The sequence below is a fragment of the Oryctolagus cuniculus genome, chromosome 6 (genome assembly GCF_964237555.1).
Source record: "Oryctolagus cuniculus chromosome 6, mOryCun1.1, whole genome shotgun sequence".
Classification (NCBI taxonomy): domain Eukaryota; kingdom Metazoa; phylum Chordata; class Mammalia; order Lagomorpha; family Leporidae; genus Oryctolagus; species Oryctolagus cuniculus.
In genome coordinates, this window is record NC_091437.1 from 61,398,883 (window position 1) to 61,687,240 (window position 288,358).

General features: G+C 46.0%; 2 long non-coding RNA genes across 3 annotated transcripts; one reads left to right on the top strand and one right to left on the bottom strand.

The window, feature by feature from the left end:
- Nucleotides 1–10,198: 10,198 nt before the first annotated feature.
- Nucleotides 10,199–232,626, bottom strand: LOC138850216 (uncharacterized). The gene is made up of 5 exons (XR_011389909.1): nt 232,439–232,626; nt 158,691–158,801; nt 33,823–33,929; nt 33,007–33,220; nt 10,199–19,123 (listed from the first exon to the last, which is right to left on the bottom strand). It is a non-coding gene; the product is annotated as an uncharacterized lncRNA (long non-coding RNA).
- A 39,990-nt stretch (nt 232,627–272,616) lies between these two features.
- LOC138850061 (uncharacterized) lies at nt 272,617–279,554 on the top strand. Of its 2 annotated transcripts, none has more exons than XR_011389439.1 (2): nt 272,617–273,385; nt 276,823–279,554. It is a non-coding gene; the product is annotated as an uncharacterized lncRNA (long non-coding RNA). The 2 variants fall into 2 exon arrangements; XR_011389440.1 differs by lacking the exon at nt 272,617–273,385 and adding an exon at nt 273,414–274,132.
- The last annotated feature ends 8,804 nt before the right edge of the window (nt 279,555–288,358 follow it).

The following is a 288,358-nucleotide window of genomic DNA, read 5'->3' on the forward strand; positions in this document are numbered from 1 at the left end:
GAGAGAGAGAGAGAGAGAGAGAAGTCTTCCATCCGCTGATTCACTCCCCAATCAGCCACATGGCCAGAGTTGCACCCTATCCGAAGCCAGGAGCCAAGAGCTTCTTCTGGGTCTCCCACAAGGATGCAAGGGCCCAAGAACTTGGGCCATCTTCTACTGTCTTCCCAGGCCATAGCAGAGAGCTGGATTGGAAGTGGAGAAGCCAGGACTCGAACCAGCGCCCATATGGGATGTCAGCACTGCAGGCAGCAGCTTTACCTGCTATGCCACAGCGCCAGCCCTGAGCTGAGGTTTCATAGTGGATGATCCCATGACTACCTAGGAATCAAAGGTGCCTCACCCACTGCCCTTGCTCATTCACAGAGTGGACAGGGAGAGAGAGAGACAGAGAGAAAGGTCTTCCTTTGCTGTTGGACGGTTCACCCTCCAATGGCCACCACGGCCGGCGTGCTGCGGCGGGCACACTGCGCCTATCCAAAGGCAGGAGTCAGGTGCTTCTCCTAGTCTCCCATGCGGGTGCAGGGCCCAAGCACTTGGGCCATCCTCCACTGCACTCCCAGGCCACAGCAGAGAGCTGGCCTGGAAGAGGAGCGACCGGGACAGAATCTGGCGCCCCGACCAGGACTAGAACCCGGTGTGCCGGCGCTGCAAGGAGGAGGATTAGCCTAGTGAGTCACGGCGCCGGCCGCTCATTCTCTTTCCAAACTGCATGCTTCAGTGGGTCAGGATTGAACCCCGTGTTTCCCGACACCAAGTACCCCCCAAACCCCAGCTGGTGCAATACGTGCTGGGCACAGTCCTGTACAACCCTGGCACTCAGTTTGCAGAGGAAGCACAAACCCACAGATCCAGGGCTCAGCCTCCCGGAAGACATCCCCTCTCAGACGCCAGCTTCCGGTAGAGACTCAGCCCACCCATCCATCTCACTGCTGCCTAGAAATGAGGAGGCTTCCACCCCGTCTCGTGTTCAGGGAGCACCAGAAGACCTCAGAGGCAAGCACCATCCTGATGGCTACAGCTCTGTTCTGAAGGAGACACACAGGGCCAGGTCTGGCAGGGAACCCAGACTATTTGTGGCCTCGCCTTTAAAGAGCCAGGGCCCATCACCTGCCAGGCGCCACTGAGCTTTGATTAAATCCCCACCATGTGATTGAACTCTAGCCCCCCTTCTCCTGAATGTCTCTTATTCTGTGCTCCCTCTTTTGGGCTGACCAGCCCCGCCCTGCCCCGCCCCCCCCCCCATCATGTTGCTAGGGAGGAACCCACCAGCAGTCACTTTATTAGCATAACAAAGACACTTCTACTGTTAAGAAATTGCAAAGGTGTTTGAATCCCTTTATTAGGAGCAGTGAACAAAGACCAGCTATTTTATTTATTATGCCACTCTGAAAGATAACATAAATGGTACAATTCCAGAAGATAACATATTTGCATTAATTAGCTACCTCTACAATCATTTTATTATTACCAATTTTATTAGAGCTGTTTGTAATATTTTCAGTAGAAAAAATGGAAGATAATTCAGTCTTCATGGCATCTGACAGTTTGATTTTTTATTATTGGAAATTTAGGAAAGTTTTTTTCAGCTTTCCAGCTCTTTGTTAGTAATTTGTATTTTTAAAGGGTGTTATCTAATTTAGGAAAGAACACTTTTAGTTGCTTTTTTATTTTTTAATGAGTGATTTAAAAACTTGAAAGACTTTTCCACAGACTAGCTTCTGAACGGGTGGATTTCAAACCATATGAGTCCGTGCTGGGTGCCATGGGACATTTATACGATCATAAAACCTTCCATAATATGGACAAGTTACATGAGAAAAGTCTGTATTCTGAAAAGCATTTTTATACCAAGGCAGCTGCTGGTAACCACACACAGAGGTGCTGAAGACAACTCAACGTAGCCCAAGGTTAAGTTCATCTCCTCTGGATCCAGACATGTCCTTGACTGCTCCCACTGCTCTGTGTGAGAGGAAGGGCAATGGGGGCAAAGCTGGAACAGAAATAGAGGGAGACCTTCACTGAGTGTGATGCAGACATACTGCTTTTCCAAGCTGCACACAAAAATCCCATCTTGTGAGCACATTGCCAGGGCCCTGTCCAGGCCTTAGATAGAACCTGTGCGACTGGGGGGCCTGGAGGTGGAACTCAGGGATCTACCAGGAGGGGAGGGGCCCGGAAGACACCTGTCCCAGCAGAGAAAAGAATGTTCTCACCCCCCTCTTTAAGGTTTCCCACAGCACGGCATTAAGAAAACGCAGACCAGACCTGGTTCGGTTTTCTAACTGTCTCTGCATTCTGAGCAGTCCAGGCACCCCTTTATTGCCTGGCCCTGAACGGGGTTCCTCCTGAGTCACTGCTTACGTTTTAGCCACTTCTGCCACCCGGCGTGTTCCCCCTCCAGCTCCAACTCCTACAGCAGCAGTTCAGAGTCCAGGAGACAGAGAGTGTGCAAAATAACCAATTATCCAAGGAGATGAGTGTTCACCCCGGGGACTCACAGGTTTGAGGCAGTGCAATAGTTAAGTGTGTTTGTTCTAGATCCAGAGTGCTAGAGTTTGAATTCCAGCGCATCCACTTATTTTTTTTAAGATTTTATTTTGGGGCCAGCGCCATGGCTCACTTGGTTAATCCTCCGCCTGTGGCACTGGCATCCCCCATGGGTGCCAGTTCTAGTCCCAACTGCAAGCACCTGGCTCCTCCTGGCTTTGGATCCGCGCAGTTCTGGCCATAGAGGTCATTTGGGGGGTGAACCAACGGAAGGAAGACCTTTCTCTCTGTCTCTCTCTCTCACTGTCAATAACTCTACCTGTCAAATAAATTAAAAAATTTTTTTAATATTTTATTTTATTCGAAAGGCAGAGCTACAGAGAAGCAGAAGCAGAGAGAGAGAGGTTCACTCCCCAGTTGGCCGAAACGGCCAGAGCGGCACCAATCTGAAGCCGGGAGCCAGGAGCTTCTTCTGGGTCTCCCACACGGGTGCAGGGGCCCAAGCACTTGGGCCACCTTCTACTGCTTTCCCCGGCCATAGCAGAGAGCTGGATTGGAAGTGGAGCAGCCAAACTGCCCATTTGGGGTGCCGACACTGCAGGTGACGGCTTTACCTGCTGTGCCACAGCACCGGCCCCCAGTGCATCCACTTATTAACGATGGTACCTGGGGCAGGTTGTTTGGCTTTCTGTCACTAAAGTGAGAACAACTGCAGTTTTCATTTCATAAACTATTGTCTGTGCATATGTAGGTAGGGGCCAAATGTAACATTGTTTATGCTCAGCCAGAGAGACCTGCAAACATTCTATCATGCAGGGGAATATAGCACATTCAGGGGACAGAAAGAGTTGATAGAGCAGAGGGAAGGAGTTTCTGGGGGCAGGGCGCAGCTTTGGGGTGCAGCAGGTTAGGCTGTTGCTTCTGATGCCAGCAGCAGCCCACATATCAGAGCACCAGCCCTGGCTCCTGGCTGCCAACCCAGCTTCCTGTTAACGTGCCTGGGAAGGCAGCAGAAGATGGCCTAGGTGCATGGTGGTCCCCTGCTACCCATGTGAGAGAGCCGGACGGCCTGAAGATCTCTCGCTCTCTCTCCCTCCCTCTCTCTCTGTCACTCTGCCTTTCAAATAAATGAAAAAAAAAAAAAAAGAGTTTTGGAAGCTGGTGTTGTGGCACAGCGGGTGAAGCCACCACCTGTGATCCTGACATCCCTCACAGATGCTGGTGTGTGTCCCACCTGGTCCACTGCCAGTCTAGCTCCCTGCTATTGCACCTTGGAAAGCAACAAAAGATGGCCAGGTACTATGCGGTGGAAAATGGCCTGGTGCTTGCTTGCTCCCACATGGGAGACCAGGTTGCAGCTCCTGGCTTTGGCCTGACCCAGCCCTGGCTCTTGCAGACATTTAAGGAATGTACCAGAAGATGGACGATCTCTCTCTCTCTCTCTCTCTCTCTCTCTCTCTCTCCTAACTCTGCTTTTCAAATAAATAATCTTCAAAAATAACAAAATTTTGGGAGGCAGGTCCTGTAGGGTATTCTAGGATGGTTATGATGTCAGTCTTGATTATAAAGGCAAGAGAAAGCTTCAGAAGCTCTGTTTTGTTCCTGGGCGCAGGGGTGGGGGGAATAGAGAATTGATGACATTGACAACTGTCATCTCTCGTATCAAACACGCCACAGCTACTAAGCATTGAGACCACCTGTGTCAACTGGACTTAGTTACTTATTTTAGGAAACCTTTGCTTTGGAAAGTTAAGACTATAAATCAATCAATAAATCCTCTGTCTGCTCATCAGATCCCTGCAGGTCAATTTATCTGATGGAACAGTCTGCTATCCTGATTGCTGATCCCAGAGCAAGTGACGTAAGACTGAATATCAAGTCCTAGCCTCACTGTATTCACCCATTCCCCCTGTCATGCCTCTCCAGTAAGTTCCCTACCTTGAAAAGCTTACCCTAGGGACTGGCACTGTGGCACAGTAACTTAAACCTCGGCCTACAGCACCAGCATCCCAAATGGGCACCGTTTCCAGTCCTGGCTGCTCCATTTCCCAACCAGCTCCCTACTCATGGCCTGGGAAAGCAGAAGATGGCCCTGCTCCCATATGGGAGACCCAGAAGAAGCTCCTGGCTCCTGGCTTCGGATTGGCACAGCTCCTGCCATTGTGGCCATTTGGGGAGTGCACCAGTGGATGGAAGTCTCTCTCTGTCTTTCTCTCCCTCTTTCTGTCTGTAACTCTGCCTCTCAAACAAATAAATAAACCTTAAAAAGAAAAGAAAAGTCTACCTTTAACCCTTGAAACCAGACCCCCAAATTGGCACCACTCTTCTAAGTCATCCAAGTCCTCACGGAAGCATTCTCTATTACCGCTGTAAGTTAACTCATTGTGCTGTGTTAACAGCTTGGCGATGTGTTGGGGAGTTAGCAACATGATTGCATTTTCAAAAATTCTTTTAGGCTGCAGTATGGAGAGTGGGCTCGGTGGTAGGAAAGGTGGATACAGGGGACTGATACAGAATATTTGCATCAGTGAGGACTGAACACAGCCAGCCACAGGCTTGGTCCCTGCTGCTACTCTACCTCCGCCTATCCAGCCTCACTATTTTGAGAACAGTTCCCCCCAGCAGCTTCTAACAGTGTGCCCAAAAATGCTTCCCGCAGCCAGTAACCACCACCTTCTCCAGACCCCCGTCTCCTTCCATTGCTGGAGCTCTGAGATCACTGCCGGTAATGGAACAGGGAGAGAGCGATGGGTAAGCAATGTGGGGGGTTCACCACGAAGGGAGAAGGGTTGGGAAGAGCCCTGTGGATCACTACGTGGAAGAGAAAAATAATGTATTCGTTCATCCACGCAGGCAGTCTAGAGACAAGACTTTTCTTAAGCAAGTTTACTGTGCTGGGTTGTGGTGCGTGGTAGAAAAACAGGGGTGTGTTAAGGAGGAGCTCCCTGGCCCCAGAGATCTTGCAGGCCTCCACGGGAGGTGGACCTCTAAAGACAACAGCCTGACATGGGGGCTGGAGGTAGGAGAGTGAGTGCCAGGCTGGAATGACTATGCACTAGGAGAGTGAGTGTCAGGCTGGGATGACTATGCACAGATGTGGAGGGGACAAGCCAGGAGGGCACCTGGTAGTGGCACTGGGGACAGTCCTGCAGGATGAAAAGGAGCTTTCTCGAGGGAATAAACAGCCAGAATCGAGGGCAGCACATCAGTGAAAAGGTTTATTTATTTATCTGAAAGGCAGAGTTACAGAGAGAGAGAGACAGACAGAGAGAGAGTGAGAGAGAGAGAGAGTTTGCATCCACTGGCTCACTCCCCCGATGGCAGCAATGGCTGGGGTTGCACCAGGTGAAAACCAGGAGCCTGGGTGCCCCCACATGGATGGCAGAACCCCCAGGCATCTGGGCCATCTTCTGCTGCTTTCACAGCCAGCCAGCCCTCAGCTGGGTTGGCAAGTAGTGGCTTAACTCAGTGGGCCACAACATCAGCCCCAGGAAACCATTTTCAAACAGAGCACAAGCCTCCTCTGTTTAGCTCTGCTGGGTTCCAGGGGCCAAAGATGAAGATGACACAATTTCTGTGCCCCAGGCACAGGGCGTAGTGAGAGACGGGTCTGAGAAGATTTGCAGGGCTCTGATCTCAGGAGGTCAGCGAGCCAAAGGCTGAGCAGAATCAAAGTCCTCTTCCATCAGAGGGCATGGGAGCACCCACAAGCCTAGCAGCAGATCGGTGGGTGCCTAGCAGAATGATGCATGTTAGAAAGGAAGCAATTGTCTTAAGTGTCTGCAGCCCCGATAGCCAGACCCCTAGTAGGGCCCTATGCACGCTTTGCCTTTCTGAACCCATCTATCAGGCTGAACCTGTTGTAGGGATACACAGGAATGACAGCACCTGTTTCTGAAAAGGCAATGGAGTCCCAAAGATGCAAAGTCACCCGCTCAGGATTCCAGAGCTTTGAAGACCGCTTTCCTGAGATCCAGCAAGGCTTGCCCGCTGCCTTCACGCTGCATGCTAGGCACCCATCAATCAGGTCTTTGTCCTTATTCTAGCATGAAGGACCTGTTGGCATATTGGTTCCAAAGCACACGTGCAAGCAGGCTTCAGCACAGCCAGAGGCCAGGGTGGACGAGAAAACCTGTGAGGTTTGGCCTGGACTTCACCTTTCAAGACCCCAGCCTGCCGCTTCCAGGAAGTGAGACCTTGGACAGGCCACTTCATCTCCCTAGGTGTCCACTAAGATTCCCCTGAGAATGCTAATTGGGAGAAAGTCACATTAACAACCTTATAAGTTTCTTGTAAGCGGATATGAGGCCGCTTGCCAATAATAGTTCTACCAGAGAACTTTTATTAAACACTTCACAAGATGTCAGTCATTGGTTAACTCCTTTGCATGTATCATAAGACAACTGAACAAGCCAGGTGCTGTTATTAACCTAATTTAGCAGATGAGTAAGTCAGCACCTGTGCAGGAACTTACCCAAAGTCACACAGACAGAAACAGACAGAGCCTGCATGAATTCCAAAGCCTTGCCAGCCTCAGCTGAGCTACAAAGTCCTGTTGAATGTGGAAATGGCGATTTTGGCTAGGGGGATGGATGCGGCTTTAGAATATCAGTCTCTAGCTCTTCTTTTTAAAAATGCTTTTGCTTTGTTGAAAGCCACATGGCAAAATCTATGCTTTTTCATTGAACACTTGTAGCGTCCTGATGACTGTATCCAGTCAGTGCACCATGACCACTGTCAGCACTATTGGTGTTGCTTCCAGAAACTTCCCTTGTGCCCCTTGGGTGTGTATCTCCTCCCCTCACGTGAATTCCCTTGCAGCCAGGGGTCTGGTTGCCTTCCCCTGGGAATGTCCATTTTTTCAGACTGTCAGGTCAGTGGGACCATTCAGCGTGGAGCCTTCCGAGTTCAGCTTTCTCACGCCACAGCAGTCACCCACATCACCCGGTTTCAACAGTTGGCTCCTGCATGCTAAGGATGAGCCTCTAGCTCTCTTAAAGAAGTCGCAGAGACTTCCATTCCCGGTAGCTGCAAGTGCCCTGGTTTCAGGGACGGGGTATCTGAGCGCTGAGCAAGAACCTGTAAAGAAGGCACCTTGCGTTAGGATCAGTTCCCCCTTCTGCCCAATCCTAGTCCCTTCTGAGAGCAGAGGGCACTGCCCCGCTGCTCAGAGGGAGAGCAGGGGATGGGGTCACTGGGCATGCTCAGAGGAGGGGGCAGCAGACGGATGGGCGCAGCAAGGCGTGTCTGTGGCGAGCCACATTTTATCTCCATTCCTGTGCCCGTATGCACTCCTTCCTCACCCAGGAGGGCTGGAGGACAGGCCTCCACCCTGCAACAGACCATGACTTTATCACTACGTTAACCCCTCTGTTAACTAACTCACTGCAGATTTTGCAAATCCTCTGGTCTCGCAGCTGTGGAATTCAGCTGTGCTCTCTGGGTGCCGTGGTGACAAGTGATGCTGCAGCCTACAAACTACAGCCCCTAAAAATAGGCCAAAGCCACCTGGTATAGCTCCTGTGCCTGATTTAAAAAAAAAAAAAAAAAAAAAAAACCCTAGGTAATTAGCTTTGAAAGCCTCATTTGCAGGAGGAGGACCGGTGGGTGGGTGGGCTGCCGTTAGAAGGGAAGGCATGCGGAGGAGAGCTTGTTGCAATGACAATTTGGGAAAAGAAGTGGAGCAGTGCAAAGAGGAGAGAGGGAGAGAAAAACAAAGGGACACACTTTGGGAGTGATGGGGAGGAGGCAGGCAGCCATTCACTGGGAGCGACATTTGGAACGTGTACGAGAAGGACGGTGGCACACTGGGGACATGGTGGCCACCACTCTCCTATCCCGCAGTTGTGAGGCCATCGCTCTGTTGCCCAGGTGACGAGACTGAAGTCGACCCTACTGTTCTTTTTTCTCCCTCTCCATTGCTTGCTGAGTCCTCGCCATTCTGCCTCCCCAATCTCTCTCCTATACACGTGGTCTGTCCCATCCTGGGCTCACTCTCCAGGAGCTACCCCTTGTCATCGATTACCTGAGTATTTCAACGACCTCCAGATCTTCCAGTATCCCGTCTCTTTCTTTCACAAGTTACTTCCCCTCCAGCCACAGATCTGCTCCTGCCCTTCGCCTGTTGAAAAACCACCCACACATCCAAAGCTCCGTAGGGAGACATTCCACGCCATTGCAGACGTGGCCCCAAGTTACCATTCCTGTCCTATCTCCCACTACGTCTGAGCAGATACATTCTGTCCTCGGGTGCAAACTGTTGAACAGTGAACTGAGCCCTTGGCATGTTCCATTTGTTCCTTAGACATTTCAAATACCTGAAACTCTTACACACAAATTAGGAGTTTTGTTTTGCTTTTGCTTTTCTTAAAAAAAAAAAATCAGTAAACCCAGCAACACTGAGGGCACATCCCAAAATGAGAGTTACATCTTGGTTGGCTGTAGTCCCCACCATTCTCTAATGCCTTACATTAGTTGAGACCCTCAATTCTGTACTAACTGTGGCAAAGCCCTGGGGAGTGGTGATCAGGCTCCAAGCTCTGACTGGACCTGGGACCTGTGTATAAACAAGGCATGCTCTCTGTCACCGTGAAGCCCTCTCTGGGCCAGCTGTGATGTGAGATGCTGGGCGTAGAGATGGGAAACATGGTGTCTGCACCTATAGGCTCCAAGCACACCTTGTGAGGCACTTATTCCTTTGCTCATGCTGTTGCTCTGCGTGGGATGCCTGCCTACACCTTTTCCATGAGGTCTAGTCTTCCTGGATGACGTTTCCTGACACCCCGAGTTAGGATTTGTCCCAGCAACCATGGCCTTCTCCATGGTCTTGTGGTATCTTCCTCAGTGCCACAGCTGTCTTGTATTTTATTCTGTTCCACGTTTTCCAGGATGAGGGTTTATATCAAACCCATTTGTGCTCTCCTATCAACTTCTACACATCACCAAGATTCATTCCTTGCACACAGTAAGTACTCAATAATGATTTAAATGGGATCTATTCAGAACCATCTGGAATCCTGAACTTAATTTTTTATAACCAGAGTCACTAAGAAAGAATGCAGATCCTCAATTTTTAGGTCCTTTCAGAGAGAACATGTATTAGAGAGCTGGACTCCCAAGAACACAAGTACAATAAGCCCTTTTCAATTTGAAATGGCTGAAGGGTGTGGCGAAGTGAGTCTAAATGAATGCAGAGACACAGCTGAGTTTGAGACTATTCTAAGAGAACAGAGGATCTCCCAGTTTTAGAGGTTAAAGTTCGTCTGTCTACGTGAGTTATCCTTGGGTGTCGGAGCTTTGGGGTGGAGCCATCAAGTGGGCTTTCTCCCCGAAGCTCCCCAACTTGTCCTCATGTGATCTGGGGCTGAGGGGTGGGTGCCACACGAGAGCTCCGGGTGGAGGGAGAAGTATGTCCCTTGTGTGTGTGAATTTTAAAGAGACCAGCCTGGGCATTTGTTCTTTGAGTAACGTTTTGCCTGACAAACCCGTTTGTTCCCAGTTAATTTTTGAGATTAATCACCTACAACTCTTGGCAAGTCTCTGGACATGTTTTGCTTCATTACACAATTGTTCTACAACTATTTTTTACTCCTAAGAAAAGAGTCACTGAATTTTAATTAAAATCATGATGAAAACGATTTTATAATAATCTCAGAAAAATTTTAAAATTAGAAGCAATCCCATTGTTCTATTATGAATCATTTCCATTTTTTTGTACAGTCTTGCAGCCTTTGTAAATATGCAGACATAATTATACATCTCCCAAATAGAAATTTGTATTGTTTGTTTGTCACTTAACATTCTAACATAAATATCTTCTTTTAGATGTTGTTGGTTTTAATAATTACCCTTTGTGACAGCTCTAGAATATATTTCAGGGATGATGTAATGAATTATTTAGCCAGTTCCATTTAGCCAGAAGTTTTAAATGGTTTCCAAAATTTCTCTATTATTAAATAGTCACGTAGTTTTGCATTTAATTTCTAAAATGTGGGTATTTATGTTATGGTAATGAGAAAGATTCTCCAAACGAAACTAGATCTGTTTAAACATTAAACCTAATACACCTGTCTTTAAAAAGTTTATAAATATCCTTTCATTGTATTTGAAAGAAAGAGAGACTATGTTCCAGCTCCCGTTTCACTCCCCAAATGCCTTCAACAGCCAGGGCTGGACCAGGCTAAACCCAGGAGCCAGCAGCTCCATACAGGTCCCCTCCATGAGACGCAGGGACCCAAGCACTTGAGCCACCATCTACGGCTTCCCAGGGTGCACATTAGCGGGAAGGCAGATTGAAGTGGAGGCCTGACTGGGTCCCAGGCGCTCCAATGTAGGATGTCAGGGTCCCAGACAGTGGTTTAACCCGCTGTGCTGCAAGCCCCACTGCCCTGATATGCCTGCATGCTTAACAAACTGCGTTAGCTCCCTAGGACTCCCCTGAACAAAGTACCACAAATGGATGATTCAAACAACAGCACTTCAGGGGTCGGCGCTGTGGCTCACTTGGTTAATCCTCTGCCTGCAGCACTGGCATCCCATATGGGCACAGGGTTCTAGTCCTGGTTGTTCCTCTTCCAGTCCAGCTCTCTGCTGTGGCCCAGGAAGGGTAGTGCAGGATGGCCCAAGTGCGTGGGACCCCTACACTCACATGGGAGATCGGGGGAGGCACCTGGCTCCTGGCTTCGGATTGGCACAGCACCAACTGTAACAGCCATTTGGGGGGTGAACCAACGGAAGGAAGACCTTTCTCTCTGTCTCTCTCACTGTCTGTAACTCTACCTGTCAAATAATAACAAAAAAAAACACAATAGTACTTTATTCTTTCACTAGTCTCGAATCTACTAATTGGAAATCAAGATGTTGGCTTGGCACATCTCTGAGAGTTCTGGGGGAAAATCCTTCCTTGGCTCCACCTGACTTCTCTGCCTTGGAGCTGCCTCCTCCTCCACACGGCTTCCCCTCTCGTCTGTTTGTGTCTTGTCATCTTCTTATAGTAACACCAGTTATTGAACTTAAGGTCCACTATCTAGGATGGCTTCCTCCCCGCATACTTAAACTAATTCCATCCACAAAAATCCCATTTCCAAATACAAATAAGGTCACATTCCCAGGCACCTGGTTTAGGACTTGAGAGCGCCTTTTTGTAGAATACTACTCAACTCACTATAACACCTGACTCCAGAATCTCTTAGACCCCCTGGTATTTGACAGGGGGAGACCCAGGAGCACCCATTCCCTGCCCTTCCAGCTTTTCCTAGCAGAAGTCCTAGAGGGACAGCCACAAGGACAGTGATCAAATGGATCCCAGCATGCAGGTTTTTGCTAGCTTCGAAGGGCCCTCTGAAAAGCCTGGGTTGAAGTGAGACACCCAGCTGAAGCCACCTAAAGGACGTCAATCAAAAAGAAGGCAGAAGATGACTGATCAGTCCCAAGGGGGCCATTGGAGCTGCGTCTTGTCCAGTTGTAGCCTCGCAGGACAGACAGTAGAAGAGGGAGACGGTAGGACCAACAGCTCTGCTCACTGCCTCTGCACACAGAACAATGGGTGACCGAGAAGGCACAGGGCTGGGACGACCTGCCATCCTTGGGGACTCTGCCCATTAGGAAATGCTACCCCATCGATGTCTTGAGTACAGTTAAGTGGGGCAGCCTAAGGTGAGGACAATGGCAAGGTGTGGCGGCAAAGCAGGTAGATGGGGAGACAGTTCCCTCCCTAATACCCACTTGGGAGCATGTTTATCTGGCTGCTACACTAACATGCACTTGTTAGAAATGTATTCCATAGACACAGTCCCACGAATGTTCAACTTCACTGCAAATGAAATGGCATCAGCTAATTGAAGGGGGAAAATTGTAACCATTTCAACAGGTACCAAGAAGGCAGAGAAAGAAACCCAACACCCATTCCTAATTAAAGGATGAGATAAAATAAAAAGCAAACCTCAGGGAAACTTGAAAGGAAATACCCACAGCCTGAGGAAAGGCAGCTCCCAGAGGGCCCTGGAGCCCCAGGGCACCACCCGTGGCGAGAAAGTATTGGAGCATTCCTTTCTTTTTTTTTTCTTTTTTTTTTTTTTGACAGGCAGAGTGGACAGTGAGAGAGAGAGAGACAGAGAGAAAGGTCTTCCTTTGCCGTTGGTTCACTCTCCAATGGCCGCCGCGTCCAGTGCGCTGCGCTGATCCGATGGCAGGAGCCAGGTGCTTATCCTGGTTTCCCATGGGGTGCAGGGCCATCCTCCATTGCACTCCCGGGCCATAGCAGAGAGCTGGCCTGAAGAGGGACAACCGGGACAGAATCCAGTGCCCCGATCGGGACTAGAACCCGGTGTGCTGGAGCCGCAAGGTGGAGGATTAGCCTAGTGAGCCGTGGCGCCGGCGGAGCATTCCTTTCTAACATAGGGAACGGGAGACTTGCAAAGAGACCAACCTCATGAAAAACTGGTTCACAACAGAAGTCTACATATTGGATAGGAAAAATAGAATCACATTGCAGACAATTTGCTATCTACTAAACACTCAAGAGAATCCACTGACAAATTTAAGCATCAATAAGAGAATTCTGTAAGTGCTATGGTCTGGATATCCGTTAACCCCCTAAATTCCTGTGTTAAAATCCTATTCCCCAAGCAATGGTGTTAGTGGGTGGGGCCATTAAGGATGATCAGACCAAGAGAGCAGGGCTCTCGGATAGGGATCGGTGCCCTTATAAATGGGACCCAGAGGACATCCCTGCCTTCCCCACCATGTGGGGTGCTGGGAGGAGCCCTCCATGAACCAGGAAACTGACCTTCACAAGACCCCAGATTTGCCCATGTCTTGATCTTGGACTTTCCAGTCTTGAGTGGAGCTTAACTGCAGTGCCAAATGCCTGCCCCAGAACATTTTAATATCACTGTCAAAAGTTCATGGAAAATGGAAGGTGGTTGACCCAACAGTAAAGACATTGCTTAGGACACCCACATCCCACACCAAAGTCCTTGAATTTGAAGCCCGGCTCCGCTCCCGATTTCAAATTCTTGCTTTTGTGCACCTTGGGGGGCAGCAGGTGATGGCTCGAGCAGTTGGGTCCCTGCCACCCACATGGGAGACCCTGATTGAGTTTGTAGCTCCTGACTTCTGTGTGGTGGAGCCCTAGTTCTTGGAGGCATTTGGTGAGCGAACTAGCAAAGGGAAGCACACACTCTCTGTCTCTCTCCCTCTCTTTCTGTCTCTACCTTTCAAATAGATACTAGTTTTAGGAAAAGATAAGTCAGGACTGGCATTGTGACCCAAGATTAAGCCACCTCCTGCAATGCCGGCATCCCTTATGGACGCCAGTTCGTGTCCTGACTGCTCCACTTCCAATTCAGCTCCCTGCTAATGCACCTGGGAAAGCAGCAGAAGATGGCCCAAATGCTTGGACCCCTGCTACCCACTCGGGTGGTGTTCCAAGTTCCTGACTTCAGGTTGGCCCAGCCTCGGCCACTGTGGTCATTTAGGGAGTGAACCAATGGATGAAAAATCTACCCCCACCCCATTTCTCTGTGTGCATGTGTGTGTGTGTGTGTGTGTGTGTGTGGCTGTCTCTCCCTCTCTCTGTAACTCTATCTTCCAAATAAAAAATAAATCTTTAAAATCTAAAGAGAAAAGCTCACTTTGAAATCCAGGCATAGTTTCTTCATAATACACGTTTTCATGGACTACCTAGAGACCACCTGTAAGCACAGATTTCAAAATTTGGGGCACCAAAATAAAGTTTCCCTGCAACTGCATTTTTCATGAACCTTCTGAAGCATCCTTGTACTCTATGCATCCATTTGTCATTACTATCGTAGAACACCAGGGGCTGGGTAACATTTAAAAAAAAGGTTTATTTAGCTCATGGTTCTAGAGGCTCAAGGTCAAGGGGCTGATGCTGGCATGGACTTCCTGCCAATGGTGTCCCATGGTGGTACAGGGCATCATATGGCAAGACAGGAAACTCATGTGTGTGTGTCCCTGGTCTTGCCCCCTCTCCTGTGCAGCCACCAGCCACGGAGACTCCGCCCTGGAGAACTTATGTAAGCACCATTGCTGGATGAAGTTTCCACCTTCCGTCGTTCACTATGAAGTGAGGTGTCAGCCCCCCGCCCCCGGGAGATGCATTCACACATATCCAGACCTCAGCAGATGCACGGACAGCACTGCCACAGTGGCCACCCCTGCTGCTGCTCTTCCCTGCACTAGACATGGAGGAGCTGAGGCTGTGGAAAGATGAGCCACCTGTCCAAGGTTACGGTCAGGGCCAGAGCAGGCTGGCAAGACCTTGTTCACCTGACGTCAGGGCTGAGAATGCAGCGGTGGTGTTAGGGTCACCCGCGGCACCCTGTTTATCCTCTCCCTCAGCCTCAGTCTTCCTGCCTGAGAAATGGCAGTGCAGGGCTCTGCCCTCCCTGTTATGAATGAGACGCTGTGTTCAGAGCCGCGAGCTCAAGGCCTAATGTAGATGCCGAATAAGCGGTAGCTCCTTCATTCTAAGCAGGAGAGGGACTGAGCTCCCTGAGTCTTCATCAACACTCTGCACAGCATAATGAGAGGTGAGAGCAGCATTTTCAGCACGATCAATCAACACAAGGGAAAATAACGAGAGGCACGTGGGAGAGAGGTGGGTTATTCGTGGTCGGATGTCTATTATCCTGACTTGCTTAACGACTCACTGAGCTGTTTGAGTTGAGAGACAGCAAATCCGAGGGATGGAAAATGCAGATCTCTGGGGGCAGCGATTAGTGGTGATTAAATCACAGCGCCTTTGAAGCAGAGAACCCGTCATTGTGCCTCCGGAGTGAGGTGACTTGTGCACGAGATCTTTCCCAGGGAGCAGGAAAAAGGTGCAAGCCGAGCCTCAGAGGCACAGCTAGGCATGGACACCAGTGAAGTCCCCGACTCCCGAAATGCTCTTGGGAGCTGTTCTGTGATCTCATTTTGCTATCAGCGTATATTAAATAAAATTATGAAAATGCAGAAAAGAAAGAAGAAATTCTAAGTCCCATCAGAGTAACAACTCCTACCATTTTCATACGTTTCCTTCCAGCTTCCCCTCTCTCTGAATGTGTTTCCTTCTCTGCATCCTTGTAACCCTCCAATTTTGTGTCTGATCTAAGGGTGATGATAAAAAGCCCAGGATTATGGGATTAAATGCCATCATTTGCCAGCAGGGGGCTCTGGAGTTCGCTCTGAACTTCAGTCATCTCATCTATAAAATGGGTTCGTCACTACCATGTCAGGATTGAAAGATAATGTAGATAAATTGCTGGAACCTAGTAGACACTAGCCTGTTCCATGCTCCTGGGACTCGTGAACTTCTCTTTGCTGCAAAGAGCGAGCTGCACTCCCAGGCTCCAGGAAGGGTCACACACAAGCCACTCCAAAGATTCCTGCAGCCCAACCTGACGCGAGCTAACTCAGAGTCAGGGCCTAAGCCACATTCAACCTCCCAAATCCTTCCATTTCCAAGCACTGCATCTCGCTGATCTTCAGATTGCAGCGTGAGAGAATCTGATTCAGCCCGCAATCTGGCTGTGGGGTCGCTCAGCCAGGGCCGGAGACCAAGCCTTCAGGATCACTGCCCAGCTTGTCACTGTGAATTGATGGCCTGTCACCTGGAATTTGCTATTCTAATTTTATGCTGTATCAAAAACATCTTTTCAAGTAACTGCTCTTCACTGTATTTTTAAGGCTCTAGAAAAATCAGTCAAGGCAAATGGATGGTTATTTAATGCAGATTTTTCTATGGCCAAAGAGCTAAGTTATTTCTTGAATGATACTCATTGCTGAAAAAGGTACTATTTATGTGTTTAATTCTTAGGGGGAATTTCTAGAAACTTGCAGCTGAGGCCCCAGACTCTGAATGCATTGTCTTACCTCTTAAGTGTTGAACTTCCAGTCCCCTAAATGGACTAGAACATTCCTAGTGTGTGAGCCCCCAGCCTCTGGATGGATTGACCCACCCGTCAGAGTGCTTGACCCTCCCCCATCTTCTCAGTGAACTTCTCAATGGACCACCCCTCCTCCCAACTCTGTGAATGGACCAGTGCTTTCACAATGTTGGCTTTGAAATTTTGTTGTCGTTGATCTATTTGTCAGGCAGAGATAGGACAAGAAAGAGAGAGAGAGCTCTCATCCATTGGTTTACTCCCCAATTGTCTGCCAGGGTCCTGGGCCCTGCCAGGCTGAGGACTTATAGCTGGGGGCTTCAAATGCAATCCAGGCTCCCCATGTGAGTGGTAGTAACCTGATTACCTGAGCCACCACTGCTGCCTCCCAGGGTCTGGAGGGTCTAGCATGAAGCTGGAGTCAGGAGCTAGCGCCAGGCACAGAACCAAGTCCTCTGAAACGGGTTGCAGCCATCTTAACCAGCATCTTGCCCAGCATCTAATTACTCCCCATACTGCTTCCTGCCAGCCAGTCTAAGGACTGGCACACAGCATGTGCGTCACAGATTAGAGAATGACCGAGGCCTTATCTTCAGGTGCCATGAAAGCATTTCCTCATCAGCCTTAAGCTGGGGAGTCAGATAACAGCAAAAATATTGGTGAGCAAAAGTTCGCAAGCTTCCATTATTTAAAGTACACTGCATTTTACGGATGTTGAAAGCATCCCTAGGCATTTTTGATTTTTACAAGAAATCACTCTTTCTGCCACCTTGGAGCCTGTGGAGGCTTGTGAGAGCAGGACTTCTAAAACACAAATACAGGGTTGGTGCTGTAGGCTAAGCCTCTGCCTGCAGCACCAGCATCCCATATGGGCACTGGTTCTAGTCCCGGCTGCTCCACTTCAGATCCAGCTCCCTCCTTATGGCCTAGGAAAGCAGTGGAAGACAGCCCAAATGCTTGGGCCCCTGCACCCATGTGGGAGACCTGGAAGAAGCTCCTGGCTCCTGGCTTCGGATCAGCTCAGCTCAGGCCATTGCAGCCATTTGGGGAGTGAACCAGTAAATGCAGGACCTTCTCTCTCTCTCTCTCTCTCTCTCTCTCTCTATAACTCTACCTGCCAAATAAATAAATTAATCTTAAAAAGAAAAATAAAAGGCAGATGTGTCTGGAAGGCTGTGGCGCATTATAAGCGAGGTATCTGGGACCAAAGAGAGCACAAAGCACTTCTTCTATTAGAAACTATTGATGCAGAAGATGGAACTGAACTCTGGGCTAGAGATGTTAGTAAAATGGTGCCGTCTTATCTGTGGCACCATCTATGCCCCGGACACCATCTTGGGCTCTGGCCCCCGTTGCCACCTTACACAGTCAGCTTGGGTCCAACCACAGGTGTCAGCCCCACCGCCACCCTATTGGGATTCGCTGCTCCTACGGCCCTGCCCCCCGGCAAAGGTGTAACAGGACCTGCTTCCAGCATGCTTGTCTCCCACCTGATCCGTCTCTCTCTCTTACTCTCTGGCCCTCTTCCCACCTGCTCACCGGGCTTCCCCCACCCAACAATAAACCTTTCCTCCTACTCTGGTGTTTGATGTGTTTTGTGGAGGCCTTACAAGAGATGTGCTTATGTGTGCAGAGCGAAGGACAGCATAGTGACTGGCGGCCATGAGCCCAACCAAACCAGGGCAATCCAGGGTAAGGTCACTGGTGCTCATGGGAACGCCGGCACAGTTCATGCCGATCCCAGAAGCAACTTCCTGAAAAGGCCATTGGACACAGAATGCGCCCAGCACTGTGGCCCCTCAAGGGTTCGAACTCCTGGAAAGTAAATAAATAAAGCAGATTTGTCCTCTGAAGGCCGTGCGGTCTCTGAATGCAGGCAGCAGGATTTTGCTGTGGGCTAAGATTTAGTCTGCAGCGGTTGCCTCCGCCTCCTCAGAATCGCCGATGGCAGAGTTCAATATTATTTTAGAACTGGGACTTCAGTTCTTTCCTTTCATTCCTTCTAACTTCCCAGACTCTCAGAGGCTGGACGGTGGTGATGTTGCTCCGAAGCCCAGGGCGCTCCTGGGAAGGAAGTTGTCCGTGGGGTTGATGGTAGTGGGGAGCTTGGCAACGGAGGGCTACATGGCTCACAGACACTGGCTGAGCCCTGCTACCAGCCCGGACATGTTGCAGCCACAGCCACGCCCCTCCCTCGCCCCACGTTAACTCCCAGCTGCCACTCATTTGTTCTCCGTCTTTTATCGTTTTGCGGTTTCTGGGATGTTACAGAAACAGAATCATGCAGTGTGATGCTTGGTTCTTTACACTCAGCATGATGCCTTTGAGAGCTCTCCAAGGTCCCAGTGTGTCAGTAACTTTCTCTGTTCTGTTGCAAAGTCCTATGCCGTGGCATGGAGATACCACTGTTTAACCACTGAGAGACATCTGGGTGATGTCCGTTTTTAGTTATTGTGAACAAAATTGCTAAGAACACTCACGTGCAGGATTTATGTGAACACGGTTTTCAGATCTTAGGGATAATTGCTCAGGAGTGCCAGGAGTCCTCAACCCCACACTTCCCACCTTTTTCCTCCTCCATCTTTCTCTTTCTCTTCCTCCCCCTTCACCTCCTCCTCCTTCACTTCCTCCTCCTCCACTTCCTCCTCCTCCTCTTCTTCCATTCTTTTTTCTTTTTCTTCCTCCTTCATCTTCTTCCTATTTTCTCATTCTCCTCCTCCTCCTCTTCTTCTTCTCTTTCCTTCATACTGTATCTCAAATAAAATGAAAATAAATTAATAAGTAAATTTCTATAAAATGAATGAAAAAGAATTACACATTTAACTACATTAAAACTAATAGTTACTGCTCATCAAGCTTCAATAAGGTAAAGCTACCAACTTGGAGAAGATAGTAGCAACACATACTGCTGACAAAGCACTTGGCAAAGTTGTTAATGAACCAGAAAGAAAATAAGAATGTTACAGAAAGGAATGGGGCAAGCTCTCTGCAGGGCATTTCCCAAGAGGGCCAGCACACGACCCACGAACGTGGGAACAGCCACTTCACACCCACAGAGGTAAAGGCGGCCTCAATGACAAATTTCCCTTCTATGTTGGAACAAAAGTTGGAAAGGAAAAAGTTTGGAGATATCAATGTAAACAAGCAGAACACAAAGACAAATATGAAGCATCCTAAGAGGTTATTGGGAGTATAAATTAATTTTGGGAAATGATTTAATGTATCCTAGTTATTTTGAAGGCTCAAATGCTTAAAAATCCCTCTTACTTTATTCCTAAGTCTATACTCACAATACATTTTTCTTTATGGGCTGATTCAAGATATCATTTCATATCATAGTAAAAAGCTGCAAAAAAATCCATAAAATAAAGTGTATACATGAATTAGAGTTGAGACTCACCAGAAGAGTACACAGCTGTGAAAATAAATGATTCATAGCTGTGTGCATCAAGATAAATTAGACACTAAGCAAGTCACAGAATCTGCCCACTACAATTGCATTCCCACATGATCTCTATGATATGATCTACATCGTAGTGGCATAATATAAAATACATGTTTTCATATAAAAGTTTTACTCGTATTTCCATGAAAAAAAAAATCTGCTCCTCTGTGACCAAGAGATTCAATTTCCTTGGAAAAGTTTTCTGGGAATCGGTACCTCCCTACCCTTCCCTCATTGCCACTGAGGCCCTGCCTGAGGTGGGACAAGTTTTCTGGTAGGTGGGAGGAAGGAAGGAGAGTCAGATAGAGACAAGGTCAGCTTGACATGTCAATTGCTTTCTTGGCAGTGGTGATGAGGTGGTGGTCAGGTCATGGGGGTACCATCCCCAGGGATGGATTAAGGTGCTCTGATAAGGGCTGCAGGCATCCTAGCTGCCAGCCTCAATTCCAGCCCCGTGTCTCATTGTCACACTCAAGACGGTCATTGTGAAGAAGCTAAAAGTTCAGATAGGTACAAAGATGAAGACAGAAATACCCAGTTTTATCAAATTCTGATCTAATCGCCACCACACTTGCCATCATTCCATTCATTTTCTACAGAAGTATCTTTATACACCTACGCCTTTAAACAAACAAACAAAAACATTCATTTTGCCCACAATTTTAAACTGTTTTTCAAAAATTATCATTACTGTGGATTTGTCTCTATGTCTTTAAATCTTATTTTCTGGAATTGGTTTAAAGGCTATGCAACAGTCTAGTTAATCATTCTCTTATTGCAGAATGTTGGATGTTTCTAATTTTTTTTTCACTCATATAAATAACATTGAAGTGATTTCTTTTTTTACTAAAGTCTTTGTGCTCACTCCATTATTTCTTAAAGTCATTTACATACGTGTCTATCCAACTAATCTCAGGCCGTTCCGATTCAAGTGACAATTCATGAAGAGCATGAACAGGAAGCTACAGAAAATATTCCAGCTCTGTGCTGGACATCGCATATGGCACTTTCTATACGTGATTTTTTTTTTTTTTTTTTTGGACAGGCAGAGTGGACAGTGAGAGAGAGAGACAGAGAGAAAGGTCTTCCTTTTTGCCGTTGGTTCACCCTCCAATGGCCACCGCGGTCGGCGCGCTGCGGCCTGCGCACTGCGCTGATCCGATGGCAGGAGCCAGGTACTTATCCTGTCTCCCATGGGGTGCAGGGCCCAAGCACTTGGGCCATCCTCCACTGCACTCCTGGGCCACAGCAGAGAGCTGGCCTGGAAGAGGGGCAACCGGGACAGAATCCGGAGCCCCGACCGGGACTAGAACCCGGTGTGCCGGCGCCGCAAGGCGTATACGCGATTTTTAATAACCGTGAGTGATTCTGCAGACAGGTGAGGAAATGGATTCAACAGAAGTTTAGTCACTCAGCTCACAATGCACACCCCAGAGGATCCGGATTCAGACCGAGGTCTCATTGATGTAGCGGGAAGGGAACTGTGCCCTGGGAACATTCCTCATGGGTCCCAGAAGCACCCCTAAACTCTTCATGGGCCTGGCACCCAGAGATATCTCTGCAGAGGCAGAGACAGACCTCTCATGCTGAATTTTCTCTGGGAGACGATTAATTGAAGGCAGCATCACATATTAACCTTAATCTTACTAGTTTCTAGATGCATGTATTATTTGTTGGAAAGACAAGAGTGGGCCAGTGGTCATAGCCTCTTTAGAGTTAGAGAAATGGAAGTGATCCACGCTGAAGAACAGAGACCTCAGGACCCAAGTCTTAGCTATTCCCATGCACTCATGCAAATGTGCCCACCGCAACTGAGATCTTTGATGTGACATTCGGTGGCGGCCTCTGCCCACAGGATGTGAGTGGCAGCTCCCCCTCTGCCCCTTGTCCTAGCTGTTGAAACAGAAGCCTGAGCTAATCTCATGATTCACCACCAGCCAGGGAACAAACAAACAAACAAACAAACAAAAAAAGCAAGAAAATCTCACCAAGCCCCCAAAGAAACGTGAAGACTTCAAACAGAGCAGGGGACTTAAATAGTGGGCACTGAAGCGTGACTAGGAGTTGGTCCTGAGGAAGGGAGTGGGACTGGCCTGCTAAGTAGAATCTGCAAAGGCACAGAAGTGTAGCTGGATAGGACTTGTGAGAGGGAGGGCCGGAAGGCGAGCAACAAGAATCCGGTTAGGAATAGAGCAGGCAGGGTTGAGTGACAGGCCAAGGACTTCAAGGAGTCCTCGCTTTCTCAGAAACTGGCTAGGGTCAAATGAGAGGATGAAGTGCAGCGGTGCCAGTGGAGACGGCAGGAAGTGGGGCTGCAGGAGGCGGTTGTCGTGTCTCACAGGCAGAGGGAGAGGGTGAAGAAGGGCTGGAGGGTGGCCGTGGGGATTCAGAGAGGCAGATGGCCCAGGAGCTCCTAGTTACCCCGAAAGAAGTCTGTGACCAGACTGGAGGCATAGGGTCGGTACACGGCAGAGGGAAGACGACTCTGCAGCTCCCGGTGGCCCCCGTGCCTCTGGGTCCCAGCCTCCGCTCCAGTCGTGACACCCCATAGGCAGAGTTCTGTCATCATTTCTCTAGTGATCCCCCTCCCAGGTAGTTCCCCGTTGTCCCCCGTACCTGGGTGACTACATAGGCTGACCTTGGTCAGGTGAAATGAGAGATAACCTTTTATTTTTTCTTACACTCAAACTTCAGGCAACCCTCTCGGCTCTCTTTTTTTTCTCAGTCATTTTGGGCATTTGCCCAACTTGTAAGTACTCTAGGCTTTCAACCCATCTAAAATTCAGCTTTAATCTCCTGTCCGGTTCACCTGCCTCTCTTTCTGCCTCTCAGGTCTAACCACTCCTCCAGGAGTGGTGTTTGGGGCATCCCAAGGGCCAGACGAGGAGAAAAGAGGCAAGGGAAGCTGTGTGAAGCGGCTTTATTTTGTGGCCTTTCCCAGTGGTCTCTTAGGGTGGCTCCGTGCCCTCTGCCATGGTTCCCTCTCTCTCTTCCTCTCTCTCTCTCTTGCCCAGGAATGGTAGCCTGGGCTGTTTGAAAACCTCCTGTAGGGAGACAGCCAGTTCTACTAGGGAGGGACTTTCTAAGCTGGCTGCACAGGCTTTCCATGTGGCCCCTGGGAACCCATGGCCCTTTGCTCCAACGGACACTAAGGTTGCTGCTTCCACCCAGTGCTGCCTTCCTCCCAGCTCCCGGGGAGAGGAAACCCATGGTCTCCTGCCTGGAGATGCATCCTGAGATTCCCTGTAACTGAGCAGGTGTTCAGCTAGAGATGAAGTGCCTGCTTCACCTTGGCAACTGTCTCCACCACCTCACCGCCTGATAAATTCAAAAACCCTCTCTCTTGAGATGCTGGTGTTTTTTTTTTTTTTTTTTTTTTTTTTTTTTTTTTTTGACAGGCAGAGTGGACAGTGAGAGAGAGAGACAGAGAGAAAGGTCTTCCTTTGCCGTTGGTTCACCCTCCGATGGCTGCCGCAGCCGGCGCACCATGCTGATCCGAAGCCAGGAGCCAGGTGCTTCTCCTGGTCTCCCATGGGGTGCAGGGCCCAAGCACTTGGGCCATCCTCCACTGCACTCCTGGGCCACAGCAGAGAGCTGGCCTGGAAGAGGAGCAACCAGGACAGAATCCAGCGCCCCGACCGGGACTAAAACCCAGGGTGCCAGCGCCGCAGGCGGAGGATTAGCCTAGTGAGCCGCGGCGCCGGCCTGAGATGCTGGCCTTCTTATATGTGGTTGTGGCAGCTGGAAAGATGAGCTGTGGTCACTGTGGGATGCTGGAAATCTCCTTAAGGGATGCGGTACTTTCCAGACCTCTTCAAAAGCTCCGAGGTTTTAGCTGAAATGCTGAAGCAAGATGAAAAATATCCTCTTAACCTCCTGTCACACTCCTCTAGCTCTCTCTCTTTGAAGCTAACAACTTTGCTTTACCACCCAGTGTTCCTGTTGTCCCCCAACTGGGAGCCAGCGGTGACGAGTCCTTTGCATTGATCCCACTGAGGTCCATCACGCATGCATGCAAGGCCCCTTGTTCAACAAGCCCGATTCTGGTGGGATAGTGTCATGCATGACCTCTGATGCACACCTGGTCAAAACAGCCCTTGGAGAGTGAGTGAACTGTTGGGATTATGATAACACAAACATCGGTCTGTCCCCATCCTGTCAGTATGGGATGGTCACTTTCTTGCCTAAATGACAGAAGTCCAACACAAGGAATTTGATGTCAGGGTAACTGGGCATTCATCACAATTAAGAGCCTCGGAGTTGAAGATGTAAACAGAACAGAAGCCATGTGTACTGGCAAGGGAGCTGTCGGCCTCCTCGAGATGCAGCAATGAATTCAATGAGAAATGAATTCAGATCCCTTAGCTCCCTGCATTTCCTCCTTCCCTTCTCCAGGCAAGCCAACCACTGTAGGCTGACTCATTGCCTTGGAGACTGCCTGTTTCTGGGCAGAAATTGGAACATGGTCTATAGGACTTCCTGGCTATTGTGTTCCCAAGACAGGGACTTGCTAGCTTACAGAGAGTTTTGTAGAAAACCTAAAAGAGAGAGTACTTGTGCCATCAACCGAGTCTTGACCACAGTGTTGGCATCAGGGCTCCCCTTCCTGAGAACAGAATGAAATGGGAGGGGAGGGAGGGAGGGAGGGAGGGAGGGAGAGAGAGAGAGAGAATGAATCTGTGGGCTGTGGCCAAGGGGCATGAACACCATTTCCCAGATGCAACAATACAGAGGTAGGGAGACTGGAGAAATGGCCAGAAGGGATATCAGAGAGGCTCATGAAGGAAACCCAGCACAAGTGTGAAATGTGAGTGTCAAGAAGCCACCAAGCACAAGGGAACCTGGTGACAGGACCTGGGGATGGCACCACAGTGACCTGTGCAGACCCCTGGGGGCAGGGACAAATGTGCTGTCTCCCACCCCTCATCCACTCCAACTTCCCCCGCCATCAGACTCTTCTCCCCTGTGCAAGTGTTTGGTATGTCTTAGCCTGTTTTCTCTTTCTATTGCAAAACACCTGAAGCTGGCTACTTATACAGAAAAGAGGTCTAGAGAACTCACAGTTTTGGAGGTGGGAAGTTCAAGGTCAGGTCATCTTGTCTTTGTGGGGTCTGGTGAGGGCTCCCTGGCTAGGTCACAAGATGAGGAAGCAGAAAAAGAAACAGGTACATGCAGAGGGGCTGGGTGCTCAAACCAGCGTCACATAGCAATGCACTCTCACAAGAGACAACTCATGCCACAGGGCCAACATTCATCCTTTCTGAGGGACCCACTGGGCCCCGCCTCTTAAAGGTCCCATCGTCTCTGAACACTGGCACACTGGGAACCATGCTTCCAGCACTAATGCTCAAACCATAGTGAGTGGGAACTACAAAAAAACAAAACAAAACAAAAAAGACAGACAAAGTAGTTAAGTTTTCTCCCAATCAATCAGCCAAATTTTAGACTTTGAGTCGGAAATACAATGAATGAAATGACATTATAGAAAAGAAAGTGCTATGTCTTATCAATCTGGCTTCTGGGACTGAGATGTCTACCTGCTGCTCGTTCTACTTTTGGGCATCAAAGCCCCAAAGGGAAGATGATGCAAGGTGCTTTGCAGAAGATCAAGGACCAGAGCAACTGGGCTGACCCCAGCCTGAGCAACGGTGAGGAAGAAATCGGCTGACACGGTCATCTTTCCCATTGCTGCGTTGGCACATTCTACGTGCGGCTGGAACTGCCACCTCGAATCAGTTGTGTAGTTGCTCGAAATGCCACTTCAACTTTAACAGAGGCAACTAAATTTAGTTCCTCCTCATAAACACCCTCGTCTGGTTGCCGGTTGCAGAGACAAGTGTGTTTTCAGAAATGCTTGAAGAATGGGTGTCTTGAAGTGCACAGCATGGTGGCAGACTGGCTCTGAGGAAGACTCCTGGGACAGCGTAAAGACCACAAGGAAGCATGTGGGGAGTCTGAAGCCTCTGGCACCTACAGTCCCACCACACATCCAACACGGAACAGTTTCTTACCTATGGACCCCAGGTCAATAGTACCCAATACAGCACGACTGGATTTCAACAACAAATTAGAAGACATTGCAAATGCTAAGACAAAAATTCAAATATAAACCAAGCCTTGGAACTAGACTCAGATGTGACGCAGATGTTGGAATTACCATATAGAGAATTTAAAATAAATATACTTAACATGTAAAAAGCTATAGTGGAGACAGTAGAGAATATGAAAAGTATAAGTGTGTTACATATGTCGAGAGATGGAAGCTCTAAGAATCAAAAATAAATGGTGGGGCTGGGAGGTGTTGTGGTATTCGGGACTCCTGCATACCCCATCACAGTGCCTAGGTTTGAGCCTCAGCTAGGCTTCTGATTCTAGCTTTCTGCTAATGTGCGCCCCAGGAGGCAGAAGGTGGTGACTCAAATAGTTGAGTTCCTGCCTTCGGTCCATCCCAGTCCAGCCCACCCTTTTGGGGGCATCTGGAGACTGAACTAGAGGATGGGAGCTCTACTGTTTTCTTTTTCTCTCTCCCCGCTTCTCAAATAAATAAAAATAAGTAAATAAAGAGAGAGAGAGGAGGAAGAAAGATAGGAGTATGGGAGGTAGGTGGCAAAAATCATCATGTTCCCAAATCTGTATACATTAAATGCATGAAGATGCACTCCTTAAACAAAATTTAAAAAATTAGCTAATAAGTCATGCAGAAACATGGAGGAACCATGAGAGTGCATTGATAAGTGAACAACGTCAGTTTCAGTAGTCACCCTTCATCCAAGGGTTTGCATTCTGGGTTTCAGTTGACCAATTCAATCACGTTCCAAAAATAGTAACTGGAAAATTCTAGAAATAAAAACAGCTCATAAGTAAAGCATATTGCACATGATTCTGAGTAGCATGATGAAGTCTGGTGTTGTCTGGCTCCATCCTTCCCGGAGTGTGTGGCACCCACATTGAACACGCTGCCTGCTTCTGACCACTCGGCGGCCATCTTGGTAACCAGGTTGACTGTGACAGTATTGCAGTAATGCAGCATTTGTATTCCAGTCACCTTATTTTACTTAATAATGGCCCCAAAACACAAGGGTAGTGAAGCTGGCAATTGAGATATACTCTTGAGAAGCCATAAAGTGTTTCCTTTCAGCGAGAAGGTGGAAGCTCTGATGTAAGGAATGAAAGCAATCGTATGCTGAAGTTGCTAAGATCAGCTATCCGTGACATTGTGGTGAAGGAACAAGAAGTTTGTGCTGGTTTTGCTGTTGAACCACAAACTGGAGCTATGGCCACAGTGTGTGCGAAGTGCCTGGCTAAGGAGGAAGAGACATCAACCTGGTTGGTGAGAAACATGAAAATGACTTCTGATTGACAGCCACATGGTGCTCCAGAGAGCGCTGAGCTTGTGTGGAGACTGCAGCCAGGGAAGCCCTGTAAGCAGCGACACTAAGCCTTTTATTGCAACAAAGCGATGGTCACACAGACCCAGGGACAAGTGTGGACTAGAAAACGTAAACCACCTGGACAGCTGTGTCTGCCAGAGAATAAGCAGCTGCCACACACCAGCACTGTTGCAGCTGGTTAGGGGGAAGGGTACCATCCAACCAGGCGTACAAAGACAGGTACTATCCATGGTCTTGGGCCTTCACTGCAGGGCTTAGAAAGTGTTCCCAGAAGAAAAGAGCACATTATTGGATTAATATTGAGTAAAAGGGGGCCAGTGCTGTGGTGCAGGGAGTAAAGCTGCTGCCTGCAACACCAGCATCCCATATGGGTGCTGGTTCTTGTCACAGATGCTCCTCTTTGAATCCAGCTCCCTGCTAATGGCCTGCAAAAGCAGTGGAAGATGGCCCCAGTTCTTGGGCCCCTGAACCCGCATGGGAGACCTGGAAGAAGTTTCTGGCTCTGGGCTTTCGCTTGGCTCATTCCCAGCCATTGCAGCCATCTGGGGAGTGAACCAGTGAATGTAAGATCTCTCTCTCTCTCTAACTCTTTCAAAATATATAAATAAATCTTCTAAAATTATATAAAAGGAAGAACTATAGAACATGTCTTTTTTAAAGATTTATTTATTTATTTGAAAGTCAAAGTTACACACAGAGAGATAGAGAGAGAGAGAGTGAGAGTGAGTGAGAAAGAGAGAGAGAACTTTCATCCACTAGTTCACTCCTTGATAGCCACAATGGGCCAGGGCTAAGCCAAGTTGAAGCCAGGAGCCAGGAGCTTCTTCCAGGTCTCCATGTGGGTGGCAAGGGCCCAAGCACTTGGGCCATTTTCTGCTGCTTTTCCCAGGCCATTTAGCAGGGAGCTGGATATAAAGTAGAGCGACCAAGACTCAGACCTGTGCCATATGAGATGCTGGCATCTCAGATGGCAATTTTACCAGCTCAGCCACAATGCCAGCCCACAGAGCAGGTTTTAACAACAGATCAGTGTTTGTCTCTGAGGGGTTGAATGGGTAAAACACAAGAGAATTTTTAAGGTGGTAAAACTATGCTAAAATTATATATGTATATATGAAAAAAAATGCTATATGACACTATAATGGTGATAGGGATATTTTGTTTTGTTTTGTTTTGTTTTCAAAACCTGAAGAACTTTAGATACAAAGAGTAACTCTTAAAGTATGCAAATTAAAAGAAAATCACTTAGGAGATCAGGGTATCCCAAGATGGAGTACATACGGTGACAGAGCAATCTAACTCTATAACATGTGGCTTTCATAACACTCCGAAGAAGGTGGAGGAAGAAGATTCTACTTGGGAACTCGGTGGTCTGTAAGAATAAAGGCTAAATAAATAATAAACAACTTAAGAATTGAGGAAGTCTGTAATAATAAAGCCTACACAAACTGTTTGGGAATGTTATTTCTCATAGGGCAGTAACAATCCTGATACGTCTGTACACGTCTATACTGGAACTAGACAGTTAAATGAATGGAAAGCAGATGGTGGGGGGCCAGATTCCTCACAGCTGAATGGGAAGTTACAGATAAGCAACGAATGAGGCTAGATGGTCCAGTTGGTGATGCACCAGAGCTGGAGACCTCAGTATGAACTTATGTTTAGTTTAAAATAGATCCAGATTCACAAAATGTCTACATATGGAGAGATAACGCATATTTGCTCCGATTAGGATACACGCATGTGATTTCCTGATTCTGTCAGCTGAGACACCGAAGCCAATGACATCCCAACAGCATCTGTCGAGAGCCCCACGCTTGATTTCCAACATCATTCTCCAGGGAAAGGAACCCAAGGGCCTTGGAGAAAATGCCTGGCTGTGGGACTGGATCAGGAAATATTCAGCTAAGCTTGGAGAATCTTGTAGTTTCCAACAGTAAGGAATTCTTTGACACACGCTCATACTCACACACACAAGCACACAAGCAACGCGGATGATGATGATGGGACCCGACAACGGACACAGGAGCCAACCGAGAGAACTCCCAGTGGACAAAGCTGGGCCAATTTGAGTACAAAATAAATAAAGTAGTATTGGATTGTATCCCAAAGTATTAAATAAACATCCACAAGTTGATATGGATAAAAATAATTGACTACATAAATAAAAGAGACTGAAATGCACAAATTTCCCAAGCAAAAGCTTCCAAATAATTGACATCAATATTCTGCTGTAGGGGAGGGGGAGCTCATGTCCCTCTCTCTAAACGTGAACTTTGTCCACTGGCGTATTTCAGGAAAGGGGAGGGGCTTCCAGGGGGAAGGGAATGTGCTCTCAGTGGGGATCAAGTCCACAGCCCTGGTGATCAGGTGAGGTGAGCATGCGTACCTTACCGCGGGTGTGATGTGATGACACTGCTGAGATCTATCTCCCTAAACCACACCCCTCCCCAGGCTCTTTCTGTGGAAGACAGCAGGCAAATCCTCGTGCTGGGACAGCCTTCCACACACCTGACAAGTACTCCTCAAAACTGCGCCAGGTGTCAGACAGAAAGCCTGAGAAACTGGCAGAGCCAAGAGGAGCCCAAGAACTCTGGACAAGTAAATGCCGTAGTGTGCCTTGCGTGGGATCAAGGAACAGACCAATGGGATCAAGGAACAGACCAAGGGCCTTCGGTTAAGGTGAATAACAAGGGAATAAAATGTGGACCTCAGTGAATAACAATGTGGCAACAATGATCCATTAATTTTAGCAAACTGAATAATGCCAGAGTGAGATGTTAATAAGAGGAGAAACAGGACATGGGTGTTGCAGGAATTCTCTGTATACCATCTTCATCACTACTTTTTGTAAACCTAAAACTTTTTTAGATAAAAAACTGTTTTTAAGAAGCAATAGAGGGGCCGGCGCCGCGGCTCACTAGGCTAATCCTCCGCCTAGCGGCGCCGGCACACCGGGTTCTAGTCCCGGTCGGGGCGCCGGATTCTGTCCCGGTTGCCCCTCTTCCAGGCCAGCTCTCTGCTGTGGCCAGGGAGTGCAGTGGAGGATGGCCCAGGTGCTTGGGCCCTGCACCCCATGGGAGACCAGGAAAAGCACCTGGCTCCTGGCTCCTGCCATCGGATCAGCGCGGTGCGCCGGCCGCAGCGCGCCGGCCGCGGCGGCCATTGGAGGGTGAACCAACAGCAAAGGAAGACCTTTCTCTCTGTCTCTCTCTCTCACTGTCCACTCTGCCTGTTAAAAAAATAAATAAATAAATAAAGAAGTGGCAATAGAGGTCTTGTATTTCAGGGTTGTTTTCATGTTGATTCCTACATAATACATCATTAAAAACTTAAACAATCTTCTTTTCTAAAAATATGATATCCCTTAAGAAACATTAATTTTCTGAAAAAGTCAAACAGAAATAGAGCCACAGAAACCTCCGCCAAAGGCAATTTTCCAGGCCCCTGTGTATTTTGCTACTAAGAGAGAGAACATATCAATCTTCGGGCAAGTTCCCCACCCACATGGGTTCTGCAGCCGGAGCTAAATAAAACGCAGGTCCTCCTGAAAGCAGTTCTAAGACCACAATGTACATGACCAGCCCCACCCATCTCCAACTTCTCCCCCCAAACTTCTGCTGTTGCCATCAAGTACACTGTTAAGTTCCTCTTTCCTCAGCTGCTCACCCTTGGTAGAGCCTTGGCCTAATCACCAATCCTTTTCCTGAATATTTAATTGAAGCTAACACAAAGGGAACTCAATACCACATTCACCGATAGTGATGTCAACTCGCAAGAGCAATTCACCAGGTCTTTTTATTTTTTCCCCAAAGAAACCTTTTATTTAAGGAATACAAACTTCATGCATTACATAGGTACAACTTTAGGAATATAATGATTGTGCCCACTGTATCCACCCTCCCACCCCTCCTCCTACCTCTTCCATTCCCAGTCCCATTCTCCAGTAGGATTCATTTTCGATTAACTTTATACACAGAAGACCAACTCTATACTAAGTAAAAAGTTCAACAATTTGCACAAATTAAAAAAAAATGTTTCTCAACAGTAGCGACAAGGGCTGTTCATATCTTCCACTTAATACACTAAAGTGGAATAAATCTTTGAGAATAAGTTTTGATATTAACTCTCATAATACAACTCATTGAGGACAAAAGTCCTGCAGGGGTAGTTAGTGCACAGTGACTCTATCTGTTAATTTAATAATGAACACTCTTATCTATGACGTCAGTGACCACCCGAGGCTCTTGACATGAGCTGCCTAGGCTACAGAAGACTTTTGAATCCACAAACTCCATTAGTATTTAGACAAGGCCACAAGCAAAGTGAAAGTTCTCTCCTCCCTTCAGAGAAAGGAACCTCCTTCTTTGATGACCACTTCTTTCCACTGGATTCTCACTCACAGAGATCCTTCATGTAGCACATTTCTTTGCCACAGTGTCTTGGCTTTCCATGCCTGAGAAACTCTCATGGGCTTTTTGGCCAGACCAGGAAGCCTTAAGGGCTGATTCTCACCAGGTCTTCTGACTACAGTTTTTTCCACTCTTGCTTCCCAGACACACTGAATGCCCTTCACTTCTTTAAGCATGCTTTTACAGATTGAATGGTGCCCACTCCCAAAAGACATGTTTTAGAGTTCTCACTCGCTGTATCTGAGACTGTGGTCTTATTTAGAGATGGGGTTTTGATGAAAGTAATCAGGTTAAAATGAGATGACTAGGCTGGGCCCTGATAGGAAAGAGGAAAATTGAAGAATGATTTTTGTTTTATGAGGATCTATTTTGTTTATTTGAAAGACAGGATAATAGAGAGAAAGAGAGAGAGAGGGGAGAGAGAGAGAGAGGAGAGAGAGAGAGAGAGAGAGAGAGAGAGAGAGAGGAGAGATAGAGATCTCCTTATTGTCCTTACGCCCTTTGGGAATGGGAATATCTAGCCTGCGTTTTGGAAGGAGATAATTTACTGTGTGTTCTCACATGTACAGAGAGCCAGAGGGATTTTGGTGCGGGACGAATCATATTGTGAGTCTCACTCATGCCTGATTTGGTGGATAATTGAGATGGTGCTATTTGGAATTTTGACTTGGTGCTTGGATGAGATTTTGCCCTTAGAGATGGTATTGGAGTGATAAGTCTTTGGGGGGAGATTGGGAAGGGTGGTTGCATTTTGCATGTGGGAAGGACATGGATTTGGGGGGGTCAAAAGGCAGACTGTTAAAGGTTGAATTGCATTCCTGTAAGAAAAATGCATTAGAGTCTTAACCCCCACTATCTCCCAACGTGACCTTATTTGGAGTTTTGGTCTTTACAGAGATCATCAAATTGAAATGAGGTTGGTGAAGTGTGGCCTAATCCAATATGACTGGTGTCCTTTTAAAACAAGGGAAATGCATATAAAGAAATAGATATGTACAGGGATCTCTCTCTCTCTCTCTCTCTCACACACACACACACACACACACACACCCCAGATGCCATCTGATCATGACAGCAGAGGTTGGAATGATATGTTCTGTAAGCTGAGAAATGCCAAAGGTTGTGGGAAAGCCACCAGGAGCTAAGGGAGCAGGGTGGAATTTCTCTCCCATTATGCTCAGAAGGAACCAACCTGTGCTACCTTGATTATGAACTTCTAGCCTCCAAAATGGCAAGACAGTGAATTTTGGGGTGCATTTTATTATGGAGCCTTAGGAAACTGATATCTGGCATGTTCCTTTTACTTCAGAGACCTTGAAAATATTTTTCTGTCTACCTGTGCCATTCTTACTCCAGCCCAGGCTTGCTTAGCTAACTCCTACCTTCTCTTCAGTTCAGTTGGAGCCAAATTTTCCAAGAAGATGTCCTCAGCTTCCTTGTGCTTGTGAGATGCCTCCTTTTCCATCCGTAAGCTTCTTGTGTTCCTGCAGGTGTAGCACTGAGCATACTGTGTGGACAGCCTGTTTGTTTGGTCTGTCTCCAGCACAGACCGTGAAATCCTTAAATATAGGGTTTTTTCCCATTCCTCATGGCTTTCTGGACACAAATGCAAACACATGGAGAGCAGCTCAAAACTATTATTTCAAATGAGTGAATAGAAAATTAAGTCTAAACCTTGTAGATAAATACTAGTACTGAGAATTAATCAGGCTGTTAAATGACCAGGCATTTCTGAAAGGGTTGGAGAATTAATGGCATTGTGAATTTTAAGATCCATCAGTGTGATAATGACTTTCTAAATTGCAAGCAATTATATTTTCGATTACTGAGCCTCCTTTGATTGAATCAGCTGCCCATGACTGCTTTCATGGCTCATACGTTGCCTGCTAAATGCTCATGGATCCAAGTCTCACAGAGGGCTTTTAATTTCCTGCATAAAGTCATATCAGAAGGGCTGGTTAACAAAGGAAACAAGTCCACGAATTGATGGCTTACTGGACAACTTTCTCACACAGAGGTTCATTCACAGGGAACCCTGGCGTAGCAGAGTGTGTGTGAGAGCTGGGTCTAAGAACCAGATTGGAGGGATGCTGGTCTTGTATCTTTCCAACCGTGAGGCTTTGCTACCATGACGATGCAATGGGACCATGGGAAGGATGCTAATTGTGAGTCAGCACCCTGAGTTACTTGTTGCTTACCATCCGAGTGACTGTAGGCAGGATTAACTCTTGGAGGATCTGTCTCTGAATCTCTAAAACAAGGACATGGAGCCCCAACCATCCCTCTTCTTCATTGATCTCGTGAGCTGCAAATGAGCACATGCATGGGGAAGGGCTTTGTAAATGCCAAGTGCTGTAACAAGTGGTGTTTCTTGAATGTTCTCCCAGGACGTGTTCCAGCAAGATGCACACCCAGCTCAAATAAACACATGAGATGCTGCCAAGGCTTTCCTCCTTGCATATGACAAAATGGCTTCTCAACGTTCAAGGCTCTGTGATACCTTTTAATTTAAAAATAGCTGTTTCGTCATAGTAGCTATAATACTTCCCAAACTTGCTTGTGCAGGAAAACACTTGTGAATTTTTACGTGCGTATATCGAAACACTTTTCTAGTATGAGTTCCAAATGACACACTCAGGAACCACTTCCATATGTAGCGGGAGTATCTGCTATTCCACACAGTACTTAATCAATGTATTTTCACAGGCTCTTCCTACACACTGTCAAAGGTTGTTTTCTTAAAATAAGACTCTCAGATGGCAAGGACAGAACACCCCTTAGACATTCAAGGGGTCTTCAGAAAATTAGTAAAAAAATTGATATTATTAAATAAACTATGCATGTATTTCAAAATCTTTGCACAAAAAATAAACATCTCTTTTTTTTTGACAGGCAGAGTTAGTGAGAGAGAGAGACAGAGAGAAAGGTCTTCCTTCCGTTGGTTCATCCCCCAAATGGCCGCTACAGCCAGCACGCTGCACTTATCCGAAGCCAGGAGCCAGGTGCTTCCTCCTGGTCTCCCATGCCAGTGTAGGACCCAAGGACTTGGGCCATCCTCCACTGCCTTCCCGGGCCACAGCAGAGAGCTGGACTGGAAGAGGAGCAACCAGGACAGAATCTGGCGCCCCAACCAGGACTAGAACCTGTTGTGCTGGTGCTGCAGGCGGAGGATTAGCCAAGTGAGCCACGGTGCCAGCCAAAAACTTATCTTTTAATTATACTTTTCCATGCACTTTTTTTTTTTTTTTTGACAGGCAGAGTGGACAGTGAGAGAGAGAGACAGAAAGGTCTTCCTTTTGCCGTTGGTTCACCCTCAATGGCCGCCGCGGCCGGCACATTGCGCTGATCCGAAGGCAGGAGCCAGGTGCTTCTCCTGGTCTCCCATGGGGTGCAGGGCCCAAGCACTTGGGCCATCCTCCACTGCACTCCCTGGCCACAGCAGAGAGCTGGCCTGGAAGAGGGGCAACCGGGACAGAATCCAGTGCCCCGACCGGGACTAGAACCCGGTGTGCTGGCGCCGCAAGGCGGAGGATTAGCCTATTCAGCCACGGCACTGGCCCTCCATGCACTTTTTAAAACACCTTCATACAGCTTGTAAAGGTAGAGATAGCACTGACTCCTAAACCAAAGGTATTCTTGCCTAATGTTTTTAATAACAACACAGTGTTCAGTAGGATTTTCCTGAGTGTGGTTATTCTTAATACCTCTTCGAATGTCCCACCCAGGGGGCTGGTGTGTGCACTAAGACGTGGGCCCCGGGCAGGCCAGAGCTCCTGGAGTTGCACAGATTCATATCTGCAAAAATGCCAGAAGCTCCACTCTGCTGCTTTCCATCTCAGCCTGCTGTCACTTGCACCTCAGCCAGGGCCCTGAGGCCACAGTAGGGAACCCTGAGGAGATGCGACATGGGACAGACGCTCCAGGATGGCCAACGATGGCTCTCCTAAGGACTGAAACCTGGCTTCCAATCAGCTCAGCACACGTTGGATGGGGGAGATCATCCCCAGAGGCACAAGTAAATCCTCTCTGGAGGGAGAGAATATTCACCAAAGCTTCAACTTACTTGGCACTTTTCGTATAAAATGTCTGACGTTTTATCAAAAGTTATGCATTCCAGAAGACAAAAGAAAGAGTGGCCTAAATGCAAAACAACAAAGAGCAGATATCAGAAAGAGACCTCCGAGGGTTGGCATTATGACATAGCAGGTTAACTTCCTGCCTAAGACACCCGCAGCCTGTGTCTGACTGCCTGGTTCACATCCCAGATGTTCCCCCTCCAAACCCAGCTTCCTACTAATGTGCACTCTGCAATGGCAGCAGATGATGGCTCAAGTATTTGGGTCCCTGCCAGTCTCATGAGGGACCTGGATGGAAATTCTGGCTCCTTGGCTTCAGCATGGCCCAGCCCTGGCTGCTGCAGCCCTTTGGGAAGTGAACTACTGGGTAGAAGATCTCTCTCTCTCTTCCTCTCTCTCTTTCTCTGTCACTCTGCCCTTGAACTAAATGAAGAAAAAAAAAAGAGACCTATAGGAGATCTATATATTGGGATGATCAGACATGAACATTAAAATTACTGGGATTAAAACTTTCTGTTTCTAGAAATTTTTATTTATATAAAAGGAACAAATTTCATATATACAGTTTTTATGCATATGTTTTCATATATACAGTTTTCAGAACATAATAATACTTCTTTCCCTCACTTAGTAGTAAGAATCCCCCTTCCTTCACTCCCTCACTCCCACCCTCCCTCCTCCTCTCTGTCTTATTTTTCTTTTGATTTTTACAATAACATCCTTTCAAGTTACTTTATAATCACAAGCTTAACCTTCTCCTAAATAAAGAATGCAACAAGTAGTAAGTAGAAAAAAATGCTGTCCCTCAGGATTATAGACAAAGGCTATAAACAATAACCAAATCTCAAAATGTCAATTCCACTCTAAACATTACATTTGTTCTGCACTCTGTACATTAGTTACCACAAATTGGGGAAAACATTATATTTGTCTTTTGGGGACTGGTATTTCACTAAGCATAATGGTCTCCAGTTGCATCCAGTTTGTTGTGAACGACAGGATTTCATTCTTGTTTTTGGCTGAGTAGTATTACATCATGTATATATGCCACAATTTCTTTATCCAGTCTTCACTTGATGGACATGTGGGTTGATTCCATAGATTAGCTATTGTGAATTGAGCTGCTATAAACACTGGGATACAGATGACTCTTTCAAGTGCTGAATTCACTTCCTTTGGGTAAATTCCCAGGAGTGCAATGGCTGGCTCCTATGGTAATTATTTTCAGATTTCTAAGAAATCTCTATCCTGTCTTCCATAATGGTTGTACTAGTTTACATTCCCACCAGCAGTGGATTAGGGTACCTTTCCTCACATCCTTGCCAGCATTTGTGTTTTTTTTTTTTTTTTTTTATTTTTGGATGATAGTCTTTCTTAAAAAAGATAGCTAGTGGCCGGTGCCGCGGCTCACTAGGCTAATCCTCTGCTTAGCGGCGCCGGCACACCGGGTTCTAGTCCCGGTCGGGGTGCCGGATTCTGTCCCGGTTGCCCCTCTTCCAGGCCAGCTCTCTGCTGTGGCCAGGGAGTGCAGTGGAGGATGGCCCAAGTGCTTGGGCCCTGCACCCCATGGGAGACCAGGAAAAGCACCTGGTTCCTGGCTCCTGCCATCGGATCAGCGCGGTGCGCCGGCCGCAGCGCGCTGGCTGCGGCGGCCATTGGAGGGTGAACCAACAGCAAAGGAAGACCTTTCTCTCTGTCTCTCTCTCTCACTGTCCACTCTGCCTGTCAAAAAAAAAAAAAAAAAAAAAAAAAAAAAGATAGCTAGTAGAAATCTAAACAGAATGCAAAGTCTATATGTGAAAAATACTATACTAAAATCAAAAACTCAGTGTTCTTGTTACCAGCAGATTAGGTCCTATTGAATAGAGGATTAGTGATCTAGAAGACAGGTCAATAAGAAATATCCAAGGTCTGGTGTCATGGCACCCAGGGTTAAGCTACCACCTGTGATGCCAGGATCCCCTAGTAGAGTGCTGGTTAGAATCCTGGCTGCTCTGCTTCTGATCCATCTACCAGCTAATGCATCTGGGAAAGGCAATGGAAGATGGCCCAAGTACTTGGACCCTTGCTACCCATGTGGGAGACCCAGTTCTGGCTATTGTGGCCACTGGGGAGTAAACCAGCAGTTGGATGATCTTTCTATTTCTATCATGTCTATCTCTCTATCTCTATCTCTATCTCTATCTCTATCTCTATTTCTATCTTATCTCTATCTCTTTCTATATCATCTCTATCTACCCATGTGGGAGAACCGGTTCTGGCTGTTGTGGCCACTGGGGAGTGAACCAGCAGTTGGATGATCTCTCTTTTTCTATCATCTCTATCTCTATCTATCTCTATCTCTATCTTATCTCTATCTCTTTCTATATCATCTCTATCTCTACACCATCTCTATCTCTACTCTGTCTCCTCTCCTTGCCACTGTGCGTGTCAAATAAATAAATGAATCTTAAGGATAATAAAAATGAAAATTGAGCAATTTCTAAAAATATTTTTAAAAAATCTATAGTTACACTAAGAGAGATTGTTAACAACTTTTAGCTGATGCAGTACACGATCAAAATGTGAACATTACTGCTCTGGAGATTATGGCTACAAGGGCCAACGGTGCAGCATGTGATGCTGGCATTCCACCTTAGAGCACCAGTTCGAGTCCCAGCTGCTCTTCCTCTAAGCTCCTAATAATGCACCTGGGAAAGCAGGAGGAGGGCCCAAGTCCTTGGGCCCCTTATTCCCCCCATGGGAAACCAGAATGGAATTCCTGGCTCCTGCATTTGGCCTGGTCCTGCCCTGCCCATTGCGAACATTTGGGGAATAAACCAGTAGAAGATTTCTCTCTATCTCTCTCTTCCTATCTCTCTGTCACTCTGCCTTTCAAATAAGCAAATCTTTTAAAAAAAGAATAAAAATATTGCCAGCAGTGGTGTTCCTGAGAATTTGTAGTTTCAGATTTACTGGATATTACCAGATCACTCTCCTGGGTAAATGTGCGAATGTGTCCCGTGACCAGCATTCGCATGTAATCACATGAGCTGCGAGACTTCTGTGTTGTCTGGGTTTGTAAGGACTTTCCAAGAATCACTGCTGCTCAGAGATGACACATCAAGAGCTTGGTCATCAACACACCACTAGCTTCAAGTTCCTCATACGGGCATTTTGCCAGTCCCAGAGGAGTGGTCAGATTTGGGGATGAATTAGCATTATTGTTATTTCTAAGAGCCCTCACTTTCTTGGAGATCCCCTCTGCATTCATGACCCCCAGCACCTCACTCACATCTCCAAGTGTGCTTATCACCTCTTTCTGAAAACTGAGATGCTGCTGCACAAAGCAGTAGCTGTCCTATCACGACTTTTCAGGGTCGTCATCATGTGAATGTAACATTCCCAGGGATCCAGTGAAAAAGGCACAAACATTGAAAGTCTGGGCAGAGAAAGCAAAGGATTTCAGGGCCCCGTGAGTTGCGATTGCCAGCGTACCTCCAGGACACCTGCAAAGGCTCAAGCAGGAGGGTGTGTGTGGTAGGCAAAGCCCCCAGCTTTTGACCGACAGAGAGAACTCAGTGCGTGAATGAGCATGGATTTGTTACCTGAGCATTTGGGCACTGTTGATAATACCTGAAACAATGGTATCCTTCAGGTACTCATCTGACTGCATCATACAACAAATGCTTGGACAAGTAAGGTTAATTAAGTACCTACTGTGTACCAGGTAACGTGCTAGAAGTTGTGAGTGGACGACAACCCTGACAATTAACACTGGAACTTATTATGCATTTGCTTATATGCCAGGGTCATTATTTGTGGCCTTTCTTCCTTCCTTCCTTCCTTCCTTCCTTCCTTCCTTCCTTCCTTCCTTCCTTCCTTCCTTTCGACAGGCAGAGTGGACAGTGAGAGAGAAAGACAGAGAGAAAGGTCTTCTTTTTGCCGTTGGTTCACCCTCCAATGGCCACTGCGGCCGGCGTGCTGTGGCTGGCCCATCGCGATGATCTGAAGGCAGGAGCCAGGTGCTTCTCCTGGTCTCCCATGGGGTACAGGACCCAAGGACTTGGGCCATCCTCCACTGCACTCCCAGGCCACAGCAGAGAGCTGGCCTGGAAGAGGAGCAACCGGGACAGAATCCGGCGCCCCAACCGGGCCTAGAACCTGGTGTGCTGGCGCCACAGGTGGAGAATTAGCCTAGTGAGCCGCAGCGCCGGCATGGGGCATTTCTTGCACCTCTAAGATCTCTTGATAAAGCTCCTAATGAAGTGATCCTGATTGAATAAATTGCAAAATCTGAAAATAAAGCCAGCTGAAGTAACAGTTCAGGCCCATACAGCTAATAGGTGCTGGAGCTAGGACTACAGACCAAACAGAACCACTTGGATTCCAGATTCACAAACCATAAGGCATTGTTCTAGGAAGGTGGACTCAGGTTAACTTCCCCTTGGCTGAATGCTTGACATCAAAACTGTTTCAAATTTTGGATTTATTTTTTTGGATTTCAGAATATTTGCATATACACAATGGGGTATCATGGCAATGGGACCCAAATCTAAACATGAAATTCACATTATGTTTCATGTACACCTTTACACACAGTACATCTATACACATATTCACCTATACACAATGTCACTTTATGCAATATTTTTAGTGCACCTGTGTTTTGACTGTGACTTGTCATGTGATGTCAGGTGCTACATTTTTTCCCACTTGTGGCCTCATATCAGTGCTCACAAGTTTTCAGACCCTAGAGCATTTCAGATTCCAAAATTTGGGATGAAGGATGTTCGATCTGTACAGCATGGTTTCTACCACCACAGAACTTGCAGCTTGGTGAGCAAGACAGACACACAAACACAAACTGATGATTATCAGGCATGCTTGTGCAGCTGGTGGGGGCAACAAAGAGATGGGGCATTTCTCCTGGGTCTTCAGACAAGTAGGATTTTGACAGATGGAAGAGATAAGAACATTCCTGACACAGACAACAGCCGTACAGAGGCACGAGATGTGAAGGAGTGCCTGCCACCCGCCATGAACAGGAAAAAGATTCTGTCCACAGAAATAAGCAAGAAAGGAGGGATTCTAAGGCCAGCTCTCGGAGAGCTTTGAATGCCAAGCTCAATGAGAGCCCCAACTTTTCAGTGTCTGCCACAGAGATCCAGGAATGGAGTTGAAAACAAGGTGCGACATGACTAGTTCCAGAATTTACAACTACAGACTTGTCAGAATTCCCACCCTGCTCCCTGGGGAAGCTTCAAAGACTGCCTTCCTCTTGCAGGAAGGGCTCAGCTTCAGGCTGGCATTAATATGTAAAGCCCCAGGGACCCAATAGAAACTTTTAAGCGTTAGAAGAATAACAGCAGGTCCCTGTGAAGTCTCCCTGAGCTTCCTAGCCTGCAAACCTGCAGCCCTTTTGTAGATGACTCCTCCCCTGGAAGACAGGGTCAGGAGAATGGGATCCAATCCTTCTGTCCCTGGGGCAGAGGCCAAGCCCAAGAGGTGCCGGCCCGATGCTCACGTTGAAGTTGCAGGCCTCATTTTAGGGACATCGAACTGGGGACAAGTCCTTTGATCCACCTCACGTGTAATACCCCACGAGCATGCCCCCACATGAGACTATTTCAAGTCAGAAAGAGAGTTCTATAGGGCAAAAGGAAATGTTTCGATTGCTCATCCACAGCTAACTTTTATAAAAAGATACGGAGAGCTAAAAATAAACCTCCTCAATTATTTGGTTTCTAGACTGACTTAGGAAACTCACAGAGGACTTTGTGCAAATAATCGGCAGCTGCGGGAAAAGAGTCTTAGCAAATCTCCGCAGCAGCCAATATCCCCGGCAGATCATACGGACCTCCAGCCCTGGACGGAGCCGCTGGACTCAGGGGCCGGATATGGGGTGAGGTGTCTAAAGGAAATAAATTAGAATCTGAATCCAGAAGAGGAGGCCATCTCCGTGCAATCCCAGCGAGCACTGCAATTTCCTCCTCCATCAAGACCCAGTCTTGCCTGTTTGCGGGCTGCTGGCCTCATGCTTCCTTCATTATTCTGCAGTTCCTGTCTGCTCAGGCCACATCAGAAACCATAAGCAAACTATTCAGTCTGCCTTGCACAGGGAGATCTATTTCAACCCATCCCTGGTCACAGTAGCCTCAAATTGGAACTAAATTAACTGTCCATCACCAGGAAAAAAAAAAAAAAAAGAATACATAGCACATAAAGGCAGCATTTGATTGTTGGGAGTTCCCAAGGTACCAACAATCTCTGGATACAGAAGTGTATTATAAAAAGTGGCCTAGAATTTGTATAGAATCTAGGCACTTCAGGGGCCGGGGCCGTGGCTCATTTGGTTAATCCACCGCCTGTGGCTCCGGCATCCCATATGGGCGCTGGATTCTAGTCCCGGTTGCTCCTCTTCCAGTCCAGCTTTCTGCTGTGGCATGGGAAGGCAGTGGAGGATGGCCCAGGCACCTGCATGGGAGACCAGGAGGAAGCACCTGGCTCCTGGCTTCGGATCGGTGCAGTGCGCCAACCGTAGCAGCCATTTGGGGGTGAACCAATGGAAGGAAGACCTTTCTCTCTGTCTCTCTCTCTCACTGTCTAACTCTGCCTGTCTAATAAAAAAATTTAAAAAAAAAGAATCTAGGTACTTCCTCTCATATACTCTGAATCATCTCTAGATTCCTCACAATACCAAATGAAATATGTGTTCTTTGTAAATGGCTATTATGCCATATTTTAAGGGAATAATGACAAAGAAAAAAAGCTCTGTACATGTCTGATACAGAAGCTATTTTTTCAGATATTTTTGCTACATGATTATGGAATCCTCAGGGAGGGCCAACTGTGTTAGAAAGAAGGGTGCAGGGCCTGGAGCTGTGGTGCAGCGGGTAAAGCCACCGTCTGCAGTGCTGACATCCCATATGGGCACGGGTTGAAATCCCATCCATTCCATTTCCTATCCAACTCCCTGCTAATGTACCTGGGAAAGCAGCAGAAGATGGCCCCAGTACTTGGACCTCTGCACCCAGTGGGAAACCCAGAAGAAGCTTCTGGCTCCTGACTTCGGCCTGACCCAGCCCTGGCCATCGCAACCATTTGGGGAGTGAACAAGCAGGTGGAAGATTTCTCTCCTCTCTCTCTCTGTCTGTAACTCTGACTTTCAAATAAATGAATTTTTAAAAAAGAGAAAGAAGTGTGGGGCTGTTCCTGTGGTGTATTAGGTTAAGCCTCTACCTGCAGTGCTGGCATTCCATATAGGCACAGGTTCAAGTCCTGGTTGCTCCACTTCCAATCCAGCTCTCTGCTATGGCCTGGGAAAGCAGTAGAAGATGGCCTAAGTCCTTGGGCCCCTGCACCCACATGGGAGACCTGGAAGAAGCTCCTGGCTTTGGATCAGACCTGCTCTGGCTGTTGCAGCCATTTGGAGATTGAACCAGAGGACGGAAGATCTGTCTCTCTCTGTCTCTCCCTGTCTGTCAATAATTTGCTTCTCAAATAAATAAATGAATATTAAAAAAGAAGGATGCAGAAGTACATGCATACATCTCAAAAACATTATTTTGAATTAGAGTAAATTGCAAAATGATTCTTAGAATTTGGTACTAGTTGTTTAATAAAAGGTATTAATTGTGGGTACCTACTATGGAGTGAAGCATACACTGGAAGGATATCAGGCAACAGCTTCCTGTGCTACGCCACAGCACTGGCCCAAGATCTGGTAATGTTGAGTGGTGAGTGCACAAATGTTCATTACACTGGTCTCCATTCTTCTTTTGCCATTAGAAGCAGGTCATTAAAAACTGTCTTAGGGGCAAGCCTTTGGCTTGTGGTTAAAACTTCCGTTGACACCTGTGTCCCACGTCAGCATGCCAGCTCCAACCCCTGGCCCTAGGTTCCTGCTAATGCAGACCCCAGAAGGTAGCAGCCATGACTCGAGTAACGGAATCTCTACCACCTATATGGGAGAACTGGATTGAATTTCTGACTCTCAGCTTCAGAATTCCTTCTATTTGCCTTTGTGGGTATTTGGGAAATGAGTCAGTTGATGGGAACACTCTCTTCCTGCCCCTTCTCTGGCTCTACCTTTTAAATCAATAGAATCATATCTGTATTTTTTGAAAGAATTTATTTAGTTTTATTTCTTTGAAATGCAAAGTTACAGAGAAAGAAGAGACAGACAGACACACACACACACACACACACAGAGAGAGAGAGAGAGAGAGAGAGAGAGAGAGAGAGAGAGAGATCCTCCATCCACTGGTCCACTCCCCAAATAGCCACAACAGCCAGGGCTGGGCCATGCTGAAGCCAGGAGCCTGGAGCGTCCTCCAGATCTCTCAAGTGGGCACAGGTGTCCAAGCACTTGGGCCACCCTCGCTGCTTTCCCAGAACCCTCTAGCAGACCTATCATTGGTTGGAACTGGATCACATGATCACCTCTCCTGGGGAATCAAGTATCTGACATTTGGAGCATAGAGTAGGCAATAGACTGTGCAAGAAAGTAGAATGGAGAAGCAATGGATTTGGGGTAGGCAACCAAGAGGGCATTGCCACATATGGGAGAGGGTAGGTGAGAGAACGACTAATATCCCAAAGGAGACGTTCTCCCTGGTTATACGTTGGAAGCATCACCCACAATGGAGCCTCGAGGGAAGACTGGGATAATGGTCCTGTGTGGTAGATCAAAAAATAAAACTGCTCATAGGCTCTAAGATTTCACAAATGCCTAAAACAATGGTGAGGGCGCTGGCATTATGTGTGTGTTATATCGACACTTGTAATACTGACATCCAAAAATGGAGAGTCAACTCAAATCCTGCGGTTCTACTCCTGATCCAGCTCCTTGCTCGTGTGCCTGGGAAAGCAGCAGAAGATGGTCTGAGTGCTCGGACACCTGCACTCGTGTAGGGGGCCCGGAAAAAGCTGCAGGCTGACAAGAGAGGTGGTGGAAGAGCACATGACCCAGCAACGCACGCTCCAGGTTCTTATTCTCCTCTTTAGGAACTAGGAGACTTCCTCAACTCAAAGAACTGCAAGTTTCAGTTTTCACATCTGTTCAGTGGGGATTCATTTAATGTTCAGCTGGCTGTTGTGAAGCCGCTGTGAAATAACATACGAGAAAGCAGCGGGTGATGGCTAGCACGGACTTTGCCATCAGACTGACATTGACATTGACATTGACATTGACATCCCTAAGCTTCCCCTCCCTCCTTTGGAAAATGTAAAGGATCCAGCAGGATGACATCAAATCCTGGGAGATGCTTAGAGCCATTTCTTTACGATGGATCACCATCACCTGTGTTGTTAGTCACAATAAGCTCTGCTCAAAACTATTTAGCTTGGAGCTGATGCTGTGGTGTAGTGGATGAAGCCACCTCCTGTGACACCAGTGTCCCGTAAGGGCACCAATTCAAGTTCTGGCTGCTCCACTTCTGACCAGTTCCCTGCTAATGTGCCTGGGAAAGCAGTGGAAGATGGTCCACGTGTTTGGGCTCCTGCACCCACGTGGGAGACCCAGGTGAAGTTTCTAGCTCCTGGCTTCAGACCAGCCCAGCTCTAGCCATTGTGACCATTTGCAGAGTGAACCAACAGATGTAAGATATCTTTCTCTCCTTCTCTTTCTCTACCTCTCTCTCTCTCTCTCTCTCTCTAAATCTGTCAAATAAATAAATAAAACTTAAAAGAAAACTATTTAGCTTGGACTGCTCAGTCCATTGCTAAGAGACAGCAGACAGAGCCTGTGGTCTGGGAACAGCCTTGGCAATCCTTTCTATGAGAGCAGTACTTTTGCCACAGCTGTCCTCATGTCTTGGGCATTTATGAAGGCTCTGACAGACAGCTGTCCTTCATGTCCCCAGGACTGCTCTGAGCCGGGCCTTGTCTCCTCTGTCTGCACTGAACCCACCTCCCTGTGCAAGGAGAAGAGAGGAAAGCCCTGGGCAGGCTATGGGGGCCCTCTGCAGCCGGCGACCCAGGCAGAGAAGCTCTTTGCTGATTTGGATGTGGTAATCTTAATCTCCCATAGGAAGATTCTCTCCTAATAGGGTTCTCAGGACTCTAACTTGAAGAAGCTTGCTTCCTTATTTCATGCCTTTTAGCTTCACACAGCAGTGAGCGCTGGAATACGTGTCTAGGGAGATGTCAGAACATCAGAAGAAGAGGATGCTCACGTGGAAGCCAGCATATTAAGTCCCACATCGTGCACTTATCCAAAATGCAGCAACAGCCCTTTATTATCTTAAATATTGCAGACCCAGACTCAACCTGGATGCACACTTACAATAGAATAAGCCCTTCTGTGCTCTGACTGGTGAGCCAGGTGAAATGGCTTTGGGGGTTTTAAAAGCCTTGGAGTTGTGTGGCTGTAGACCAGATACAGTGCACAGAAAGTATGCTTGTCCATGTGTGTCTGGATATTTTAATGATCAGGAAGAGAGAAAATACAGGGTCAGAGGACCTGCTCTGTGCCAGGAGTGCTACCGAGACTCCTATGTAATTCTCAGAGCCCTCTTGGAATGGTATTAGTAAGACTACTTTACAGTTAATAATCACAGCAATTGTCTAAATAATAGAGTTACAGTGATCATCATCCGCATTTATTAAGCCCTTGCTGTATGCTGGGCACACTGCCAGCTAAGAGCTTTCCATGCATAATCTAAGTTAGTCCTCACAAAACTCTGAAGCTTATGACCCTCCCCAAACCACAGAGTTGGGAACAAACGTGTCCTAAGTGGGAACGCTGGGATTCTCATGCACGCTCTTGGTCATTGCACAGTAGAGTTCAAGGCAACGAGGCCAAGGCAGTGGAAAATCTCGCCTGGGACGTGCAGGTCACAAGTACATCAGAGCCAGTATTATTTGCTCTTGAACCTCAAGATGGCCCCAGAAGTTCAACAAGCAAGAAAACCAAAGTTCCTAGTAAGTTGACTTGGGCCAACTTTCCTCTTTGCTTTAATAAGGGGCCCAGTTAATGAATTCAGGCTTCCCGGTAGGCAGCACAGGAAGCCACAGCGGGGAGCGTGAACCAGAGAGTGGTGGGTCCTTATGAAAGGATTTTAGGAATCACGGGGGACGCTCTGCAGAGAAGAGACTGAAAGAGCAGGAGCGGGGCTGTTGAGTCCATAACGTCTCATGGCTATTTGCACAGACCTGTTTACCCCGTGAGAAAATCACAACCTTCTCCATGCAGCCTGCACCTGAACCCGGGCCTGTGCAGTCCCGCAGGCAGCCCTCGAGTGGTGTCATGAGCACCAAAGAAAACAGAAGGGCATCTGGATCATTCGAGCAGGCCCCGGCAAGCCGACCGAGGGTCAGAACAGTGAGGCCACCGTGGCCCGCTCTAAGCCAAGGGAGAAACATTTCTGCAGTGCATTCTCAGGGAAGGCGGACAGGAGCCCAGAGCAGCAGGGGCCACACCTCCCAGGGCTTCAGAGACCCAGCGAGGGAGTGAAGAAGACCGAACCTAGGAAACCCATAAAGATGGGCTCTTTCAAGTGGAGTACTGGCTAATATTATTGGTTGATGCCTCCCCTGCCCCAGGTTCTAAGCACCTAGCCTACACTAACTTCTTTAACTCTCCCCATCCTGCAAGGCTTAGAACAGTTGTTTCCCGTTACTTGCGGTAGTTAGCGCTTTATAAGGTTCCATGAGCACTGACTTAGCAAACACGGAACCATCTTCTCTGGAAGAAATAGAGCCTCTGATCACATTTCTGTCAATCAGCACACGATCTTGCTACAGGTGTGCTTCTGTTTAAACACGCCCCATATAATATATGTCACGGATGCATTAGCATTGAACTTGCAGCACAGTGACTCGTGTCTGGATGCGGCATATCTAACACACCCATAGAAACTCATCTGAGTTGAAAATATTCTAAGTCAAAAAATGCATTGAGTGCCCCTTAACCTGTGACCACCACAGCTCAGCAGCTCCGTGCACTATACACCTATGGTCCTTCCCCTCTTGACCACGGGACAGACTGGGAGCCAGGCTCACTACCACTGCCCAGCACTGCCAGAGAGAATGGGACCACAGGAAGCCAACTAAGGAAAGACCCAAGAGACAGACAGAGGCCTGGAAAGCTGCAGTGCCCTGCCCCAGATTTCATACCAGTAAGCGTCAGATCCCCTTTGGTGAACTCAGGAATTCACTTCACCTTTACGTGGGTCAGCTCTCTTGCCTGCTAGTGTAGGATATGTGCAAAGTACAGCGAGTAGAAACCTGTGGCATCTTTTTGTGAGATAATGCACATTTGCTGTGGGCAGGGGTAGTACAAAGGGGAGAATTGGATCTCGCACCTCACAGGACTGGGTTTACTACAGGAAGGCATGAAATGTCCACAGCACACAAATGATGCTTGACAAATAGTAGCACCCACTCAACACCCACAGAGAGAAATAACACAGGGAAAACCCATGCAGAGCACACACATGGCATGTGACCAGAAGGGCAGGCTTTGGGATTCTTCTTTAACTACTTACCTTGGAGAAACCCACTGGAAACTCACCAGTCATGCAAGATTCGGTCATTGAAAGTATTCATGGAAACCTGGCTACCGCAGAGAGGACACCACAGGTTTCCGATGATTTGTTCCACATTTGAAAGCTCTGTAAAACCCATCTGTTCAAGCCACCACAAAGCAAAAGAGATGAGAAGGGTTTTGGGTTTTCGTTTGTAATGGATCCAAATGATCAGGGCAAATGTTTGGCAGTTTATTCATGTAGAAAACTATCAATGGGTGAGACACCAATTAATTGCTAAGATTCAGAATCCAAGAACATTCCGTGTTCAGTGAGATGTCATCAATTGAATATGGTGTTTTGCTAATTGAATACATAATTTGAACAAATTCAAAGAGTCTATGTGACACTTGAACAGATTAAGAAAAAGCATATTAATATATGGAATGAGTCAAGAAATCAAGATGATTTCTTAAAAGTGATTTAGAACAATAGACACATTAAGCTGCTAAGTACTAGGGGGAAATAAAAACCAGCTCTGGTAGATTTTAAAGATCAAAAAGAGCTGTTGGAGACCAGGTGAGAAGGACCTTCAAGGGATTGAGTCAGAGACAAAAGTCGGTCCACCACACGGAGTCAATGGGAAACCCTTTGCCACACTCCAGGGCTGGGTGTTGCGTGGATACTCCAGGCAGAAAATTCACAAAACCCAAGACAAACAAGCTAAAAAGATCCATTTATCTACTTTGATAGTTACTCAATTTTTAAAGAGGATTGATTTATTTATCTGACAGGCAGAGTTACAGAGAGAAAGGGAGAGGGAGAGCGAGAGAGTGAGAGCTTCCATCTGCTGGTTCACTTACCAAACTTCCCAAATGGCTGAAACGGCCAGGGCTGTGCCAGGCTAAAGCCAGGAGCCAGAAGCTTCTTCTGGGTCTCCCACATGCATGGCAAGGGCCCAAGCACCTGGGCCATCATCCATTGCGTTCCCAGGCACATTAGCAGGAAGCTAGATCAGAAGTGGAACAGCTGGGACTCGAACCAGTGCCCATATGAATTGCTGGCATCACAGCCTTAACCCTCTATGCCACAGCACCGGCCCCAATAGTTATTCAACTTTAAACTGAGCCAGAAGCCTTGGACTTCCTGATGTCTTGCAGATCATCCGTTTAACGTGGGGCTGAGTTTTACTGTTAGTGAATCCTGGGGAAAAACAGTTTCTGCTCTTAATATTTCTCCAGGTCTCCTTTGTGTTCAGAATATGGCTCTCACCGATCGAATTGCTTGTTGTGAGCTTTGTATCATGCCGACCATTGGCACGCCTAATCTTGCTTAGCCACAATGACCATCTCAATGTCCAGTTATTCCTGGTTTGCAGAGGGGGAAGCTGACACCCAGAGAGGTCAAGCATGCTTCTCCCCAATCCAGTCAATGAAGAGCAGAGTTTCAATTTGACCCCAAACCCATCTGCTCTAAATTCTGAGTTTTTGATCATTTTACTGAACGCTTTTTAAAGGATGACTGTGCTGTGAAGATATGAAAAGACAGGCTGAATATGAAAATACACCCACTGGGGCTGTAGGAACTGTGGTGTTTATTAATGATTGGCCCGTGTGCCAGCCTCAGGGCAGCAGTCCTATGTGCTGTGGTTCCAGTCCCACACCTGCACAGTGGTCCTTGGAGGAGTTGCAGAATAACAAGCCTGACTGGCGAATATCAGGAGAGTTTGTTGATGTCCTGAGGCCCAGGACAAGCCGTACTCGCCATTGCTTCCATGCATTAACTGAATAATGTTCTGTGTAAGACAATGTATAGAAGAGAAAAATGCTCTTTCCATCCCAATCTGTCACAGCCCATTTCAGTTTTTGCTGCCTCCCACTTTCCACATAGCTAGGAATATTAAAGAGCAGAGCTTCTGACAATATTCCCGCTTAGTTCCGGGATGTTTGTCCAGGGAAAACCTCACCAATCTTCTGATTCTGGTCCATCACTGGGCCAAGCCAGTCAAGTGCACATCCTGGCAGCCTGCGTCTACCCCTCCATATATGCACGTGACAATCAAACACTCCAAATTGCTGATGTGGGAGTATGAAAATGAAATGTACTGTCTTAACATCTAGCATCAGGAATTGCTTCTCCAAGGGAAGGAACTCTCATTGGGAAAACGCCTTATGGAGAAAATAAGATCTGGAAGACTTAGCAGTACCAAGGTCACAAAGCAGTGATTAGAGAAAGAAGTCTTTTATCACTTAGTAACGAGAACGTTCTCTGGGCAATATGTCTTTAGGCAGTTCTACATTTTGAGGACACCGTAGCATGTACAACAGGTCAACCATTTGATGTGGGCTTTCGGTGCAAGCAAGAGATGTGATCATCACAAGATTGGGTAAGGGAGACCCAGATGGGTCAAGTATGTTTTCCTTCTCCACGTGAGTCTGCTGCTGGTATATCCAGCCACAATGTTCGGCACCAAACATCCTTTTTGTAAGTAGAAGGACAATGAAACAATGAGAAAAAGCATACTGTAGGAAATACATAAGCCAGTACCATTCATTGATTACAATATCAATTGTCATGTACTATACAGGATTGTATAGGACTGGCAGTGCAAAGGTACGTTTCCGCCAACATCACTACACACATACACACACGACTGATGCTCCCCCTACAACATCACGATGGCTATGATGGTATCAGGCAAGAAACTTTCAGCTCCATTATGATCTTCTGGGACCACTATCATACAAGCCCATGCACTAGGTTGTTGACCAAAGTTTGGCTGTGAGGCACATGACCATCACAGCCTGGACTTGTATGAAGTGCATTTGGGTGTGTTCTTTGATCTCAATTACTTCTGCAAGGCATTAATTTGTTAAATGGAGACATGAATCACTTTTAAAAGACAAAGCTGGTTTGGAGGAGACAGTCTTCAAAACATGAGTCTGTGGGCAGAAAATAAGGCTGAAGCCTGGTAGGGAGAAGACATGAGAACATTGATCAAGTCTCTGCTGGTGTAATGTTCACACACCCATGTTCTTCCTTTTGGCCAAGGCAAGTCAGGTGTCCCAGCCCAGGGTTGATGTGGAGAGCACTACAAAAGGGCATGCATACAAAGGGGTGTGATTCATTGGCAGTAATCAGGCAACAACTCACCACGGTCTACCTGCTGGCCCTCCGGTCATGTTACTCTCACATGCAAGAGCCTTTGCTGTCTCTAAGACTCCCAAAGACTCATCCATTGTTGACCTCAGTTTGCCTCTCTCTCTCTCTATATATATATGTACATATATATAGAAATTATATATATAAATATATATAATTATATATATAATTATATAATTATATATATAATTACACACAAATTGCTGCTATTTCAATGTTGTATATACAAATTGCTAATATAATATATATACAAATTATTTTTGAAACAAATTTCTCTCCATTTTGGGAGGCATTGAGGGAAGCTCTCAAGATTCTTAGAAATCCTTTTGTCTTACTGAGAGAGTCAAGGAAACACTCTTAAATTTCTGAAGGTTTAACTGATTCCTGCAGATCTAGCCAATCTCAGCTTCGTAAAGGGTCTTTTGTTTTCAGCACACTTCCAGTTCTACACAATATTCTTCCCCTGCAATTGATTCTCGCCACAGCTCAGACAGGGATCTTTATTGTGCCGTATCTCAGAGGAGGCCAGCCTTCTGGAAGGAAAATTCACGTATCAGAGTTCATGGACTAGGATGCCTAAGCCACTGTCAGATCACTTGTCTCCTGAACCCACAGGACCAAGAGCATAGGATGGGTCGGAAGCCGACCAGAGTTGACCCTACCCCGTGCTAAGCTTGCTGCACCTGGGGAAATTACTGCTTCACATCACCTTCTCCTCAAAGGAAGACAGCACAGCAAGGGGGTTGCTGTGATGTTTGGAATGGAATAAAATGCTTCCCAAAGATATATTTTGCTCTCTCCTACATCCTCTCTGATCTCTCCACTTCAGGACTGCAGGGGCTGTCTTAGCGTTTTTATCTAACACTCACATTCTCAGCCTATTCTATGCCATTTTAAAGCACTTTCATATCCATTATCTCATTTGATCCTCACAGCAACCATGCAAAAAGGGCCTAATTATGATCAGCGTGAAGGCTGGAGAAACTCAGACACAAGGAACGGGTTCCAAAGCAAGTCAGCCTTTCACAGAACCCTCTCTGGGCTTGCGGTCCTGAAAGTCAGCTCGGCAGCCAGCACCCCTGATTTTCCAGATGTGGAAACAGAGGCCCCACCAAGGGCAGAGGGAAGCCAGAGTTTACTCAGCTACTAGCTTCTCGGTTAAGCTTTGAACTTAAGCCCGTTGCCCTAACTGAGTCAATGGGCACTGCCTGGGCTCTTCTTTGATCTGCAATTCTATTTCCCCAGCCTGCAAGGCAAGGCTGAGTCATGGTTTATAGGACTGGCCAAAGTCAGCTTTTCTTTTTGTTTAGTTTTCACAGGTGAGCATCCAAACCTAGCCTAAAACCATCTGCCATCTCACCCAGCATCACTGGGGAGAGAACTTCCAGCACCTTCCCCAACTTGGGAAAATGATGGCTGCCCCTCCACTCAAGAGGCTCAAAGACTGTCTTTTTAGAGTGAGTGCATGCTGGGGGAAGTGAGTCACTGCACGTGCAACCAGAATGAGATTCAGGTTTGGGAAGGAGTCGCATTCCTGGGGTCTGGTCTGGACATCTCAGCAAAGCTACTTCATTTGTTTGTTTAAAGGACATAAGAAAGAGGAGAAGGAACTCATGATCAAAATCGAGTATCACCGTTGCCCCAATCTGTGCTTTACCTAACCCTAACAATAAATCAGGTCCGACCTGGCTGGTCACTCGTCACCCAGTCACCCATCCAACCATCAGTTCATCTGTCCATGCATCTGACCATCCCTTCATGTATCCAATCCTCCAAGTATCATCCATCCACCCATCCACTTACCAATCCATCCATCCATCCATCCACCCACCCATCCACTCACCAATCCATCCATCCATCCATCCATGCACCCACCCACTCACCCATCCTCTCTTCCATCCATCAACACTTACCCCTTAGTCTTTTTCTCTCTTAGTCTTTTTCTCTGCCCTTCCTTCCATCTGTGCCCCTTCATTTACTTATTTATAAGTTCTGTGATTTATTTGCTCACTTATCAGGCACATTTTCTTCTCAATTACTCCGAACGACAGCCTGCATTCCTCTCTTTCACTCCACACACTCTTTTGATGTGAGAAAACTGAAGACCCAGAGACATGACACAATTTACTTAATAACTGTTGAATTATGGACACTTTCCTCGGAAGATTTTTATCCAGAGGAAGAAGGCAACAGGTGTGAGCTGTTTGATGATCCCCATTCCAAAACCCTTTTCTGAGCCCATTTCTTAAACACTCAACAAACATTTGTTGAACACCTGTTGTGCATTTATTAAGCTCTGGTATGTGCCAAATAGCTAACAGGAACCAAAGCCACAAATCATAATATAAACTCTTATAGTTTGGCTAAAGGTAAGTGCACCTGGTTGTGAACAGACAACCAATTATATCTTTCAAACATGGTAAGTGTAATAATAAAGATCAACAAAGAAATGACTGGTGGCCTGGAAAGTTTGCCTAAAGAAAGGAGTAATTAGGGACCTGTTCTTTGGCGCAACAGGTGAAGCCACCACCTGCAATGCAGGCGTTGCATATGGTTTGAGTCTCAGCTGCTCCAGTTCTGATCCAGCTCCCTGCTAATGTGCCTGGGAAAGTAGCAGAAGACGGCCCACATCCTGGACCCCTGGACCCAGATGGGAGACCCAGATGGAGTCCAGGCTCCTGACTTTGGCCTCTGTCTCATCCTCTCTCTGTAACTCTGCCTTTCAGATAATAATAATAATAATAATAATAAAACTTTTAGAAAGCTTTTAAAAATAAACTATACTTATTTCAGGACTGAGAAAAGTCCTGAAGAAAAAGTCAGAATGTGAAAAATGGGAGTTTCAGATAGAATTCAAAACTATTTTAATTGTAAAATCACTATATTTCAAAAGGTCCTTAAAAATGGAGTCAAAAGATAAATTTGCAAATTACAAATTTATTTTGGCGCAAATTTTTGGGCAATGCGTGCACATGAGAATTCTTCTCATTCCCTGATCCTTCCCCCCATATCCTTGAAATCCCCTCCCCAAAGAGCTACCCCTGTTAACCATATCTAGTGCATGGTTCCAGAATTCTCCAGCCATATGCAAGCAAATCATCTCCCAGGGCTGCACTGGCCTTTTCTGCCATTCATCCTACAGTTAGTAGCCGCTATCATTTGATAAAGAAAAGCTTTCCTTCATCAGAAAGCTGAATGGCAATTTATTCTAAATACATAAAGTGAATAATTATTTCCTCTAGTTACCAATTTTCAGGGAAGGGTTATCCATCTATCTATCCATCATCTCTCTGCTTATCTTTCATCTATGTGTCTATATCTATCTGTCTTGCTTTTTTGTTCTTTTTTTTGGGGGGGGAATCACAGTAGATTGGTAAAATTTTCTTCATCTTATGCTTCACAATAAGCCACAGTTACATTTCTGTTTAGCACTCAGAATATTCCAGACTTGAGCAATGTGGAGTCCGAAGCCTGACTTTCCGCTCTTTGCCCTGTCTTCTTGCTTTCGTGAATGACCCCGCTCATCCCTCAAGACCTGTGCCACCTTGGAATTATTCATTTCTTCTATTCTTTTTTCCTTTTGGGGGAAATTGTTCCCAGAAACCAGGATCTGAGTACTAGCTGTGCTCAAAAATATCAGTTTTTCATGGCCTTTCCAATAGACAGAACTAGGAATTATATTTGTTTTAAGGACTCACGAGTTTATGTTGATATTTGCAATTCAAATCTAGTTTTAGGAGATTTATTCTTTTTTTAAAGAATTATTTTATTGTTTTGAAAGACAGAGAGAGAGAGAGAGAGGTCTTCCATTCTGCTGGTTCACTCCTCAAATGACCCCAATGGCCAGAGCTGAACTGATCAAAGCCAGGAGCTTCTTCCAGGTCTCCCATGTGGGTGCAGGGACCCAAGCACTTGAGCCATCTTCCACTGCTTTCCCAGGCCACAGCAGAGAGCTGGACTGGAAGAGGAGCAGCCGGGACTCAAACAGGTGCTCATATGGGATGCCGGCACTGCAAGCTGGGGCTTTAAGCCACTGCGCCACAGTGCCAGCCCTGGGGATTTATTCTTAACACTTTAATTCATATTTTTATGTCCTGTTGTCTCAAACTAAACATCTGAGTTCCTGATAGCACAGTAGTGTAAGATCAGCTCTCTGTACCCATTGGTTCTGCATTCATGGACTCAGCAAACTCTAGACTGAAAATAACCAGAAAAAAACCTTTCATCTGTACTAAGCCTGTACAGACTATTTCTTTGTCATTATTCCCTAAGCAATATAGTATAACAACTATCGACAAAGCAGTCACAATTAGGTATTATATGTAATTATCTGGAGTTGTTTAAAACATTTGGGAGGACAATGCTTTCTGCAAATACTACGCCGTTTTATATAAGAGACTCGAACATCCACAGACTTTGGTATCCACAAGAGTCCTGAACCCAACGCCACACTGATAGCAAGGGAAGGCAGTGCTGATTCTACATTTGTTTTATCTTACAGTGGCCACTAAATAATGACAACATCACCACCACTATGTGAATACTAACAAAGAAATCACAGAAAGAAGTTGAAGATTTCTTTGCTGTTCTTTTTTTTTAATAAATAAATATCTTTTTTAAATTTATTTGACAGGTAGAGTTATAGACAGTGAGAAAGAGAGACAGAGAGAGGTCTTCCTTCCATTGGTTCACTCCCCAAATGGCCGCTACGGCCGGCGCGCTGTGCGGATCCAAAGCCAGGAGCCAGGTGCTTCTTCCTGGTCTCCCATGCGGGTGCAGGGCCCAAGGACCTGGGCCATCCTCCACTGCCTTCCAGGGTCACAGCAGAGAGCTGGACTGGAAGAGGAGCTACCGGGACTAGAATCCGGTGCCCATACGGGATGCTGGCGCCGCAGGCAGAGGATTAACCAAGTGAAGCACAGCACCAACCCCATGCTGTTCTTTTTTATCTTAAACGATGCCGAGTCTGGGAATCACATTCAAAAGCTACCTGAGGGGCAGGCATTGGCACCACTGTTAAAACACCACGCAGATGCCTGCCTCGCTTATCCGAGTGCTTCTGGCTTCTGGCTTCCTGTTAACACACATCCTGAGATGTAACTGGAGATGACTCAAGTGGCTGGTCCCTGTCATCCCCATGAAAGACCGCATTGGGTCCCTGGATCCCACCTTTGGCCTGGCTCAGCCCTGGCTATTGTTACTGAAAATCATTTCTGTCTGTGTTAATGTTATAAATTTAAATATAAATAAGGTTTTTGTTTCAGCTTATTCTCAATTTTTGAACTATGTGAAGCGTTTACATAGCTCACAAGCTAAAACCATATGAAAACATGCACTCCCAGGGGCTGGTGCTGTGGCATAGAAAGTAGAGCCGCTGCCTGCAGTGCTGGCATCCCATATGGGCATTGGTTCTAGTCCCAGCTGCTTCAATTCTGATCCAACTCTCTGCTATGGCCTGAGAAAGCAGTAGAAGATGGCCCAAGTCCTTAGGCCCTTGTACCTGCATGGGAGACCCAGAAGAAGCTTCTGGTTCCTGGCTCCAGATCGGCACGGGCCATTTGGGGAGTGACCCAGCAGATGGAAGACCCCCCCATTTCTGATCTTCCTCTAACTCTGCATTTCAAATAAATAATTAAGTTTTTTTTAAAAAAGATGCACCCCAGGAAGTCTTTGCCCCACCATCCTATTCCCTCAGCCACTGCACATCAATGCCATTTTAGTTTCCAATTTATTCTTCCATTATTTCTCTTTATAAAAATAGTGTATCCTAATGATTTTTTTTGACAGGCAGAGTGGATAGTGAGAGAGAGAGACAGAGAAAGGTCTTCATTTTTGATTGGTTCGCCCTCCAATGGCCGCTGCAGCCGGCACACTGCGCTGATCTGAAGCTAGGAACCAGGTGCTTCTCCTGGTCTCCCATGCAGGTGCAGGGCCCAAGTACTTGGGCCATCCTCCACTGCCCTCCTGGGCCACAGCAGAGAGCTGGCCTGGAAGAGGGGCAACCGGGACAGAATCTGGTGCCCTGACTGGGACTAGAACCCAGGGTGCCAGCGCCACAAGGCAGAGGATTAGCCTATTGAGTCACGACGCCGGCCTCCCAATGATTTTTGAATACTACTGTAAGTAATATTTTGAATACTACTTACAGTAGTAAGTATTACTTTTATTCTTTGAAATATGCAAAAAAAGCACTGCACATATGTTCAAAGAGAATTTGTTTTACATTTTTGAGGGCTGTGTAGTAGTCTATTGTGTTGAAGTACCGAGTTTATCCAATTACTCTCAGATGCACATGTGAGTTGTTTCCAGTCTTTTTACTCTCAGAAATAATGCCAGAGTGAATATATTTTCCTATGTACAAGGGTTTATCTTCAGGGGAGATTACTGAGAGTAGAATTTCTGGGTCTAAAGGTAAATATCTAAGTAATATAGTCAAATACAGTGAAATAGTCAAATACTAAATCATTACACTTCGTAGGAGTTGGATGTTTTGTATTTCGGCCAGCACCACATGAGAGTGATGGTTTCCTTGAAAATGTATTTCTAACTTGTGGCTTTCTGCCAACCTGAGAAATGAGAGATGACATTTCACAGCCGTTTAAACTTGCGTTCCCTCATTAAGAGCAAGGTTGAGAATATTTTCATGTTTTAAGGTCTTTGCCTTTCTTTTGCCATAAACCATCTATTTATGTCTGTTGCCCATTTTATCTCAATGTCAGAGTCTTTAACGTATTAACATAATTAGTGTTTTATGATGTAAGTTTCAAATAGTTCAGCTTTTCCTTTGACTTTTGACTGCTAATGGTATTTTAGTCATATAAAGTTTTAAAAATGCAAGTAGTTGAAGTTATCAATCTTTTCTTTTAATACTTGTGGCTTGTGAGTCATAGGAGAAAGGTTCTTGCCACTCCCAAGTTAAATGGAACTTGTCTATGTTGCTTTTTAATCTTTACCTTAATTTTCATATTTAAATTAATGATGCATTTGGAATATATTCTAGTGAATGCTGTCCATACAGTTTGATCATTTCCCAAACGTCTATCCATGTTGTCCTAATGCCATTGGAACAGAGACCAAATGTCTATGTTACAATACCACAGGACCTCCTTCACCTTCCAAGACATTCCCTTGCCTCCCCAAGCTGCCCCCTGTCTTCCCGTGCAACTCCTAAACCCTTCCTCATGCTCACCTCCCTCCCACTCAACAGCACTGTGTCCGGCAGTCCTCTACTTGTTCGCTGTGTCTTCACGTAGGACGGAACGTTCTCCTTCCAGATGAGTCATTCCTGAAGCTATCCATGGTCAGCCGCCACAAGGCCCCACCAGACTGCCCTGTTACCTGTTCATTCTGCACCAGACTTTGCACCTTGAGATGCCTCTGAAGTTGACGCAGCTGGAGGCAGACATTTAGTTTTCCATATTTACATAACTGAAGTAATCACTTTTTGCATTTTACTCATAAATGGGTACTAAAAGTAGATTTTGAATATAAATTTTATTTTGATATTTTTAAAATATTTATTTATTTATTTGAAGGGAAGAGTAATATAGACACAAAGAGAGGTAGACAGAGAGAGGGAGAGGATCATCTGATGGTTCACTCCCCAAATGGCTACTACAATCAGAGCTGAGTCAGACCAAAGCCAGGAGCCCAGAATTCCATCTGGATCTTCCACCTGAGGGGCCCAAGTACTTGGGCCATCTTCCATTGCTTTCCCAGGTGCATTAGCAGTGAGCTGGACTGGTAGAGGAACAGCTAGGACTTCAACCAAGCATGCCCATATTTGATGCTGGGACCACATGTGGCAACGTAACTCACTGTCCCTAAAGTTTTTGTTTTAAGATTGATTGATTTATTTGAAAGTCAAAGTTACACAGAGAGAGAAGGAGAGGCAGAGAGAGAGAGGTCTTCCATCCAATGGTTCACTCCCCAAATGGCTGCAACAATTGGAGCTGCGCCAATCTGAAGCCAGGAGCCAGGAGCTTCTTCCAGGTCTCCCATGTGGGTGCAGGGGCCCAAGGACTTGGACCATATTCTACTACCTTCTGAGGCTATAGCAGAGAGCTGGATCGGAAGTAGAGCAGCTGGGATTCGAACTGGTGCCCATATGGGATGCCAGCACTGCAGGTGGCAGCTTAACCTGCTATGCCACAGTGCAGGCCCCTAAACTTTTGTTTTTGATTGTCACATAATTGTATATATTTATGGGGTGCAGCGTTTCAAGCCTGTGTATAATTTGTAATGATCCAATCAAGGTAATTAATGGATGCATCATTTCAAACATTTATCATTTCTTTGTCCTGAGAATGTTCCAAGTCCTCTCTACAATCTATTTTGAGACATAAAATTGCTTTCAGTCGGTTTTCCTACTGCTTTGTAGGCATTAGAAGCCATTGCTCATATCCAACTGGACTCTTGTTCCCATTAATTCTCCCCTCTCCATCCTCTCCAACGCTCTCACCCTTCCCAGCCTTGATAACCACAGTTCTACTGTCTACTTCTATGAGATCAACTGATTAAACTTCCACATGTGAGTTATTTACTCTTAGGTTTAACGAGTTTTAGAAGATGCACAGAGAACTTGTAGTTTAGGCAGCCACCCTTACGCAACAGGACTCGAACTAATGTGGGCTTCTTAAACTTGGATATTTTGTAAGCAAGAAACACCTCTGCACGGATGTAGCATTTTTGCCCAATTTGTCCAATTCAATCAGTCATTCTGTCAAACAGGTACAGGTGGCAGCCATACATTTTTGGAAAGAAAGGACAACTCATAGATCCTGTTGGAAAACAGCCAACCTGCTTGGGGTACTCCTGGAAGAAGTAAATCCCTTCCTTTGGCCTTCAGACTCTTCTCAATTCCATATGAGTTTGAATCCTTCCCAGGAAAAGCAGGGTCTGCTTGCAGCCTGATAGTCACCCTCAGCATTGTCCTCAGCATTGCCTGTCCCTCGCAGAAATGCTAATGCCCTTGACCGCTGTGCTTACTGGAGGTAAGAGCTCACCAATCATCGCTTAGCAATTCTCTTTGGCTCCTGAGGTGAGCATTAAATCAACACTGTGAATTTGTACAAATGTAAGGAATTTGTTTCCTGACTAATCAGGGCCCCCACACTGTCTCCCCATGCCGCGGAAGCCCCTGTGTGGGTTTCTCACCTGGGATCACCCCTCCAGTCCCTTATTCCTATTATTTCCCATGTTATCCTCTCCAACTGGAGTGTATTGACTTTACCCCAGTCTAGGGGTAGGCTTTGAATGCCTATGCCAGTTAGGGTAACTCCTTCCCCCTGTCACAATGATTGGTTCAAGTTCTAGCACAAAACCTAGCCCTAAACCCATCAATGCGTGACATACCTCATGCATCCTGATGAGTTCAGAGGTGCTCACCAAGGTGAAGCTCATGACGTTGGCTTGATAGCTCAGAGAAACGACATACCTCTTTTTCCTATGGATGTGACTGAGGAGGCAGCGTACCCCGGAAATGGTAGTAAAATTTAAAAATGTGTAAGTAACTACCCTGAAGCCCTGAAGGAAGCTGTGATGGGGTTGAAGCAGCTCACAGAATGTTGAGAGAATCTCAAAGAAATCTCCCAGGCCCTCGCATGATTGCATCTGCACCAGCTCTACCAGAGGAACAAATGATGCAATCAGTCAAGGGAAGGCCCTGAAGCCAGAGTCAGGCAGGTCTGGGCACCAGTCCCAGGTCTACAGCTTAATACATGTGGGATCCTTGGCGGGTCAGTCCGTCTTTGGGGACCTCAGTCTTCTCACCTGCTAAATGGTGGCAACACTGACTATGTTCCCCACAACTATGTCCATCTCCAGCTCCTACACCAGCAGTGCTCCGGAAATGTTGAGTGGATGAACAGGGAGGAAAGAAAGGAGGAGGAATGGATGGATGGGTGGATGGATATGAGTCAGATCTGATCTAATTCATTTTTATCAGGGGTGTTGATCTTAAATGAACTAGAAATAGAGTCAACAGTCACACAACATTGTACATATCTTGGCCAAACTAGGATAATTGTGCGATCTAAATGGGAAATCCTAAATAAGTATATCAACTATTTGGCTTATAGAGGATGTTCAATTTTCATTTGCTGAATAAAAAATTTGTTTGGGGGAAAATACTCTCTAAGCACAGGACCTGCTATCTCCACAGGTGTTCTCTCAAGTAACATTCTAAGAGGACCTTTTGTATCTCAACTCAATGATACTCAAATAGGAAGCCCTGATTTCAGATGTTAGTGAGTAGATTTTCACTGGTTCTTAGTAAGAGATTTCTAGCTCTTAATTAAAATATAATTACAAAATATCAAATATAAATCAGTACTACAATGGGTGGGATAAGAAAATGGTTTGCCTCATTTAAAAATGCATTTTAATTCTCTTCAGAGGTAAAATTCATTGCTGCTGATCTTTGCAAATCCCAACATCTCTTCCTAAATTCCGGGAGAAGATTCATGAGTTAAGACAAACTACAGAGCCGGCGCCATGACTCACTAGGCTAATCTTCCACCTTGTGGCGCCGGCACACCGGGTTCTAGTCCCGATCGGGGCGCCAGATTCTGTCCCGGTTGCCCCTCTTCCAGGCCAGCTCTCTGCTGTGGCCAGGGAGTGCAGTGGAGGATGGCCAAAGTCCTTGGGCCCTGCACCCCATGGGAGACCAGGAGAAGTACCTGGCTCCTGCCTTCGGATCAGCGCGGTGCGCCGGCTGCAGCGTGCCAGCCGCGGCAGCCATTGGAGGGTGAACCAACGGCAAAGGAAGACCTTTCTCTCTGTCTCTCTCTCTCTCTCTCTCTCTCTCACTGTCCACTCTGCCTGTAAAAAAAAAAAAAAAAAAAAAAAAAAAAAAGACAAACTACAGGCTGGCGCCGTGGCTCACTAGGCTAATCCTCTGCCTGCAGCGCCGGCACCCCGGGTTCTAGTCCCGGTCAGGGCGCCGGATTCTGTCCCGGTTGCTCCTCTTCCAGTCCAGCTCTCTGCTGTGGCCCAGGAGGGCAGTGGAGGATGGCCCAAGTGCTTGGGCCCCGCACCCACATGGGAGACCAGGAGGAAGCACCTGGCTCCAGGCTTCGGATCGGGCAGCACGCCAGCCGTAGCGCCCATCTGGGGGATGAACCAATGAAAGGAAGACCTTTCTCTCTGTCTCTCTCTCTCTCACTAACTCTGCCTGTCAAAAAAAAAAAAAAAAACTACATTTTTTTTATCCATAGATTATCAGAGGCAAAAATTTTCCCTGAGTCAGACACATTCCTGAATTCTAACCCATTAGCATAGCCTGTACACATTTTTCTCTGTAAGATGATGCATCGTGCTATGCTCAAAGTAAGGATGCTAACACCACTTGTAGCACTGCTACTACCATTCATATTGATTATACTTTATTGAATATCTACTATATACAAGGGGTAGAGCGCAGGCTTTACGATAAGCCTGCAGGGGACATTGGATCACTGCTCCCATCTGACAGCTAAAAACATTGCTTCCAAGATCGCTTGAGGGAGGGCCTGAAACTCGAGAACTACGGGGATCATTTGATACCATTTGATTAAATGAACAAAAGTGGGGTCTAACACCCATCCCACTCTGAGAGATGAAGCAGCTGAAGCCAGAAAGGGAAGCAGCATCTCAGGCCCAGGGCCCAGCCTCTCTCTCCCTCCGCCTGTGATCTTGGCCTGTCTGAATATCTGTTCCCTGCACTCGCTGCTGAAGTTGCTCTTATTCAGTGGCTGCCTGGCCAGGCTCTTAGAGACCCCTTGGAGATGCCCACTCAGAGTTTATGTTTCCATGTGCAAAATCCAAGTCTGCAGGCACACACACCTCTCTTGGCAATCCTTAATTTGCTTCTTTGATATTTCTTATTATCCCAAAGAGCCAAGTACCCTTAGCAAGGGACTTACTCAGAAATAGGTAGCAATATAGAATACCCAACGATTGGAGGGAAGAAAGACCCAAGACCTATGTTACTACATCTTGAAAGCCGGTGAATGAATGTGGCTAACCCTTACTAGTGCCTTCCCTAAACCCAGATGCTACTTCATGGAAGCACTTTGTGTCGTGCCTCACTGAAGCCCAATCACAATCCCACAACACCAGCTTCATTTCACTGACACTGAAATGAGGCTGGAAGGGTTAAGAAACTTGTTCGTGGATGGCAAAGTCAGGGTCAAAACCTTGGTGCTTCCAAAACCTGCGTTTACCGCTGTCCAGGTGCCTCTCTGCGATCTCTCCCCCTCCTACCAACCAGCCTGGCAGGCTACCAGGGAGCAGATTAAATCAGGGCTGCTGATCTGCACTGGACGCTGCTGTGTAATGAGGCATTGGGGGAGTGCACTTGCTGTTCTACAAGCAGAGCGAAAACGTGGGATTTACAGCATTAGAGTGAGGCTTCCTCCTGAGATGGAGACCACGCCTTGAGGAGTTTGGGTTGCTCCACTGGAATTGTAGAGATGAAGCCCCGGGAAAGGACTTGAGCACAAGAAGTGAGCAAAGCCAGGAATAAGAGTTTCAAGGGCCCTGCATGCAAAAAGTCAGCCATGCAATCCTGAAGAGTGAGGACCACAAACAGAACAAGCACTCTGTGGCACATGGAGGGATGGTTCCCCCTCCTGCCAGTTCCCAGGATTAGGGACAGGTCGCTGAAACAGGCAGGGTCACTGAGTTCCTGGCATCCAAATGCCGCTCTGTGGACTTTTCCCAAAATTCACCCATCAAAATGATTACGGAAGCCTGGGCAGAACACAGTGTCCAAAGAAACAACAAAAAAGGAGTCCTAGAGGCCTGGGTCCTCTGGTCCTGCTGGACTCTTGCTAGATGGCTTCAGATACATCTTCGTTAAGCCTCATGGCCCAGCTAAAAATTCAGGGTGACTTCCTCCCCATGACAGTGGAATTCCCTGGCTCTCAGGGAGGAGAGCGCCTCCTGATTGCACTGCTGGAAAGAGGCTGAGCTGGACTTGAACTTGCATCTAGACTCTATCTGCTTTCTTCCCACAACTTTCTCTGACCTTATGGAGAGGCTCCAGTTAGAGGCGAAAGGCCCCCTGACACCCAAGCCTGGCCTTCCGGACCACCTTCAAGGTCCCAGAGGCATAGTTTATTGTGGATGCTTTCCCACTGTGCTTAAACCAGTCCCCTTAGTAGAAGCTGGTCTGGCCAAACAGGTTCTTCTGTGATCCACAACCCCTGAATCCTTAAGGAGCTCTACTTTCTTCAGTGTCAAGTTCATTGATCCAGACTCTGGTGAACTGTCTGCGTATCCTCAAGGCCATGACACTCAGCAGTGACCTTCACTTGAAGGTTTCCCTTCACTTCTCTCGGGCCTGACCAAGGATGCCCTTGTTTGTTAGTGCTTAACCCTACACAAGCCAGTACTGTGGGACTGCACTGTCACAGGAGAAACAGTCCCCAACCCCTGAGGTGATGAGCTTCCAAGACCCACATCTCATTGGTCCAAGATTAAATGAAGACATACTCTGAGCCAATCAGAATGTCTCCCCTATCAGTAGGTACATTTTTCCTCCAAGGTGGAGAGGGGAGCTGAGACTTCTGGGTAATGCAGTTGTGTTCATAGCCACACTCTAGACAAAATGTTCCTGAGCTAGCCTGGCCAAGGCCCCACATTGTCCTTCCCGTCCCAAAGCCTTGCTGTCCCCATGACACACTCAGCATGCACCCAGTGCTGGCGTGTCTCCCTCTCCCTTCTGTTCAGGATATCAGGAATCGACTCCTGTTGCCTGTAACCAAACAGAAGTGCTCTATTTTGCTTACCCATTCTCTTCTGTATCTTCTCACTCACTTGACCAAGCTCCTCAAACACTGTAACTTTATCCTAAATGCTTGGCCCACGAAAGTACACAATCAGGTGAGTGAAGAAATGGCTGATAACTTCATTTCTCCACTTTCTTTCTTTTTAGTCCTCTATGTACTTGTACAACCTTTTAAAAAAAATTCTCAAGGAAATGTTACTAAACAACAATCATGGGCTGAGAGCTTGATGGGACAATAAATAGCCAAAGGAAACATGGTACAGGGTCCTGCCCTTGTGAACTTGGAGTCTAGTTGAGTAGAGCAAATATAGCATTAAACACAATAAGTTACACAGAAATGCAGACATGGTAATAATAATATCTGCCATTTGTTGAGTGCCTACTGAATGCCGTGTAAAGAACTTTGAGAAATCATCCCCTTAAAATCTCACAGAAATCTTGGATAAACATATTATTACACTTGCTTCCTAGAAAGGAAACCTGAGACTCCAATGTTAAGTGACCTGCACAGTGTCACACAGGTAATAAACGATGGGCATGAGATTCAGCCCCAGCTCTGTCTGTTCCTAGAGCCCACTGTGTCTCTGGGCTGCCTCTTCCATTATAACACTAAATGGCTTAGGTAAGAGCAATAGCTGTGGGGCTCTAAAACCCAATTGTGGGTTTTAGAGAGAACTACAGCCTGAGCAGAAGCTTCTCTTGGTCAACTGGCAGGAGCAGGAGACAGAGTTGGAGGGAGGAAGGCAGCAGCCACCTGCTAAGCATATGGGCTCAGTAGATGGGGAGGGAGATGACCTCTTTGTCCCTGGGGGAGTCCCCTGGTGGGCCAGCTTTCTCAGAAGGAGCCAGGGTCTGGGCTCCGAACAACAGGCTTCCTTCCGTTTCGTGTCTTCTCTCTGGTGTTAGACAATGAGGCTAAGTGACAAAGAAAGGGAGCGAGCTCATTTCCAGGTGCCAGAAATGGGTCCAGGCATCCACATTTCTGGGCCAGGTCAAGGGTAAAGCAGCCTCAGGTTCTCTCAAGTCTGGTTGGGCCAACTCAAGGGACCAGCAAGAGGTCTTCAGAAAAATCTTGTATTTATTCTGGGGCTATTTCCGAATTACTAAGCTTTTTTTAAAAAATAGAATTCCAATTCAAAGTGGCTTAAATAAACAAACAAAAAAGGAAATGTATTGGCTCTTTAACAAGAAAGGTCAGAAGCAGGAGTGTTTAAGGACATTGCTGGAATCAGATACAAAGTTAGTATCCCCAGAGATCTGACTCTCTCCTCTACTTTGTTCTGAGTGCACCACTTCCTAGTAACTTCAAGTTTGTCTACTAGCTTGGAAATACCATTTTTTAAGAAAGTGTTTTTTCTAGGGGCTGGTGCAGTAGGTTAATCCTTGGGCCCCTGCACCCACATGGGAGATCTGGAAGAAGCTCCTGGCTCCTGGTTTCAGATCGGTGCAGCTCCGGCCGTTGGGGCCATTTGGGGAGTGAACCAACGGAAGGAAGACCTTTCTCTCTGTCTCTCCCTCTCACTGTCTATAACTCTACCTCTTAATAAATAAATAAGTAAATAAAATAAAATAAAATAAATAAATAAAAGAAAGTGTCTTTCTAAGTAGTTCTGGTAGTAGTCTTGGATTGATGCTGACTCCTCCACCTCTTCTAGTATCTCTAGCTCCTCTCAGATCCAGTCATCTTTAAAAGCATCCAGGATTGGCCGGCGCCGCGGCTCACTAAGCTAATCCTCCACCTTGTGGCGCCAGCACACCGGGTTGTAGTCCCGGTTGGGGCACCGGATTCTGTCCTGGTTGCCTCTCTTCCAGGCCAGCTCTCTGCTGTGGCCAGGGAGTGCAGTGGAGGATGGCCCAAGTGCTTGGGCCCTGCACCCCATGGGAGACCAGGAAAAGCACCTGGCTCCTGCCATCGGATCAGCACGGTGCACCGGCCGCAGCACACCAGCCATGGAGGCCATTGGAGGGTGAACCAACGGCGAAAGGAAGACCTTTCTCTCTGTCTTTCTCTCTCACTGTCCACTCTGCCTGTCAAAAAATAAAAATTAAAAAAAAGCATCCAGGATTCATACAGACTGGGGTAGCAGACCCATTCTTGGAGCTATCGTTGGGGTCCACACTCCACACTGACCACTTGAAGTGTAGTGAGGACGGAGTATTTTCTAGTTTCTCAAAGAGTTGTCATGGTGTTGTTACCAGGAGGAGGGATACATCACCGAAAGGCAAAAAACGATAGACAGCCACAGGAATGGGGCTGAAGCAGTAGGGGGAGTGTTCATTTACCTACTCCTTTAGGGTGTATGCACTACACAAATGAGATTGCACTGATCGCAAAGAAACACACCCGTGGTCTGCCATGGAGAACAGTAACAAATACTTCTCTAGTTTTTTTTTTTTTTTTTTTTTTTTTTTTTTAGCAAAAGTTTTCACCTTTATTACTGCATTTAATCTCTATACTTCAACTCTGTGCTGTGTTGACGGTGCCACTGGATAGTTCTGAAAGTAAAGTCGTTGACCTAAGTTTTATTAATGTGACAGACTGGATCATTCTGCCCTGTTCTGCCCCACGTGGCCTGCAACAGGGTTACGGGTCCAGGCCCTTGGCCATGTTCCTTTGCAGATCTCCTGCAGGCACAGTGACCCCGTGACTCTGAACTAATAAAGTGAGGATGGATGTGATGTGCACCACATCCCAAGAAAAATTCGCCTGTTGAGCTCCTGAGCTCATCCGTGAGAAGAGCATGCCCCAGGAAGTCACCACCTTCGGAAGGAGCGCAGTAAGGAATGATTCTTTCAGATGGAGACAGGCAGAAAAGACTTGAACCCGATCTATTCCTGGGAGCCAAGTCTGGTGGAACTCATCAGACCCACAGCCAGATCACAGAGCTGTGGGCAGTAAGATAACACCTGCTGTTGGGATCCGTGGATATTTCGGGGGTGTGTGTTATACAGCAAACACAGACTAACGGCTACAACTAACAAGTCATGAATCAGATAATTAGAGGCTGCCATAACACTGCCACACAGAGCATGGGGCATGGGCTCCAAATGCCAGCATGCACTTAAACTTCAGCCTGAGGACCACTGGAACTACTGAAGGGAAGCCGCTATTTAGATAGGTGCACTGACATGCCACGCCTAGTACTTCAGGGGGATCCGAGGGCCAGCCAGGAGATGAAGATGAGATGATGAGCCATGCAGCTGCGGCAGCCCGGATGTGAACGCAGCTTTCTGCCCAGCTGTTACAGCTCCGTAATGGCCCAATGCCGTTACCAGTCATTACATCCACAGGGCCAGGTAAATCCATTATGATATCAGCTAAAAACAATCTCTTGAGTAACCTCGACAATTGGTTCCATCCATGATCTCGTTTTTGATTAGAATTTGTCTGATTGTAATCACTGAACGTGATTCAGCGCTATGTTTTATGCATGTGGCAAACACCAGTCCCGGCTCCTGACAAGGGGGTCTTTCCTGGTGCTCCCTGTGGGCAACAAAACTGCCCTTCACGTTTAGACAATGTTGGCCTTGGGAAGGTTCGTGCGTTGGGGACTTCGGGCTTGGGAAAACTTAGCAGGTGGCATTGGGAAATATATTTTATTCACTTTAAATATAAACCTCATTTTTTTTACTTAATGATTTTTTAGAACCAATGTTAATTTACAGTAATAAGTATTCAGGAAGGATCTTTAAATAGGGGAGTCAGAGTCGGATTCCACATATTGTACAGCCCTTTCTCTCTGCCAGCTGTCCACATTGCTCTAGTTAGCCTTCCTTACCCTGTGGCAGCTGGTCCCATTTTACAGATGAGGTCATTGAGACCTAGGGAGGTAAAGGGAATGAGGATAAGGAAAGCGAAGCGTCGGCTGCCTCCGCGGCTCACTAGGCTAATTCTCCACCTGTGGCACTGGCACCCTGGGTTCTAGTCCCGGTCAGGGCGCTGGATTCTGTCCCAGTTGCTCCTCTTCCAGTCCAGCTCTCTGCTGTGGCACGGGAAGGCAGTGGAGGATGGCCCAAGTGCTTGGGCCCTGCACCCGCATGGGAGACCAGGAGAAGCACCTGGCTCCTGGCTTCGGATCAGCGCAGTGCGACAGCCATAGCGGCCATTTAGGGGGTGAACCAACTGCAAAAGGAAGACCTTTCTCTCTGTCTCTCACTGTCTAACTATGCCTGTCAAAAAATAAATAAAATTTTAAAAAAAGGGAAGCGTCAAGAAGAAATGTTAATGCAATGAGCTACTTGAACGGCTTCTTTCAAAGAATTATTTCTTAAAATACTCATACCTCTGAGCCCCATTTTCCTCATTTGCCAAGGTCACAGGGCTGCCATGAGGCTGAAATATGTATTGGGCACTTGCCATTCTTATTGGTCTTACAGCACCTTTGAAAGCTGTTTTAAATCAGGAAACTTCCTTGTTGTATGAATCTTGGAATCCCAACTCATTACTTTTTTGAAAAATACTTTTTGAGAGAGAGAGAATTCCTATTAACTGATCCACTCCCAAAATGCCCACAGTGGCTGCGGCTAAGCCTGGAGCTGGTAATTCAATCTAGACTCCCATGTGGGCAGCAAAAACTCAACCTCTTGCACCATCAATGTGACCTCCCAGGGTCTGCACTAGCAGGAAGTGGGAATCCGGAGCCAGAGCCACAACTGGAACCCAGCACTCTGACAAGGGATGGGGGTTGTTAACCAGGGTATGAATCAGTAGGCCAATCGTCCAATTCCTCATTCCACTTTTAAATAGCTTGAGATATAATTTACCTAACATAAAATCCACACATTTTAAAGACACTACTCAATGATTTTCAGAAAACATAGAAATCAGCAGCCATCACCACAGTTCTATTTTTGGAAACATTTTCATCGATCCAGAGACGTCTATCCTGTCCATTAGTGGTACAGACCCTCTCTTTGCCCAGCCCCAGGCAAACACGAATCTTTGCCTGTAGATTTCCTTTTCTGGACATTTCATATAAATAGATTCATGTGATTTGTGGGTTTTCTGTGTCTGGTTCCTTTGCTCAGCATGTGTTTTAGGTTCATTCATGTGCCTTGTTATTGCTGGATAGCATTGTACTGCATAGGTATGTCACAGAGTGCTTATCCACCGCCAGCTGAACACTGCCATTATTCCAAGTTGTTGGCTTGTCTCAGTCCGATTTGTGCTGCTATAACTGGACATCCCAGAGCCTGTAATTAATAAAAAGCAGAAATGTATTTCCTTACAACAATGCTTAAGGCTGGGGAGCCCAAGACGCCAGCATCTGATGAGGGCTTTATTGCTGTGTCCTTACGTGGCCGAGGGCAGAAGGAAAAAGTCAACGTCCTTCCATGGCAAGAAAATGGAAGAGAGAATGCACTCTCACAAGCCCTCTCTCTAGCAGTACTAACTCATGAGAGGAGAGCCCTCGAGACTCAAGCACCGCTCCAAAACCCCACCTCCAACAATGTTGCTTTATTCTTTTTTTTTTTTTTTTTTTTTTGACAGGCAGAGTGGACAGTGAGAGAGAAAGACAGAGAGAAAGGTCTTCCTTTTGCCGTTGGTTCACCCTCCAATGGCCGCCGCGGCTGGCGTGCTGCAGCCGGCGCACTGCGCTGATCTGAAGCCAGGAGCCAGGAGCCTCTCCTGGTCTCCCATGCGGGTGCAGGGCCCAAGCACTTGGGCCATCCTCCACTGCACTCCCAGGCCACAGCAGAGAGCTGGCCTGGAAGAGGGGCAACCGGGACAGAATCCGGCGCCCCGACCGGGACTAGAACCCAGGGTGCCAGTGCCGCAGGCGGAGGATTAGCCTATTGAACCATGGTGCCGGCCACAACGTTGCTTTAGAACAGCATGGAATTTTGAGGGGACCAAAACATTCGAACCATAGCAGCGCTATTATGAAAAATGCTGCTATGAATATTTGCATACTGGGGCTGGCATTGTGTACACTGGTTTAAGCTGCCACTAGAACACCACTATCACGTATCAGCTCTGGTCAAGTCTCAGCTGTCAAGTCCCAGCTCTTCTGCTTCTGATCCAGTTCCCTGCTAATGTGTCTGAGAAGGCAGCTTAAGATAGCTCAAGGACTTGGGCCCCTGCCAACTACTTGGGAGACCTTGATGGAGTTCAAGGTTCAGCCTGGCCTAGCTCTGGCCATTGTGGCCATTTGGGGAGTGAACCAGTAGACAGAAGATTCTTTCATATTTCTTTCTCTCTCTCTAGCTCGGCCTTCCAAATAAATAAGTAGACCTTTTAAAAAATTGCATCCTTTGTGTGGACACACACTTTTATTTCTTCAACTAGCTTTTTCAGACTTCCCTGCAGCCAGGGTGGGTGAAAACCAAAGCTGCATCCATCAGAACCCTTGTCATCATGCCCCACGGCAGCTTTCTCAGATTGATAACAGGCCTATAGGGACAAATGGCACTGTCTTCCAGCAGCCACGCTATCTTAATAGTTCACCTGTGTTATCTTAGTAGTTGACATTTGTTGAACCTTTTTCCACTTTACAGATAATGCAAACCGAGGCACCAAAATTGAAAGATTGGTTTATTTTGGTGCCAAAAATCCACGCATCTGGGAGGTCTTCAAAATCTTCAAGGAAATGCATTGTAAGGAAAAAAAATATGAATGGATTTCATTTCTTTACACATAAACATCTTCTAATTCCATTTTCCATGAACATTTTTAAGTACCCTCGTATATAAATAGCCACTTAGCTGCAAATGAGTCGGAGGCAAACTCTGCCTTAGAAATTTAGCCCAAGAATTTTATACTTTATTAGTATTTTGACAAGTGTATTTAAGAGAACTCTCGTAGCTTCAGACACTGAAGTTTGTTTGTTTTTTCTTCTCATCTTTTATAGGTACCCAATTTAGCTACATGCTACAGACAAAACTGCCAGAAAATTGTGATGACATGTGAGTGTACAAGTATCTCCCCACTCTGGTCCCCTCCCTCCCCAGCCACAGAGAAGAAGGGATGATGTGTGGGAAAGTAGGGCATTGGAAAGGGTGGGGATTGGGGCGAACATTTTGCAGCAAGATGGAGACGCTGGCTGGGACAACCACATCACATTTGGAGTGCCTGGGTTTGCGTCCCAGCTCTGCTCCCAATTCCAGCTCCTTGACAAAGTAGATGCCAAGAGGGAGCAGAACTCAGGTACTTTGGCCCATGTCACCTACATGGGAGACTTAGATTGGCTCCTAATTTTAGCCTCGCCAGCTCCAACCATTGCAGGTATTAGGGGAGTGAACCAAAGGATGAGAAATCTCTCCGTCTCTGTATATTTCTGTGTGTGTGTGTGTGTGTGCCTTTCAAACAAAATGAATAAATAATCTCGAACCTATTGACAAGACAGAAGAAGAAAGGGTTGGGGTCACGCGGGCTGTATTTCTGGGACTGGCTTGTTCACGAAGCCTCGACCCAAAGCCTCTCTGTGAAGGGCTCAGTACTGACTGAGGCTCTGGTTCTCCAGGTTAATAAGGCAGGGCCTCTGCCCTGAAGGAGCCACACCTAGTGCAGGCAGCAGGCCGTACGGAAAGGTTTCAGACTGAATGACAGGAAGACAGGAAGAGAGAGCACAGGAGACAGGGCCACTCATTTCAGTAGAAAAACAGCCAAAGGTGCTCTGAGTTGCTAGACCCCAGCAGCGAGAATTAAAAGCCCTGAAGGGGAGAGGTGATGGAGTCTGGGGCACCCAGGGCACTGCACGCGGCCATGCACGGGCCACAGAGGAGAGAGAGAGCTGGGTTGGAGGTAGTGACCAGAAGCCCAGCAGACAGATAGCGAGACAAGTGTTAAGAAGAGGCTATGGCCGGTGCCACAGCTCAATAGGCTAATCCTCCACCTGCGGCGCCGGCACACCAGGTTCTAGTCCCAGTTGAGGTGCCGGATTCTGTCCCGGTTGCCCCTCTTCCAGGCCAGCTCTTTGCTGTGGCTCGGGAGTGCAGTGGAGGATGGCCCAAGTGCTTGGGCCTTGCACCCGCATGGGAGACCAGGAAAAGCACCTGGCTCCTGGCTTCGTATCAGTGCGGTGTGCTGGCCACAGCAGGCCAGCCACAGCGGCCATTGGGGGGTGAACCAATGGAAAAGGAAGACCTTTCTCTCTGTCTTTCTCTCTCACTGTCCACTCTGCCTGTCAACAAAAAAAAAAAGAAGAGGCCATTAACCACTGCAGAAGAACCCCCAAACCTGCAGCTGCTTCCCTGACATGCAGAAAGCCAATCACTGACATCAGGGTGGTGGAAGGAGGGGTGTGTGTGTTACAAGGCGCAGAACAAGGAGCTGGCAACTGTCCTGTAATTCCCAGACTCCCCCAGGAGCCAGGCAGCTCTCACTTAATTCCTGGGCTCCCGGAGGAGTCCGGGGTGAAGGTTCCAGTAGATCGAAGCTGAGAGGTGCGTGATCAGCGTGTGTCCGAGTTCCTGGTTGGTCAGCGGTGCTCACGCCCTTCCGTTGATTGGTCGGTGAGGCTGTGTGCGTCAGGGAATTCAGGAGGAGCAGGTGTGCTAACTTTGTAAGTGGTGGTTCCCCTCTGCCCCAGACCTGGAATTCCCCTACACAAGCCCCTCTGGACAGCACTGGCCAGCAGGGTTCGATCTGTTGGAGAGGCAGAAGACTTCTTGGGTCTGGTGATTAGAACCTTTTAGGGCCAGCTGAGCCACTCTCTCAACTCAGGGATTCCCTTGGGTTAAGGGTGGGACGCTGGCTCTGATGATGCCTTGCCTATGCTTTTAGGGACATTTGAACAGCAGTTCGGTCTCACACCGAGTCAGAGAGCATCCCAGCAGAGACCCCAGGCAGTTGAAGGGGCTCTTTAAGGGAAACTCTTCTGTCTGGGAACAGCGTGTGGGAAGCATCAGGGAGGCGAGGGGTGGCGGAGTGGCCCCCACAGTATGCCGCTTTGTCGTCAGGGCTATGTTGAGCTAAAAGCACTTACAAAGCCCCAGGTACAAGAAGGAGGCTCTAAGGCCACCTTTTCTTGCTGAAAGCAAGAGACAAGCCCCATCCCCCTCCAAAGATGCTCTCTGGCAAGTGAAAGGGCAAAGGTCAAAAAACGTGTCTTTCTCTACAGGGGCAGCGGCAGTAACGCTGAACCCTGACAAACGTGAAACTTCTGTTTTTAAGGAAGGGCTGTAATGAGCCCAAACCGAGTGTGCCCCCACGACTCCTGCCCATGAGCCTCCTCTGCACTCTGCCAGCAAGCTCCAAGCTGTAGGGCAGAGAACAGAAATGCTAGTCTCGCTCCAATCGTGTTTGGATTTTGATCTGAAACAAAGTACTCAAACATAATTGGCTTATTCTAAGCATTGACCTTGTCCAAATACCTTAACTGACTTACCATCAGGTCTCTCTCTTCAATTGGTTATCTTAAAACTCTTAATATATTTTCATATTCCCAAAATAATTATACATTTTTTTTTTTTTTTTTTTTTTGACAGGCAGAGTGGACAGTGAGAGAGAGAGACAGAGAGAAAGGTCTTCCTTTGCCGTTGGTTCACCCTCCAATGGCCGCCGCTGCAGCCGGCGCACCGCGCTGATCCTGGCAGGAGCCAGGAGCCAGGTGCTTTTCCTGGTCTCCCATGGGGTGCAGGGCCCAAGCACCTGGGCCATCCTCCACTGCACTCCCTGGCCATAGCAGAGAGCTGGCCTGGAAGAGGGGCAACCGGGACAGAATCCGGCGCCCCAACCGGGACTAGAACCCGGTGTGCCGGCGCCGCAAGGTGGAGGATTAGCCTATTGAGCCACGGCGCCGGCAAATTATACATTTTTTAATTCTCCCAACAATGAACTATTATTTCCCATTTTACAGATAGGTAAACTGAGGTATGGACTTTCCCAGAGGCACATCACTAGTGACAGAGGAGGTCTTGAGTCCAACCGGTATCACTATTGACCTTGAGCCTTTGACTACACTCTGTTGACTATGAAGTCTTCTGGTTTCTCCCTGTTCTTCCTCCTGGAATCTGTGGGGATCTGAGACTTTTCTTGTTTAAATCATAGACTGTGTTTCACACTGATGTTTCCGAAATGCCCAGCATGCTCAGGGCTCCAGCAGTGCTAACAGGAAGGGGTTAACCATTCCCGTACCCGTGCCTGTGACCCCAGAATGAACACGGTGCAGTACTCAAAACTCCCATGTCTTTTTATACATAGAAGTTTCTGTCTTGCTGGCTTCAGTTGAATTATTTTCCTTAGATCCTTACATTCATTTTCCATTTCAAGTTCATAGACATAAAATTGGAAAGCACAATTGTGATTAAGTCTATGATTATAAAGTGGATTTAAATTATGTTTCTGCAAAAACTAAAGAAAAAAATAAAAGAAGGAAGAGAGGAAGGGGGGACTAACGGGGGACAGAGGGGAGGGCATTATGGCTATCTTCTTAGAACTGTATCTATAAAATATGTTCTCTTTATATTAATAAAAAAAAAACTTTTAAAAAGACCAAACATAAGCCATGCTGGCAAGGACATAGAGAAAATGGAGCCCTTGCACACTGTTGGCAGGAATGTAAACCAGTATCACCCCGGAAGACAGTATGGAGGTTCCTCAAAAATCCAAAAGCAAATGACCACATGATCCAGCAGTCTCACTACTGGGCATATATCCAAGAGAAATGAAATCTTGTGTTGGAGACACAGCTCCTGTCTCAAGTTTATTTCAGCACTATTCAAAATAACCCAGAAAGTCAAACAAAATGACTATCCGTCCATCGATGAATGAGTAACAAAAATGTGGTACATATAGACCACGGAATACTACTCAGGCATGAAAAATATTGTTTGCAACAACATGAGAGGAACAGGGGGTCATTATGTTAAGTACAATAAACCAATAACAGAAAGAGAAAAAGAAATAGAAAGAAATTGCCCACAGAGAATCGGGTTCCAGTGGGGAAAGGAGGAACAGGGTTCTTGGAACTGCGTGACAATAGACTCGGCTTCTAGGCCTATCCCTAACCCTGATTAGCCTCATGCTGCTAAACAAGGGCTCCAGTTCAGGAAAACTAATGCTGGAAGAGGCTTCAGAGACCAAGGATCTGGGAAAATTAAAGCTGGAAGCTTTCCTGCCTCCACGCTCTCCATCAAGTGCAGAAAGACAGCATGGGTTTCCCTCCATGGCCCAGTCAGCAAGTGGTTGGTTGAGCCGATACGCTCACCCTAAGCTGTGATACTTCTACCTCGGAATAGGGCTAGTGGTCTACAAGCGCACTTTTTTCTTTTTTGACAGGCAGAGTTAGACAGTGAGAGAGAGAGAGACAGACAGATAGAAAGGTCTTCCTTTTCCGTTGGTTCACCCCCAAATGGCCACTACGGCCGGCACACTGTGCGGATCTGAAGCCAGGAGCCAGGTGCTTCTCCTGGTCTCCCATGAGGGTGCAGGGCCCAAGCACTCGGGCCATCCTCCACTGCCTTTCCGTGCCACAGCAGAGAGCTGGACTGGACGAGGAGCAACCAGGAAAGAATCCGGCGCCCCAACTAGAACTAGAACCCGGGGTTCCGGCGCCGTAGACAGATGATTAGCCAAGTGAGCCGCGGCGCTGGCCTACAAGCACACTTTTAAAAGTTCATAGAAAATGTAATTTAAAGCAAAGTTTATTTTGCTGCAAAAACTTCTGAAATCCATGCAGGCGCTCAGCCCTCTGCCTCTGCTAAGTCGCCCGCCTGGTCTGGCCAGGTGTAATCTCTGCACTCAACCATGTAACCTCGCTCCTTCTACCCCCTACCCCCCAGTCTCTCAGGCTCTGTCTGGAGAGGTGCCCATCCATCCTTACGGATGTCCCTTCCCTAATAAACCTTGCTATTTTATCTCCCACAAAAAAAAAAAAAAAAAAAAAAAAAGGCCGGCGCCGTGGCTCAATAGGCTAATCCTCTCCGCCTTATGGCACCGGCACACTGGGTTCTAGTCCCTGTCCAGGCTCCGGATTCTGTCCCGGTTGCCCCTCTTAAGGCCAGCTCTCTGCTGTGGCCAGGGAGTGCAGTGGAGGATGGCCCAAGTGCTTGGGCCCTGCACCCCATGGGAGACCAGGAGAAGCACCTGGCTCTTGCCTTCGGATCAGTGCGGTGCGTCGGCCGCAGCGTGCCAGCTGCGGCGGCCATTGGAGTGTGAACCAATGGAAAAGGAAGACCTTTCTCTTTGTCTCTCTCTCTTACTGTCCACTCTGCCTGTCAAAAAAAATAAAAATAAAAAAAAAAAGAAATCCATGCATAGTTTGTCCTAATATGTGTTTTCATGAATGCTTTGCAGACCTATTACGCAGTCTGTCCTGGCCTCAGGGTTATCATGAATGTCAGATATTACAGTAAACATACAAGGTTCAAGGTCCCAAAGTGTGCTCTGAACACACACCCTCAGGTCTGCACTTTGGCTGTAGCAAATATCAGCGGGGTGACTTGGACCTTAATCGTTCTGAGCTTTTGTATAACCATCTCAGACAAATAGGGTGAGACAGATACAGGTGGAGTATCAATAGAGCCTACCACAAAGTACGGTCCAAACGACAAAGTCAGATTGTGCTTAGAGCGTATTTAGCACAGCGACTGATACACAGGACATGCTCAAGGAATAGCTGGTGTTTTTCGCTATTCTTTTTAAAAACCCAACATAATGAGTAATTGCTTAGTTCTGTCTTAGGCCCAAGTTGTGTTGAGAGTAGCTGGGGATTCAGAGAGGGGAAGGCGAACTTAGAAAGAGGGGGTGGTGAGAGAATAATACTTTGGTCATACGTGACAAAAATCTCAAGCACAGGGGGGCAAAATAATGTGAGAGAGTGCACTTCTAACCGGCAAAAGCAAGGACAGCTTTGGGGAGGGTGCTTGCCATGGCCCTTGAAGGAAGTGGGACTCTGGATTATGTCCATCTGTGGGAGGTGACTGACTACCTTTGACGTAATGGGGTGATTTTGGGTGGAAGAATTGCATGAGCAAAGGAGTGGAGGGTGGAATCGGCGGTGGTAATCACCAGCAGTTTGGGGCTGGGTTGGAGGATGTTTGTAGGAATCAGTGCTACCCTGGAGTCTGCAAGGGGACATGGGCTATTCCGTCTGCCCTGCACCCAGCCACCCATCTCTTCTAGTCACCGCATTCTGCCTTCTCTGTGAGAAGCCGCACCTCCCACTCCCAGTGCCTAAGGTTCAGGAGGAGCTGACTTCACACCCTAGGCATGCTGATTGATGCTCAGGGGTAGAAGCATGACCAGGCCTGGACCAATGAGGGCCTTCCCTGGGACTTTTGTTGGAATTCCTGGGAAATAGACTCTCTCTTTTCACTGGGGCTTATAAGATTGCAGGGTAGAAGCGTGCAGCATTGGCTTCCTTCTTTGCCACCCATGATACAATCTACATGGAAGTACTCCCTCCAAGAGGACAGCATGACTGAAAGATCAAGAAGAATTTGAGAGAAATTGGTCAGACATGATGTCAGCTGTACTCCTAGAGACTTAGGTATATGAGGCAGTAAATCCTTCTTCCTTCTTTTCCTTTTTTTAAATTAAGCTTATTTGTATTGGTTGTCACTAAAATAATTCTGATTAATTAATTAATTAATTAATTAAAGCAATTGGCTTTTGGCGAGAATTAATCACATGCCTGGGGCATTTTAAGAAATTTATGAGTAACAATTCATCCAAATTTCCTCACAACACAACAGTAGGTGTTAATTATCATCCTTCCTTTACAGGTAAGAGGAACTGAAGCCCAAAGTAAAATGCCCTATGTTTCACAGCTATAGCTAGTAAGTAATGGAGCTGAGAGCTGAGGTCAAGCAGTTTGTCTATAGAATTGATGTTCTCACCCACTATGCCATGCTCACTCCTGACATTGGCACAAAGATTTCCAGGTGGTTCATGGATTCTTTGTGCTCTGATTCTGCCTGCTTCATGATGGCTTGCATCCTATCTGTAGCTATTCTGAGGTTAACAGTATCCTTGGTTACCATTTCTTCTTTGAAAGTCTTGATTCTGATACAAAATCCAATAGACTGAAGCTCAGTTTCTGCAGTTCTTTCCACCTTTACGGACAAATGACTCCTAAGGACAATTCCAAATGCAACTCTTCAGATGTTGGTTTGCACAACATTGTCCCCACCTATTCACCCTTTTTGTACCCAAGAGTTCTCTTCTACAGATTACATACCCCCCTTGATATGATGAGAAAAATGTAGACAATGCAAATTATTTGGCTACAACACACTGGATTTCCTGTGTGCTACGTAGTACCCTACGCACTTACAAGGTATTGTCTCTGAATTTGAACCTGAACTCATCTGCCCTTCACCCAGTGATCCAACTTTATACCCCATTCCAGGCCACAAAAAATGGTGTGGAACAAGAAAGGAAAATGATTGAAACACAAGGCATGACTTCTTCTTTTAGAAGCTCAAGTGAATTTGAGTTTCAGATAAAGAAAAGGAACTTGATTACTTAAAATAAAATGATTTGTAAATAGTGTAGATACTGAGATACATACAATTTATTTCTTTGAATAATTTGAAGCTGACCCATAGTAGGAATTCAAGTTTTGCTAATCTAAGTAGAATGGAATCAAGGGTTTTTCATGTGAATGGAATGGAGCAGAATGAAAAGGGGGGAGCAGAATGGAATGGTGAGGAATTGAATGGTTGCAATAGGGCACAGTGGAATGGAGTGGCATGGAACTGGATGGAGTAGGATGGGGCAAAAATGGAATGGAAAGGAACAGAATGTGTTAGAGTGGAACAGAATGGAATGGGGTGGGCCAGAATGGAATGCAGTGTGAGGGAGAAGAATCAAATGGACTCAATGGAATGGAGTGAAGCAAAGTGGGACAGATGGTAATAGAATGGAGCAGAGTGAATGGAAAAGAATGGAATAGACAGAAGGGGAGAGAATGGAAGGGAACAGAGTGGAATAGAACGGAGTGGAGTGGAGCTGAATGGGATGGAATGGAGCAGCATGGGATCAAATGCAACAGAACAGAGCAGGATGGAATATGTGGATTTGAATGGGGAAAAATGTAATGGGTGGATCGGAATGGAATGAACTAATGAACTGGAATGGAGTAGGGTGGAATGGTGTGGAGATAAATGCAATGGAATAGAGGAGAACGGAGCAGAGTGCAATGGAGTGGAGCAGAGTGGAATGGAGCAGAATTGGGTAGAATCAAGGTAAATCAAGTCAAATAGAAAGTTATGAAGACAAACGACTATGTCAGTATTTGAACCAGGAGTAGTAACTGAGAGGAGAAAATATTTTCAGATTTATTTATTTATGTATAGGAGAGAGAGAAAGAGAGAGGGAGAGATATCTTCCATTCACTGGTTCACTCCTCAAATGGCCACAATGACTGGGGTCTGGGGCTGGTTTGGGCCAAAACCAGGAGCCTGGAGCTCCGTAGAGGTTTTCCACATGGGTGATAGGGACCCAAGTGCTTGGGTGTGGAAGCAGCCAAGTCCTAGCAGCCAGGACTTGAACCTGCACACTAATATGGGATACTGGCATTGCAGGCAGCAGCAACTTAGCTTGCTGCACCACACCAGCCCTAAGAGAGGAATATAATCTTTAAGAAAGAGGAAAGGTGTATTGCCTCCTGAGTGTGCCCTAACTGAAATCTAATATAATGTTTTACAGGAAACATTGACGACTTTCCAATTAATAAGTACCCTTTATATCACAATACCATACACATTGTCATATACATGTTTATAGATACTGATATAAATCAAAGGGCTTTTTCATCAAATAGTATTGATCCAGGCTACTCAGGATGCACGCTGTTTTCCATTCTACTTTATTCTATTCTCATCTAGTCTTCATTTTTTTTCTTTTAGTTACACTAATCCCAAACCCACAGGCTGATTTATGTCCCTCAAATGAATTGAATTTGCAGTATGGCAAGGCCGTTCTCCTAGAAAGGCTCTGAGTAGTAGACCTGGGGTTGAATCCAAGTTCTTCATGTACTCTCTGTGACTTCCTAATCATTTATAACTTCGATTACCTCGCCTGAAAGGAACTGCTAACTCCTTGGTGGGGATGGTTGGGAGAAACAGACAGCACTGCACGTGTAGTAAATAAAGATCCCAGAGTAGTGCTCAATACACGAAGCAAGTGGCCCATAATGTCACCAAGCCTCAGGGCTGTATCTGACCCGATGTCCCAATTTCTGATTCTCAATGCCAAGTGCAGGCAGTGGAGGGATTGCCATTTCTTATCCCTTTCTTCCCTCTACTCCTGGTCCATGGTGACTGGCTCAGCTGCAATGTACCCTTTCTAACACAGGAGCCATTCCTTATCCAGGTCATAGCTGGAGGTTCACGGTCCCAGGCATTTCTCAGGCTGTCATTCTGTGCTGAGATCATCTCAGAAGGAAGTAGTGACTCTGGTAATTAATCACCATGAACCAAGTCCTGTCTGATGGATGCCAAGGAGCAGGGAGCCCTCTGTGGAGGCTTGAGAGCGGCCCCCAAGACACTGCGCTGAATTATTCAGGGTGAAAAAGTTCTGACCTGCCAGGAAGCAGAAAGATAGAAACTGCACAAGCTAGAAAATGGTCTGATATAAATGGAGCATAAAAAAGGGACAGTGTGGATTTAAAGAGAGATGGAAAACTTAAGAGTGCAAAATAATCTTTCTATGTTTTCCCCTATTCCTCCTCCTGTCAACCCATTCATTCATTCATTCAAAACATGTGGACACCACCATATTTTTTCATCCCTGCTCAGGCTCGAATGAGATCGGTTAAAGATGATATGGTCCCAGGGCCGGTGCTGTGGCTTAGCAGGTAAAGCCCCTGCCTGCAGAGCCGACATCCCCTATGGGCACCAGTTCAAGTCCCGGCTGCTCCACTTCTGATCAGGCTCTCTGTTATGGCCTGGGAAAACAGTGGAAGATGGCCCAAGTCCTTGGGCCCCTGCACCCACATGGGAGACCTGGAGGAAGCTCCTGGCTCCTGGCTTCGGATCGGCATAGCTCCTGCCGTTGCGGCCAATTGGGGAGTGAACCAGTGGAAAGAAGACCTCTCTATCTCTGCCTCTCCTTCTCAAATAAATAAATAATTTGTTTTTTAAAAAAAGATGTTATGTCCCTTCCTTTGAGGACCTTACAGTATGTGGGACCACAGAGGGAATCTAATAGTTACGGTGCATCAAGATGAATGCCCCAGGTGTTGACTGAACAACACTGCAATGAACATGGCAGTGCAGATGTCACCTTGAGGTTCTGATTCCAATCCTTCGAGATATGTACCCAGCATTGGAATTTCTGGATTAAATAGATCTAGTTTAATGGTTTGATAAACCACCTTACTGATTTCCATAATGGCTGCACAAATCTGTATTCCTACCAACAGTGTACAACAGTTCCTATTTATTGATGACCTAAATGTCTATCAACAGAGGAATGGATAAAAGAAATAGAACATATATATGCAATGGAATGTTATTCCATCTTTAAAAAGAACAAAACATTGTCATCTGTGACAATAGGGATAGAGCCCGAAGACCTTATGCTAAGTGAGATGAGGCGGTCACAGGAGAACCAACATGGATCAAAAAATGAAAAATCAAGAATATCAAACTAGGGAAGGAAAAATTAGAATGTGGCTACCAGGGAGTGGAGAGTTGCTGCCTGGTGGGTATAAAGTCACTGTTACACAAGAGGGGAAAAATTCTAGAAGTGACAGAGTGCGTACGGTTAACAATATGGTATGCGCACCCAGACACTTGCTAAGAGGCTAGATCCCATGTGAAGTGTTCTTAGAGATAAATCAGTTGACTGACTAGTCAATTAAAAGAGGTACAGGTGAGAGGAAGATTTCTGACCTTGATTGTGGCAATGATGCCATGGTGTTTGCATATGTCTAAACGCAGTAAATAATATACATTGAATAAGCACAGTTTCTATATCATTTATAACTCAGTAAGACTAAAAGAAATTAGGAGGGGAGGCCTGTGTGTGGCACAATGGTAGAGTTGCCATCTGGGACATCTGCATCCCATATGGCAGTGCCTGATTTGAGTCCTGGCTCCTCTGCTTCCAATCCAGCTTCCTACAAACGGGCACCCTGGCAGGCAGCAGATGATGGGCCAAGTACTTTGGTCCCTTGCCACCCATTAGGAGAGCCAGATTGAGTTCTGGGCCCCTGGTTTCAGCTTAGTCCAGCCCTGATGGTTGTAGGCATTTGGGGAGTGAACCAACAGATGGAAGACATCTCTCTGTATCTGTCTATTTGCCTACCTGTATTTCATTTTAACTAAAATAAAAATAAATAAATAATATCTTTAAATTGATAGAGGAGGAGGAGATGAAATTGTTACACGCCTGTGTTTCTATCACCTTCAAGACAAACAATTAAGAATATTTCATTCTTGACACTCAAGTATAGAAAATACATACAGTTTTCTGTTCTGTAGTTTTCAAACTTTCTCACAATGAAAAAGTGCTGTTTGTAACCTTAGGAAAATTTTTAAATAACTTCAAAGGAATTGAAATAAAAACAAAACAGCAGATGTTTGCGCTGTGTTTGACGTTCTGTGTCGTTTATCCCGGAGATAACGACCTGCTAGAACCTTCGCAATGTCCTGAGGTTGCTCGTTTTGCTCCTGTTTAAGCAAAGGGACATGAATAAATGAAAGAGAATTTGCAAGTGAGGGGCGGTGAATGGCCTGGGAGAGGTTTCATGGGGCTAGGGGTCTCCGAGGGGGGCTGACTGACCTGGTCAGGAAGGACGGTACAAGGCAAGAGGACCAGGTGACAAGCGAGCAAAGGGCCTTCCAGGCGGAGGGAACGGCAGAAGCGAAGGCTCAGAGGAACGTCAGTGTCTTCTAGGCAGCTTAATGGAGAGGGAGGCAGAGGCAGAGGTGAGTAGGAAACAGTGATGGGGCCAGGTGACGAAGGAATCTTCAGGACAAACTAAAGGACATCGGACTGTCCTGCAGGCAGCGGGGAGCCATCGAAGGCTGTGGAGAGAGGGAGTGACCACCTCAGCTCTGTGATGGATACAGAGCTCCCGGAGCAGGGTTGGAGATGCACTGAATCATTCTGGATCCTGTCCAGGGAACAGATGACAAGAAACGGGGGGAATGCACACTAGATACTTGTCGTTAGTCAGTAATTAGTGTTGACTTTTTTAGATTTCATATTACAGTATCTGTGTTTTCAAGAAAGTGATTTCTTGTCTTTCAGAGACACACACTGTGAACTTTGTACATGTGCTGTCTCGGGTTTTCTTCACGTTAACCTGAGTCTGGGGTCGCAGGAACTGGAGGGGAGGCAATCAAAGAAACGCAGTGGCCTCTGCACGGCTGCTCACTGAAGCTGGCTGACAGCTGATTAAGGTTCATTTTGTTATCTCTACTTTTGTTTATGTTTGGAATCTTCTAGAAAGAAATGTTTTCAAGATAGTGAAGCCTGAATGAGGGGAAAGAAACAATAATCGTAGGAGCCAAGGCAGGTGTCTGGCCTGTAGCTAAGGCGCCGCTTGGGATGCCCACTTCCTGTATCGGAGTGCAGGTTCTGACCCATGCTCTGCTCTCGATTCTCGCTGCCTGCAAATGCGCACCTCGGGAAGCAGCAGGTGATGGCTCACATAGCTGAGTCCGTGCCACCCGTGTGGGAGATCTGAAGTGGGTTCCCAGCGCCCAGCCTCAGCCACAGAGGACATGTGAGGAGTGTACAACAAGATGGGAGATCCATGCATACAAAGAAGTCTTCAAAGAGGAATGGAGAGGGGCGGGGGCTGTGGCGTAGCTGGTAAAGCTGCCCCCTGAAGCGCCATAATCCCATACGGGCACCAGTTCGAGTTCCGGTTGCTCCACTTCTGATCCAGCTTTCTGCTGTGGCCTGGGAGAGCAGTAGAAGATGGCCCAAGTCCCCTGCCCCACTGTGGGAGACCTGGAAGAAGCTCTCGGCTCCTGGCTTCAGATCAGCACAGATCCAGCCATTGCTGGAGTGAATTGGGGAGTGAACATAAACTTTCTTTTAATTCCATTTTCCACGAACTTTTTTTTTAAATAAGAGATTTGTTTGTTTATTTGAAAGACAGATGAAGACGAAGACGAAGACGAAGACGAAGAAGAAAGGGAGAGAGAGAGAGAGAGGTAGAGAAAACAAGATCTTTTATCTGCTGGGTCACTTCCCAAATGGCTGCAATGGCAAGTGATGGGCCAGTCTTGTGCCAGGAGCCAGAAGCCAGGAGCTTCTTCCAAATTTCCCACAGGATACAAGGGCCCAAGTACTCAGATCATCATCTGCTGGTTTCCCAGGTACATTAGCAGGGAGATGGATCAGAAGTGGAGCAGGAGGGACTCAAACTGGCGCTGATATGGGATGCTGGCACTGCAGGCGGAAGCTTAGCCCACTACGCCACACCGCTTGCCTTTCCATGAACATTTTTGAAGCCCCCTCATACACTCAGTTTATGGGACTGGCATTGGGATTATCAACACTTCATTAAGTCTGGTTCAAGGAACAGAAGAAACCTCAAAGGACAAACAAAAGTATACGCACAATCATTGAGATCAATTACACAGCATGTTGGAAAAAGTTAGGGAGAGGAGGAAAGGTAGAAGGAGGCATAAAAAGTGAGGGGGTGGGAGACAGACTGAGTGCCATGGAGGGGGCTGATAACAGAGAGCTGGGGACAACCGTTCAGGGCAGGGCACTGCACAGCCTTCCCCAGGTGTGAGAATCCCCATGTTCTTGAGCAATAGGGAGCCAGCGTGGCCTGGGCAGAGTGAGGGATGGGTGGAGCAGCAGAAGAGGAGGTTAGAGAGGTCGCACGGTCTCCAGTTCCTCATGGGTGGTCCAGGCTGCAACCAAGCCCACCCATGTTGTAACTGGTAACCCACGATGCTGATGAACCTATGAATTCTGTAAGGAACCTAGAAGGGACGCCCAGTCTTGGGAAGAAATTCTGCTGCGCCTGTCAATGCGAGTCCACAGCTTCTGCTGATCCTCCTCCACTCAGCCCCTGGGGCCCATTTGAACTAAGGGAATTTCTCCAGTCCAGCTCTCTATAACATGAGCGCAACAGTGTCCCTGCTCCTGCAAGTCCTCCTGCAAGACCCTTCAGCCTTGAGAAGACAGACACACAGAGGGGGGTTGATGGCGCAGGCTTTGAAAGCACTGTGGGAGCTGCTTTACCGAAGGGGCCAGGGCAGAAGCAAGGAGGCCAGAATGCAGCCTGGTGCTGCAATCCCAGCAAAAGCTCGCCCGTGCCCTACGCCAGCAGGGCTCTGGTGGGCGTGCTAAGCATAGGATTCCAGAACTTTTAAGTGCTGGAACGCGGCGATAAGCGGAGGAAACCCCCAGTGCTGCCTATGCCAACACGGGCTGTTGAGCAAATGGCTGTCTTCACTCAGGAGCTTTGTCCTGTCCCCTGAGTATGCTAGAGCCGGATGGCAGATGCCTGTTCCTATTTCCAGTAGGATCGCCGGCCTGTTACGCAGAGGCAATTTGCAATGGTCTCGTCCTCTTTTTTCTAGCACCTATTTCCAGAGCTCAGCCTAGGGGAGGGTTCCCTTGCGTGAAACAGCAAGTGTAGCTTACAGTAAGACCGCCGTAGACCGACGACGTATTACTGAATCCAAGGCCATGGGGTCGATGCAAGAGAACCAAAGAGAAGACGCTGCACCCGCTCAGCCCTGCCTCCCCAACCCCGGCTCTTCCAGGAGGTAAAAGAGGGTACGACAGAACATTTTAAAAGAAAAGTTTCAAGGACAAATTGAAGCGGGGTCGAGAATCCAGGTACCGTGGGCTGTTCCTGCCATGGAAGAAAAAGACACCTCATTTTTTCTGACTTAGATTACACAAACTTTCTTGAACTCTAAATTTGAAACCCCATATTTCAAGGCAGGTGGGTGGATGGGTGTGGAGGAGGAAGAAGCAGAAAGACAAAAGGCAAGCGAGCTGAGCGAGCTCTTAGGCGCCTGTTCTCTGTGCGCTCTGAGATTTTCAAGTTGAGGAGTGATATTATGTTAATCCATGTTCTAATTGCTCAGCAATAAACATCACCCACTCGCTGCAGAAATGTCAGGACCAAGACTATTTCTAAATCCGCGTTGAAACCCTGTCAGTCACCAGCGAAGAGCACAAAGGGATGGAGCACTTTTGTTAGCGTAACAATTTCTTTTTAAATACCGCTGATTGCCAGATGGGATGGGTATTCCTTACTGAGAGCCACAGACTCTGGGTAGGGTGAGAAGTGGGAGGACTGGGCTGTGGGCCCCAGAGGCTGTTTGTCAGCTTAGAGGGAGGGGAGGCTGCCACTTGTCACCTTTGGTTGAAAGTGTCACAGGGTAGGTTGCTGCTAAGCTACAGGTGGTGCAGGAGGGGAGGGAGAAGAAGCTGCAAACAAGGTCAAGGCCGCAGAAGTAGGTGTTCTGCCTCACAGTTAAGACGCATGCATTGCACGTGGCAATGCCCCCCTCCCCCCATTTCATCCCCAGCTCCTGCTCTGGACTCCAGCTCTCTGCTGCTGTGGACTCTGGGAGGCAGCAGGGGTGGCTCAAGTAGTTGGGTTTCTGTCCATCGCTGTGGGAGACTTGGACTGAGTTTCCAGCTCCTGGCTTCAGCCCCGGCCCAGCGCCAACCATTGGCGGGTTGGGAGCTCTTTCTCTTTGTCCCTCTTCTGGTTTCTCTGTCTCATCGTCTTTCAAATAAATAAAATAAAATAAAATAAAATAACAGTGGGACAACTTTGAATGCTCCAGCCCACCAAATCTGAAAAGATGTGAAGAAATAAAGTTTTTAAAAACCAAATAAAATAACAGGAGATCTGTCTGCTCTAACCCCGGCCAACGCACGGGGAGTATGCAAAGAGTCTGGGTTTGGGAATGGAGCGGTCTGAAACCTCCCTGTATGTCATCAGGAAAAAAAAGCCCATCTCTCTGAGCCTTGATTTCCTTGTCTTGATTTCTTCCAACTTATTCATTTGAGAGACAGAGACAAAGGCAGAGTTCTCCATCTGCTGGTTCATTCTGCAGATGCTTGCCACAGCTGCAGTTACCCCAGGGCAGAAGCTGGGAGCCGGGGTCGTGTTTGGGTACTGGAGCCATCACCGCTGCCTCCCGGGGTCTGCATTAGCAGGAAACTGGAGTTAGGAATTGGAGGAGAGCGACACACTCAGGTGCTCTGCATTGGGTCGCAAACACCTTAACCCTCGTCTTAACAGTAGGTCGAATGCTTGCCCTCTCCCACCCGCCATCTTTAATAATGAAGCTATTTGTCTTTGCCTCTTGGAATGGACATGAGGAGCAATCAACTAAGATGTCTGGGTAGGCGTCTGAATGTCTCTTGTGTGTAGCGGTCACTTAATAGATGGTACCCTAAGCAACCTACAAGACATAAGACCAGAGATGCTACAAAAGTTCCCTTCATCGCCAGCAACACTGCATGGCCTGTCCTAGCTCACTGGACAGAGAGCTCAAAGGACAGACGAGAGCTGACCCATGTCTCAGATGCTGATCGGGAGCAAAGATTCTTCCACACAGTAGCTGCTTCGGCTGGCAATCCCTCCTCACCTCGAATGAGGGCCACAGCATAAGGGTTGAGAGCGTGAGCTTTGACATAAATAGGCCTGAATCTGTGAGGGTGTACGTGTGTGTGCGTGGGGGGTGGTGGTGTTATTTGTACGTGGTTGTTCACCTTAACGAACATCAGAATGAAAGTCTTTCCCCAGGAGGTGCAGTTTTGTGGGATTCAGGGTCGGTTGCAAGCGTCTGGGTTGCATTTGACTACGATCACCCAGACCTCACAGTGAGGATCTGAGGACACTTCTGTGTGGTTTGACCCTGCCTTGGAGAATTTTGTCTGGAAGTGCTGAGTCAGGATACCCTTACCTGCCCTAAGGATCATAGGTCAGCCCTCAAGTAAGACACAGACCACCTTCAAGATGATGGGATAAGGACAAGCCCCCCACCCCCCAACCCATCTCCACCCCCATGGATGGTGTGGGCACTTAGGGGGACAACATTATGAAGGAAACCCTAGGATGGACAAGGAAGGCTCTACCATTTCCCAAGGGGCTCAATATTGTGGCTTTGCTTGCTCTTTCTTTATGAGACATGTGGAGAGGCTGCCCAAGGTTAGCCATTAGCTTTGCCTCAGCTTTCTGAGGCTGCCTTTACAAAGTAGCCAGCAGCAGAAATGCACTGTTGCATAGCTCTGGGGGGCACCAGGTTGACTTGGTGTGGCAGCACTGATCTCCTCCAAGGTCGGCCTGCTTGGCTTGCTGGCTTCCCAATGGCCATCTTCCAGGCCTTTCACACCCTGGATGAGTCTGCGTCCCCTTCTTATATAGACACCAAGTGCACTAGATTAATGTCCACTCGAATGGCCTCATTTTTTACCTCCTTCAAAGACTCATTCTCCAAATACATTTTCACTCTAAGCAACAGGTAAAGGATCCCTCCTCCTAAATGCTTGGCACCAGGAGTGTTTCAGATTTGGGAGTATTTTTAAGATTTTAGGGCCTTTTGCATAGGTTTTATCTGTTCAGTACCCCTAATCTTTTTTATATATATATATTTGAGAGAGAGTTACAGAGAGAAGTAGAGACAGAGAGATAGGTTTTCCATCTACTGGTTCACTCCCCAGATGGCCGCAACGGCCGGAGCTGCACTGATCCAAAGCCAGGAGCCAGGAACTTCTTCCAGGTCTCCCACGTGGGTGCAGGGGCCCAAGCACTTGGGCCATCTTTTACTGCTTTCCCAGGCCATAGCAGAGAGCTGGATCGGAAGAGGAGCAGCCAGGACTAGAACTGGCGCCCATAAGGGCTGCCGGCACTTCAGGCCAGGGATTTAACCTACAACGATGGCCCCAAGTGCCCCTAATCTGAAAATCCAACATCTGGATTTCTCAAAAATCCTAAACTTTTTGAGTGTCATTGCTTGAAATATTTGGGGTTTTGGAACCTTTGGTTTTCATATTTTTGAATCAGGGGCACTCATCATGTACTATGTGTTAAGACTTTAACATATGAATAAGGGGTGGGGGAGGTGACAGTATCTACCCAAAATACTCTCAGGGAGAAATACCCTGGTTTGTTACTTTTGCAGGAAATAGCCATTGGATACATAGGAAAGCACACGTCTGCCACCTCTACAGTGGCCTGTGGGTTGGGGCCACCTGGGCCATAAGGAAAGATGCAGAGTCAGAGAGGGGACGGGGCACTGCAGCCTTTAGCACCGTGTTGTGCGGACTTGAAAGTGGGTGCTGAAGGTGAAGTTCCAGGGTCAGCCCTAAAAACCACAAGACCTGGGGCTGAGGGTGAGCCATACTTAAGGTAAGTAGGAGGACAATCAAGGTCAGGTTGAGAGGGAAAGTCAAGTCCAGAACTCAGCGGCAAGGCAACACCACCCACAGAAGAATCCATGTTCAAGGGCCCAGGAAGAGAAGGGAAAGAACATGGCAGAACCGGTGGAGGCTGAGGGATCCTGAGTGTAGCCAGGGAGAAGGAAGAGGATTTGGCTCAGCCGGGTTGGAGGTGTCTTAAGCAGAGTGAGGAGGACTCACAGCTCCCAGTAATCAGGAGAGGTGGAGCAGCACTGAAGGAGAGAAAGGGTCAGGTATGCATAGCTGCCCGAGGTTGGCACCGAATTCCACCCACCCACCACGGAAGTACTTGCCCTGCCCCGTGCCGGGTGAGCAACAGCTGAACAGAAGAGCTTTTGTACAGGAGGGAACAAAACAAAGGCTAAAAGAGCCAACACTGGGTTGACCCAACGAGGGAGCACAGTTAAAGTCAAGGGCAGGCACCCCCGAGCTCAACGCTTGCCAGCTGCGTGATGTGTAAACACGGTCCCCAACCGTGAGTCGCATTTCTTCATCCGCAAAAGTTAGACACAACGCTGAGTGCTCACTGTCAGGAGGTGGGGGAAGCTTTTATATCAAACAGGAATGCTCTTGGCCAATGGGGGTTTAAAAACAAACACAGCACTCAGTATACCAGCCAACAAAATGCCTGAAAATAGGTGGCTCCAGCTTTGGTAGAAACTCAGCTACTGAGATGCACTTTATTCTTTCTGTTCTGCTGTCCTGTGAGTGTTGACTTTGTGCCTTCCAGTCACAATACGGCTGCTGCTACTCCAGGCATCCTATCCTCATGCCAGCAACCAAAGTTGGAAGGGATGGGGCAACAGGGTTTCTCTTGAGAGACTTTCTCTTCTGTTTCTGCCTCATTTCAAGCCAAAGTAGTTTGACATCAGAGACAATTTTTAAATTCCTTGGGGCTGGTGCTGTAGTGCAGCAGGTAAAGCCACCATCTGCAGCACCGTTGTCCATATAGGCGCCAGTTCAAGTTCAGGCTGCTCCTCTTCTGATCCAGCTCCCTGTTAACGCACCTAGAAAAGCAGTGGAAGATGGTTCAAGTCCTTGGGCCACTGTACCCATGTGGGAGACCTGGAAGAAGCTCCTGCCTCCTGCCTGGCCCAGCCCCAATTGTTATGGCCATTTGGGGAGTGAACCAGTGGACGGCAGACCTCTCTCTTTCAGTCTCTCCTTCTCGCTCTGTAACTCTTTGAAATAAATACAATAAACTTTAAAAGAATTCAATTCCTCACTTTAGGATTATTATGAGACTTAACTGCATGACGCATAGGAAAGTAACTGGCACAGGGCTGGCATTCAGTAGATGTAGCTCCTTTTTGTTGGGAAGGAAGGAAGTGCAGCAGGAGTTCAGGCTGTAGAATCCCACGGTCTGGATCTGAGCGAGACCATGAGCGAGCCACTTCCCTTTCTGTGCCTCAGTTCCCCGCCCCACAGCGTGCAAAAAGGGCAATGAGAGTCAGGTGGTTCACACTCTGGAAACACCGTTCCCATTAGGATTGCACCCGAGCCTGAGAATTCACCCGGGAGCACCCCCCTCCCCGCCCCCACCTCCCCGCACCAGTCAATTAACACGCTCAGCCTGGTTGTCTGCATCGCCGCTTCTTAGCAATAGCTGTTTCAAAGGGTCTCTGCTGTGTGTCAGCAGTTCTTCATTCGCGGAGATGCTGGGGAACGCAGCGATAATTATCTCCTCCTAGGGCTCCTGTCAGAACTAAGGATATTTAATGAAGTAGATGAGGAATCTGATGCTGCCTTAGAAAATGGGCATTATAGCTGCTTATCATCCATCACCAGGAGCAATTGGCTTTATCTGCTTCTGCCTGATACGTTTGCCGCTTAAAAAAGGATTCCTGGGGCCAGCACTGTGGTATAGCGGGTAAATGCCTATAGTGCCGGCATCCCATATGGGCACTGGTTAGAGTCCCGGCTACTCCACTTCCGATCCAGCTCTCTGCTATGGCCTGGGAAAACAGTAGAAGACGACCCAGGTCCTTGGGCCCTTGTACCCACATGGGAAACCCAGAGGAGGCTCCTGGCTCCTGGCTTCAGATCAGCTCAGCTCCGGCTGTTGCGGCCATCTGGGGAGTGAATCAGCAAATGGAAGACTGTGTGTGTGTGTGTGTGTGCACGCGCGCGTGTAACTCTGACTTTCAAATAAATAAATAAATATTTTGAAAAAATAGGATTTCTTTACGCAGGGCTAGCACACATTTATTCTTTAAATTTAGCAAATGGATTTAGATGGCATTTAGACCTTTAGCTTTAATTACTCGTGCCACTAATTTCATCTCAGCATACAAAATCTGATTTTCAAACCGAGAGGCCATCGTGTGGACAACATTCGTTTTGTCCAATGACCATTCATACATCCAACCACCCTGCTTGCAACCCCTGTGTTGGAACAGATAGTGGAAGACCTGCTCCTCAACTTGCAGGAGCTTCCTGGCCAAGTGGGGGACAGAGATTGCTGCTACCAGCGCACCCCTAAGGTGCTCAGGTGGGTCCCAGCAGTGCGCACTCAGGAGAGAAGCTGCTCAGAATGGATGAGAGGGGTGGTCCTGGAAGTGGGGAGTGGGCTGGGATCAGACACCTCCAAGGAGCTGCAGATGTGTGAGCCAGCAAGGATTTCCTGGGAAAGGAGAGAGCACAGCCATAGAAGGTGGCAGCTGGAAACTGCACTGCGATTGAAGCTAAGGACATTCAGGTAGAGACAGAAAGTGGGAGAGGGAAGTAGCAAGACCACCAGCTAATGCAGCAGGGCCAGAGAGCAAGGAGGTTTGTTCTCTATGGGAAGAACCGGAGCCCTTGGCTGAGGCCTTGGTGCCCGCCTGCCTCCCTCCCTCTCTCTCGCCTTCCCCTCCTGCCCTCTCACCATCCTCTTGCTATCTTTATTTTATTTTTTTTTTCGATCTCAGAAAGCTGGCTTGCCTACACCATAGGGTTTTCATGGAATGGTTTCACTTCAAGCTTTTAAAAAGGCAGGCAGACATGAAAGATGTCTGTGAGTGAGACCCCAGTGGAAAGAAGGAGGTAGCTTTCCCTGAAGGGAGAAGAGAACTTCTACTTTGATTATAGCTCTGTCTAAATAAGGTCGGAGTTTGTGGACTCAAGAGGCTTCCATACCCTTGACAGCTCATGACAAGAACCTCCGGTGATTGCTGACGTCATAAATAAGAGTGTCAATTGTTAAATCAACAACAGGGGCCAGGGCCAGCACTGTGGCTCACTTGGTTAATCCTCCGCCTGTGGTGCCGGAATCCCATATGGGCGCCGGGTTCTAGTCCCGGTTGCTCCTCTTCCAGTCCAGCTCTCTGCTGTGGCCCAGGAAGGCAGTGGAGGATGGCCCAAGTGCTTGGGCCCATGCACCCGCAGGGGAGACCAGGAGGAAGCACCTGGCTCCTGGCTTTGGATCAGCGTAGCTCTGGCCGTAGCAGCCATCTAGGGGGTGAACCAACGGAAGGAAGACCTTTCTCTCTCTCTCACTGTCTAACTCTATCTGTCAAAAAAAAAAAAAAAAAAAAAAAACAGGGGCCACCGTGCACTTGCTCCCCATGTAGGACCTCTGTCTTTAATGAGTTGTACTATGAGAATTAACAATAAAACTTGTCTTCAAAGAGTACTTTATACTTTTGTGTCTGTGTGGGTGGAACTGTTGAAATCTTTACTTAGTATAGAGTTGATCTGTATATAAAGATAATTAAAAGTGAATCTTAATGAAGAATGGGATGGGAGAGGGAGTAGGAGGTGGGATGGGAGTGAGGGTGGGAGGGCTGGTATGGGGGAAGAACTGCTATATTCCTAAAGCTGTACCTATGAAATTTGTATTCATTAAATAAAAGCTTTCAAAAACAAAAACAATAACAAAAACAAAAAAGGCAGGCAGTCAGGTGGTCAGGCAAGGGTCAGAATTGGAGACCTGGCTCTGTTAACTCATTAGCGGACAGGAGGATACTGCTGCACCCTGTCAGCTTCAAGTTCCTCATCAGTGACATGCTACCTGTGGGCCAGATGCTCTCTACACTCCCTTTAAATGTGAAAATGCTGTCCTCCAGACCCTAGAACTCCAGCTTCTCTGACAGCGCTGGGAACAAATGCAGGAAACATTTCCATCAGAGCACACGGTGCTTCCATGTGGCCCCAACGTGACCAGGTCCCCAAGGGCCAGCACCTGCCTCACCAGGAACGACTCAAATCGGCCCCGTGGTGCTGCCCCAAATGCAGAGCCAAGTCCTCAACTCCCCAGCACACTGACGAGCTGGGCAGATTTCCCTGAAGGTTTTCCAGGGAGACAAGGAAGGGGTTTTGTACACACACTTGACACTGACACTGGAGAGGTAGAGGAAGGGCTTGGGAGAAGAGAGCTCGTTCCTCAACTTTAATCCAAAACAGTGCCTTTCGTTGGCTTTTTGGAAGGCAAAACATAGCCTTCAATAACTAAATAGAAAAAACAACCACAGAGAATTTCATGCAAGCTTTCCATGTGTCATTTAAAAGTAAAACCTGGAATGGGTTTTATGGTGTAGCGTGTTACTCTGCCACTTGGGACGCCTGGTATGAGTCCAGGCTACTCTGTGCTTCTGATCCAGCTTCCTGCTAATGCGCCTGGGAGGCAGCAGATGATGGCCCCTGCCTTCTGTGTGGGACACCTGGATGGAGTTCCTGGCTCCTGGCTTTAGCTTGCCTGTTGCAGGCATTTGGAGGAGGGAACCAGCAGATAGAAGAGCTGTGTGTGTGTGTATCCATCTCTCTCCATCACTCTTTCAAAAAAAAAAAAAAAAAAACTCTTTTGAGAAAAGCAAAAACCGTGAACTGTGCTCAGAAAAGCTGACAGCATCCAGTGAGGGTGATGAGGCTTTCATTCTTAAGGTGGCTGCCATGACACCCTTCCCTGTGTACTGACCAAAGTTGCGGGTTAATATCATACTCCTTTCCCCTACAGGTCTGGTGCGGAGATGGCTGCTTGTTTTTCTTTCTTTCTTTTTTTTTTTTTTTTATTTCCAAAGTTTTTGCAAAAGCTGCCTTCACTGTGCACACAGACGCAACACAGCCACAGCCAGAGACAGGGCAATGCAGCAGGCTCTCTTCTGTGTGCATCAAAGACTATCCAGCAGGGAGCAGGAGCACTGTCCACTCAGCACGGCACTCAGCTTCCCTTTTCTCTCTTCTCATCCCAGACCTGGGAGAAGTGATCCAGATAGAAAAATGAGAGTTCACAGGGATAGGAAAGAAAGCTCACTGGCGATTTAGCTTAGGAAATCGGACTGCAGAGGCAGGCACTGGGCTTAGCGGTGAGGACACTTGGTTAAGATGCCCACGCCCCGTGTTGAAGGGCCTGGGTTCACTGTAGGCACCAGTTTCTCACTCTAACTTCCTGGGAAGGCAGACCCTGGGAAGCAGTGGTGATGGTTCTAGTATTTGGTCTCTGCCATTGATGTGGGAGACCCTGGTTCAGTGCTTGAGCTCCAGCCAAACCCATGCTGTTTGGGGCAGGGGAATGAACTAGTGAATGTGAGCATTACCCCTCCCCTCCCCTCCCCTCCCATCCCCTCCCCTCCCCTCTCCTCTCCTCTCCTCCCCTCCCCTCCTCAAATGAATTATTTTTAATATTATTTTATAAAATAAGCTTTACAAAGAATTTCTCAAAATATTTAATATTTTAAAAAACAAGTGGGACTCCATTTTAGCACACAGACATTGATTCTTTTATTTTCTGGCTCACCAAGTTGGCCAGTGCAAGTAAAACCTTGGGGAGAAATGTCACCCACATCACAGGTGGCTGATTTGGTCAAGACAGAAGGCTTAGCTGGGCTTCCCCAGCCACAAGGGCCTTTGCAATGCTTCTCCACAGAGGGCAGAGGGAGACAGAAGGAAGCAAGCATGACTGATTTGCACCCACCTTTGATATCCACTAACCTGTGCTTCTGCTCAGATTCCTAGCTATTGCTCAGCCTTGGCTTCTCCCTTTGTAAAATCATTAATAAACTCATCCCTAAATGCTCCTCACTCTGTTTCTCAGAGGCAACCAGCAAGTTGCATGAAGAGAGATGAGGCGTTAACAGCAAGGCAGATTCTGTGCCCACTTTATAGGTAAAGAAAACAAGCTTAGCTCGTAATAGAGATTTCAGGGTGCAGCCACTGTGCTGGGGCTTGCACTGTCTTTGTCCTCACTCCCCTTTGCTTGTGTGGCCTCCTGGCCTCTCACCCTTCCTGCTTGCCTCCCCCTGTGGGGAGCAACTCGGACTAGACTAAGTTACTGGAATTAAGGCTTATTCTATGCATCTGCTCTCCCACAATATGGTGCTGGGAGAGGAGTAAACAACTTCTACACCGCTGCCTCTCGTCAATTTGACTGATGAGCTGCAGGAGCTGATCTTGCTCCTGATTGGAGGAGAGCAGCGTGCTCGGCGTGTGGGTAGCAGAGTTGGGATTGGTGGAAGAGGACTATAAAGGAGGAGAGAGACAACATGCACCAGGAACATCTGGATAACATCTGAGCAGCCCCCGAGAGAGCCGGCCGGCGGTGTGCCACTCCCCTGCGGAAGTGGGGAAAGTGGCAGGGGGAGCCGCCCCTCCACGGAGGTGGAGGGATCGGCAGCCAACCCGGGAAGAACCAGCAGCAAACCCGGGAAGGGCCGAGCAGACGAAAGAACAGCGCAGGGTCTTGTGTCATTCCTCCGCGAAGAGGGGGAGCGACACTTTCCTCCCTGCCTGTCTTCCTAATTTCCACAATCAGGACACCGCTTAATCTCCTTCTATGGCCTCAGACAAGCAGAGGCTGGGGGACTTTAACTCATCTGTGGGTCCCAGCTGCTTCGTTTTATTTTAGCTTTGCTTTTATAACTGTGCCATCTTTGTCTTTTCCTATTTCTGTGGTTTCTGTGAGCTTGATTGCTCCAAGACAAAAGCAGCTGCAGGTATCAGACCTAACGACATAGGACATATCCTGGGGTTTGAGGTCTCACTGTATGTGTGCACGCCTGTGCATGAACACGTGCTAAATACTGCATTGTGTTTTCAATGGTGCTGCATAAGGAGGGACTGTTTAAGGAGGTTCTACCTGCAGAACCACAGCTTCCTACTCAGCTTAGGGCCACAGGAGACAGGATAGAGTACTGGCCAAGATGGTGCATTTTTTCTGAAAGGCCCACAGGCCTGGGTTCAAACCCCCCATTTTACCATGGCGACATCTTTCTCGGATCCCTCACATAGGAACCAGGGATGATGCTATCGCCTGTGTCGCTGGCTAGCTATGAGGATTAACTGAGGATACGGGCATGCCATTCCTGGTGCCAGTACATGATACGAGTTTCTTCATCTGCTTCAGTCTCCGCCCTGCCCCCACCCCCAGCTCGCTGTTGAGGGCGGGTGGCTATGAATCATTGCAGAGAAGGTCCTGCGTGGATTGGGGTCTGCAACTGAGTGACTGTGCCCCAGGATCATGAGATGCTGAAATTAGAGCCAAAACAACCCCCACTCTCACCGGGAGTGAGAGAGCTGCAGAAGCTGCTGGTGAGTCAGAGCCCAGAAGGCAGCACAAGTTCAAGGACAGGGAAAGCTGGCGTTTCCCCAGCTGTGAGTCCGCAACAGCCCTTCCCAGCTTCCTCAAGGTGGCCAGCCCTCCTTCCCTGGACTGTGTTTTTGAACGATTTTTGAAAAGTCAAAGACTTCGTGTGCCTTGATGAACCACGCAAGAAAGATGCCAATGTTCACTGGGTCCATTCCGTAAAATTCTCAAAAGGAGCCCTGGGAGGCAGGTGTTTGCAACTCCATACTAGAGTTAGAAAAAAAAAAAAAAAAACAACAAGGCTCAGAGTGGCTAGGCCACTTGTCTGATGTCGCAGAGCTTAGAGTATGGATTTGGGACTATTTGCTCCCAAGCCCCTGCCCGATCAAACCACCACCCAGTAATGCTGAGCCAGCTCAGGAATTCGAGAATGCACTTGCGTTCCATGAGGGTGGGCTAGTGAGGGTCGCTGGAAGATAACCCTTTAAGACCATGCTATTTGGGGAACTTGTGTATTAGCGCACTCCATCATAACTATAGGATTCTTTACAATCCCCATAAGAGTACTCTTAAGAATTCACTAAACGTTGCTATGGTAAAGACTTAAAATACAGTCATAAGGACACCCTGTGGATAACAGAATTTGCAAATATTCAAGTCCTTTATAGTAAATGGCGCAGTACTTGCATAGAACCTGCACAATCCTCCCACATGCTTTAATTCAGATCTAGATTACTTATAACACTAATGCAATGTAAATACTATGAACATAGTTGTTATACTATATATTTTAGGAAATAATGGCAAGAAAAAGTCTACACATCTTCAGTACAGATGTAATTTATTTTTCCAAACATTTTTGTCCATGATGCAAAACCCACAGAGATGCAGAGCCAACTGTGTGGCAAAACCGAACTCCACAACATATTGAAGAGATCAACCACTCTGATCAAGGGGAACTCATCTCAAGGATGCAAAGATGGGGGCTGGCACTGTGGCGTAGCAGGTAACGCTTCCGCCTGCAGTACCAGCATCCCATAAGGGCCCCAGTTCGAGTCCCAGCTGCTCCACTTCCAATCCAGCTCTCTGCTATGGCCTGGGAAAGCAGTGGAAGATGACCCAAGTGCTTGAGTCCCTGCACCCGCATGGGAGACCTGGAAGAAGCTCCTGGCTCCTGGCTTTAGATCGGTGCAGCTCAGGCCGTTGGGGAGTAAACCAACAGATAGAAGACCTCTCTCTCTCTGTAACTCTGCCTTTCAAATAAATACATAAATCTTCAAAAAAAAAAAAAAAGGATGCAAAGACAATTCAGTACGCAAATCAGTAAATATGGCACAAGCAAGTTAACAGAGCAAATGACAAAAACCATTTGGTCATTGCAACAGATACAGAGAAAGCAAACAACCAAACTCAGCATCCCTTCATGGTAACAGCAAAAAAAATTAGTTACAGAAAGAAGAATATACCTCAACACAGAAGCTTTATATGACAAACTCACAGCTAATATACTGAACAGGGAAAAGATGAGACTATTTCTAAGATCTGGAGCAAGACAATAATATTCAGTTTCACCACTTCTATTCAACATGATACTGCAATTCCTAGCCATAGCAATTATACAGGAAAAAGAAATTGTAAAAATTGAGAAGGAAGAAATTCAATAGTCTCTGTTTGCAGATGACATGATCTTGTATATAGAAAACCCTGGGGACTCTGACAAAAACCTGGTAGAACTAATAAAATTATAGAATGCAAACTCAACATACAAAAATCAGGAGTGCTTCTATACACTAAAAGAGAACCATCTGAAAAAGAAAGCAAGAAAGAAATCCCATTTACAATAGCAACAGGGGCCACTGCTGTGGCATGGTAGGTTAAGCACTTGCTTGAAGGAGAACCACAAAAGCTCCCCAACAACCTAAGCAATTTACAGCAAAAAGAACAAAGCTGGAGGCACCACTGTACCCTGACTTCAAAATACTAACTAAAGCAGCATGTTGTTGGGACAGGAACAGATGCATAGACCAATGGGATAGAACAGAGAAGTTAGAAATAAATTTCCACATTTCCAGTCAACTGATTTTTGACCGACAAAGGTGCTAAGAACACACACTGGGAAAGGAGAGCCATTTCCACAAACGTTGGGAAAACTACGTTTGTACATTCGGAAGAATGAAAGTAGGTTATCTCTTGCCATATACAAATATCAACTCAAAATGAATTAAAGACTTAAGTGCAAGTATGAAGGTACTAGAAAAAGCATAGGAAAAAAGATCCATGATCGTTGATCTGAGCAATGAGGTTTTTTTTTGTTTTGGTTTGTTTGTTTGGTTTTTTTTTTTTTTTTTTTTTGCATATTAGCCCAAAAGCACAGGCAACAAAAGCAAAAATAGATGAATGGGATCTTATCAAACCAAGAATTTTCTGTTGCAGCAAAGAAAACAACCAACAGCATGAAAATATAACATTCAGAATGGGAGAAAATATTTACAAATTACACTTCTGATAAAGGGCTAATATTCAAAAGATATAAGGACTTCAAACAACTCCATAACAAGGAAACAACCCAACTCCATTTGAAAAATGGACAAAAGACCTGAATAAACATTTTTCAAAAGAAAACACACAAATGGCCGCCAGGTGTAAGAAAGAATGTCAGCAACACTAATCATCAGAGAAAGGAAGATCAAAGCCATCATGAGATACCACTGTGATCCTGCCAAAGCAGCTATGATCAAAAAGTCAGAAGGTAACAAGTACCGGAGAGGACATAGAGAAAAGGAAGCATTACACACTGTTGTTAGGGAGGAAAATTAGTGCAGCCACTATAGAAAACACTATGGAGGGCCCTCAAACAACTTAAAAATAGAGCAATCATATGATTTAACATTTCTCTTGCTGGGTACCTATCCAGAGTAAATGGAATCAGTAGGTTGAAGATGTATCTGCATGCCTACACTCACCATGGTGTTGTTCACAATAGCCAGGGTGTGGAACCAACTGAAGTTTTGACTGGATGAAATGACGCAATAGGCATACACGAAGCTATTCAGCCATAAAAAAGAAGGAAGTCCTGTCATTCATGACAATATGGATGAATCTGGAGAGCCTAATGTTAACTGAAATAAGCCAGGCAGAGAGAGAGAGAAATACCATATGGAGTCACCCAACATGTAGAATCTATAAAGTTGATCTCATAGAACTAGGGACAAGAATGGTGGTTACCAAAGACTACGGTGGCTATGAAGGAGGAGTGCTTCAGGAGATGTTGGTTGAAGGAGGCATAATTACAGTTAGATAGGAGGCCAAATCTCAGGGGCTCTATTGTACAAGAGCTCTTCAAAAAGTTCATAGAAATGTAATTGAAAGGTGACTTCATTTTGGTTCAAAAGAATTTTGAAATGCATGTATACTTTTTTCATGATATCTGTTCTCTCTCTCTCTCTCTTTTTTTTTTTTTTTTTTTTTGGACAGGCAGAGTGGACAGTGAGAGAGAGAGAAAGGTCTTCCTTTTCCGTTGGTTCACCCCCCAATGGCCACTGTGGCTGGCGCACCACACTGATCCGAAGGCAGGAGCCAGGTGCTTCTCCTGGTCTCCCATGCAGGTGCAGGGCCCAAGCACCTGGGCCATCCTCCACTGCACTCCCTGGCCACAGCAGAGAACTGGACTGGAAGAGGAGCAACCGGGACAGAATCCGACACCCCGACCGGGACTAGAACCCGGGGTGCCGGCGCCACAGGCGGAGGATTAGCCTATTGAGCCATGGCGCCAGCCAATATATCTGTTCTCAAGAACTCCTTTGAAGAATCTTTTTTTAAAGATTTATTTATTTATTTGAAAGTCAGAGTTACACAGAGAGAGAAGGAGAGATGGAGAGGCAGAGAGACAGAGAGGTCTTCAAGCCAATGGTTCACTCCCCAACTGGCTGCAATGGCTGGAGCTGGGCTGATCTGAAACCAGGAGGTTCTACTCTTCCAAGTCTCCTACACAGGTGCAGGGGCCCAAGGACCCGGGCCATCCTCTACTGCTTTCCCAGGCCACAGCAGAGAGCTGGATCAGAAGTGGAGCAGCCAGGACTCGAACTGGCGCCCATATGGGATGCCGGCACTGCAGGCTGTGGCTTTACCTGCCATGCCTCAGCACCTGCCACTCCACAAACTTCTTGAAGTACCTTCATACAGTGTGGTCATTACAGCTAATGATGGTAAACTGAATTCTTGAAAAATCCACAGAGTGGACAAGTGTTCCCACCACAAAAATAACTATGTGAGGCAATGCTTGGTTAATTAGATAGATTTAGTGATTCTCCAGTGTACTCATATGTATACTTCAAAACATCATACTGTGCCTGATAAATACATACAATTCTATCTGTTGATTTCAAAAAATGTATAACTATTGCTGACAATTATTGAGAGTTTGCTAAATACCACACTGTGTCCCAAGGAGTTTTTGTGTCATAGCCCATTGAGGCCTCATAGTAACCTTGTTATTGGTATCACTTCTGCAGCTGGAGGAACAGAGGCATAGCAAGGTGGAATAAGTTGCCCAAGACATCTCAGCTTAGCAGCAAAGCTAAGATTTGAACCCAGGTTGTTGGTCTGACTGCATCCCATTGCAATGGGAGCTTCCCCTGACTAAAGACATGCCAGACATACATATGGTGGTCAAAGAGGAGAAATCATTGTCTGCTGAGTGAATCCAACGCATCAGGCCCTAAACCCATTGTATACACAGATGACCCTCAAACAAGTCTACAGGCTGAGTGGCATGAAGACACCGAGACTCTGCAAGCTGGGTTGACTTGGGAGAACTATACAGCTGTGGTAATGAACTCTGAGCAAAACTGTCTCCCAGCAAAGCCTGGGGTCTTTCCAGCCCTTCAAGGATCCCACTGGTGGTGCACAGGGAGAAATACACACCCCACCCAGGATGAAAGGGCTGCGGCCCCGGCAGCTATAAAATCCTATGCCAGGAGTGCAGCTTCCCACCTCCACCACACGCCGACGACTGGCAGCCTTCTTTTGTGTGAACTTTGCTCACTGCAGGTTTTCATTTTCAGTGATGTTCCTGACAGCTTTTGTGGGATGATTGCAGGGTAGAAGACTGTAATCTTCAAAGGTTTGGTAAAAACTCTGCAAGTGGGCGGTCTGTCGTCTTCCCGGAGTGTGTTGGCAGCAGCTGCTTCTACATGTTGCCTTACAAATCCTGGTACTGAGCTCTCCAGGTGAGGAGCACCCAGCTAGACAGTGGCGAGGGTGCAGAGGCCGGAGGGGAGGGAACTGGGAGAGATCATGGAGTAGGATCGCAGGACTTGGGCTATGAGGGATGGCAGGGAGGAGGAGAGACAGGAGTGAAGGGTGCATCCCAGTTTGGAGACTGGAAATGCAGAATTGTCACTTAGCAGTGAAAGAACCAGACAATTCCCCATCTAGGCTGAGTGCCTCCCTGGGATCTCAATGTGAAACCTCTCCCCAGCCACCTCCTGACGCCTTGGAGGCCACTGCTGTGTTCACTTGGCAGTGCCCAGCACTCTGGCTTCTTTTGGCTTCTGTGGAAGTCTCATTTGGGGTCTTCCTTTGCCTGCCATCTTTCTTTGCCTCTGTTTCCTTTTTCTATACCCTCGGGACTACGGACATTTGGGCTGGTGCATGCCCATCCAATGCCTCCCTCCACCATTCCTCCTTTACTCTTACTTCTGAAACCAGCATGTGCCTCGAGTAGATGCCTTTGAGGAGCCACACCTGGCAGGTGCAAACGTCACTACATACAGTCCCTGCCTGACAGTGCTCACAGTCCAGGGGAAGCCTACAGATCTAGTGGCTCCAGGTGCAGGACAGGGCTCATGGGAGGGCAGCTGGGAGGTGAGCACCTGCCCTACCAGAGCGATGGGGAGGCACCCCAGAGGGGGATACTTAGCTGGGCCTTTGAAGGATTACAGGTTTCCAAAGCAGAGTGGAGAGCAAGGGTATTCTAGGCAGAGGGTCAATGTGTGCAGGGGCAGGGAGCTTGGGGAAGAGAGCAGTGTCTGAGGCCAGGCAAGGGAGTCCAGGTGCTATGACTCGAGAGGGTTTGTCCCCACAGGTGCTTGTGCTGGAAGCTTTGTCCCCAGTGCAATGGCACAGAGAAGTTGCAGGACTCTTAAGAGGTGGAGCCCAAGGGGAGGTGACCAGGTCATGCGGCACCGCCTTCATGAATGGACTCATGTCTTTGCTAAGAGACTATTTCTCTCAATACTCAATTAGGCTTCTTGGGAGTGAGATCAGTTTCATGCACTGGCTTAGTTAACTTGGGAGTGGATCGTTCTGGAGAGAGAGAGCCAGCCTTCTGTCTGTCTGTCTGTCTGTCTCTCTCTCTCTCTCTCCCCCCACCTCCCTTACTCTTTGTGGGCACTCACTTCCACTTCTCTACGAGGTGATAATGCCACGCGAGGCCCCCACCAGCAACCCAGCAGATGCTGGTGCCTTATTGTTAGGCATCTGCATCTCCAAAACCATGGGCCAAATCAAACTTCTTTTCTTTGTAAAGTGCTCAACTTCGAGTATTTTGTTAAAGCAACAAAAAATGTACTAAGACACCATGGGACTGGAGTTTAGGGTGGATGGGGTGGAAAGAAAGAAAAATGCCTTAAAAGTCATGCAGGGCCTTAAATGCCTTTGGGAAAAGTTTGGGCATTTTCCCTGGGTCAGTATTTCCTAAAGTGTGTGTGGTTTGGGGAGCAGGCATATCAGGACCAACTTGCAGCACTTGTTTAAAATGTAGATTCTGGTTCCTACTCCAAGATCCAAAGAATTAAAATCTCAGAATGGAGCCCAGGAATCAGCATTTTAAAGTGCCCAAATAAGCACTGTATTTCTATTGGCAATGGGGAGCCATGGAAGGTTTGCAAACAGTTGTTCTAGTTGTGTCTTACTGAGTATAAACTATCTTAAAACTTAAGGGTCTAAAACCAAATTGTATTATTCCCCCCTCATGGTTCTGTGGGCTGATTAGCACAGCTGGGTGGTCCTCACTTAGGGTCCTCCATGCAGTTGCAGCCAAACAGTGGCTGAGCCTGGAGTTGTCTGGAGGCTCAACTGGGCTTTGTGTCACAGCTTGCTTACATGGGGCCGGCGCTGCAGAGCAGCGGGTTAAAGGCCCAGCCTGGAGTATTGGTATCCCATATGGGCACTGGTTCAAGTCCAGGCTGCTCCACTTCTGATCCAGCTCCCTGCTAATGTACCTGGGAAAGCAATGGAAGATGGCCCAAGTGCTTGGGTCCCTGCACCCATGTGGGAGACCTAGAAGAAGCTCCTGACTCCTGGCTTTGGTATGACCTAGCCCTGGCTATTGCAACCATTTGGGTAGTGAGCCAGCAGATGGAAGATCTCTTTCCCTCTGTCTCTCCTTCTTTCTCTCTGTAACTCTGACTTTCAAATAAATAAAACAGATTTTTAAAAGGGGGCCAACGGTGCATATACAAATTTAAAAAAAGGAATTGCAGTTGGTTACTGCAGAGTTCATAGCTAACTGCAAACAGGTATCCCATTCTTCCCTCTGGATCTCAAGAGTCTTCATGTGTCAAATTCCCTGGCGCAACTCCTCACAGATGATGAAGCATTCATAAATGTACGTAGCCCTCATTCAGCATTTCCTACCAGACACCAAAATCTGCAGGTGCCCGAGTCCCTTCTATAGAAGGGCACGGTATTTTTCTAGAACCTATGCACATCCTCCCCAATACTTCAAGTCATCTCCAGATGACTTCCAATACCTAGGCAATGCAAATGTCACCTAAATGGTTGTTGTGCCACATTGCTTGGGGGAAATGGCAAGGAAAACATCTGTTCATGTTCAATACAGACAAAATTCATTTTTTCCCAAATATTTTCCACCTGCAGTTGTTGAATCTATGGATGAGGGCAGTGAGGGAGAGGTATCCTCACCTTAATCACTTGAGCCAACTGCTTTGTCGCTCCACTGAGGGATGTAGCCCTGCCAGGGATCTACATAGCCACGAGGCTGGAGTCAGCATAATTGATCCTGGAATAGCCATAGTAGCACTGTTGAGATCTATGTAGGATGAAAGTTATGGCGCATCCCTGTCCTGGAGACTGGCAGGCAGGCCTTTGTGCAAGGACACACCCTGGTAAACAAACAGACTAGAAAAGCCTGTTAAGTGTCAGCAACCAGCTGGCCAGCACACTTTCATTGTAAAACCAGCAGAGAAAGGGGCCAGCACTGTGGTGCAGCAGGTAATTATCCCATATGGGTGCTGGTTCAAGTCCTGCATGCTCTACTTCCAATCCAGCTTCTGCCATGGCCTGGGAAAGCAGTAGAAAATGGCCCAAGTCCTTGGGCCCCTGCACACACATGAGAGACCTGGAGGAAGCTCCTAGCTCCTGGCTTTGGATCCATACAGCTCCAGCCATTGTGGCCAACTGAGGAGTGAATCAGCAGATGGAAGACCTCGCTCTCTTTCTGCCTCTCCTTTTCTCCCTGTGTAACTCTGTCTTTCAAATAAATAAATAAATCTTTAAAAAAAAAAAAAAAACAGCAGAGGAAGTGAAGTTTGCCTGACAATCCTACAAACTGTCCTGGCACAACTCCAGAATCACCTACGAGAATTTCCTGAAAAAAATAAAAACAATCATTTAAGCATCCGATTTGTAGGGCTTTTCTACAACCCATCATTTTGCGGTTTCTGGGTGATTTCTAGACACTTCTCTGATGGGCAGTTTTGACTTGCCACAGCAGTAGCTTCAAAAACAAACAAAATCACCCCACGATCTGACTTCTCTGGCTCTTCAGGAAGCAATTTCTCAACCTCAATCTTAAGATCCATCTGGATTTCAAGAGGATTTTAGTTCACACGCTGCCTAGTCCAACAACAATGCTATTTTCCAAGAGAGATTGCTGACACCCCCCAGAGTCCCTTTAGAGATCTTTGTCGGGTGCTCTGACACCGGAGGAGCTGAAGGGCCACTCTGAGCACCGTGCTGGTGTTTTGTGCCTTCCTCTTGGCAACAAGTAAATAAAATTCAAATCCCAAATGTCTTGAGTTTTCCTCTGAGCTTGAACGAGTCACGGAGTGCTTCTCTATGTAAGCAAAACACACGCATGCCCCTCATTACGAAGAGAACGAATGGCAGGTGCGGCGGCAGCATGGGAATGAGCCGGGCCCTTTGCACACCTGCTTGGCACTGTTCCTGCAGCCCAGGTGGCTGCGCACCCCTTTACCGCCACAGGCTGGCTCATCCCCTCACTGATTCCTACAGAAACGTAGTACTAGGCTAGCTGCCCCCAAAACACTTCCACACCAAGCATATGGATTTATTTTCATTTTTCTAAATGGATACATAATTGTACATATTTATGGGATCACGTTTCATACATGTGTCACGACCAAATCAAGGTAATTGGAATATTCATCACTTTCTACATTTATCACAATGTAGAAACATTCAAATTCCTCTCTACTAGGTTTTTTGAAATAAACAATTAATTGATGTCACTTAAAGTAACTCCTTGGTGCTACAGAACATTAGAAGTCGGTCCTCCCGTCCAACTGCACCTCTACCTGCCCTCTCTCCAACTCCACCTCCTTTCTGCCTCTGGTCATGTCGGTATTTTTATTGTGGTGTTTAGGTCAAGATTTCTATTGTCCTGGGCAGGATCATGTAACACTTCGCACAACCTTTGCGAACATTTGTGCATCCCCACTGGACAGGATCCTCTCAAATCTCCCCTTGACTCACCAATGCTTGCCAAAATGCTCCCCCCACCCCCCCCATTGCCTCTCCCCACACCCTAGTGTCAAAGCAGTCATGCCAAGTGGCTGAACCTCAGATTGTAAAGTCAAGACTGCGGGTTTAAAATCCAGCTGCATGCTCTGGCGTCGTGGCGTAACAGATTAAGCCACCTCCTGTGACACTGGCATCCCATATGGGTGCCGGTTCTAGTCCTGGCTGCTCCACTTCCCATCAGCTCCATGCTAATGCACCTGGGAAAGCAGTGGAGGATGGCCCATATGTTTGGGCCATTGCACCCTTGTGGGAGACCCAGAAGCTGGCTGTCAGCTTCTGCCTGGTCCAGCCCTGGCTGTTGTAGTCATTTGGGGAGTGAATCAGCGGATGGAAGGCCTCTCAGTCTCTGTCTCCTTTTCTGTCTAACCTTTCAAATAAATAAGCTCTTTTTTAAAAATCCAGCTCCATCACTTTCTGAGTACATGGCCTTACACCTGTCACTTCAGCTTTCTGTGGCTATTTCCTGTTTACCATAGGGTTGTAAGGAAGACAAAATGAGACAGCTCATGTCAGACCCTTCCAACAGTGCTGTTTGTCAACATACAATGCAATTAGTATATGAATAAATTAATGGGCCCACCCACCTTCGAGAGAACTCAGGAGTGTAGCAAGGGGATGCTCTTCAAAGCATTTCTCCGGAAAATACAACTTTCTCCATCTCTTTTCGTACAAGAGACCCAAAGATGTGTGGAAACATGTAGGGATTACGTATCTTGGAAATGGAGCTAGTCTGGTTCATTTCTGAACTCCTCCCCTCACCCCATTGCAATATTGGGGTGTGGAAAGCAACATTGCCCATCTTGCCTTTCTCTGGGACCCCAAGCACAGGGTACTTAGCCAAGCTGCCAGACATGGAGGTGAACCTGATAAGTGGATTTGCGCTCCTGCGGGAGGCAAAGCGCTATTCAGATTCCATTTTGGATGTGAAGTCCGTCCTCCAGGGTCCATCCTCCAGGGCCAAAGCAAAGACTTGGAAAATTCAGCACTTAGCAATATCTGAACCTGATCAGAAAGGGACAAGAGACTGCTGCTGTGACCTTGAGGACACAGAGTTGGAAAACTACCAGCAGCTACTGATTGAAACGGACCCCAAAGGCAGAGCTGTCTGTATATAAAAATTGGCTCTCTGTGGTGCACAGTCACTGGGGGGAAGAAAGAGCCCAGACTCTGGAATTAAACTCAAGATAGGAATCCAAGTTGACCAGACAGAATGCGTGACCTGGAACATGGAACTCAACCTCTCTAAATGTCACTTTCCTCATCTGCAACACACAGGCTCTGAATCGTAGTCATCAATAATATTGCAACAAATAAACGATTAACACACATAGAACATTTAACACAGTGCCAACCCCAGCCAACACTGAATAGCCTATGGTTCATTTTAGTTAAGTACAGGACCCAAAAATTCATTCTGAAGACCTGGAACTATGTATTTAACAGCATTAAAATTATCTCATGCAAATGGAAACATTCAGAGACACTCCTCCCCAGGGAGAGAATGTCATGTTTCTTTACCAATTTCGTTTAGTTGATGTAACTAACCATATATCATACACGCATGCACATTTGCACTTGTGAGTTTGTGACTAGACAATGGGTGTATCTGAATGTAAACATCCATAATCAGCATACTTTGAGGTAATGTGTGTCCTTAATATTAACACAAATAGCAACAGTAACAGTAATTACTCATTACATGTTTAAAATCTAAACAATATCCCGTATAATATATGTATACTTTTTTCTATTCCATCAAGAATCTATTACGATGTAAATGCTACTATCCAATGCCAGATGTCTGACTCAGGACTATAATTTGCATTTTATAAATGAAGCAATTGAAACCAAAGTTGATACATGCAGAGGTTACACTAATGGCAGATCAATAAAAATGTCAGCCTAAATCTGTCACTAATACTCCTGCTATTCACTGAAATTTCTAATTTGAACTATCAAATGGATGGATGGACAGGCAGCCCATCAGTGGAGATAAGAAACATATTAGATGATAAAAATGATGAGTTTAGTTTTGAAAGTGTTGGTTTTGAGATGCTATTGGAGAGATGGATGGTGACCATGCCCAAGAGCCTGGAGAACATATGGGACTAGAAAGCCAAAAATATTTCTGGGCTCAGTGTAGAATTTTAACACTTTCTTCATCTCCCTAAGTCTTAGTTTTTCTTTCCACTAAAACAATGAGAATTGCAATAACTTCTCTGAAGGATTTTTGGGGACATTACATCCAATGTTATACTAGGATTTCTGGCTGTGTTCCAGTTGATAATGAGACAAACAAAAGTTACAAAAATAAGTATAGTGATGCTTGCTTTCTATTACATGCAAAGCCCTGTATTTAAGAATGATCAAAACCATGTCATATAGCAGATGACTATAGAAAACGGAGACTGAGCAGAGATGAGGAGGCACAGCAGTCAAGAGTTTAATTGGCCCATTTCATCATAGCAACTCCACATGGCAGATCCTCACTCCCTCTTGAAAACTGAGACAGCTGGGCTCATTATGGATCCAAAGAGTTGGTCTCTTTTGGCACAACTTAGCTTAGGATTGAGTCCAAATTTGATTTGGAATATGAGTTTTTTCCTGAAGTCTGAGGCCATCTCCAGACAAGAAACCATCTTGCTTTCATATTGCACTACAGTGGTTTTATTTTTTCATTTCAGAGGAAGAGAGAGTTAGTTCCCACCACTAGTTTGTTCTTCAAATGCCCACAACAGCTGGGTTGGACCAGGCCAAAGCCAGGAGCCAGGAGGAACTCAATCCAGGCCTCCTATGTGGGTGGCAGGAACCCAATTACTTGAGCCATCATTATTGCCCCCTCCCAGGGTATGTATTAACAGGAAGCTGGAACTCGGAGCTGGAGTCATGACCAGAACCAAGGCACTCCAGTGTGGGATGCAGGCAACTGAACAACCAGGACAAATGCCTGCCCCTGCATTACAACCTCTTGACTTTGCCCAAGTGACCAAAAATGACTGAGCTGGAGCTTAATTCAATGGAAGCAGTGGATGGGAAGCAGATGTCACCCGAGGATGACACAGGTCATCTGTCTCAGGAGGCAGAGTGCAGAGTCTGTCGTGAAGCTCCCTTGAGAAAGTCAACAAGAAGGGACACACACCCTTTTCTTGAGCAGAGAAAACCTCACAAATGGAGAAGACCCCTGGAGGAAGGGTGCAGCCCTGGATGAGGAAGAAATGCGGCCTGCCTCTGAGAACAGAGTGTTTCCAGTTCTTGGCACTTGCAGGCCTACATAACCTTCAGCAGGTAATGAAGACTCATTACCTTCAACTTCAGTTCTGTGGGGTGGAGATAATATCTCTGCGTTATTCAGGCCTTTTGAGGTCGCAAGAGACAGAAACCCAGCTCAACATGAATTTAGTGAAGGGGAAATTTCTTGGGTTTTTCAAACTATAAGCAGGACAGAGGTTACTAAATCCAGGACTCAAACATCAAACCCCTTTCTTCCTCTAATGTACACTCCTGCACGTCTTGGCTGTTTTGAACTGATGTTCTCTGAGAAGCTCAAACAGTGGCTAGGATAACGCTTAGGGTCACCTCTCCCCTCTTCCCTGAACAAGAGGAAGGTTTTCTAATTACTTCCCCTAATCAGCCTGGTCTAGATCACCTGCCTTTGGATATATCACTCCCAGTCACGTCCTGGTAAGGCAAGTTCCTACAGGAAGGTGAGAACTTGCCTTTGGGTCACCTGATAGAGGCTGGTACAAATGTATGGAACACAATTGCTTGAAGATGAGTGCATTGGTCTTAGAAGAAATAAAAATTTGGGGCAGAGAAAATGATGACTCCCATGCAGATCTTTCATCACAGTGATCTCATGAGCAGTAACCTGGATATTGGATATGAAAGTGCTAGACAAATGTTGTGTTTATCTCAATAGAAAATGTGTTATTAAAACCATTGATTATCTAAACTATTGATGAAATCATATAAAATTATCAAAATGAGAGGAAGATACATTTTGCACACAGGTAAAAGATTCTTGTCACCTAGCAAAGGGCTACAACCAACATCTGTTGATATTTTGAGAAGTCCCTGTCTCCCCCTGTGATGTTGTAATTAGCATTAAGAAGTTCTCACATAGGTATCTTGATCATTATGCCTCGTTATGTCTGACACACAGCTCAAAAGATCTTTGCAATTTCCTAAGCAATAGGAGCATTCATACAGAGCTCCCTAAACCCCTTGAAATTTTCTGGGTGATAGGACTATCTTTTGTTCTGATGGACACTGCCCACAAGAAACACCAAGGCATAATTATAAGTTTGAATGTTTCAGTCTCATCTCCCACCCTTCAGGAGTGGACAGGAGCTCAAGATAGAGTTACACTCAGCCACTAAACAGCAGGGTCCAGAGAGCTTCTGAGGAGGTGCTGTGAAAGTGTAGGACCCACCGAGGGCAAGAAAGCTCCTCACTCTTGCCCCCATCCCTTACTTGATGCACTTCTGCATCTGTTCACCCAGATGCTTTATTCAATAATAATTCAGTCATCCTAAATAGGTGTTTCTCTGAGTCCTGTGAGTCATCTTAGTCAACCATCAAACCCAAGGAAGAGACAATAAGAACCCAAGTTACAGCAGGTCCACCTGAAGTGTAGACAATGACTTGGAACTTGAGATTGGTGTCTAAGTTGGGGGAGGACTTTTGGTACTGAAACCTTGACCTGGGAGTCTTGTTGACTTGAGTTAGTGAAATAATTGAACTCATTGGTTGGATTCTCAATTGATGTCTTCTGGAGAACTGCTTGGTGTGGGGAAAACCCCACACACATTTTGGTAACCAGAAATGTTTTGTGTAAAAATACAAGAGGGGAAACTATTTGTTTTTTTATCCACCAGACACCATTATGAGAAATACCTAGTTCCATGTGGCCCAGAACACATAGAACTTAGGCCCACCTTTGGAAAGGAGAATCCAACCTGTGGCCCATGCATTCATCTAATACTGAGCACCAGGTCCATTCCAAGCTATTGCTACATTAAGAGGCAGAGATAAGCTAGGGATCACTCCTTCCCCAAGCAATCCATAGCCTTTATGGGAGAAAGCTATGGAAAAGTTTAGTCTAAGTCTGTGTGGTACAACCTTGGAAAGAAAATGCCCATGTCATTCATGGGACCAACACAGTGGTTCATCCAGGCTACTAGGATTTGGTGAGACCAGCACAGAAGGCCTGGGGTCACTGTGTGATTGAGCTTATGCAAGGTTATTATGCATTTCAGTTTTCTAAGACAGGCTCAGCTTTTACCTGTTGATCTGACATTGTGATTAATAATCCCTCCACCTTCCCTCTCAAAGAGAGATGCAGGCCATATGATTGTTCACCCCGTCTGGATGACTTCTGCCCTCTAATTTGGACAGGCGTGTTTCAGACATTCCAATTATGGTGGAGAGAGAGCAGGGTCAGGAGTCAGGAGGCTCTGGGCTCAAATCCCACTTCTTTCCTTTATATACACATATACGTGTGACCTTAGAAAAATTACTTCAATATCCCAAGTCTGTAACTCCTTGTCTGCAAAACAAGTAGCCTATTCTGCACTTGTACCCAAGTAATAGTCACACATCCTAGAAAAAAGTGCTGTCATTGACCCTATGGGTCACTCAAGTCAGAACCCCAAGAGATACCTTATATTTTTTCTTTTGCTTATACTTTGACACTGAAACCCCGTAAAAGTCACAGCAAACCTGTTTCCAATATTCACCCTGATGAGGGCAGTACTTTATACTCAAAGAAGAAAGGCTGCCCTAAAGTATTTTCTATCTTCCCCTGAAATCCACAAGTAGCCTTGGTCCTCACTATCTGAGCTACTTGGGCAAACAGTCTGGATCTTCTGACCTGCAATGTGATCATCTTTCCTTTTAGACTTGGAATTAACACATTAATTCCTAGGGAAGACAGTGTCCACCGTAGCGTGGCTGAGGTTGGCTATTACTGAGGATCCTAAAACACTGCAGGGGGAACTTGTTTTTCTAGGATAATCACAGATGAACATTTCAATGGGATTCTATGTTCTAAGCATCACTCGGGCCATTTTTACTTCTGTATCCATTTCTTCAATTCAAGAAAGATTTCACAACATCCTCTCACTCCCCAGGACCACCAAAGGACTAAGGGTAAGAAATCCAAATGTCATTTGCATGGCAAAGTTGCGTAGCCCCAAGTCAGGTACCAGGAATCCCAGGACCCAGATTTCTTCTACCCGGGACGCTTGTACGACCTTGGCCATGTTCTCTCCCACCTGACCTCGGGTTTCTCATCCGTAGAGGAAGCAGGATTACGTCATCTGCAGTCATTTTTTTGACTCTGCTGTTTTACAGTCAATGACTATGGTAAATTAGAGAATTCTAGAAGAGCTACTAATTTCCCCCTAGGAAGACGTGTCTGGACGCCACTTCCGCCTTCATCGAAACACTCTTGTTCATCACGCGGCATCAGTGGTGTCTTCCTATTTGTGTAACAGGCATGAACTTCAGCCTTAAACTCCAGCAGGCAAAAGAAGGATTTTATTTCTTCCTGATCAAACTTAATTTTTATTTTTGAGGCCCCGTATCCTCTGTTAGTGGACAATGTAATCTTGCCAAATCAAGGTACACTTACGAGTCTTCACTCTCTCATGTGTGTCTCCATTGATCTCTCACTCTCCCTTTTCCCTTCTCCCAGGGAACGTCTGCATTTGGGGGCCTTACACACTGCCTTGGCTCAGGAGAGAGACAGTGTTGTCCACTTGCCCCTTGAGGACTTGGATTGACAGGTGCTCGCCTCACTGGGTTTGTTGGCTTCATTTATTCTTGATGCACCTGCCCTGTAAGAGTCTCAGCTTTCCCAACGGCAGAGCTACATCGGCCCCCTCTGCACCGCCCTCACCCTGACCACAGGCTGCTCTGGGGCCCCTGGCTTTTCCAGAACTGCCTTGTCATCATCACTTTTCTTGAGCCCAGGCTAGTGCTCAGCCTTTGCAAAGCTGTCTCCTCCCGAAGCTGCAGATGGGGAGCGGGCTCCAGCCCCCTCTGATCCTGGTCCCTGTGGTGCATCTAAGACCTCCACGGTGCTCCTCCCGGGACTTATGCTTGGACACCTACGCAGAGGCCCTCCTTGAAACACTTCCTGTACCTCTCCCTGCTCCCCTCCTGCTCCTCCCCTCCTCTTACCTGTGGGATGTTTATCAAGTCTGGAACGGAAACTGAGTGCTCCCCACATAGCTTTATGAAATGAGCCCTTTACATTACTTTGTCCAGCCCATTGCATTTGATTTACAAAGCCAAATATTTAAACTGATAAAGAAGAACCGTTTTCTGCCTCAAAATTCCAGACTCACGCAATGCTAAGTGACATTGACTGTGGCGGGACTCTGGAGCCAGTTTCAGGACCTTCTGCCCTTAAGTTTCCTTGCCTATAGAGGGGCTCCTCCTGAGTGATGGGCCTGTGCTCGCTGGAGAGTGGGCTGGGTACAAGGCAGCATGGGAAGCAGCCTTGGTTCACATTTCAGAATGCTGTCCCATTGCAGCCGTCTGCCTCTCCCATGGTCCTTGAGCCCCTGGGTGACAACTGCACCCACTCTGAACCTCCAAACAAGGGTTGCTTCTGCCTTTATGCAGGAACAGGCTATTCTATGCATCTCCTGTACCTGCCCTCCTGTGGCTACCCTTCCCTGAGCCATCAGCCAAGATCACTTGTGAGGAACGCTCTGCCTCTGGAACCATGCACATTGAACCAGCCAGTGTAGAGGTTAATATTAAGGGAGATTCAGATTGCCGAGCATTACAAATAAAAAAGAATGCCATTAGTAGGGGAAAGTAATGTGGCACCCAGGGAGGGACAGCCAAGGGGACCTAGAGATAGGCAGGGGTCTAAGAAATGCAAAGGAGAGGGTTTAGTGGCCTTAAATTGGTCCCAACCTGCAAACAGTTGTGTCATCTTAGTTTAATGGATGAACAGAAATTCTGGTGCTAAAAGCAAAGGCCCTTCCCTGGAGGAACCAGCATCCAGGATGCCTAACATGGAAATCACTGCATTTCTGCCTTGAGTCAGTACATTTTTTTTTTTCCCATGGAGGCAAGAAGCCATAGCCCCCCTTCCCCAGCCAGGAACCCCAGTTCCTAGGCATTCTCCTCCTATGATGGCTGGGATGTGGTTTGAGTGTGGCTGGCAGGGTGTTAAGAGCTCAGTCTCCAGGGTGGTGACACAAAGAGATGACAGCCTTGAAGGGGTGTGGCCCAGTGGGAGTGGGGTGGGATCCAGGGGACACTGTCCCCAGAAGGGTCAGGGTAGTTCCTGTGGGACGGCTACTCTTCCCACAGGGCTGCTACAGCTAGAGGGAGCCTGGCCCCTCAGCTCCCTCTGGCTTCCTGTCACACCCTGTGGTCCCTTCTTCTCACGTGAGCTCCCTCCATTATGCCACCCTCCGTCATGTGACAGTCGGGAGCTCTTGCCAGGTCTGGCATCATCTGCTTGGACTTTCAGTTTCCAAAACTGTGAGCTAAGTAGACCCCTTCCCTCCCCTCCCCTCCCCTCCCCTCCCCTCCCCTCCCCTTCCCTTCCCTTCCCTTCTGCTGTAAGATTTCCCTTCCCTTCCCTTCCCTTCCCTCCCCTCCCCTCCCCTCCCCTCCCCTCCCCTCCCCTCCCTTCCCTTCCCTTCCCTTCCCTTCCCTTCCTTCCTTCCTTCCTGTTTCTTTCTTGCTTGCTTGCTTTCTTCTTCTCCTCCTTCTCTTCTTTAATTTTTTTAAATTTTCTTTTAATATAGAGAACAGATTTAACTTAGTTCATAGATCCAATTTGAAGACTATAATGATACTTCTCCCCCCTTCCCTCCCTCTCTCTTCCTTCCTTTCTTTTTTAGTTTTCCAATAGCATATGTTTAATTTATTGTATAATCACAGGTTGAATATGCCACCAAATAAAGAGTTCAGCAAATTGAACACTAGAAGGCTCACTGTTCAGCAAGAATGTAGACAAGAGCCATCACCGACAATCAAATCCCGAGCTGTCAATTTCACTCACGTACATTAAATGTTTTTTATTCTCTATATTAGCTACCACAAATCAGGGAAAACACGTGATGTTGATCTTTTTATGTCTGGTTGTTTTCTTTATAAGTTACCCAGCCTCAGATATTTTGTTATAGCAGCTGAACTCTGCCCCATGCCTTCTCGCCTCCACTTTGCAGCCCCCCTCTTGCCTTCCACCCCTTCCCTTCCAACCTCTGAAATGTGCTCACGTCTCTCTCAGCTGAAAGACACTCTCCACGATCTGTCCTGTGAACTCCTGACCTTCCATGCCCACCAGGGGGAGGGATCTATAATGGAACTCTTCCTTGTGTCACTCCCACCTCCCCCCTTCAGCCCACTCCAATCCTGGTTTCTAGATCCAGGGATGCAGAGCCACAGCGTCTGAGCCCCATAGGGTGGATTCCACATCTCTCTTGCCCCCTCTCTCTCTCTGACCTCCAGCACAGTGCCAGGCCCATAGCAAACATCTCACCGATGCACAAGTGCACGGGCAGGTGGATGGTGACTGATGCTGCCTGAGCTATCGAGAGGCTCAATCACGGTAAATCTCTCAGAAAGACTCACGGAGTGGGAGGCATTTGGTGCAGCGGTGAAGACCCCTGGGGACACCCACAGCCCTTGTTGGAGAGCCTGGGTTCCAGTCTCGATCCTGCACCCGATTCCAGCTTCCTGCTCATGTGCACTCTGGGAGGCAGCAAATGATGATTCAAGTACTTGAGTCTCTGCCACCCACACTGGAGACCGAGATGGAGTTCTGGGTTCATGCCTTAGGCCTGGACCAGTCCTGGCTGCTACAGGCATTTGGGGAGTGAACCTGAGGATGGAAAATTTATTTCTGTCTCTCTGTCTCCTCCCTCTCAACTTTTCAAATAAAATTAAATAAACAAATTTTTAAGACTTAAAAGAGAAGTCAAGTTGTCTCAAGTAGTCTTCTTTTTAAAAAGCTAAACAGCTAAGTGGCACCTCTCATGCAATATTATAAAGGCAGAGGTAATAAGACAAGAAGGGACTGCTCCTTTACCTCGAACAGGCATGTTGCTCTGAGCGATAAGCCAGGCTCTAGGTGAAGAGTTGGGATGAGGCAGCATCTCCAAGGCTCAGGGCATCCATGGCTGCCAGCAATAGGTGATGAGGAAGGAGGCTGCAAAATTTTTAATAGATTGTTTATTTATTTATTTATTTGAAAGCTGGAGTTACACACAGAGAGAAGGAGAGGCAGAGAGAGAGAGAGGTCTTCCATCTTACTGGTTCACTCCCCAATTGGCAGTGATGGCAGGAGCTGGGTTGATCCAAAGCCAGGAGCCAGAAGCTTCCTCTGGGTCTCCCATGTGGGTGCAGAGGCCCAAGGACTTGGGCCATCTTCTACTGCTTTCCCAGCCCACAGCAGAGAGCTGGATCTGAGGTGGAGCAGCTGGGACTTGAACTGGCGCCCATGTGGGATGCTGGCACTGCAGGTGCGGCTGTACCTATTAAGTCACAGCGCCAGTCCTGAGGCTGCAGATTTGAGGCAGCACATGTCTCCTTGGCTGCTGCCCCTTGCTTAACCTATCCAAGCAGACAGGGAGCTCCATGCCCCTCACTGATAAGATGCAGGACTAGGAAAAGCTGGAGAGAAGGGGGCCCCAGTTTCAGCCATTGCAGGCATTTGGTGGAGTAACCAGCAGGTGGGAGTTCTGCCTCTCTTCTCCTCAAATGAAGAATTTTTAAATTTTTTTTACTTTCTAAAGATTTATTTTCATTTTTTTGAAAGATAGAGTTACAGAGAGAGGAAGAGACAAAGAGAGAGAGAGAGGTCTTCCATCTGCTGGTTCACTCCCCAAATAGCTGCAATGGTCAGAGCTGAGCTGATCTGAAGTCAGGATCCGGGAGCTTCTTCCGGGTCTCCCAGGCGAGTAGAGGCCTAAGGACTTGGGTCATCTTCCACTGCTTTCCCAGGCCACAGCAGAGAGCTGGATCAGAGGAGGAACAGCTGGGGCTAGAACTTGCACCGGACGGGATGCAGGAACTTCAGGCCAGGGCTGCGCCACAGCGCCGGCTGCATAAATAATTTTTTTTAAAAAAAGATTGTGTCAGGGCCACCATGTGGGTGGCCAGCATTGCAAGAGGTGACTTTACCCACTATGCCACAATACCAGGCCCATCATGGAACTACTGAACGTTTGGAGACTTAACACAGTGCCAGGCAAGCGAAGAAACAAGTGTTACTATTATCAACACGGTGGAGGTCAGTGCCTCACATTATACAGTGAAGACTGAGTGTCCTAGACAAACGGTTCCTTGGGGCTAGAACGCTGGTGCTTCAGAAGAGCCGACATTCTCTCAACGTTGCTGTCTGTGGGGTGAATGTGACTCACGAGCTTGTCGGTCATCTTGAACGACTGGTGCAGCTGTGTTTGTTGGGGACTCAATCATGAACCCGAAAGCTAGAGTTTCTGTGCCCGAAGGAGGGTGCATTCCTACTGAGAAGATTTCACCCACGAGAGAGCCTAAGCAAGCTGCAGGGCTTACAGGAGGGGGCAAAACTCTTTCTGAAAGTCTTGATGAAACCATTGGAGACCAGAGGAGAATGGGAGCTCTCGATCCAGAGATGCCTCTCAGGAAGCTGGGTGCAGGGGCTCGGGACCCCTCCTCCTGGGGAAAGAGGCCAGAAGACCCAAGCCTTGTTTACACTTTGTCTTGCTCTTAGCCTCCCAAAGAGGATGCCGAGGCCACAGGTTCTCAGGCACAGTAACAAGGTTCGTGTGCCTTGGACGTGGGGCTTAGCTCCTGAAGGCTGATTTGGGGTAGCCCTCATCTAGCCTCTGATTCCTGACAGTGACACTTGCCAGCCACCCTCTGCAGGATCCCCTGCTTCCCTATGAGCCTTAATTGTTGATATTTGGAAATCTGTTAGGACTTGGGGAAAATCAATACGTCTTCTTCATGGCTTGTCCACTCACACTGGACTGTTAGTGGTGTTACAAGTGCTAGGCAGGTAGCAGATGATAAATGCATTTCTGTTAAATGGCCAGAGAAGAGTCGGGTCAGAGACTGCAAAGAATCCACAGGTCAGTAAGCACCATCACTACTCCCCTTCACTTTGCTCCACACGAACAAGAGCCTGAGAGGTGGCTTACGGGAGCAGCTTGCCTTGAGCAAGAGGAAGCCGGCCAAAGACAGCTGTGCAGGCAGAGTGACCAGCGTAGAAACGCGCCCTGCCCCTACGACCTGAATCTCTTGTTTATCCTGCTCCCTCCGTGAAGGTTTGGATAATTGCATGTGACAACTAAGAAAATAAATGACCCTGGTAATTCGTGCCTTCAGTTGCGAAGGATCGAGTCACATGTTTGAATCATCTTCTGGGTTTGTTGTTGTTGTTTTGTTATTAGAAAGGCAGAGATACACAGAGAAAGACGCAAAGATGAGAGAAAGAGAAAGCTCCTATCCAGTGGTTCACTTCCCAAATGTTGGCAATAGCTGGGCTGGGGGCCAAGCTGGGAGCTGGGATCTGAACCCAGGTTTCCCATGTGTGTGGCAGAAACCCAATTACTGAGTCATCACTGCTTTCTCCCAGGATCTGTGTTAGCGAGAAGCAGGAGTCAGGAGCCAGAGCTGAGGCTCAAACCCGGGCATTCTGACCCGGGACACGGGCGTCTCAAATGGCATCCTAACTGCTGGGCTCGACGCCCATGCCGAGTTATTATAAACACATGCGAAAGACCGTGCTTGAACATGGCTCATTTCCGATTGAGAGCGAGAATGTCTGAGAGCTGAGCACACACTAGAAGCACCAGGAGAGCTGGCAAAAACAGATCGCTGCTCCCTCCCGGGGTTTGTGATCCCGTGAGTCTGCACTGGGGTCCAATAATCCGCATTCTTAGTAAATTCCTAGGTGGTGCTGTGGATGCTGTTCTGGACAAATTAGAAAAATGTAGTTAGGCGAAAGACAGACTGAAGTTCAGGCTCGCATTACACCGCCAATGCACTTGACCTTGGACAAGTCCCTTGACTCTCTGAGCCCTGGTTTCATTCTTTTGAACAGAGGTAAAGCTATCAGGCATGGACCTGACATTTGACCTTGAAAGAGTCCTCTTTTCAGCTGTCTCTTGTGAACCACAATGCTTACAGACCTAATGAGTGGTCATTATAAGGAACAGTTATAGAGTCAAACATTTCTAGGAGTGAATCCCAGATCTGGGACTCAGAAGTTAATCAATCGCTTTTGAGCTCATCCTCTTACTTTAAAAAAAAAAAAAAAAGGACAAAATTAACACCAGAATGTGCCTTCTAGTGTGAGGGAATGGTATTATGGGCCTGGCACGCAGCAGGCACTGGATAAAGGTGGACACTGATTACTGGCAAATTCTTATGTTTGATAGAACCTCTGCTTGGCCATGAGGATATGCCCAAGGGACAGAAAGTATGCACAAAGAACCTGACCTTGAGTGAGATCAACGCATAGCCAAAAAGTTAAAATTTTGAATTTATAAACCAAACTTTAGGAGGAAAGCTGAAGTATGTGATGTATTTGTTTTGAAAATAATTAGTGCCCAAAGGAGGGAGAGGAAATAAAAAATTGTGCTGAGGACCCATATCTGTCAATTTCAGGAAAAACACAGACAAAATTGGCCAAGCAATTGGAGTCGATTTCTCCCTTTCCTGCAGTCCCTGGTAATGATGGACTACCTGTCAATCAGCCCAAGATTTCGCTCAGCAGAAGCAGGGTTGGCCTCACCTTTGAAGACAAGGGAATTGGTAGCAGGAAGGGTTCAATGAGCTGATATGGGAACTGGAAAAACCAATCTAATGGGTCAGATGTCTCTGAGCCCTTGGCCAGCCTGAGGCCAAAATGCATAGATTCACTTGCATGCTTTCTATTTTGCTCGATTCACTTAATCAGAACAGTAGTGATGGAAAATCAAAACATTTCATGTCATTTGCCTGCTACCTAGACAGGGAGGAGATGGAAAAGGACAGAGAGGAGGAGGTGGGTGACAGTGAGAGGAGGTGGGTGACAGTGAACCTGACCTACCCCAGTCCTATTTTTGAGCAGCATTCTCAGTGAACACCACAGAGGTCTTCAAAAATTCATGGAAATTGTATATTTTGGAAAAAAAAAAAAACTCTGCATGGATTTCAACATTTTTTGCAACAAGATAAAGTTATCTTTTCACTCTTTTTCCAAATACTTTTTGAAGAATCGATCTGTAGCACTTTCCACCTTCTTGCAGTTGAGTGGTATGAAAGGACTCATACCCAGAAATGGTTCTCTGAGCAGAGAAGATGCTCCAGGCCCAACCTCAGGACCCAAGAAGAGTGCTGGAAATAGCAGCCTCAGTCTCTAAGGACTAAATCAAGGTCTCACTGCCAAGGCAGATAGTATAAGGCTTTCTGAATATACCTTAAGAAAAATGTTTTTCTACTGCATTCGAATCACAACCCCAACTCTTAAGCATGGTCTAGGAGCAACCTCATGATCTCAGCTGTTAAACTAACACCAACTTCATCTCGCACCCCCAACCTCATGCTCACCTGCCTCCAATCACAGTGTGGACCCACACACAAGGCTCACCTGTTCCTCAGATGCTTTGCATCTGTTACTCCCTCTGCTGGGATTGTCTTCCAAATTGAATCTTAAAAGATAAAGCCTTTGCTGCCACTGGGCATGTACTAACTACTGGTCACTGCAATGGAATATCTGAGAAAACTATGTTTGTAAAGACAGAAGATTAATTGAGTTCACAGTCTTAGAGTTTCACATCCAAAATTTGATGGCTCTATATGGTTGGCTTCTGATGAAGACAGCAATAGTGAAGCTCAGAGCGTGTGTGTGGAAGATAGACCCATGACAAGCCAAGAAGCTGAGAGAGAGAGAGAGAGAGAGAGAGAGAGACTTGGTCCAATTTGGCTTTTATAACCAAGAGTTATCTTCCAAAGACACACTGCCTTTTATCACAGGGTCCCTCTCTGGGATCAAACCATAACTAGATAAAGTTTCCATGTTCTTTGTACCATTGACTTACAAGTCTGTGGCCTATAGTCCTACATGAGTGCAGGAGCCAAATTCTGTTCAAACCATAGAAGGATGTCAGCTCCAATGTCAAATTTCCAAGACCTTCCTGACCCACTACTCAAAGCTGCCCTCTCTCCCTTCATTTTTGGTCACATTCTTTGCTTTCTTTGTAAGGGTTCATTAAAGGTATAAATACTCTTTTTTTAAATGGATTGATTGTCTTGTTTTGTTCATGGCCTTCTCTTCAAGAATGCAATTCCACGAATATCGAGACCTTACCTATCTTTGTTCACTGCTGTCCCTGCATAGAATGGAGCTATGTGTTCTATAAATATTTCATTCACATTTGTGAACAAAATACATCCATACCTCTCCGTTTGGAATTAGAAATGGAGGAGGCATGAGAAGATCAGTTCGGTTCTACACATCTTTTTGATTCTCTCTGCCAGGAATGGTTCCCACTCACAAAACCTGGTGAATTCCTGGTCATCTTCAAAGTCCAATTCGGGAACTCAGCATCTTCCATGCCACGCCCCTTTAAGAGGCAACCACTGAGTTTCTGTGTAATCTGTCTCGCATCTACCTCTATTTTCACCCATGTCATCTCAAGTGTATTTATTTATTTATATGTCTATCTTCCTCACTTGCTTATACACCCCCAAGCATAGAGACACCATGGCATATCATCTATTTCACAACTGAGATTCAGTGTGGCCAAATGAATTGCTCAATGATTCTCTGGGAAATAGCTTGCATTGAAATGAATTAAATCCCATTTGTAAAAACAGTTTTTAAATGTCCACAAGCCATGAGGGAATGACCATCTAGTTTAATTCAATTAGCAGGCATTCATTCAGCATAATCTAGCAAATAATGACACTGCCCAGGAACTGTGGTCCATTCAGAAAAAAGAAAATGAAAAGCCTTGAATTATAGCAGTTCATAAATTGGGGTGTGGAGGTTGCTGACACACAGCTGCAAGACAGAATTAGAGATGAGCAAATGTCACCAAGTATATGTGACATCTCCTTTCCATTAAGTCTTATGCCCTATTCTAGGGATTCAGAATGCTGGGTGTTATCAGCATGGTACTCTTCAAACCTTGTGGGAGCGGAGGAGAGAGAAGGAAAATTACTGGGAGATCTGGAAGGGTTTCCGGAGAAGCAGAGGTTTAATCAGGCCTTTGGAGCACAAGCGAACTGCAACCAGAAGAGGGGAAGATGAACCCTGGGCGTTCCAGTTGGAGAGAGATGAGAGAGAGGGCACACAGGCAGGACCCCTGGAGTGGTCGTGGGACAGGAGAGAACTGGGAGAGCTCAACGGCTTGGAGTGCTTAGAGAACTGCCACTTATTGCCACATTGCCAGCTGGATGGGGGATGCCCGTGTCCTGATGTCACAGGCCTGCTGGGAGTTTCGAGGAACGGAGTTTTCTCATTGTTGGGAGGCGCTCAGGCAGGTCTCAATGTGTTAACCACGTGCCCAGAGGAGGGTTTTCCCAGTGGAGGGTCTGTCTGTGACTTCCACACTCCACCCTCTCATGCAAGCAGGCTCTGTCCAGCCCAAGAGCACCTTGGAACACCACAAGGCTTCCTTGGAGATGCAGAGGGAGCTCTACTGGGGAACCCTGGTCAACCATGGAAATCACAGCAGCTAAAATTCAAAGTCTGACCCTTCTTCAGTCTGCAGCTGCAAGCATATCACCATCCCCCATGTACCTCAATGCTATCCTGTATAAGGAGGGATAGTGGTGCCTGCCAGCCAGGATTGTCCTGGGGCTCACATGCACTATTTCCCATGTGCAGGGTGCAGGAATTCATGGAAGAGAGATGATTGTGGATCCAGACTTGGTAGTAAAAGACTGTGTCGTTGCTTAAGGAGCAAGTGTCTGTATGGTGCTAATACCTTTAGAATTCCTCTAACACTTGCTGGTCCCTCTTTTCACAAAATAAGAACAGAAAGCTTTAAGCTTAGAGCCATGACAGTCAACCAAATACAAAAAGTGACCACAGAGAGGCAGGTATTGTGACATAGTGGGTAAAGCCACCACCTATGATGCCAGAATCCTATATGGACGCTGATTCGTATCCCAGCTGCTCCACTTCTGACCCAGCTCCCTGCTAATGACCTGGGAAAAGTGGCAGAGATAGCTCAAGTGATGGGCCCCTGTCTCCCACATGGGAAACCTGGATGAAGCTCCTGGCTCCTGGCTTCCCTCTGGCACAGCCCTAGCCATTGCGGTCACTTAAGGAGTGAAGAAGCAGATGGAAGACCCCCCCCCCTCTCTGTGTGTGTGTGTGTGTCTCCCTCTCTATAACTCTTTTAAATAAATAAATAAATCTTTTTTTTTTTTTTTTTAAAGAGTGGCCACAGAGCCCCTGTGTGTGCCACAGGAACACGTGCGTGTTTCCCTCCACTCCTCACACACTTGTTTTTAACCTCTCTTTGACACTTTCTTCCTGCTCAGCCATTGGAAGTCATTCTGTAAAGATCCTGAGAGCTGCTCTGTAAATCCTAGCTGGAATGTCATGGTTAGACCTTGGTGGCTCCTGTCTGTCCAGACGCCACTGCATTTGAGTTTGTGGCTATCTTCTATTTACAGCCAGTGATGCTGTATTTTATTTCAGATGATGACATAAAGTTCCTGAAGTTAGATGAATACATTCTCTTTTCTTAATCCATAGAATCAACTCAATGCGTAAATAATCATGGTGGAGAAGAGCTATGCCTTAACGTCCACAGCTATGAGCAGGCGTGGTGAGGCAGGTGTGCAGGAGGTGGTCCACCAATCACTAGAGTTCAGCAACTGATGAATAAAGGGGTTGGCAGTGATTTGTGAATAGTGGACGGGACACATTCCCGTGGCAGGGCCATGAACGTTCTTTTGGGCAAGTCATTAACTGACCCCTAACGGGAATGTGCTCAACATCATAATCCAACCCACAGGGCGCAGCACAGTGTAGGGAAGCCCTTGGGTAACTGGAGTGGCCTGTTTTCTGCCCCTGTGTGTCACTGAGGGAGAGGATGCTCATGTCACAGAATCTCTGCTTAATGACTGATGTCTTACTTTCCTGAAATAATTGCAAATTATGTGGACTTTGCAGTGACTTCTTGTGTCTAATGAGAGGGCCACAGAGCAACTGTGGGACATTCAGTGGATAATGAGAGGCACGTGGTTCTGGAATCCTTGACTGGAAGGAGCCCTGGGTACTGCCTCAGTAGCCGGTCTCTAATCAGTCTTGGCTGGTCCTGGTGTGATATGAAAGCCCTGTGATGTCCCCTGAGGTGACTGGCTCAGAGGACTCAGGGGAGGAACAGACAGAGCCACAGTCTCTTTGATAAGTGACAATGAGGTTTTTTCTCCCAAGTCTGCCTGTATTTAACATGATGGGGCCAAGTCCTCCCTTGAGTGTGAGAGGGTCAGTCATGTGTGGTGAGATGGTGCAGCAAGCAGATGCTGTCGCCCTGGGATGGCAGCCTAAACGTGGGGGCAGGGTCTCCCGGAAAATGCACTACCTCTGTGAGCAGGACGGGCACACGCCAGGGGAGGGCTGGGCCCAGAATTTGCAGAAGAACCCAGAGGCCTCTGGAGAATGAATTCATCATGAGGGGACCTGCAGCAAAGCCTTCCTTGTCAGAGAAGTGTTCTCTGGGGCAGGGATGCGCCCACCACACACAGGGTGCTCCTTGCTTCTGTGTGGCACAAGCAGTGAGTGATAAAATTCATCCCCAGAGCTCCCAACAGCTCAGGGAATGGCTTATCAACATCTGAAGATTCTGGTTCTTGATAGCTTCTTAAGGAAGAGTGTCCTCCAAGTTTGAAGCTAGAAAATCCCAGGAATCACTTTAGAAGAGAATGACAATACATGGCTTTTAGATTTTTCAGTTCAGATGTTAACAATTGTGTACAAATTGAAATGTCTGTGTACTGATTATCCACACCAACAAAATCTCAATTATATGGGAAAAAAAAGAAAAAGAGAGAAAAGAAAGCCAGCTCTGATCCAGGCAACAGAGCCGCCAGGATTTGACCCTTTCCATTGAGCCCTCCTCCAAGGGTGGATCACTTACGGCTTTATTAATGGCTTTATTAATTTATCATCTATCATGAAAAATTACACTGAGAAGGAATGACAGCTGTCTGTTGTTCCTAAGTAAGTCACAATGCCATCTGTATTCTCTTCTCTTAGAAGATGAGCCGCACTAGGGGCCGGCGCTGCGGCACAGAGGGGAAAGCCGCCACCTGCAGTGCCAGTTCAAGACCTGGCTGCTCCACTTTCCATCCAGCTCTCTGCTGTGGCCTGGGAAAGCAGTGGAAGATGGCCCAAGTCCTTGGGCCCCTGAGACCTGGAAGAAGCTCCTGGCTCCTGGATTCGGATCAGTGCAGCTCCAGCCATTGCGGCCATCTGGGGAGTGAACCAGCAAATGAAGACCTCTCTCTCTCTCTCTCTCTCTCTCTCTCTCTCTTGTTCTGTAGCACTGCCTTTCAAATAGATAAATAAATCTTTTTAAAAAAAAAAAAAAAAAAAAGATGAGTCACACTGAGGGAAGACATAGTCTAACATTTGCAAATTCCTCTACAAAAAACTCCATGATTTCTCAAGCTAGGGAACTTGCTTTCTCCCACAAAAATGGAAAGTAATTGTCCCTCAGCCTCTTGAAAGAGGGAAGAGGGCCGGCATTGTGGCACAGCAGGTTAAACCCCTGCCTGTGACCCTGGCATCCCATGAGTACCGGTTTGAGTCCCAGTTACTCCAGTTCCCTGGCTGGCAGTGAGAAATGGCCCAAGTGCTTGGACCCCTGCCACCCACGTGGGAGACCCAGATGGAGTTCCAGGTTCCTAGCTTTGGCCAGGCCCAATCCTGGTCATTGTGGCCTTTGGCGGAGTGAAACAGTGGATGGAAATCCCATTTTCTCTGTCTCTCCCCTCTCTCTGTAATAATAAAAAATAAATAAATACATCTTTTAAAAAAAGAGTTAAGGAAGTCATCTTTGGAGGTCATCCTTGACCTGCATTTTTGCTCTAGGGAAGTTCATAAAAGGCGACAGAGACTTCCACTCTTCCCAAATGGCCATCTTGTCACATCCACCCGGGGTCAGCTCTGCATGGTGGGGCAAGCCTCTTACATCATCCATTGGTCAAAATGAGCTCTGCTATCTCAGGACTTTTGCTGTGAGTTGATTAGGAATGGTGCAGGTGGACATGTTATTTTTAATTGAATAAATCACCAGATGGGTTTGAGCCCAGAGAAGCGATTCCTTTTCAATCTGGCCAAAGCCCTAAAACACCTCTTGTGCCTCCTTGAAGCAATGGCAGCTGTGCCAGGGGCTGTGGTGTCCTGCAGCATGGAGCCCGACATGATGAACCGGTGTAGCATTAAGTGACCAAGCAGGTGTGGAGGGTCAACAGGGTGGGCTTGGGCGTCAGCCTCCGTGAGATACCTTGGAGACTTCAGGAAACCACTTGGGGTGGGGAATTGCTTCTCTACAGGAAATTGTCAGCAGATGGGGCCATCTTCCAGGGGGTGTCTAATCCTTACAAGATCAGACGAGATCAGGCATGTTCAGGGTGGTATGGCCATAGGAGGGGTACCTAATCCTAAAGATTTCTGCGGCTTCTCTTGTATCCACAGAGGAAAGGAACTGGCAAAACTCAGGCTCCGCTCATCTGGCAGTATGGAAACTGCAATGCCCCAGGATAGATGTCAGCTCTGGGAGAAGATTCCTGCAGCCCATGGCCAGCACATGCTCTCAGGCGCTCAGGCTCTACTCCCCTCCTCTCTGTCACTGTGTCATCGTCTCTCTCATGTAAGTGCATCAAGGATTAGCACTAAGCCTGTGCCAGTTCTTGCTCTGGAAGCCTCTCCATTCCTCCTAAGGCTAAGCCCTCCTCTGCATTTGTCCATTGCTCCCAAGCAGTACCTAGCAGTGAAGAACCTATAGAGGAAGACGCGTCACACACCACCTACTGGAAGACCTCAAACCACCCTGTTTCATATTTCTGATCCTTCTCATGCTGGCTGACCAGGCAAAGACTCCCCAGGCCCTCCACTCTGTGTCTTCTCCCCATTTCTCCTTCTTCCTTCCCTAATTTTCTAAATTTATTTCTACATGAATCTAGTCTAAGTTTGTTTCTACTCCACAGAGACTTCATGAAAAACACCTTTTGATAAAGCCAATCTGACATTCTTCTGATACGGGAATGCTCAAGCATGTTGCTAAACTGTCCCAAAATGCTACACAGAAGGAGAGCTCCAGCATGTGTAGGTCATCAATACCCGGGTCGTCTTCTCTCTTCTCTCCAGATCCCTGTCACGTTTGGAGTCAGGGAGGTCTCAGAATTGGGAGTGAGTTGGTCACAATTGCTGGGCTGGTCACCTCCCTACACAGAAGCTGGCTCCCCAAAGCTACACATGTGCTTCCACAGAGGCATCAAGAAAGCAGAGAAACCCCAAGACTGCCACCTGTTCTGGCTCTGCCACTCACCCACTTTATGACTGGGGGAAGTATGCTTTTCTAATCCAGGACGTGAGTTTTCTCATCTGAAACTGATCAAGATAAAAGGGTCACGGGATGATCTGAGGATGATCTGAGGCTTAAAAGCATTATACTCAGGCCAGGCATTTGGCCCATGGGTGTAGAAGTCAGGTGGAGTGCACCACCCACATTCCCTATCGGATGCCTAGGTTCAAGTCCCAGCTCCACTTCTAATTCTAGCTTCCTTCTAACACACATCTGGGAAGCAACAGATTATGTCCCAAGGGCTTGAGTTCTTGACATCCTCATGGGAGAGCTGGATTCAGTCTGATGGTTGTGGGCATTTGGGGAGTGAACCAATGGATATAAGATCTGTGTGTGTGTCTATCTCTCTCAGTGTGTGTCTCTCCCTCTCCCTCTGTCTCTGTCTCTCTGCCCTTAAAATAAAAAAAAGTAAATGAAAAAAAAAAAGTGTTAGTTCTCATAGATGGAAAAAGGATATAGATTGAGGTTGCCACAAATAGTTAACACTTCATTAAGAACTAGAACAGCAGATGCAGTAGCTAAGCCCTTCTGGGGACATCTAAGTCTAACACCTGGTTATGCTGCTTATGAACCACATGACTTTGGAAAAATAGCCTTGCCTCTGAGCCTGGGTCTCCTTATGGATTATGATGATGGGAAGAGTGGACAGGGTATGCACAATGGATGGTCAAAGTATAATGTTACTTTAAGAATATTGTAAGGATTGAAAGAAATAAGAAGGTGAAGACTAAGTATAGGGCTTCCTCTTTTTAGGCAGAATGATCTCAGTTTCACACACTTCTAAGGGGTTGCTATATTTCTAGTTTACCAGCCTAAAATGATATTTCACACTGTAAATTTATTCTGGGCTTCAAGAATTTGGTCAGTGAGTCTCTCTCTCTCTCTCTCAAGTTTGAAATTTATTGCATTGCCCTAAAATAATGAAAGCTCATTTCAGAAAATTTAAAAATGCAAATCATCCACTACTCCATAATTCAACAGTTTATTCAACCAAGTTTATCTGTTGTCTTCCAACAGTCCAGGTTTTTGAACCTTTGGACTTGTGGTACACAGACAGCCAGGGCCCTGCTCTCTGAAACTGACATTCAAACATGGAGAGATAACCAGTGGACAAATCATAAATAAACAAGAAAATGTGAGTATTAAGTAGTTGTAAGTGTACGATGAAAATAAAGCAGGGAGTATGCTTTTGGCCTAGTAGTTAAGACCCCCAGTTGGAACGTTCACATCCTGTATCATAGCCCTCGGGTTCAAGTCCCAGTTCCACTCTTGATCCCAGCTTCCTGGTAATGTGCACCCTCAGAGGCAAAAGACGATGGTTCAGGAAGTTGGATCCCTACCGCCCCTGCTGGAAATCTGGGTTGAGTTCCCAGCTCCCAGCTCCCAGCCTCAGCCTTGGCCTAGCTCAGTAACTGCAGGCCATTGGGGGATGAATGACTGGGAGAATTCTCTCTGTCTCTTTCTCTCATATAAATCAACAAATCAATTGTTTAAGTTAAGAAACAGAAGGCGGGGCATTCGTTGGAGATTCAGCTCCTGTTGATGAAATAGCTAGGAAAGACCACGTGAATCACTTCTCAGCCTTTTGGCTAAGATCAAGCGAAAGACCACGTGAAAGGGCTGACATTTGAGCTGAGACCTGAATAGAAGCAAACTGTACTGAGATCTTGGAGGGAAAAAAAGAGCCTGTAGCCAGGGCTCATGTCCTGAAAGGGAAGCAGAGAGAGATGCTGGAGAGACAAAGAGAAGGCTGCGTGTCTGGACTGTATGAGAGTGAGGGCAATGATGCAAGACCAGGCTGGAGACAGAGGTAGGGCTGGATCACAGCAGGTCTTGGAGGCTTTTGTTGGAGACTTGGGCTTTAGGCAGGTGTAAGTGATGGCCATCAGATGGGCTCAGGTTTTTCAGAGCCCATCGTAGAGAGAAAACTTTAAGGAAAAGGCAAGAGCCAAGAAGGGGAACCTGTTGGAATAGTACAAGCAAGAGATGGAGGTGGCCTGTCTGATGGTGGAACTGGAAGAGGAGAGAAGTGGGCAGGCTGGAAGAGTCACCAGGGCTTGTTGGTGGACTGGATGTGGGGTCCAGGGAGCATGCTGAATCTGACATAACTCCTGCTGTTGACTTAAGTGATTGATTGATGGGTAAAACAGGAAGAGGCATAGGTTTAGGAGACGGGTGGAATGAAGAGAGCTTGGAGAAGGAATCAGAGGTCTATTTTGGAAATGGTACCTTTGAGATGCCCATTCAAGCCTAAGTGGGATCAGAGCTGTGAGGTTGGCAGTCATTGCCCTGTGATTAAGATGGCCAAGGAAAAGAGGTTATATGATGAAAAGAGGACCCCAAATAGACACAGGCAGCCCCCTCCCACTTGAAGGGTTTGCGGAGAGAAAGAGGAACCGAAAAGAAAGAGCTACCTGTGACATAGGAGGGAGCCAGGAGCCTGGAGTCCAAGAAGCAGGAGGAGAACGCATTAGACAAGGACTGAGTCAGGTGTCCCTGGGAGGGTGTGAAGACAAGCACAGGGAGCTGACTGTTGTGTTCAGCAACATGGGGCTACTGGTGGCCTGGGCAACTGGACACTCCCGACCACATCACGTTGCCCCTCAGGATAAGCACCTGAGCACCCAGGACAGCCCGCAAACCCAGATGGAATGTGATCTGGCATCTGGCCTTTTCCCCACTGAACCGGTGGAGAGAGACGTGGCCTCCGGAGAACCCCATGTGCTCTTGTGGTCCTAGGGCCTTCCATCAGTCACGTGGTCCTTCCTCGGGCTTCCTCCACAGGGGCGGGGGGGGGGGGGGGCTATGGAATTTTCCCAGCTTGTAGAGCAGAGAAAGGCTGACTCAGACTAAAAGGAACACTTATTTTTGGCTGCAGTCGTACTTTATATGGAATTCTAAAAGGGTTTCTTAATTGTCGTACATTTATTTTAAAAAGCAAAGTACCCTGGGTATTTCCCTGTAAATAAATAACCCAGGCATCCTGTGTCTCTTGCTGTGATCTGCTGGCAACGTCAAACAATTTTTCAAAGCTATAAATACCGCTTGCAGGCGGATTCTAAGAAGTTATGCGCTTTGGGAAATGCTGGAGTTGAACTTCTCAGAAACATTGGAAATATAAATTTTCGTATCAGAGTTACATTTTTGTGGTTATGAAAAGTTTGTTACTTCTTTGTCATGTGGTTTGGGGAAACACAGAGCCCATGCAAACAACTCTCATTAACGCAGATGGCTGATATCATTCATTAGACCACAAATACTTTCTCCCTGATAGTAAAAAATGTTCCCACAAACTTGGGAAGAGAGAGGCTGTTCTGTCGCTGAGACATCAAGCAGCCTTGGGAGTAGATTTTAAACTTGTATGATCAGCGGCAACTCGCCTTGGCCAAGTCACTTTTGTCACCCCCTCACTTCTGAAAGTCAGACAAACAGGGATGAACTACCCACATGAAAGGATGCCTTTAGGAGCTACAGTCAAATTCAAGTAGCGATACCTCTACAAATGATGTCAATCTACTTGGCTTCCCAAAAGCTTACCAATCCATGAACCTGCTGCTTCCCAAAATCCCTGTATAAATTAAGCAACAGGAGAGATAGGCTGGGCCATCTTTTTATTTCAGGGGTTGGGTGATGTCTCATCACCCTATGAATTCACTGTGTCCAGGGTTTAAATGTTGAGTGCATCAACTGACATTGGTTCATCAAAGCTTCATTGAACTTGGGCTGGGGACATAAAGGAAAAATTGGACATGGCCCCTGTCCTGGAAGAACTCTCAGATCAGGAAACATGTGGCTAGAATAACATGTGGTCGCCACAATCCCAGAAGAATATGCTGGGGGCTACAGCAGCCCACAGGCAGAAGTATCAACCTTGATGGGGAAGAGGAAGGCCAGAGAAGCATCTCAAGGATGATGCTTAAGGGGACCAGAGCTGTGGTGCAGCAGGTTAAAGCCTTGGCCTGAAGTGCCAGCATCCCATACGGGCATCAGTTCTAGTCCCAGCTGCTCCTCTTCCAATCCAGTTCTCTGCTATGGCCTGGGAAAGCAGTAGAAGATGGCACAAGTCCTTGGGCCTCTGCACCCACATGGGAGAGCTGGAAGAAGCTCCTGGCTCCTGGCTTCAGATCAGCACAGCTATAGCCATTTTGGCCAACTGGGAAGTGAAACAGTGGGTGGAAGACCTCTCTCTCTGTCTCTGCCTCTTCTTTTTGTGTGTAACTCTGACTTTCAAATAAATGAAAACATCTTTAAAAAAAAAACAGGTTTTTTCGGCATTCTGGAGAAATGGTAATAAGTGTGAATATTTACATTAAAATTCGTGAAAATATAATACAAGAGTGGGCATCCCTAATCAGAAAATCCAAAACACTCAAGTACAATATACTCTAAAGTCCAAAAAAAATTTAAACAATGACCTGATGCCAGCAGTTGAAAATTCCTATGAAACAAAAATATTTAAAATATTATATAAAATTATCTTGAGGGTATATGGATAAGGTACATATGAAACTTAAATTCCATAGTTAGAAGTAGGTCCATCCCCCACAAAAATCACATTATGTATATGCAAATGTTCCAAAGTGAAAGAAAGAAAGAAAGAAAGAAAGAAAGAAAGAAAGAAAGAAAGAAAGAAAGAAAGGAAGGAAGGAAGGAAGGAAGGAAGGAAGGAAGGAAGGAAGGAAGGAAGGAAGGAAGGAAGGAAGGAAGGAAGGAAGGAAGGAAGGAAGGAAGGAAGGAAGGAAGGAAGGAAGGAAGGAAGGAAGGAAATTTCAGATAATGGATGCTCAGCCTGAAATAATACTAGCAGCTAGCAATTCTGAGCCCTTACTAAGCTCTGCACAGTTCTACATCAGTTACCATGTATTTCATATATTGTCTCGTTAAATACCACCAACCCTATGGGACAGACACCATTCTTACAACCATTCAAGAGAAGGACTCCTTGCAATAAAAATGAAATAACCTAAGGAAGGTAAAATTCCTGGGTTTCATAATCAAAGAACCTGCAGGAAGATCCAGATCACCAACCTGAAATCAGGGAGTTGGTGTTTTGGTAAATTGGAGCCCCTGAAGGACTTGCACACTCATCTGCTTATTGAACACCAGCCAACTGAAATTCTAAGACTTGCCAAGCACACCAGAGGGTTGTGTTTCTACACATTCAGAGCTTCTAACACTAACAGATCATAGGTGCACACATGTGTTAACTGCTGGGTACTGTTCTAATCATTCGTATCTAACAAGTTATTTAACATTCCAAAAACAAATCTACATGAGGGTAATATTATGTTTATTCCTCAGAGAAGAAACAGAGGAACAGGACGCTTAAGTAGTCTTGTTAAAATCACACAGAGCATAGTAAAGTTGGGATTTGAATCCATGTGCTGTAGCTCCAGGGACTGTAGCCGTGGCTAGTGCAGTGCTGTCCGAAGGGTGGTCTGAAGACTCCAGCCACCCATTTCAGCAATGCGCAGCTTCTCCATCCATTTCACCTGCCGTAGCTTGGGCACATCAACTACAGCACACACATTGTTCGGTTCTGCTGACATTTGCTCCACAGAGAAACTTTCTCAGAGAACAAAGGGTTGTGACGATTGACATTTTGGTGCCAACTTTTTGTCTTGTCGTAGGCCAGCGTTGTGAGTAGTGTGACTCTAGTGGATGAAAGGGACTTTACAGAAATGATCCCACAGACAAATACGCACAGTTGGGGAGTGCCTGTGACTTTCTGCCAACAATAGGACACTACACAAGGTGGTTCCATAAGATTATAATGGAACCAAAATATTCCTATTGCCCAATATGTCAGAGCCATTGTAATGTCATAGCAAAATGCGTTATCCACACATCTGTAGTGATGTTTATGTAAACAAACCTGCTGTACTGCCAGTTGTATAAAGTATAGTACATAAATGTATGTACAAATACACTTGACAATAATATAACAAATGGCTTACAGCTTATGCTTTTCCTATGCTGCTCTTATTTCAGGGTATACTCCTTATAAAGCAAGGTTGCAATAGAGTGCCATATCCACTGGTGGCAGTCTCACACATCTGGTGTTTACTGTGACTTTTGAGTGCATGATTTTCTATTTGCTTGATTTAATCTTGTATTGTTTCATTCATCATAGCCCAAAGAACAACAGGCCCTACTATATACAGCAACAGACTATACCACATAGACAGAAAATGTACTTTACCTTTTCTCTATTTTATGCTTCAAAATTTATTTATTTATATATTTGAAAGGCAGAGTGACAGAGAGAGGGAGAGATTGAGAAAGACACACACACACACAGAGAGAGAGAGAGAGAGAGAATCTTCTATTCACTGACTCACTCCTCAAATGGCAACAATAGTCAGGGCTGGGCCAGGCTGAAGCCAGGAGCCAGAAACTCTATACAGGTCTTCCTTGTGGATGGCAGGGGCCCAAGCACTTCTGCTGATTTCCAAGGCACATGAGCAGGGAGTCAGATTGGAAGTAGAGCAGCTAGGTCTAGAACTGGCACTCTGGCTTGGGATGCTGGCATCACAAGCAGTGACTTAACCTGCTGTACCACAATGGCAGCCCCATTCTTTCTTTTTTAATTCAGTATTCCTTGAGTTTTTTGAAGTGCACTCACATGCAAAGGTACAAAAAAAAAGTCTGAAATCCATGCATAGTTTTTAATAATATGCAATTTCCATGAATAAATAAATCTTTTAAATCTTATTTGTTTTGAAATAAAATCTTTCAAATCTTTTTGTTTTGAAAATCAGAGTTACAGAGAAAGAAGGAGAGACTAAGAGAGGGAGATCTTCCATCCTCTGGTTCAGCCCCCAGATGGCTGCAATGGCCAGCGCTTAGCCAGGCCAAAGCCAGGAGCCAGGAGCTTCAGCTGGGTCTCCCATGTGGCTGGCAGGGGTCCAAAGACTTGGGCCATCTGCTGCTGCTTCTCCCAGGTGCATCAGCAGGGAGCTGAATTGGAAGTGGAGCAGCCGGGACATGAACCAGTGCTCATATGGGATGTCGGCATTACAGGCAGCAGCTTTACCCAACATGCCACAATGACAGCCCTTCCATGAACATTTTCAACTCCCCCCATATGCACAGAGGGGTACGTATACCATATAGATTAGATAGGTAGCCTAATGAGCTATGTCTCAGAACATAAACTCTGTTGATAAGTGGTACATGTTTATAACCATTACTAGGATCCATATTAGGAAGGAAAAGAGCACTAGATGAGAGTGCAACAGGGCCACAGGAGTCCCTCTCCTGAGACCTCTGGGATGAAGAGAGGACATCTGGAGTGGAAAGTGTCAGGAGGGAAGGGTAATAAAGGGCTCTGCAGGTAGGGGGAAGTCACCTGGGAAGAACGCAGGTAGGAAAGACCCTGATGTGCTTGGAAGTCAGAGAAAAAAATACATGAGCAAGTGTTAAAACTCTCCTGCAAGGATCCCAAGTGGACATCACAATGCATAACTCATGCTAGGCAGGAGAGAAAGACTCCAAGGCACACTGCAGGTAACGGCCACACAGCGCCTTCTGCTGAGACCCCACGTGGCAGTTTCCTGTCCTTGGAGTATCCAACAGGTGTTAGCTCTGTTTCCAGATGACCCTGCCCAGATCCAGTGAGGGCCAAACTAGACAACAAGTCCAAGGTTAGACTACACTCATTTCTGATTTTCTGGGGGCCAAGTCATGGGCTGAATTTGAATTGGGACTGGGGCCTCACTGGTCTGAGCACTGTGGCTCTGCAGTATTTATAAGAGTCTGGGGTACAGGAATTAAATTCAATGACCAATGGTTGGGAGAGGAAGAAGGAAGAGGGGGCCTGGGAGTGAATCTTTTAGTACAAAGTGTCCCATGTACTTCAGACATATTGTTATCTCCTTGAAGTGCCTTTCACCTTCGCGTGGAAGGAGTGATGAATCCGCTCATTATGCATGAGTATAGCGAGACTCAGCGAGGCCATGACTTTCCCGAAATGAAGAGGCAGTGAATGCCCAGCCTCCCAGCTGAGATGGAGCCTCCTCATATGCTCTGATCCCTCAAACCCAGCAATGTGATTACGAATCCCAGCCCTGACTCCATCACTGCTCATTCCAAACACATAATGACAGGGAAGGGTGAAATGGTGGATTAAAAATAAGACATGTGAGGGAGCGGCAACTACCCTGAACTTGTTGATGTTGAGAACTGGTTTCTGTCACCACTGTGCTTCCTTCCTTATGTCTGCAACAGAGGACTTGGCTCCCAACCCCTGGGAGCCTCAAATTGCTATTTGTAAAACTGGGAGCAGTGGTGGAGTCATTTCCCCTGGAGATGCTGTGAGAATTATGTGAAATAAGCTTATCAATGCCTAATCTGTATTTTCAGCCCAAGACTTAGATCATTACCAAAATCCTTGACTCCTTCTTGTCCTCCTCTGTAAAATGGAGATGAGAATAGTCCCTGCTTCCTGGGGTTACAAGAGGATGAAAGGAAATCCTGAGCGTAGAGCATTTTGAACAGCGCTTGTCCCATACATAGTTATGATCACCAAAAGCTATGATGGGTATTCTACTCTGCCCAGGGTTTGATGCTGAGTAGAAACTCAGTAAATCCTGATGTGGCAAACAAGAGATGAGAAATTGGAGCAAGGATGAGGAGAGCTGGAAATGAGAGACAGGGGTGAATGGGCAATGAGACTCGAAGATCCAGAAGGGATGAGTTGCCTGCCCTTCCTCCCATCACCACCCCCCTCTCCCTAATCCCCCCTCTATGAGTTTGATTCTCTGGTGCTGTCTTTACCCAGGGGGTACCTTATTGACATGCCCAGCTGGGAAGCTGGGAGAGAGGTTTTTTTGGGAAGTTCAATGGTTTTAGAAGCTCAATGATTTTAACGAAGTAAAGTAACAAAAGCCCTCTGGCAATAATTTACCAAGCTATAGCAAGCATTTCTGGAGAAAAATGACTATCCAAGAACTGTTAGGGCACTAAGTGTCAGCACAGCCTACCATAAAAATGATCGATTACTCACTCCCTCTGTAGTTATCTTCCTGATCTACACATCATCAGTGCTGGCTGCCAGGAAAACCAGGAAGGAATCTGAAATCACACAGATTGACTTAGTCTCAAGGCTCCACCTTGAACTCAGCTAAGCAGTTCCACCCACACTTCCACTTTCTTATCTGTAAAACGGGAACAAAAACCCTTGACTGATGTTTCAGTAAAGTAGTGGAAGGACATGTGATGGGCTCAGCCTCACAACTGTTAGTGGGGAATCTGAACCTGCTGAGGGAGAAAGGACCAGGCTGGTCTGCTTGCAGCTCCCAGCTCAGGAAACCTTCTTTACATGCTAAATTGGCAGTAGGAAAGAACATTTTTCCAGGTGAGAGGCTGACAGCTTTTATTAGATGCTCCAAACAGTCCATAAGCTCCCAAACGCTGTCAGTCATTGTTGTCTGGGTGTGGTCTGACATCTCTGCACAGCTGCATTGATGATCCTCCTACGGGCTCTGTTCAACAAAATGTCTAGGAGGCAGTTGTCTAGGAGGCAAAGCTCTCACACTATGCCCAACAAACCAAATCAAAATGGAGCTCCTCATACTGACATCCCACCCCACCAAGAAAAATTAACTAGTCTATCAGCCTGATCTTCCAGGAAAGCGAAAGCAAGAGATAAGAGTCAAAAATTCCCAAACAGGCTAGTGTTAGCCAGCATAAGAAGTCACCTCTTGCTGTTTCCTTTGCAAGGAAGGGGACTTTGAAATGACCAATCCCTTTCTTTGTTGTTGTTCTTTGCTTCTGCTTTCTTCTGTGCTTGTCTGTCTGTTAGGCTCAATTCATCTGAACACTCATTTTGTTTCATTGGGATAAAATGTTGCCCAATTCTGGAACCACACATAAAAGCCAATTAACTCGGCATCTAAAAAAAGAAAATCTGTGACCTAAATGTGATGGAATTTTGTCTTTTGGCAGCACCAATGCTCCTTGACTGTGTGTTCTGTTGGGAACCACAGATTTGAGCTGTGTTGTTTCAGGTAGAGCCATCTTTGCACTGTTTCAGCCTCGAGACAAATGGCTTGACGCTGCTGTGCCTCAGTTTTCTCAGCATGAGACAAGAGATGACAGAAGCCAAGAGCTCCATGTGGTACCCAGTGCACCGTAGACCTTAGTAACTACAGTTCCTAGGCAGTCTTTCCCCTCTTAGCTCACCACACTCACCCTACCAGGGCTGGGAGTCCACGGACAGACAATAAGGAAGACCAGGACTGTAGGAAAGGTTTGACTTGTCTGATGGCAGTCGAGCTTTGAATTGCATCATGTTCTATTCATCGTGGCTGACATGAGTGTTCTGGAGTCGCCTGCTGCTGGTGATCTCTCCTTGTGACTCCCTTGATGCAGCTAATGTATTTCCCCTGCTGCTCCTCATTCAGTCACACTGAGCTCGTCTGGCCCCTCGTGGTGACTGCTAGGGCAACCCACACCTGCAACCCTACTTGTCCACATCAAGTCCACTGGAAGTACACATTTTGGCCTGTTCAAGTGGGGGTGTAGATCCACTTTCTCTGCCCCCAGACACTTCAGCCAGCATCTCACCCTTCATACTATCCAGGCAGGAGTCAGCCACTAGCTGATGCCCGAATGCTTTGCATCTGTGATGGCAGTGATGGCTTAATAGGGTCAGAACTGGTTCCTGGCTGCCTCCTTTGCACAACAGGCTTACACTTCACTTTGGGATATGACATCTTTTGTTGCTTTGATCTGAATGTGTCCTCCTAAGCTCTTGCCCAAATTATTATGTTGATGGGTTTTGGAGGTGTTTAAGGTTGGGGTGGGGGGTTCCTATGATTAGATTAATGGCTTTGCAAGAAAAGGAAGAGAGACCTGGAATTGGAGGCTCCCATACACCTGCTCCCTCACCTTCCCCCAAGTCTTGCACCATGCTCTTGAATTTCCCAGCATCTAGATCCATGAATCAAATAAGTCTTTGTTATTTATAAATTCCCAGTTGCACGTATTCATTATAGCAACACAAAAGAGACCAAGACACATGTCTTGAGGCCTTGGCAGAATCTGAAGTCAGGCTATGTCCATTTTAAAAGAAATTCACATAAACAAACAAACAAAAATCACGAGAATCTGCTGGCATGGCGGGGGCGGGAAGGGGAGTGAGTAGGGTGGGGAAACGAGAGAGGGGTGGAATCATGGGCAGCTTCCTAAAAAGGGTGATATTCAAGATAGATTCGGGGGGGGGGGGGCGCACTGTGGCATAGCAGGTTAAGTTGCCACCTACAGAGCCGGCATTCCATATGGGTGCCAATTTGAGTCCCGGCTGCTCCACTTCCAACCCAGCTCCCTGCTAATATGTCTGGGAAAGCAGAGGATGATGGCCCAAGTGCTTGGGCCCCTGCAGCCACATGAGAGACCCAAAAGAATCTCTTGATTCCTGCCTTCTTTGGCTTGGCCCATCCTAGGCCACTGTGGCCATTTGGAGAGTGAACCAGTAGATAGAGATCCTGTCCCTCTCCCTCTCCCTCTCCCTCTCCCCCTCTTTCTATAACTCTGCCTTTCAAATAAATAAAATAAATATTAAAAAAAAAAAAAACCCAGGTGGATTCTGGAGGGTAGAGATGGACTTACTAAGTGAGGAATAACGGAAAGGCCGTTCCCAATTTGAGTTCCCAAAGCACATACACACGGACTCAGAAGCCTGAGGCCGGCCTGGTGTATTTGGTTACTGCAGAATACACCAATAGAGTATAGAAGAGTGAAGATGGGACTGAAGCCAGTGTAGCTGAATTCTAATTAATCGCTCTAGCTACCCCCTTGGATGACCTTGAGAAAGCAAGTCAGCTTGGGCTGCTCAAGTGAACTGACTATTTCTGAAGCCAATGGCTGCCCAGGTTTAGAGAGCAGAGAAATCCCCTGTGAGGCTTTATAGAACTGCAGAAGCTCAGCTCTCACTGGCAGAGGCTCCATCCATCTCAATGGGTCTGGCCTGGAACCAGGATTCTGAAGCAGGTTGTATCAGATATTGAGGACTTTACGTGTTCTACAACTAGAGCAGGTCTGGCCGTACTCAGGAATCCAGCTAATCAATGTTAACACAGTTTGCATTGAAAGAACACTCCCAGCAGTAATGCATAGCTCCCTAAAATAACTCTGCATATTTCACTCCACAGAGAAGCTCCCGCCTCCCAGAAGGTTTTCACAGAGGCAGAGGGCTCAGCCAGGGAACATTAGTCAGACCTGATGACGGTAGCAAAGGCAGGAAGACTCTACAAGGACAAATCCTGCAACTATTTTAAGCCGCCTGATGTCATTGTGGAGATGGGGGAAAACCAAAAGAAAACCACTTGTGATTCACTGCAAAAAGCAAGATGGTGTGACAACTGGATCAAGGAGGGGCAGGAAGAAGACAGGTCTTCAGTGCTGAACACACTTTGGGTTTTAGTCATGGCGAGTGCTCTTACTTTTTGAGCCTCAAATTCTTCATCTGTAAGATGGAAGCAATGTTACCTGCCTTGGAGATTGCTGTGTGGCTTCCGCAGGTGTTACGGATGACCACTGTTCAGGTGCCTGAGGAAGATGGAGGATGGTGGGCAAATGCTGTTCCTGAGATGGAAAGGGATGACGACCACCCAGGTGAGAACACGCAGAAGTGAATCCTTCCGGGCTTGCTCTTGAGAGGAAATCGGCCACCATCATCTGAGTTTGGCAGAAAAACTCAAAGAGAAGCAAGGGAGTAGGAAAAGTTTTCCATGGAAAAAGAGAAGCTTCCAGCATGCTCTAAGGCTGTTGGCATGGGAAACCTGGGGGTGGCTACTAGAAGCCACGTCCCATGTGGTTGGTTTGGAGAGTACACTTGGCTTTGTCTGATGGGTCCTCAGTCAACAAAGAAGGATGCGAGCAGTCACACATCAAGTCTGACCATTCTGTGCTGATTGCGGCCAGGGTTGTGGTTTGACCTCCTACCCTCGGCCATTTGCCATGTGTATATCCAGGCTGTCACTGAGCTCTTCCTGTGTTTTTATTCAACAGTAGGCCTATATTGTTGCACTGAAGGTTCTATTTATCCAAATTTCCTATGTCTTGAGATTTCAAATGTTCATTGACCGCACTTTACTTCCAGAGTTGGGCTGGGCCAAGGGCTCTTCTCATCAACATCGCCCCTCCGTGGATGTCACGTTCTCACTGCCCAGCCTGCTGCAGTGTAGCTCCCTAGGATTCTGTTGCCTTGGTGACGACTAGCCTCAGCTTCATCTGATACTGATGTTCTGGACAGGGATTACCACTGCGGTAATAGTCAGGAGAAGCTAGTTTGGTGCCTGTGGTCTCCAGAGGTCCTTGGTACCTCCTGCCTGCACTGAGTTAGCACCCCCAGAAGGAAATAGTCTATGTGCTCCATGACAAATTTTTTTAAGATTTATCTGTTTATTTGAAAACAGAGTTACAGAATGAGAGGAGAGAGAGAGAGAGAGAGAGAGAAAGGTCTTCCATCCTCTGGTTCACTCCCAAAATGGCCACAATGACCAGGGCTGGTCCAGGCTGAAGTCAGAAGCCTGAAGCCTCCCCCAGGTTTCCCAGATGGGTGCAGGGGCTCCAGGACACAGGACACCCTCTGCTGCCTTCTCAGCAGCATCAACAGAGAGATGGATCAGAAGTGGAGCAGCCGGGACCTGAACTGGCACCCACAAGGGTGCCCAATGCCCCACAGTACCGGCCCCTCCATGCTATTTTTATGAAACATTTAAAGACTTCAGCTTCCTGCTCTGCCTGTCTATGCCCAAAAGGTCCTCCTCTCCATCCTCTCTTTCCTACTCCCTCTCTCCTACTTTCCTTCTTTCCTCCAGTTTCTTTTTTTGCATTAGCAGTAGTGAAAAAAGCTACCATTTACTGAAATTTACTAGATACTGGAATTTACATTTTGCCAAGTATATTGTAAGATTAAATCTTTTCATCTTCAGAATAATTATGAAGTGTGTACTTTCTATCACTCCACCCACTGGTAGATACAGAAATGGTTACGGTTGAATTAGATCCCTCCAGAAAGATAGGCTGGAGTCTGAACCTCTGGTACCTCAAAATATGACCTTATTTGTAAATGGGATTTTTAATAGAGATAATCAAGTTAGAATGAGGACACTAGGATGGAACCTAATCCAATATGACTGAGGTTCTTCATTAAAAGGGAAAATATGGACACAGAGACAGAACAGAAAATAAAGAGACATTGGGAGAAGATACCCAGGTCTAAGCTGAAGAGAGAGGAGAGGAGCAGGTGCTCACCCTCAAATGCAACTGACCCTCCAACCCTGATCTATGTTTTTCAGCCTTGAGAATTGTGCAACAATAAAGTCCTTTGGTTTAAGCCAATGTTTAATGTTTGTCATACTTTGTTTACAGCACTTCAGGAAATTAGTACAGAAACTGATGCCCAAGAGGTTAAGGTAACTTGCATGAGAATCTACAGCAAAACACACAAACAGTGGAGTCTTGGCTCTGACCAGGGCCACTGGTGGCTCTCTCTCTGTTCTCCCTCATTTTCTGTCTCATTAAGGAGTCTCTATCCCCTTGATTATCACTCTGTCCCTGTCTCTCTGGTCTCAATCTCTTGTATGTATCTCTCTCTCTCTCTCTCTCTCTCTCTTCCTTCTTCTTAAATTTAATGCCCAGTGCTTCTTAGGGACCTCCACTCCCAGGAGATGAACTGGGAATATTACCTCTTTATCCACCCTATAGAAAGACCCACATGGTTGTTGGGGAAGAGTAAGTATTATTTCGGGATATCTACCACCACATCGGATTCTAACTAGAAAACTGATTTCTATTAATGACCAAGCTGCAGGTACAGCCTATGCAGAGTGGAAAGGAATGCTGGATTTCAGAGGGAAGGTAGTGAAAATAAAGATGCATTTCCCCCACCCCATTCTCAGACCCCCTGCACCCTATCAACAGACCCCTCAGGGGTTAGGAACCCCTATGGTCTGTCATAACTGAGTCTCAGCTGAACGGAAGTGTTTGCTTTTGTGTGTTTCCTGCCTTACGAATGCTCAGCATATAGGACTGTGTCCTGACCATGTTTGTATCTACAGCACACAGCAAGGCCCGCCTTACAGTGCCTTCTCTAGATTGCTAAAGGGATGGAGGTAGGAAGCTACAGGACAGAGAAGGGAGGGGAAGCAGCAAGGAGTGCTGGTGGAATGGCCCCTCACTCGCATCCACACGAGTTGGAGGCAGCTGTGAGCAACCTTTCCCAGCCTTGATGTGTGGCTGTGATCTGCTCCTATGAATCCAAGATTTATGTCCACTCTCTGGCAAGTCTTTGTGACTTGTCCTCTTAATATTGAGATGGTAACAATTTATAATACCTCAATTCCCACCCCCCAAAAAAAGTGAAATGCCATCTCTTGTAAGCATAAAAATAAAAATGGAGATTTTTTCAACATTTTTAACACATTTAGATTTAGAAATTTCCTTGTTAGCCCTATCTATTCAATTTTTTTTTTAAATCTATGTTATTTATTTGAAGGACAGAGTGACAAAGAGATGGAGAAACAGAGAAAGAGATCTTCCACCTGCTGGTTCACTTACCAAGTAGCCACAAAGGCCAGGTCTGGGCCAGGTCAAAGCCAGGGGCCAAGAGCTCCACTTGAGTCTCCCATGTAGGTGGCAGGGACCCAAGGACTTGGACCATTTTCCACTGCTTTTCCAGGTTCCAGTAGCAGGAAGCTGGATCAGAAGTGGAGCAGCTGGAACTTAAACCAGCTCTGATTTGGGATGTTAGAGTGCAGGCAGCAGCTTAACTCTCTCTGCCACCGTGCTGGCCCCCCAACTATTAAATGTTGACTAAGATCATGTCTTAATCCATTTTTCTTGCAATAACAGAATACCTGAGACTCAATAACATAATGAGAAAAGAGATTCATTTTGGTTTACAGATCTGGAGCCTGGGAAGTTCAAGATCAAGTGGCCACATCTGGTGAGGACTTCATGCTGCCTCAGCTCATGGCAGACAATGGACAGGCAGTCAGGCACATGTGGAAGAGAGAGCATGAGGGGTGGCCTTGCTTTATAACCACCTACACTGTGCTAACTAATTCAGTACCAGGACAGCGAGAACTCATTCACTTCCATGAGACATCCTTAATCCATTCATGAGAGCTCCACTCCATGACCCAAGCACCTCTCAACACTCTACATGGAGGTATTAAGGTTCCAATACACGAATGTTTGGGGCATGCACTCAAATCGTAGCAGATGATAATGCAAAGAAGTCGTAAGGAGGAGAAAGCTCCCGCCTCCTTTTCTGCCCTGCTCAGTTAAACAAACACTTGCTGGGCCCCTGGAAGCTGGAGGCCAAGCAGTCCTCATGCACTGATGTGCCAAGAGTACCATTGTAACCCCTGCCTCACCAGCACACAAGTGGGCAAGGCTGGGTTACACCCATACAAGAATTCAGCATAGTCAACCTGCTCAACCTCCAAGGCTGCCCCAAACCCCCAGGGAACTTTCCAAAGTCAGGGGCTGAATCTGACTCATCTCTAAGCAGTAGATTCTCTGGGAATTTTTAATTAAGACAGGAAGGGAAAGAATCAACCTAGGGCTACAAGCTGCCCAAACTCAACCAGACTGAACACCATGGAGACTTGGTTGCTCTGTACTCCACGCATCAGGATTAACCCCCAACACGAGTCTGTCTGTAGGGCCATCTCATTCATCACCCTCAGTGGAGGTCCTTAGATTTCTGATGGAGTGGGTATCTCCAGCAACCTCTCTGCACCCTCTTCAAGCCAATCTCCCACATTTTGATGAAGAGTTTGAACACCATTTCTTTTTCCCCTTGTCTGTGCCCACCCTGTCCAGCTGTCTCAGGTCGACTCCAGGCCCTTACATGCTTTGTGTTTGGATTCTTCCTCCAGATTTCCATCCTCTGCTTTTATTGTTCAGAGGGGCCAGGATCACCTTAGGTTAAACACAGGTGGCCTTTCAAGATAAAAAGCTTCCATCTTTTCTAATTTCAAATTCCGCCAAAGAGCCTCAGAAACAGCACCAGCAGGATCCAGAATACTGTGCTTTTAGGGGTGTCTCTCTGAGTGCTCAGGCACCTGGTGTTTTCAGAGGTGACACACCACTTCCTACAAGGCTTTTCAGTTGGACCATCTAGAGAGGGGACCAAGGCCAAAGACCTCAAGATCACAAAAACCCCATGTGGATACTTGCACTGTCACACCCCCATGTTTTGGAACATGGGACTATGACTTAACTTCACTAATCCTTAATAGACTCATATTTGGAACTATGACTTGACCTCTCTAAGCCTAAATAGACTCCTATTTGGGACTATGACTTGATCTCACTAAGCCTTAACAGAATCATCTGTAATGAGGATAATTACATACTTTACCTCCTCCACCCGATCCTTGACTTCCAATGGGTTTATGTCCTGATAAATCCATCACAAATTGAAAGTGTATTTACTATGTCTAACCTACCAAATATCATAACTTAGCATTGCCTCCCTTAAATGTGCCCAAAACATTTAGGTTGGCCTATAATTAAGCAAAAGCAGCTCATACAAAGTCCATTTTATAATAAAGTATTGACCATACCATGTGTACATATGCACAGACATTTCACAGACATGATGGAATAAGAAAACACAAAACAAAACCTGGTGGTAACACAGCACGCCCTAGAGTGTCTGCTGTCTCCTTGTGATTGCAGGGCTGGCTTGGAGCTTCACTCACTGCTACTGCTCAGCATGGCTGGAGAGGATGGTGCACACATATTGCTAGCTTGAGAAAAGATCCCAAATTCAGGATTTGAAGCACAATTTCAACAAAGTGCACATCACTTTCATATCACTGCCAGGTCAAAAAAACCCTGAGCCAAACCATCATAATTTGAGTGCTGTCTATGGTTTATCTAAAGTCGATAGAATGTACAGGTTAAATGAAATAAGACATGTAAATTCTTAATTTGTTATGTATACTTTATTACAATCTTTCAACTGACCATTCCATTCATGCCATCTTACCCAGGGGGCCTGAGAACTTTTGGTGATATTCATTTTAGTTCCGTTATTGTTCCCTCATGAGCTGCCTTCTGGACCTTTGTTTTCCAGAACAGGGGCCAAGAAAGTGACTTAGGCAGAGGGGAAGAGAGAGGGGACAGTGCCTCTGAGAGCACTGGGAGATAAGGCAGAGTTCTTGTGCACTGAGCATCGCTCAAGTCCTGGGTGCTGACAACATCTTGGGGTGCGGAGCAAGTCTTTGAAAGGAAACAGTGACCCAACAGTGGCCGAGGCTCAATTTTCCATCAGCCAGATGAATGGAGGTTCCTCATCAGACTGAATTTGGCTTAAAGCAAATAAATGCAATGTGTATTACTTTGTGGAGTCAGATGAGGACAATGATAGCAGTGATGGTGATGGAGATGGTGACATGGGAGTGGAAATGGTGATAAGGGAAGTTGTTTTGTCATTTTCAGGAAAAGGGGGCCAACATGTTAGAGATCAGAAAAGCATGTCCTTATTGAGGGGCAGGGAGGTGGGAACTCAATGGCAGTGTAACAAAAGGAGAGAAAAGGCTAGCCTAAATGAAGAAATTGCATTTGCAGAACCTGCCTGTGCTACTGTCCTGCTGACTGGAGTGCTGTTTGGCTAAGGGATTTCTTGATATGAACAAATGCAGTAAAACAAGATGAGACACTTACACACCAGTCAAAGGTGCTGTAATACAGGCCCCACAGCTGGCCAAAGCCACTCCCTTCCTGCGTAGGTCTCTCCCAGGAGTGTATCTCTCACTTTGCTTTTCTCCTCTCTCTCTTTCCCCAGTTTCCTCTGCAGATCTGTAGTTGCTATGTTCCCATCTAAGAATAAGGTCCCAAAGAATTGCCTCTCCCCAGTAACTTCAGCCCTCTCTGAATTCCAAATTCCTAGGAAAGAATCTGATTGGTTCAATTCAGCCAATGGAGTGTGTCTCCTGGGTCAGCTGTCCACCTTGATCCAATCAGCTGTGGCCAGGGAGACACAGGGCCATGCACTATGAAATGTAGTTACCAGGGCAGTTTTCAGAGAGGGGGACTTTGAGCTGAGCTGAGCAGGTTGCCCGTCCCTCCCCTCCTTGCAAGAAGTGAGCACCCACACAATGCCTAAGCCTCAGTCTGCAGCTTCATGACCCAGCCTCCTCTCTCCTGTGGGAGGATCGGCTTCCCTGGGCTCAGAGGCCCCAGGACGGATGACTATCACAGCAACTGACACCTTACTGCAATATTTTATTTACATGACTATTTTTGGTTCATAACTCCAGAGGAGGACTCTATTTCTAGAACACAGTCCAGGCCAAACAAATGCTGACTGGCTGACTGAAGAAATGCAGGGCCAGCCAAATTTTCATTCTTAGGATATATCTTAGTCCTCATTAGAGGCCTTTGCAGGACATATCACTACTGCTCAGAAAGGTAAAATGACCTATTTATATCTGGCAGCCTAGTAGAGATGAATCAGGGGTTGAACCCAGGTTTTATGATTCCAGGCCTCTTAACAAACCCATTAAGACCAATCTCAAGGCCAGAGTTTGACATAGTGGTTAAGACACTGCTACAGCCGGCGCCGCGGCTCACTAGGCTAATCCTCCGCCTTGCGGCGCCGGCACACCGGGTTCTAGTCCCGGTTGGGGCGCTGGATTCTGTCCCGGTTGCCCCTCTTCCAGGCCAGCTCTCTGCTGTGGCCCGGGAGTGCAGTAGAGGATGGCCCAAGTCCTTGGGCCCTGCACCCCATGGGAGACCAGGAGAAGCACCTGGCTCCTGCCATCGGATCAGTGCCATGCGCCGGCCACGGCGGCCATTGGAGGGTGAACCAACGGAAAAGGAAGACCTTTCTCTCTGTCTGTCTCTCTCTCTCTCACTGTCCACTCTGCCTGTCAAAAAAAAGACACTGCTACAGATCCCAGATCCTACATCAAAGTGCCCGGATTCAAGGCCCAGTTCTGGCTCCTCACTCCCTGGGGAGGAGCACCTGACAGCTAAATTAGTTGGATCTCTGCCACCCACATGGGAGACCCAAATTGAGTTCTCAGCTTCTAGATTCAGCCTGGCTCAGCCTTGACTGCTGTGGGCCTCTCCATGTCTCCCCCTCCCCCTCTCCTTCCCTCTCTTTCTCTCCTCTTCTCTCCGACTTTCAAATAAATATAACAAAAAAAAATTTTTAACTTGTTTAAAAAAAAAAGTCTCTTTCTCTGATGTAGGTGCTGTCACAACCTCTCTGTTTTCTAATCTCAGAGAGCTTTATTTGAATAACATTATTTTCCTGCTAAGGGATTGTAGGAGAAATAATTAGTACTTATCCATTGTCTGGAAATGGCAGGTTATAAAATGTAGCAATCTAGCTTAGTCTTCATTTTTAGATCTTTTCAAGAACACGAAACCCTACAATCAGAGGAGAAATGCTCTTCTTTGTCTGTTTACTTAAATGTGTCTTTGAGCTCTTGATTTTGAGATCTTTTTCATCTCCTCAAAAATAAGTGTGGATACAGATTTTTTGATAGTCTCATATCTCCGTGCCAAATCCCCTCTGACCCTCTCTCAGCTGATGCGGTTCGAGGTAGGGGGAAGCTGGGTCAACTCCTGGCAACAGGTGTGGTCACCTGAGCAGGGACCTGTCCAAAGGAATCCTGTATCCCTCTGGTAAAGTGATGTGTTCAGGGGAAGGCAGGTGGCTAGGCCAGACCAATGAGAATCAACCGTGGGATTTCACTGCAGCCTCCAGGAAAGACCTGCTCTCTAGCCTCTGTAATTGCTGAGCCCAGAACTGCCAATGGTCACGTTTGCCACCGCAGAGAAGACAGCCAGTCTAAGGCTCCAAAGGAAGCCGGCTCAAGAGACGAAGATTTCTCCAGCTCCAACGACAGTGAGGACTCCATGGCCAAGGCCAGTGCCACCCCCAGACTTAGCAATGATCAGTTACAAGAAATGATAAATTCTCCTTTTTTTCTGAAATGCGTTTATGTCTTTGGCAACAAAAACATCTTGCATCACATATTAAGGATAGCAAGGAAAATAATCAGCAAAAAAGGTCTTTGAAACATCCATGGAAAAATCGAATTTCAAGTTTATTTTGGTGCCAAAACTATTGAAATCTATGTATAGGTTTTTCACAAGTTTCATTTTCCATGAATTTTGGAAGCTCCCTTGTATTAAAGCAGGTTTTTAATCTGTTTACTGAGCTCAAACAATATTGACTATGTTCTCATAGGCAACAATTCTCATGTTCAAAGAATTTATATTCTAGTCAAGAAAATTAAATATAGCTTATCTCTCATGATTATTATTTCATTCCTTCATTTGTAAAGGTGTGCTCTGTGCCCAGCAAAGTACTGAAAGTTATGGATACAAATATGATGGATACTGAAGACAGACCAGATTCAAGATGATGAGAACTGGATCTCACTTCAAGGCATGTAGTGCAAATCTAGAGACCCAAGTTGTTTGTATAATCATCATGTTAATGGCCTCTTCCATCAGACTGGGATTTCATGTGGAATGGGATCTTTTATTCACTACTATACCAAGCACAGCCGCCCTCTAGGAGCTCACAATGTGATGGGAGAGACACATGTCTCCCCTGAGGGATGGGAGGTACAAAGGTTGTGGGTCCCCAGAAAGGGAGCCAAGCCATTTGCTTGGAGAAGGAGGGAAGAACCAGAAAGGTTTTCCAGCACAGGTAGATACTGGACTATGACCTTAAAGGTGAGAGTAGGAATTTTTTTTTCTTTTAGGCAGATAGAAATCCCCCAAAGACGATCCCCCATCACTTCCACCTATCCTACTCTCCACATTCATGGCTCTGCTTGTCCCAGGAACCAAACTAGGAGAGTTGGCTTTCCTGGTTTGGGGCATGGGCACACTCTCTCCTGCATGCAGTGCTGTGGGCAGCCTCTAAGATGGCCCTCGGGGATTGTGCTGGCTGGATTCACCCTCTACCATGGAAATCCTTGAGAGCAGGCAGGCTATAGTGACTCCCTTAAGAGCAGACTATGGCAAGAATGACAGGATGTCACTTTGGAGATTAGTTTATACAAAGACTATGTCTTCCGTGATGAGTAATCTCTTTTGCTTTCTCACTCCCTTGCTCTCAGGGACCCGGATGATGTAGGGAGAAGCTCATGTGGCAAGAAAGCCCCTGACCAACAGTTGGTGGGAATGTTAGGCCTTTTCTCCAACAACCTGTGAGGAACTTGTCTTAACCTACTCTGTGCTGCTACCACCTGCTACCACACGTGGCACTGGGTAACTTAAGAACTGTGTTTTCTTATGGTTGTGGCAGCTGAGAAAAGCCTAATTTTGAGGAGTCCACATTTGGCAAGGACCTTCTTTCTGTGTCATTCTGAAGAGACAGGCAGAAGGGCAACACAGAAAGAAATGGAACCCAGACCATTAAGCCCTTTTATAACTGCTGCTAATCCATCCATGGCGGTGCAGGCCTCCTGACCTAAATAGCTCCCATAATCCAACACATGCATTTTGGGAGACAGATCAAGCCATAGCAAGAACTGAATTCTGCCACTGTTCAAGAGACGCTAGGGAAGGAACAGATCCCAGGAACCTAGAGCTGTCCAGCTGCTACCTGGAGAACAGAGCCTGGGAAAATCTAAAGGAGCCATAGACTTCCAGTGCCAATGTCAAAACTTGCAGTTGTTCCAAGGAGAGAAATGGTGTAGAAATAAAGCTTGGAAGCCTTGAGTAGGCTTTCTACTTTCCCTGTTGGTTTTTGACCAACACATTTGAGGTGAAAAAATGACTTAGTAACTAGGAATAACAACCCTGGAGACAAAGGCACTTGGATCTTAAACTAGCTGTTCCACTTTCTCCCAAGTTGCTTGTCCCCTGCAAGCCTCAATTTTTCCATCAATTCATTAAGCACAAATATGATGCAGTATGACACGGTATGATATGCAGTATGACACAGTGTGATATAGTATGACATAAATAATCTTTCCCTCATAGGACTTCCTTGAAGTTAATTATAAATCTACTTAGTCTCTTCAATACTCACTTCCCTCAACTATAATATAAGAAGCATATATATGCACTAACATATAGTATGTATACATATATATAATAATGTATAGTATTATTTATCATGTGCTTGTCCTATGTAAGAAGAACCTAACTTATAGGAAACAATAAATGATCATTATTATTTTATTATTGATGAAAAAGTTCTTCATAAAATACATGTATAGTTGTATATTACAAGGATCAAAACTTTTTTAGAATTTTTCTCATTACAGTGACTTTTTTTTGTTCCTTGCCCAACCCAGGTTGGGTTTAAAGCCCCTGATTTTAGTTTGGGGAATCACCCCTTTGCTCCTCCCAATGCATGTGATTCCAGCTGCACTCCCTCCATACTGGTTCTTGAGACAATCTTGACCAATCACAGTGTCCCATTTGGCTACAATCCACAGTCATTCATTCAGGGGGCGGAGGGTGAGCCCAGCAAAGCTAATGAGATCCCATGAAACTTCTGTTGCCAGTTTGGGTGAAAGATGGAGGATTACAACCCACAGGATATAAAGCTAAAGACTGGGAAGGAAGACCTGGATTGGCTGCCACCATCTTGCTACAGCAGGGAGCCTGAGACAGAAGCCAGCTGTGTGGAAAGTTCAGCCAAAAGATGAAGAGACCTGAGTCCCAGTGACTCTGTATGAAGCTTGAATTCAATCATACCCTAAATTTCAAACAACTCTGGTCTTCGGATTTACCATTTTCTTCTATCAGTTTGTTTGATGGAAAGGAGACAAGATGGGTTTTCTGTTGCTTGCATCTAAACTGTTCAAGGTGAATATCAGCAGTAGGAGCATCCTTGTGGCCTAGCATCCTAGATGTTCAAGGCTCCTTATTCTAGATAAAATGAAGGACAATGGACAAACACCCCCTTTCAAAGCCCCACTCTCTGCCTATCTTTGATCATCAGTCTGGGAAATAGGCTTCACATTCACTTTGAGATAGATTTTTGGGAAGAGTATGGAACTAGAGAAGCTGGTTATGTTGTTTTTGTTTTTGTTTTTGTTTTTGTTTTGACAGGCAGAGTTAGACAGTGAGAGAGAGACAGAGAGAAAGGTCTTCCTTCTGTTGGTTCACCCCCGAAATGGCTGTTATGGCCAGAGCTGTGCTGATCTGAAGCCAGGAGTCAGGTGCTTCCTCCTGGTCGAAGTTTTAACTTTCTCTCTTGGAGTCATCAGTGGAATCCACACCTCAGGTCATCCCGATGTCATCAGGGACCTCCTAGCACTTGAGATCTGAGATCTGAGGCCACTCAAAGCTCCTCTAAGGTTCCTGAACCCCAAACCTTCCTGGTTTCTGGGCCTTGGTATCTCCAGTCCCATGGCTCTGAAAAGCCTTCCTTTCCTCTTCCTCGTCAAAAGCCACATTCATCCTCAGAATCTATTACCAGTATACCTTCTCAGTGAAGCCTCCCTTGATTGCTCCCAAGCACAAGTGTGCTACTCTTCTGCCTGTTCCGCACACACTCTGAACATCTTTTAACTGGACTTGTTAGCTATTGTGGATTAGTGTGCGTGCCTTCCTAACAGACTGTAGCCTCCTGGGGGCAGGGTCCGCAGCCCTCCTTGTCCCCCATGGTCAGGTCTTGGGATGAAAAAGTCACTCAGTAATTTTTAATTAGATTATATTGGAAAAATAAAGGAATTCTCCCACTGGCACTTGCTAGTCTGAAAACAATTTGTGCTCTTGACTGCCAGAGTCCCTGAAGGAGGGTGCTTATCTCCCAGAACCATAGCATCCAAGTTCACTCACGACAGCTCCTGATTCAGAGGAATTTTTTAATATTTTATTTTGTTTAAGGAATACAACTTCATGCATTTAATCTACACAGATTTGGGAACGTGATGACTCTTCCCCCCCACCTCCCTCCCACCCATATCCCTGCACTCCTTCCTCTTCTCTCTTCCTTTCCATTCCTATATTTTACAGGGATCAACTTTTCAGTTAATTTTTATACTCATAAAATTAACCCTACACTAAACAGAGAGTTCACCAATTAGTATAAAGAAAAAAAGAAATAAAATCAAACTAGGAAAAAATATTGGTCCTCGACTGTCAAGGCAAAGGCTGTTCAAAATCAACACATTCAGAGGGATTTTTAGTAAAAGTAGATCACATTTGCCTCACCAGTGGGCTCCAGCAAAACTAAATAGGACAAATGAATCCACGTCTATGATGCTGTAGTTTTCTTAATCACCACCATTTTTTCTCAGCATGAGAGGCTGGAGTTAAAGTCTTTCCCTGGGAGTGTTGAGTAAGTGCATCTTGTTGCCATTTAATTCTGAGCCAAGTGTTCTGCATTTTCAAATGTGTTTCAGGAAGCCCAACAGTTTGGGCTGGAATGATTAAAATTAAGCTGCAGATTATTATCTCCTCTATTCCATTTTGCTAAATATTTAAATAGAAGCCTAACCCCATGTGAAAGCCTTCTTGTGTCATCACTGCCTTGATTTGTTTGTTCATGCATTCATTCCCTCATCCATCCATTCGTCCCATCGAGTGACTGCTATGAGACAGCCTTTTGTAAAACGAGATCTTCCCTCACTACCCAAATGTCTAATTTTCTCTAGTGAGCGACATCGCAAACAGCATTGCTGGGGAACAGTTGACATTTGGAAGGTTACTTTGATAACACAGTCACTATCACTCCTCTCACAGCACATATCTCTGCATCCAAGGCCATTTTAAATGCCTCATTCTTCATTTCAGGGTTTGCAATCAATAGCTAAGAAACCTGATAAGGCAATATTGAAAATCTAGCAGGTTACAAATCCTTCCCCAGCTTGCTGCCCACACAGACACATCTGATTCTTTCAGATAATTATTCAAATCCCCCAGTGCTTTGACTACTGCTTAGCCCAGGATCTCTGTCTTAGGTCTCCCTGCCACATCCAAACTGCCTAAAAACTCTACGCACTTATTTGATTTCTTCCTTCTCCTCCTCAGCCAGAAAGAACAAAGAACAAATAAATCCAGAGACAGAGCTGGAGAGTCTGGCCAGCGCACCTATAGCTCGTGCTGTACCTTCTGTTACTGCTGATCAGTTTCACTATCCAGTGCTCATCCTGGCTGGCCTGGCTACTCAGAGCGTGTCCATAGAGCAGCAGCATCCATCTCCCCAAATGAGTGGGAAAATGCAGAATCTCAACCTCGATTAGATCCCCTGAGTCAGAAGCTGCAGTGTTACAAGATCCCTGAACGTCTCATAGGCACATAGCAGTCCGAGCAGTGCTGGTCCAGGGTCCGTGTGTCTACTACTGCATCTCCTCCTGCGTGACTTGGTTAAGATTCCAGTTAAGACACCAGCGCCCCACACTGGAGTCCCTGGGTCTGATTCTCAACTCCAGCTCCTGACGCCACCTTCCTGATAATGTAGACCCTCAGAAGTAACAGTGACGACTCCAGAAGTTGAGTCCCTGCCATGGGTATTTAAGAAGAGAACAGCAAATGGAAGCTCGCACCACCCTTCTCCCTCTGTAACTCTGCCTTTCAAATACATAAAATAAATCTTTTTTAAAAAAAGAGTGAATCAGTAGACAATTCTGTCTTCTCTCAATTTCTCAAATAAATACATTTTTAAAAATAAATAAAATCTACTCTCTTAGAAATGTATATACAATAGCTATTATTAACTATAGTCAACTATAGCTTTACATCAGGTCTCCTGAACTCATTCCTGCTAACTGACATGGTGTATCCTCTGACCAACATCTCCCCAATCTTCCATCCGTGTATTTGTTATAGATGTTAATAACTTAACAGCTGATACGCTGGATGAGAATTAGCTCAGTGATACTCCCACCACCACCATTTTTGTCCCCATCATCCCAGGGTATTTGCATCACTATCTTTTGAGGAATAAATAATATTTTGATGACTGCATTAAATCTGTCTGCACAGAGGCAAGTAGTATACTATGATCACTTTTTTTTCTTACAGAGTTTAATGTTGTCTCTATAGTTTCTAATGATCTTTATTTTTATGCCTACAAATGTGTAGCAAGCAGTAAGTCTAAAATTTTGAAAGCCCCATCACATTAATTTTTCTAAGACACCCCCCTGCCTTCCAGTTTCAAGGCGCCTACCCTTCTAGAGTCCCTGCCTCTGCCCCTCCCCATACTGGTTCTTCTCCAGTCTTGGACACAGAGAACATCATGGAATTCCCCCATAGTGACTTTCCTGAGTTGACCATTGCTTGCTAAGTTACATGCTTTCCTCATTTGTTTCTAAATCACAAAGAATCTGTGGAGGTCCCCATCTCTCTCTTGAACCCTGCAGAAAATTAAGGTGTATATTCGTCCACTTTCTATAACTATAATGAAATACCAGAGACTGGGTACTTACAAAGGAAATAAATGTATTTAGCTCACAATTCTGGAGGCTGGAAACCCAAACGGCACCAATTCTTGGGTAAGAAATCACACCCCAAACACAACAGAGACTAATTTATTGAATTATAATAATATTTCCCACTTTTAATTAATTACAAATAACCCTGTGAAGTGGATATTTTTATCCCTATATTATAGAGATTTAAACTGAGGTGCAAAGCAGTCAAGTAACTTGCCCAGGTCACATAGCTGGGAAGCAGCAGAGCTAGGATTTGCCTCCATGACTGCCCAGTCCCAGCGTCTGACAAGCTACCGTCTACTGAAATCTCACCACACCTCAGACACTATGCTGAGCTCTTCACGTTATCATTAGCACATGTCTTCCTTGCCACATCCATCCAGGAGCTGTTGACATGAAAGTTGTTGTCAAATATTGACAGGCTGTCACAGAGAATAAGGAATGGAGCTTACTAACACAACTACAGGGAGCATAACTTGGATCAGTGAGAAATTACTAGGACACAGATGCTGGATCAGAATTCGGAGACAGTTTCAAACCATCTGAGCTCTCCTAGAATGGATTAAGTCACTTTATAAGACAGTGAGCTCTCCATCCCTGGAGGTACACAACGAGACTCCATGTGTTCAAAGACACTGCAGAATCTTTATGTGAGCTGATTAGCTAGGGAGCAGGAAGCAAGGAAGAGGCTGCTATGGTTTGAAATTCAAGGTGAAATTTAACCTTGGGTGCAACAGTGTTGTGTGGTGTGACCTTTGGGAGGTGACAGAGTCATGAGGACTCCGCCTGCATGAGTGGGAGTACGTGCCCTTACAAAAAGACTGGATGGAGGGAATTTGCACTTTCCATGCTATTCATCCTTTGCACCATCTCCAGAGGATACAGCGACGTGACGCCATGTTGGAGGCAGAGAGCAGCCCTCACCAGACAACCAAATCTGCCAGCACCTTGATCCTGAGCTTCCTAGCCTCTGGCATGGTGACAGAGAAGATTTATTGCTTCACCAAGGCTGTGGTATTTTGTTATGACAACACAAGCAGACTAAGACAGAGGTGGAGCTCTCAGGAAAGCCAGGTACAGTGCTTTGTGTACAGACTCTGGAAAAATACAATGTAAAGTGTTCTGACTTACTAGAGCAATACGGAAACTAATTTCAGGAAAATTAAATGATTACCCCCAGGTCACACAGTTTATCCACAATTTCAAGTTCAAGTCTGTCTGACCTCAAATCCCACAAGGTAACTCAACTAGGTAGGTGATTCATAATCTTTCCAGCACTAATATTTCTTTTGAGACTCCTCTCATTCCCAGAGCTCTTAAAAAGAGCCTATCTACTCAGCTCACTGCCTCTATTAAACATCAGTTGTTAATCAAAAGTTTATCATCCTTTCAACTAGAGGGAAAGGGCTAATAGAACTCCATGCCCAGGCAAAGGCACACAACACTTGTGATAACCTCTTCAGACACCTAATTGGTGTACACTAATATTAAACACAGTTCACAAAATGACTACATCCCAGGGTCCCTCCTGAATTAAGAATCCCAAAGTAAGATGAATGTATGTTGTTATTGACGTTGTTTTTTAGAGAGAAGCTCTGATTTCTCTGCTTCTCCACTCCGTGATGCAATTCAGATCTTGAACTTCATTCAAGAACCCGTTAAAACATTATCTCCTTGGCATTTTGGCTTGGGAATTCCTCCAGCACTTGCATTAGGGCAATAATTTTGAACTTTCCCTAATAACATTCTATACATTGCCTCCCTACAAAATTCCTGCAGAAAGGTTCCAAGCCTCAAACTTGGTGCCATGCATTCATCAAGACACTCTCAATTTCAAATGACAGAAACTAACTCAGTCTGGTATATGCAGGAAAAGAAATGAATTCAGTAACTAATAGAAATGTGTGTGTGTAATCAGACATCAGACATGGGTCAATCCACAAAATTCTCTTTCTATCTTTCTTTCTTTACCAGAGTAACCATTGCTCCTACTTGGGCTGGAAAAGAGGCTTCCTGGGATGTGAGTCTTTTAGGACTCCTATGGAAACAGTGTGGGGCAAACCAGGGCAATTTGTTCATCCTACCCTTGGCCTTGTGTTGTTCTTCTGCTCTGTGCTCTTTCCATCTGTGGCTGAATCCTCTTTGTGGCTTGGCATCTTAGAGTTTATAGTTTCCTTACAATATCCTTGCAATTCCTGTAGAAAAGAAAAAAAAAAAGAATTTCTCTTTAATAGTGCTGCCAGCAAAATTTTGGAATCATTTCAATCATTTTGTCCTGGATTACAGGGCAGGCCCTGAACCCACTCCTGGAGTCAACTGGAATGTGGGACACTGATGGGTCAAGGCACTGGGAACATACCATCTCCAGGGCTGAGTATCACCGTCAGCCATGTCAAAGCCACAGACCTGAGCATGAGGGAAAGATGAGCCCTCAGAGGAAAGTCAGGTTACTATAATGCAAAGAAAGCAGAATGGGTTCTGGGCAGGCACGAGTGGTATCCACTATAAGGAGTGACATGGAGGGCCAGCAGATCTTGGTGTCATACCACTTGAGTTCAAACTCCAGATCTATCTTTTCAAGGCTGGTGGCCCCTCTGAGCCATCCAGATGTGATCGACAGCTCTCAGGGTTGTGAGGATTAAAAGCATTAGATGCCAAGGTAAGAAGTGCAGGTTTATGATCAACGCTCTGCTTGCCATATTCACCTGGAGATAAACAGCTTTAACCGGCATCCCCAGTAGAGGAACCCAATGCAACTCCTATAACATGTAATTGAATAGGAAGTAGTTTTCCTGTCTTAAAACGAGTCAGATTTTGGAGTTATTTTGAAAGCTTTAGAATTCAATACTTAGAAACTGGGAATAAAATGAATAATATTATTTAAAAAAAAACAGAGATAGGATATGATAACATGAATTCTACTGAAAAACATTTTGCTTTCCCCAAGATGCTTAATTGGATCAGTCCTCTGTACATACTGAACTGTCAGTCCCTACAGGTTTTTGTTTTTGTTTTGTTTTGTTTTGTTTTTTTTGAGAAGCAGAGGAACACAGAGAGGAGGGGGATGGAGGGAGAGAGAGAAGGGGGGTGAGAGAGAGAGAGAGAGAGAGAGAGAGAGAGAGAGAAATCCCATTATCAGTTCAGTTCCCAATGCTTGCATCAGCTGGCCTGGACTGAAACCAGGATCTGGGAACACAGTCCAAGTCTCCCATGTGGGTGGCAGGTAACCAACAACTTGAGCCATCACCATTGCCTGCTAGGATCTGCATTAGCAGGAAGCTGGAGTCAACAGCCAAAACCAGGAATCAAGCCCAGGTACTCCTTTGTGAGATGTGGGCATCTTGCATCTTTACTAAGGAAATGCCTGCCCCCATGCAAGAATTTTGATCCAAAATCTGAGAAAGGTATCTAATGTCACCCACATGAAAGTTAAAAAAACATCTGTAAAGGACAGAAGATGAAAAATCTAATTATTTCTACAATCCACTTTGTACTTGAGATTCTGGTCCTTGCTGAAGAGAGATGGAAGACACTCTATCCATCAAATCACAGAGTTTTTGGAAGATCTTGAGACATCTGATTCACTCTTCACTTTACTCTTAGGGAAACCAAGGCCATATTTAGCTACAAGTAAATGAAATGCATCCCAACAGTTTCCTTCCAGAGCCTTCTCATATATCATTTCCTGGGTTCCAGATGCTCAGGGCTGCTTCTCTCCCATGCCTCTGCAACACATTCTGTTCCTTCTCACTTCAACTAAAGACCACCTCCGCAGAGAATCTTTCCCTAACACCTCCCACCCCAGGTTGGATAATGGCCCACTGCTGCGCACTCTAAGTCACAGTACACAGTAAGCACCACTTTTCTTGATTCCTCCTACCAGTACTCCCTTGCCCTCCCCATGCCCCTAAGCCTCCTTTGGAGAACCAATGTGCTGTGGTTTGAATATAGCTTGTTTCCTCAGAAACACATGGTTGAAATTTGATACACTTTATGGGATATTAAAAGGTAAGGCCTTTAAGAGGTGGTCAGGACTCTGCTCTCATGAACGGACAAAGCCATTCACGGACTGAATGACTGATAAGTTAGGGGGCTGGCATTTCGGCTCAATGCATTAAGCTGCTGCTTATGACACAGGCATCCCATATTGGAGCACCAGTTCAAGTCTCAGCTGCTCCACTTCCAATCCAGCTTCTTGCTAATTCACCTAGGAAAGCAACAGATAATGGCCCAAGTATTTGAGTCCCTGCCACCCATGTGGGAGACCAGGATGAAGTTCCAGGCTCCTGATTCCAGCCTGGCCCAGGCCTGGCTGTTGTAGCCATTTGGGGAGTAAATCAGTAGATGGAAGGCATCTCTCTCTCTCTCTCTCTCTCTCCCCCCCCCCACCCTTCTTCTCCCTCTCCCTTTTCACTCTACCTTTCAAATAGATTAGTGTGTCGTGTTAAGAGTGGGTCTGCTCTACGAGCCAATTTGTGCAGGTGTCACTCTCAGATTTACAATGCTATGCACTGCTTTGGATTCTGGCAGCAAGAAGGTCATCATGCAGCTCCTCAACCTTGGACCACAACCTTCCACCAAAATAAGCTTCTTTTCTTTATAGCTTTCCAAGTCTGTGAGATTGTGGCATTAGCATCAGAGAACGGACTCAGACAGCAGTGTGCTACGCCTTCCTGAATCCCCAGCATCTGACATGGCAAACACCAGTCATTGTTGTCAGAAAGACCACTCTGCCATCCACACTGCACGGATTTTGTCAGCAGGTGACAAATCTTAGTATTTCCATTTTATAGGACACATTCAAACCAAACAGGAAGGAGGTAATTGGGCTCAGCCACAAAGGTTGCATTGCCATGTTATCTAATAGAGACTGACTGTTGTATGCAAGCCACAGAACTTTGAAAGGGAATTGAACACATTTATTACTTTCTTTATTACATTCCCCTTTATTTATGTTCATTTTATTTGAAAGGAAGAATGAGAAAGAGAGAATTTTCCATTGACTAGTTCACTCCCCCACAAAGTGCTTAACAGCCAGGGTAGAGCCAGCTCGAAGACAGAGCCACGCACTCCATCCAGGTCTTCCACGTGGGTAATAAAGATCCTGAATCATCATGACTGCATCCCAAAATGCACGTTAGCAAGAAGCTAGAACTGGAAGCAGAACCATGACTCAAACCAGACTCTCCAATATGGGATGTGGACTTCCCAACTGGTGTTCTGACCACTGTAACAAACACTCGCTCATTTGTTACCTTCAAGGAAAAGATGATCAGTGGACAATTTAAGAGCTATAGTGTATAATTCACTGTTGATGGGAATGCAAACTGGTAAAGGCACTATGGAAGACAGTTTGGAGATTCCTCAGAAACCTGAATATAGCCCTACCACATGACCCAGACATACCACTCCTCAGAATTTACCCAAAAGAAATTAAATTGGCAACTAAAAGAGCTATCTGCACCTCAATGTTTATTGCAGCTCAACTCACAATAGCTAAGACATGGAACCAACTTAAATGCCCATCAAAAGAAGACTGGATAAAGAAATTATGGGATATGTACTCTACAGAATACTATACAGCAGTATTTTTTTTTTACAACAAAATGGAAGAATCTGGAAAACATCATGCTGAGTGAAATAAGCCAGTCCCAAAGGGACAAATATCATGTCCTCCCTGATCTGTGACAACTAACTGAGCACCTAAAAGGAAACCTGTAAAAGTGAAATTGACACTATGAGAAGCAATGACTTGATCAGCCCTTGTCATGATTGTCGAGGAACAGCTTATTATTTTATTCTTTTTAGTATTTTCTTTTTCTACTTAATACCATTGGTTCAACTCTTTAATTAACACACAATTATTCTTAGGTGTTTAAATCAACTGAAAATTGATCCCTGTTAAAAAAAAAAAGAGTGGGAATAAGAGAGGGAGGAGATACACAGTTCAGCACATGCTCAATCGGACTTACCCCTAATGGTAAAATTAGAAACGTGCCATGGGACTCCAAATCCCATGAAGTTGGCAGGTACCAATGCCATCTTACTAGTTTAAGTTCATAATTGATAATAAAGATATGACTGTCAAAGGAATCACATAAATAAGACCAGTGTCTGCTAGTAATAATTCATAGAATTAAAAAGTAGAGAACGATCCAACATGGGAAGCTGGATATACAGCAGACTCATAGAATGGCACATGCCCTAAACAGCACTCTGGCCTCAGAATCAGCCCTTAAGGCATTCAGATCTGGCTAAAAAGCCCATGAAAGTTTCTCAGGCATGGAAAGCCAAGACACTGTGGCAAAAAACATGGGATCTCTGTGAGATCACAGTGGAAAGGACAGGCCATCAAAGAAGGAGGTACCTTTCTCTGAACGAAGGAGAGAACTTCCACTTTGATTATGGCCTTGTCTAAATACTGATGGAGTTTGTGAACTCAAGAGGCTTCCATAGCCTTGGTAGCTCATGACAAAAGTGTCGGGTGATTACTGACGTCATAAGTAAGAGTGTCCATTGTTAAATCAACAACAGGAGCCACTGTGCACTTCCCGTGTAGGATCTCTGTTCTTAATGTGTTGTACTATGAAAATTAATGGTAAAACTAGTCTTCACAGTCCTTTATACTTTGTGTGTCTGTGTGGGTGCAAACTTGAAATCTTTGCTTAGTATAGAGTTGATCTGTATATAAAGATAATTAAAAATGAATCTTAATGAGGAATGGGATGGGAGAGGGAGTAGGAGATGGGATGGTTTGTGGGTGGGAGGGTGGTTATGGGGGGGAAAACTGCTATAATCCAAAAGTTGTACTTTTGAAATTTATATTTCTTAAATAAAAGTTTTCTTAAAAAAAAAAAAAAAAAGAGCTATAGTGTAGACTGTGGCTTAAGAAGTGGAACATCATGGGTCATGTGGCTGTTCTACTCTGTAGGGCCCTGCCTCTGATTGATGGACCTCTGCCAACTGGATCAACATCCCTCACCATGGTAGGGGACAGGAAAAGCGGGGATGAACTGGCTTTGGTGAGATTCCCTTAGCAAGCTACACCTGTCACTACCATTCATCTTTTATTATCTAAAGCAAGCCACATGACAATACCTGACTCAAATTACACTCTTCCAGGAGAGAGCAGGTGGGAATATTGATGATTCTCCCCAAATGACTAACACAGGGAGGAGGAGTCTTATATATATATGAGTCCACTTTACAAAGTTTGCGGAAAATGGAATTTAAAGAAACTGATTTTGGGCCAGCGCCACGGCTCAATAGGCTAATCATCCGCCTTGCGGCGCCAGCACACCGGGTTCTAGTCCTGGTCAGGGCGCCAGATTCTGTCCCGGTTGCCCCTCTTCCAGGCCAGCTCTCTGCTGTGGCCTGGAGTACAGTGGAGGATGGCCCAAGTTCTTGGGCCCTGCACCCGCATGGGAGACCAGGAGAAGCACCTGGCTCTTGGCTTCAGATCAGCTCAGTGCGCCAGCCGCAGTGGCCATTGCAGGGTGAACCAACGGCAAAGGAAGACCTTTCTCTCTGTCTCTCTCTTTCTCACTGTCCACTCTGCCTGTCAAAAAGAAAAAGAAAAAAAAAAAGAAGCTGATTTTGATGCGAAGAAATTTGTGAAGTCCAGGCTTATGAAACATCCTCAAATCCATGGGAGAGTGCATTGCAAAAACACTACATGTATTTCAAAAGAATTTTTGCACCAAAATAACCTCATTTTAATTCCATTTTTCCATGAGCATTTTATGTACCCTCATATCTCATGAGGGAACTTAAATTTAATCTTGAAGGGGTAGGGAGACAGGCCAAGTTTTGTGACTGGGAAAGACATGGTTAGAGCTGAGGTTTCTTGGGCCTGACCTGAATATCCACAGCGATCTCCTTGTGGTTCTCTTCTCTCTCCTTTTTTTTAAAAAGATTTATTTATTTATTTGCAAGTCAGAGTTATACAGAGAGAGGAGAGGCAGAGAAAGAGAGAGAAAGAGGTCTTCCATCTGATGGTTCACTCCCCAGCTGGCCGCAACGGCCAGAGCTGTGCCAATCCAAAGCCAGGAGCTTCTCTCGGGTCCCCCACGTGGGTGCAGGGGCCCAAGGATTTGCGCCATCTTCTGCTTTATTAGACCAAAGCAGAGAGCCGGATGGGAAGTGGAGCAGCTGGGTCTTGAACCGGTGCCATATGGGATGCTGGCACTTCAGGCTAGGGTGTTAACCCGCTATGCCACAGCACCGGCCCCAGTCTTCTCTCTCCTTCTGCTTCTCAGGTGTGTCTGTCTACAGTAAAGCACCATCTTTATCTCCTCTCTGATCTGCGAGGGTCTTGGCTGGAAAGACCACCCTCCAACCATTTCCTTTCCAGTTTCCAGAATAAATGCAACTCAGGGGATTATTACTGATCTACTTGAGGTCTGAGCCTCATCCTCCAGCCTATCTTCTATAAGGAACAAAGCGGTCAGATCATCTTCATTTCACTTCTGAACCTGCTCCCCTATTAACTGACTCTTAACTTAGTCAAAAGAGAGAGGATTTCTGTGCAGAAATTAAGAGAATGTTTTAATTCTAATATTCTCTTTCCCCTATTCTCTCATACCCCAAGATGGGTTGGAAAAAGAGATGAGGAGAAAAGCAGGTAAGGAGAAAGGCACAGAGATACAACAGAAAAGAAGACCTAAGTAGAGCAGAGACGAGAGACGAAGAAGTAGAGAAATAGCAGATAGTCCCAGTTTACCAACGATTTCACTTTCTGTGCTTTCAGCCACCTGTGATCAACCAGTGTCATGACGTCTTGGCCATTATCCTTCTGACATATCATCAGAAGGTCAATCATGGCTTAGTCCTATGCCACAATGTCCAAATCATTCACTTCACTTTATCTCATCATGTAGGCATGTGTCATCTCACATCATCACAACGACAGTGAGTACAGTGCAATAAGATATTTTGAGACAAGGATCACATTTGCATAACTTTTATTATAGTATATTGTTATAAGTATTCAACTTTGTTATTCTTATTTTTGCTAATCTATTACAATGAATAATTTGTAAATTAGACTCAATCATGGATGAATAAGAAAATACATACTATATATAGCATTTAGTACTATCCACTCTTTCAAGCATCCACTAGGGGTCTTGGAACAAATCCTCCTTGAATAAGAAGAAAACACTTTATTTCTGAGTGAATAGATTGTGGGCATTAAGAGGAGGATCCCAGGATCCAGGCTACCCAGGACATAATCCCTACCACCTTTACCACCAATGAGAACCAGGAATGATGCTGGACTTTGGACAAGGTACTATACTGTCCTCTGCTTCATTTACCACCTCTACAAAACTGGAGCAACCATAAAACTCTGATCACAGGACTCTTGGGAGAAGAGAATTAAATGAGTGAACCCATGGGAAGTGTTTTGCACCATTTTTGACATAGTAAGTCCTAAACAATTTTGACAGTTACAGTTTTGCATGTAGAAGTTCAAACTGATTTGGGTTAAATGTGCATGAAGATACATAAACTCCTTAAAACAAACAAACAAAAAATGCCAAATTCTGACTTCAGCTTGTATATTTATTTTTTTGCCTCTTGCTCTTAAAATCAAATTCAGGTTGATAAGGAGATTTGGTGACTCAACCCAGATGCATTGAGCTAATAACACTTCGCTTCATCTTTCTGACTGTAGTCCCTTGTGTGGTTCAAATTCTATTTGTCCTTGAAACTTTAATAAACTTCTGAGTTTCCTCCTCACTAGGCTAGTTTTCATTATCAATATAAATTCTAGTTGCTTCAGTCTCCTCGGGTTGGCCAGAGTCCCACTCTCTCCATGGGTTTGCAAATGACTATGATGACATTTGCAAATGCGGATGGCTCAGGGGGAGAAATTACCATGACTTGCAGGATTACTCCATCCCCCACACTGGAGTGCTGCATGTATTTTCCAATATTCTCTCAGTGCAGGTAGAATCAGATTCATGTTCACAAACAATCTTTGAAAATATATGTTTGTCTGTTGAAATCTTTACTTGGTATATACTAAATTGATCTTCTGTATATATAAAGATAATTGAAAATGAATCTTGATGTGAATGGGATGGGAGAGGGAGCAGGAGATGGGATGGTTGCAGGTGGGGGGAAAAAGCCAGTGTAATCCAAAAGCTGTACTTTGGAAATTTATATTTATTAAATAAAAGTTTAAAAAATTGAAAAAAGAGAATATATATTTGTAGAGGGGTTGTTTATTTAATTTGTGTGCCTCCATTATATTTTATTACTCAAGAAAGAGTGCCACCTAGATTCATCCAGTTGAAAATCTGAGTGCATGCTAAAAGGCAACAACCCATCTGTAGGGCAGGAAATAATTCTCTGGGGCATGTTGAAGTCCCTGGGGAAAGACTCTGAGCTGGAGATTTACATTCAATAAGTGCTTGGCTCTCAAGAGCAAATTTGCAAGGAAGTAAGGGAAGCTGGATGAGACTGAGTGAGAAGCTGAGATGCAATGCAGTTACAGTAGCTACTTCCATGGATCACCCGGGATTTGGAGGCTGGGACAGCCCTGCAATGGTTCCTAACTTGAAGCAAGATGCCTTTGGCTACACATATCTACCACTAGCTAGAGAGGGTTCCTTCAGAGAAGAGGACAAGATACTGGCTGAGGTAGCTGTGGGAAGTTCCTGGAGAGGACACACCCATGAACTTTCAGTGGTCAATGCTCCTGAGTGTCGAGGAGAGGAACCATGAGTGCTTTCGTCCTGAAGGGGGCATGCGGCCAGTGCACCCCAGTACTCACTATGCAGGGCATTTCTCCATAAGATTAATGTCATTGGAGCTGTTAGAAAATGTGGACTGAGTTCTTTTCCTCTGTGCCTAGGTCTTCAGTAACAAAGCACCACCACATGAGTGGCTTCAAACAAGAGAAATTTATTCTCTCAAAGCTCTGAAGACTAAACATCCAAGATCAATGTGTCAGCACAGTAGTGCTGTCTCTGAAGGCTTTAGAGAAGGATCCTTCCTGTTTCTTTTTAGCTTCTGGTGTTTGCAAGCAAGGCATGATAGTCCTTAGCTTATTGGTGCATCACTGCAGTCTCTGCCCTCTGTCACCACATGTCCCCCTGTGTATCCAATTCCCCCCTTCTTATAAGATACTTCTTATAAGATACTGTCACTGGATTAAAATGCACTAACATAATATGATCTCATCTTAACTGTATTACATTCACTAAGGTCTCATTTCCAAGTAAGTCACATCCATAGGTTATGAGAATTAGGGCTTCAATGTGTCTTTAGGAAGATATATTCAAAACTATTTGAGCACATGTAGTGAACCATCTACTGAAATATCATCCAGACCATATCACCCACTAGCTCACAGATGTGTCATCAAAGATACCTCCATCTCCACAATTTCTCTCCTTGACTGTTCATTTCAATGGTTTTCCTGGTTCTCTTCCTTTGGTCTGACTCCACATATCCTCTTCATTACTCCAAGGAACCCTTCTAAAATATAATTTTGATCATGTAACTCTGCTTCTCACAGCTCACCAATGGCATTCAGTTGCCCACATGAAATCCACATTCCACACTCTTGAGTGTGATGGTCTTGAGGTCCTGTGTCCCTGCACACCTTAAGCAGTCTCATCTAGGATTTGTGTTTGCCCTGTACTTTGTCCTTAAGATGCTTCCAAGGGCATGGCACCTATTGGACACTCAATAAGTGACAGATCTATCTCTTCCCTCTACAGTCTCTACAGTTTATGAAAAGACTTGGGATCTGGTGGCTTTCTCACAATCACCTGGTGATGTGGATAGTTTTATAATAGATTTCATTCATGAGGACACTGAAAGTCAGAGGAGAAACAACCGGCTGCTAATGGTGAAGCCAAGAGTCACACTCAGGTTTCAGACCTCAATATGGGATCCTTTCCGGCATGTCCTGTTGGGGCAATTTGTACTTCAAAACTTGACCTTCCAGCTGTTTAAACTTCTCACCTCTTTCTCGTAGCAAGCTGCAAATACTGAATTTAGAGAGAAGCTCTCCTCTATATTACATCAGATATGATAAGTGGTGGAGGAAATAGATTTTTTTCCCAAATAAAACAAATTCAGAATACAAATGCATTTAGGTATGAGAGACTACATTTCTCTTACAACTTCTTCCTCATAAACAGATCAACGTGTATGAATGAGTGTCCTCGCACTCTGTGTCAGGAAGGCACAGTTGGCCCAGAAAATCAAATAAAGATGTTGTGTTCCTTTGAGATACAGCTGTGTGAGTCAGAGGTGCTACACCAGGTGTTACAGAAGTTTCTATAGCAACATCATCTCCATTTTCCTTCCTGAACAGCACTGTAAAATGGTGACTTTGAGGCAATATCCATTTGAAAGCCTCAGCCTAAAGGTTCTATTTCATTTTAAGCTGCATTTATACATTTCCAAGTAGGATGAATTGAACAATTTCTCACAGTACTGGGGAAATGCACACCTCCAACTGGCTTGAATTATCCAATTTTTCCTAATATTATTTATTATTATTACCTGAATGATCCCATACTTACTATAACACTCAACCTTGCTTTTCCTTGGTAGGAGTAGCTAAAGATACTTCACAATCTCATCCTCGGGAAGAAGATATTTTGGGGAGTTATTTCCAGAAAAACACAGGTCAAGGTCACTGGGCAAATACTAGGCAGAAAGAGTTGCAATAGCTGGGCAGATGAGAGAGCATATCTAGAAAACCAGCCTAAGAGTAGGTTCTCTATGTGAGTGTAGTCACATTTTCTGTATCATAGACACAGAAAAGGTTTGAGATGGGCTCAACGTGATGCTGATCTCAGATAGAAGGTCTTGAGCGATGCTGAATTGTCCATTCTTTGTGGCAATAATAGGAGAAAAATTTAACAATGCACTGACAAAAATCTTCTACAAGGATCTTTCTCTTTTTTTAGGCAAATGCATGCTATTTCTTCTTGGTCAATATTTCAAATTAAGACTGGCTCTTAAATGAATCAAGGTCTGTAACTGAATCACAGTCATCAGTCTTCAATTGGGACAAGGACAGTGAAAAGGTCATAACTGAGGACTCAAGTGACTTAATTCCCAAGAGAACTCAAATACCATTAGCTGTGTGACCCAGACAATAACTCAACCGTCTTTATTTATAAAATTGAACTCATAATACTTCTAAACTCATTAACTTTTTAAAGTATCAGCTGACATGAACATCAAGAGATTTCCATCTATTTACCTTGTGGGTAGAGAAACAATTATCTTATCAGAGGTATGCATTCATTCATCTGCTGATTTACCAAGAGTATTGGAACACAAAGGTTAGTGCATGGGTATTCAAGTTTGGCAGACCAAGAGTTGACTTGAAGTCTCAGTGTCCTCATTTTTTAATTGGGGTTGAAAAGAGGTATTGGGAAAATTAAATAATATAATGCACATTAGGAATTTAACATCACGGCTGTCTCATAAAAGGTGCTCAATAAATCTTTGTTGTTTATATAAGTGGAAATGATTATTGAGTAGCTAATGTCTTCAAGATACTTTTTGAGGCACTGAGAACATGATCCAGGCCTTAGTGGATGAGGTTAAACAAATCTACTAATAATTGGTCTAATCATTGCCTGTTGCCTTTGTTATATTATTTGCATATTATATTATTAGGAACAATGGTTCAATGGGCATCTTTGTATAATGCTTTTAACTCATTTCAGATTACAGATCCTTAATCTAGACTCCTGGAGGTAGAGTTTCTGGGTCAAAGGGTATATTCACGGCCCATCAGAGGCCAGCCCAGGGCTCATGAGAACACTGAGAAGGGAAAACAGCACTTGATCCAAGAAGGTAGAAGGAGACGGGGAGCAAAAGGATGAGAAAGCAAAACCAAAAGTAATGGGAGGAAGGTACTATAATTATGGTCACCTTTTTACAGATGAGAAACCAAGGACAGAAGAGGCTGAGAAGTCTGCCTAAGATCCCATGGTTCCACCTAACTGAGCCTGTCTGATTTGGCCTCTTTGGATGGGAGGAAAGGGTTGGTGGAGACTACAAGGGAAATGGGAAAGGGAATCCAAGCAGAAGAAGCACCAGGTACAGACATATAAAGGTCTGGAAAGCGTGGTACATTTCTGGAGGTGCAAGGGATTTTCATGGCTATAAACAGTAGGAATAGCACCCACTGAAGCCCCTCTGAAAAACCATTGAAGAATGCCAAGGTGCTTAAAAGTTGGTTCTGAGACTCCTAACTAAATTCAGTCTTGTTATTTGAAAGACTGTTCAGATCAATTGAAACAAATACGTTGGAAAGTTGATGAATCAATAAAAGTCTGAATATTCATTCCTACTACCCAAGTGAGGAAAGTTGGAAAGGATTCAATTTATATTCAGTTTCACTAATTTACTTTGACTTGCCCATATGATTCTCACAGTAGCTGCTAGCACGCCCCTGGCTATGGGATAATCACTCTGTGGATGAGGTATCTGCAGACTCGCTAGGCCCTCAGCTCAGTGCTCTAGGAATTTCTACATTCCCAGGGGGCTGTTTTTGTCCCCATTTTAAGGATGAACAAATAGAGCTCAGATATGTCTGGTGATTTTTTTTTTTAATTTTTTGACAGGCAGAGTGGACAGTGAGAGAGAGAGACAGAGAGAAAGGTCTTCCTTTGCCGTTGGTTCACCCTCCAATGGCCGCCGCGGCCGGCGCGCTGCGGCCGGCGCACCGCGCTGATCCGATGGCAGGAGCCAGGAGCCAGGAGCCAGGTGCTTTTTCCTGGTCTCCCATGGGGTGCAGGGCCCAAGCACTTGGGCCATCCTCCACTGCACTCCCTGGCCACAGCAGAGAGCTGGCCTGGAAGAGGGACAACCGGGACAGAATCCGGCACCCCGACCGGGACTAGAACCCGGTGTGCCGGCGCCGCTAGGCGGAGGATTAGCCTAGTGAGCCGCGGCGCCGGCCCTCTGGTGATTTTTTTCCAATGCACAGCAAGGCATGGAGGAGCTGTTGGTTGAGTCCACCTCAACCTGCCCTCTGAGTCCATAATATGATGGGCCCGGAATAGATAAATGTATACAGTAGAACTTCCTTGGTTTTAATTATATGGAGGCACTTGTGACCCAAAGACATTAAGTGGAAAAGTCCATTTCTGGTTTTCAATTGCATGTCATGCTGAGTAGTGCTGAGTAGTGTGAAATCTTGTTCCATCCTGCTTTGTCTAACCCGGGACATGCCTTTGTTCAGTGTATCCACATTGTAGATGCTACTCACCCATTAATCACTTAGTAGCTGGGGCCCGCACTCTGGTGTAGTGGGTAGATCCACCACCTGTAGTGTTGGCATCCTATATAGGTGCCGGTTCAAGTCCCAGTTGCTCCACTTCTGATCCAGCTCTCTGCTATGACCTGGGAAAGCAGTAGAAGATGGCCTAAGTCCGTGGGTCCCTGCACCCGCATGGGAGACCTGGAAGAAGCTCCTGGCTCCTGGCTTCAGACCGGTGCAGCTCCAGCTGTTGCAGCCAAATGGGGAGTGAACCAGCAGATGGAAGACCTCTCTCTCTCTCTTTCTCTCTGCCTCTCCTTCTCTCTCTGTATAACTATGACTTTCAAATAAATAAATCTTTAAAAAATCACTTACTAGCTATTTCAGTTATCATATTGACTACCATGGTATTTCAGTACTTGTGCTCAGTCAGTATTATTTTACTTAATAATGGCCCCAAAGTACAAGAGTAGTGATGTTAATAATTCAGATCTGCCAAAAAGAAGTTGACAAGTGTTTCTTTGTGGTGAAAAATTAAAAGTTCTCTATTCAATAAGGGAAGAAAAACATTGCATGCTGAGTTGTCAAGATTTATGCTAGGAATGAATCTTCTATCCATGACACTGGGAAGAAGGAAAAATAAATTCATTGCTGCCACACCTCAACATGCAAAATTTATGGCCATAGTACCTGGTGAGTGCTTAGTTAAGACAGAAAAGACACTGGATAGAGTGCCATGTTCTCTGTGATTTCAGGAACCCCCTGAGGTCTTGGAGTGCCCCTCCTGGATTCGCAGGGGCCATTTTACTCTGGATTCCAGAAGCAACCAGAGAAGCGATTAGGATGCTTCTAGCTTCTCCTCTACGTCTGCCTGCCTCTCTTGCCCTCGCTTTTACCATGAAGCTCTGTTTTTTTTTTTTTTTTTAATGGCTTCTTAGCTGCCTTCAAACTCCCTGCTTCTAGCTCCACCCAGTTTCTGCATGTCATTTCCTATAAGTTATCAGCCCTAGACTACCGCTCTTTCATGTTGCTCTGCTTCCTAACCCCTCCAGGGCCAGGTGAGCATCTCAGGGACCATTCTCGACACACCTCCATCACACACAGGGCACGTCCACGTGCCTGGCTTACAGCCCGATCCTCATGAGAAAGGTATTATGATCTCCCCTTTACAAGATAAGGACTATGAGGCCATGGAAAGTGTGCGAAATCACAGACATTATAACGGCAAAGCTGGGATTTGAACTCCAGCTGGCTGGCCTTGAAGTGTGTGTTTCCTACAATCGTCAGGGACCAACGAGGAATCCCGACATATGAGGGCTATCTACAGTTCAGGCTTATCACAGACATGAATAGCATACAGAATCCAGAGCAGAGTACTGCTGACCTTGCCTCCTTCCCAGGAGGAAAAGCAAGGCTCCTCCTTGGTGCTAAGGAGTGGGACGTAGTACTCATCTTTTATCCATCTGGGGAAATGAGGAAGTAAAGAGAGGGAGAGAGGGAGAGAGGGAGAGAGGGAGAGAGGGAGAGAGGGAGAGCTCTGTCCTCACACCTAGCCCCAACCCAGCACCTTGTGCAGGGGCAAACCAAAGAGCTGATGAACAAGTGAATGTATGTGAAAGGTGACACCTGCCCACCAGTCCCAACTGTGATGCCAGAATTAGAAGGACACAGTGCAGATGCCACTCCCCAAAAGGTCGGAAAAGGCATCATTGCTGACTTGCCATCAAGCATGACACCCGGTTTCTGTGACCAAGAGAGGAAATATACTTTTCCCCAGAGATCCACTCTGGGTCTGGAGTGCCTGGGGTTAAGTCCTAAGTGGCAATGAAAGAGTATGTTGCCTTAGAAATAGTGCAATGCAGCCGGCGCCGTGGCTCACTAGGCTAATCCTCCACCTTGCGGCGCCGGCACACCGGGTTCTAGTCCCAGTTGGGGCGCCGGATTCTGTCCCGGTTGCCCCTCTTCCAGGCCAGCTCTCTGCTATGGCCAGGGAGTGCAGTGGAGGATGGCCCAGGTGCTTGGGCCCTGCACCCCATGGGAGACCAGGAAAAGTACCTGGATCCTGGCTCCTGCCATCGGATCAGCGCGGTGCGCCGGCTGCAGCGGCGGCCATTGGAGGGTGAACCAACGGCAAAGGAAGACCTTTCTCTCTCTGTCTCTCTCTCTCACTGTCCACTCTGCCTGTCAAAAATAAAAAAAAAATAAAAAAAAAAAAAAAGAAATAGTGCAATGCGAGTTCAGAATCTGCGTCCATTATTTGCTTACTCCTTTGAGCAAGTATTTGACTGTTTAGGCTTCCATTTCCTCATCTGCACGAAAGAATAACATTTGCCTTAAGAGATGCCAGCATAGGATAATGAATGCAAAACACCTAGCACCACATCCAGCAATCCCAAAGGTCAATGGATGGCAGTTATGATTACTGAGAACAAGGATGATCTGTGTCTACACTATGTTCACAACCAATTTGGCCATTGAATGAAGTATCAAATTGATTCCAATTTTTCTTTATCATCATAAAAAATAATGTATTTGTTATGATTTCTTTTTCTTTTTTTTTTTTTTTTTTTTGACAGGAAGAGTGGACAGTGAGAGAGAGAGACAGAGAGAAAGGTCTTCCTTTGCCGTTGGTTCACCCTCCAATGGCCGCCGCGGCCGGTGCACCACGCTGATCCGAAGGCAGGAGCCAGGTACTTCTCCTGGTCTCCCATGGGGTGCAGGGCCCAAGCACTTGGGCCATCCTCCACTGCACTCCCAGGCCACAGCAGAGAGCTGGCCTGGAAGAGGGGCAACCGGGACAGAATCCGGCGCCCCAACCGGGACTAGAACCCGGTGTGCCGGCGCTGCCACGGCACCGGCTGATTTCTCCATTTACCCATAAACTAGCTTAATTACTTTATTTATTTATTTACTCACTCACCCCTTGAACTATTCATTCAATTGAGACTTTGGCGCTCAGCATTGTGTAGATCCTGGGGAAGCTGAAATGGCTTGAATGTGGGTCCAGCCTTAAAGTAACAACAGGAAAACTCTTGGGAGAAAGGAAAATTCACAGGCATTGTGCAAGGTGTTGTGAGTCAGTGTGTTGGTCCATTTTCCATTGCAAGCTTGAAATCCTTGAGGCTGGGTATTTACAAAGAACAGAGGTTTGTTTAGCTCACAGGTTTGGAGATTCAAAGTCCAAACAGCACTGAGACAACTCTGACAGGGCACCTTGGCTGTACTGCATCCTGATGGATGGCACCGTGGCTCTGTGTGTGTGTGTGTGTGTGTGTGTGTGTGTGTGTGTGTGTGACAGGGAGCTATCACATAGCAAGACAGGAAACCAAGGAGTGGAAAGTGACTGATCATCCCCTTCTACCAAGCCCCACCTCTAAAAGATCCACACACACCCCCAACACTGTCACGCCAGGGGCCACATTTCCAGCACATGAACCTTTAGGAAACAAATTCAAACTATATCCAAACCATAACAGCCAAGAGTCCTCCTACTTGTAATTTCAACTATATTCCAGGACAAGTCAGTGAGATGGAAATCACTTTCACAGGTTAGGAAAGCAAAACCTTTGCAAACAGGTGGGACACTACATCCAAGAGCTCACAGCTGGCCAAAGGTAGAGCTAGAAATTGGGTGCAAACCTGCCTAATCTCATACTTAGACTCTCTTCAACACTCCATGTGGTTCCTGAGCAGTTGCTGACAGATGGACTCCAGCGATTCAGTTTCAGGGAGAAGATCTTAAAACACAAATAGGAATTGTAAGGTCAGGGGAACTCAATGTTATTTAGCTTCACAGTAATTGACATCCCCCCAAGTCTATCTTTAGCCCTGCCTGTCCACTTTGATAATATAAGCCATCCCCCAGCATATCAGAGAGACACTTGCACGCCCATATTCATTGCAACACTAATCACAACAGGCAAGATAAGGAATTAATGTGACTGTCTAACAATGGATGGATGGATAAAGAAAATATGGGATGTATACACAATGGAATGTTAGTCAACCATACACAAGAATGAAATCCTGACGTTTGCAGTAAAATGAATGGAAATAGAGATCATTATGTTACATAAAATAAATCAGAGATAGACAAATACTGCTTGTTCTCTTTCATACGTGGAAGTTTAAAAAAAAGTCAAAAAGTCACCGTGATTTTTCAGTGGTGGTTGCTAGAGATTGGGAAGGGTGAGGAGAGAGGGGACAGAGGGAGGCTTAATAGCAGACAACAAAGCACAGTGAGATGAAAGCAATAGCTTCCGGTCTCACACAGCACAGCGAGGTGACTGCAGGTCAGTTACGTGTCACGTGCTAGCCAAGAGCTGGAGGAGAGGGACTGGTAGGCTCCAAACATGGAGGGCGGTTCGGGGAGCAGGGGATGCTGAACATGATCGCTTACACTGTATACAAGTTTAGAATAATGCCCTGTTCCCCATAAAGAAGTAAAAGTATATTGGGGCTGGTGCTGTGGCACAGTGGGTTAAAGGCCCAGCCTGTGGCACTGGCAACCCATATGGGCATCAGTTCTAGTCCCGGCTGCTCCTCTTCTGATCCAGCTCTCTGCTGTGGCCTGGAAAAGCAATAGAAGATGGCCCAAGTGCTTGGGCCCCTGCACCTACATGGGAGACTGGGAAGAAGCTCCTGGCTCCTGGCTTCAGATCGGCGCAGCTCTGGCCGTTGCGGCCATTTGGGGAGTGAGCCAGCGGATGGAAGACCTTTCTGTCTCTTCCTCTCACTGTCTGTAACTCTACTTCTCAAATAAATAAAATCTTTAAAAAAAAAAAAGAAAGAAATGCAAGTGTGACATGTTAATCAAAATTTTGTTTAAATGACAAAATTAAATTTTAAAATAAAATAAAAATAAGCCATCTTCCCATCTCGTCTTCTCTACATATACTGTACATTTCCCACCCTGTAATGTCCCACGTGGATGTCCCTGCCCTCGTCTTTTGCCTTATTTGTAACTGGAGGATGGTCCTCACTCCTGCTCATCTCCCCTCGCTGCACACCCAATCTCCTGCCACCAGCCCTTCGCTCATGCTGTGCCCTCCACCTGGGAGGCCGCCTCTCTCTACTGTCTGCTAAAGCACCACCCAAGCAGACACAAGCCCTCTGCGGAACCCTTCCTTAAGCCGCTCTTTCCTCTTTCAATGCTGACTGCGCCAGCATGAGAAGCCTTGCAATCCCTTTTCCTCACGACAAGGTCTCTAAACACACAGTGTGACGTCTGCATGCGTGCTTTGCTCTTGCCGATCACCCTGTCTTCATCCTCACATTCTCCATCACCTCCTCCTAACCCAGACCAGACATCACCTCCTCCATCTTCCGAGAGGCACAAGTCAGGGCTCTCTCTCGTGGGCTCAGCTCAGAAAACATTTGATGACTGGCTGAGTGGGTGTCTATCGCCAGACGTGACTTGTCTGCCACCTTGTAGAGTTTTAAGGATCCTTAAGCTGGGTGAAGTCCACAGCACTTTCTTTCTCATCTGAAGTGAGGTCATGTCTCCCTGCAGAGTAAGCAGAAGGGGTTTAGCCATGTCTCTCTATGCTGCAGGGTGCCACGCTTGGCTTTAGCCCCAGGGAGGGACATGGTGTTTTCCTGAAGGTTTTCAGTGCATGTGTCAAGCATGTTGCTTCAGGAATTCTGGGAAGATCTAGAGAGACAGCAGCAGCAAAGGGGAGCGAGGAAGCACATGGCGTGGCATATGGTGGCAGTGGCGCCTTGCCAGGGATGACAGCATTTACATTGGCCGTGGGGATAACTTGGAGAATAAATTGCATCCCTCCCTACAGGGGAGGAGACAAAATGAGAGTGAGGTGCTGTGCCAAGACCGTGGTGGCATGCCAGCGACGGGCGTCTGGAGCCACCACCCTCATCCCTGAGTGCACATTAAAATTGCCTGGAGAGTTTTTGACCAATTCCTATGACTAGGGGCTTCCCAGACCATCTCTGGGGGTGGGGCCAAGGTGTCTGTTTTCTTTAGAGCTCTCTGCGAGTCCCAAGCACCAGGGCTGACAACCCCCACTCTTGAGCACAGCCTTTCCCAGTGACCCCAGGGGCCATGCAAAGAACATGGACACTTTAAGAAGTTCTATGAGAAATGAATCTAAATATGTTTATTTTAGTGCAAAAAAAATTGAAATCCATGTCTATGAGGAGGTCTCCCAAAAGTCTACAAGAAATGCATAATAGGAAAAAGCAATGCTTGGATTTCAAAAGTTTTTTTGAAAGTTATCTTTTAACTCTGTTTTTCAATAAGACTTTTAAAGTATCCTCATGTGTGGTTTATCCTGTCCTGGCTCTCACATCCTTCACAATAACTACTTCCTACGAAATTGGGATTTTAAAACATCAGGGAGAGGTGCGTTAGTGTTTGCCAGGTACCCTGCAGGTGGAAGAGTGTGCTGGTATGTGCCATACACACAACACTTCATTTCATTGCCATCTCCACCCCCTGGAATGGCCACCTTTGTTGGGAAATGAGAAATCTCGGTTTTAAAGAAAGAAGCAGGTAAAGCCGCCGCCTGCAGTGCCAGCATCCCATATGGGCACCAGTTTGAGTCCCAACTGTTCCACTTCCAATTCAGTTCTCTGCCGTGGCTTGGGAAAGCAGTGGAAGATGGCCCAAGTCCTTGGGCCCTTGCACACACATGGGAGACCCGGAAGAAGCTCTTGGCTTCAGATCAGCACAGCTCCGACCATTGTGGCCAACTGGAGAGTGAACCAGTGAATACAAGACCTCTCTCTCTCTCTACCTTTCCTTCTCTCTGTGTGTAACTCTGCCTTTCAAATAAATAAATAAATCTTAAAAAATAGATTCAAAAAAGGTATATTTACAGTGTCCTTGTTTTCAATTTTTATTACTATAAAGAGAATAGTTCCTCTATCTCATACATATGATTCTAAGAAGATAACCATACTTCCTTCCCTCCCGCCCGCCCTCAATTTTCTTTTCCTTTAATTGTTGTAATGACGTAATTTCAATTTACTTTATAACCACGGGCTGAATGCCCCACCAAGAATAAGTTCCACGAGTGAGACATGGAGAGAGTGTTGCTCCTCGGTCCCAGCCAAACAGAAGTGTCTCCTGGGACACTGCTACCCTTTTGGGAGCTTATGTCTATGCAGATCTCCAAGCAGGGACCCTTCTACTGCCTCTGTTTGTGGCACTGGACATCTGGAAAATGGGTTCACCGATGAGGATGCTTAGAAAGATTAGAAGTGTTCTTAAACAAAATCAAGCATGGACATAAAATTGTTCAAGTGAGTATATTAGTGCCTGGCCTCGCTGGATAAAGCTGGAGTAAGCCTGCCCCCTGCAAGAGCTCATCAAAGTATCAAACCAAGGTACAATTTAGCTGTGTCCTTCACCAGGGGTGGGGCTTATGGTAAATCCAGAGCTTCTCTGAGCGCTGATGGCCAGATAACAGGGTTGCCTCCCTTCCCACTCTTTATAAAAGTACCCACAATAAACCCATAACTTATAGCTCTGGTGCAATAAGCAAAACCTAAGCAGTCTGGCAGCCTGCAAACTCCTAGGGCTGGTCATTCCCTTAACAATGACATCACGTTATAAAGGCCCACACAATGGGGATTCTGAATTTACCACCATAGGAATGTAGACATTGACTTCCTCCCAATTGTACACTGGCAACCCTGAAATGCCAATCCGTTGTCAATGATTCAGTGTGAAAACAGAAGTGTTGGGCTCTATTTTCAAGCTGTTTCATCAGATTAATTTGACAAATATCTTGAAATTACTCAGTGAGCTGCTAAAAAAAAAAAAAAAAAAGTCTGCAAGTAGCACAGCAGCTGTGTTGGTAGACTCGGCTCTGATTAGCCCGGGGCTGGGACCACATGTGCAGGCACACACAAGACCAGGCCCCAAGTACGCCACAGGCAAGCTGGTGAGGGCTTCTCTGCTCACCCACTGCCCTGGGCAGGCAGATCAGAGACTGAAGTCTGACCAAGGCTGGGCTAGGAGGCCTCTGGGCTCTGCTGTAAGTGTCTCCTTTCTCTGATGCAAAAATTGAAGCACCTGTGAATATTTTAAGGGAACGCTTTTGTGGCTGATGAGCTTCAATTGTTACAAGGAAGTTTCATGGAGGACCACCAGGAGTTGGAGGTCATGGAGGGGAATCAAATCACGGCTACTTTTAATTAATTAAAAGCATATTGAAGAACAGCTGCTGCAGTGGACGCCAGATTCAACCTGCTGGCCTAACAACAGGGCATCACCCTGATGAGAAAGGGGCTGGGGCAGCTGTTTGGCCAGTGGTTAAGACACTGCTTGGGAAGCCCCACCTCTACTTCTGATTCAATCTTGCCCAGCTCTGACTCTCATGGACATTTAGTCAGTGAAACAGCAGATGCGAGATTTCTCTGTGTGTGTGTGTGTGTGTGTGTGTGTGTGTGTGACTCTGTCTTTCAAAATAAATACAACACACAAAAATCTCTTAAAAAGATGGACGGGGTGGCTCCATATTTGACATTCCACTCATGTTTACTGATTGTCTGGCTCAAAGGACAGGATTCTGGATAACAGTACAGGAAAAAGACGACCAGGGAGTAAACCTCAATCATGCATTAAGGTCAGCTTGGTGTAAATCATCTTCCATGCCCCCTCCTGAGAACCACGCTTAGCACTACCTCCCACCCCCAGGCAATGAGATCATTCAGGATGGCCTTGGCCTAGTGGGTCAGGGGAAGCTTGAGTTAAACAGGAGAATACCATTTCTTGGAAGGATGGACCCAGCTCTCCATTAACATGGAGTGTAGATGAGAAGGAGAGACGTGACCTCAGTGGTTTCTCCTGAAGCCAATTCTTGTAGCCAGTACTCCTCTGAAGGTAGGAACCTGTCAATTATTTCTGAGTCCGACTGCCCTGGGCAGCCAGGGCCAAGCCCTCCATCAGGCGTAGAGAGACGGGGTTCTTTTCCTCCAGCATATGTGTTCATAGGTCCAAAATGTAGACTAGGGTGGTCATGTAACCTAGTGGTAAAGGCATCATGAAGGCATCAATAATGATGCCTGCATCCCACATCAGAAGGCCTGCTTTCTATACCCAGCTCAGATTGCCACCACCCACATGGGAGACCCGGACTGAGATCCCCCAGCTCCCCAGTTGTCTCAGCTGTGGGAGGAATTTGGGGTGTGAACCAATGGATGGGACCTCTCTCGCTCTCTCTCTCTCACTCTGTGTGTTTGTCTCCCTCTTGAATAAATAATTGTTTTTAACATGAAATAACTCTCCATCACAAACCTGCTTTGCTGCAAATACTACATCAGGCTTTAAACAACTTTCAAATCTTCTGTGCGCCCTCAGCTCTGTCACTTGGGTCAGCTTCAGTCCTTCAAAGCAGTGGCCCGGCAGCTGAGGGCTCTCAGGGAGTGTTTATCTAAGCATCACTCAGACCAACCACCCGGGCTTCAGATTTCTGAAGTTCCTGTTATGACAGCTAATCCTTGCTGTGGGAGTGAACAGAAAGAGCTTTTACCTAAACACTGCATGTGAAATCATTTCTTAGTGTTGCATTCGCAGTCTTCTTATCACAGTGTCTTTTGCCAGTTCTGATGTAGTTGAACTATTTCCAGAAGCTTCTTTTAAGCACTATTTTTGAAAAAAAAAAAAACTTAAAGATGAATATTCTCACTCCCAAGTGGATCTAATATGGAAATTTCCCAGAATATTCCTTACTGATCAAAATGCAGTCCTCCCGTGGTATCCACAAGGAGTGGTGCCAGGACTCTCCACAGATACCAAAACCCATGGGTGCTCAAGTCCAAAATGCAAAACAATGCAGTGCCTTGCACATAACCTAGGCACATCTTCCTGTGCACTGTAAATCACCTCTAGCTGACATAACCCCTAACCTATCCGCACTTTATTCACATAGACACAGCTCAGTACCCAGTGCTCAGCAAACTGCAGCTTGTGCTTTGGAACTGGGAGGAATTCGTTTCATATTTCCAATGGGCAGTCAGTTGGATCTGTGAATGCCAACTCCGTGGACCAGGAGGAGCCAGTGGCTAAGGCACGGTATGGCTTTTTAGTCGTTAGTCCTGTGAAGGCAAACGTGCTGTCTCTGTTGGCTTCCTTGTCCCAGCGGTCACCAACAAACGGGTGCTGTGTCCTGGAAGCAGAGTAACAGGTGTCATTTCCTTCCAGCATGTTGGGTGTGTTAGTGCAGGCTTGTTGAAATCCTTTCCATATAAGTGGGTGGTAGGTTTTCTGTGTACACGCTCACTGCATTACAAATACTGCAGGGTGTAGCCAAACCCTGCTCTGTGGGGCATCAGTGAGGTGAAGCCTCACGCAAGGGATGCTGGGGTACCGCTAACGCTCCGGTTCTGGACTCTTTTCTTGGGCTGATTCTCACTTGCTCTGATCCACATCCATGCTCACCCACCCATCACCCCCAGCCCAACCCCTTCCTGATGTGGAGGTGATGTAGTAATTGCGTGGGCGTTTCAGCGTCTGTTTTGAACTTCTCAGGGAGTCCTCTTAGAGGCAGTCTGCCTGGGAACACAGACACACACACACTCACTCACTCACTCCTTCCTTGGCAGACAGCTCTGCCCCTGTGTGTTTCTATATGCTTCTGCACAGGGCCAAGGGAACGAAGGCTTTCTGAGTGCAGTCTCCCCGGCATCTTTTGCAAGAATTCCATGTTCAAACCCACATCGTGAGCTCAGAACTAGAGGTGGGACCTGTTCCTTGTGCCCTGTGAGAATTCTGACCCAAACATCCCAGCGGAGGGACGTTTCAGACACTGGCCCTTCACAGCCCTGAGCCGCAAAGTCTCACTCTAAAGTAGAGACAAAATCCCTCCTTCATGAAGCTGTCGCGGACATTGAATGACGTTTGGAAGCAACATGCAAGAATATAGAATTGCCTGAAAATCTGCTATTTTCAAATCTTGTTCTTTTTAAAAAAATCTCAGCTCTTCTTTCAAACATTGCCAGATAAGTTGGGATATTTTGTGTCCTTTGGAACATTTTCACTTTCTAGTTTAAAAAGCAAGAAAAATCACTCCGTGCTGACTTATAAAAAGTTTTCTAGCTTCTTTCTTGACAGATCACATTTATCTAATGTCTGCCGGTTTTGATGCAATAGACAGCATTTGGTATTTTTTCCGTGTAAAAGAGTAAATTTGAGGCAGTTTTTCAAGCTTTTATCATCATTCTCCCTCACAAAATCTTGAGTAAACACTTTAAAATTTTAAAAAATATTTTTTTCTCTTTTCCATATTTCTTATCTTCCAACTTGAATACATACCTAGGCAAGTTTCCAGACTCATCTCCCACCTCAAGATGAAAAGAAAAACAGGGAATTGTGGGGTTTACAAGCAAAGTTGGACTTGATCATGGACATGCTGGGTGACCTGGGTGAGTCCCTCAGCCCTCAGAGGCTGAAAAATGAGCAAACGCTCCCAAGGGTGGTGTGGGAAGCTCGTGACACTCAGGAGAAAGCACAGGTCGGAACTCGTCTGGACCTGTGCTCTCCTGCACTCCCCCATCTTCCCAGGAGGCCGGAGTGCAGGCAAAGATCCCTGTGTGCGCAGGTGCGTGAGGAAGGCCATGCAGGACCCCCGTGGCCGCAGGCACTTGCAAGCCTAGCTCTAGGGTTGGAGGGTTGGCTCTGGCCCCGGGGCACCAACTCAACACCTCTCCCGCACTATGACCTTTGTGAGCACACAGGGGACACCTGCCACTTAGGAAGGGAACTTGTGCTTGTATCCTGCAAACCTTCTGAGCCCTGCTCTGGGCCAAACACGGTGCCTGGCATCAGGGCCCCCAAGAGTACAAGGATGCAAGCCTCTACCAGTCTCCCTCCACACACACATCTGTGGAGCATGCCTACGTGCCCAGCACTGCCCCAGTGATGAGAATGCTGCCTGGTGACGGAAATGGGTACCTGCCCTCAGAATGCTGGCACTTTTAGACAAGAACAAAGATTATCAACGAAAAAAATATTTTAAAGGAAACTTTAGAAAGTTAAAAGTGTTTAGAGTCACATTCAAAGGTGTAATGTGTTAAAAATGGATGCAAGCAGGACCAGCAACGTGGGACAGCAGGTAAAACCACCACCTGAGATGCCGGCATCCCATTTGGGAACTGATTTGTGTCCATTTCTTTTTTTTTTTTTTTTTTTTTTTTTTTGGACAGGCAGAGTGGACAGTGAGAGAGAGAGACAGAGAGAAAGGGAAAAAGGTCTTCCTTTGCCGTTGGTTCACCCTCCAATGGCTGCCGCGGCCGGCGTGCTGCGGCCAGTGCACCGCGCTGATCCGATGGCAGGAGCCAGGTACTTCTCCTGGTCTCCCATGGGGTGCAGGGCCCAAGCAAGCACTTGGGCCAACCTCCACTGCACTCCAGGGCCACAGCAGAGAGCTGGACTGGAAGAGGGGCAACCGGGACAGAATCCGGTGCCCTGACCGGGACTAGAACCCGGTGTGCCGGCGCAGCAAGGCGGAGGATTAGCCTAGTGAACCGCGGCGCCGGCCTGTCTGCTCCATTTCTGATCCAGCTTCCCTGCTAATGGCCTTGGAAAATTAGCAGAAGATGGCCCAGGAGCTTGGGTTCCTGCACTGACATGGGAGACCTGGATGAAGCTTTTGGATCCTGGTTCCTGGTTTTGGCCTGGCCTAACTTTGGCCATTGCAGCCATCTGAGGAGTGAACTAGTGGATAGAAGATTCTCTCTCTCTCTCTCTCCCTCTCCCTCTCCCTCACTCCCTCGCTCCCTCTCTCTCTCTTTCCATAATTCTGACTTTCAAATAAATAAATAAATCTTTAAAAAACAAAATAAACAAATGGACAGAAGCTCTACAGACAGAATGGCCAAGCCCAGGCTTCCTGAAGAGGTGATACTGGAGAGATGAGTGAGTACAATGAGCTAGTGATCTTACTGACAGTTTGGCTTGGAGGTGGGAAGAAGGAATGCAACCCATTGTTTCTAAGCATGTACTATGCACCAGGCAATGTTCTTTGCTAATACATTATCACTGATTTAATGTTCATCCTGGCAGTCACTGGACCAATTTGAGTCACCAATACCAAGAGCAATGTATGAGACACAGCAAGACCCTTAATAAAAACAGAACATGTATAACTGTGGGTGAATGAGATGTCAATTATCAGTCTCATTTTATAGATAAGGAAGTTATGACTACAAGGGTAGGTTTCCCAGATCCACACAAACCAACCCCAGAGCTAGAATAATTGATCCTGGGCCTGTGTTTATGGCGTCTCATTTAAGGAGTACTTGGATTTGAGTCCCAGCTCCACTCCCAATTCCAGCTTCCTGCTAATGTGCATCTTGGGAAGCAGTAAGTGATGACTCAAGAGCATGGGAGACCTGGATGCAGTTCCTGGCTCCTGGCTCCAGACTCAGCTACTGAGGGCAATCAGAGAATGAACCCGTGGATGATTCTGTCTCTGCCTTTCAAATAAATAAAATGACATAAATATTAAAATTTGAAAAACAAAAATGATTAAACAATTAGCACACACATGTTTATTACAGCATGATTCACAATAGCTGAGATATAGAGTCAATCCAAATGTCCATCAACTGATCACTGGTTAAAAAAAATGTGTATCTATATACACATTATAGAATACTACTCAGCCACAAAAAGGAATGGAATCCGGTCTTTTGCAACAAAACGGCTACACTGCAAACCATTATGCTTAGTGAAACAATCTAGTCCCAAAAAGAGAAATATCATATATATTTTTCCTGATTTGTGGTAACTAATATATAGAGTATAAAATGTGGTACATATGAGCAAAATTAATACTTTTGAGATTTGATTATTGTTTACAGTCCTTGTCTATACTATTGAGGAATAGTGATTTTTCAACTTACTACTTGTTGAATTCTTTATTTAGTGGAGGCTTAAGCTTGTGATTATAAAATAAACTGAATGTATGTCTTCCCAAAAATTAAAAGAAAAAAATACGAAAGGAAGGAGGAGGGAGGGTGGGAGCAGGGGCAGAAGGGTGGGTAGGGTAGAAGTATCACTGTGCTCTTAAATCTGTATGTATGAAATACATGAAATCTGAAAACCTTATATGAATAAAAAACTTAAAATTTAAAAATGTTATTTTAAAAATTGGAACTGATATACTAAAATTTTGTTTGGGCTATTTACATTTCTGTTTATAAACTGAGACCAGGGGCCAGTGTGGTGGTATAGCAGGTTAAGCCTGCCATTTGCAACACCAGCATCCCATCTTGGTGCCTGTTCAGGTGCCAGCTGCTCCACCTCCAATCCAGCTCCCTACTTATGGCCTGGGAAAGCAGCAGAAGATGGCCCAGGTGCAGGGTCCCCTGTACCCACATGGGAGACCTGGAAGAAGCTCCTGGCTCCTCCTGGCTTTGGTCTGGCCCAGTCCCAGCCATTGCAGCCATTTGGGAAGTGAACCAGCAGATGGAAGATCTCTGTCTCTCTCTCTTTCCCTCTCTGTAACTCTATGTTTCATATAGGCAGATTTACATATATGTGTATGTGCATGTGTGTGTGTTATGTGTATACACATATATATTTAAAGTTTTCCTTTCCCAAAACAACCCTGTCAGTTTGATATCAAAGTCATTCCATGCTCATAGAATGCTTTTCCTTATTCTGCTAATCCCTAGAAGCTGTACAAAAGAGGGATTGTATTCTACTTGAATATCTGGTATTGTTCATATATAGAGAACTCATCCAAACAGTTGTTTAGGAGAATGTGTGGATCCCCCTGAGTCAAGTTCTACTCTACAATTTGGGAACATGCAAATGAGAATACAGTTCCTTTCTGAATTAAGTTTGCACGCAGTGATCTATTTATTCAACTAACAACTGTTAGATAGCAGGCATTCTCCAGGCACCGTGAACACAGCATAGACAAAGTGGAACCCACCCCAAAACCCCTGTCTTCATGGAGCTTATATTCTAGTGGAAGGGAGAGTAACCTTTCTTGGTTAAGTCAAAAGGCAGGAAGTTAGAAGGTGCTAATTCTCTACATAAATAAGGCATGGAAGGGAGATAAGAAGTCAGAGTGGGAAGGGGGCTCAGATGTGGGTAGCCTTCACCAGAACTTAGACTTTTGCTCTCAATGAAACAGAACGCAGGTAGGAGGTTTTGAGCCAGGAAATCGTGATATCCACCATGCTTTGATGGAATTGCTTTGCCTTTCGTGTTAAGTAGAGAAAATGAGTGACAGCAAAGTGACAAATGAGGAGGCGATGGCCATCACCTTCATCAGGTCAGAAACAATGATGGATGGGAGCAGGGTGACAGAAGTGAAAATGGCCAGAAGTGGCCAGATCCCAGCCATATTTGTAGATTAACAGTAGCAGTTGGTGCATATTGCACACATGTTAGAGAAAAAAAAAAAAAAGGCCCCAATATTTTGAAAGAATTAAATTGTTACTAAATTTCGGTGCAAGCTCACTTCAATCAACAAATTGAAACTGTATTTGGGACATGTTAATTTTAAGTTAGAAATCTATGTAAAGGAGTATAGTAATCAAATGGCTATCGGAATTTGAAATTTAATAAAGAGGTCTAAGCTAGAGATTAGAATGTAGGTTTTATACTTTCTAGAAGCCATAGTATTAAATGATAAAACTAAGGACATGAGGCCAGCGCCGTGGCTCACTAGGCTAATCCTCCACCTTGCGGCGCCGGCACACCGGGTTCTAGTCCCGGTTGGGGCGCCGGATTCTGTCCCGGTTGCCCCTCTTCCAGGCCAGCTCTCTGCTATGGCCAGGGAGTGCAGTGGAGGATGGCCCAGGTGCTTGGGCCCTGCACCCCATGGGAGACCAGGAAAAAGCACCTGGATCCTGGCTCCTGCCATCAGATCAGCGCGGTGCGCCGGCTGCAGCGACAAACATTGGAGGGTGAACCAACGGCAAAGGAAGACCTTTCTCTCTCTGTCTCTCTCTCACTGTCCACTCTGCCTGTCAAAAATAAAAATAAAAATAAAAATAAAAAAAAAAACTAAGGACATGATAAAGATAGAGAAGATAAAAGATACAAGGGCTGAATTCTGAAGTACTTCATATGAATAAACTGGATATATGGAGAATGATTGGTAAAGGAGCCTGAAAAGGAGTGGCCAATCAGGAAAGCAAAAAATAATTTTAAGGGGCCAGCATTGTGGCATAGCAGGTAGAGCCTCCACTGGCAGTGCCTGCATTCCATATAGGTGCTGGTTAGAGTCCCAGCTGCTTCACTTCTAATCCAGCTCTCTGCTATGGCCTGGGAAAGCAGCAGCAGATGGCCCAAGTCCTTGGGCCGCTGCACCCATGTGAGAGACCCAGAAGAAGCTCCAAGCCTCTGACTTAAGATCGACCCAACTCCAACCATTGTTGCCATTTGGGGAATGAACCAACGGATGGATGACCGATATCTATCTATCTCTCTCTCTCTCTCTCTCTCTCTCTCTCTGCCTCTCTGTAACTCTGCCTTTCAAGTAAAATAAATAAATATCTAAAAACAATTTTAAAAATCAATACAGTAGGGGCCAGCAGTGTGGCGTAGCAGGTAGAGCCTCCACTGGCATGCCTACATTTCATGTAGGTGCTGGTTCGAGTCCTGGCTGCTCCACTTCTGATCCAGCTCTCTGCTATGGCCTGAGAAAGCAGTAGAAGATGGCCCAAGTCCTTGGGTCCCTGCATCCATGTGGGAGACCCAGAAGAAGTTCCTGGCTCCTGGCTTCAGCCTGGCCCCTCCATCTGGGGAGTGAACCAGTAAACGGAAGACCTCTCTCTCCATCTCTCCCTCTCTGTAACTCTGCCTCTCAAATAAATGAATCTTATAATAAAATCATATCATAGTCCATGTTGCTATTTCAAAGAAAAGTTGAACTGTGCCAAATGCAGGTAATAAATCAAGATCTGAGGATCTGAAGTAGGAACCTGGGAGATTGAGAACTGACTATTAGATTCAGCAATATAGAGATGCTTGGTGATAGAGCAAAGAGTAGTTTTTTTACAGTCATGGAGGCAAAATATGATTAAAGTAGCTTTAAAATATAATAGATCCCATTTAGCTGGATGGCACTAAACCCATCTTATGTGATAAAGTGATCATATTAAGTATGTAATTAATTATATATATAGGACCAACAGTCAAAGGGATCACATAAATAAGACAAAGTGTCTGGTAATAACAATAGATAGAATTACAAAGGAGAGAAAGTTCCAACATGGGAAACAGTCCACACAGCAGTCTCAGAATTACAAACATCCTAAACAGCACTCTGACCTCAGAATCAGCTCTTAAAGCCTTACTGAAAACACCATGAGAGCATTTCAGTCATGGAAAACCAAGACATAGTGGCAAAAACGATTCTGCATGAAGGATATCTGTGAGTGAGACCCCAGTGGAAAGAATAGGCCATCAAAGAAGGATGTACTTTTCTCTGAAGGGAGAGAACTTCCACTTTGCATATGGCCCTGTCTGAAAACCGATGGAGTTTGTGAACTCAAAAGGTTTCCATAGCCTTGACAGCTCATGTCAAAAACCTCAGGTGATCACTGACGTCATAAATAAGAGTGTCAATTGTTAAATTAACAATGGAAGTCACTGTGCACTTTCTCCCCATGCTGGACCTCTGTCCTTAATGAGCTGTACTATGAGAATTAATGGTAAAACTTGTCTTCAAACTGTACTTTATACTTTGTGTGTCTGTGTGGGTGTAAATAGTTAAACTCTCCAATTAGTAAAGAGTTGGTCTTCTGTATATAAAATCAATTAAAAATGAATCTTAATGGAAAATGGAATGGGAGAGGGAGTGGGAGGTGAGATGGGAGTGGGGGTACAAGGGCAGGAATGGGAAGAAGAAACATTATATCCCTAAAAGCTGTACATATGAAAATTTATATTCATTAAATAAAAACCTTCAAAAAATAATAGTTGCAATTCTTCTGCGGGGGCTGCTATAACCACAGACCATGTGGCTTAAGCAACATAAATTGATTTTTTACAGTCCTGGAGGATGGAAGCCCAGGATTCATGCATCAGCAGGTTGGGTTTCTTTGCTGAACTCTGTTTGGTTTATAGATGGCTGCTTTCTCAGTGTGTCCTCCAATTCCTGTCCCTAGGTTCAGGCACACTAATGGTGTCTCTTCTTCTTGCTATAAGGACATTAATCCTAAAAGATTGGGGACCCACACTTATGATCTCATTTAACCTTAATGATCTCCTTAAACCTTCTATCTCTAAATACAGACACATTGAGAATTAGAGCTTCAACATGGAAGTTGTGGAAGTCACAACTTGGTCCACAAAGATGGCAAAGGAGGAGCTTCTTTTATGATGGTGGGAAAGGATTCATGATTCTCTCGGTGAGAAAACAAGTATAAAATTAGAAAGAAAAAAAACCAGGGCCAGCATTGTAGTGCATCAGGTAAAACCACTACCTGTGATGCTAGCATCCCATAGGGGCAATGATTTCTGTTCCAGCTGCTCCACTTCTAATCCAGAGCCCTGCTAATGCTCCTGGGAAAGCTGCGGAAGATGGCCCAAGTGCTTGGGCCTCTGCACCCATATGGGAGACCTACAGGAAGCTCCTGGCTCCTGGCTTCAGATCAGCCAAGCTCCAGCCATTGTGGCCTTTTGAGTGAACCAGCGGATGGAAGATTTCTCTCTCTGTCTCTCTCTGTCTCTGTCTCTGTCTCTCTCTCTCTCAGTAACTGCCTTTCAAATAAATAAATCTTTTTAAAAAATTTTAGAAAAAAGATCAAAACTAATCATTTTAAGGCATTGTAGAATCACTAAAGTCAGACAGCAAACTGAGAACTCTTTGCCCTTGAAAAACTGCAAGTGTTTCACCTAAGAACACAGGTGGCTATGACCATGTCGCCTGGAACTGCTGGCAGCCCCAACCACCAGCCCAGAGAGTGCAAAGAGTAATTTTACCAGCGTGAGCCTGGTCCTGAAAACTCAGCAGATGTGCTGCCAAAAATAAGCCTGAACTCAAGGGTGAAAATCCTGCAGTCTTGCCTCGTGAAAGTGGTGAAAAACTGGTTGGGAATAAAGAGAAAAATCTTTAGCTTTGCCGTCCCAGGGCTGTGATCCCCAAGTCAGGTGAGTTCTGCACCACGCAGGAAGCCTGAGAATGAGAAGACCATAGAAGGAGCCAGGTAAGCTCTACACACAATGTTCGCTGAGTGGAAGAGCAATACTTACATTCAGTAGAGACTGAAACAGGGTACAAGAACAAAGAAAGAGGCAGGGAAAACCTGAGGACTGCTGGAAGCTCTGAGTGTATCCCAGGCTCACACACACATCTGTCAGCAAATATTCGTAGCAGGAGAGATCAAGGTATCTGAACACAGTCTGCGTCCAAATCGTTGGCTGATATCTCAGCTTTGCAGACACCAGGAGGACCCCTAAGCAGCAAGGTTAAAAAATAGTGATGATAAACTGAGCAGAGTCATCACCGCCTGCCCACAGCAGTAAAGATAGGTTACACAAGTTAGGCCCAGGCAGATTGTAATGCAGGAGGACATAAAGCAAAATCCAGAGTCATGAAATATATTACCTAATGTCAAGTTCTCACAAATGTTATAAAGCATGCGAAGAAACAGCAAAGTCTGACCCATCGTGAGGTGGAAGTGGCACTACAGGAAACAGAATCTCATTCTAATTGTACACAAGTGTATTTATCATGCAAGGATATCAAATAAGCTATTATAAAGATGTTCTATGAATTGAAATAAACTATGTGAAAACACTAATGAGAAATTTGGTGATAATGACTCAATGAATAAGGAATCCCAATGGAGAAATAAAGACAAAAGATGTTTACTAGATGAGCTCAACAACTAGATTTGAGATGGAAAAAAAAGGATCCGTAAAATAGAAGCCACAGCAATAGGGAAAAAATGAGTCAAAAAATAACCAGAGTCTTAGCGATTTGTGGGAAACTGCTAAACATCTGAATTCTAGAAGGAAGGCGGGAAAGAAAGGAATAGAAAAAAATAACACCCCCAAACCTCCCTAATTTGATGAAATATGTTGATTTGCAGATGAAAGAATCTCAGCATCTCCAAGAAGGACAAACCAAAAAGAACCATACCCAGAAACATCAGAATCAAGCTGCAGGCAGCCAAAGACAACACAATAGTTTTGAAAACAAGAAAAAAAAAATAATGACATAACATATATGAGGGGATTGCAAAAAGTTTGCGGAAAATGGAATTAAAAGACTAGTCTATTTTGGTTCAAAAGATTTTGAAAGCCATGTATTTGAAAGTTCTTCAAGAAGTTCAGGAGAATGCATTTTATGAAAAGGCTACACATGATTTCCAAAGTTTTTGCACCCAAATAAATTTATCTTTTATGCCATTTTTCACAAACATTTTGAAGCCCCCCTTTTATAGATGTTCTAGACATGAAAATAAATCACACATAACCCAGGGAAGAAAATGAAGCCTTCCCAAGCGAGCATATAATCAGAAGTAAGTCAGTATTATGTAGATGTAGTGCGTGAAAACAGACATGCATACTGCAATCTCTTGAGCAACTCCTAAAAAGTAACTCAAAAATACAGTGAAAAAGCCCGAGAAGAATTAAAACAGTACACACACACAAAGAGCTGTTTACTCAATACAATATATAATCAAACAGAAAATGAGAAATAAAAAGATCTGAGGCATAGACAAAAGTAAATAGCAAAATCGAAGATTAAATAAAAGCATGTTTGTAGTTGTATGAAATATGAATGCCCTAAAAGCTCCAAGCAAAAAGCAGAGATTGTCGGACTAAATTGAAAAAGTAAAAGCTGATAATAGGCTTTGTATGCCTTTGAGATGCAAAAGTTATACACTGAGATTGAAAGGAAAAGGGAAAAAAAAAGATTTACCATGCAAAAGCTAACCTTGATAAAGTGGAGTCAGCAAGATGTTGCATAATGAACAGCAAGCCCTGTCCCTCAAGGGAAACACCCAAAAAACTGCAGAAATTTGCATTGTAGTTTGCTTCGCCTTGTGCTGTCCTCTGCCTAGAAAAAATGCGAAGTGAACTGGAGGAAGCTGCTCAGCTCCCACAGGCTCTTTGGGGTGAAAGAGAGCCCCTAAAGCTGACTTGCAGTGTTATGGCTTACAATATCATCTAAGGGCTACTGGAGAGCTTGTTCCTCTCTCACCATGAAGCATCATGGGTGTGGTGGCATCATCATTTGACTACCAGCCTGCCGGTTGCCGAAGTGGGTACACGGTACAGTAGGGCTATGGATGTTGATGTTTTGGGGGGCATCTGAGAGCAAGGCATGGACAGAGGTTTCAGAGAAGAAGTAGGGACAAAATTCCTGGGTAAACTCAGAAATTTAAAATAGCTATTTACTATGACTAGGAAATGGAATAAAAACACCTGCACAAGACTCATACACAGAAAGTGTGGGTTAGTTAAGATCTTCCACTATGTAAAGCTAGTCCGTAAGTACTGGGAGAGGTGGTTGTTTCCTGAAATGCCAAATCCCAGTCAGAGTTCACAAATCACACAAAGGAAAAGGGAAGTGAACAAGGAATGAAATAAATCTCCAGACTACATAAAGGCAGGCCTCTGAGATACTTGAGGAAGGAATTTAAAGCAACTGCCCTAAAGATAGCCAATGAACTAAAAGAGAATATAGTCAACTAACTGAAGTCAGGAAAACCGCAAGAACAAAATAAGGACATTGAAAAAGAGATATAACCTGTTTCTAAATGTTTTATTAATATAAAAAGGAAAATCTTTCTGCATCCCATAGGTACATTTCCAAAAAGACAACCACATTCCCTCATTCCCCTGCCCTCCCCCATTTTCTCCCTCTCTCCCCTCTCTTTATCAGTTGTTGCAAAGCCATAATTTTAATCCACTCTATATTCATAGGTTTAATTCACCACTAACCATAATACTGAACAAGTAAAAAGTAAGATGACTACAATTCCACAGGAGTATAAACATGAGCTAAAAATGACATATGCCAAAATAACCATTTCATTCAATATTAATTGACTATATCAGAGAAAATATTTGATATGTATCTTTTTGATACTGGCTTATTTCACTAACTATAATGGTTTTCAGTTGCATCTATTTTTATTGCAGAAGACAGGACATCATTCTTTTTTATGGCTGAGTAGTATTCCATAATGTATATATACCACATTTTCTTTATCAAGTCATTGGTTGATGGACATCTCAGTTAATTCTATTTCTTAGCTATTGTGAATTGAGCTGCAATAAGCATGGAGGTACAGATAACTCTTTCATATGCTGGCTTCATTTCATTTGGGTGAATTTCCAGGAGTGGGATGAATGGGTCATATGGTAGATCTATATTCAGATCTCTGAGAAATCTCCATACTGTCTTCCATAATGGCTATACTAGTTTACATTACCACCAACAGTGGATTAGAGTACCTTTTTTCCCACATCCTCACCAGCATTTATTGTCTTTTGATTTCTGTAGGAGAGCCATTCCAACTGGGTGAGGTGACATCGTAGTTTTGATTTGCATTTCTCTGATGGTTAGTGATCCTGAGCATTTTTCATGTGTGTGTTGGACATTTTCCTTTGAAAATTGCCTGTTCATGTCCTTTTCTCATTTCTTAACTGTACTATTTGTTTTAGTTGTTGTTGAGTTTCTTGAGCTTTCTATAGATCCTGTATATTAATCTTTTATCAGTTGCATATTTTTGAAATTACCAAGCAGAAGTTTTGAACTGAAAACTACAATAATTTAATTGGAAAGTATACACGAGCAGACTAAACCAGAAGAAAGAATTAATTAATAATTGAAGGTGAGTCTTTTGAAAATATCAGGTTAGAGATGCAAAATGGAAAAAAAATGAAAACAGCATATAGAATCCAAAGAGCATGAGACACCATTAAACAGAACAGTATATGCATTATGAGAATCTCAGAATGAAGAGGGGAGGGGAGAGAGGGAGAGACAGAGAGAGAAAGCAAGAGTGACCAAGAGATTGAGAGAGAAAGAGAGAGAGAGCCTGTTTAAGGAATGGCCAAAAACTTCCCAAATTCGAGGAAAGAAATGAATGCACAAATATAAGAATATCTATGAACTCCAACTAGGAGAATACTAAGATTATCCATATCAAATATTACAACCAAACTGTCAAAAGTCAAAATCAAAGAAAAATAATGAAAGCATAAAGAGAAATGCAAACCATCATATACGAAGAAATTCTTAGCAACAATCTTGTAGAAGTAAATATATGGACAAATATATAAACCTCTATTTATAATTTTGGTATTTGTAATTTTGGTCCATTTCTCCACTTTTAATTTTGATAAGATTTAAAAGATAAAGGATTAAAAAACTATTTATCTATGTTAACAGATATCTCATATGGGGCTGGCGCTGTGGCGCAGTGGGTTAATGTCCTCCTGGCCTGAAGCACCAGCACCCCATATGGGTGCCGGTTCTAGTTCTGGCTGCTCCTCTTCTGATCCAGCTCTCTGCTGTGTCCTGGGAAAACAGTAGAAGGTAGCCCAAGCCCTTGGGTCCCTGTACCTGCGTAGGAGACCTAGAAGTTCCTGGCTCCTGGCTTCAGATTGGCACAGCTCTGGCCAATTGAGGAATGGACCATTGGATGGAAAGCTCTCTCTCTCTCTCTCTGTCTCTCCTTTCTCTGTGTAACTCTGACTTTCAGATAAATAAATAAACTTAAAAAAATATATCTCATATATAATAATGTCATGTATTACATCAATAACATGAAGGGGAAACAAAGCTATGAAAGATCAGAGTTTTTGTGACTGAAATTAAGCTATTATCAATTTAAAATAGATTTGCTGTAACTTTAAGATGTTTTCTGTAATCCCCATGGCAACCTCAAAGAAAATATCTACAAAATACACACAAAAGGAAATGAGAAGGGAATGAATTAAGGTAACTTACTTCAAAGAATCAACCAAACGCAAAGAAAAGTAGTAATGGAGAAAATAAAAGAGGGGACAAAAAGCTACAAGACATTCAGAAAACAACTACAATGACAATAGAAAGTTCTTCTCTATCAGTACCCATCTGAAACGTAAATGGATTCCCCCCCCAATCAAAAGTCATAAATTGGCTTAATGGATTTTAAAACAAACTATGATCTGGCAGGTTAAACCAGCACTTGGGATGCCCACACCCTATATTGGAGTGCCCAGGATTGGGTCCCACTTCCACTTCTGATACAGTTCCCTGCTAATGCATATCCTAGGAGCAGCAGATGACGGGTTCAGTATTTGAGCTCCTACTACCTACATAGGAGATCAGGATAGAGTTCTAGGCTTCTGCTGTGGTCTGACCCAGCCCTGGGTGTTGCAGGCATTTGGGTAGTGAACCAGTAGACAGAAGAGCTCTCTCTCTCCCTCTCTTGTTCTCTCGCTCTCACCTCCCCTCCTCCCCCTCTCTATTCCCCATCCCTTTCCAAAGAAATAATAAATCAAAATAAATAATATTTTTAAAAACATGATCCCTTATCTATGAGAGACCAACTTTGGTTCTATGAACATACACAGATAAATTGAATGTGAATGGATGAAAAAATACACTCCATGAAAATAGTAAAGAAAAGAGAACAAGGATAACTATAAGAGACAAAATAGACATTAGATCAAAAACTGCTACAAGATGAAGTAGGACATTATATAATGATAAAAGGATCACATTCTCAAGAAGACATTATAAATACATACACACCAGACATCAGAGTTCTTAAATATGCAAAGCAAACACTGATAGAATTAAAAGGAGAAACAGATCTACAATAATGTAGAATTCAATACCCTATTTTGGGGGGCTGGTGATGTGGCATAGCAGGTAAAGCCATTGCCTGTATTGCCGACATCCAATATGGGTGCCAGTTCGAGACCCAGCTGGTCCTCTTCCGATCCAGCTCTTTGCTATGACCTTGGAAAACAGTAGAAGATGACCCAAGTCCTTGGGTCCCTGCACCTAAATGGGAGACCCAGAAGAAACTCCTGGCTCCTGATTCGGACTGGTGCAGCTCCAGCCATTGCGGCCATTTAGGGAGTGAACCAGCAGATGGAAGACCTCTCTCTCTCTCTCTCTCTGCCTCTGCCTCGCCCTCTCTCTCTCTCTGTGTAACTCTGACTTCAAAATAAATAAATAAATCTAAAAAAAGAAAATGTATACTAAATATGTTCTAAAAATACCCTATTGTCAGTGATGAATAGAAAAATCAGATAGAAGATCAGTAAGAAAATAGAGAACTAGAACAAGGCTATAACCAAATGGACCTGGGAGACACATGCAGAACACTTTGCTCAAACAGCAGAGTGCACATTCTTCTCAATACATGAGCATTCTCCCGGGTAGACCACATTTTTTCAATTTTCAATTGTGCAAAAGAGGGGCCAGCTCTGTGGCATAGTGGGTAAACCCACCACCTGCAGCGCTGGCATCCCATATGGGCACAGATTCGAGTCCCTGCTCCACTTCTGGTCCAGCTCTCTGCTATGGCCTGGGAAAGCAGTAGAAGATGGCCCAAGTCCTTGGCCCCTGCACCCACGTGGGAGACCTGGAAGAAGCTCCTGGCTCCTGACTTCGGACTGGTGTAGCTCTGGCTGTTGCGGCCATAGAGGGAGTGAACCAGCCAATAGAAGACACTCCCCCCCACCAGCCTCTGCCTCTCTGTAACTCTGCCTTTCAAATCAATAAATAAATCATTAAAAAAATTCTCTAGGATGGATCACATGAGGGTATTTCAAAAATCTTGTGGAAAATGGAAATGGAATTAAAAGATGGAACCCATTTCTCATTATCTTTTTTTCAAGACTCCTGTATGCTAGGCTATGTGCAATTGAAACGAGAAAAGCATTAAAATTTTCCATTCAATAATTTTACCTGGGAAAGTTCAATGCTTCTCTCTCTGTAATTCAGAGAACAATGAGAAAGACTTGACCTAACTGACATAGAACACTTTACCCAATAACAAGATAATTTATTCTTTTCAACTGCACACAAAACATTCTCTGAGATGGACTATATGCTAGGTCATTAAATAACTTCAATACAGTTTAAAATCTGAAATCATACAAAGCATGTTTCCTGACCACAGTGAAATCAAATAAATTCAAAATTAATAACAGAAAGAAATCAAGAACTTATAAGGGAGATTTTAAAAGTAAAACCACAACATATAAAAATATATGGGATGTGGGGCCAACGCTGTGGCGCAGCAGGTTAAAGCCCTGGCCTGCAGGGCCAGCATCCTATATGTGCACCAGTTCGAGTCCTGGCTGCCCCTCTTGCCTGGGAAAGCAATAGAAGATGGTCCAAGTCCTTGGGCCCCTGCACCCTCGTAGGAGACCCAGAAGAAGCTCCCAGCTCCTTGCTTCAGATTGACACAGCTCTGGCCATTGCAGACATCTGGGGAGTGAACCAGCGGATGGAAGACCTCTCTCTCTCTGTTTCTAAATCTCTCTGTAACTCTGTCTTTCAAATAAATAAAATAAAATAAATCTTTAAATATATATATATATGAGATGTACCTAAAACCAGTGTTTAAAGAAAAATGCACAACTTTGAATCCTTACAGAAAAATAAAAATATACAAAAGCAATAACCAAAGGTATTAGATTTTACTTCAAGAATATAAAAAAGGCCAGGCCAGCTCTCTGCTATGGCCAGGGAGTGCAGTGGAGGATGGCCCAGGTGCTTGGGCCCTGCACCCCATGGGAGACCAGGAAAAGCACCTGGATCCTGGCTCCTGCCATCGGATCAGCGCGGTGCGCCGGCTGCAGCGGCGGCCATTGGAGGGTGAACCAACGGCAAAAGGAAGACCTTTCTCTCTCTGTTTCTCTCTCTGTCCACTCTGCCTGTCACAAAAAAAAAAAAAAAAAAAAAAAAAAGAATATAAAAAAGGAAAAAAGAAACCAAACACAGGATAAACAAAAAGTAAATATTAACAATAAGAGGATGAATCAGGCCGGCGCCGCGGCTCACTAGGCTAATCCTCTGCCTGCGGCACCGGCACCCCAGGTTCTAGTCCCGGCTGGGGCGCCGGATTCTGTCCTGGTTGCTCCTCTTCCAGTCCAGCTCTCTGCTGTGGCCCAAGAGTGCAATGGAGGATGGCCCAGGTCCTTGGGCCCTGCACCCACATGGGAGACCAGGAAGAAGCAACTGGCTCCTGGCTCTGGATTGGCGCAGTTCGCCGGCTGCAACACTCCCGGCCCCAACGGCCACTTGGGGGGTGAATCAACGGAAGGAAGACCTTTCTCTCTGTCTCTCTCTCTCTCTCACTGTCTAACTCTGCCTGTCAAAAAAAAATAAGAGGATGAATCAATAAACTAGAGAAATCAAAAGGCAAACAGAAGAAATCAATGAAACCAAAAGTCAGTTATTTGAAATGATCAAAAAAATTGATCTCCCTTCATCCAGACTAAGGAGAAAAAAAAAAAAAGACACTAATTACTAAAGTCAGGAATGAAGGAAGACATCCCTACACACCTATAGAAACTAAAAGGATTATAAGGGAACATTATAAACAACTTTCAGTTCACACATTAAATAACTTAGATGAAATGGACAGATTCCTAGCCAGACACAAAGTACCCAAACTGACTCAGGCAGAGACGAAGGAACAGAAAATCCAAGTTCGATATCAAGTAAAGAAGCTGAATTAATAATGAAAGATATTCCCACATAGAAAATTCTAGGCTGATGTGGCTCTCCCGGTGAATTCCCTCAAACATAGGACAGCAAAAATTATACAAACTCTGTCTCTGAACATAGACAAGGGAGAAAAACTTCCCAGTTCGTTTTCTGAGGCTTTGATACCAAAGTAAAACAAAGACATCACCAAAAAGGAAAATTACAGATCAACATCTTGCATGAGGAGAGAATTCAAAACTCTCGATAACCGCAAACCAAATCCAGCTCTGTGACTCTGTATTTCCTTCCTGCCTATCAGCCTAGGAAGACTTTCAAGAGTAACCATGTGGGATATCTGGCGACAGATGGTCTCCATGTCCTATCACGTCCCCACGGAACTCATTTTCCCTGTACACAACGATGGCGTCTTAGTGAGCACCTGCAGCTGCCATTTTGTAGTTGACCAACGTGGGGACCACAAGATCATAGATAATAATGCCCCCTGGAATTCCTCCAAGCACCCATGGACAAGAACTGGTGATACACATCCCTGTTTTCTTGCCCTTTGATTGGGACACGTTTTAGAACCTCTCAGGGTTATCAGCGGGATTGTGCCTCAGTAGCTGCAGATCGTAGGACCCAGGTCCTAAAAACACTCAGTCTGAGCTTTCCCTCCCCCAGCTGCCCATCCCCCTCCGGTGCTTCCTGAGGTCACTTCGCCAAAACCATCAGTGCCCAAATGCTGGTCTCCAGTTCTGCTTCCAAGACACCCTCCCTGCCCTGCCACCTCCTTTCTTTCTGCTGAGAACAATGCAGGAGAAAGTCTCCCACAATTTTTAATGAAGTTATTTGGCTTGAAGCAGGAATGACAGATGGCACCTCAGATTACAACTGACTTTCCCATGAAAAGCCTGAAAAGAAGAAAAAAAAAACCATTTGGCTAGAGAAGGGAAAATTCAACAACAGAAGGAACTGGGTCACTCCCAGCATTTGGCCTTTCATATCTCCACAGGCAGAGCCGATGCGGTAATTGTGGGAATCCAGTCCAATCATCATCTTCATTATAGTAACAGAGCTGACTTTACATAGCAGGCACCATGGTACTAGGAGACCTGCCCCCTTTATCTTGACAGTTACCTGAATGGGACACAATTTTGCAAGCAGTTTGTGTCTGCAACCCCAGACCCCAACCCAAGATCTGGTTTGCCCAATTTGTGCAAGATCAGGGTGAGATTTAGGATCCAAAACCAGAGGAGTCCATCCTATTCTCTCCCCTTCAAATTCACATGCCCAGATGAATGAATGATGGGATGGAAGGGAAACAAAGCTCTGTGTATTAGTCACTCTTCATTACTGCAATGAAGTACCTGGGGCAGCTAGATTTTTAAGGAGAAAGGCTTATTAACTCATATTTTGGGATGTCAAGGTTCAAGATCGGGTAAGGGTCCCACTGGTTTTGTGGCTAGTAAGGGTAGTGGATGTGGGGCTGCCACAAAACACACCAAGCACCAGAGTTAAGGGAAAGGTTTACTGCTGAGTAGAGGAAGCCCAACAGCCTGGAGGAAAAAGGTGAGAGAGAAAGCAAGAAAGGGTTCAGGAGAGAGAGGGACGTGTGCTGGAGCAGGCCCTGTTCTATGTTTGCTGCTGGGTGAGAAGTAGGTGCAGGGAATCCCATTAGGGTGGGGGTGGAGTTTACACCCGTGGTTGGGCCATGGGGCTTAGGACCGAAGCTGACGATGTAAGGTGGCCATGGGGGCCAGGGTCTAAGATGGCATCCAGGGCATAGATGGTGCCACAGATTAGACAGCATCATTTTACTAGCAGTGGATGCCAATGGCAGGAGTGCATGTCAGAGCAGGTGTCACACCTTGACCTGGGAAGCAGAATGACCTGGGAGATCTGGAAGAAGCTCCTGGCTCCCAGCTTCGGATTGGCACAGCTCTGGCCATTGCGGCCATCTGGGGAGTGAACCAGCGGATGGAAGACCTCTCTCTCTCTCTCTCTCTCTCTCTCTCTCTCTCTGCCTCTCACTGTGTAACTCTACCTGTTAAATAAATAAATAAAATATGAAAAGAAGAGTTCATAAGGAAACAGGGCCCTCAGTCCTGTATCCACTGATCTGCCAGCAACCTGAAGGAGTTTGTAAATGGGTTTTTTCCATTCAAGCTTCCAGACAAGAATGCAGCCCAACCGACACCTTCGCTTCAGCCTCGAGAGTTCCTGAGCAGGGGTCTCAGCAACACCAGATTTAGGTTCCAGTCTGGTGGCAACTCTGGGGTAGTCAATGTGTGTTGCTCAAAACCACTAGGTGAGAATTCTAGGTTCCCTAACACCCACTGGCTTTAGATCTCATTTCCCCACTTTCAGCCCCAAGTTGTCTTTCTTGACATTCCAAATGTGAGCCATCACTCAGTTTCTAGCCCTGCAACATTTTGATACCCAAGAGACAACTGTTGTAGGAAATTCAACCTATGGCCTGGATTGAAAGTTGATTTGAGAACACCACTAAGAGAAAGCGAAGGGGCCAGAGTATGTACACTCGCCTGGAGGGCTGTTCAGTGTAGCTAGTGCCCTCTGGTATCTGAGTCCTTGCCTTCTTCCTGAGCGTCGTGCTGGACCACGTTTCGCAGAACCCTTGCCAGGGATGACACTGGCTCTTGTCAATGGAATACCAGTTTGCCAAAGTTCTTGCCTCTAGGACAAGAGTTTACTAGTGCATTGCCTTCTCCATGCTTTATTTTCTTCTCTCATCTACCAACTGAAAAAATTCTGTGGCCAGCGCTGTCACATAGCAGGTAAAGCTGCTGCCTGCAGTGCCAGCACCACGTATGTGTGCCAGTTCAAGTCCCAGCTGCTCCACTTCTAATCCAACTCCCTACTAAGACTCCTGGGAAAGCAGCAGAGGATGGCCCAACTACTTGGGCCCCTGCACCCATATGGGAGACCCGGATGAAGTTTCTGGCTCCTGGTTTTGGATGGGCCCAGCCCCAACTACTGTGGCCATTTAGGGAATGAACCAACAGATGGAAGAGGTCTTTCTCTCTGTGAGTCTCTCTCTGTAACTCTACCTTTCAAATAAATAACTAAATCTTTTAAAAATCAGAAAAAAATCCTATGAAAAATTCTAAAGCCCTAGCAAATTATAAGAACATGGGACAGAAGGAGCTTGGGTCCCGGAAGGACTACCTGGTGATAAGTTACAACCTCTCTCCCTAATGCTTATTGGAGAGTTCTACCGGCTGAGAGTCAACCAAAGGAACAGAACCAGTAGGAGGTATGTATTACAATATGCATTGTGAGGAATTGGCCTCCATTATTGCAGGAACTGACTAGGAACATGTGAAACCCTTAGGGAAAGGCACCGGGAAGGGCAGCATGGGACTCTCCAGCACAAGCTGACATTTCCTTCTACAAATGGAATTTCTCTACCAGGACGTCTCAGCTCTGCTTTCAAGGCCTTTCAACTGATTGAACCAAGCTAACCCAGATTATCTAGAATGAATTTCAAATATAGCTACAAAATGCCTACATCAATGTTTGAATAATTAGGGACTGGAACCTAGTCAAGTTGACAAAACAAAAACCTGATCATCACAACAGTGATGGTAGTTAGCACAACCATGTGCTTACTGCAACAGCTAGAGTCTACCTTGGCAAACCTGAGGGGATAGTCATTCTTCAAGGCCTCAGTTTTAATTTCTGAAGAGTAGGGGCAATAATGTGTGATTTCCAGGGAGCTTCATACCCCTAATTGTTATAGGCTGGGGCCCCCAAAGACCTGGGAGAACCCTTACAGGCACTCTTGAGGTTTCTTTCCAACAGTCTTCGGTTTTACAGGAAATTGTTCTGAATTAATAGAGAATCTGCACCCCCATGCCCATGACCTTTCCCCAGACCTAACCACTCCAGGGCTCACCTGGTCCTCCTGCTTCCAGACCGCCCCTTCCAGTGTATACTCCACACTGCCACAGAATGAGCTGTCTGCACAGAAATTGGACTTGTTAGTTATTCCCATCAGTCTTTTTTCTTTTTATATAAAATACAAAACTCTTATCTCGAAATACTTGATATACCTTTGTCGCTCCCCGTCTTCGTGGAGGAGCAACACAGGACCCTGCACTGTTCTTTCGTCTGCTCGGCCCTCCCCGGGTTTGCTGCTGGTTCTTCCCGGGTTGGCTACTATCCCTTCCACCTCCGTGGAAGGGCAGTTCCCCCTGGCCACATTCCCCACTTCCGCAGGGGAGCGGCACACCGCCGGCCGGCTCGTCTCGGGGGCTGCACAGGTGTTCCCCTTAGATGTTCCCCATAGATGTTCCTGGTGCATGCCGTCTCTCTCCTCCTTTATAGTCCTCCTCTGCCAATCCCAACTCAGCTGCCCACACGCCGAGTACGCTGCTCTCCTCCAATCAGGAGCAAGTCCTACAGTTTATTGGTTGAACTGGAGGCAGCTGTGCAGAAGCTGTTTACTTCTCTCCCAGCGCCATATTGTGGGAGAGCAGATGCACAGAATAAGTCTTAATTCCAGTAACTCAGTCTAGTCCAGGTTGCTCCCCACAGAGGGAGAGCAGATGCATAGAATAAGTCTTAATTCCAGTAACAGTATAGTCCGAGTTGCTCCCCACAGACCTTACCATATTTAGCATCAACTTACATTCATTCTTCCTATACACAAATCTACACCCTCTTCTCAGTAACTCCTTACTCAATTATAGTACTACACATTTATTAAAAGTGATTTTGGTCATTTTTATATTCCTAATCACATTACTCCTAATTTGCATGATCCATGTTAAGTCTCACAATGCTCTTTTAAAGTTAGAATATCATTTCTACCACCTTACAGAAGAGGAGACTGTGGTAAAGTGGAGGGGTCCTATGGCATTATGGCACAGTGGGTTAAGCCACTGCCTAAGTGCCAACATCCCACATGGGTGCCAGTCCAAGTCCCAGCTGCTCCATTTCCAATTAGCCCAAGTGCATGGGTCCCTATACCCAGTGGGTGACTGGATGAAGCTCCTGGCTCCTGGCTCCTGGCTTTGGCCTGGCCCAGCCCTGACTGTTGCAGCCATTTGGGGGAGTGAACCAGCAGGTGGAAATCTCTCTCTCTCTCTCTCCCTCCCTCCCTCCCTCCCCCCGCCCTGTGTGTGTGTGTGTGTGTGTGTGTAACTCTGACTTTCAAATAAATAAATAAATCTCTAAAAAGAAATTAAAGGAGACTGAGACAGGGGCTCCAAGAACTAAAAGGAGTTGTCTAAGGCTTCTCCACTAGTGGAATCAGAACTGGTATTTAAATCAAACCACTCTAATAATGGTAAAACCTAAACTCACCACGTTAAATGGTTTCCCAAGACTTCATACCTGTTATTCTGATTATAATGTCTAATATCACCTCTCTAACTCTTGTCTCTTGCACCTGAGAAACTCATCCCCGTATTTAAGACTTAACTCCGACACTGTTCTATTGGTACTTCTCTGCCTGCCTGCCCAAGGCAACTGCATTTTTGTCTTCCACAGTCATGCTCCCCATTGTGAAAGCACCTACCACAATTACTGTTTCCTCTCTTCCTGCCTTGACTTTGATGGCTATGTGATGAGTCATAGTAACAATCCAAAAGGCAGTTAGAACCTGGAGCTCTTCTTGGAAAAATTGGTCTACAGAACTTCCAATTAGGCTGTAGACCACAAAACTAGGCAAGCTATTTCATCTTCTATCTCCTACCTCTTGCTAAAAAACAACAGCAATAGTGAATAAAAATGACATAAATCCTACATGTAAACCAAAGAAAGACAAAGATAAATATTGCAAAACACTCAGAGTGCAGGCCATCACTGGGAGAGATTTGAGATGTTGAGTGGATCCACATAGCAGAAGATTTAACAGTATCCATGCCCCATTTGAAAAGAAGGTTGAGAAATCCTACTCAAAACAGAAGACCCTTCACCTCCTCGAGGTGGATCTCAATTCTGATCCCCAAGTTCCAAAAGCGAATTGCTCAATAGAGAATCTGGAGGGAGGGAAATAAGTAGGAAGTCACCAACCCAACCCAGTCCTAAACAGAGATGCCACTGTCTTTTCATATAGCATTGGGAGTATCCAACTCTGATACTAGTCACCCTTTATCCTGGTTTCTCTGTGTGTGTGTACTACCCATTCCTACAGTAGGATTACACGTCTCCATCTCTTGAACACAGGGGCGTCCTCTTGCCTTGCACTTGACAATGAAATATGAATGGAAGTGATGTTTAGCCCTTCAAGCAGAAGCTTTACAAGCCTAGCCATATCTCTTCTCCCCCTGGTCACCAAACTGGTTCTGTGCCAAGCAAAGGCTGTTCCAACACCTTGGGCATCAGAGTGAAGATGCAATTAACTCAGGATGGATCTGCTGCAGAAGTAGGTAATAAAATTTTCTTGTTAAAAGCCACTGAGATTGTGAAGTCATTTATACTGCAGCATACCCAACCTATTCTAACTAAATAAATAAATTCATTCCAAAAGTGAGGTTTCTTCTACCAAAAGTAAGTATGCAGCAATAGAGAATGGAAGAAGAGAAGTCCTTGGAATGCCATGATGAATTATTTGATAATATTTTCCCTTACCATGAAAGCCCCGATGAGCTTGTGACTATAGGCTGAAAGGCAGGCAAAGAGAATGTCAGCAGTGTGCCCTGATTGCTATTTGAAGCATATAACAAAATGGAACAAGAAATGGATGAGATCAGAAAGAACTGGCCAATTTTAGCCAAGTCTAAAACATGATGATGAATCCAGAAACTCAAGGCTGTATATTTTGAAGAGCTATTGCATCTCAAACTCAAACAGGGAAAGATTCAACTGAGAAGCACTTTGAGTACCAAAATTTGACAAAACTTAGCCTCATGGGCAGAGACAATTCTAGATTGCAGCCAGAATAACTGAATTAAGTTAATGTTTTCTGATTAAGTTCGCCTGACTGTACTTTGTATGATCCCCTCACTTGAGCACACCAATATCATGCTTAAGAGTTTTCAGGGAGAAGGTATTGTGGTGCAGTGAGTTGATCGGCCACCTGGAATACCTGTGTCCCATATCAGAATGCCTGGAATTCAGTCTCATCTCTGATTCCAATCCACATTCCTGATAATGTGCCTGGAAGGCTACAGGTGATGGCCCAAGTACTTGAGTTTCTGTTACCTATACAGGAGACCCTCGGGGAGATCCTGGCTCCTGGCTTCAGCCTGATCCAATCCTGACTGTTGTGGGCATTTGGGAAGTGAACCAATGGACAAAAGATCTCCCTCTCTGTCTCCCCTTTTCTCTGCAACTCTGTTTTTAAAATAAATAAATAAAACATTGAAAAAAGATAGAACTTGCAAAAGTAATTAAAGTCCCTAAATATAGGATTTTGAGTTCATTAAGAAGGAGGTTTTTCAGGGCTGGCATTGAGTTACAACAGGTTAAGCTGCTGCCCTGCAATGCCAGCATCACATACAAGCATTGATTTGAGTCCTAACTTATGCACTTGTGATCCAAATCCCTGTTAAAGTGCCTGGGAGAGCAGTGAAAGATGGCCCAAGTCCTTTGACCCCTGCCACCCTGTGAGAGACCCAGATGGAGTTACAGACTCTTGACTTTAGCCTGGCTCAGCCCTGTCCCTTACGGCCACTTGGGGAGTGAACCAGTAGATGGAAGATCTCTCTGTGTCTTCTTTCCCTCTTTATCTTTAACTCTGCCTTTCAAATAAATACGTAAGTGTTTAAAAATAACCCAAAAAACAAAAGGGAGGTTTTCTTGGGTGCTCTTGATAATCAAGTAAGATTTTAATAGAGGTTTGAGAGATTTTCAGTAAGACAAATTCTTACTGGCTGGCTTTGAAGAAGGAGTCAAGGGCAGCAACTAGGAGTTTAAATTGATCCCTGTATGATAGCAAGAAACCAGATAGCTCAGCCCTACAATTGCATGTTATTAGAGTCTTCCTAAAAAGTAGGTGAGCTTAAACAAGGACCTTGAGTCCCAGAAAGGTGCATATCCCAACTACAGCCCAATTTCAGACTTCAGCAATTCTATGCTCACTATGAGATTCCAAGCCACACTATGCTCAACTTCTGACAAATACCTCTGAAATTATATGTGTGCATTTTTAAATATTTATTTATTTATTTGAAATACATGGGAAGGGGGGTGGGTATCTTCTATTCTCTGGCTCACTCCCCAAATAGCCACAATAGTCAGGGCTGGTCCAGGCCAAAATCCAGGAGCCTGGAACTCCATCCTGGTCTCCCAAGTATTTGTGCCATCTTCCAATGCCTTCCCAGACACATCAGCAGTGAGTTGGATTGCAAGTGCAGCAGCTGGGACTCAAACAAACACTCCAATACAGATGCCAGTGTTGCAAGCAACAGCTTAACCTGTTATACCACAACACCAACTCTGATAAATGTGTATTCTTTTAAGCCAATAAGATTATAGCAATTTGTTAGTCAGCAACAGAAAACCAATATATTCTCTAATAAATCTTAATTGTACCAAATGGCTCAGGAAAAATATCCCAAGGATGTGGCTTGCTTATAAAACTGACAAACTCAAGATACTCAGTTAAATTTTGAAGAAAAGTCATGTCTCAGAAAGAATTGTGGGCTATGTGTTGGTAACTAAAAGAGGTTAGTTAAGTTATGAGTTTTGTGCCAAAAGAACCAGCACTCTAGGAGAAAAAAGATTGTGACAGTTCAAGACCTGAGGATACTCAACCTTCCAAGGGAGGAAGCAGGTGAGAGAGATACTCAGCTCCCTCTGAGTGAATTTTCTCAAGCCCCCTTTATGTACCTCTAAGAAAGATCATGGAAAAGGAAGTGCACCATCCCAGAGGGTAAAGGAAATCAATAGAGCTGATATACCCCATTCCTATCCAGGAAGATCACAATGTCACCATACAGGGTTCCAGAAATGCTGCAGACCAGACTGCCATGGGCCTCCCACTCTCTCTTTCCAAAAGTGAGTGTTGATTAATATTATCATATTCCTATTCTGACACTGCATTTGGAATAGACAGAACAATGTGTATTTTTGGCTCACTGATGTAGTGATAATCCTGGTGTCCATTTCTGTTCTCTTATCCTTAACTCCACAGGACACACCTACTGGCATCCAATGGCATGGACTGAATTTCTTTGCTGGAAGGTTTTCAGTGTCAACATGGAAATCCAGATGTGCTGAGGAATTAATGCGCCTGGGAGCATCCTTCAACCAGTGACTTTGGGGAATCAATGAATAAGTACATGACCCTCAACTAGCTCCAACATTTCTCCAATGAGATTTAGCTCATTTGCCCAGGTCCTTCATTGACAGTCTTCTGTCCTCTTCCTCCCTTCTGTAATCCCCTAGCAGCAGTGCTTCCTCCGCTTCCCAGATGAATCATTTGCACCCGAACCCCCATCTCCAAGTCTCTTTCGAAGGAAATCCAACTGCAGTGATGGCTCTCGAATCTAAGTGTTTGACATTTGGTAGAGACCATGCAGGCATTGCCAAACACCCTATAAGATCCTGCACTTTGATCTTGAAGCAGACTGAGAAAGGGAGCTCTTGAGTTGTTTCCCTTAAGGAGGGAGAAGTTGAGTGTTTCTGCTGGAGTTATGGTAAAGGAATTCAATGTCTTGTGACTACAAGAATGAACTCTCTGTCTTTGTATTTCTCTTCCCTGCAAGAGGATAATACATTCCCTACTCTATTGAACTTAAGAGTAACCATGTGACTTCTTTGGCTCTTACAGCAAGAAGGAAGTAATGACTCATTCCCTGGCAAAAGTTGAAGAATCAGCACATGACTCTATATTTCTTCTCTTTCTGCTAGATGTCTGACCACGTTCCAAGAAGAGATTTCTCCACCATCTGGGTCTGAGAGTGAAGACTTAAAAGTAGAATCTGGCTGACTCAGAGCAGATAGTAATAAACTTTTGTTATTATAAGGCACTGGGATGACTTGTTACTGTGACAGAACCTAGCCTGTTTGGAATGATGTGTTGTTCCCAAACATGGATCTTGGAAAAACAAAGACGACACAAATTCAAAAGAGCAAAACTGACGCTGTGCAGCCACCATTCATATTCTCTCAAAATGACGAGCTTACAAAGAGGAGACTTTGGCTCCTGCAATTTGGAAAGAAAGGCAAGTAGTCTGGCTATTTAGAGGATCAGTAATCATAAGAACAAGAGGGCAAAGCAAAATTATGCCAGTGCCATCATTCAAGGAATTCAGGAACAGTCATTTTTCTCCCCACAGATGGAGTCGTAAATAGTCAGAATATATTATCACAGGGAATCAGAAGACTGTTGCCAGTAATTTAAAATGGAACTTTGGCATGAGAAGTGTTGAAAGAAGAGAATTTATCATGCAAAACTCCCAGTAATCGCTTGTGTTATTTTAGGGTTCCAGGATCAGGAAATCTATGTCAGACACTGTCTCTAATTTAAGCAGGAAAAAAAAGATTTGTTTCAGGAATTTTTTGATAGCTTTTACATCTCAGAGAGACCTGGGTTCAGATGCTAGGCAGCCAAGAATAATGTCTTCAAATCATTGTACATTCCTGGCTTGGTAAAGATACCAATTTCATAACTGCCACTTAATGTGGACACACTAACACAGACCCGGTAGCTTACCCTGCCAATATTATGGGTGATTACCCTGGAACTGAAACTTGGATGAAGCTGGCACATTATCACAACCCATCACCACAAAATCTTGGCAGAGTCAGCCTTTTTAGTGTCAATAATCTGTCAATCAAAACCTAGGATGGGTGGACCCAAAAGACAAAACCAGTGCCATATACAACGGAGCTTAGAAAGAAGATCTGGCATTTCCTTTTTTTTTTTTTTTTTTTGTAGTTAAAAGTGGATTCTGTCTCAAAGATGAAGGGTTCTTCACACAGATGAAGGGAATTAAGATACTGGGTGAAGAAGAATGACAGACATCCACTCTGAGACCCAGCTCCCACATGAACATATAGTGAAAAGGAAGCAGAAATGCAATAAATCCCTTCTCTCCACCTCCTAGATGAATGAATCATCTCATCCCTGAGACTCAAAAGTTCACCCACAAAATAAGTGCCATCCATCTAACTTCCTAGCTGTCTAATTGTCTCTATCTACATAGGTAATCTAGATCTGGATAGCTAGCTCTATAGACACAGACAGAAATACAACTGGTGAGATTTTCATGACTTCAACTAAAACACCTGAGAGGACAATTTTAGGAGTGAAGATGGTTTATTTTGGCTCCTTGTTTGGAGGTTCACATTCCAAGATCAAGTGGCTCCATTGTTTCTGGTATCTGGTGAGGCCAGCAAATGCTGGAGAGCAGATGACATGGCAAGCCAAGAAGCCCACAGACTTATATAACCAAACGTTTCATGAGAACTTCTTTCTGAGGGCAAGACCTTAATGATCCAAAAACTACCCTAAGCCCACCTCGCAGAAACTATAATAATATCAAATCCCCACTCTTCATCCGTCAGCCATTAGCATTAATCCATTAACTGGTAACATAAGACTTCGGGGTTTACATGTCTGCATGAGCTTGGTGAGTAAAATCCTCTTCAAACCAAAACACCATCAATGCATCAACTTTCTATCTATCCTCTAGCTAGGTACCTATCACAAATCCATCCCAAGATTGTTACTTGGCAATGTCTATAACACCACAGATGGTGTTCATGTTTGGATTGGTCCACTATGTTTCTAAAGTGTCTGAATTAATTGCAAACTCTTAAATATTATAAAAGACCTAGATTTTTGTTTGTTTTATTTGTTGAAATCAGACACTTTGGGAATATTGTTTCTTATTTATAGAAAAGGTACCAACTTTCACCACACACCCCTCATCCAGCATCCCATGTCCCTACTTTTCCTGCTGATGTAATTTTCATGCCAGTGATGCATCCTGAGCTTGAATGAGGAGGACTTGAGTTTGATTCTAGCTCTTTCAATTTCCAGCTGTGTGACTCTGGGATGGTGACGTATGTTTTTTTAAGTTTCCATTTCCCCATTTCTCAGAGAATGACTGTGAGTACCATTTGGAACCGGGCATCATACACAATTTGCAAGAGCCCAGAAACCCTTTGTCATCAGGCCTGCAGCTGTCTTCCTCATTTCATCTCCTGCCACTGTTCCCCTTCAGTTTCTGTGCTAGCAACGCTGAACTACAGACCCATCCCACCCTCAGCTCTCCCCACTCCTTCTTCCATACCTTTACATATGCTGTTCTTGCCTCCTGGATTGTCTCTCCTCTTCTTAACCTTTTTTCAAATGCCAGTTCCTCCATGAAGCCCTTCATGATTCCTTGAGACTGAATTGGGAAGGCTCTCTGATCCTTTACACCTTGCTCCAGTCTGTCTCACAGTTTTATAATTTATCTATGTCTCCATTCGGCTGAGAACCATTGAAGGTGGGGTCTTAGGGCCTGAATATGGGGGGGGGGGGGGGGGAGCTGAGCTACTTGATTAAATCTCAAAACAAACTATTGCATGAAAAGTTTTGCTGCAAAAGAATACAGACAGAACACACTACGTTTATATTACAGTTTTTAAACATGCAGGAATATTGGGTATGTTTTAGAAATACCTAAACATGTGATAGAAGTAAAAAAATGTGCATAGAAAAAAAATAAACACAAAATTTGTATCGATGGTTTTCTGGAAAAGGGAGAAGGACAAAATTGGGGGACAGAGAATGCTTCTCTACTCGAAGGCATTACCTTTACCTGTAGTATCCTGTTTCTTAAAATGGATATCATCTTACTGTTGTTTGTACATTTGTTTGTTAAATATTTGAAATAAAGATTTAAAAGAAAGTAAGGAGCATGGGATCTGAAGTGGGAAGGGTCTGGTCTTCATTATTGTTCCTGAGATCCTAGACAATTTACTTTGAGGACCTCAGTTTTCTCATTAACAAAGTGGGAATAAAGAATTGTCCTCGGCTGGCACTGCAGTTCAATAGGCTAATCCTCTACCTAGCGGCGCCGGCACACCGGGTTCTAGTCCCGGTCGGGGTGCCGGATTCTGTCCCAGTTGCCCCTCTTCCAGGCCAGCTCTCTGCTATGGCCCGGGAGTGCAGTGGAGGATGGCTCAAGTGCTTGGGCCCTGCACCCCATGGGAGACCAGGAGAAGCACCTGGCTCCTGCCTTCGGATCAGTGTGGTTTGCCGGCCGCGGCGGCCATTGGAGGGTGAACCAACGGCAAAGGAAGACCTTTCTCTCTGTCTCTCTCTCTCGCTGTCCACTCTGCCTGTCAAAGAAAAAAAAAAAGAGAATTGTCCTCTTGAAGAGATAAATATATATACTCTGATTGGACACTACACCATGTATACATGTATCAAAATATCACAAATAGGTAAAATCCTCAAAAAGCTTAAGGTGAATTAACTTGAGAAAAATCAGAATGTCAGAATGCAAATAAAAAAATGTTCTCAAGGATTTCTTGGAAAGTATACACAAGTACATCTAGGAAGTGAGTGTCCGGTACAGAATCTGGTATGGAGAAAGTGTTCAGGAAATGTGTGCTGTATAAGTTAACAGATACTTAAAACCATTTCAGATGCCCTTACCACACTTCCAGAGCAGCTAATTTATACAGCGTTGTCTTTAAAGTAGAGCATTAGTGAATATCTGAGTGTTGAGAGGAGACAAATATTAAGGCTCCAAGTTGTTCACTTCCCTTCTTTGGATCCTGCTTAATGTTTAAATATCCATCATGAAAATAAATCATGAGCCCTTTAAAAAGAATCACGGATTAAGGAGGGGGTAGCTTCAAACAGGAGGCCCTGTCTCCCTGCAGTGTCCTCCTACTGCCAATCACTTCTCCTCTGCCCTTGACTGACAACTTCAGGAACTTATATAGAGCTACAGGCGATGAGCCTTTGCCTATACTAAGCACAGGGAAAATGCTACAAGCTGCTGCATTTTCCATCCTTTCCATGCTAGCTTGTCCGTCTCAGCACCAAGGACAGCTCCCAGGCTTGCCTCACTTGTGTTATCAAAACTGCCAGCGGTTTCCAAAGTGCTTTGGGAGATACTAGGTCAGCAAAGCAAGCTGAGGCAACGCACATACCCCTGGACCATTTTCTGTTAGCTTCAGCAACAGGGTCTTCTTACTGAAGCTGCTAGAACTCAGAGGCTTTTTTCTTGGTGTTTCCTCCTTGGAATACTAAATAGTTCATTTTAAAAATTCCTCAAACGAGATCATCTGCCAGGCAATGTTCTGCTGGGGAAGAAACATTTTCAAGACAAACTTCTAAACACATATTCTTCAAGTGAAATAGAAGAAGCATCCCTGAAGATGACAGCGCTACAGTTGTGACTTACAATAGGTTGGCCAGGGATAGGCTCTCTGAGGAGCTAACACAGGATCTGGTTGACAAGGAGCTAGCCTGCAAAGAGGGGCCTCCATGGGGAGAGAAAAACGATGTGTGCAAACTGAAAACACTTCTATGAGAGGAAACAGAAAAGGCAGAAGCTCTGAAACTGGAAAGAGGCTGCCTTATTTGAAACACAGATTACAAATAAATTTGGCCTTGGAGCTTTCAGCGAAATAAAGAGGTCAATCAAGGAGGACAGAGAGGCTGCTCAGGACAAGAACAAGCAGGGATTTAGAAGCCATAGTTAAGAGTTTGGGTTTCAGACAGGCATTTGGCACAGCAGTCAAGACACCATGGGGGATGCCTGCATCCCATAGCATTGATCCTGGGTTCAAGTTCTGGCTCCTCCCCTGATTCCAGCTTCTTGTTAATGCACAGCCTGGGAGGCAGCAGGTGATAGCTTAACTACTTGAGTTCCTGCTGTGAAAACCCAGACAGAGTTCTGGGATCCCAATTTGGTCTGATCCAGTTTTGGCTGCTGCAGGCACTTGGGGAATGAATCACCAAAGAAGAGATCTCTCTATGTCTCTGTCTCTCTGCCTTTCAAATAAATAAATACAAACAAACATAGTTTGAGTTTTTACTCAACAAGTAATGAGAAGTATTTGAAATGACTTAAACTGAGAAATGATATAATCAGAGGTATTCTTTAAAAAAAAACACTTTTGTGGTTTTTGGAGAATGGACTGAGAAAAGACAAGTAGTGAAAACAATGAAAGAGGAAAGTGAATTTATGATGAGTTTTGCGTGAACAGGAAAGGGGTGAAATGGGCACAAGTATGGATTCAGGAAATATTCTAAAGGCATATTAGATTATAAGGATGAAAAAAAGGAAGATATGAAAAACAAGTTTGAGGATTCTCATTTGTGCATGTGAGTGAATGAAAATTTCTTTCACTGACTTGAGAGAACAGAATTTCCATCTTTAACCAGAATTTCTGTTTTTGATCCAGTTAAATTTGCAAGAGCAGAGACACACCCAAGGGAAGGTGGCAGCTAACTCACTGCACTGACTTTGGATAGGACATGCACGCAGTTGTCATTTTTATGTAGATTGTATTTAGAACAGTGGTTCTTTTGGAGGGGAGTGGGCATTTTGTGCCCAAGAGGACATTTTCCAGTGTCTGGAGAGAGTTTTGGTTGTCATAACTTGAAGGAAAAAAAGTGCATGCAACAAGCATCTAGTAGGTAGAGTTCAAAATGTTTCTAAATACTCTGCAATGCACAAAATAGCACCAACCATGGAGAATTATTCCACCCAAGATGACCACAGTGCCAAGGTCAAGAACTCTTGAATTCTGGAGATGTCCTACAATCCACAAGAAGGGACTGTTAATGTACAAGAGAAGACAGCTCAGAACTAAAGATTCCCTTTTGGGCTGCTGCTGTTCTGCTGCTCTTATTATAACATTTGCCCCCTCAGTCTCTGGAATTCGAGAGAGCACCCAACCCTTGCAGTCAGACACATCTAGGTTTAAGTCTCAGCTCTATGATTAACCTTGGATAAGTGACTTAGCCTCTCAAGTTTCAAATAATAGTACCAAAAGGGAAACCAAATGATGATTATAAGGTATCAGGACATTGTCTAGAACCAGTAGATACTCAACATACTGTCATGTGCAACCTGGCTCTAATTTTCTGTTTAAGACCTTTGTGCCTGCTCAATCACTCTTTAATCCCAGACTGCCATCTCTGAGTTCTCCATGCCCTATGTAGACTTCTTCATGGCACATTTTACACTGATGGCTCTGAGGATTTATAAGCCCACCCATCTCCACCAGGCAGAGAGCACAGAGCAGATTCTGCTCACATTTACTGAGCATCTGTAACTTGCCCGGACCCTTGCTCTTTTTACTTCCAAATCCATCCAGGGATGTGTCCTGTGGGGTTCCTGGTTTACAACTGCAGTCAGCAATGCTTGATTTACATAAAGCACAAAACAATACCAAACATCTCCCTCCAGCACCTCTCTCTCTCTCTTTCTCTCTCTCTCCTTCCTTGTGCACCATGTGATCCTCCAGTCTCACCACGTGTCTGAAACAATGAGACCACTTGATCTTGGACTGTGAGTCTCCAGAACTGTAAGTGGAAATAGAATGTCTTTCTTCCTGTTTAGCTCCTCTCCAGCATTTTAGTTAAAATCATGAAAAGCTTGCTAAGACACATGCATTGTCTAATTTAACACTGCAACAACTGCATTGGGTGGAAGTTACTATTATCCCCATTTTACAGATAGGAAAGCAAAGTTCAGAGAGGTGAAGCGACTGCTTACTCTCATCCAGGAAGGTACAGCAGAGGTTCAAATGGTGGTCTGACTTGCTACCAATCCCATGCTCTTACCTCCTCTGCAGTACCCAACACTAAAACCCCTATGCCATCACGTTGAGCAACAGCAGGATGTGGCGCCAAGGCAGCCACTAGCCCGGGCAGCTCCTCCGGAGCCATAACTGCTTTATTTCAGCATCAGCCGCTCTTCATGTGCGCCAGCAGCAGCAATGCCACTGCAGCCACTGTGCTCTCTTGCTCACACATACACTGGCTCCAACCTGCCTACACACGTGGGCCTTGGCAGGTGAGAACTCCAAAAAGTTCTGTTTCCTCCACTCAAAATCCAGCACTGTCAACCCCAAGCATTGTGCTTGTCATACTTATTTGTATGCCTGTTCCATAATGAATTTCTGCCACCTGCAGGGGTCCTGGGAGGGGAGCTTCCAGGTCACTGTGGCCTGGCTGACCAGCCTGAGTCCCCAGCCAACCAGCCCTCTGGGCCACAACTCTGGCCAGGCTCACACCTGGGCTTGGCTCAGACACCCACAAAGGCCTCCTGCCAGGAACACCCTGGGGGTCTCCTTGCTGCTCCAGCTGGGCACTTACTGTCCTGCTCCACTGCCCCTACAGAAGTCAAATGGGGACCAGAATGTGGTCTCAGGACAGACAGACCTGTTGGAATCCCAGTTCAAGTGGGGGGGGGGGGGAGAGGATGGGGGCTGGGATTTTATTTAGTAAACATAAATAAATATAGTATGTGATCTAGAAATTCCAGATCGAGGCCTTTATCCACAGTTACTTATACAAATATACACAACAAAACGTGTATGAGGAGTGCTGTTTATCACAACAAAACCAAGCTAAGTGCACACCAACAGGAGAGTGGGTAAAATAAATTGCGTTGTACTCACTTAAGGGTACTTCTCAGAGATGTTAAATATGATTCACATTATCTACATGTATTAGCATGGCTAATTCTCAAAACGTGATGCTGAGAGCTCTTCATGTTGTTTTTTAAATGTTTAACTGACACATAAAAAATTGGAGAAAGGGTGTTTGGCAGGTCCAGGGTACTGCTGGATGGAGAATTAATTTTGAATGTTTTATAGCACAGTAGACTGATTATGGCTGACAAAAATTAATTGTAGATTTCAAAACAGCTCGAAGAAAAGATTTGGAGTGTATTCAGCACAAAGAAATGATACATGGCTGTGGTAAGGGATCTGCCAGCTCAATGTTTAACTGACTTTGTGGTCCTAGGCAAGGTGCTTGAACTCCTACCATCAGTTTTTCCACCTGCAGATTGAGTATGACAATAATTTCACCTAAGAAAGGGAAGGATGTGGAGAATGAAGTGAGATGGTGTTTGACACATAGACCACCCTAATTCATTGTGTTTAATGAATAAATTGACACTAATATTAATTAACAAGAGTGTAAATTAATCACCATGAAGTATTAGGCCTTTCACTCCTTCTCAAACCATAAAATACCCAATGTTCCATCCAGATCTGCTCTCCAGTGGCCCAGTAGGAGGTCATAGTGCAACCTAGAAGTGAGATTCTCATGAAGAGGAACTAAGAGAATGAAGGTAGGTGAGGCACCCAGCACAGCCAGCTGGTGTCCCAGGGCTGCAAGTTGCAGAGTTTGCACCACGCTGTTAAGAGGCTGTTCTCAGATGAGATGTGGGCCTGCCAGGCACACTCTCCACCTGGTCACTGTGAGATGCTCTATGGTTCACTTCCCAACAGTTTGTGGAATTCTTTTTTCTCTAGAATTTATTTTTTTCATCTTTATTGAGGTATAATTGATACACATAAATTGCCTCCATTCAAGGTACACATGCCATTTTGATAAATGTAGACATTATGGAACAGCAACCACAATGAAGATGATTAACATACCCATCACCTCAATTACCTTTGTGGGAGGGGGGAGGGTTCTTATGAGAACAGTTAAGGACTATTTTCCTAGCAAATCTCAAGTCTCATTCGTTACATTCACTATGCTGTATATTAGGTCCCTAGAACAGCTATAACTGCAAGCTTGTACCTTTCACCAACATCTCATTTCCCCTGCGGATTCCCCCCTCAACCCCTGGCACCACCATTCTTTCTGTGTCTGTGAATTAAGGGCTTTGGATTCCACATATAAGCGGAATCATCCAGCACCCATGTTTCTGTGCTTGGTCTTTGGACTAGGCGCAATGTCCTCCAGGTTCACCCAGGTTGATTCAAATGAGAGAATCTCCTCTTCTTTCAAGGTTGAATTGTTAAATAAATAAATCTTTAAAAAAAAAAAAAGTGGGGGAAGAGGGCAGCACTGTGAATTAGCAGGTAAAGCCAATGCCTGCAGCACCAGCATCCCATAGGGGCACCAGTTCAAGTCCCGGCTGCTCCACTTGCAACCCAGCTCCCTACTGGTGCACCTGGGATAGCAGCAGAGGATGACCCAAGTGCTTGGGCTCCTGCACCCATGTGTGAGACCCAAAAGAAACTCCTCGCTCCTGGCTTCAGATCAGCCCAGCTCCAATCATTGTGGCCATTTGGTGAGTAAACCAATGGATGAGCGTGTGCTCGCTCTCTCGCTCTCTCTCTCATACACACACACACACACACACACACACACATGGGGCTAAGGATGGGAACCAGTGACTGGATCAGCTTGGTTTTGCTCCGCCTGGTAATCATCTTCCACAGGTGATCAGGTGTTCCAAACACTGAGACCCAAAGTCTGCCCTAGTGCTACTGAACCAGAAGCCCTGGAGGCATGGAGGCAGGCCCAGCATCTGAACATCTCACAGAGCTCCTCTGGAAAGGCAGTTGGCCCAGCTGGTAAGATGTTGGCTTAGACACCTTTGTCCCACATCGGAGTGCCTGGATTCAGTACCTGCCTCCAGCTCCCAACTCCTGCTTCCTGCCAATATAGACTTTAGGAGGCAGTGCTGATGGCTTAAGTAATTGAGTTTCTGCCCCCAACATGGGAGACCTGGATTGAGTTCCTGGCTCCCAGCCTCAGCTCCCCGGTCACTGTGGGCTTTGGGGGAATTAACCCATGCATGGCAAGTCTTTTTTTCTGTGAATCTGACCCTCCAGTAAATAAAAGAAAGCTCCCTGGGTGAATTTTATGAACACTGAGGCTCCCAAATTCTGTTGTGCAGCCCTTCCCCCTAGAGCTCTAGGTACAGACAAAGGGGTAAGGATTGTGCTCCTGGGTGTGGGTCGTGACAGGGCAGTGATGCAAACACACTTCCAAGGGCCTGGCCCAGGCCAGAGTCAGATAGAGCCTCCAAGAAGAAGGAAACTTGAGCCAAGCAAGCATTAACTGGGCAGAAGAACAGGGGAATTTCTGCCCTTGGTCAGTGGCGGAAGAAAAAGAAACCCAGGAGCCCTGGGCAGCACCTCCATACAGCTGAATGCTGACAACAGCTTTAGGGAGAGCAAAGAAAACAACAGCCCACCTCTTCCCTGTGTCCAAGAACAACTGCTCTGATGATGAAAGTTGGGGGCAGGGGTTTCAGTCCAAACACCTGCACATTGGCAGAGGAGGGAAGATGACCTCCCTGTGACATTTGTCTTCATTTTATTACCTCTTGCCGAATACCTACTTGCACTACACTGTTCTACGTAGAGTACCACATGCAATCCTGGAGGCATAAATGATGGTCCCCAATTTAAGAATGAGGACGTTGAGGCTCAGGGACCTAGCAGTCAGTCAACAGAGTATGGCTGTCACGGGCAAGGAGTCTGGAGCCATCAGCTGGGCTCTTAAAAATGGGTGACCATGGACATGCTTGCTTTCTGTGCCTCAGTTTCCTTATCTGCAAAATAAGGACAGTAGCAACTCAGAGAGTTACAAAGAGACTGAGTGAATGGATACAAATGGCTTTGGAAACTGCTGGGCACATGATAAGTTCTAGAGACGTGTGGGCTACCATGATAGCATCAGTAGCCCCAAGAACAATCCCGAAGTTTTTGCTTGTTCCCACTGTGCAGACAGGAAGATGGGAGAGGGAACACATCTGCCTGAGGTCACACCACTGGCCAGGGGCAGGGTAAGGGGGTGGGGGCCTGACCTCAAAAGGACATGTTTGCTCTTATGCCCCAGTGTCTGCCTCTATCCGTCAGAGTTGGCCTTTGGGAGAGGCCATTGCGGGCAGGAGAGGGGAAGGGCAAGAGGAGGTTCTGGAGACTGAATGTGGGGTCGGGACCTCACTCTGCCATTCAGCAGCTGGTCAGCCTCAGGCGTGTTGACATTTTGGCCTCATTTGGGAAGCAGGAATTATAATATGACTGATCTGGGAGAGCCACAAGGCACAAAGCGTTCATAGATGGCTATACTTAAACAGTGTTGACATCCAGAAAGTTCTGTGTTCACTACTGCCGGTCCATGTTTCTCTATGCAGAACACAGATGCCGGATGCATTGCAGGATGTTTGGAAAGCAAGACAGGTTATGCTGTACATGCTATAAGCTAAGGAACAGTCACAGAAAATTCTGTGCCTCCCTCTGTCATTAAACACAGCGACACGTCTACAGCAAAACATGCAACTGTCACACCGAATGGAATCACTATATTGCTTCTCTGCAGTTCAGGTTTCTCACTTAACAGCAGGGCTTGGTAACCTTTTCTGTAAAGGGACAGATAGGAAATCTTTTAGGCTTTGCAGTCATGCAGTCTCTGTCACGTGGTCGTGGTTGCTGAGCTGTGGCTTATGGTATTACACAACCATTTTCCGTTCCAGAGCTCTGAGGAGCTGGGAATTCCACAGAAAGCACTGTGGCCTGAGACCACTGCTTGTTTCTCACCATTTCTTCCAATCAAAAGCTCTGAAAACTCTATTCTGCGAATGTGATGAGCAGAAGCCCAGAAAACAATTTCTTCCAGCACTAGCCACAGTTTGTTTGGTAAAGCAAAAGCTTTTTCAGGGCTTTAATTTATTAATTTGAAAGGCAGAGTTAGACACACACACACACACATACATACAGATCTTCCATCCTCTGGTTCATTCCCCTGATGGTGGCAATGGCCAGGGCTGAGTCAGGCCAAAACCAGGAGCCAGGAGCTTCACCCGGACCTCCCACATGGGTCAGGGCCCCAAGTACTTGGGTCATCTTCTACCGCTTTCCCAGGCACATCAGTAGGGAGCTGGATTAGAAGTGGAGCAGCCAGGACTCGAAATAGTACTTATTTGGGATGCTAGCATCTCAGACAGCGACCTAACCTGCTACACCACAACGCTAACCCTTCCCCTTCCCTTTTTAAAACACTTTATTTTGTAAAGCAAAATCTTTCCCATAAACATAGTTCCAAGGGAGAAGGGGTTATGACAAGTGGCACAGGGAGTTACCAGGGGCTCCCGGAGCAGAGGAACCTGTGATTGCCAGTCGGATAGTGAGAAAATGTACAATTTCCATCACATCTGTAAAGACACTAACAGCCATGAACTTCCATGGCAGCCTCTGGGAGGGTGGGGAGTGTCAGCCACTATACCAGTGATTCATATTTTAAAGAAAACCAATTGATACACCAGCCCTGTGCTGCCACCCCAGAGAAGAAGCAATGTCACTTCCGATGCAGTCCGGTATGTGCAGCTGTGTTCTGGTCAGTGTTTCATGTTGACCTAGCTCTGAGCACATCTTCCCAGCTTTCCCAGAATCCATTTTATCATCAAGGAGGGCTACAGGAATGATGCCTATGAGTCTCCTTGAGATGCATCAAAGATGAGCATTTTGCTCCTGCGGGACCCAGCCCTTAGCACAGGAGAGGGAGTCAGACCGAATTCAGCCCAGGCTACAAAGGAGCCACTTTCAGAGCGGTGTGTGGGGCTCCCCTTCCAGCACCTGTGGGGAGCAACTCGGACTAGACTGTTACTCGAATTAAGACTTATTCTATGCATCTGCTCTCCCACAATATGGCGCTGGGAGAGGAGGAAACAGCTTCTACGCAGCTGCCTCCAGTTCAACCAATAAACAGCAGGACCTGCTCCTGATTGCAGGAGAGCAGCGTACTCGGCGTGTGGGTAGCAGAGTTGGGATTGGTGGAAGAGGACTATAAAGGAGGAGAGAGACAACATGCACCAGGAACATCTAAGGGGAACATCTATCTGAAGGAACACCTGTGCAGCCCCCGAGAGAGCCGGCCGGCGGTGTGCCGCTCCCCCGCGGAAGTGGGGAAAGTGGCAGGGGGAACCGCCCTTCCACGGAGGTGGAAGGGACGGTAGCCAACCCGGGAAGAACCAGCAGCAAACCTGGGAAGGGCCGAGCAGACAAAAGAACAGCGCAGGGTCCTGTGTCGTTCCTCCACGAAGACGGGGAGCGACAGCACCCAGGCTGTCTGTTAGAGGTGCCTGGTGCTGCCTGCAGAGGCTGCGAGTCAATCAAGAAAGGACTCCTCTTAGGGTCAGAGGGTCAGACAAGCATGAACTTGAACTTGGCGGCACCCCTACAAGTTGTGTGACCTTAGGCCTCAGTTTCCACATCTCTACACCAGGGACGCTCCCTGTCTCTCATCAGGTTACTCAGAGGCTTAAATGGCTGATCGCTCATGGAAATTCCCAGCAACAGGTCCCTAGCTGGCATTATGTCATTTCAACAGATACCCACCCAGGACCTACTAAGTGCCGGACAATCAGGGCTGGGAATTCTGGAAGAACAGGACAAAAGTGGCCCTGATTTTACGATGTCTTCAGAGCAGTGAAGGAGAGGGCAAGAGACACATAAAGTAATGCATCTCCCCAAATCGTGACAAGTGTAAAGAAGATGGGGTAACCTGGGAGACAGTGAGTGTGGGGGAGGAGCCTCTCCAGCACAGTGGCAGCTCATCTGCAGCATGAGCAGAAGTTAAATGGGAAAGAGGGGCCCATGGAGACTTTGTTGCCAAGGGGAGAAGGTACCTAAGTCCCAGGCAGGAAACCACCAGGCCATGCCAGAACCTCCCAGAAGCAGTGTGGCTGCAGAGGCTTCTCCAAAGAGAAGCGACCTTGGCTCCATTTCTTAGCCTACACTCAGTGCTCAGTGAATAATGTTTGTCCTTATTCCATGTGTGGCACTGAACCACGCTAGGCTGTAAGTTGTGAATAATTTATGTCCCTTTCCATTAAACTCATCAGCCACAGCTTCGTGAAGTCCCAGGTTGAACTCAAAAAGCCAGCTCAGCTCTTACACTGCAGCTGAGCCTGTGCCCGGCTCTTACATCACTTCCTGCTCCCCGCCCCACTCCCAGCCACCCCTCAACCTCAACCTCGGCAGCCTTTCTCAGACTCCAAGTCTCCTCCCTGCCCGTTCCCCTTGCCAGTTCTGCCTTTCCTCTCCCTCCTCCATGCATATATACTGACTTTGCTCATTCACTCAACCCATTTAATAATTGCAGTTCGATGTGCAAAGAGGGAAATATGGTAAAGGGGATGAGGATGAGCTTGGGAATTAAGCAACTACAGAAGACTATCCCACCATCGCCTGTGGGATGTCTGTGACATGTCGCTCACATGTCTGTGACAAGTGACTTCCCCATTTGCACCTCAATTCCTCATCTGTGAAATGGAAATTACAAGAGTACCAGTATCACAAGATTGCAGTAAAACCCACACAGGGTAAGTGCTAGACCAAAACCAAGAGCCCAGAATGCCATTCAGGTCTCCAACATGAGTGGCAAGGGCCCTAGCCCTTGGGCCATCATCTATTGCTTTCCCAGGAACATTAGCAGGGAGTTGGATCAGAAGCAGGGGCAACTGGAACTGGACCTGGCACTTCCATCTGGGATGCCAGTGTTGCAAGCAGCAGCTGAACCCAGTGTACTACAACACTGGCCCCTGAAGTCTGTTTAGTGAACAATATTTAGTGTGAGTTACTGCACATCGCTCTTGCAAATAGCCTATGGCATGGAAATAGACACAAACTCCTATAGTTTTGAAACAGCACTGAAAAGGCTTCGCTTGGCCATGCCACATTCTAGAAACCAGAGCAGCTGCCATCATCGCCTCTCTGGACTTCCAATCTCTCATCTGGGAAAAGGCTAACAGCTACTACATTTGCTGGCTGTGAGCATTAAATGAGATGGTTTGTATCAAAGCATCCTGAATGCTGTAGAGAGAGAGAGAGATGCTGAAAAGGAGGCAATGAGCATGGCATGTCCCTGGCAGGCAGGAACTCCTCCCCCCCACCACTACCAACTCCAAACCCATCAAACACGCCCAAAGTAGGAATTAGCCCAGGCAGACAATCACCCCAAATTTGGTCTCTCCAGAAGCACTGGAAAAAAGCTTGTCTCTCTCCTTCCTTCCTTCCTTCCTCCCTCCCTCCCTCCCTTCCTTCTCCTCCTCCTCTTCCTCCTCCTCCTCCTCCTCCTTCTTCTTCGCTCGCTCTCTCTCTCTTTCTCTCTCCCTCTCTCTTTCTTAGTTCAGTTCCCATTGCCTCCATACTAATCAATCCTTCTTGGTCACCAGGCCCAAGAGAAATGTGGAAATGGCAAGACAGAGAATGGTTTCTTAGAGTGTGTTTCCTCCCAGGAGCCAATAAAATCATGCTTTATTTATAGACCACTGGATTCCACCACAGACCTGGTGAGCTTAGGGCTAAAAGGACTTTGCCAAAAACTCTGAAGAAGCAGGGTCTAATTGCAAGTGCTCTAGGGGAAAGTGTCAAACATGCGTACTTTTTAACACCAGCTGGATAAGATAGGTCTGCTTCCTGCTGACATGAGTTGGAACAAACAAGCGCACATGAGCCAAGCACTAGGGCTGGAGGGAAGAAAACGCTTCCCTCTCACCAGAGATTAAAACCTGCTAGGACCCATGGGCCACATCCAGCCCATCCACAGACTGCCAGGGGCCAATAGGATGCTCCCTTTTAATTGAATCGCTATTTTTTACATTGGGAGACTTTAATTAAAATCTGGATTTCCAACTCCTCTTGAATAATTGGAAGATGACCAACACGACACCTGCTTCTCACAGGGCCAAAAACTGATTTAAGCGAAGAGGAGTTGCCCTCCCCACCTCAGGCAGCCCCTGCAACATCCATATCTCCCTGCTTGTGTCCTGAAGGCACGGAGATGTTGTCTTTAGAGGGCAGCTGTGTCACCTCCCCAGCACGGCTGGACTGCAGCTTGTGATTTCCATAATACAATGAATTACTTGTGAATTTTATCATATAAAGTCCCAAGTTACATAAATATAAATATTAGCATGGCAATTCAAGACATTTTATGGGGGCCAGCACTGTGGCATAGTGGCTAAAGCCACTGCCTGCAGCACCGGCATCCCACATGGGCACTGGATTGACTCCCGGCTGCTCCTCTTCCAATTCAGCTCTCCACTGATGGCCTGGGAAAGCAGTGGAAGATGCCCAAGTCCTTTGGCCCCTGCTACCTGCGTGGGAGACCCAGATGAAGCTCTTGGCTCCCGGCTTCAGATTGGCCCAGGTCCAGCCATGATGGCCATATTGGGAAGTGGACCAGAGGATAGAAGATCTCTCCCTCTCTCTCTCTGTCACTCTGTGTGTGTGTGTGTGTCTATAACTCTGCCTTTCAAATAAATAAATAAATCTTTTTTTTTTTAAAAAAAAAAGGATTTTATGGTTGACCTCAACATAGGATCCTGTAAAAGATCCCAGAGCATCTTGCATCTTAGTCAGTTTTCTGTGGCCTACAGCAAAATGCCAGCAAGTAGGCAGCTTACAAAGAGTAGAAACTTATTCAGATTATGGTTCTGAAGGCTGGGAGTTCAGGAACATGGTGTTGGCATCCACTTGGCGTGTGGACGCTACTGCCTGCTGCACCACCTGGTGGAGACAGGCAAGTGTGCTAGCTAAGATCGCTCTTCCTCCTCTGATAGTCACTGTTGCCATCGTGGGGACCCCACCCTCATGACCTCATCTAACTAATCACCTCCCAGAGGCCCCACCCTCAAAGATCATGGATTTGAGGATTACATTCCCAACACATGAACTTTTAGGGGACATGTTCAAAACCATAGCACTGTAAAATTGTGTGTGTGTGTGAATCCATCAAACAACACATTGGCCTGGTGTCCTTGAACTGGTTCTTCTGTCTGTTTCACCCAAGGCCATCACTTTGGGCACCAAGTCTCCAAATCCCAACTCCCGCCTCCTCGTCAATGAACCTGTGCACTCACTGTCATGTGGGTAGAAGGGCAGAGTGGGGAGGAAGCCCAGGACAATGGGGGAAAATTGTGTTCAAGGCGAATATATGCACAATGTAATCTAGTCTCATCTCCACACACTTAGCAGAATATGACAGAGAGAAGACAATTGTAATTACAATTCATAATGAGGGAAATGGAAAATTTTGCTAAGATGAAGTTCTTTCAATGTTCTGAGGGATGCTCTTCCTAGATTTATCACATTTAAATACAAGAAGGGACCCCAGACAATTGTAGGGAAATCTCCTTGTTTTTCTTATTGCCAACAATACCATATGCTTCCAAAAACAGTGTAATATCACGTCTCCCAAACTTCCTTAATCCCTGTGCACCTGTGAGCTCAATGAGACGAGCAATTACTCCAGTGGCACTGCCTCATTTCCACCGTGATTGGCACGAGACAACAATCCCTGGCATAGCTCCCACCGGCATAGTCCCCCAGCATAGTTCCCACCCCAAGTATTTCCAGAAGACCCCTGAAGACTCTCCTGTGGGTTCGTATTCCAGTTCCGTGCCTGGCAACTCTGGCTTCTCTCCACTCTCCCACCAGCCTTCCCAGTCCCACCCTGCAGAAACAGTCTTCATGCATATGTCCACGTCTCCTCTGGGCACCACTTTGCTCCACAGGCTGGCTCCAGAAGTCTACTCACTGCCTGCTGCATGGTTGCATCATCCACAAAGTCAGTTTCTAGGACCCAGAAGTTCCCACTGGCCCCACCCACTGTCACTCTGTCTGCTGGGTGTCATTTTCCTACCTGAGAAGAGCATCCTCCCAGAGTGGTCACCATGGGATAGCAAACAGCACCACCACTGCTCTTCCAGACACAGCCGTGGGCCCAGGCTGGCTGCCAGTTCTGTCACTGGAGCTCTCTGAGATCCCACTGATCTGAGGGGCAGGACCCTTCCTCACTGACCAGTGTAGCCTCAGTGGCCACGAGAGATCCCCTGAATTCACTCTGAGTCACAGTCACAGAATGCATAGCAGAATTGGGTGGACGAAAAACTCTATCCCTTTGCACGAGCAGGAGACCCCTCCTAGAGCCACTTGGACTCCAATCTGTGACTGCAAAAAATCTCTGGCATTTGCTCCTGGCAGCAGGTGCATCTCTTCTAGAATCCAAACTCGCTTCTAAGCAGCTGGTCAAGCGGCATTTTGATCAGGTGCTATCTTGCTGCTTTTGGTCCCTTTAAGGGCCTGGTTTACCTCTAAGGACCAACACTAGGTTACTATGCATCAACTTTGCAACAAGAAACATGGCAGGTCTGCCCATGTCACTTTAACAGTCCTAGGGTGAACTGAGCACCAACTCAGTTCCCATGGAGGTAAACCCATCAGACACCACCGTGAGCAGCAGCTCACCAGTAGAGCACCTCCTGGGCACCAGGCATGTGAAACCAGAAGATTGAGGGTTCGAGTCCCTTCATGGTCGCCATATGATATAGGAATTTGGCTCCCTAAAATATATCGGAATATGGACCCTTAAAGTTCCCCAAAAGTCCCATCTGGGGTGCCATATGATACTGGAATTTGGGGTGCCATATGATATCACTTTATGTTTATTAATAAATTCCCAATATTAATAAGCCCGTGTGGGTTCTTGCATAATATTCAGAGAAGAATTCTGAACACCAGTATAAATTAACGAGGCAGCACGGTACATTTTAAGCTTTTATTTAGTGTGAAAGATGCATAGGACAGTGAGGGCTTTATCTATAGGAGAGGTAGATCTGGGTTCATATCGAGTACCAGGAACCAGCCACATGGAAGAACATCCAGGCCAGGAAGCATGGGGTGGCTGCGCAGGGCTACAGCCAACCCCCTACTGGCAAGAGGCCAGGGTGAGGAAAAAGGAGAAAGAGCCAGACACACCATATCCCAGGCTTTTCATCCACTTTCAAGGAGGGATGGTTAATTAACCTGATTGGCTGGTGGGTGCTCAGATGTGGCCAGGCAGGGGCATGAGGTCACACAGGGGCATGGTGAAGGTGTTACCGGAGGGAAGGCCTCAGAAGCCTTGGGGTTCTTGTTTTCACGCAAGAAAGAGACAGAGAGCAGAGTGATAAGGCTTTATTGGGGATAGGGCATCCATCAGAACGGAAGGGACAGAGAGAAGGGGAGAGCAAGGTTACATGATTGAGCGGAGATAAAACACCTGCGCAGGCCAGGTGGGCAGCTCAGCAGAGAAGCAGAGGGCTTAGTGCGCAGTCCCTTTGGATTCCCTAGGTTTTTAAGAGTCTGTTTACCCACCTCCCCCTCTCCTCCAGGACAAAGGATAGAGAGTTGTGGCGGAAATTAGCAAATTCCTCCCCAGGTTTGCTGGCACTCAGGCACAGGAGAGGGGCCTCCCTTAGGGCACATATGAGAAGGTTTTACTGCCCCATGTTATCAGGTAACCCCTTTGGTCCTGAGGAGAGAGAATTCTCCTGGGAGCTTTCCTTGGGAGAAGGGCTTGGACCACCTGGGAGGTTATCAGGGTCTGGGCAGGACTTTGAACTGTAAGATGCTGGGCTTTGAGAGCTTCTGCAGTGGGTGCTGGTCTTCAGGCCTTCCTCATACACACATAGGCTCAATTTCTGACTTCCTACCTAACAAAGGTGTGGTCTCCCAGCTCACAAACCTAATCAATGTTAACCTGGATGCCAGCCTACTTCATTTGCACAGCTCAGAGCATGCACACAGTTCCCCACATTTCACAGAGGCTCAGGACATTCCTGCTGACCTCTCAGCCAGCAAAGACAGAATTTCAGTCACCACTAAGAACCAGCATTCCTGCCCAGGCTACAGGGCTCCAGGAAGAAGTTCTCGCCAAAGATTCCAAAACCTCACTGTCACCAGCATTTGTCAGGTTTCTGATTTACAGAAAGTTCATTTTGATTTTCCTGCTTATACGGTAGTTTCTGTCGTTCCTTGTAACTTTAAAAAAAAAAAATAGTTTATTTGGAGATTAGAAGCCCAAGAGCATGGTGCTGCCTATGGTTAGGGCCACTGGCAGAGCTGTACTGTGGCACAGAGCACCACCATGTGAGGGAGTGCAAGTACACATGTTTGGGCCTCACTTCCTCTTCTCATAAAGCCACTCACGTAATCATGGGGGCCCCACCCTCACAATCTCATCTACTCCTGATGACCAACCAAAGGCCCCACCTCCAAATACTTTTTTTTTTTTTTTTTTTTGACAGGCAGAGTGGACAGTGAGAGAGAGACAGAGAAAGGTCTTCCTTTTTGCCGTTGGTTCACCCTCCAATGGCCGCCGCAGCCGGCGCACCACGCTGATCCGAAGGCAGGAGCCAGGTGCTTCTCCTGGTCTCCCATGGGGTGCAGGGCCCAAACACTTGGGCTATCCTCCACTGCACTCCCTGGCCACAGCAGAGAGCTGGCCTGGAAGAGGGGCTACCGGGACAGTATCCGGCACCCCAACCGGGACTAGAACCCAGTGTGCCGGTGCCACAAGGTGGAGGATTAGCCTACTGAGCCACAGCGCCTGCCCCAAATACTTTCAACATATGAATCTGGGAAGTAAATTTCCAATGCATGAAATCCCAGGAAGCATTCAAACCTTAGCACTGTCCAATTTCCTGACTATGATGGAGTTCTGAGAGAATAATGACCACCTTTGGAACTATATGAATCAAGGAGCATTTGAAAGTAAAATGCAAATTTTGGCTGAAATGCAAGCCCAATTCTCCAATCTTTGAGGCATAAAATTTACAAAAGAGCCTGCCCAGAATAGCAGCGAGGAAATGGGTTTAGCATTGCAAATGTGGGCTCCTGTTGGGATCTGAAGCCAACCTCTGCTGTCTGGGATGGTGCTGATGTCTGGTACCCCTCATCCTGTAACTGGAATCTTGGTTTTTCCATTATTCAAAAAGGATGGCAACCTCCCCACTGGGGCTTTGCACTCAGCCATCCAGGAGGTTTTTTAAGTGTTAGGAAGTCAGAAATTAACCATCTACAGTAATCCAGCATCCACATTTCAAAGTCACCCCATAACCTTCCAGGTGCAGGCCAGTATCTGCACTTCAAAGTCCTACCCAGACCCTGGTAACCTTCCAGGGGGTCCTGCCACTTCCACCTGGCCTGATAAACAGCCTTCCTCTAAGGCAGGCACCCTAGCTCCCTCTGTCTGACAACTTCAGTGGAAAACTCAGAGAGGAATTTGTTTCATATTTACACCCAACAAGTCCTTTGTTTGGAGGAGAAGGAGAGGGGGAGAGAAAAGGCAGGAAGGCAAGACCCACCCCCTTGGAAACCAGCCTAAACTTGACCTAGGCATCCTCTCTCAGGTTGTCTGGAGAGGTGCCTGTCCGCTCTTGTGGATGTCCCCACCCTGATAAACTTTGCTTTCCACTGCTCTCTCATGTCGGAATTCTTTCTTGCGCAATGACAAAGACCCTTAGCTTCTTTACCAGTGACGTAAGTAAATACCTTCTGGGCCAGGTGCTGTGCTGGGTGTGTATATGACAGAAATGGATCACACACATTTTCATTCTTGTAAATTCTATAATACAATGAATTGTGAATTTTATCATATAAAGTCCTGAGTTATATAAATATAAATATAAGCATGGCAATTCAAGACATTTCATGTGGGGGCCAGGTAAAGCCGCCGCCTGCAATGCTGGCATCCCATATGGGCACCAGTTCGAGTCCAGGCTGCTCCATTTCCAATCTCTGCTATGGCCTGGGAAGGCAGTGGAAGAGGGCCCAAGTCCTGGGGCCCCTGCACCCATGTGGGAGACCTGGAAGAAGCTCCTGGCTCCTGCACAGCTCCGGCCATTGCAGCCAATTGGGAAGACCTCTCTCTCTCTCTTTCTCTCTCTTTCTCTCTCACTGTCTCTCTGCCTGTCCTTCTGTGTGTAACTCTGACTTTCAAATAAATAAATAAATCTTTTAAAAAGAAAATATAAGAAGCTCCTGGTTGCAGAGGAAGGCAGATAGAGCTAGGACAGCATTTCATCGGGAGAGTCTATATTCCAGGTACCAAGCCTGTGCTCTGCGTACAGGATCCCAACCCAGCTTCACAGCCCTGCAAGTCGCTTCTGTTATTGCCTACATAGAAACTGGGACGGGCAGACACCCTCACTGCTTACTGAGATAGCGGGCTTTGAAGTTCAGCTGCCCACTGAGGCACACCCTGGGGGGTGGCAGGTGATAGCTTGGTGTTGAGCGCTTGCCACCCATGTGGGTGACCTGAACTGAGGGGTAGCTTTGGGATCCGCAAGGAGGGAAGGCCTACACTTCCGGGAATGATGAGTTCCTACCTGTACTTCCAGGGAAAAAAGTCCTTGTCAAGGTCCCTGCGGGTGCCTAAAGGTCAACCAATGAGGATCTGACCCGCCTCAACCTTTAACCCCCACGCCCTGAATCTATAAAAGGAGCACTCCCAATCTCTGACGCAGGACTTCCCCGGCCCCCACCCTGTTGCTCTGTTGGAACCGGGGAACCTCGCCCGGGAGCGGAACCCCAATAAAAGCCTGTGAATTAACTGATTCGTCTGCCTGGGAAGATTTGTTAGGCGCCGGACACCTTGCACTGAGTTCCCAACTCCCAGCTTCATTCTGGCCCAGCCCTAGCCATCTGGGGAGAAAATCAACGCATGGGGGGCTCTCTCTCTCCCTCTGATTTCCAAATAAACAAATAAATCTTTGACAACTAGGAAACTAACTCTGGCAGCATGCAATACACTGTCGGAAGTCGCACAGCCAAGAGGAGAATCTGTGACTCCAGCCCGGCCAATCACCGCACTATCAGGGCCACGGCAGAGGAACGGGCAGAGTACGTTCGGGTCCAGAGGAAAGAAGGGGGCAACTCAATGCGGGAAACCAGCGGGGAGGAGCGGAGCTTCCGGGCAGTAGTGGCGCTTGCTCCCAGCTCAGTGGGATCCAGGCGCGTGTCCCCAGGGCTCAGGAAGAGAATGGGACCCGCATGAGAGAAGACAGCGGGCTCAGGGTGGAAGGCGTACTGGAGAGAAACCAGCCGGCTGGAATGCAGGGGATGTGGGGCCGGGGCACACAGGAGGCCGGCAGAGAAGGCCTCCATCTCCCTCCCTGAACCTCAAGGGACGCTTCCACTGAAGGGAAACTGGAAGAGCTTGGAAGCTGCCTTAGAACGAAGCTCTCTGCCGCCTTCCCCAACAAAACGCTGGCAGGAGCTCCCGCCGAAGTTCCCTTACCTGCCTGAGAGACGTTCTTCCAGAATTGCATGGAACCCAGAAGATTAAGCATCACAGAAGAGACCAAGAGTGGCCCGGACAGCAGGCAGGCGCTTCCCCCTGTCTTCTGAGCGCCTTGGGGGAGGACCTGGGACAGAGAATCAGCATACCACGTAGAACACCTGTTGCTGGTGCAGCTCAACCCGCGCCCTTCCGGTACCGCCCCTCCCGGTACAGCGTGCTGCGTCACTTCCTTCCGCAGAGCCGCAAGAACACTGCCTAGTCTTGGACTGACTCCTTTCCTCTGAAATTCATTCCCGCCCCCTCTAGCTTTCCTATGTCCCCTACACTTTCCTTTCCCTTTTTTTGGACAATATTTATGCCGGGGCCATTCTTTGAGTTTCCCCTTCTCCATGCCTCCTGTGTACAGGTGCACGTTAATAAATGTGTTTGCCTTTTCTCCAGGACTCTGGCCAAGACAATTGTGTTTCTTTGGGAAGAATTTCCTTCAGGCAGGTAAAGGAGTGCCTCCCTGGATTTGAGGCGGCGGCAGTGAGAGGGACCAGTGGAAGTGGGGAAGAGAAACAAGAGACTGCTGGAGAGATCTTCATTTTAAAACAGCTTCCTGGAATAGCGCTGTGGCTTAGTAGGCTAAGCCTCTGCCTGCAGTGCCGGCATCCTATATGGGCACTGGTTCGTGTCCCGGCTGCTCCACTTCTGACCCAGCTCCCTACTGATGGTCTGGGAAGGCAGTAGAAGATGGCTCAGGTGCTTGGGACCCTGCACCCGCGTGGGAGACCTGGAAGAAGATCCTGGTTCCTGGCTTTGCATCAGTCCAGCTCCTGCCATTGCAGCCATTGGGGGAGTGAACCAGTGGATAGAAGATCTCTCTCTCTCTCTCTCCCCCTCTGTCTGTAACTCTACCTCACAAATAAATAAATAAATCTTTAAAAACAAAAAATACTAGCTTCCAAGTCCTTCCAATTTCCTTTCATGCAATGGGCTGGCAGGGCAAAGCCTGGCACCTTGCACTGTCATTTCCTGAACCCCCCAGTGCAGGAAGGGTGGGGACATCAGTACAACTTCTCCTGCTTCCTAACTGTAGGACCCAAGTACCCGTCTTAAGTTCACGAGCACCCCTTTCTTCTCTGGGATATGATCTGGAGAGAAAGCCTCAAAAAGCCCACCAGAGACAGAATTTCAATGGTGAGAATGAGTCTGAAGGGGGCCAGCCTTGTTTCTGGAAGCTTGTACTGGAGGCTCAGAGCCTTAGTGGTGCAGGCCGAAATGAAGACACCGCGGCGGTTTCTCAGGCTGCACCTGCTGCAGACATAGGGGTGACTGACCCCTTGGGCTGTGGAGAGCCGCGATAACACACGGTGAAGCTCACCGCAGCAGATATCTCGAGTCTGAAGAGCATTTTCCTGGCTTCCTTTTCAAAGCCTGAGATTATAGCTCTGGGCTCCAAATGCTGCCAGAACCGTCTGCTGCAGTTTTGCTTTAAAACGTGCTAAGGATTTTCTCCTTGCTGACATGCCACGGAAACACTGGCTTTTGAGCGGGATCATTTATTAAATCGCATTTTCTATTCAAGGACCAAAATATCCAGCTACACAAAAGGGCATAGGAAAATCGAATGCTGTGTTTCCTGCCCAGCCTGAAAGAATCACAGACACATGTAAATCCCCTCCATGCCATGCCACGCACAGGTGTATCTCTTAACCAAGCTGTCATTTTAGAAGACACAGCATCATCAGAGGCGGGGCTAAGTCTGTAATGAACAACTATATGTGAGTATAGTGTCCTTAAGACACATTTCAAAAGGATCTGAAAAACAGTCAAGAATCCATAAAAAATAACAGCTGGTGGAGTTTTAGCAATTCTTAGTAATTCTGTTAGGTAGAAAGTCAGGAATAACCCATGTGTGTGAGAAGGGCCTAAGGAAATTGACATCTACAGCAGTCCAAAGTCACCCCATAACCTTCCAGGTGCAGGCCAGTATCTGCACTTCAAAGTCCTGCCCAGACCCTGGTGACCTTCCAGGGGGTCCTGCCACTTCCACCTGGCCTGAGCCTTCCTCTAAGGCGGGCACCCTAGAGAGAAGCTCCTTAGCCAGTGCTCCCTCTGTCTGACAACTTCAGTGGAAAACTCAGAGAGGAATTTGTTTCATATTTACACCCAACAAGTCCTTTGTTTGGAAGAGAAGAAGGAGAGGGGGAGAGAAAAGGCAGGAAGGCAAGACCCACCCCCTTGGAAACCAGCCTAAACATGACCTAGGCATCCTCTCTCAGGTTGTCTGGAGAGGTGCCTGTCCGCTCTTGCGGATGTCCCCACCCTGATAAACTTTGCTACTTTGCTTTCCATTGCTCTCTGTCTCACGGTGGAGTTCTTTTTTGCATGAAGACAAGAACCCTCAGCTTCTTCTCCGGTGAGCTGAAGTGTGCAAGGAGGTTTGCTCATCTGCAGAATGGGCACAGTTAGAGGAAGGAGTTCTATGAGGGAGAAACGGGACCATGCCTGTAAGGAACCCAGCACGGTGCCTGACACCCAGTGTCAGTAAGGTGACCATAGCTGTTCGGGAAATAGTAACTCTTCATCTCATTACACTTAGAAGAGGCAGATTTGCTGGCAGATATGAGTGCACTTCAGAACAGTTCACAGGAAATGGAATTAAAAAGATTATTTTGGAGCAAAGATATTTTAAAAGCCATGCATAGTGTTTTTTCATAATATGCATTTCCATGGACTTTGCTCAAGTGTAACTTCACTGATCTAAATAGGTTGTATTTTTTAATGTTGTACTTCCTGTCATTTTTAATGCAAATACCCAGCTATCCAGGAGTAAACTTTATAAGGAAAACTCTTAAGAGGACCATACTGTAAGTACTGTTTCGTAGGTGAGCACTTTAGTTTGAGGCCTTGTGAAGCCAATGAGCTTGTAAAAGCACTTTGAGGAGTCAGAAGGGTTAACAGGCAGGCAGGCAGGTTGGTCCTGGTGGAAACTAAGGGTGCAACATGCTTGCTTCCCCCAAAAGTTATCCTTAGCAAGGTCAAAAGTGCCTGCCCCACTCCTGGGGAGCTTCCAGCTTTACCGTGAGAATAACAAGGGAGTGGTGATCCACTCCATGCTTCTGTGTTCACAGTTTGCTGTAAAAGCAAGTTCCCTGTCCTGCCCCCCTGCAAATAAGATTCCAATCAGATCTTTTGATGGGTTTTGTTCTCGCCTTGTCACTGAATGTCAAGCTGATTGTCAAGTTTTTTTCTTCCCAAAAATTGTGCTTGGACCCCACCACCACCAGCAGCAGCCCTTTAGGTTTCACTTCTCTTAGAGGCAGAGTGACCAGGAGGTCTTAGACCTAAATAAATCTTGCTTTTATACAATCCGTCTTGCTTTTCTCTCTGCCTTGTCCGCTTGGAAATTCTTCTTCTGTGCGAGGCAGAGAACCGAGGTCATCTTTTCTCCCGTAGCAACACCCTGCGTCTGCTCTGGACTGAGCAGAACCAGGGTGAGCATGTGCACAAGACAACGAGGAGCGAGCAGCCCTGATCTCTTTCTTGACCTGCAGCCAACCATCTGTGCACCGTCTCTGGGAAAGAGGCCACGCTTAGGAATACCCATAAATAGTAGCTGTGAGCCCTTCTCAGAAGAGTTCTGATACTCATTTCCTTTGTCTTCTTACTAAGCATCTGGTGAAATCTAGGTTAGGTGCAGCTGGGAGATTGCTTCTGTTTGAATCTCTTGTGGTCCAATGTGTTTCTTGTTGGCTTCTTTAGCTTTCAGGTTTGCTGCCACACTGCCTGGGTTACAACCTCTTGCTTCTGAGGCACCTCTTTCTCCTAGTGTGTCCCTGAGTGCTCCATCAGCCCTGCAGGCTCAGAATTCCTATGGGCTCAATCGCCTCTGGACCCTTCTGAAAACAAACCCCTATAGAGTGCCTTGAATGCCGATGCGATGCTAGATACCATCAGGCCCCAGTCTCCTAGCCTCCCTCCTTGAACTTGACGTGTCCTTGCCCTGCCTTCTTGCTAGCAAACCAGCTCTTTCTAACATCAGCTCACTGAATGGAGGGAGTGGACAGCTGGCCCCTCCACAAGGGCTAGCTTGCCTTGGTTCCTTTTCCTGATGGAGTAATGAATGATAGTTCAGATAGACAAAAGCAAGGCTAGGAAAGCACATGTGACATGTGTGTTGAAATACGTTCTGAGGGCTGGCACTGTGTGGCGTAGCAGGTAAAGCCACCGTTTGCAGTGCTGGCATCCCATATGGGCACTGGTTCAAGATAGGTATAGTCAGGTAGGGGCATGAGATCAGGGGGCTTGGGGAAGGCATAGTCTTCCAGCTCACAAATCTAATCAATTTTACCCTATCTGCCTGCCTATATCAGACGCAGATTTGAGTTCTGTGGCCACTCCTCCTACCAGTTTGGAGCACTGTTCTAAATCACTTCCTAACTTTGCCTACTCCAAGGCCCTCTGCAAGATGCCCTGAGCTACTTCATGATGGCCTAGAACTGGCTACTCTACTTGCCTGCACCAATTTGCTGTTCACTGTCCAACCCGGACAAAGCTGCTCTGAGACTGACCAGGAGGGCTGGGCTCCACCCCTTACACAATGAAGAGTGACTTCCTTTTTTTTTTTAAGATTTATTTATTGGGGCCGGCACCGCGGCTCAGTAGGCTAATCCTCCACCTTGCGGCGCCGGCACACCGGGTTCTAGTCCCAGTCGGGGCGCCAGATTCTGTCCCGGTTGCCCCTCTTCCAGGCCAGCTCTCTGCTGTGGCCAGGGAGTGCAGTGGAGGATGGCCCAAGTGCTTGGGCCCTGCACCCCATGGGAGACCAGGAGAAGCACCTGGCTCCTGCCTTCAGATAGGCGCAGTGCACCAGCTGCAGCGTGCCGGCCGAGGCGGCCATTGGAGGGTGAACCAACGGCAAAGGAAGACCTTTCTCTCTCTCTCTCTCCTTCTCTCTCTCTCTCACTGTCCACTCTGCCTGTCCAAAAAAAAAAAAAAAAGATTTATTTATTTATTTGAGAGGTAGAGTTAGACAAGGAGAGGGGGAGAGACAGAGAGGTGTTCTATCCACAGGTTCACTCCCCAAATGGCCACAATGGCCAGAGCTGGGCCAATCCAAAGCCAGGAGCCAGGAGCTTCTTCCTGGTCTCCCACGTGGGTGCAGGGACCCAAGGACTTGGGCCATCTTCTACTGCTTACCCAGGCCATAGCAGAGAGCTGGATCAGAAGTGGAGCATCTGGGACTGGAACAGGCGCCCATTTAGGATGCTGGTGCTGCAGGTGGAGGCTTAGCCTACTATGCCACAGCACGGGCCCCAGAATGACTTCCTAATTGAGGTTCCAGGTGAAACTAAATTCCTCTAGACAATTCCACACACTCCAAATAAGAGTGCCCTGCCTTTAAAGGCAGCCTGAGCATTGGGTTCACATCCAGAAGAAAAATAAGTGTAGCTCAGAAAGCTTGGGCAGTCAGGTAGATCTGTGTCCCAAGGCTGCCTGGCACAGAACCAAGCAGGATTTCTTTTTTTTTTTTTTTTTTTTTTTTTTTTTTTTTTTTTTTTTTTTGACAGGCAGAGTGGACAGTGAGAGAGAGAGACAGAGAGAGAAAGGTCTTCCTTTTGCCGCTGGTTCACCCTCCAATGGCCGCCGCTGCAGCCGGCGCACCGCGCTGATCCTGGCAGGAGCCAGGAGCCAGGTGCTTTTCCTGGTCTCCCATGGGGTGCAGGGCCCAAGCACCTGGGCCATCCTCCACTGCACTCCCTGGCCATAGCAGAGAGCTGGCCTGGAAGAGGGGCAACCGGGACAGAATCCGGCGCCCCAACCGGGACTAGAACCCGGTGTGCCGGCGCCGCAAGGTGGAGGATTAGCCTAGTGAGCCACGGCGCCGGCTTCAAGCAGGATTTCTTTAAAAAATCTCTTTACCCATCACTGCCTCCAAAATCCATCAGTCCCGGCACCGGCATCTGCTCCCCTCCTATGTTCTCACCCCTCCTTCCGGAAGTCTCCTGCCCCCACTGGCCCTCCTACTCCCACTCCCTTATCAGATGCTCTGTTTCTCAAGTTCCAGGCTTCCCTTAGCTGGTGAAGACCTCCATGCCTTTTGCTACACTAATACCAACAGAAACACATGCAAACGTATGGAAATTAGATGCTATGAAAAGAAACAGAACAAAGAGATCTTGAAGAAAGCAAAATTAGAAACTCAATAGAAAGGTTGGCAGATAAAGTTAAGGGAACTCCTACCCACACCTCACCCCAGGAGAGAAAAAAAAGAGAGAGAAGAAAAGCAGTTTTTAAAAGAGAGGTCTGGGAAATTCAGGGTTCAAATAATAAGAGAGCCTGTGCCTCGGCTCGCTAGGCTAATCCTCCACCTTGTGGCGCCAGCACACCGGGTTCTAGTCCCGGTCGGGGCGCCAGATTCTGTCCCGGTTGCCCCTCTTCCAGGCCAGCTCTCTGCTGTGGCCAGGGAGTGCAGTGGAGGATGGCCCAAGTGCTTGGGCCCTGCACCCCATGGGAGACCAGGAGAAGCACCTGGCTCCTACCTTCGGATCGGTGCGATGCGCAGGCCACAGTGCGCCAGCCGCAGCGGCCATTGGAGGGTGAAACAACGGCAAAAAGGAAGACCTTTCTCTCTCTCTCTCTCTCACTGCCCACTCTGCCTGTCAAAAAATAAAAAATAAATAAATAATAAAAAAATAATAAGAGAAAGAAAAGACAAGGAGGAAAATTTTCACAGAGAATAATTCAAGAAAATTTCCCAGGAGATGAAAATAGACTAAGACCAAGACACTGGATTGTGACACTTTGGCGCATTGGAGGAAAAACTATCTCTCAAGCATCCAGCCAGGAAATTGTCACCTCCAAAGATCAGGTTTAAGAACTGCACGGGGCCGATGCTGTGGCACAGCAGGTTAAAGCCCCAGCCTGCAGCACTATCATCCCATATGGACACTGGTTCAAGTCCCGGCTGCTCCATTTCTAATCCAACTCTCTGCTGTGGCCTGGGAAAGCAGTAGAAGATGGGCCAAGTCCTTGGGTCCTTGCACCCATGTGGGAAATCCGGAAGAGGCTTCTGGTTCCTGACTTTGGATCAGCTCAGCTCTGGCCATTGCAGTCATTTGGTGAGTGAACCAGCAGAATGGAAGACCTACCTCTCTCTGGCTCTCTCTCTCTCTCTCTTTGTAACTCTGACTTTCAAATAAATAAAATAAGTCTTTTTTAAAAAAAATGCTCTGGACTGCTCGTGTAGAAGTCAAGAGATCATAGTCTCAAAATCTATAGGCTAAGGCTATTTTCAGAAATGTGAGGTCTCAGCCCCTCTGTGCACCCTGCTTGAGAGAGGAAGCTGCTTGAGAGAGGGGCTATTGCCAAAAGAGGTGGCAGGCAGAGAAAGAGGGAGACGGCACAGCAAATGGGAGACAGGCAGAGGGAGGAGAAATGGGGTTGGGGGGAGTGCGCACAGGCATACAGGGCAACTGTGCAGTGAGAGAGGCCAGAGGATCCCAGAGAGACAGATTCCAGAAGGCAAAACTGATAAAGCAACTCCCCAAACTGGTTAAGGAGTTGCTAGAAAAGCTTCAAAACCGAGTTCTATAGCCCCCTGGGCAGAAAGCCAATGACAGACACCTGTGTGTGGCCCAGCTCAGCGCAAAGAGCCCTGTAGCTAGGACTTAGTTCCCTGGCTCCTCAAAGGGTCGGGGTGAAGGCTTTGATGGACTGAAGCCGCAGTGAAGTGCATGTGAGGTGCAAGTCCAGGTCCATGGTTGGTCAGCAGTGCTTATGGTCCTCCTTTAGTCAGTGATGCTGTGTTCTTTCCTTTTCTTTTTTAAAGACTTATTTATTTGAAAGGCAGAGGTACAGAAAGGGAGAAGCAGAGGCAGAGAGAGAGAGATTTTTCCAACCCCTGGTTCACTGCCCTGATGGATGCAACGGCCTGGGGCTGGGCCAATCCGAAGCCAGGAGCCAGGAGCTTCTTCCATGTCTCCCACTGTAGAGTCAAAATCAAAATGGAGTGACTGTGGCTAATAGCTAATTGCAGATCTCAAGGTTTGCTTGCTAAAGGCTAAGGGTGTATCTTGTGAAGCTATGGGGGCCCAAATTCCAAGGAACTGAGAAAGGACACACCCCAAGTGTTCTGCCTAAGCTGACAGAAATGTGCCCTGCACTGTTATCTTCCAACCATATCTTGGGTTTATTATTGTTCACTGCATACCAGTGGACAGAATACCATAAAAATCTGTGTAACTGGCTGTTGGGGGCCACACTCTGGTAAGGAGTGACAGTTCCAGTCGGTTGTCTTGCCTCTCATTTTCAATAAAATTCATGTGTGACTGTCACTGGTTTTTGTAATATTCTATTTTGGCTGATGAGTGGATGCAACACCACGCCGGTGCAGGGGCCAAAGCACTTGGGCAGTCTTCTACAGCTTTCCCAGGATCGGAAGTGGAGCAGCCGAGACACTAACTGGCGCCACTATGGGATGTTGGCGCTGCAGGTGGCAGCGAAACTGCAGAGGCTGTTATTTAAGGGATCTTTTTTTGTGACTAAAGGGTTTCAGTCAGTTTGGGGGCCACATGCAAATGGTGGTTACTTTCTGCATGGGCTAGAGTCCCAGGAAAGGAAACTTCCTGAGACGAGACTGCACATCAAGACGGTATTTATTAGAAAAACAAATGACCTCACAAGGCCTGTGATCAGAACCTTAAGCAGCCAGCCGCACCACTCCCTCAATGCAGTGAGTCAATTTTAGTAAGTGGTTGATTAGTAATCACAAAAGCCAGGCCAAGAATCTTTTTTTTTTTTTTTTTTTTTTTTTTTGACAGGCAGAGTGGACAGTGAGAGAGAGAGACAGAGAGAAAGGTCTTCCTTTGCCGTTGGTTCACCCTCCAATGGCCGCCGCTGCAGCCGGCGCACCGCGCTGATCCGATGGCAGGAGCCAGGATCCAGGTGCTTTTCCTGGTCTCCCATGGGGTGCAGGGCCCAAGCACCTGGGCCATCCTCCACTGCACTCCCTGGCCACAGCAGAGGGCTGGCCTGGAAGAGGGGCAACCGGGACAGAATCCGGCACCCCAACCGGGACTAGAACCCGGTGTGCCGGCGCCGCAAGGTGGAGGATTAGCCTATTGAGCCACGGCGCCGGCTCAGGCCAAGAATCTTTAAACCAAGGGAGGGAGGCTGGGAGACTGGGGCGTTCTGCATTCAAGACACTGTGCAAGGACCCAGTTTCAAAGTCCATAGAGGATCTGAGGCAAGCAAAGCAGCCCAGAATGCAGGCGTGGAGCGGTGGAGCCTATACAGAAAAACCAATGGCGCAGGAAACGAGCTCAGACGATCATCTCCCAGGCAGAAACTTTTTGCCTGAGAGTGATTACATAATTCAGCCAGGAAAAATAAAAAAATAACAACAACAAAAAAGCTTGCAAAATCAACCTGGTTGCAAATAGATACATTGTGTTTACACCTGATTGCAGAGGGAATGGGGAATTATAGAAAGGTGTTCAAGCCAGTGCTGTGGCGAAACAGGTAAAGTCACTGCCTACAGTGCCGGCATCCCATATGGGCACCGGTTCCAGTCCCGGCTGCTCCACTTCCGATCCAACTCTCTGCTGTGGCCTGGGAAAGCAGTAGAAGATGGCCCAAGTGCTTGGGCCCCTGCACCTGGAGGAAGCTCCTGGCTCCTGGCTTCGGATGGGCTCAACTCCGGCCGTGGTGGCCAACTGGGGAGTGGACCAGCAGATAGAAGACCTCTCTCTCTCTCTCTCTCTCTCTCTGCCTCTCCTTCTCTCTCTGTGTAACTCTGACTTCCAAATAAATAAATTAAATAAATAAATAAATAAATAAATCCATCCCCTTTGCCTCTGCCTCTCTGTAACTCTGCCTTTCAAATAAATAAATCTTTAAAAACAACTACAGACAACAGATGAACAGGTGTGGCCATCACAGTGCCAATAAAACTTTATTTAAAAACATAATCATCAGCCTGGATCTGGCTCCTGGATCACAGGGGCTAGTCAGTTCCTGGTCATCTCCTGGCCTCACTGCCCTCCTTCTGTCCTGCTCAACTCTCCAGGCCTAGCTCTACCCACGTCTGCCTTTCTGTTCTTCAAACCTGTGAAGTCTTTCCCAACCCCAGGATTTCGTTTTAGCGATGACGCTTGCCTGGACCACATCTGCACCAGCGTCACCAGGTTCACTTCCTCACTCCGTCACGGCGTCTGCGTCCACATCATCTCCTGAAGACAGCCTCCCCTGACCCCTGATCTGAGACGCCCGCCTCCTCTACTAAAGCATGCTTGATCTGCACACCTTCAACTTACTTTTTGTTAGGACGCTGTCACCCCGATTCGCTGCCTACAGAACCGTGCTCTTGTCTGCCTTGCAGTCCGCTTGGTGGACATCACCTAGGCGCAGTAACTATTGTTGAGTCCATGGGACAGTGAATGCGTGTGGGCAGTGAATGCATTGTGGTGATGTAGTAGAAAGTTTCTGTCCAGGAAGGACTCAGGCGTTCTGTTTTAATCCAGAAGTGTTTCTTCTAGTGCATGGTCACTCGAGGTTTTGCTTCATCAGTGATGGGACGAAAAGCAGAAGAAAATCTGCTTCCTACCTTTTCTAGCAAAAGGCACAAAAGGCTTTGCCTATACACAGGAGACCTACTACACCTGTCTAAGCCCTAGTGATGTATCACAGATAAAGCAAACTACTTTGATTTTTTAAAAAAAGTAATTATATTAAAAGATTCTTCAAATTCTTCATAGACTCCAGTATCACCAGAGGGTTCTAGACCCTTCTGACCCTGTCCTCTGTCCCCCAGGGGAGGAGACTTTGCAAGGCCACAGAGCAGGAGGGGGAAGGTTCTGACCATTGTCCTCACAGTTAGCCAAGGGCACTTAACTTTATGCTTTAAGACAGCACATTTTCAGAAATGTGCCTTTTTTCTTTTTAAATCTTGAAAGCAGTGCTTATAAGAAAACAGATCTAGCTATTTAAGTGTGAAGCTTAAGTGTCTAATGGATTTTTCCTTTATCTCTTTGTTTTACATAATCAGAGAATACACTCCCCACACTTAAAAAAAGAGTCCTAGGTGCATGTGGAATTATTTTTCTCCCTCAAACAAAAATATTGACCCTGGAGTCAGTATTTTTATGTAATTAGCTAAGCCTTGAGATCTTGCACCAAAATGAGTTGCCTTTTCAGCGTAGGTATGTAATCATCAGTGTGAGAATGTCTTTTATCTGCTTTTATGACAGTTTTCTCTGATTCTGAGCATTTGAAGAAGAAAGGGCTCTGTCTTCCTTGTAGCACTTCTTTTCCCCAGCACCTGTGAAGCTGGAGAAGAAAGCCGGCTACCCTGACAGCTCCGTCTGCTCCTCTGTGGACACTTCCCACATGGTCTTCTCCAGTCCTCCTCACACTCCTCACGGGATTTTGTTTTTGTTTTTTTAGATTAAGAAACAATCTGGGACAGATAAATGTTTTTCAAGGTCATGGGAGGGAAATGAATACAGAATTTCGACCCTGATGGATTTAAATTCAAATTTCAACCCAAAATCTACCTTGTCCATGTCCCTGGACAAATCACACAGCTTCTCCAAGCACCCAGGACCAGTTCAATCCAGTAGAATTTTCCATAATATGGAAATGCCCCATGTCTGTGCCCCCAATATGGAAGCCATGATCTCCACGGCACGTGGGGCTCTGAAATGTGGCCATTGAAACTGAGGAACTGGGTTTTAAATTTTATTTAATTTTAGTGGAAACAGCCACACACGGCTAATGGTTCCTATACTGGTCAGTGTAGTTTCAAACAGTATTGTCTTAGATCTGGGCAAGTGGTGTCTGTAACCTGGGCCCTGCACTTCAGAGTCCCTATACAGTTCTCCTTTGGCCGCAGCCCTCCCTGTGGGGCAGGGTGCCTTACCCAGCCCACACCTCGGCCCCATGTCTGCACCATGCCCTGAATATCTGGAACCATGATCTGGAACCACTGTCCAAACCCAAGTGCTTTCCCAGGGATACTTGAGTCTCTTTCCCTAACTCAAGGGGTAGCCAAGAAATGGCCATTTGTGAGGAGTATAAATAGTGTAGATGTATAAGTTGATGTATCCACATGGAAGTGTGCAAGGCCACTTGTGGGATGAGATCAAGTCGGATGTGGAAGAAGGAAGGAGAGCTCAGGCTGAGTACCAACTGTCCATGAAACATCAGTTGCTATACTAGGAAACCCCCCTGCCCTCCACCAAGAACTGCTCAATACATCCCCTTTGGGCTAAGCTTTGGAGTTTCATGAGCTAACCTTGGTAGGTATCTCACAACAAAATCTTGTATCTTTGCAGTGCAGGTGCATAATTGTAACTACTGTTTGCAACTGAAAAACATTACTACACCATCCTTATCTCCCAAAGACCTGCAAGAAATTTTTGGGCTTCCTGCTTCCTAGGTCTCAAAAATCTTTGGGTTTACCTGTTTCCAAACCACCGCCTCCATGTGTCTCCCACCATTGTGCTCTGGAGAACGGACTAGCCCAGTGCAATGAAAGACCCCACCCCAGAGCCTCACCCATGCCATTATGCAAGATAAGAGATCACCCTGGGCCCCTCTTTTTCCATTGTCCCTCACATCTGATCAACCACCAAGTTCCATGCACTCAGCCTCATGCGTGCATCTCATGCATCTCATCCTTTGTGTTGGGGGCCGATGTGGGTTCCATCTTTGCACTGCCATTGCTGTTGTGGCCGCCTTTGCTATCTGATGAAAGGACAGATATTTGTTTCAGTTAATGCTCACCTGGGAAAGCCAACTCACAAGCCTGTCAGGGTTTGTTTCCTGCACAATGAATGCCTTCTTAGATTGTACGGTTGAGATAAAGACTAAGAGAAGTCAACCTGGAAAATCTGTGAATTATTAGTCTTTCCTTGAATGTCCCTGCTGAAAGTTCATCAAATGTTAGTTTAAGTAAAGCCTTCTGCCTGAATTGCAATTGTCCAACCACCTTCACCTGAAGGGGAATAAATAAGAATTTTATTTGACATCCTCTATCTCTTGCTTTTTCATTCCAAATTTAAGGGCATAGATGATGACAAGGAACCAGAAGGAAACCAGACCAGTGCCCCACTAAATAGGTGTGCTATTGCCTAGCAGGGTGTCTTCCATGTAGCAAGCATTTTCCACTTGTCTACTGCTTCACTCTTCTTCCTCCTTCAAAACCCTACTTGAATTCCATCTGTGCATACAATTCTTGCCCCATACTCACATCCACTGAAGCAGGGCTTCCTTCTGTTACCCCACAGAGCTCTCTCGTGATACTCCACGGGCAGCCATGCAACTTATTCATTTATCTACACTGGGCAGTGAGCTCCTAGAGGATAGGAGATATGGGAGGAAGGGAGGCAAGGACAGAGTTCCTACAGACAGTTAAATACTACTTGGGAAATGAATTCCTCCATCACTCCAGCTCTGTTCCCCAAAGACTTGGTGCTCGGGAAAGAGGAGGAAGAGAAAAATAAAGACCATCAAGGGGCAATTAATGACCAGAATCTTACAGAATGTGTGAGAGTAGCACCCACAGCAGGAGGAGGTGTGACTAGAAGGTTCTGAAGCACTCAGGGCTCCCAGGACCAGCCTGTGGCTCACATGGCCACACAGGACACAAGAAGCAGAGTCCAGGGCCCCAGATGATGAAGATGATGAGGATTCAATCAAATGCTAACACTTGGTTTCTAAACACTTGAGAGAATGGCCATTCTGTTGCTGGCCTGGGGCTGGACATGAAGAAACAGAATGAGTCAGACACGGTCCTCTTCAAGTCCGGAAGTGATTCCCCCGACACCTAGTGAGGCACAAGGCACACACACACACACACACACACAGGCAGCAGTCACAGCAGTGGAGGGGACACGGTGCTGCAAGAGCTCAGGGGCAAAGTTTACCAGCAGTGCAAAGGCAGAGAGGAGCACCCCAAAGCCACGAGGAAGCTGAGACAGGGGCCCACCTCCTACATGCCTGGTCCCCTTCTCTCCCAAGGGCTCTGCACTAGGCTTCTGAGAGGCAGCATCTGGAGGGAGGGTTGAGTCTAAAGCTGGACAGGATTATTCACAGCACCAGTGGGCTGAGCGAAGAGGGATGATGGTGACGACGTGAAGCCCACTGCACTGGACAAAGGAAACAAGAGATGACACCCCAAAGCAAGGCAGTTGCTCAGGGTGAGTCAGAGCAGGAGCTGGCTCCCAGGGAGCCGAATGGCTGTGTTTTTACCTGTGCGGTATTGCCCCATCACTGCTGCACATCAGAATACCCGGGAGTTTATTCATTACGGATGCCTGTATCCTTCCCCCAGAGGGTCTGAGTTAATTGGGATGGGAGCTGGCCTGGGTGTTGGGATGCTTTCCAAGTTGCCGGGTGATTCTAATGAAGATGAGACTGAAAATCACTGGTTTACAGGGAGATGATACCACATTTTTCTCAGGGAGAAGAGGAGGGAGGGCGGGCAGGCAGGGCTTAGAGGCAGAGAAGGAAGGGATGTGACCGGATGAAGGTGTGGAGAGCTCCCTCCAATGCTGCACACTGGCTGGTCGGAGATGGGCTGATCTCCAATAAGTAGACAGCAGGTGGCCCCCCTTGCAGAGCGACTCCAAGAAACTGCTCTCAGCAACTCCATCTGCTCTGCCACAAGACGTCCCAGCAGCTCCGGTAGCTCCTGTTGGCACCTTGACAGCGGTACAGAGGGAGATGACTTCAGCACTAGGAAAAGGCTCATTGCCCTCTGCCGTCATGCACTGCACAAGGACTCGTCAGTCAATAGTGGGCGGCATAGGCAAAGGTACTTCAAAAAGCTCATGGAAACATAGAAGTCAGATCCATTTATTTCTGCGCACAAAGTTCTGAAAGCTATGCTTAGCTTTTTCACACTGATTTTCATGAACTTTTGAAGATTCCTCTTGTGCATGGATTTTAAAAATGTTTGCATCAAAAGCAACTCCTGTTGCTTCCAGTCCACACAGACATTCTGAAATATCCTTGTACAACAGTAGACCCGTAAGATATCATGGGGCTGAAAAATCACCCAGTGATATCAAAAATGTCCTATGGTCGTAAGGCTCGTGTGTGTGTGTGTGTGTGTGTGTGTGGTGTAATCACACCTACTACACTGCCAGTCACATGAGTATCACACACACAACAGAATACTTGATAGTGATGCTAAATTAGCATGTCACTCGTTTGTTTAACATCTCGACAGTTTAGAGTGTACTTATTAAAAATAAGCTCCCTGTAAGACAGTGTGTCTTGTGACACCAGCTGTGCCTCACACATCTAGCATTTACTGTATCTTGAGATTGCATCAAGAGGCCCTGCCAAGCGATTGGCCTAGGCCGTTACACCTTCCAGGTTGGTGTAAGTATGCTCTCTGATGGCTGAGCAAAGACAGCATTGCCTGAAGAGGCAGGTCCTGGTTACCTGGTATGTGACTTCGCTTGACTTTTCTAAGAAAGTCAATGACCTATGTTCCCAAGTGTTAACTGTTGGACAGCAAACCGGAAGTGTACCAATACAGCTGCGTACGTTGTATGCAGCAACTGTTGAATATGACACCACCCTGATACACTTCTTAACTTTCCTTTAAAGTTATCAGACCGTGAACTTGATTTTTGCTTTTAGCGTAGAGTTTTTTATTTATTTATTTTATTCATCTGAAAGAGACAAACAGGTAGGCAGTGATCCTCCTCTGGCTAGTTTTCTCTCCCAAACACCCACAACAGCCTGGACTAGGCTAGCCAGATCACCCAGGTGGGTGGCAGGGGCTAAACCATTTGAGTCAGCTCCTGTTGCCTCCCCAAAGCTTTAGTTAACAGGAAGCTGAAATCAGAAGCAGAGGCAGGACTCAACCCCGGGTGCCCTGACATGGGATGTAGCAACCAAAGCAGCATCTTAACTACTGTGCCAAATGCTCACCCCTAAAATACAGTTCTGTGAGTTTCAACACAGGTAAACAGCTGGGCAACCCCCACCTCAGTCCAGATAGAGAAGAGCCCATCACCCCAGGAAAGCTCCTACCTAATGCCCTGTAGAGTCCTCTCCCTTCCCTACACCTTGGAAATCACTGGTCTGTTCCCTCTCATTACAGGTTTGTCTTTTCCACTGTCACTGAATTGGAATCATACAGAGCATGACTGTTCAAGGCTGGATTCTTGCATGCAGCCCAATGCCTTTAAGATAGATTCTCGGTGACGCATCAATGGCCGGTTCCTTTTTCTTGTTGGGTAGTGTGTCGTGTGGATGAGCTGCAGCTTGCTTACCCACTCACCTGTGCGAAGGTGCTCATGCTGCTTCCGGTGTGGCAGTTATGGAGAGAGCTGCTGCATGCCTCTGTGTACAAGTTTTCGAGTGAACGTGAGTTTTTGTTCTCCAGTATAAATAACCAGGAATGAGATTGATGATGAAGGCCATCCTGTTATATCTTTTTTTAAAAAAAAAGAGTACAAGAACTGCCCTGCACATCTAGGCAGAATCTGCATGACCAGAAGAAGGAACGCATACAGAACCAATTGGCCCCATTAGCCCTCCCCCAGCCACCATGCCCCTGTAGATCCAGGTGCACTTCCTGGAGCAGAGATAATTGCGCAGAGGAGGGCTGCTTTGTATCACCCTCTTACCATACCAGAGAGGCCCCCCTGCACCCCCTTTCAGAGCTCCCCCACAGAAGCGAGGCTCAGCCAATCCTTGATCACGGTCTGAGATGAGATCTGGCCCCATTTCTCTCCTGGGTAGGGTTACTATGCAGGAAAGGTGTTTCCTTTCTCCTGGTTGTGTCTCCTTGTATGCCCAGTTCTTTAGAGCAAGTCAGCCAGCCTCTCCTCCCTCTCACTCACTCATTGGGTCCCAGTAGAGACGTGGACCTGCCCAGAGCTTGGGCATCTCTCTTTCCAGCAGAGCCCACCAAGGCATTGCAATTCCTCGTTTAGATTTGGGGAAGGGGAGGTAGTTGGAAGAAGCATCTAGTTTATCTAGAACCATCTAGCTATAAAGCAACCTCAGACATCCTCTAAGGAGTGGAGGGCAATTGGCAGGGCAGGAGCAGAGCACTCCTGGATCTTTGCTCATAGCCACCCAGCGGCAATCCCCTACCTTTATGCAAAGCCACGCCAAGAGGCAGCTAACGGTACATCGCAACTGATGCAATGATTCCCTAACTACTGTTCACCCAAGTCTCTTCAGAAACATTGCCAGGAACAGAGAACAGCTGTCATGGAGCCCTAACTCCAGCTTACTTCAGAAGACGCTCCCCAGGGGAACTGTCAGTGAAAAGCCAGCTGGGTTGGCTGTGCCTCTACCTCCTCCCTTCAGTCCCCAGGAAACACACAGCTCAGGGTCAAGGTCCAAACCCTCTGTCCCAGCCTGCCAAGCAGCCACAGAAGACATGGATTCACCAGCTTCTTTGCAAGATTCCAGCATTTCTCCCTAAATAAAATGGGTCTCGTTGGAAACGGGAGGCAAGCATCCGGAAGAGAGAGCACGGATGCTGAAGACTAGAAGAGCTGGGGTTGCATCCCAGCTTTCTCTCACACAGGGCTTGAGAAAATCACCCGAGCCCCTGGGGCCTCATTGTCCTCCACGTGAGGTGTCCCAGGGGGGCAGTGAGGCATACAGGCACTGTGTTCTGTGAGGGCTGGTATGCAGTAAGTGCTGCGTCTCCGTTAGTGCTCCCCCAGCCATTCTTGAGCGACGGGACCCCCGTGGAATCTCTCTGAAAGCCCCTTAGGATTTATGCTGCATTAGGCATGTTTGACGCTGTTTGCTTAAGAGGAAGTCTGAAGCCTTCCCTGTTCACAACTTTCTAAGGAAAACAAATGAACAACAAGGTAAAGGCGTTTCGGTTTTCACTCCCACGAGGTGACTTTGTAGCATTTCTCTACATCCAGGGCCTTTCATTCCTCCCCTGAGTCTTCTGAGCACCCCAGGTCCCTGTTCTCTCTTTGACGGTCCTGTCCACAGTAATGGACGTTTCTCTGTGTGCACCCGCCGCTCCCTCCAGCCTGTGAACTCTCGGGGAACAGGGATCTGTTTTGCGTCCTCTTCCCAGCACAAGGCCTGGCACAAAACAGGGAAATTCATGGAGGTAATCGAGAGAATGACTGAAATGTGGCCATAGCTATGTCCTGAGCCAAGAAGATTTTGACTGGTATCTGCTGCAAGTTGAAGTCCCTTATCTGTGGGCTTCCAGCAATAAAGCACATCAGTTACAAGAAATGAATATATTCACTTTTTTTTCGAGAAAACCATTCATCTGCAACAGAAAATTCTGTTCATTCCATCAGACCGAATCTTCCCACTGAGTGGACAAAAGGCAAACAAAATGCACCCCACCGCCTGCCCCGTAGTCTTTCAGTCTAGCTCCGCAAGACTTCTGTGTTGGACTCCATGAAATCCTAATAAGAAGTAGGTTTTGTTCCAAGTCTAAAAGCAGGAGACAATATTTCCAAACGATCCATCTAATTAGGAGCTAGCAACCAAAATAAATTTCAAAATACTCTCACAGCTCAAGAGCAAAAATAATTAAAAACAAACAAAAACCAAATAACACACTTGACAGATGAGTAAAGAGTTTGAATAGACATTTCTCCCAAGCAGACAGACAAATTCCTAGATTTCTGAAAGGGTGTTCAGTATCACCCATCAGCAGGGACATACAGAGAAGAACCATAATGAGGGGCTGACACTATGGCACAGCAGGTTAGCGCCCTGGCCTGAAGGGCTGGCATCCCATGGGCTCTCTGCCATGGCCTGGGAAAGAAGTAGAAGATGGCTCAAATCCTTGGGCCCCTGCACCCACATGGGAGACCCAGAAAAAGCTCCTGGCTCCTTGCTTTGGGTTGGCACAGCTCCGGCCGTTGTAGTCATCTGGGGAGTGAACTAGTGGATAAAAGACACCTCTCTCTCTCTCTCTCTCTCTCTCTCTCCCTCTCTCTGTAACTCTGTCTTTCAAAATAAAATAAATCTTTTAAAAAAAAAGAACCATAATGAACTATCACCTCATACCTATTAGCATGACTATTGATTTTTTAAAAATAAGAGTTGGCCAGAATATGGAGCAGTTGGAACCCTTGTACACCATTAGCAGAAATGTAAAATAGTCAAGTGACTACAGAAAATAGTATGGGAATTCTTCAAAAAATTCGAAATAGGACTATCACATGATGTGTGTGTGTGTGTATGTGTGTACGCATGTCTCCAGAAGGGCTGAGATGAGAATCTTGAGAATGCATCAGCTCTCCATGTTCACTGCCGCACTGTGAGCTGAAGAGCAAAAGTATGGAAACAACCCAAACGTGCACCAGCTGATGGATGGATAGAGAACATGAGCGCATATCAACAGTGGAATATTACTGAGCTGTCTAAAGGAAGGACACTCTCATTTCAACAACATGGGTGAACCTGGGTGACATCACGTTAAGTGAAATAAGATAATCAGAGTAGGACAAATCCCACCTAGCGAAGTATCTAAAGTATTTACACCCATGGGAGAAAATAAACCATGGTTCCCAGGGAGTGAGGATAGGAGGAAATGTGGAATAGTTTCCCAATGGGTATTAGGTTTTAGTTATACAAACACATAAGCTCTAGAGATTTGCTATCCAATACAGTGCCTCAAATTAACAATACTGTTTTGTTTACTTCATAATATGTTAAGAGGATAGATCTCATGGTGATTTTCATAACATACACACACACACACACACACACACACAGGAAAAAGAGCGACACAAGGAAATTCTTCGCAGTCATGGATATATTGGGTGCCTTGATTGTGGGGATGGTATCACATGGGTGTATACCTATGTTTAATCCATCAAAATGTAGGCATTAAATAAGTGCAGTTTTCATATATCTATTATGCCTTGATAAAGTTTAAAATAAAAACACAATTTTTTGAAAAGACTGAACTCAGAAATCCAGATCAATCCTCTAATCACTCATGTTTCCACTCTGAGTGAAAGATTACAGAAGTTCATTGCACCCCAAGATGGGGTACCAAGTTCAACTCTAAGGGGAGATGGAATGACATCCACATTGGAAAGATGTGGCTAAAACTCCAGGAAATGTTTGTGGGAAACAAAGCCTCAATCATCCCCAGCTCAAAGGGGATGTCATTTAAGTAGACCACTAAACGAAGTTCAATGTCTTTTTAAAAATGTTTTTGTCTTTGTATATTTGAAGGGCAGAGAGAGAGAGAGAGAGGGAGAGATGTTCCATCCATTGGTTCATTCTCCAAATAACTATAACAACTGGGGCTGGTCCAGGCTGAAGCCATAAGCCAAGAACTCAATCCAAGCCTCCCTTATGCATCTCAGGGATCCAATGCTCGAGCTATCACCTGCTGCCTCCCAGTGTTTGCATTAGCAAGAAGCTGGAGTCAGAAGCAGTTGGAACTTGAACCCAGGCATTCCATTATGGGATTCAGGCATCCCAAGAAACATCTTTACTACTATGCCAAACGCTAACCCCCAGTGCCCTTCTTTGCCCAACTCTAAACAGCTCCCCATCCTTTGTAGGCCACCACGCATCCACTCTGAGTCATTTTGCAGCATTTCTCATGCAGGCACAGTCCCTCCCCATTCTCTGATCCTATAGTTTCCCAACTACACACTAGCTTTATTTTTTGCAGCAATTCCTCATTGTTCTAGGACAGTTCCAATGGTTTCCCCTACTAGGGTTCAGAAAATGACACCCCAAAATATGCCACTTGGACCTCAAACTAAAAGCACTGGGGAGCAACAAATGCAGGGAGGGACTTTCTCTAAAGTTCCCTTATCTACCTTAATGGTATTAAGGAGGTGTTCAAATTGTTGTGAATCCCCTGCCCAGAGGTCTCCTCAAACAGGGAAGATTGAGAGAAGAGAATGGGATGATATATTTAAGTAAAAAAAAAAAAAGTATATCCAAGAATATTATATCCAGATAAGCTACCTTTAGTGGTTAAAGAGAAATAAAATATTTACATTAGAAGTGAAGGAGAAATAAAATATTTTCTAAATAAGTGAAAATTGAGAGAATTTATCACTACCTGACCAGTACTACAAGAAATCCTAAAGGGAGTCCTAAATCAGAAGCAAATTGACTATAACAGCCATCATGAAAACACACACAAAATTTATCAGCAAAGCAGGTACATAAAAGAGAAAGAGAATCCAACCTTATCTTAGAAAGTCATCAAAATACAAAGATAAATAAGACAGGCAATAAGAAACCCAGAATATATAAAGCAATCAGGGCCGGCGCCATGGCTTACTTGGCTCATCCTCCACCTGTGGTGCTGGCACCCCAGGTTCTAGTCCCGGTTGGGGCGCTGGGTAACTAGTCCCGGTTGTTCCTCTTCCAGTCCAGCTCTCTGCTGTGGCCTGGGAAGGCAGTGGAGGATGGCCCAAGTGCTTGGGCCCTGCACCCCATGGGAGACCAGGAGGAAGCACCTGGTTCCTGGCTTAGGATCGGCGCGCTCTGCGGCCATAGCGGCCATTTGGGGAGTGAACCAATGGAAGGAAGACCTTTCTCTCTGTCTCTCTCTCTTATTGTCTGTAACTTTCTGTGTCTCTCTCTCACTGTCTAACTCTGTCAAAAAAAAAAAAAAATTCCCCCGCTAAAAGATAAAAAAAAGTCTTAAAAAAAAGACGCAAGTATGTGCTACCTACAAAAACCTCACTTCACAGGTAAAGACACACATAGACAGAAAATGAAGGGTTGGAAAAAGTTATATCACACAAATGGAAACAAAAACAAGTGAAAGTAGCTGTTGTTATAAAAATTAAATCTTAAATCAAAAACTGCAAAGAGAAGCAAAAGAGTATCATATATTGCTAAGGGGATTGATTCAACAAGAAGTATCATAATTATAAATATATGTGCACCCAACACAAGCCCACCCAGATATTTACAGCAAATACTATTAGACCTAAAAGGAGAGAAAGACTCCAATGCACAGATCATCCAGATGGAAAATCAATAAAAATACATCAGAGTTGAAACACACTATCGAGCAAATGGACCTAACAGTCATTTACAGAGCTTTTCATGCAACAACTGTAGAATACACACTTCTCTCATCAGCACAAGGAATGTTTTCAAGGATAGATCAAATATTAGGCCAAAAATCCAAGTGTCAGTAAATTTATAAAATTGAAAATATGCCATGTATCTTTTAAGACATTGCAATCAAACCAGAAATCAACAAACATAACAAATCACATCAACAGATTGAAGAACAAAAATCCTACCATCTCAACAGATGCAGAACAAGCATTCTGTAAGATCCAACATCTCTTCATGATTAAAATTCTCAAAAACACTTCAAGACATTGGTGCAAGCAAGGATTTTTTGGATAAGATCCAAAAAAAAAAAAAAAAAAAAAACACATACAACAGAAGCAAAACTAGACAAATGGGAAAATACAAAACAGGAGCTCCTCCACAGCAAGGGAAATAATCAACAGAGCGAAGTGACATCTGACAGAGTGGGACAAAAATGCTTGCAAGCTATTTATCTGACAAAGGATTAATATCCAGAATCTATCAGGAACTCAAAACACTCAACAACAAAACACAACTAATCCAGGTAAGAAATGGCCAGTAGATCTAAAAAGACAGTTCTTAAGAGAATAAACACAAAAGACCAACAAATACATGGGGAAAAGTGCTATCATAAGCCATCAGGGAAACACGAATGACAACCGCAATGAGATGTCACCTAGCCTTTGTTAGAATGTCTGTTACCAGAAAGACAGAAAAGAGTACATGCTGGCAAGAATGTGGAGAAAGGGGAACTCCTATACACTGCTGGTGGGAGTGTAAATTAGTGCAGCCTCTACCGAAAACACTGTGGAGTTTCCTTTAAAAACTAAAAATAGAACTGTTATATAATCCAGCAATCCCACAACTGGGTGTATATGACCAAAAGACATGAATTCATTGTGTCGGGGGATGCCTGCTGCACCTGTTGATTGTAGCATTGCTGTTCCTGACAGCCAAGGCATGGACTCAACCAAGGTCTCCATCATCAGAAGAATGAATAAAGAAAACGTGGTGCATATACACAATGGGCTGTTATTCACCCACAAAAGGATTGAAATCCTGGTGTTTGCAGCAAAACAGATGGAACTAGAGGACATCATGTTTAGTGAGCTAAGCCAGACACAGAAAGACCAACACTGCACGTTCTCCCTTCTATGTGGAACCTACGGTAAATAAATAAATAAATTCTAAAAATTCACTCTGAACCCAGAATGGTGATTTCTAGAGGCGAGGGGGTAAGGGGACACAAGACATTGCGGTGAATAGGAGAAGTTTGGATAATGTGTACCAAGTCAGAGATAAATCAAAGGAAGAGGTTCCTAGTGTTAGAGAGCAGGGAGGGAGGCACGGAGGGTATGAGCCAATCAAAGAAGCTCCGCACCTCTGACCATAGTCATGTGATCACCCTGTTTCTGTCCATAAACCTCATATACAGGTTTTGAAATGTCACACTGTAGCCCATAAATACGTGCAATTATTGCTAATAAATTAAAAAAAAAAACACAGAAGATTAACGAGCAGAAAAGTCAGGTTGACCCCACACACAGAGCCCAGTTGAACTTCCAGGCTGTTGTCTGTTCATTGGATCCATTCGTGCCCCTTGAAAATCATTTATTCTTTCTCTAAAATGGCCTGCACCACCCACTCCTGTCTCCCCCAGAAACAGAGCACTTCGGCTTCTACATCTCATTAGTCATTGGGTTCTCATTGTCCCGGGATGCTCCAGGCACGTGATAAGTGCATGTGCCTTTCCTCACGTGAATCCATCTACTACCAGACTATTTCTCAGACCTAAATGTTGAAATTCCAGATGGGGAGGGTTCTTTCACTCCTTCACCCCTGTAGGAGAGGAAGCGGGGTATTACTCCTCCAGCAGTACGCAGATAGCAGCAATAATGACAACAGCTTGCATTTGCTGAATTCTGCAAGGCCCCAAATAATCTTCCCTGAACATTACAAACCCCACACTGTTTAGGCCTGAAAACAAACCTGCAATACTGTTTGTTTTTTGTTTTTTGTTTTTTTCCCTAATATTTTCTTATGAAAAATTCAAACACGCAGAATGGTTGAAAGAATTTTACAATACAGGTACACATACCCTTAACCCAGACGCCACAACTACCATTATCAAATGTTAAAATATCTCTATCTACCTATCCACACATCTACATCTTATACATCCATGAATCCACCTTATTTCTGAATGCATTTTAAAGTAAGTGCAAACGTGTTTTAACCCCTGTTTCATAGATTCAGGAAGTAAGTTTGAGAGAAGCTAAGCAATTGGCAGGAAGCCATACAGTAAACAAGCAGCAGAGCCAGTGTTTAATTTCCCGTCTTCTTACTGCAAAATCCCTATTCTTACTACTCTGTTGTCCTCCATATTTGCTGACAGAATGAACATAATTTGTGAACGGTATGTAGAGATGTGTCAATTTATCCACAAATGAAAAACTATAAAAGGAGCTATGTCCATATTTTGGAGCTGTTTTCATTTGGTAATTAAATAAATAGTATTTAATGAGCTTTGAACTTAGAGTTTTTATTGTTGTGGGGAAATAAACACTGAAAGAGAATTGAAAAATTGGGGGCAGCAGGAAACAGGGATGAACATCAGGAAGAGGTCAAACTGTTGCTTGGGATGCTGGCAACCCACAGGAGAGTGCTAGGTTCAAGTTCTGGCTCTGCTCCCTTTTCCAGCTTCCTGCTAACGCACACCCTGAGAGGCAGCAGGTGATAGCTCAAGACATCGGGCCCTACCACCACACGGGAGGCCCAGACTGAGTTCCAAGCTCCTGGCTTCAGCCTGATCCATCCCTGACTGTTGTAGACACTTGGAGAAGGAACCAGCAGGTGGGAGATTCTCATTTCTCTCTCGCGCTCTCATTCTGCCTCTCAAATAAACAAATGTATAAATTTTAAAAATCCTGATAGTGATATTGCCATGAAAGAAATAAGGAGGATAAGAGTCTGGGATGAGTTTGTGTCCTAGACTTGATACTGACTGCATGGGAAGAAGAAGGAAACACTCAGGCAGGCAAATATAACTCTGAGGGTAAACTTGAGTGATGAGAAACAAGTCTTGGGACAGATCTGGGAGATGCATGTTTCAACCCAAAGGAAGAGCAAGTGCAAAGTCACGGAGTCAGAGGGACTGAGCGAACAAGAAGGGCCATAAGAGCTGGGCTCACGGAGGTTCAGGGCGGCCTCGTGAGCCAAGGTAGAAATCTGGAACATAAAACACAGGTGCATTGGGAGCCATGGAAGGTTTCACCAAAGGAGCTGTGGCCAGTTAAGATTCATCCCAGCAACTGGAAACCGTAATGCTTAGTGAAATGAGCCAGTCTCAAAAAGACAAACACCACATGTTTTCTCTGACATGTGGTGGTTAATAGAGGCTACATAAAATATTTGTAGGAATGCAATGGATATTTTGGAACATGACTGTCATTTTGAGCCCCTGTTTATGCTCCTGTGCAACTGTGGACTTCCTACTTTCTATTTGTTGAATATTATGATTAGTGGCAAATTCAGCCTGTGACTATAGAGTGAATTAAAATTATGTCTTTGCAAAAACTGAAGAGAGGGAAGTGAGGGAAGGAGATTGGGGGGCAACAGGGGAGTGAGGGAAGTGCGGTTGTCTTCTTGGAAATGTACCTATGGAATGCATGAAACCTGTCCTCTTTATATTAATAAAAAAAGGAGCAGGCATTGTGGTGTAGTGGGTTAAGGTGCCACCTGCAGCACTGGCATCCCATGTGGGCTCCGGTTCGAGTCCCGGCTGCTTCACTTCTGATCCAGGTCCCTGCTCATGTGCCTGGGAAGGCAGCAGAAAAAGGCCCAAGTGCTTGGGCCCCTGCACCCACTTGGGAGACCCGGAAGAACCTCCTGGCTCCTGGCTTTGGCCTGGCCTAGCTCAGGCCATTGCAGCCATCTGGGGAGTGAACCAGCAGATGGAAGACCTTTCTCTGTCTCTCCTTCTCTCTCCTCTATCTATCTCTATCTTTCAAATAAATAAAATAAATATTTAAATCAATAAATCAAAAATATATTTAAAATATAAGCCAAATTGTATAAAAAAGACATTCTGACTCAATATGGAAACTAGACTTTAAGAGACAAGATTGAAAGCAGGGAGACCAGTGTTATGGGCTGAATTGTGCCCACCCCCCAAAAACAAATTCATGTTGAAGCCCTAACCCTCAACCTCAGAATAGGACTGCTTTAAATATAGGATATCAAAACAGGCAAAGTGAGTTTAATTGAGTTCATTGGGATGGTCTTACCCTAAGGTGACCATGACCACATAAGAAGAGGATGTCACGACTCACCCAGAGGAGGCCAAGGTGCTTGTCTACCAGCGAAGAGAGACCTCAGGAGAAATCGATCCTGCCCACACCTTGTTCTCAGGCGTCCAGCCCCCGGAACTGTGAGATAAGAACCGTGTGCTGTTTAGTCACCCGAGGTGTTGTATTTTGTTGCAGCAGCCACCAGCAGACTCATCCAGCGAGTTAAGAGATTGTTCCTGGGGTCCGGTGCTGTGGCCTAGAGGGTTACAGCCCTAGCCTGCAGCCCCATCATAACATATGGACCCGGTTCAAGTCCCGGCTGCTCCACTTCTGATCCAGCTCTCTGCTATGGCCTGGGAAAGCAGTAGAAGATGGCCCAAGTCCTTGGGCCCCTGCACCCGCATGGGAGACCCGGAAGAAGCTCCTGGCTTTGGATCAGCTCAGCTCTGGCTGTTGTGGTCATCTGGAGAGAGAACCAGCAGATGGACGACCTCTCTCTCTCTCTCTCTCTCTCTCTCTCTCTGGCTCTAGCTTTCTCTATAACTCTTTCAAATAAATAAAGTAAATCTTTTAAAAAAAGAAGATACTATGATAAAAAAAGAGGGAGAGATTGCTGCTACCACCTATCTGAAAGAAATTGAGGCCTCAAAGAGAAGTGGTAAAGGAGCAGGATATATTTTGGAAATAGAGTTTCCAGGATTCACTGGTGGACTGGGTATGAGGGAGAAAGAGAAGATTTAAGATCAGAGAGGATTCTTAGATTGAGTTTGAGCTATCAATGAGTGAAGACGGGGAAGGTTTAGAGAAGAACTCATTGGTGGTAGAAATCTGAAATTTCATTTTCGACAAGCTAAACTAAGTGATTGAGTAGGCAATGGAGTGTACACTCCGTACAGCCTGCATGGTAACCACAGAAACACCTAACTCCACTGAGCAACTGATGGAAACCAAGCACTATTCTTACTACTTTTGCAAACAGAGAGGAATAACATTTGGGTCTTAGAGAGCCTGTGTTCCAGAAATCCATTATATTTGAAAACCTTAGTGATGTAGGCCCATGGGATCTCATCTTCCTTGTGTGAAAACTCGGAGAAACTCTTCCAGAATGGCAGCAATGCAGTCGATTTCTGGAGCAGTTCTGAGTTCAGGTGCATGTGACATTTGTCAGAATAGGACTTGAGGATGTCAAACTGCCTACAGAGTCACATTAAATGATCAGAAATCAACTGAGCATGTTTTTGCTATGATGATTTCATTTGTCTGTGAAGCTGCCTTTTTAGAACAGAGAGAGTCGGGGGCAGAAATGAATTATGAGATGTGTTCCACCTTCAGACTCAACCCACACGAATCAAAAGCAAAAAAATAGGAAATGGATTAAGCCTGAGTTCAGGCACAAATGGTGCTTGACACCCATGGAAGTGGTTGGAGATGGTGATGCGGCTGTCTTTTTGTCTTCTCTGGGACAGAGAAGCAGAAATTCGTACCTCCCAGCATCTCATCTGGGCCTCAGAAACACGGCTGCTCCCTGCTTCCCAGCTGGGTCTTTGGTTAGGGCTGGCCAAGCCCCTGATGGCAGCATCAGAACTCAGCTCCATTTCTCCCCCTGCCAATTGTAACATCTGGTGATTTGCCAAGTGTCTTTTCCACGGTGTCTTTCTGTTACATTATGCTGAATACATATGATTTTTTTTTCACTTAACATTCTACGGTGAACCTTGTCCGTGTCACTGAATACGGCCTGACATCACACGTCAATGGTCACATATCTCATCATCTGGGTACATGCTGATTGAATCAAGTGTGACTGGAGGTGAATGTGTAGATTGTTATAACCCATCTCCTCTCACGGGTTATGGCACAATGAGCGATTGCAGTGCTAATCTGAGTATCTGACTACTCTACTAAATATGGCCATTTTTATGAACATAGCCGTCCTTATCTTTGGACCACATTAGATGAGTTCTGTTTTCCATGGTTGGTTCTGTCTACCATCCTTCCCTTCCCCTACCCTCACCCCCATACCTGAAGCCCCTCTTTAGCCCTCAGTGTCTGCAACTCCCCTTCAGCACCACCACTCCTACTCCACGTGCTGGGGTGGACCCCCCACCCCCACAGAGACACTGGAGGAAATCTCTGGAACTCCATAAGGAGAGGCCTGAAACTTGGGGCAAGACCACTGCTCTGGGTTGGGAATCAAAGAAATCAAAATACGTAACAACCTAGAAATCCAAATCAGAGTCATTTTCCTGAAGCTCAACTCAGAGATTTTGCAGCTCAATTGCAAAATCCCGCAGTTAGGGGCAGAAGCCCAGTTGGTCTGTGGCCTGGGGAGAGGAAGACTGATATTGCAGAAAGCAGCAAGGCCGGTCTCCACTAATAACTTAAATTAGAAATACAATCCATTGTCCACAGCCATGAGGTCTACGTCCTGTATTCCATCAAATACACTTAAGAAATATTGAGAAAAAAAGTCATCCATGCTGAACATGTAGATTTTTTTTGCCATTATTCCCTAAACAACACAGCATAACAACTAATTACGTAGCATTTACATTGTATAAGGTATTATAAGTCACCTGGGCATAATTTAAAGTATATGGAAGGATGTGCATACATTTTATGCAAATACTATCCATTTTCTACAAAGGATTTAAGCATCCAGGAATTTGGTATCTTTGGGGGTCCTACGACCAACCCCTGGGGAGAGTGAGGTACCACTGTACCATAGATATATTTTTATAGATGCTTTTGCTTCATGTTTTAAAATGTGAATAAAGGGGCCAGCACTGTGGCATAGTGAGGAAAGCTGCTGCCTGCCGTGCCAGCATCCCATGTGGACACCAGTTCCAGTTCTGGCTGCTCCACTTCCAATCCAGCTCTCTGCTATGGCCTGGGAAAGCAGTAGAGAATGGCCTAAATCTCTGGGCCCCTGCACCCACGTGGGAGACCAGGAAGAAGCTTCTGGCTCCTGACTTCAGATCAGTGCAGCTCTGGCCATTGCAGCCATTTGGGGAGTGAACCAGAGGATAGAAGACCTCTCTCTCTCTCTCTCTGTCTCTGTCTCCCTGTAACTCGGCCTTTCAAATAGATAAATCTTTTTAAAAAGTGAATAAATTGTTCATTGACTTGTTAAAAGCCTTTTTTCATTTATTCATTCATATTGAATTATAATCTGTCACTCCCCCTCTTCGTGGAGGAACGACACAGGACCCTGCATTGTTCTTTCGTCTGCTCGGCCCTTCCTGGGTTTGCTGCTGGTTCTTCCCGGGTTGGCTACCGTCCCTTCCACCTCCGTGGAAGGGCGGTTCCCCCTGCCACTTTCCCCACTTCCGCGGGGGAGCGGCACACCCCGGCCGGCTCTCTCGGGGGCTGCACAGGTGTTCCTCTTAGATGTTCCCGGTGCATGTTGTCTCTCTCCTCCTTTATAGTCCTCTTCCACCAATCCCAACTCTGCTACCCACACGCCGAGTACGCTGCTCTCCTCCAATCAGGAGCAAGATCAGCTCCTGCAGCTCAGTCAATCAAATTGGCGAGAGGCATCTGCGTAGAAGTTGTTACTCCCTTCTCAGCGCCATATTGTGGGAGAGCAGATGCATAGAATAAGTCTTAATTCCAGTAACAGTCTAGTCCGAGTTGCTCCCCACAGTAATCATTTTCATTTTTAATTAATTATGAATTAAATTAACAAAACCAAACAGTATGATAGGGGCTGGTGCTGTGGCGCAGTAGGTTAATCCACCACCTGCAGTGTTGGAATCCCATATGGGTGCTGGTTCTAGAACCAGCTGTTCCTCTTTGGATCCAGCTCTCTGCTATGGCCTGGGAAAGCAGGAGAAGATGGCCCAAGTGCTTGGGCCCCTGCACCCATGTGGGAGAACTGGAAGAAGCCCCTGGCTCCTGGCTTTGGATCAGCACAGCTCCAGCCATTGCAACCATTTGGGGAGTGAAACAGTGGATGGAAGACTTTTCTGTCTCTCACAGTCTGTAACTCTACCTCTCAAATAAAATCTTTTTTTTTTAAAGTGTGACAGTATATGAAATAAATACAGGAAGACCAGCATATTCATTTTATGTCAGTATTATTTTTTAAATATTTATTTATTTACTTGAGAGGTAGAGTTACAGAGAGGCAGAGGAGAGAGAGAGAGAGAGAGAGAGAAAGAGAGAGGTCTTCCATCCATTGGTTCATTTCCCAGATGGCCGCAACCACTGGCACTGTGCCAATCCAAAGGAGCTAGGATCTTCCTCTGGGTCTCCCACATGGGTGCAGGGTCCCAAGGACTTGGGCCATCTTCTACTGCTTTCCCAGGCCACAGCAGAGAGCTGGATTGGAAGTGGAGCAGCCAGAACTGGAACTGGTATCCATATGAGGTGCTGGCACTGCAGGCGGCGGCTTCACTCACTACGCCACAGGGCCAGCCCCTGCAATGAACCTTTGATTGTACCATAAGAAGCTTCCTGTCCTCTTGTTGGTGGTGGGAGTGGTGTTAATGTGTAGGAGAGCCAGCAGGATCCATGGTGTTGAAATGACAGTGGTCCTCCATCAACCAAGTAGGCACTTTCATAGTCTTCTCGACACTTTCTCATTGTCCAAAGAGAGCCACTGGATAGTCATCTCCACCAGGGTCCCACTGTATCAGAACTTGCCTCACACTTCCCCTTGTCGATACAGGGTTGATGTGGTTTGGGTATTTATCCTGTCTGTTACTAGGGAAGGACTCTGGCCACCCTCCTCAGGAGCCACAATGTCGAAATAGCCCATGTTCATGGCTTAGAGGACAGTAATGAGCTTCAGCGGATCTCGCCTGTGAGTTTCCTCTTCTTCCCATCATTGTGTATTAACTCCTAGCTGCTTGGCCTGGGATGTCATTTCTTCTGATGCTTCATGGGGTGTTGAATTCAGGGAGGATTTTATAATATAGGAAACATGTCAATATACATATATGACATTGAAAATTGATTCTCTGAGCTAAGATATGCTTAACCTTGTCCCTGACAGGCTGTCTAATAAATACTATTGGAAGAATGAATGAATGAATGAATTAAAAATTTCCAGCAGGATCACATTGTTCATGAACTCCCTCAAGACACTAAGATCTAGATAACTTTACTTCTCCATCATTTCAGTAGGCTCCAAAGAGTCGGAGCTGTTAAGTTCGGAGCTGAGGATAAAAACAGGGGAGGGGCCTTGCTGTGGCATAGCAGCAGCTTTAGCCACCGCCTGCAGTGCTGGCATCCCATATGGGCAACGGTTCGAGTCCCGGCTGCTCCACTTCTGATCAGCTCTCTGCTATAGCCTGGGAAAGCAGTAGATGGCCCAAGTGCTTGAGGCCCTGCACCCGTGTGGGAGACCCAGAAGAAGCTCTTGGCTCCTGGCTTCGGATCCGCATAGCTCTGGCCGTTGTGGCCAATTACAGAGTGAACCAGTGGATGGAAGATCTCTCTCTCTCTCTCTCTCTCTCTCTCTCTCTCTCTCTCTCTGCCTCATCTCTCCCTGTGTAACTCCGACTTTCAAATAAATAAATAAAATAAAATAAAATAAAAACAGGGGGAGGAGGAGGGCGATCCCTACCCCAGGAGCACTAGGTATACAACACAACAAAGTAACCAGTCTCTGCTTTGTTCTGGGCAGGGATTACTGCTGTTAGGAAGTTTTCACCTTGCCTGTGAGCTGTGTCTATGGATTTTGACCACCTGAGCAGACAGCGTTTTCTCTGTCAACTCCTCTAGACCCGCTCCTTGCTAGCAGTCGCAATGCTGTGCTGAAGCATCAGCTAAAAAGTTGACAATGGTTAAATCACACAGAGAGGGGTGAAAGTCACCCTGCCGTCTCCTTCCTCTCTCCTGGTGCCTGAAGAAGTCGGTGTTCTTCCTTCTGTCTTCCCAGGCTCTCTGAAGCGGGTGCTTCCGTGATTGCCTGAGATTTGGCACCTGGACCACATCTCACAGCGAAGAACCTATACCCAGTGCCTCCTCCATCCAACAGATTCTTGCCTCTGTGCTTTTCTCCGTTCATAATCCTGTAACCCGCCACTCACAACCTTCTCCCCAACAGACACACAGAGAGACAGAGGCAGAGACAGAGAGAGAACGAACCACAGCCTTAGAACAAGAAAGAAAAATATTGGGGCCGACACTGTAGCGTAGCAGGTAAAGCCACCGCCTGCAGTACTGGCAACCCATATGAGCGCTGGTTCAAGTCCCAGCTGCTCCACTTCTGATCCAGCTCTCTGCTATGGCCTGGAAAGCAATGGAAGATGGCCCCAAGTGCTTGGGCCCCTGCATCCACGTGGGAGACCTGGAGGAAGCTCCTGGCTCCTGGCTTCGGATCTGCTCAGCTCCAGCTGTGGTGGCCAACTGGGGAATGAACCAGTGGATGGAAGACCTTTCTCTGTCTGCCTCTCTGTGTAACTCTTTTTTTTTTTTTTTTTTTTTTTTTTTTTTTTTGACAGGCAGAGTGGACAGTGAGAGAGAGAGACAGAGAGAAAGGTCTTCCTTTGGCCCTTGGTTCACCCTCCAATGGCCCCCGCGGCCAGTGCGCTGCGGCCGGCGCACCGCGCTGATCCCATGGCAGGAGCCAGGTCTCCCGTGGGGTGCAGGGCCCAAGCACTTGGGCCATCCTCCACTGCACTCCCTGGCCACAGCAGAGAGCTGGCCTGGAAAAGGGGCAACCGGGACAGAATCTGGCACCCCGACCGGGACTAGAACTTGGTGTGCCGGTGCCGCAAAGCGGAGGATTAGCTTAGTGAGCCGTGGCGCCGGCCCCTTTCAAATAAATAAATAAATCTTAAAAAAAAAAAAAAAAAAGAACTACTCTGCAATTTCTGAGTTTGTCATCTATTTTTCTCTCCTTTTAACATTCATACAGAAACTACAAGAAATAAGAAAAAGAAAGGGAACCATCACAATTGTCATGAAGTGACCAAAAACATAAGCACACTAGGACCTCCTGTCCCAAAGTTTAGCCAGCGCTAGAGCAAACGTAGCAGAACAAGGCAGGTGAAGTTCAAACCCCAACTCCATCACCAACAAGACAGACTTTGTGGGTTATTTCTCACAGTTTTCCTGTCTTGCACAATAAGATAATATAGCAACGCCTATTGCATGGATTTTTATAAACCCCATTTATAAAGGACCTGCAACACACTAGACACTTCGGTAATGGAACCTTCAACACACAAGCCTCCTTCATAGCTCCCCTCCAAACTGAGTTATCGAAGTGGATTGGCTGTGTGGACCTCTCCCTAGAACACACTTCCCACGCTCGGGAGAGCATCTGAGAACACTGCCAAGGAAAGATGTATTGCCATAGCGCCGTTACCAGATCTAAGGAATCTAAGGAACATTCGCTGGGAGCTCCCCAGGTGCCCGCGAGCCATTACAAACCTACTAACCTGGAGTTTGTCTAAGCAATTTAACATTTTCAGCTAATAAAAACTCCTGGGATAACAAGTTGCACCTGTTAGTCATCGTCCATAAATCAGCTCTTCACTAAAAAATTGCATTCAGGGAGCGATGAGACCCTGGGGAAGCAGCTTAGACTGGGGATGTCGATTGAGTCCTCCTTTTTCTACCTACGAGGTCTTGAATAAGTGGCTTAGCTCACTCTGAAATGGAAGCAATAGGACCTGAGCCAAACCGGCTTCATCCCCAGAACTTTGACCCACTGTTCGTGCTGCTCAGAAGGATTGCTCTTCCCACATAGCTGGGAGACATTTGAGCACCTGACAGCCAGAGTGAAGAGAACTCAGTACAAATGAGAGCAGTCAGTAGAAACCAAAGCAAACACCCACTAACAACAGGATGCACACCTTCTGGTCAGTTGCACATGGGAAATACGATCAGATCACATGCTGAGCTGTAACAAATCTTAATAAACTTTAGAGGACTTAAATCTGGATATATTCTCAGGCAAGAATGGAATTAACTGATCAAGCAATCAAAATGTAGCTGAAAATCCCTGAATATTTATAAATCAGACAACATACATCTAAATTATCCAGAGGTCAAAGAAGCAATCACAAAGGAAATTATAAAGTATTTAGTGAGAATGAAAAAGAGAAAATGGAATGGGGTAAGCCAGTACCTAGCAGGAAATGCACACTAGATATACTTGTGGTTTTTTAAAAGAAAGGTCACAATTAGTTATCCAATATTTCACTTTGAGAACCTGGAAGAGAAGGGGAAATTAAGTTCAAGTTAAGGAGTAAAACAGGAAGGGAATATCATTATGTTCTTAGAATAGGAATATCATTTTGTTCTTAGAACCATAAATACACATCACATTGAATCTGTTAAAAACTAATTAAAATTAAAATTTGAAGAGTATGAAAAAAATCAAAAAGAAAATAATAAAGATGAGAGTAGAAATCAATGTAACAGAAAAATGATCAAATAGAAGAAACTAAATAAAAACAATACACTCATAGCACTTTCTTTGGCAAAAAAAAATTTTTTAAATATATTTTGAGGGGCCCGGCGCTGTTAAAGCCCGGGCCTGAAGTGCCAGCGTCCCATATGGGTATCAGTTCTAGTCCCGGCTGCTACTCTTCTGATCCAACTCTCTGCTGTGGCCTGGGAAAGCAGTAGAAGATTGTCGCTCCCCGTCTTCGTGGAGGAACGACACAGGACCCTGCATTGTTCTTTCGTCTGCTCGGCCCTCCCCGGGTTTGCTGCTGGTTCTTCCCGGGTTGGCTACCGACCCTTCCACCTCCGTGGAAGGGTGGTTCCCCCTGCCACTTTCCCCACTTCCGCGGGGGAGCGGCACACCTCCGGCCGGCTCTCTTGGGGGCTGCTCAGATGTTCCTCAGGTGTTCCTTCAGATAGATGGTCCCTGGTGCATGTTGTCTCTCTCCTCCTTTATAGTCCTCTTCCACCAATCCCAACTCTGCTACCCACACGCCGAGTACGCTGCTCTCCTCCAATCAGGAGCAGGATCAGCTCCTGCAGCTCAGTCAATCAAATTGGCGAGAGGCAGCTGTATAGAAGTTTACTCCTCTCCCAGCGCCATATTGTGGGAGAGCAGATGCATAGAATAAGTCTTAATTCCAGTAACTTAGTCTAGTCCGAGTTGCTCCCCACAAAGATGGCCCAAGTCCTTGGGCCCCTGCACCCACGTGGGAGACCCAGAAGAAGCTCCTGGCTCCTGGCTTCGGATCAGTGCAGCTCCAGCCGTTGCAGCCATCTGGAGAGTGAACCAAGCAGATGGAAGACCTCTCTCTCTGCCTCTACCTCTCTCTGTAACTCTGTCTTTCAAATAAATAAATCTTTTTAAAAAATATTTTTGAGACACCATTTTTAATTTACATTATAGTCAAAGGCTTGTTGGCTCCATTAAATAAAGAGTTCAAAAAATGAAAAATAAAAAGACCATAGTCCAGCAGGAAATAGACAAGGGCTCTACACAATCATCAAAGGAAAAGATGTTGAACTTCACTCAGATAAAGTAAATTTAAAAATAATCACAGAATCACTAACACTATAGTAGTCTATAATTCCTATCAATTTGTTTCACAGATGTTTAAAACAAAGTTTGACAATGGATCATATTTGCAGCAAAGCTGGTACACTCAGACATTTCTTTTATCCTTCCTTCCTTTCTTTCGTCCTTTCCTTCTCAATTCCAGGTCCAACATTCAAAGAAGAACATGCAATCTTTGTCTTTCTGTGTCTGACTTCTTTCACTCAATGTGATGTCTTCCCATTGCAGCCACGTTCCTGCAAATGATAGAATTCCATTCTTTTTAATAGCTGAATAATATTCCATTGCATATGTGTGCATGTATGTGTGTGCATACATGTCACATTTTCTCTGTCCATCCATCTGCTGATGGGCACCTCTAGTGACTTGGGTTAACCAAGCAAAGAATGGGCACAAACTAGAAGTCCTCCAAAAAAGGAGTCCTCACGGCAGATCTTACAAACCTCATCATAAAAGCCTAAGCAAAAAGTTAGGGCGACTGTTAAGCCAATAAATCTGACAACACAAGTGAAATCTCTAAAGACACAAATCACTAACACTAGTGCAACAAGGAAATGTGAAGAGACCAACATCCATTCAAGAAATTAAATTTAAATCTGAGTTAAATTTGACGGACAGGTGTTCAGCATAGTGGTCCAGATTCCTGTACCCTACACTGGAGTGCCTGGGTTCAACACCCAGCTCCACTCCAAGCTCCAGCTTCCTGTGAAAGAAGACCCTGGGAGACAGCCGTGATGGCTGGAGCGACTGAGTTCCTGCCACACATGGGGGAATTCTAGTTTGAGTCCCAGACTCCCAACTTTAGTCCCAGCCAGGGATCATTGGGGGCATTCGGAGGAGTGAACCAGCAGATGGTGTGTGCACCCTCTCTCTCCCTCACTAGCTTGTTCTCTCTCTCTCTGCCTTCCAAACAAAAGTGTTATAAAAAAAGAACTTAAATTTGAAATTTAAAATCTTTCCATCAAAAAGCTCCAAACTGGCCAGTGCCGCGGCTCAGTAGGCTAATCCTCCACCTAGCGGCGCCGGCACACTGGGTTCTAGTCCCAGTCGGGGCGCCGGATTCTGTCCCGGTTGCCCCTCTTCCAGGCCAGCTCTCTGCTGTGGCCAGGGAGTGCAGTGGAGGATGGCCCAAGTGCTTGAACCCTGCACCCCATGGGAGACTAGGAGAAGCACCTGGCTCCTGCCTTCGGATCAGCGCGGTGCGCCGGCCATAGCGCGCCAGCCATTGGAGGGTGAACCAACGGCAAAAGGAAGACCTTTCTCTCTGTCTCTCTCTCTCACTATCCACTCTGCCTGTCAAAAAAAAAAAAAAAAAAAAAAAACCTCCAAACTTAGATGACTTCACAGCTAAATCAAACTCTCTCAAAAAATGAGGAAAGGAAATAAAGCTTTAAAAATGTGTGTGTGTGTGTGTGTGTGTGTATATGCGCTCTTTCTTGAGCACCATGTATAAAATGGTTCGCAACCTTCATCCCCCTCCTTCTTTTTTCTCCTTATCACTCCCTGGAAAAAATGCATTTTCCCCCATCTTTCTTGCCAACCAATCCCCACCTGAGGGTTTGTCGCATCAAGACTCAGTGGTTATGGGGACACAGCAACCTCAGAAGTGGTCCCTGAGCAGTGATGTACAGCCACCATGACCCAGCAATATTATATTGCGTCTTTCATTAGCATTTGTACCTCTAAGATCATGGTCAAAAGAAGAATAATTTTGAGAACAGCCTTGGGCCCAGCATGTCGAGACCTCACTACTCCACTTCCAATTCAGCTCCCTGCTAGTACACCTGGGAAGGCAGAAGATGGTCCAAGTACTTGGGCCCCTGCCACCAACGTGGGAGACCCGGATGAAGCTCCTGGCTCCTGGTTTTGGCTTGGCCCAGCCTCAGCCACTGCAGCCATGCAGCCAATTGGAAAATGAACTAGCAAATGGAAGATCGATCTCTTTCTCTCTCTCCCTCCCTCTCTCTCTCTGTCTCTTTCTCCCCTTCCCATGTAACACTGCCTTTCAAATTAAAATAAATCTTTAAAAAAGAAAAGTAGTTATTTTATGTCATTTCAGGCACAATTGTACCACTAAAGGTAAAACTTGCTTCAGCTTCATGGTTAAATAATTAAAATAATAAGGAAGAGGCTCCAGAAGGATGAGACGGGATTACTATTTCCTGGTTTGAAGATTGGGCAAAAATAAACCACTAAAGAGCCGATGTGAGATTTGGAGCCAGTTGAGACGGTCAAATGCCTGCATCTAAGCTGATTAATTGTTCCTGTTGCGGAAGGTTTGTAAAACCGCAGAATGTGAATTCTTGGTGCTCTACATCAGGGCTCCAGCAGCAGCTGCTTTGAAGCTGGTACCCCCCTTGCCGGCTGTGGAAGTCACGGAGGAATTCCCTCCCTGCAAACAGGCAGTTTCACGACTTTTCTGGTCAGCAATACAAACTAGCTCTTTGGGCACTTCAAGTCACCACTCCCATTATGGCTCAAAACACTTTCTCAATTCAGTCATTTAAATATTCCCTCTCATGGGATGATAACATCACAAAAAACTTCCTGCACTTTCTATCACACAATAATGTTAGAATAGAAACTCCTTCACTTGATTTAGAAATGACTCAGGATTTGGGGGGTAGGAAGTTTACTGCTAAACACAGGATGCACTCATCTTTTTTATTCCCCCACCTTCTACTTTCTCTGTACAAGAAGGAAGAGGAAAATGGAGTAGGGAAAGCCGCAGCTCACCATGACTGACAATGTCATAGCTCCCGTAATGCTCTCTGGGCCAGGAAGACGATTAAATCTGGCCGTTTATCTCACAGCCTTTTCTCTGATACCACAGAGACCACACTGACCCCACTCCATCTCCCGATCCACTTCTTATCTCAGAAAACACTCACAATTTCCCTGACCAAAAAATTTTCCAACCGTAGTTTCTTTATAAATCAGTTCTTCAAACTACTGCTAAATGCTGCTCTCAAATTGTTTAGATTATACAAGGCAGAAAAAAAATCTGTTACCAAAATCTCCTTTAATTCTTATTTATAACTTTGATAAGGCTAAAGAATTTGAAAGTCACTTGACAGTTTTAGAATGCCTACCTGGAATTTCTGTGTAGCAATTTTGATCCGGAATGAAATGCTTTCTATCTTCAAGACTCAACCAAAATGGAGGCAAGTGTCCCATTTTAATACCCTGACGTCCACCCATGGAAGAATTAGGAAAAAATAAAACTGAATAAATAATAAATAAATTCAACCTCCTGGGTCATGGATCAAGCTTTTAACTTTTCAAGCTTAGGAGATTTAAAAAAAAAAAAAGTTTAATGTTGTGGGGAGCAACTGGGAGCAACTCGGACTAGACTGTTACTGGAATTAAGACTTATTCCAGCCGGCGCCGTGGCTCAATAGGCTAATCCTCCACCTTGCGGCGCCGGCACACCGGGTTCTAGTCCCGGTTGGGGCGCCGGATTCTGTCCCGGTTGCCCCTCTTCCAGGCCAGCTCTCTGCTGTGGCCAGGGAGTGCAGTGGAGGATGGCCCAGGTGCTTGGGCCCTGCACCCCATGGGAGACCAGGAAAAGCACCTGGCTCCTGGCTCCTGCCAGGATCAGCGCGGTGCGCCGGCTGCAGCGGCGGCCATTGGAGGGTGAACCAGCGGCAAAGGAAGACCTTTCTCTCTCTGTCTCTCTCTCTGTCCACTCTGCCTGTCAAAAAAAAAAAAATAAAATAAATAAATAAATAAATCTGTTAACTTTAAAAAAAAAAAAAAAGACTTATTCCATGCATCTGCTCTCCCACAATATGGCGCTGAGAAGGGAGTAACAACTTCTACGCAGCTGCCTCCAGTTCAACCAATAAACAGCAGGACCTGCTCCTGATTGGAGGAGAGCAGCGTACTCGGCGTGTGGGTAGCAGAGTTGGGATTGGTGGAAGAGGACTATAAAGGAGGAGAGAGACAACATGCACCAGGAACATCTATCTGAAGGAACACCTGAGCAGCCCCCGAGAAAGCCGGCCGGCGGTGTGCCGCTCCCCCGCGGAAGTGGGGAAAGTGGCAGGGGGAACCGCCCTTCCACGGAGGTGGAAGGGTCGGTAGCCAACCCGGGAAGAACCAGCAGCAAACCCGGGGAGGGCCGAGCAGGCAAAAGAACAGCGCAGGGTCCTGTGTCGTTCCTCCACGAAGAGGGGGAGCGACATAATGGTGCCGTGACTCGGATATGAAGCCTAGGCAGGACTTAGTGTCGTTCCTCTACGAAGACGGGGAGCGAAAAATGTAGCAAAATATGATGAAATAAAGAGCATTTTTAAACTTTTGTTTATCAAAAGCATGAGGCCAGCGCCGCGGCTCACTAGGCTAATCACACCAGGTTCTGAAGAGTTAAAATTGTATATGTGCGGGTGTAAAAAGTTAAGCTTAAGCTTACAGGTTTAAACCTTGCTGGTACAGCTGTAAAAAAATAAGACAGAGTAGCACCTTGGCAGTAGGGACTCCATTTTGGAGCACTTGAGACTGCATTCTGGGAAAGCACCCCCCCACCGTGAGACTCTGGTCTGAAACTATGATCTCAAATAGTCGGACAATAGCAGTGCACTACATCACCCTTGGCAACACACAAAAACCCCCTAGCATGATTGCTCAAGCTTAAAAGTAGAAAGGTTGCACCTGGGTTACCTGGGCTAATAATGAAGATGTGATTTGTCTGTGTCTTACATTAATGTCAAGTCCTAATTGCTGATTGTAATATTGTAACTGGTATTGTCAAGATTATGATAAATATTAATTTCACTTAGGTTTTAGGTTATGTTGACCCCAGTAACCATATACTCTCTTTTGATTTTATGTACTCTCTTTTGATTTTAGCAACTGTGTATAGCAACCGTGCATAGCAACCATGTATTCCCCCCTTCCCGGTTTTGTGGTTTTTGCCTTTATAAACCCTAACCTTTGGTTATTCGGGGCTGCTCTGTTCATGTATGGTCAGACAGCCCCAGCATGCTGGATAATCAATAAAGCTTCCCCTTGCTGTTTGCATAAGAGATGTCTCTTGGTGACGTTTTTCGGGCAGTCGACTCTAACATTTGGAGGCCCCAGCGAGATCTGACTGCTGCCTGCGGACGTCTCCAACAGATATCTCTCGGGGTAAGTGCAGGCGCCTATTCATGTTGTCGGCCGGCTTATTTGTGGTTTGTGTCTCTTCATTCTGGATTTTGGTAGTTTGTGAGCGCTCTAGGGTTTTGGGAACTGTGCTGGTGTAGTAGCTGCTGGGACAGGGCGTGAGCCCTTCCTGGCTGTGGCCGGCAGACGTGCCCGGGGGCCACAGGCTACGGCCCTGAGGGACGCCTCAGGAGGACAAAGGAAGGCTGGGGACGCCCAGATACTTCCGACGGGGCAGGCGTGGAGTCTGCATTCCCAGCACAGACGGGGTGGCCGGTAAGGCCTTCTTATTATTAGTCTTTTGTAGTTGTAAGGTGCTTTGTTGGTTGTCTTGTTGTTTGTTGATTGTATTCTCTTGTCATTTAGCATTGTATGGGGTGCTGTGATGGCTCCCGTTTGGTAGATTTGGAATCTGCATTTGTATTGCCAGCATGGTCGCGTGACTCTGAAGTGGTTCTGGAGTCTGCATTTGTAGGTTCTGAAGTGGTTCCGGAGCTTGCATTTGTATTACCGGCATGGGCACAGGGCTCTGAGGCGGTTCCAGAGTCTGTGTTTGTATTGCCAGCATCGTCGTGACCAGTAGTTTATCTCAGTTCCTCTACGGACACTTTGTGTGGTTGTTGTGTGCTGATTCTCTACATTGTTTGTCTGTTCGTGTACATTGTGTTGTCTGCTAACATGGGCCAGACTGTGTCTACACCTTTGTCTCTAACTTTGAATCATTGGTAGTAGGTAAGCGACCGGGCACATAACCTCTCTTTGTCAGTCAAGAAGGTAAAGTGACAGTCTTTCTGTGCCTCTGAATGGCCAGCTCTCGGAGTGGATTGGCCCCCCTGAGGGCTCTCCATTTACCACTCATTCGCCAAGTGAAAGAGGCCGTTCTCTTGCCTGGCCGTCAAGGGCACCCAGACCGGGATTTTGAGAAGACATCGGAGGTCAGTATTCCTTCCCTCAAGCGGGACCGGATCTGTGGAAGTGACCGTTGAGTGTCCGGCACCCCACAGCTCTCCGAGAACGCGGAGTCCCCCCGGCCACGGCTTAGCTACGGCCGAAACTCCAGAGGGATTGTAAGGAATGGGAGGGAAATTAGGAAGGGCAGTTGGCTGAGAGCCTGGAGACCCCCTGAGCTCGCTTTGGCTTCCCGGCGGCCGGACTGCGACCCGAGGACCAGGTCTCTCTCTCGGAGGGACGCCTGGTCACGCTGCCTACTGCTACGCGAGCAGGGCTTAGCTTCGGTCGAGGCTAATATTGGCCCTCCAGGTAAACTCAGACAACTAGGTAGTGGGTAACCTTGAGTGATAAGAGATTTCAAACCCCACTCAGCCCCCAGACAGGAGGAGGTCATTGCTTTCTGCCTTCCTCCTCCTCCCGGGGGGGGGGGGGGGGGGGGGGGCGGGGGCTCCCTCCCCCACTCTTTTGCTCTCCTCATCTCCATTCCTATACCACTGGCCAGGAGGAAGGGAGAGGGAAATTCCACAGGTCTCTCCACCTAGGGAAAAGCTGTTACCTGTTACCTGTTAACCCTTTCCAACCGGGTAAAAAGTTTTCCGTCTTTGCAGCTTATGGTAGCTCTGGTGCGTCTTAAAAGTTTTTTGTGAACTATTACTGTTGCTAAGCTTTGATTGCCTGAGAACTAAATCTGGAAAAGAGCTAAAGTTAACTATCTGTTGTAATTGACTGAGTGTCTGCAGTAGTCCTAATTAATCTGGCTTTGGTTAAATTATAGAAGGTTCCCAACACCCCACGGCTAGTCCTGCCAGGCCCCGGTGTGCGCAGTCTTCCCTGTAAATGGGGGACCACAGCCTTTCTCTGCACTCTATTCTAGTCCATGTGGCCTGGTGCACCCAGGCAGGCATAGCCAAATATCTCTAGGCAGAGCCCCCACCCCAGGGCTGCTTCTTTTTCCTCTCCCAGAGGAATTTCCAATTCAATACCACTGCTGACCTTACCTAAGGGAACCAGAACCTTAAGCCATTAACCCTTTCCAACCTGATGGGTTTTTCTCTTTGCAGCTAATAAAAACCTAAACAATGGGTTCATATGCTGATAATCAGCTCTTTTCTGTGCTGCTGTCCCTGACTCATCTGAGAGCGTTCACCTGTCTTGAAGGTTTCGCGTTTTTCTATTGCCATTATGAGTCTTGATTGGAAAAACTACAGCGCGAAGTTTGTTTACATTGTTTATCTGTTTTTAATGTCTAAGTAATTACCCAACTGATCAGAAATGTACTAATTTTGGCTAAATGGTTTGACTCTCTGACAGCTTAAATTCTAAACCGAGTCTTCCAACTTTGGGCTTCCAGTCGGATCCCTGGAACTCTCAAAGGATGAGACTCTAAATTTGTTAAAGTAACAGCTGCTTGGGTCAATTCAAATTATATAAAATATATTAAAATGTTATAAATGGTGTCAGACCTATGCTGTATTTATGTTTTTGCTTTCCAGTTAAAGCGGTCTTATAAAAATAAGAGTAAAATTCTGTGTATACAAGCCTTTATGTTATTAACTAAAGTAAGCCAATGCAGATTGGTTCAGAAAATTGAGGTAATGCAAACGCCCTTAAGTTTGCTCAGTGGCTTGCTTGCTCAGTTTTACAAGTCTTTGATATGCTTTAAACTTGTTTCTCTTAATGAGGAAGATCTTTTCAAAGTTGTAAACATGCACTAATGTTTGCTGTCCAGGAGGTGTTATCCTCAAGTTACTTAAAAACATAAAAATGTAATTTTAACTTTTATTTCAGATAATGGTGTGGTATTCACTAATAACTCAGTGTCTTAAGTCATCTAGGCATCAGTGCTAAGTAAAACTTGGATTATTTACAGAGTTAAGTGCTAATACCAAAATTACACTGACCTAAAGTTAAAGTCTAATCTTCTGTTATAACAATGGGGTTTAAAAAAAAAAAAGTGTACTAATGTTAGTAAATATCTAAAAATGGTCTAAATCATAAATCTTAAAATCTGTTTCTGCAAAAACTGTAACGTCTGTTTTAACAGTGTCTGCTTATTCGGTTACTCTGCCATTTCTAGAGTTAGGTCCTGTAAGCTCTTTTTTTTTGACTCTGTTAAATAATCCTAAATTATGTAAACTCTTATATACAGTTTTTTTTTTTTTATTTCTGGTTTATTCGACAACAAGAGACATAAAATTCATGTTAATCCATTGTGTACTCTACTGTCTCTGTTATGATTATACGGCAGATGCTAAAAAAACTGGGTTCCAGAAACCCAAGAAAGCGCTTTGTCCACAGGCTACATGGTAAATACCCGGAAGCCAAAGGATGGCAGAGACCTCTGCCACAATTTCTCCTCTAAGTCAGGCTACACAGTAAACACTGGTTAAACTGCCGGTTAAATCTAAAAGCCCAGAAAGTCAGGCTAGAGACCCAACTTGCTGCCTCACTTCTCCTCTTTTCTCTTCCAGAAGGGAAGTTACTACTGTTCTGCAGGACTCTCCACTGTGACGTACGGTTTGATCCCCAGACCTTATTTAAGGGATGACTGACCTTTTCTGTAATAATGCCTGGCCATAGTATAGGGCCCCAAACAACATAAAAAAAAAAAAGGGGGGGGGGTTAAACTACTAGATCAATTTTTCAGTGTACGCGTTAAATGGGCAGAACTCCCCTTTTAAACCAAACTAAAAAATAGATAAAAAGTTAAACTGAGGACCTCAAAGTATGCAAGCAGGTCACCACAGTTGATCTTACCTAAAGGGTCATAGTTCTCCTCATGGGCACAGTCTTAACTCGCAGGAAAATACTAAGTGTCAGAATTTGCCCATGACCATAATTTTTCTAGCTCACCCTAATATTAAAAAATCTCCAAAAATCAGGGTTGGGTTGGGCACCCCCCTTGACTGGCATCATAGAGGCTGCCTCCATGGTCCACTTTATTAGAGACCAGTGGAATGAGGAGCAAGCTAGCAGCAGGAGCAATGTATGGATGGGCAACAGGCCAATCAATGGCTGCTTTACACCATGATCTGCCGTCAAGGAGACCCAGCAAGGCCAGTGCACCCCAAACCTGTGCACCTGTTGCTGATATAAGGAGCCAGGGCGTTGGGCAAGCAGCTGTCATAACAGCAAATGCCTTCTGTCGGCCCTGCCAAGAGCACAGCCACTGGACACGGAACTGCCCTGGGTGTCGAAGGACTCCTGGTTCAGAACCGCAGACCCTGTGGCCCTGAGCCAAAAAGCCTTTGGCTCTGCCCAGCCTCTGCCCAGCTTCCAGCTCCAGCCACTGCTACTGGGGATGGCTTAGGGTCAGTAAAACGTAAGTTGCCTATTTCTATCAGCCTCCTATTTAACTCTCCTAGTCCAGCCATGTAATGCGAGTCAACAGGGTGCCTCCCTTAAAGGAGATTTGCATCTCTTAACAATTTTCTTAACAGCACCCCATGGATAGGTCTGGGCCTCACACACCCTGCCAGGCCTTAAAAGTCTATCCAATAGTATTAAACTTAAAAAGCCCTCCCTGCCAGTTCCAGGGGAAAGTGGTCCCCTCCACTCCTGTACTGAGACTATAGATGCTTCTCTTTACACCGTGTGTTTTTAATGCCCTTATTTGTTTTGTCTCTAACAGACTAAAAGCTGCTAACTCCAAATGGTCATCAGGCAAGACTTCCAGCCCATTCCACTGGACTACCTGAGCAGCCCTCTGGACCGAGCAGTACAGTCTTTCCAAGGCCACTGTTGCACACCATAAGACAGGTAGCAAGAGGAAATACCCAAATCCCCCTCGACGCCCACATGCCAGCTTCGAAGAAGTTACAGAAAACAGAACTCCATCCATAATCCCAAAGAAGAATTTTGGGTATTACCTCTTGAGGGGAAATATTAGGCAGAAAGTCAGTTATGAGCTTATGTGTGTGTGACATAAAGGCCTAATGTGTCCAGCATATGCATCTACATCTCAGTCATCCTGACAATGTTTCACGGGCAGCCTGGCCTTTGCATCCTGCCCTGCCCCCTTCTACCTGATAACCTGCCAGGTGGAGATGCCCGCCCCTTCTGCCTGACAAATCTTCCACAATCTCCCAGATGCAGCCCAGTATCTGCATTTCAGTATTACAGAACAGGCGGGGGTTGAATCTCATTTTCATGGGGGGGGGGGGGTTATGCATGGCCCTAAAAAAAAAAAAAAATATTATTTTTATGCCGACTGAACCGGGGTGGTTAAAAACTCCATGGCCAAACTCAGAAAATGACTGGAAAAATGGCAACGGGAGAGGGGAACTCAACAGGGATGATTTGAGTCATGGTTCGGCTGGTCCCCATGGCTTACTACTTTACTGTCAGCCCTAACAGGACCCTTAATTGTTCTACTCCTAATTGTAACCATAGGACCTTGTGTGTTAAATAGACTCATCACCTTCATGCGGAAACAAGTTAAAATTGTTAAACTCATGGTCATAAGACAATAATATGTCACATTAAAAGAGACAAAAATAATCTCTAAGATTAGAGATCCTCACAACAAGGAGTGGGGAATGAAGAGTTAAAATTGTATATGTGCGGGTGTAAAAAGTTAAGCTTAAGCTTACAGGTTTAAACCTTGCTGGTACAGCTGTAAAAAAATAAGACAGAGTAGCACCTTGGCAGTAGGGACTCCATTTTGGAGCACTTGAGACTGCATTCTGGGAAAGCACCCCCCCACCGTGAGACTCTGGTCTGAAACTATGATCTCAAATAGTCGGACAATAGCAGTGCACTACATCACCCTTGGCAACACACAAAAACCCCCTAGCATGATTGCTCAAGCTTAAAAGTAGAAAGGTTGCACCTGGGTTACCTGGGCTAATAATGAAGATGTGATTTGTCTGTGTCTTACATTAATGTCAAGTCCTAATTGCTGATTGTAATATTGTAACTGGTATTGTCAAGATTATGATAAATATTAATTTCACTTAGGTTTTAGGTTATGTTGACCCCAGTAACCATATACTCTCTTTTGATTTTATGTACTCTCTTTTGATTTTAGCAACTGTGTATAGCAACCGTGCATAGCAACCATGTATTCCCCCCTTCCCGGTTTTGTGGTTTTTGCCTTTATAAACCCTAACCTTTGGTTATTCGGGGCTGCTCTGTTCATGTATGGTCAGACAGCCCCAGCATGCTGGATAATCAATAAAGCTTCCCCTTGCTGTTTGCATAAGAGATGTCTCTTGGTGACGTTTTTCGGGCAGTCGACTCTAACAGTTCTAGTCTCGGTCGGGGCGCCAGATTCTGTCCCGGCTGCCCCTCTTCCAGGCCAGCTCTCTGCTGTGGCCCAGGAGTGCAGTGGAGGATGGCCCAAGTGCTTGGGCCCTGCACCCCATGGGAGACCAGGAGAAATACCTGGCTCCTGCCATCGGATCAGTGCGGTGCACCAGCCACGGCGGCCATTGGAGGGTGAACCAACGGCAAAGGAAGACCTTTCTCTCTGTCTCTCTCTCTCTCTCACTATCCACTCTGCCTGTCAAATAAATAAATAAATAAATAAAAATTAAAAAAAAAAAAGCATGTTTAACTAAAACTAAAGCTTAACATCAGCTTGGTTTTAAAAATCTAAGAATATTGAACACATGAAGGCTTAATGTATTTTATGTAACATTTTTCCCTACTTAAAAATTTCGAAGTAAGATTAAATCTGATCTTACGTTCTCACTGGCCAAGGAGAGTACGAAGTCCAAAAGGAATCATGTAAGGAGCCCTGCTCCCTCCAATGTGTTATACAGCCATCTCAGGCATCTCAGGAAAATAGTGACAGAATCTGACTCTTAAAAAAAAAGGATTTATTTATTTATTTATTTGAAGGGCAGAGACACAGAGAGAGAGGAAGAGAGATCTTCCATTCACTTGTCCATTCCCCAGACGCCTGCAACAGCTCAGGCTGGGCCAGGCGGAAGCAAGAAGCCAGGAGCTCCACCCAGGTCTCCCTCTCCCTCCCCCAGGCTCCTCAGATGGCAGGAACCCAGGTCCTTGAGCCATCAGCCAATGCTTCTCAGGTGCGTTAGCAGGGAGCTTCTGGACACAAAGCAAAATAGTTCAAATCGGCACTCTGCTATGGGATAGGCTGTGCCAAGCCCAGCTTAGTCCACTGTGCAACAACCTGCCCCAGAACCCAGCTCTTAATTCCCAGCAGCCACCCTTAGCCTCCTGCTTTTTCTGTTACAAAAATCCTACTGTGTGGCACACTGACGTTCGCCCACCGCCGGCTGAACCGCAGATAGGCCAGCCCCCAGCTGTGCTCCCTGCAGCCCACAGCTCAGCCAGGGGGCCCTTCACCAAGGAGACCAAAGTAAAGACGCTTTGTAGACTGTACCCCAGCTACCTGTCTGTCACCGCTTTAGGTCTTACAACTTAGGGGAACACTCCTAAGAAGGTCGTCTTAGTCCATTTTCTGGTGGTATCACTAAATACCCAAGGCTGGATGATTCATGAAGAGTGAAGGTCAGGTCTTGGCGGCTGAGAACTCCAGGAGCATAGCACCAGCATGTGCTTGCTACCTGGTGAGGGCCTTCTCCATGCAGCCCAACATGGCAGAAGGCATCGTGTGGTGAGACGGAGCCAGCTAGCCAGAGTTTGCGTTTATAACAAAGCTGCTCTCCCCCATTAACCCATGAGAGTTAATGGCTGGCTCCTCCTCTTCACATCTCACATCAGGGATTAAATTTCAGCACCACGACATTGGGTGGGAATAAATAAACCATAGCTGAAGTCCTAACCTGCTACCCTAGCAGGAAACCCACCACCATCCTCAGGATCTAAGAAGGCGCTTTCAGAAGCCGCACTCACTAATCACACACCCTCAGCCCCATCTTCTTGCCCAGGGCAGCCTGATCATCTCTTTCACAGGCCCATATTCAAAGAACAAAGATCTGTTACATCTCTCCAGGAGGGAAAAAAAAAGCCCAGTCCTTAAGGATTTAGCATCCTACTGAGAGTTAGAAGAAAAAAAATCATTTTTCCTCTTCTATAAGAGGATCTCTAAAAAAGCATGACCTAGTTAATTTCAGTAGGTTACTCTGCTTCATTAATTTTTCAAAAAATTTCCTTATTGGTAGAATAAATAAGAACATTAAAGTAACACACAATCCTATCCCCTGGAGGTTAATGAATTTATATATTTATTATATACGAAGGTAAAACTAATGGCTAAAACAGAAATTTGCCTTTGAATAAATAAGTAAAAGACTGTGTCCATTAATTCACCACACATAAAAAAAAGAACCAAAATTGGTAAACAGAAATCTTCTCCCCACCAAGGTCAAAAACATAAAACTGGACAAGGCTGGAGTCTAAGTGTCACCTGTGAAGGTAGGGACAAGCAGGAAAGTAGTGACGAGAGAATTGTTCTGGGAAGATGGAATTGGCATTCTTGTCACTATTCCTCCTGCTAAGCACAACTAGGAATCCTGGATGGTATATGAGACACAGACATAAAAAGACTGAATGGTGGAGAGAAGCAGGAGGGTGGGACCAGACCTTAGAAACCAAGAAAACACTGTAGTGAGCTCCCTGAGTTTTCTTGTTTGCATATTGTATCGCATACTGCATACTAAAAGTGCTAGCAGTCTGGAAATGGCGATGTCCAAAGACAAAACAAGCTAAGCCTGTTCTTTCTCGCCAGCTAACAAGAAAAGCAGCAATCTTGCAAGACAGAAAACTTTCTAGACAATAGCTGCTCTAGTCCAGCCATACACCAGAGGGGGCAAAAACTGATGCCCTACTCCCATTCGGCCAACGAGGGCCAAAGGCAGCGCCTGGGCTTCCATACTCAATAGAATGCACCAAGGCCTCTCAGCCACCCACCTCCATCTGCACGTTAAGTCATGAGCTTCCCTTCCCTGAGCCCCACCGGATCAGTGGAAACCACCTCCTAGATGTGATAAAATGAATTCCCTCCTCATCACTGGGGTAGTGTTTGTAAAGGTCTAAGGAAGGGTCATTTCATCTACCACACATCGGCAGGATAAAGGCCACCATCATTAGTGTCCATAGAGTCCACGGAGGAACAGAAATGAGGCGTCCTCCCTCCTCCCAGCAAGGGTGGAATGCGTGAAGTCCTGGTGAGGAGGAGCCTGAACTCCCACCTGCTCCCAGCGCTAACAGGAAGTCCCTTTCCCTTGCTCTTGTTATACACAGCTGAGTGGGGAAACCTCACCTGCCCTCTTTCACTTACCGGGGCGGTGCTAGAGAATGCCTGCTAAGATGCAACACTTAAATAAGATTAAAAAAAGATCTCAAAAAACAATTCCTGAAATGTCCAGGATTCAATAACAACAAAAAAAATCTCCCATGTTACTAAGAACCAAGGAGATCTCACACTGAATAAGAAAAAGCAATCAACAAATCAAAATGCTAACATGTCACAGACATTGGAATACTCTGACAAAAATTGCGGAGCAATTATCATAAAAATGCTCCAACAAGGAATTAAAAAGCTGTATACTTAAAACAAAAAAACAAATGGCTGAGCAAAGAGATCAAAAGCACCAGCACAGAGATAGCAGATCAAAGGAAGAAACAAATGGAAATTTAGAATTGGAAAGTACAGTAACCAAATAAAAAACTCACCGGGTGGGCTCAACAGCTGAGTGGAGAGGACCAGAGAGGACCGAGGGAAAAAAATCATGAAGATAAAATAGCAAGTACCTCATCTGAGCAACAGACAAAATAGATTGGAAAATAAGAATCAAAGTCATTGGGGACATAGGGGCTCTAACAAAAGCGCAGACACTCAAGGACCAGAGTCTCAGAAGGAGGGGAGAGAATTAGTCTGAAAGGGTATGCAAGGTACTTTGGAAATTTATATTTATTTTAAATAAAAGTTTAAAAAAGAGCATGCAAGGAAATAATGGCTAAAAATTTCCCAGTCTAACAAAATGTAAACCACAGAAAACACACAAGCCTACAGATTCAAGTTACACAAACTCAACGAAATCCATGGCAAGACAGATCACCGTCAAACTTCTGAAAACTGTCAACAAGAATGACTTATAAAGGGAAAACAAGTAGAAAGACAGTGGGTTTCTCATCAGAAATCATGGAGATCAGATTTGTCACATGTTGAAAGAAAAAACTGTCAATTCAGAATTCTATATCTAGTGAAAATATTCTTCAGGAATGAAGGGTAATCACGATATTTTTAAATGTTTATTTATTTTGGTTTTTATTTTACTTAAAAGACAGAGAGAGAGAGAGAGAGAGAGAGAGAGAGAGTCTCCCAGCCATTGATTTACATTCCTGCAACAGCCAAGGCCAGGCCAGGCCAGAACAGGCCAGAACCAGGAGCTTGGAACTTCAACCCGATCTCCCATGTGGGTGTTAGGGAGCCAAGCACTCCAGCCATCATCTGCTGCCTCCTGTGATGTACTGGCAGGAAGCTGGGTCACTGGGAATCAAATCTGAGATTTGGGCACCACAAGGAGCAGCTCAACCTGCTGCACCACAACACCCAGCCCAAGACTGTTTTAGATGAAGAAAAATCAGGAAATGAAGGCATGCCATGACTTCATGAATCGGAAGACTCTATGTAGTAAAGATGTCATAGCTCCTGCAACTGATAGACAGGTTTAATGAAATTCCTATCAAAATTGTATAGATAAAGATAAGATTACGGTGGCCATTGGAGGGTGAACCAACGGCAAAGGAAGACCTTTCTCTCTGTCTCTCTCTCTCACTGTCCACTCTGCCTGTCAAAAAATAAAAATAAAAATAAATGCAAATGGAAGGAACAAAACCAGAATGACAACAAAAGAATAAAGTGGGAGGCACTATTCTAAGACGTCGTATGTAGCTATAGGCAGCAAGACTGTGTGGTAGTGATGGAGCGATAGACACATTAATCAATGGAAGGAAATCCAGAGCTGCAGGATAGGCTCACACACAAGTTCAGACAACTGATTTTGACAATGATGGAAAACTATTCAATGGAGGAAGGATATTCTTTCCAAAAAAATGGCACTGGAATAGTAGGATATTCATAGACTGAATGAATACATGAAACCTTATACAAAAATGCACTCAAAATTGAAAATAGATTTAAATACAAAACATGAAACCACACAATGGGAGGAAATCTTCAGGATCTGGGGTTTGATGAAGTGTTCTTAGATATGAACCCAAAAAATATGGTCCATGAGAGGAAAAAGAATCAACACATTAAACATCACCCAAATCAAAAGTCTTCTGTTTTGTAAATGATTCTGGTAAGACAAACAAAATGCAAACTACAGACTAGAAGGAAATATTTGCAAATCATTTCTCTGTCCACAATGGACTCATCTCTAGAACATGGAAAGAATTGCCAAAACACAATGTATTTTTTTTCTAAATCTTCCAATTAGAAAATGAGCAAAATACTCCTGTCCTTACATGACATTATAGAAAAGAGTGAATAGATGTCAAATTGCTCTATAAATGAGCCAAAGATGGTTTTTGTGCATTAGCCCCTAGGTTGTTTATTTCTTCACTGCAAGCTGAGACACATTAACTCAAAAGCATGCTGGTGCCAAACTCAAATTTTTATCCATCCAGTTGTTTTCAACATGGCCGGCGAAGCATATATTTAGCCATTTATTACTTGCAGGTTTTATGTAGCCAGTGAAATCTCACCCTATACCTGCTGACCATTGATAAGCTAGAGCCTTAAAAGACCCTGTAGTACTTTGGTCCTATAGAATTCCACGACACAGAGCCTCCTTGCAGTGGTGTTGAATGACATCACCCAGACATGTAGATTCCTTCTGTCATTTCCCACTCGCCAAGAGTTCCCATGCCTCCTCCCCTTTGGAGTGGGGTAACCATGCACTGCACTGTAGACTCTGGACAGACTTGCAACAAGGCTATTGCTCTGCCCTGCAGCTTTGTCTGACTACCACCCAGCAAACCTTGCTGTGTGGTCCTGTCTCTTATAGGCATCGTTTCTCCCTTGATCAGCCCCAACACAAATGGGATTATGCACATGAGAAGGTATCATATGTCACTAGTCATTTAGGGAAAGGCAGATGAAGACCACTATGTTTCTATTAGTACAGTTACAATAAAAAGTAATGATCATACTAAATACGTGTGGATGTGGAGAAAACTAGTTATCCCGTTATTGCTGATGGAAATGCAAACTGTATAGTCTTCTGCAAAATAGCTTGTCAGTTTCTTCAAAAACTAAACATACATTTACCATACAATCTAGCAATTAAACCTCTGGGCCATTTATCCCAGATAAATACAAGACATTGTCCACACAAAATCCTGGACGTGGCTATTCATAGTTTTATTGATGATAGTCCTGAATTACAGCTAATGAAAATGTCCTTCAATAGATTGAATTGTTGGACAAACTGGGGTGCATTATACCAGGAAATACTACTCGACAATAAAAGAACAAGTTATTGATCCATGCAACAAATTGAATGGGTCTCAAAGGAATTATATGGAATAAAAAAATTTTAAAAGGAGAAACACTGTATGATTTCATTTAAATCACACTCCAAAAATCACAAAATTATAGAGATGGAGAATGGATTAGTTGTTGCCGGGGTTACAAATGCAAGAAGAGAAAGAGAGAGACATGACTATGAAGGGGTAGCACAAGGAAGATCCTGGTGGTGATGGAATAGTTCTATATCTTGACCATAATTATAGTCACACAACTCTACACAAAACACAGAACTAAGCACACATATTGTACCAATGCAATTTCCCTGTTGGGATATGGCACAATTGTCCCTCAGTATGCAAGGGGGATTTGTTCCAGGACCCCTGAGTATACAAAAGCTGTGGACACTCACATCCCTTATATAAACAGCTTGGCATTTGCATAAAACATATGTACATCCTCCCTCACCTTTTAAAGTATTTCTAATAAATAAATAAATAAATAAAGCATTTCTAGATTCCTTACAATACCTACTACAGTCCCCATACTACGTAAACAGTCATTACACTATATTGTTCATGCAATTATGACAAGGAAGAGTTTATGTATGTTCAACACACATGCATTGCTTTTTGACTATTTTCTATCCGGGGTTGATTGAATCTGCCAATGCAGAAACCTTGGCTCCCAGGGGACTGACTGCACTATTATTCTGTAAGATACAGGGAGAGTTTGGGCCCAGGGGTGTGGAATGTTTGGTCCATGGAACACAGTCTACAAAATCATTTGATCTGGCCCTGCCAAGGTAACTGTAGGCAGGACTCAAAATTCAATAAATCTATAGCAGGCTAATTTTCAACGTGATAATTTTGTATGGCCTGTGAATGATGTTATACAGCTCCAAATGGCCCTTGTTGAAAAAAGGTCCCTTACCTCTGCTAGGATCTCCCCTAAGCAGCTCCACTTAGCCAACTCTCCACTCCTCTGTAAAGCAGAGAGCCCACGCCTACCAGGTCATTAGCGCCCACTACTGTAGGATACCCCCAGCCCTCTGTCTTCTAATGCTTCCCTCAGCCAAGTTGTCTTCTCACCGAGAGTGAGTTGAATTTGTTCCCAAGCCTGTCAAGGCCTCTTTAACTGTTTTTCCAATTATGTAATTAAAATAAACATTTCAAAAACCAATTAAATAGGAGTGGGATAAATAAGAGCATTGCTGTTTCAATGAAAACTAAATTGAAGGTTTTGCAAAGGCTTGGGGGAAAAAAAGGCAAATTTCCCATGTAAAATTATGGATGTAGAAAAAAGTGTGGACGAGCCAAGATTCGGGGTGGGGGGATGGGAATCTGCAAATCCAAAAGCATGCTGCATTCAGGCGGTTTCGCCATATCAGGCAGTGGGTAATACACCTGCAGGAAATGCAACAAAAAGTCCAGACTGGGACGCATACACACCAGTCTTGGTCCCTCCACCAAAAATTACCAATATAATAGATTTGGATACAGACATAGGTAAAATAAAATAAAACTTGTTTCACCCTTGGATCCTCATTTTAATTGAGTGCCATTTCCAAATACAGTTTTCATTCAGTGTAAGGGAATGGTTCCAGGACCACTTTGCTTACCAAAATCAAGGGGTGCTAACTCCCTTGAATAAAATCATGTAATATTTGCATAGAACATACTCACATCCCTCTTATGCATCATCTAGACATGAGTTACTGCATACGTATATGGTATGCATACCTAAAACAGTACTGTATACCTAAAACAATGGAGTGCAATGTGAACAGTAATTGTACTGTTATTCAGGGAACAATGAGTGGCAAGAAGTCTGCACGTATTCAATACAGATGGAATATTTTCAATCCATAGTTGCATGAACCCTTGGATGAGAAACCCATGAATACAGAGAAGCTGTACTTTTAATAGAGATCCTCCTCTACTCCCAACAAGAACCCAAAAATTCTGCTCTAACCTAGTCATTCCACTTGGGGAAACTTCACCTAAAAATGGCTCCAAACTTTAGGAAGAGCTGCACATGCAAAGATGGCATATTTTGTCCTTAGTTCTCAGGCCCCCTGGTACCAAGGCCCTCACTCTCTTTGTTGACACGTCTGCTGTCACTGTGCATGTCTCAGCCCTACTGTGGATTCAGGAGTTCTGTCTTCACCTCTTCTTGGGCTGAGCACAGGACCCAGGCTAGTTCATTCTCCCTATCTAGCAACTGTCTGTGAAGGGAACAGCAGGGGGACAGGAGACCACAGTGGACCTCTCTGCGCACTAACAACAGAGCTCCAACCTCAGAGTGCCCCCGAGAACTGTCCATGGACCTGATTTCCTATTCACCCAGTTCTTCAAACCCTCTGTGAATTCCTAGAGTTCCTCTCTAGCCTTCAAGCAAACCCCTGCCCTGCCCTTGCTTTCAGAGTAGCTTTCTCTTCCTTGTCAACAAGGAATCCTCCCTGACTCAATTTATAGAAGCAGGAAAAAATAGGAACCATCTAAATGTCAAAGAATTGGAAAACAGCGAAGTAAATTATAGTTTATCCACTCGACAAAATATTCTGTTGTCATAAAAAATTATAGTTATTAGGATAT